Source organism: Engystomops pustulosus, chromosome 9 (assembly GCF_040894005.1).
Source record: "Engystomops pustulosus chromosome 9, aEngPut4.maternal, whole genome shotgun sequence".
In the NCBI taxonomy this organism is placed as follows: domain Eukaryota; kingdom Metazoa; phylum Chordata; class Amphibia; order Anura; family Leptodactylidae; genus Engystomops; species Engystomops pustulosus.
Genome location: NC_092419.1, coordinates 109,665,124 through 109,953,481, shown reverse-complemented (window position 1 = coordinate 109,953,481; position 288,358 = coordinate 109,665,124). Strand labels below are relative to the sequence as shown.

General features: G+C 49.4%; 5 protein-coding genes and 4 non-coding genes across 23 annotated transcripts in view; 7 read left to right on the top strand and 2 right to left on the bottom strand.

Annotated features, from left to right (window-relative positions):
• Positions 1-72,920: 72,920 nt before the first annotated feature.
• On the bottom strand, positions 72,921-85,120 carry FAM78A (family with sequence similarity 78 member A). Of its 5 annotated transcripts, none has more exons than XR_011849862.1 (4): positions 83,330-85,120; positions 81,732-82,195; positions 73,316-74,385; positions 72,921-73,203 (listed from the first exon to the last, which is right to left on the bottom strand). XR_011849862.1 is itself a non-coding variant. In XM_072125608.1 (4 exons), exons 3-4 carry the CDS (start codon positions 82,133-82,135, stop codon positions 73,857-73,859), a joined length of 933 nt encoding a protein of 310 aa, XP_071981709.1. In that variant the 5' UTR covers positions 82,136-82,195; positions 83,330-83,544; positions 83,686-85,120; the 3' UTR covers positions 72,921-73,856. The 5 variants fall into 5 exon arrangements, 4 of the variants coding, with proteins under 4 accessions (XP_071981709.1, XP_071981710.1, XP_071981708.1 ...); XM_072125608.1 differs by having other exon boundaries at positions 72,921-74,385; positions 83,330-83,544; positions 83,686-85,120; XM_072125609.1 differs by having other exon boundaries at positions 72,921-74,385; positions 83,330-83,544; positions 83,842-85,120.
• An 8,795-nt stretch (positions 85,121-93,915) lies between these two features.
• Positions 93,916-125,789, top strand: PLPP7 (phospholipid phosphatase 7 (inactive)). The gene is made up of 2 exons (XM_072125606.1): positions 93,916-94,667; positions 125,339-125,789. Exons 1-2 carry the CDS (start codon positions 94,223-94,225, stop codon positions 125,701-125,703), a joined length of 810 nt encoding a protein of 269 aa, XP_071981707.1. The 5' UTR covers positions 93,916-94,222; the 3' UTR covers positions 125,704-125,789.
• Positions 125,790-141,249: 15,460 nt separating this feature from the next.
• Positions 141,250-188,240, top strand: PRRC2B (proline rich coiled-coil 2B). Of its 9 annotated transcripts, none has more exons than XM_072125605.1 (32): positions 141,251-141,500; positions 165,206-165,375; positions 166,048-166,225; positions 166,369-166,471; positions 167,302-167,374; positions 167,479-167,622; positions 170,061-170,305; positions 171,120-171,247; positions 171,331-171,482; positions 171,567-171,660; positions 171,813-172,008; positions 172,094-172,421; positions 172,562-172,725; positions 173,549-173,759; positions 173,887-174,088; positions 174,306-176,249; positions 176,900-177,081; positions 177,166-177,275; positions 177,360-177,483; positions 178,733-178,809; positions 179,138-179,326; positions 179,655-179,849; positions 179,953-180,042; positions 180,637-180,741; positions 180,857-181,049; positions 181,367-181,464; positions 182,021-182,148; positions 182,234-182,474; positions 182,553-182,714; positions 182,829-182,911; positions 185,933-186,008; positions 187,471-188,240. In XM_072125605.1, the coding sequence occupies exons 2-32, from the start codon at positions 165,261-165,263 to the stop codon at positions 187,609-187,611; spliced, it is 6,471 nt and encodes a 2,156-aa protein (XP_071981706.1). In that variant the 5' UTR covers positions 141,251-141,500; positions 165,206-165,260; the 3' UTR covers positions 187,612-188,240. The 9 variants fall into 9 exon arrangements, with proteins under 9 accessions (XP_071981702.1, XP_071981706.1, XP_071981701.1 ...); XM_072125600.1 differs by having other exon boundaries at positions 182,018-182,148; XM_072125598.1 differs by having other exon boundaries at positions 167,479-167,646; positions 182,018-182,148; positions 187,474-188,240.
• Positions 178,485-178,564, top strand: LOC140101497 (small nucleolar RNA SNORD62). The gene has a single exon (XR_011850095.1). It is a non-coding gene; the product is annotated as a small nucleolar RNA SNORD62 (small nucleolar RNA).
• On the top strand, positions 178,853-178,937 carry LOC140101495 (small nucleolar RNA SNORD62). The gene has a single exon (XR_011850093.1). It is a non-coding gene; the product is annotated as a small nucleolar RNA SNORD62 (small nucleolar RNA).
• LOC140101498 (small nucleolar RNA SNORD62) lies at positions 180,362-180,443 on the top strand. Its single transcript, XR_011850096.1, has one exon. It is a non-coding gene; the product is annotated as a small nucleolar RNA SNORD62 (small nucleolar RNA).
• LOC140101496 (small nucleolar RNA SNORD62) lies at positions 181,196-181,275 on the top strand. The gene has a single exon (XR_011850094.1). It is a non-coding gene; the product is annotated as a small nucleolar RNA SNORD62 (small nucleolar RNA).
• A 73,237-nt stretch (positions 188,241-261,477) lies between the features above and the next one.
• On the top strand, positions 261,478-278,651 carry POMT1 (protein O-mannosyltransferase 1). Of its 3 annotated transcripts, none has more exons than XM_072125590.1 (20): positions 261,478-261,618; positions 270,228-270,353; positions 270,528-270,634; positions 271,281-271,331; positions 271,413-271,559; positions 271,970-272,081; positions 272,230-272,295; positions 272,371-272,506; positions 273,002-273,157; positions 273,265-273,395; positions 274,358-274,453; positions 274,530-274,622; positions 274,691-274,787; positions 275,656-275,748; positions 275,850-275,970; positions 276,047-276,144; positions 276,221-276,334; positions 276,577-276,703; positions 276,782-276,959; positions 277,041-278,651. In XM_072125590.1, the coding sequence occupies exons 2-20, from the start codon at positions 270,232-270,234 to the stop codon at positions 277,210-277,212; spliced, it is 2,217 nt and encodes a 738-aa protein (XP_071981691.1). In that variant the 5' UTR covers positions 261,478-261,618; positions 270,228-270,231; the 3' UTR covers positions 277,213-278,651. The 3 variants fall into 3 exon arrangements, with proteins under 3 accessions (XP_071981691.1, XP_071981692.1, XP_071981690.1); XM_072125591.1 differs by having other exon boundaries at positions 261,560-261,691; positions 272,371-272,464; XM_072125589.1 differs by having other exon boundaries at positions 261,560-261,691.
• A 224-nt stretch (positions 278,652-278,875) lies between these two features.
• UCK1 (uridine-cytidine kinase 1) overlaps positions 278,876-288,358 on the bottom strand; it is a 15,266-nt gene continuing 5,783 nt past the window's right edge. Inside the window, exons 2-7 of the mRNA XM_072125592.1 lie at positions 280,121-280,280; positions 279,951-280,047; positions 279,723-279,865; positions 279,549-279,643; positions 279,345-279,393; positions 278,876-279,271 (exon numbers count right to left, since the gene is read on the bottom strand). Coding sequence (XP_071981693.1) covers positions 279,090-279,271; positions 279,345-279,393; positions 279,549-279,643; positions 279,723-279,865; positions 279,951-280,047; positions 280,121-280,280 — 726 coding nt within the window. The 3' untranslated portion in view covers positions 278,876-279,089. The remainder of the gene's footprint in view (positions 279,272-279,344; positions 279,394-279,548; positions 279,644-279,722; positions 279,866-279,950; positions 280,048-280,120; positions 280,281-288,358) is intronic.

The window sequence follows — 288,358 nt, the reverse complement described above, 5'->3', positions numbered from 1 at the left end:
AGTGTTCGGTATGTCACCAGTCTGTAGTGTTTGGTATGTTACCAGTCTGTAGTGTTCGGCATGTCACCAGTCTGTAGTGTTTGGTATGTCACCAGTCTGTAGTGTTCGGCATGTCACCAGTCTGTAGTGTTCGGTATGTTACCAGTCTGTAGTGTTTGGTATGTCACCAGTCTGTAGTGTTTGGTATGTCACCAGTCTGTAGTGTTTGGTATGTCACCAGTCTGTAGTGTTCGGCATGTTACCAGTCTGTAGTATTCGGTATGTTACCAGTCTGTAGTGTTCGGCATGTTACCAGTCTGTAGTGTTCGGCATGTCACCAGTCTTTAGTGTTTGGTATGTCACCAGTCTGTAGTATTCGGTATGTCACCAGTCTGTAGTGTTTGGTATGTTACCAGTCTGTAGTGTTCGGTATGTTACCAGTCTGTAGTGTTTGGTATGTTACCAGTCTGTAGTATTCGGCATGTCACCAGTCTGTAGTGTTTGGTATGTCACCAGTCTGTAGTGTTCGGTATGTCACCAGTCTGTAGTGTTTGGTATGTCACCAGTCTATAGTGTTCGGTATGTTACCAGTCTGTAGTATTAGGTATGTCACCAGTCTGTAGTGTTCGGTATGTTACCAGTCTGTAGTGTTTGGTATGTCACCAGTCTGTAGTATTCGGTATGTCAACAGTCTGTAGTGTTTGGTATGTCACCAGTCTGTAGTGTTTGGTATGTCAGCAGTCTGTACTGTTTGGTATGTCACCAGTCTGTAGTGTTCGGTATGTCACCAGTCTGTAGTGTTTGGTATGTCACCAGTCTGTAGTGTTTGGTATGTCACCAGTCTGTAGTGTTTGGTATGTCACCAGTCTGTAGTGTTTGGTATGTCAGCAGTCTGTACTGTTTGGTATGTCACCAGTCTGTAGTGTTCGGTATGTCACCAGTCTGTAGTGTTTGGTATGTCACCAGTCTGTAGTGTTTGGTATGTTACCAGTCTGTAGTGTTTGGTATGTCACCAGTCTGTAGTGTTCGGCATGTTACCAGTCTGTAGTGTTCGGCATGTCACCAGTCTGTAGTATTCGGTATGTCACCAGTCTGTAGTGTTTGGTATGTCACCAGTCTGTAGTGTTCGGTATGTTACCAGTCTGTAGTGTTTGGTATGTCACCAGTCTGTAGTATTCGGTATGTTACCAGTCTGTAGTATTCGGTATGTCACCAGTCTGTAGTGTTCGGCATGTCACCAGTCTGTAGTGTTCGGTATGTCACCAGTCTGTAGTGTTTGGTATGTCACCAGTCTGTAGTGTTCGGTATGTCACCAGTCTGTAGTGTTTGGTATGTTACCAGGCTGTAGTATTAGGTATGTTACCAGGCTGTAGTGTTCGGTATGTCACCAGTCTGTAGTGTTCGGTATGTTACCAGTCTGTAGTGTTCGGCATGTCACCAGTCTGTAGTGTTCGGCATGTTAGCAGTCTGTAGTATTCGGCTTGTCTGTCGCCAGTCTGTAGTGTTCGGCATGTTACCAGTCTGTAGTGTTCGGCTTGTCTGTCGCCAGTCTGTAGTGTTCGGCATGTCACCAGTCTGTAGTGTTCGGCATGTTACCAGTCTGTAGTGTTCGGTATGTCGCCAGTCTGTAGTGTTTGGTATGTCACCAGTCTGTAGTGTTCGGCATGTTACCAGTCTGTAGTGTTTGGTATGTCACCAGTCTGTAGTGTTCGGTATGTCACCAGTCTGTAGTGTTTGGTATGTCACCAGTCTGTAGTATTCGGTATGTCACCAGTCTGTAGTGTTCGGCATGTCGCCAGTCTGTAGTATTCGGTATGTTACCAGTCTGTAGTGTTCGGCATGTCACCAGTCTGTAGTGTTCGGCATGTCGCCAGTCTGTAGTATTAGGTATGTCACCAGTCTGTAGTGTTCGGCATGTCACCAGTCTGTAGTGTTCGGCATGTCGCCAGTCTGTAGTATTCGGTATGTTACCAGTCTTTAGTATTCGGTATGTTACCAGTCTGTAGTATTCGGTATGTCACCAGTCTGTAGTGTTCGGCATGTCGCCAGTCTGTAGTATTCGGTATGTTACCAGTCTGTAGTATTCGGTATGTTACCAGTCTGTAGTATTCGGTATGTCACCAGTCTGTAGTATTCGGTATGTCACCAGTCTGTAGTGTTCGGCATGTCACCAGTCTGTAGTGTTTGGTATGTTACCAGTCTGTAGTGTTTGGTATGTCACCAGTCTGTAGTGTTCGGTATGTTACCAGTCTGTAGTGTTCGGTATGTCACCAGTCTGTAGTATTCGGTATGTTACCAGTCTGTAGTGTTCGGCATGTTACCAGTCTGTAGTGTTCGGTATGTCACCAGTCTGTAGTATTCGGTATGTCACCAGTCTGTAGTATTCGGTATGTCACCAGTCTGTAGTGTTCGGCATGTCACCAGTCTGTAGTGTTCGGCATGTCACCAGTCTGTAGTGTTCGTCATATCACCAGTCTGTAGTGTTCGGTATGTCACCAGTCTGTAGTATTAGGTATGTTACCAGTCTGTAGTGTTCGGTATGTCACCAGTCTGTAGTGTTTGGTATGTCACCAGTCTGTAGTGTTCGGCATGTCACCAGTCTGTAGTGTTCGGTATGTTACCAGTCTGTAGTGTTCGGCATGTCACCAGTCTGTAGTGTTTGGTATGTTACCAGTCTGTAGTGTTTGGTATGTCACCAGTCTGTAGTGTTCGGCATGTCACCAGTCTGTAGTGTTCGGTATGTCACCAGTCTGTAGTGTTCGGCATGTCACCAGTCTGTAGTGTTTGGTATGTCGCCAGTCTGTAGTGTTCGGCATGTTACCAGTCTGTAGTATTCGGTATGTTACCAGTCTGTAGTGTTCGGCATGTTACCAGTCTGTAGTATTCGGTATGTTACCAGTCTGTAGTGTTCGGCATGTCACCAGTCTGTAGTATTCGGCATGTCACCAGTCTGTAGTGTTTGGTATGTCACCAGTCTGTAGTGTTTGGTATGTCACCAGTCTGTAGTGTTCGGCATGTTACCAGTCTGTAGTGTTCGGTATGTCACCAGTCTGTAGTGTTTGGTATGTCACCAGTCAGTAGTGTTCGGCATGTCACCAGTCTGTAGTGTTCGGCATGTCACCAGTCTGTAGTGTTTGGTATGTTACCAGTCTGTAGTGTTTGGTATGTCACCAGTCTATAGTGTTCGGCATGTTACCAGTCTGTAGTGTTTGGTATGTTACCAGTCTGTAGTGTTTGGTATGTCACCAGTCTGTAGTGTTTGGTATGTCACCAGTCTGTAGTGTTTGGTATGTTACCAGTCTGTAGTGTTTGGTATGTCACCAGTCTGTAGTGTTCGGCATGTCACCAGTCTGTAGTATTTGGTATGTCACCAGTCTGTAGTGTTTGGTATGTTACCAGTCTGTAGTGTTTGGTATGTCACCAGTCTGTAGTGTTCGGCATGTCACCAGTCTGTAGTATTTGGTATGTCACCAGTCTGTAGTGTTTGGTATGTTACCAGTCTGTAGTGTTTGGTATGTCACCAGTCTGTAGTGTTCGGCATGTTACCAGTCTGTAGTATTTGGTATGTCACCAGTCTGTAGTGTTCGGTATGTCACCAGTCTGTAGTGTTCGGCATGTCACCAGTCTGAAGTGTTCGGTATGTTACCAGTCTGTAGTGTTTGGTATGTCACCAGTCTGTAGTGTTTGGTATGTCACCAGTCTGTAGTGTTCGGCATGTCACCAGTCTGTAGTGTTCGGCATGTTACCAGTCTGAAGTGTTCGGTATGTTACCAGTCTGTAGTGTTTGGTATGTCACCAGTCTGTAGTGTTTGGTATGTCACCAGTCTGTAGTGTTCGGCATGTCACCAGTCTGTAGTGTTCGGTATGTCACCAGTCTGTAGTATTCGGTATGTCACCAGTCTGTAGTATTCGGTATGTTACCAGTCTGTAGTGTTCGGCATGTCACCAGTCTGTAGTATTAGGTATGTCACCAGTCTGTAGTATTCGGTATGTTACCAGTCTGTAGTGTTCGGCATGTCACCAGACTGTAGTATTCGGTATGTTACCAGTCTGTAGTATTCGGTATGTTACCAGTCTGTAGTGTTCGGCATGTTACCAGTCTGTAGTATTCGGTATGTTACCAGTCTGTAGTGTTCGGCATGTCACCAGTCTGTAATATTCGGTATGTCACCAGTCTGTAGTGTTCGGTATGTCACCAGTCTGTAGTGTTTGGTATGTCACCAGTCTGTAGTGTTCGGCATGTCACCAGTCTGTAGTGTTCGGTATGTCACCAGTCTGTAGTGTTCGGTATGTCACCAGTCTGTAGTATTAGGTATGTTACCAGTCTGTAGTGTTCGGTATGTCACCAGTCTGTAGTGTTTGGTATGTCACCAGTCTGTAGTGTTCGGCATGTTACCAGTCTGTAGTATTCGGTATGTTACCAATCTGTAGTGTTCGGTATGTCACCAGTCTGTAGTGTTCGGCATGTCACCAGTCTGTAGTGTTCGGCATGTCACCAGTCTGTAGTGTTCGGTATGTTACCAGTCTGTAGTGTTTGGTATGTCACCAGTCTGTAGTGTTCGGCATGTCACCAGTCTGTAGTGTTCGGCATGTCACCAGTCTATAGTGTTCGGCATGTTACCAGTCTGTAGTATTCGGTATGTTACCAGTCTGTAGTGTTCGGCATGTCACCAGTCTGTAGTGTTTGGTATGTTACCAGTCTGTAGTGTTTGGTATGTCACCAGTCTGTAGTGTTTGGTATGTCACCAGTCTGTAGTGTTCGGCATGTTACCAGTCTGTAGTATTCGGTATGTTACCAGTCTGTAGTGTTCGGCATGTCACCAGTCTGTAGTATTCGGCATGTCACCAGTCTGTAGTGTTTGGTATGTCACCAGTCTGTAGTGTTTGGTATGTCACCAGTCTGTAGTGTTCGGTATGTCACCAGTCTGTAGTGTTCGGCATGTTACCAGTCTGTAGTATTCGGTATGTCACCAGTCTGTAGTATTCGGTATGTCACCAATCTGTAGTGTTCGGCATGTCACCAGTCTGTAGTATTCGGCATGTCACCAGTCTGTAGTGTTCGGCATGTTACCAGTCTGTAGTATTCGGTATGTTACCAGTCTGTAGTGTTCGGCATGTCACCAGTCTGTAGTATTCGGCATGTCACCAGTCTGTAGTGTTTGGTATGTCACCAGTCTGTAGTGTTTGGTATGTCACCAGTCTGTAGTGTTCGGTATGTCACCAGTCTGTAGTGTTCGGCATGTTACCAGTCTGTAGTGTTCGGCATGTTACCAGTCTGTAGTGTTTGGTATGTCACCAGTCTGTAGTATTCGGTATGTCACCAATCTGTAGTGTTCGGCATGTCACCAGTCTGTAGTATTCGGCATGTCACCAGTCTGTAGTGTTCGGTATGTCACCAGTCTGTAGTGTTTGGTATGTCACCTGTCTGTAGTATTCGGTATGTCACCAGTCTGTAGTGTTCGGTATGTCACCAGTCTGTAGTATTCGGCATGTCACCAGTCTGTAGTGTTCGGCATGTTACCAGTCTGTAGTATTCGGTATGTTACCAGTCTGTAGTGTTCGGCATGTCACCAGTCTGTAGTGTTTGGTATGTCACCAGTCTGTAGTGTTCGGTATGTCACCAGTCTGTAGTGTTTGGTATGTTACCAGTCTGTAGTGTTTGGTATGTCACCAGTCTGTAGTGTTTGGTATGTCACCAGTCTGTAGTGTTCGGCATGTTACCAGTCTGTAGTATTCGGTATGTTACCAGTCTGTAGTGTTCGGCATGTCACCAGTCTGTAGTATTCGGCATGTCACCAGTCTGTAGTGTTCGGCATGTCACCAGTCTGTAGTGTTCGGCATGTCACCAGTCTGTAGTGTTTGGTATGTCACCAGTCTGTAGTGTTCGGCATGTTACCAGTCTGTAGTGTTTGGTATGTCACCAGTCTGTAGTGTTCGGCATGTTACCAGTCTGTAGTGTTCGGCATGTTACCAGTCTGTAGTGTTCGGCATGTCACCAGTCTGTAGTGTTCGGCATGTCACCAGTCTGTAGTGTTCGGTATGTTACCAGTCTGTAGTGTTCGGTATGTCACCAGTCTGTAGTGTTCGGTATGTTACCAGTCTGTAGTGTTCGGCATGTCACCAGTCTGTAGTATTCGGCATGTCACCAGTCTGTAGTGTTCGGTATGTTACCAGTCTGTAGTGTTTGGTATGTCACCAGTCTGTAGTATTCGGTATATCACCAGTCTGTAGTGTTCGGCATGTTACCAGTCTGTAGTGTTCGGCATGTTACCAGTCTGTAGTATTCGGCATGTCACCAGTCTGTAGTGTTCGGTATGTCACCAGTCTGTAGTATTCGGTATGTCACCAGTCTGTAGTATTCGGTATGTCACCAATCTGTAGTGTTCGGCATGTTACCAGTCTGTAGTATTCGGTATGTTACCAGTCTGTAGTGTTCGGCATGTCACCAGTCTGTAGTGTTTGGTATGTCACCAGTCTGTAGTGTTTGGTATGTTACCAGTCTGTAGTGTTCGGTATGTTACCAGTCTGTAGTGTTCGGTATGTCACCAGTCTGTAGTGTTTGGAATGTCACCAGTCTGTAGTGTTCGGCATGTCACCAGTCTGTAGTGTTCAGTATGTTACCAGTCTGTAGTGTTTGGTATGTCACCAGTCTGTAGTGTTTGGTATGTCACCAGTCTGTAGTGTTTGGTATGTCACCAGTCTCTAGTGTTTGGTATGTCACCAGTCTGTAGTGTTCGGCATGTCACCAGTCTGTAGTGTTCGGTATGTTACCAGTCTGTAGTGTTTGGTATGTCACCAGTCTGTAGTGTTTGGTATGTCACCAGTCTGTAGTGTTCGGCATGTCACCAGTCTGTAGTGTTCGGCATGTTACCAGTCTGTAGTATTCGGTATGTTACCAGTCTGTAGTGTTCGGCATGTTACCAGTCTGTAGTGTTCGGCATGTTACCAGTCTGTAGTATTCGGCATGTCACCAGTCTGTAGTGTTCGGTATGTCACCAGTCTGTAGTATTCGGTATGTCACCAGTCTGTAGTATTCGGTATGTCACCAATCTGTAGTGTTCGGCATGTTACCAGTCTGTAGTATTCGGTATGTTACCAGTCTGTAGTGTTCGGCATGTCACCAGTCTGTAGTGTTTGGTATGTCACCAGTCTGTAGTGTTTGGTATGTTACCAGTCTGTAGTGTTCGGTATGTTACCAGTCTGTAGTGTTCGGTATGTCACCAGTCTGTAGTGTTTGGAATGTCACCAGTCTGTAGTGTTCGGCATGTCACCAGTCTGTAGTGTTCAGTATTATACCAGTCTGTAGTGTTTGGTATGTCACCAGTCTGTAGTGTTTGGTATGTCACCAGTCTGTAGTGTTTGGCATGTCACCAGTCTGTAGTGTTCAGTATTATACCAGTCTGTAGTGTTTGGTATGTCACCAGTCTGTAGTGTTTGGTATGTCACCAGTCTGTAGTGTTTGGTATGTCACCAGTCTCTAGTGTTTGGTATGTCACCAGTCTGTAGTGTTCGGCATGTCACCAGTCTGTAGTGTTCGGTATGTTACCAGTCTGTAGTGTTTGGTATGTCACCAGTCTGTAGTGTTTGGTATGTCACCAGTCTGTAGTGTTCGGCATGTCACCAGTCTGTAGTGTTCGGCATGTTACCAGTCTGTAGTATTCGGTATGTTACCAGTCTGTAGTGTTCGGCATGTTACCAGTTTGTAGTATTCGGTATGTTACCAGTCTGTAGTGTTCGGCATGTCACCAGTCTGTAGTGTTTGGTATGTCACCAGTCTGTAGTGTTTGGTATGTCACCAGTCTGTAGTGTTTGGTATGTCACCAGTCTGTAGTATTCGGCATGTCACCAGTCTGTAGTGTTCGGTATGTCACCAGTCTGTAGTGTTTGGTATGTCACCAGTCTGTAGTGTTCGGCATGTTACCAGTCTGTAGTGTTCGGCATGTTACCAGTCTGTAGTGTTCGGCATGTCACCAGTCTGTAGTGTTCGGCATGTCACCAGTCTGTAGTGTTCGGTATGTTACCAGTCTGTAGTGTTCGGTATGTCACCAGTCTGTAGTGTTCGGTATGTTACCAGTCTGTAGTGTTCGGCATGTCACCAGTCTGTAGTATTCGGCATGTCACCAGTCTGTAGTGTTCGGTATGTCACCAGTCTGTAGTATTCGGCATGTCACCAGTCTGTAGTGTTTGGTATGTCACCAGTCTGTAGTATTCGGCATGTCACCAGTCTGTAGTGTTTGGTATGTCACCAGTCTGTAGTATTCGGTATACCACCAGTCTGTAGTGTTCGGCATATTACCAGTCTGTAGTGTTTGGTATGTCACCAGTCTGTAGTATTCGGTATGTCACCAATCTGTAGTGTTCGGCATGTTACCAGTCTGTAGTGTTCGGCATATTACCAGTCTGTAGTGTTTGGTATGTCACCAGTCTGTAGTATTCGGTATGTCACCAATCTGTAGTGTTTGGTATGTTACCAGTCTGTAGTGTTCGGTATGTTACCAGTCTGTAGTGTTCGGTATGTCACCAGTCTGTAGTGTTTGGAATGTCACCAGTCTGTAGTGTTCGGCATGTCACCAGTCTGTAGTGTTCAGTATGTTACCAGTCTGTAGTGTTTGGTATGTCACCAGTCTGTAGTGTTTGGTATGTCACCAGTCTGTAGTGTTTGGTATGTCACCAGTCTCTAGTGTTTGGTATGTCACCAGTCTGTAGTGTTCGGCATGTCACCAGTCTGTAGTGTTCGGTATGTTACCAGTCTGTAGTGTTTGGTATGTCACCAGTCTGTAGTGTTCGGTATGTCACCAGTCTGTAGTGTTCGGCATGTTACCAGTCTGTAGTATTCGGTATGTTACCAGTCTGTAGTGTTCGGCATGTTACCAGTTTGTAGTATTCGGTATGTTACCAGTCTGTAGTGTTCGGCATGTCACCAGTCTGTAGTGTTTGGTATGTCACCAGTCTGTAGTGTTTGGTATGTCACCAGTCTGTAGTGTTTGGTATGTCACCAGTCTGTAGTATTCGGCATGTCACCAGTCTGTAGTGTTCGGCATGTCACCAGTCTGTAGTGTTCGGTATGTCACCAGACTGTAGTGTTTGGTATGTCACCAGTCTGTAGTGTTTGGTATGTTACCAGTCTGTAGTGTTTGGTATGTCACCAGTCTCTAGTGTTTGGTATGTCACCAGTCTGTAGTGTTCGGCATGTCACCAGTCTGTAGTGTTCGGTATGTTACCAGTCTGTAGTGTTTGGTATGTCACCAGTCTGTAGTGTTTGGTATGTCACCAGTCTGTAGTGTTCGGCATGTCACCAGTCTGTAGTGTTCGGCATGTTACCAGTCTGTAGTATTCGGTATGTTACCAGTCTGTAGTGTTCGGCATGTTACCAGTTTGTAGTATTCGGTATGTTACCAGTCTGTAGTGTTCGGCATGTCACCAATCTGTAGTGTTTGGTATGTCACCAGTCTGTAGTGTTTGGTATGTCACCAGTCTGTAGTGTTTGGTATGTCACCAGTCTGTAGTATTCGGCATGTCACCAGTCTGTAGTGTTCGGCATGTTACCAGTCTGTAGTGTTCGGTATGTTACCAGTCTGTAGTGTTCGGCATGTCACCAGTCTGTAGTGTTTGGTATGTCACCAGTCTGTAGTATTCGGTATGTTACCAATCTGTAGTGTTCAGCATGTTACCAGTCTGTAGTGTTCGGCATGTTACCAGTCTGTAGTGTTTGGTATGTTACCAGTCTGTAGTGTTCAGCATGTTACCAGTCTGTAGTGTTCGGCATGTTACCAGTCTGTAGTGTTTGGTATGTTACCAGTCTGTAGTGTTTGGTATGTTACCAGTCTGTAGTGTTCGGCATGTCACCAGTCTGTAGTGTTCGGCATGTTACCAGTCTGTAGTATTCGGCTTGTCTGTCGCCAGTCTGTAGTGTTCGGCATGTTACCAGTCTGTAGTATTCGGCTTGTCTGTCGCCAGTCTGTAGTGTTCGGTATGTTACCAGTCTGTAGTGTTCGGCATGTCACCAGTCTGTAGTGTTCGGCATGTCGCCAGTCTGTAGTATTCGGTATGTTACCAGTCTGTAGTATTAGGTATGTTACCAGTCTGTAGTGTTCGGTATGTCACCAGTCTGTAGTGTTTGGTATGTTACCAGTCTGTAGTGTTTGGTATGTCACCAGTCTGTAGTGTTCGGCATGTCACCAGTCTGTAGTATTCGGTATGTTACCAGTCTGTAGTATTCGGTATGTTACCAGTCTGTAGTGTTCGGCATGTTACCAGTCTGTAGTATTCGGTATGTTACCAGTCTGTAGTGTTTGGTATGTCACCAGTCTGTAGTGTTTGGTATGTCACCAGTCTGTAGTGTTCGGCATGTCACCAGTCTGTAGTGTTTGGTATGTTACCAGTCTGTAGTGTTTGGTATGTCACCAGTCTGTAGTGTTCGGTATGTCACCAGTCTGTAGTGTTCGGCATGTCACCAGTCTGTAGTGTTTGGTATGTCGCCAGTCTGTAGTGTTTGGTATGTTACCAGTCTGTAGTATTCGGCTTGTCTGTAGCCAGTCTGTAGTATTCGGCATGTCACCAGTCTGTAGTATTCGGTATGTCACCAGTCTGTAGTGTTCGGTATGTCACCAGTCTGTAGTGTTCGGCATGTCACCTGTCTGTAGTATTCGGTATGTCACCAGTCTGTAGTATTCGGTATGTCACCAGTCTGTAGTGTTCGGTATGTCACCAGTCTGTAGTGTTCGGTATGTCACCAGTCTGTAGTGTTCGGCATGTTACCAGTCTGTAGTATTCGGTATGTTACCAGTCTGTAGTGTTTGGTATGTCACCAGTCTGTAGTGTTTGGTATGTCACCAGTCTGTAGTGTTCAGCATGTCACCAGTCTGTAGTGTTTGGTATGTTACCAGTCTGTAGTGTTTGGTATGTCACCAGTCTGTAGTGTTCGGTATGTCACCAGTCTGTAGTGTTTGGTATGTCACCAGTCTGTAGTGTATGGTATGTCACCAGTCTGTAGTGTTCGGTATGTTACCAGTCTGTAGTGTATGGTATGTCACCAGTCTGTAGTGTTCGGCATGTCACCAGTCTGTAGTGTTCGGCATGTTACCAGTCTGTAGTGTTCGGCATGTCACCAGTCTGTAGTGTTCGGTATGTCACCAGTCTGTAGTGTTCGGCATGTCACCAGTCTGTAGTGTTTGGTATGTCACCAGTCTGTAGTGTTCGGCATGTCACCAGTCTGTAGTGTTTGGTATGTCGCCAGTCTGTAGTGTTCGGCATGTTACCAGTCTGTAGTATTCGGTATGTTACCAGTCTGTAGTGTTCGGCATGTTACCAGTCTGTAGTATTCGGTATGTTACCAGTCTGTAGTGTTCGGCATGTCACCAGTCTGTAGTATTCGGCATGTCACCAGTCTGTAGTGTTTGGTATGTCACCAGTCTGTAGTGTTTGGTATGTCACCAGTCTGTAGTGTTCGGCATGTCACCAGTCTGTAGTGTTCGGCATGTCTAGAGTCTGTAGTGTTCGGCATGTCACCAGTCTGTAGTGTTCGGTATGTTACCAGTCTGTAGTGTTTGGTATGTCACCAGTCTGTAGTGTTTGATATGTCACCAGTCTGTAGTATTCGGTATGTTACCAATCTGTAGTGTTCGGCATGTTACCAGTCTGTAGTATTCGGTATGTTACCAGTCTGTAGTGTTCGGCATGTCACCAGTCTGTACTGTTTGGTATGTTACCAGTCTGTAGTGTTTGGTATGTTACCAGTCTGTAGTGTTTGGTATGTCACCAGTCTGTAGTGTTTGGTATGTCACCAGTCTGTAGTGTTCGGCATGTCACCAGTCTGTAGTGTTCGGTATGTTACCAGTCTGTAGTGTTTGGTATGTCACCAGTCTGTAGTGTTCGGCATGGTACCAGTCTGTAGTGTTCGGTATGTCACCAGTCTGTAGTGTTTGGTATGTCACCAGTCTGTAGTGTTTGGTATGTCACCAGTCTGTAGTGTTCGGCATGTCACCAGTCTGTAGTGTTCGGTATGTTACCAGTCTGTAGTGTTTGGTATGTCACCAGTCTGTAGTGTTTGGTATGTCACCAGTCTGTAGTGTTCGGCATGTCACCAGTCTGTAGTATTCGGTATGTTACCAGTCTGTAGTGTTTGGTATGTCACCAGTCTGTAGTGTTTGGTATGTCACCAGTCTGTAGTGTTTGGTATGTCACTAGTCTGTAGTGTTTGGTATGTTACCAGTCTGTAGTGTTTGGTATGTCACCAGTCTGTAGTGTTTGGTATGTCACCAGTCTGTAGTGTTTGGTATGTCACCAGTCTGTAGTGTTTGGTATGTCACCAGTCTGTAGTGTTTGGTATGTCACCAGTCTGTAGTGTTTGGTATGTTACCAGTCTGTAGTGTTTGGTATGTCACCAGTCTGTAGTGTTCGGCATGTTACCAGTCTGTAGTATTCGGTATGTTACCAGTCTGTAGTGTTCGGCATGTTACCAGTCTGTAGTATTCGGTATGTTACCAATCTGTAGTGTTCGGCATGTTACCAGTCTGTAGTGTTCGGTATGTTACCAGTCTGTAGTATTCGGTATGTTACCAGTCTGTAGTGTTCGGCATGTTACCAGTCTGTAGTATTCGGTATGTTACCAGTCTGTAGTGTTCGGCATGTCACCAGTCTGTAGTATTCGGCATGTCACCAGTCTGTAGTGTTTGGTATGTCACCAGTCTGTAGTGTTTGGTATGTCACCAGTCTGTAGTGTTCGGCATGTCACCAGTCTGTAGTGTTCGGCATGTCACCAGTCTGTAGTGTTCGGTATGTTACCAGTCTGTAGTGTTTGGTATGTCACCAGTCTGTAGTGTTTGGTATGTCACCAGTCTGTAGTGTTCGGCATGTCACCAGTCTGTAGTGTTTGGTATGTCACCAGTCTGTAGTATTCGGTATGTCACCAGTCTGTAGTGTTCGGCATGTCACCAGTCTGTAGTGTTTGGTATGTCACCAGTCTGTAGTATTCGGTATGTTACCAATCTGTAGTGTTCGGCATGTTACCAGTCTGTAGTATTCGGTATGTTACCAGTCTGTAGTGTTTGGTATGTCACCAGTCTGTAGTGTTCGGCATGTCACCAGTCTGTAGTGTTTGGTATGTCACCAGTCTGTAGTGTTCGGTATGTTACCAGTCTGTAGTGTTCGGCATGTCACCAGTCTGTAGTGTTTGGTATGTCACCAGTCTGTAGTGTTCTGTATGTTACCAGTCTGTAGTATTCGGTATGTCACCAGTCTGTAGTGTTCGGTATGTTACCAGTTTGTAGTGCTTGGTATGTCACCAGTCTGTAGTATTCGGCATGTCACCAGTCTGTAGTATTCGGTATGTCACCAGTCTGTAGTGTTTGGTATGTCACCAGTCTGTAGTGTTTGGTATGTCACCAGTCTGTAGTGTTCGGCATGTCACCAGTCTGTAGTATTCGGCATGTCACCAGTCTGTAGTGTTTGGTATGTCACTAGTCTGTAGTGTTTGGTATGTCACCAGTCTGTAGTGTTTGGTATGTCACCAGTCTGTAGTGTTTGGTATGTCAGCAGTCTGTACTGTTTGGTATGTCACCAGTCTGTAGTGTTCGGCATGTTACCAGTCTGTAGTGTTCGGTATGTCACCAGTCTGTAGTGTTCGGCATGTTACCAGTCTGTAGTGTTCGGCATGTCACCAGTCTGTAGTGTTCGGTATGTCACCAGTCTGTAGTGTTTGGTATGTCACCAGTCTGTAGTGTTTGGTATGTCACTAGTCTGTAGTGTTTGGTATGTCACCAGTCTGTAGTGTTTGGTATGTCACCAGTCTGTAGTGTTAGGTATGTCACCAGTCTGTAGTGTTTGGTATGTCAGCAGTCTGTACTGTTTGGTATGTCACCAGTCTGTAGGGTTCGGCATGTCACCAGTCTGTAGTGTTTGGTATGTCACTAGTCTGTAGTGTTTGGTATGTCACCAGTCGGTAGTGTTTGGTATGTCACCAGTCTGTAGTGTTTGGTATGTCAGCAGTCTGTAGTGTTTGGTATGTCACCAGTCTGTAGTATTCGGCATGTCACCAGTCTGTAGTGTTCGGCATGTCACCAGTCTGTAGTGTTCGGTATGTTACCAGTCTGTAGTGTTTGGTATGTCACCAGTCTGTAGTGTTTGGTATGTCACCAGTCTGTAGTGTTTGGTATGTCACCAGTCTGTAGTGTTTGGTATGTCACCAGTCTGTAGTGTTCGGTATGTCACCAGTCTGTAGTGTTCCGTATGTTACCAGTCTGTAGTGTTCGGCATGTCACCAGTCTGTAGTGTTCGGCATGTCACCAGTCTGTAGTGTTCGGTATGTTACCAGTCTGTAATGTTCGGTATGTCACCAGTCTGTAGTGTTCGGCATGTTACCAGTCTGTAGTATTCGGCTTGTCTGTCGCCAGTCTGTAGTGTTCGGCATGTTACCAGTCTGTAGTATTCGGCTTGTCTGTCACCAGTCTGTAGTGTTCGGCATGTCACCAGTCTGTAGTGTTCGGCATGTCGCCAGTCTGTAGTATTCGGTATGTTACCAGTCTGTAGTATTCGGTATGTTACCAGTCTGTAGTATTCGGTATGTCACCAGTCTGTAGTGTTCGGCATGTCGCCAGTCTGTAGTATTCGGTATGTTACCAGTCTGTAGTATTCGGTATGTTACCAGTCTGTAGTGTTCGGCATGTCACCAGTCTGTAGTGTTCGGCATGTCGCCAGTCTGTAGTGTTTGGCATGTCACCAGTCTGTAGTGTTCGGCATGTCACCAGTCTGTAGTGTTCGTCATATCACCAGTCTGTAGTGTTTGGTATGTCACCAGTCTGTAGTGTTCGGTATGTCACCAGTCTGTAGTATTCGGTATGTCACCAGTCTGTAGTGTTCGGCATGTCACCAGTCTGTAGTGTTTGGTATGTCACCAGTCTGTAGTGTTCGGTATGTCACCAGTCTGTAGTGTTCGGCATGTCACCAGTCTGTAGTATTAGGTATGTCACCAGTCTGTAGTGTTCGGTATGTTACCAGTCTGTAGTGTTCGGTATGTCACCAGTCTGTAGTATTCGGCTTGTCTGTAGCCAGTCTGTAGTATTCGGCATGTCACCAGTCTGTAGTATTCGGTATGTCACCAGTCTGTAGTGTTCGGCATGTTACCAGTCTGTAGTGTTCGGCATGTTACCAGTCTGTAGTGTTCGGTATGTCACCAGTCTGTAGTGTTCGGCATGTCGCCAGTCTGTAGTTTTCGGTATGTTACCAGTCTGTAGTATTCGGTATGTTACCAGTCTGTAGTGTTCGGCATGTCACCAGTCTGTAGTGTTCGGTATGTCACCAGTCTGTAGTGTTCGGCATGTCGCCAGTCTGTAGTTTTCGGTATGTTACCAGACTGTAGTATTCGGTATGTTACCAGTCTGTAGTGTTCGGCATGTCACCAGTCTGTAGTGTTCGGTATGTCACCAGTCTGTAGTGTTCGGCATGTCGCCAGTCTGTAGTTTACGGTATGTTACCAGTCTGTAGTATTCGGTATGTCACCAGTCTGTAGTGTTCGGCATGTCACCAGTCTGTAGTGTTTGGTATGTCACCAGTCTGTAGTGTTCGGCATGTCGCCAGTCTGTAGTTTTCGGTATGTTACCAGTCTGTAGTATTCGGTATGTCACCAGTCTGTAGTGTTCGGTATGTTACCAGTCTGTAGTGTTTGGTATGTCACCAGTCTGTAGTGTTTGGTATGTCACCAGTCTGTAGTGTTCGGTATGTCACCAGTCTGTAGTGTTCGGCATGTCACCAGTCTGTAGTGTTCGGCATGTCACCAGTCTGTAGTGTTCGGTATGTCACCAGTCTGTAGTGTTCGGTATGTCACCAGTCTGTAGTGTTTGGTATGTCACCAGTCTGTAGTGTTTGGTATGTCACCAGTCTGTAGTGTTCGGTATGTCACCAGTCTGTAGTGTTCGGCATGTTACCAGTCTGTAGTGTTCGGCATGTCACCAGTCTGTAGTGTTCGGTATGTCACCAGTCTGTAGTGTTCCGCATGTCACCAGTCTGTAGTGTTCGGCATGTCGCCAGTCTGTAGTTTTCGGTATGTTACCAGTCTGTAGTATTCGGTATGTTACCAGTCTGTAGTGTTCGGTATGTCACCAGTCTGTAGTATTCGGTATGTCACCAGTCTGTAGTGTTTGGTATGTCACCAGTCTGTAGTGTTCGGTATGTCACCAGTCTGTAGTTTTCGGTATGTTACCAGTCTGTAGTATTCGGTATGTTACCAGTCTGTAGTGTTCGGTATGTCACCAGTCTGTAGTATTCGGTATTTCACCAGTCTGTAGTGTTTGGTATGTCACCAGTCTGTAGTGTTCGGTATGTTACCAGTCTGTAGTGTTTGGTATGTCACCAGTCTGTAGTATTCGGTATGTTACCAGTCTGTAGTGTTCGGTATGTCACCAGTCTGTAGTGTTCGGTATGTTACCAGTCTGTAGTGTTCGGTATGTCACCAGTCTGTAGTGTTTGGTATGTCACCAGTCGGTAGTATTAGGTATGTCACCAGTCTGTAGTGTTCGGTATGTTACCAGTCTGTAGTGTTCGGCATGTCACCAGTCTGTAGTGTTCGGCATGTCACCAGTCTGTAGTGTTCGGCATGTCACCAGTCTGTAGTGTTTGGTATGTCACCAGTCTGTAGTATTCGGCATGTCACCAGTCTGTAGTGTTCGGTATGTCACCAGTCTGTAGTGTTCGGCATGTCACCAGTCTGTAGTGTTCGGTATGTCACCAGTCTGTAGTGTTCGGCATGTCACCAGTCTGTAGTGTTTGGTATGTCACCAGTCTGTAGTGTTTGGTATGTCACCAGTCTGTAGTGTTCGGCATGTTACCAGTCTGTAGTGTTCGGCATGTCACCAGTCTGTAGTGTTTGGTATGTCACCAGTCTGTAGTGTTTGGTATGTCACCAGTCTGTAGTGTTTGGTATGTCACCAGTCTGTAGTGTTCGGCTTGTCACCAGTCTGTAGTGTTTGGTATGTCACCCGTCTGTAGTGTTCGGCATGTCACCAGTCTGTAGTGTTCGGCATGTCACCAGTCTGTAGTGTTCGGCATGTCACCAGTCTGTAGTATTCGGCTTGTCTGTAGCCAGTCTGTAGTGTTCGGCATGTCGCCAGTCTGTAGTGTTTGGTATGTTACCAGTCTGTAGTGTTCGGTATGTCACCAGTCTGTAGTGTTTGGTATGTCACCAGTCTGTAGTATTCGGTATGTTACCAGTCTGTAGTGTTCGGTATGTCACCAGTCTGTAGTGTTTGGTATGTCACCAGTCTGTAGTGTTTGGTATGTTACCAGTCTGTAGTGTTCGGTATGTCACCAGTCTGTAGTGTGTGGTATGTCACCAGTCTGTAGTGTTTGGTATGTCACCAGTCTGTAGTGTTCGGCATGTTACCAGTCTGTAGTGTTCGGCATGTTACCAGTCTGTAGTGTTCGGCATGTCACCAGTCTGTAGTGTTTGGTATGTCACCAGTCTGTAGTGTTTGGTATGTCACCAGTCTGTAGTGTTCGGCATGTCACCAGTCTGTAGTGTTTGGTATGTCACCAGTCTGTAGTGTTTGGTATGTCACCAGTCTGTAGTGTTTGGTATGTCACCAGTCTGTAGTGTTTGGTATGTCACCAGTCTGTAGTGTTCGGCATGTCACCAGTCTGTAGTGTTTGGTATGTCACCAGTCTGTAGTGTTTGGTATGTCACCAGTCTGTAGTGTTCGGTATGTTACCAGTCTGTAGTATTCGGCATGTCACCAGTCTGTAGTGTTCGGTATGTCACCAGTCTGTAGTGTTTGGTATGTCACCTGTCTGTAGTATTCGGTATGTCACCAGTCTGTAGTGTTCGGTATGTTACCAGTCTGTAGTGTTCGGTATGTCACCAGTCTGTAGTGTTCGGCATGTCACCAGTCTGTAGTGTTCGGTATGTCACCAGTCTGTAGTGTTTGGTATGTCACCAGTCTGTAGTATTCGGTATGTCACCAGTCTGTAGTGTTTGGTATGTCACCAGTCTGTAGTGTTCGGTATGTCACCAGTCTGTAGTATTCGGTATGTCACCAGTCTGTAGTGTTCGGCTTGTTACCAGTCTGTAGTGTTCAGCATGTTACCAGTCTGTAGTGTTCGGCATGTCACCAGTCTGTAGTGTTTGGTATGTCACCAGTCTGTAGTGTTTGGTATGTCACCAGTCTGTAGTGTTTGGTATGTCACCAGTCTGTAGTGTTCGGCATGTCACCAGTCTGTAGTGTTTGGTATGTCACCAGTCTGTAGTGTTTGGTATGTCACCAGTCTGTAGTGTTCGGTATGTCACCAGTCTGTAGTGTTCGGTATGTCACCAGTCTGTAGTGTTCGGTATGTCACCAGTCTGTAGTGTTCGGCATGTCACCAGTCTGTAGTGTTCGGTATGTCACCAGTCTGTAGTGTTCGGCATGTCACCAGTCTGTAGTGTTTGGTATGTCACCAGTCTGTAGTGTTTGGTATGTCACCAGTCTGTAGTGTTTGGTATGTCACCAGTCTGTAGTGTTCGGCATGTCACCAGTCTGTAGTGTTTGGTATGTCACCAGTCTGTAGTGTTTGGTATGTCACCAGTCTGTAGTGTTTGGTATGTCACCAGTCTGTAGTGTTCGGCATGTCACCAGTCTGTAGTGTTTGGTATGTCACCAGTCTGTAGTGTTTGGTATGTTACCAGTCTGTAGTGTTTGGTATGTCACCAGTCTGTAGTGTTTGGTATGTTACCAGTCTGTAGTGTTTGGTATGTCACCAGTCTGTAGTGTTCGGCATGTCACCAGTCTGTAGTGTTCGGTATGTCACCAGTCTGTAGTGTTTGGTATGTCACCAGTCTGTAGTGTTCGGCATGTCACCAGTCTGTAGTGTTTGGTATGTCACCAGTCTGTAGTGTTTGGTATGTTACCAGTCTGTAGTGTTTGGTATGTCACCAGTCTGTAGTGTTCGGCATGTCACCAGTCTGTAGTGTTCGGTATGTCACCAGTCTGTAGTGTTCGGCATGTCACCAGTCTGTAGTGTTTGGTATGTCACCAGTCTGTAGTGTTTGGTATGTCACCAGTCTGTAGTGTTTGGTATGTCACCAGTCTGTAGTGTTCGGCATGTCACCAGTCTGTAGTGTTTGGTATGTCACCAGTCTGTAGTGTTTGGTATGTCACCAGTCTGTAGTGTTTGGTATGTCACCAGTCTGTAGTGTTCGGCATGTCACCAGTCTGTAGTGTTTGGTATGTCACCAGTCTGTAGTGTTTGGTATGTTACCAGTCTGTAGTGTTTGGTATGTCACCAGTCTGTAGTGTTCGGCATGTCACCAGTCTGTAGTGTTTGGTATGTCACCAGTCTGTAGTGTTTGGTATGTTACCAGTCTGTAGTGTTTGGTATGTCACCAGTCTGTAGTGTTCGGTATGTTACCAGTCTGTAGTGTTCGGCATGTCACCAGTCTGTAGTGTTCGGTATGTCACCAGTCTGTAGTGTTCGGCATGTCACCAGTCTGTAGTGTTTGGTATGTCACCAGTCTGTAGTGTTTGGTATGTCACCAGTCTGTAGTGTTCGGCATGTCACCAGTCTGTAGTGTTTGGTATGTCACCAGTCTGTAGTGTTCGGCATGTCACCAGTCTGTAGTATTCGGTATGTCACCAGTCTGTAGTGTTCGGCATGTCACCAGTCTGTAGTGTTCGGTATGTCACCAGTCTGTAGTGTTCGGTATGTTACCAGTCTGTAGTGTTCGGTATGTCACCAGTCTGTAGTGTTCGGTATGTTACCAGTCTGTAGTGTTCGGTATGTCACCAGTCTGTAGTGTTCGGTATGTCACCAGTCTGTAGTGTTTGGTATGTCACCAGTCTGTAGTATTAGGTATGTCACCAGTCTGTAGTGTTCGGTATGTCACCAGTCTGTAGTATTCGGCTTGTCTGTAGCCAGTCTGTAGTATTTGGCATGTCACCAGTCTGTAGTGTTCGGTATGTTACCAGTCTGTAGTGTTCGGTATGTCACCAGTCTGTAGTGTTCGGTATGTCACCAGTCTGTAGTGTTCGGTATGTTACCAGTCTGTAGTGTTCGGTATGTCACAAGTCTGTAGTGTTCGGTATGTTACCAGTCTGTAGTGTTCGGCATGTCACCAGTCTGTAGTGTTTGGTATGTCACCAGTCTGTAGTGTTTGGTATGTCACCAGTCTGTAGTGTTTGGTATGTCACCAGTCTGTAGTGTTCGGCATGTCACCAGTCTGTAGTGTTTGGTATGTCACCAGTCTGTAGTGTTTGGTATGTCACCAGTCTGTAGTGTTCGGTATGTCACCAGTCTGTAGTGTTCGGTATGTCACCAGTCTGTAGTGTTCGGTATGTCACCAGTCTGTAGTGTTCGGCATGTCACCAGTCTGTAGTGTTCGGTATGTCACCAGTCTGTAGTGTTCGGCATGTCACCAGTCTGTAGTGTTTGGTATGTCACCAGTCTGTAGTGTTTGGTATGTCACCAGTCTGTAGTGTTTGGTATGTCACCAGTCTGTAGTGTTCGGCATGTCACCAGTCTGTAGTGTTTGGTATGTCACCAGTCTGTAGTGTTTGGTATGTCACCAGTCTGTAGTGTTTGGTATGTCACCAGTCTGTAGTGTTCGGCATGTCACCAGTCTGTAGTGTTTGGTATGTCACCAGTCTGTAGTGTTTGGTATGTTACCAGTCTGTAGTGTTTGGTATGTCACCAGTCTGTAGTGTTTGGTATGTCACCAGTCTGTAGTGTTCGGTATGTTACCAGTCTGTAGTGTTTGGTATGTCACCAGTCTGTAGTGTTCGGCATGTCACCAGTCTGTAGTGTTCGGTATGTCACCAGTCTGTAGTGTTTGGTATGTCACCAGTCTGTAGTGTTCGGCATGTCACCAGTCTGTAGTGTTTGGTATGTCACCAGTCTGTAGTGTTTGGTATGTTACCAGTCTGTAGTGTTTGGTATGTCACCAGTCTGTAGTGTTCGGCATGTCACCAGTCTGTAGTGTTCGGTATGTCACCAGTCTGTAGTGTTCGGCATGTCACCAGTCTGTAGTGTTTGGTATGTCACCAGTCTGTAGTGTTTGGTATGTCACCAGTCTGTAGTGTTTGGTATGTTACCAGTCTGTAGTGTTTGGTATGTCACCAGTCTGTAGTGTTCGGCATGTCACCAGTCTGTAGTGTTCGGTATGTCACCAGTCTGTAGTGTTCGGCATGTCACCAGTCTGTAGTGTTTGGTATGTCACCAGTCTGTAGTGTTTGGTATGTCACCAGTCTGTAGTGTTTGGTATGTCACCAGTCTGTAGTGTTCGGCATGTCACCAGTCTGTAGTCTTTGGTATGTCACCAGTCTGTAGTGTTTGGTATGTTACCAGTCTGTAGTGTTTGGTATGTCACCAGTCTGTAGTGTTCGGCATGTCACCAGTCTGTAGTGTTTGGTATGTCACCAGTCTGTAGTGTTTGGTATGTTACCAGTCTGTAGTGTTTGGTATGTCACCAGTCTGTAGTGTTCGGTATGTTACCAGTCTGTAGTGTTCGGCATGTCACCAGTCTGTAGTGTTCGGTATGTCACCAGTCTGTAGTGTTCGGCATGTCACCAGTCTGTAGTGTTTGGTATGTCACCAGTCTGTAGTGTTTGGTATGTCACCAGTCTGTAGTGTTCGGCATGTCACCAGTCTGTAGTGTTTGGTATGTCACCAGTCTGTAGTGTTCGGCATGTCACCAGTCTGTAGTATTCGGTATGTCACCAGTCTGTAGTGTTCGGCATGTCACCAGTCTGTAGTGTTCGGTATGTCACCAGTCTGTAGTGTTCGGTATGTTACCAGTCTGTAGTGTTCGGTATGTCACCAGTCTGTAGTGTTCGGTATGTTACCAGTCTGTAGTGTTCGGTATGTCACCAGTCTGTAGTGTTCGGTATGTCACCAGTCTGTAGTGTTTGGTATGTCACCAGTCTGTAGTATTAGGTATGTCACCAGTCTGTAGTGTTCGGTATGTCACCAGTCTGTAGTATTCGGCTTGTCTGTAGCCAGTCTGTAGTATTTGGCATGTCACCAGTCTGTAGTGTTCGGTATGTTACCAGTCTGTAGTGTTCGGTATGTCACCAGTCTGTAGTGTTCGGTATGTCACCAGTCTGTAGTGTTCGGTATGTCGCCAGTCTGTAGTGTTCGGTATGTTACCAGTCTGTAGTGTTCGGTATGTCACAAGTCTGTAGTGTTCGGTATGTTACCAGTCTGTAGTGTTCGGCATGTCACCAGTCTGTAGTGTTTGGTATGTCACCAGTCTGTAGTGTTTGGTATGTCACCAGTCTGTAGTGTTTGGTATGTTACCAGTCTGTAGTGTTCGGTATGTCACCAGTCTGTAGTATTCGGTATGTTACCAGTCTGTAGTGTTTGGTATGTCACCAGTCTGTAGTGTTTGGTATGTTACCAGTCTGTAGTGTTCGGTATGTCACCAGTCTGTAGTGTTCGGCATGTCACCAGTCTGTAGTGTTTGGTATGTCACCAGTCTGTAGTGTTTGGTATGTCACCAGTCTGTAGTGTTCGGTATGTCACCAGTCTGTAGTGTTCGGTATGTCACCAGTCTGTAGTGTTCGGTATGTCACCAGTCTGTAGTGTTCGGCATGTCACCAGTCTGTAGTGTTCGGTATGTCACCAGTCTGTAGTGTTCGGCATGTCACCAGTCTGTAGTGTTCGGTATGTCACCAGTCTGTAGTGTTTGGTATGTCACCAGTCTGTAGTGTTTGGTATGTCACCAGTCTGTAGTGTTCGGCATGTCACCAGTCTGTAGTGTTTGGTATGTCACCAGTCTGTAGTGTTTGGTATGTCACCAGTCTGTAGTGTTTGGTATGTCACCAGTCTGTAGTGTTCGGCATGTCACCAGTCTGTAGTGTTTGGTATGTCACCAGTCTGTAGTGTTTGGTATGTTACCAGTCTGTAGTGTTTGGTATGTCACCAGTCTGTAGTGTTTGGTATGTTACCAGTCTGTAGTGTTTGGTATGTCACCAGTCTGTAGTGTTCGGCATGTCACCAGTCTGTAGTGTTCGGTATGTCACCAGTCTGTAGTGTTTGGTATGTCACCAGTCTGTAGTGTTCGGCATGTCACCAGTCTGTAGTGTTTGGTATGTCACCAGTCTGTAGTGTTTGGTATGTTACCAGTCTGTAGTGTTTGGTATGTCACCAGTCTGTAGTGTTCGGCATGTCACCAGTCTGTAGTGTTCGGTATGTCACCAGTCTGTAGTGTTCGGCATGTCACCAGTCTGTAGTGTTTGGTATGTCACCAGTCTGTAGTGTTTGGTATGTCACCAGTCTGTAGTGTTTGGTATGTCACCAGTCTGTAGTGTTCGGCATGTCACCAGTCTGTAGTGTTTGGTATGTCACCAGTCTGTAGTGTTTGGTATGTCACCAGTCTGTAGTGTTTGGTATGTCACCAGTCTGTAGTGTTCGGCATGTCACCAGTCTGTAGTGTTTGGTATGTCACCAGTCTGTAGTGTTTGGTATGTTACCAGTCTGTAGTGTTTGGTATGTCACCAGTCTGTAGTGTTCGGCATGTCACCAGTCTGTAGTGTTTGGTATGTCACCAGTCTGTAGTGTTTGGTATGTTACCAGTCTGTAGTGTTTGGTATGTCACCAGTCTGTAGTGTTCGGTATGTTACCAGTCTGTAGTGTTCGGCGTGTCACCAGTCTGTAGTGTTCGGTATGTCACCAGTCTGTAGTGTTCGGCATGTCACCAGTCTGTAGTGTTTGGTATGTCACCAGTCTGTAGTGTTTGGTATGTCACCAGTCTGTAGTGTTCGGCATGTCACCAGTCTGTAGTGTTTGGTATGTCACCAGTCTGTAGTGTTCGGCATGTCACCAGTCTGTAGTATTCGGTATGTCACCAGTCTGTAGTGTTCGGCATGTCACCAGTCTGTAGTGTTCGGTATGTCACCAGTCTGTAGTGTTCGGTATGTTACCAGTCTGTAGTGTTCGGTATGTCACCAGTCTGTAGTGTTCGGTATGTTACCAGTCTGTAGTGTTCGGTATGTCACCAGTCTGTAGTGTTCGGTATGTCACCAGTCTGTAGTGTTTGGTATGTCACCAGTCTGTAGTATTAGGTATGTCACCAGTCTGTAGTGTTCGGTATGTCACCAGTCTGTAGTATTCGGCTTGTCTGTAGCCAGTCTGTAGTATTTGGCATGTCACCAGTCTGTAGTGTTCGGTATGTTACCAGTCTGTAGTGTTCGGTATGTCACCAGTCTGTAGTGTTCGGTATGTCACCAGTCTGTAGTGTTCGGTATGTCGCCAGTCTGTAGTGTTCGGTATGTTACCAGTCTGTAGTGTTCGGTATGTCACAAGTCTGTAGTGTTCGGTATGTTACCAGTCTGTAGTGTTCGGTATGTCACCAGTCTGTAGTGTTCGGTATGTTACCAGTCTGTAGTGTTCGGTATGTCACCAGTCTGTAGTATTAGGTATGTTACCAGTCTGTAGTATTCGGTATGTCACCAGTCTGTAGTGTTCGGTATGTCACCAGTCTGTAGTGTTTGGTATGTTACCAGTCTGTAGTATTCGGTATGTCACCAGTCTGTAGTGTTCGGTATGTCACCAGTCTGTAGTGTTCGGTATGTCACCAGTCTGTAGTATTAGGTATGTCACCAGTCTGTAGTGTTCGGTATGTCACCAGTCTGTAGTATTCGGCTTGTCTGTAGCCAGTCTGTAGTATTTGGTATGTCACCAGTCTGTAGTGTTTGGTATGTCACCAGTCTGTAGTGTTTGGTATGTCACCAGTCTGTAGTGTTTGGTATGTCACCAGTCTGTAGTGTTTGGTATGTCACTAGTCTGTAGTGTTCGGTATGTCACTAGTCTGTAGTGTTCGGTATGTCACCAGTCTGTAGTGTTTGGTATGTCACCAGTCTGTAGTGTTCGGTATGTCACCAGTCTGTAGTGTTTGGTATGTTACCAGTCTGTAGTATTCGGTATGTCACCAGTCTGTAGTATTAGGTATGTCACCAGTCTGTAGTGTTTGGTATGTCACCAGTCTGTAGTGTTTGGTATGTCACCAGTCTGTAGTGTTCGGTATGTCACCAGTCTGTAGTGTTTGGTATGTTACCAGTCTGTAGTGTTCGGTATGTTACCAGTCTGTAGTGTTCGGCATGTCACCAGTCTGTAGTGTTCGGCATGTCACCAGTCTGTAGTATTCGGCATGTTACCAGTCTGTAGTGTTTGGTATGTTACCAGTCTGTAGTATTAGGTATGTCACCAGTCTGTAGTGTTTGGTATGTTACCAGTCTGTAGTATTCGGTATGTCACCAGTCTGTAGTGTTTGGTATGTCACCAGTCTGTAGTATTCGGTATGTCACTAGTCTGTAGTGTTCGGTATGTCACCAGTCTGTAGTGTTTGGTATGTCACCAGTCTGTAGTGTTCGGTATGTCACCAGTCTGTAGTGTTTGGTATGTTACCAGTCTGTAGTATTCGGTATGTCACCAGTCTGTAGTATTAGGTATGTCACCAGTCTGTAGTGTTTGGTATGTCACCAGTCTGTAGTGTTTGGTATGTCACCAGTCTGTAGTATTCGGCATGTTACCAGTCTGTAGTGTTTGGTATGTTACCAGTCTGTAGTATTAGGTATGTCACCAGTCTGTAGTGTTTGGTATGTTACCAGTCTGTAGTATTCGGTATGTCACCAGTCTGTAGTGTTCGGCATGTTACCAGTCTGTAGTGTTCGGCATGTCACCAGTCTGTAGTGTTTGGTATGTCACCAGTCTGTAGTGTTTGGTATGTCACCAGTCTGTAGTATTCGGTATGTCACCAGTCTGTAGTGTTTGGTATGTCACCAGTCTGTAGTGTTCGGTATGTCACCAGTCTGTAGTGTTCGGTATGTTACCAGTCTGTAGTGTTCAGCATGTTACCAGTCTGTAGTGTTCGGCATGTTACCAGTCTGTAGTGTTCAGCATGTTACCAGTCTGTAGTGTTCGGCATGTTACCAGTCTGTAGTATTAGGTATGTTACCAGTCTGTAGTGTTCGGCATGTCACCAGTCTGTAGTGTTCGGTATGTCACCAGTCTGTAGTGTTCGGTATGTTACCAGTCTGTAGTGTTCGGCATGTTACCAGTCTGTAGTGTTCGGCATGTTACCAGTCTGTAGTGTTCGGCATGTTACCAGTCTGTAGTGTTCGGTATGTCACCAGTCTGTAGTGTTCGGTATGTCACCAGTCTGTAGTGTTCGGTATGTTACCAGTCTGTAGTGTTCGGTATGTTACCAGTCTGTAGTGTTCGGTATGTCACCAGTCTGTAGTGTTCGGTATGTCACCAGTCTGTAGTGTTCGGCATGTCACCAGTCTGTAGTGTTAGGTATGTCACCAGTCTGTAGTGTTTGGTATGTCACCAGTCTGTAGTGTTCGGTATGTCACCAGTCTGTAGTGTTCGGCATGTCACCAGTCTGTAGTGTTTGGTATGTCACCAGTCTGTAGTGTTAGGTATGTTACCAGTCTGTAGTGTTCGGTATGTCACCAGTCTGTAGTGTTCGGCATGTCACCAGTCTGTAGTGTTTGGTATGTCACCAGTCTGTAGTGTTAGGTATGTTACCAGTCTGTAGTGTTCGGCATGTCACCAGTCTGTAGTGTTTGGTATGTCACAAGTCTGTAGTGTTTGGTATGTCACCAGTCTGTAGTGTTTGGTATGTCACCAGTCTGTAGTATTCGGTATGTCACCAGTCTGTAGTGTTCGGCATGTCACCAGTCTGTAGTGTTCGGTATGTTACCAGTCTGTAGTATTCGGCATGTCACCAGTCTGTAGTGTTCGGCATGTCACCAGTCTGTAGTGTTCGGTATGTTACCAGTCTGTAGTGTTCGGTATGTCACCAGTCTGTAGTATTCGGTATGTCACCAGTCTGTAGTATTCGGCTTGTCTGTAGCCAGTCTGTAGTGTTCGGCATGTCACCTGTCTGTAGTATTCGGTATGTCACCAGTCTGTAGTATTCGGTATGTCACCAGTCTGTAGTATTAGGTATGTCACCAGTCTGTAGTATTAGGTATGTCACCAGTCTGTAGTGTTCGGTATGTTACCAGTCTGTAGTGTTCGGTATGTCACCAGTCTGTAGTGTTCGGCGGGTCTGTCACCAGTCTGTAGTGTTCGGCATGTCACCAGTCTGTAGTGTTTGGTATGTCACCAGTCTGTAGTATTCGGTATGTCACCAGTCTGTAGTGTTCGGTATGTCACCAGTCTGTAGTATTCGGTATGTCACCAGTCTGTAGTGTTTGGTATGTCACCAGTCTGTAGTGTTCGGCATGTTACCAGTCTGTAGTATTCGGTATGTCACCAGTCTGTAGTGTTCGGCATGTTACCAGTCTGTAGTGTTCGGCATGTCACCAGTCTGTAGTATTCGGTATGTTACCAGTCTGTAGTGTTCGGTATGTTACCAGTCTGTAGTGTTTGGTATGTCACCAGTCTGTAGTGTTTGGTATGTCACCAGTCTGTAGTGTATGGTATGTCACCAGTCTGTAGTGTTCGGCATGTCCCCTGTCTGTAGTATTCGGTATGTCACCAGTCTGTAGTGTTCGGCATGTCACCAGTCTGTAGTGTTTGGTATGTCACCAATCTGTAGTATTAGGTATGTCACCAGTCTGTAGTGTTCGGTATGTTACCAGTCTGTAGTGTTTGGTATGTCACCAGTCTGTAGTGTTCGGCATGTCACCAGTCTGTAGTGTTTGGTATGTCACCAGTCTGTAGTATTCGGCATGTCACCAGTCTGTAGTGTTCGGTATGTCACCAGTCTGTAGTGTTCGGCATGTCACCAGTCTGTAGTGTTCGGTATGTCACCAGTCTGTAGTATTCGGCATGTCACCAGTCTGTAGTGTTCGGTATGTCACCAGTCTGTAGTGTATGGTATGTCACCAGTCTGTAGTGTTCGGTATGTTACCAGTCTGTAGTGTATGGTATGTCACCAGTCTGTAGTGTTCGGCATGTCACCAGTCTGTAGTGTTTGGTATGTCACCAGTCTGTAGTGTTCGGCATGTCACCAGTCTGTAGTGTTTGGTATGTCACCAGTCTGTAGTATTCGGCATGTCACCAGTCTGTAGTGTTCGGCATGTCACCTGTCTGTAGTGTTTGGTATGTCACCAGTCTGTAGTATTAGGTATGTCACCAGTCTGTAGTGTTCGGTATGTTACCAGTCTGTAGTGTTCGGTATGTCACCAGTCTGTAGTGTTCGGTATGTCAGCAGTCTGTAGTGTTCGGTATGTCACCAGTCTGTAGTGTTTGGTATGTCACCAGTCTGTAGTGTTCGGCATGTTACCAGTCTGTAGTGTTCAGCATGTTACCAGTCTGTAGTGTTCGGCATGTTACCAGTCTGTAGTATTAGGTATGTTACCAGTCTGTAGTGTTCGGCATGTCACCAGTCTGTAGTGTTCGGTATGTCACCAGTCTGTAGTGTTCGGTATGTTACCAGTCTGTAGTGTTCGGCATGTTACCAGTCTGTAGTGTTCGGCATGTCACCAGTCTGTAGTGTTAGGTATGTCACCAGTCTGTAGTGTTTGGTATGTCACCAGTCTGTAGTGTTCGGCATGTCACCAGTCTGTAGTGTTCGGCATGTCACCAGTCTGTAGTGTTCGGTATGTCACCAGTCTGTAGTGTTCGGTATGTCACCAGTCTGTAGTGTTCGGTATGTCACCAGTCTGTAGTATTCGGCATGTCACCAGTCTGTAGTGTTCGGCATGTTACCAGTCTGTAGTGTTCGGCATGTCACCAGTCTGTAGTGTTCGGTATGTCACCAGTCTGTAGTATTAGGTATGTCACCAGTCTGTAGTGTTCGGTATGTTACCAGTCTGTAGTGTTCGGTATGTTACCAGTCTGTAGTGTTCGGTATGTCACCAGTCTGTAGTGTTTGGTATGTTACCAGTCTGTAGTGTTCGGCATGTCACCAGTCTGTAGTGTTCGGTATGTCACCAGTCTGTAGTATTAGGTATGTCACCAGTCTGTAGTGTTCGGTATGTTACCAGTCTGTAGTGTTCGGTATGTCACCAGTCTGTAGTGTTCGGTATGTCACCAGTCTGTAGTGTTCGGTATGTCACCAGTCTGTAGTGTTCGGTATGTCACCAGTCTGTAGTGTTCGGTATGTCACCAGTCTGTAGTGTTTGGTATGTCACCAGTCTGTAGTGTTCGGTATGTTACCAGTCTGTAGTGTTCGGTATGTCACCAGTCTGTAGTGTTTGGTATGTCACCAGTCTGTAGTGTTTGGTATGTCACCAGTCTGTAGTGTTCGGCATGTTACCAGTCTGTAGTATTCGGTATATTACCAGTCTGTAGTGTTCGGTATGTTACCAGTCTGTAGTGTTCGGTATGTCACCAGTCTGTAGTGTTCGGTATGTCACCAGTCTGTAGTGTTTGGTATGTCACCAGTCTGTAGTGTTCGGTATGTTACCAGTCTGTAGTGTTTGGTATGTCACCAGTCTGTAGTGTTTGGTATGTCACCCGTCTGTAGTGTTCGGCATGTCACCAGTCTGTAGTGTTTGGTATGTCACCAGTCTGTAGTATTCGGCATGTCACCAGTCTGTAGTGTTCGGCATGTCACCAGTCTGTAGTGTTCGGTATGTTACCAGTCTGTAGTGTTCGGTATGTCACCAGTCTGTAGTGTTCGGTATGTCACCAGTCTGTAGTGTTCGGTATGTCACCAGTCTGTAGTGTTCGGTATGTCACCAGTCTGTAGTGTTCGGTATGTTACCAGTCTGTAGTGTTTGGTATGTCACCAGTCTGTAGTGTTCGGCATGTCACCAGTCTGTAGTGTTTGGTATGTCACCAGTCTGTAGTATTCGGCATGTCACCAGTCTGTAGTGTTCGGCATGTCACCAGTCTGTAGTGTTCGGTATGTTACCAGTCTGTAGTGTTCGGTATGTCACCAGTCTGTAGTGTTCGGCATGTCACCAGTCTGTAGTGTTCGGTATGTCACCAGTCTGTAGTGTTCGGTATGTCACCAGTCTGTAGTGTTCGGCATGTCACCAGTCTGTAGTGTTCGGTATGTCACCAGTCTGTAGTGTTCGGTATGTCACCATTCTGTAGTGTTTGGTATGTCACCAGTCTGTAGTGTTCGGCATGTCACCAGTCTGTAGTGTTTGGTATGTCACCAGTCTGTAGTGTTCGGCATGTCACCAGTCTGTAGTGTTTGGTATGTCACCAGTCTGTAGTGTTTGGTATGTCACCACTCTGTAGTGTTTGGTATGTCACCAGTCTGTAGTGTTTGGTATGTTACCAGTCTGTAGTGTTCGGCATGTCACCAGTCTGTAGTGTTTGGTATGTCACCAGTCTGTAGTGTTCGGCATGTCACCAGTCTGTAGTGTTTGGTATGTCACCAGTCTGTAGTGTTTGGTATGTCACCAGTCTGTAGTGTTTGGTATGTCACCAGTCTGTAGTGTTCGGTATGTCACCAGTCTGTAGTGTTTGGTATGTTACCAGTCTGTAGTGTTTGGTATGTCACCAGTCTGTAGTGTTCGGCATGTCACCAGTCTGTAGTGTTCGGTATGTCACCAGTCTGTAGTGTTTGGTATGTCACCAGTCTGTAGTGTTTGGTATGTCACCAGTCTGTAGTGTTCGGCATGTCACCAGTCTGTAGTGTTTGGTATGTCACCAGTCTGTAGTGTTTGGTATGTTACCAGTCTGTAGTGTTTGGTATGTCACCAGTCTGTAGTGTTCGGCATGTCACCAGTCTGTAGTGTTCGGTATGTCACCAGTCTGTAGTGTTCGGCATGTCACCAGTCTGTAGTATTCGGTATGTCACCAGTCTGTAGTGTTCGGCATGTCACCAGTCTGTAGTGTTCGGTATGTCACCAGTCTGTAGTGTTCGGTATGTTACCAGTCTGTAGTGTTCGGTATGTCACCAGTCTGTAGTGTTCGGTATGTTACCAGTCTGTAGTGTTCGGTATGTCACCAGTCTGTAGTGTTCGGTATGTCACCAGTCTGTAGTGTTTGGTATGTCACCAGTCTGTAGTATTAGGTATGTCACCAGTCTGTAGTGTTTGGTATGTTACCAGTCTGTAGTGTTCGGTATGTCACCAGTCTGTAGTATTCGGCTTGTCTGTAGCCAGTCTGTAGTGTTTGGTATGTCACCAGTCTGTAGTGTTTGGTATGTCACTAGTCTGTAGTGTTCGGTATGTCACCAGTCTGTAGTGTTTGGTATGTCACCAGTCTGTAGTGTTCGGTATGTCACCAGTCTGTAGTGTTTGGTATGTTACCAGTCTGTAGTATTCGGTATGTCACCAGTCTGTAGTATTAGGTATGTCACCAGTCTGTAGTGTTCGGTATGTCACTAGTCTGTAGTGTTTGGTATGTCACCAGTCTGTAGTGTTTGGTATGTCACCAGTCTGTAGTATTCGGCATGTTACCAGTCTGTAGTGTTTGGTATGTTACCAGTCTGTAGTGTTCGGTATGTTACCAGTCTGTAGTGTTCGGTATGTCACCAGTCTGTAGTGTTTGGTATGTCACCAGTCTGTAGTATTAGGTATGTCACCAGTCTGTAGTGTTTGGTATGTTACCAGTCTGTAGTATTCGGTATGTCACCAGTCTGTAGTGTTTGGTATGTCACCAGTCTGTAGTATTCGGTATGTCACTAGTCTGTAGTGTTCGGCATGTCACCAGTCTGTAGTGTTCGGTATGTCACCAGTCTGTAGTGTTCGGTATGTCACCAGTCTGTAGTGTTCGGCATGTCACCAGTCTGTAGTGTTTGGTATGTTACCAGTCTGTAGTGTTCGGCATGTCACCAGTCTGTAGTGTTTGGTATGTCACCAGTCTGTAGTGTTCGGCATGTCCCCTGTCTGTAGTATTCGGTATGTCACCAGTCTGTAGTGTTCGGCATGTCACCAGTCTGTAGTGTTTGGTATGTCACCAGTCTGTAGTATTCGGCATGTCACCAGTCTGTAGTGTTCGGCATGTCACCTGTCTGTAGTGTTTGGTATGTCACCAGTCTGTAGTATTAGGTATGTCACCAGTCTGTAGTGTTCGGTATGTTACCAGTCTGTAGTGTTCGGTATGTCACCAGTCTGTAGTGTTCGGTATGTCACCAGTCTGTAGTGTTCGGTATGTCACCAGTCTGTAGTGTTTGGTATGTCACCAGTCTGTAGTGTTCGGTATGTTACCAGTCTGTAGTGTTCGGTATGTCACCAGTCTGTAGTGTTTGGTATGTCACCAGTCTGTAGTGTTTGGTATGTCACCAGTCTGTAGTGTTCGGTATGTCACCAGTCTGTAGTGTTTGGTATGTCACCAGTCTGTAGTGTTCGGTATGTTACCAGTCTGTAGTGTTCGGTATGTCACCAGTCTGTAGTGTTCGGTATGTCACCAGTCTGTAGTGTTTGGTATGTCACCAGTCTGTAGTGTTCGGTATGTCACCAGTCTGTAGTGTTTGGTATGTCACCAGTCTGTAGTGTTTGGTATGTCACCAGTCTGTAGTATTAGGTATGTCACCAGTCTGTAGTGTTTGGTATGTCACCAGTCTGTAGTGTTCGGTATGTTACCAGTCTGTAGTGTTTGGTATGTCACCAGTCTGTAGTGTTCGGCATGTCACCAGTCTGTAGTGTTTGGTATGTCACCAGTCTGTAGTATTCGGCATGTCACCAGTCTGTAGTGTTCGGCATGTCACCAGTCTGTAGTGTTCGGTATGTTACCAGTCTGTAGTGTTCGGTATGTCACCAGTCTGTAGTGTTCGGCATGTCACCAGTCTGTAGTGTTCGGTATGTCACCAGTCTGTAGTGTTCGGCATGTCACCAGTCTGTAGTGTTCGGTATGTTACCAGTCTGTAGTGTTCGGTATGTCACCAGTCTGTAGTGTTCGGTATGTCACCAGTCTGTAGTGTTCAATATGTCACCAGTCTGTAGTGTTCGGTATGTTACCAGTCTGTAGTGTTTGGTATGTCACCAGTCTGTAGTGTTCGGCATGTCACCAGTCTGTAGTGTTTGGTATGTCACCAGTCTGTAGTATTCGGCATGTCACCAGTCTGTAGTGTTCGGCATGTCACCAGTCTGTAGTGTTCGGTATGTTACCAGTCTGTAGTGTTCGGTATGTCACCAGTCTGTAGTGTTCGGCATGTTACCAGTCTGTAGTGTTCGGCATGTCACCAGTCTGTAGTGTTCGGTATGTCACCAGTCTGTAGTGTTCGGTATGTCACCAGTCTGTAGTGTTCGGCATGTCACCAGTCTGTAGTGTTCGGTATGTCACCAGTCTGTAGTGTTCGGTATGTCACCATTCTGTAGTGTTTGGTATGTCACCAGTCTGTAGTGTTCGGTATGTCACCAGTCTGTAGTATTCGGTATGTCACCAGTCTGTAGTGTTTGGTATGTCACCAGTCTGTAGTGTTCGGCATGTCACCAGTCTGTAGTATTCGGTATGTCACCAGTCTGTAGTGTTTGGTATGTCACCAGTCTGTAGTATTAGGTATGTCACCAGTCTGTAGTGTTTGGTATGTCACCAGTCTGTAGTGTTCGGCATGTTACCAATCTGTAGTGTTCGGTATGTTACCAGTCTGTAGTGTTCGGTATGTCACCAGTCTGTAGTATTCGGTATGTTACCAGTCTGTAGTGTTTGGTATGTCACCAGTCTGTAGTGTTTGGTATGTCACCAGTCTGTAGTATTCGGTATGTCACCAGTCTGTAGTGTTCGGCATGTTACCAGTCTGTAGTGTTCGGCATGTCACCAGTCTGTAGTGTTCGGCATGTTACCAGTCTGTAGTATTCGGTATGTCACCAGTCTGTAGTGTTTGGTATGTCACCAGTCTGTAGTGTTTGGTATGTCACCAGTCTGTAGTGTTCGGCATGTCACCAGTCTGTAGTGTTTGGTATGTCACCAGTCTGTAGTGTTCGGTATGTCACCAGTCTGTAGTGTTCGGTATGTCACCAGTCTGTAGTGTTTGGTATGTCACCAGTCTGTAGTGTTTGGTATGTTACCAGTCTGTAGTGTTCGGCATGTCACCAGTCTGTAGTGTTCGGCATCTCACCAGTCTGTAGTGTTTGGTATGTTACCAGTCTGTAGTGTTTGGTATGTCACCAGTCTGTAGTGTTTGGTATGTTACCAGTCTGTAGTGTTTGGTATGTCACCAGTCTGTAGTGTTCGGCATGTCACCAGTCTGTAGTGTTTGGTATGTTACCAGTCTGTAGTGTTCGGCATGTCACCAGTCTGTAGTGTTTGGTATGTTACCAGTCTGTAGTGTTCGGTATGTCACCAGTCTGTAGTGTTTGGTATGTCACCAGTCTGTAGTGTTTGGTATGTCACCAGTCTGTAGTGTTCGGCATGTTACCAGTCTGTAGTGTTCGGCATGTTACCAGTCTGTAGTGTTCGGCATGTTACCAGTCTGTAGTATTCGGTATGTCACCAGTCTGTAGTGTTTGGTATGTCACCAGTCTGTAGTGTTTGGTATGTCACCAGTCTGTAGTGTTTGGTATGTCACCAGTCTGTAGTGTTTGGTATGTCACCAGTCTGTAGTGTTCGGCATGTCACCAGTCTGTAGTGTTTGGTATGTCACCAGTCTGTAGTGTTTGGTATGTCACCAGTCTGTAGTGTTCGGTATGTCACCAGTCTGTAGTGTTTGGTATGTTAACAGTCTGTAGTGTTCGGTATGTCACCAGTCTGTAGTATTCGGTATGTTACCAATCTGTAGTGTTCGGCATGTTACCAGTCTGTAGTATTCGGTATGTTACCAGTCTGTAGTGTTCGGCATGTCACCAGTCTGTAGTGTTTGGTATGTTACCAGTCTGTAGTGTTTGGTATGTCACCAGTCTGTAGTGTTTGGTATGTCACCAGTCTGTAGTGTTCGGCATGTTACCAGTCTGTAGTATTCGGTATGTTACCAGTCTGTAGTGTTCGGCATGTCACCAGTCTGTAGTATTCGGCATGTCACCAGTCTGTAGTGTTTGGTATGTCACCAGTCTGTAGTGTTTGGTATGTCACCAGTCTGTAGTGTTCGGCATGTCACCAGTCTGTAGTATTCGGTATGTCACCAGTCTGTAGTGTTCGGTATGTTACCAGTCTGTAGTATTCGGTATGTTACCAGTCTGTAGTATTCGGTATGTTACCAGTCTGTAGTATTAGGTATGTTACCAGTCTGTAGTGTTCGGCATGTCACCAGTCTGTAGTGTTCGGTATGTCACCAGTCTGTAGTGTTCGGTATGTCACCAGTCTGTAGTGTTCGGCATGTTACCAGTCTGTAGTATTCGGTATGTCACCAGTCTGTAGTGTTCGGCATGTTACCAGTCTGTAGTGTTTGGTATGTCACCAGTCTGTAGTATTCGGTATGTCACCAATCCGTAGTGTTCGGCATGTTACCAGTCTGTAGTATTCAGTATGTTACCAGTCTGTAGTGTTCGGCATGTCACCAGTCTGTAGTGTTCGGTATGTCACCAGTCTGTAGTGTTTGGTATGTCACCAGTCTGTAGTGTTCGGTATGTCACCAGTCTGTAGTATTCGGTATGTCACCAGTCTGTAGTGTTCGGCATGTCACCAGTCTGTAGTGTTTGGTATGTCACCAGTCTGTAGTGTTCGGCATGTCACCAGTCTGTAGTGTTCGGCATGTCACCAGTCTGTAGTGTTTGGTATGTTACCAGTCTGTAGTGTTTGGTATGTCACCAGTCTGTAGTGTTCGGTATGTCACCAGTCTGTAGTGTTTGGTATGTCACCAGTCTGTAGTGTTTGGTATGTTACCAGTCTGTAGTGTTTGGTATGTCACCAGTCTGTAGTGTTTGGTATGTCACCAGTCTGTAGTGTTTGGTATGTCACCAGTCTGTAGTGTTCGGTATGTCACCAGTCTGTAGTGTTCGGCATGTTACCAGTCTGTAGTGTTCGGCATGTTACCAGTCTGTAGTGTTCGGCATGTTACCAGTCTGTAGTGTTCAGCATGTTACCAGTCTGTAGTGTTCGGCATGTTACCAGTCTGTAGTGTTTGGTATGTCACCAGTCTGTAGTGTTTGGTATGTTACCAGTCTGTAGTGTTCGGCATGTCACCAGTCTGTAGTGTTCGGCATGTTACCAGTCTGTAGTATTCGGCTTGTCTGTCGCCAGTCTGTAGTGTTCGGCATGTTACCAGTCTGTAGTGTTCGGCTTGTCTGTCGCCAGTCTGTAGTGTTCGGCATGTTACCAGTCTGTAGTGTTCGGCTTGTCTGTAGCCAGTCTGTAGTATTCGGTATGTCACCAGTCTGTAGTGTTCGGCATGTCACCAGTCTGTAGTGTTCGGTATGTTACCAGTCTGTAGTGTTCGGCATGTCACCAGTCTGTAGTGTTCGGCATGTCGCCAGTCTGTAGTATTCGGTATGTTACCAGTCTGTAGTATTAGGTATGTTACCAGTCTGTAGTGTTCGGTATGTCACCAGTCTGTAGTGTTTGGTATGTTACCAGTCTGTAGTGTTTGGTATGTCACCAGTCTGTAGTGTTCGGCATGTTACCAGTCTGTAGTATTCGGTATGTTACCAGTCTGTAGTGTTTGGTATGTCACCAGTCTGTAGTGTTTGGTATGTCACCAGTCTGTAGTGTTCGGCATGTCACCAGTCTGTAGTGTTTGGTATGTTACCAGTCTGTAGTGTTTGGTATGTCACCAGTCTGTAGTGTTCGGTATGTCACCAGTCTGTAGTGTTCGGCATGTTACCAGTCTGTAGTATTCGGTATGTTACCAGTCTGTAGTGTTTGGTATGTCACCAGTCTGTAGTGTTTGGTATGTCACCAGTCTGTAGTGTTTGGTATGTCGCCAGTCTGTAGTGTTCGGCATGTTACCAGTCTGTAGTATTCGGCATGTCACCAGTCTGTAGTGTTTGGTATGTCACCAGTCTGTAGTGTTTGGTATGTCACCAGTCTGTAGTATTCGGTATGTTACCAGTCTGTAGTGTTCGGCATGTTACCAGTCTGTAGTATTCGGTATGTTACCAGTCTGTAGTGTTCGGCATGTCACCAGTCTGTAGTATTCGGCATGTCACCAGTCTGTAGTGTTTGGTATGTCACCAGTCTGTAGTGTTCGGTATGTCACCAGTCTGTAGTGTTCGGCATGTCACCAGTCTGTAGTGTTCGGCATGTCACCAGTCTGTAGTGTTCGGCATGTCACCAGTCTGTAGTGTTCGGTATGTTACCAGTCTGTAGTGTTTGGAATGTCACCAGTCTGTAGTGTTTGATATGTCACCAGTCTGTAGTATTCGGTATGTTACCAATCTGTAGTGTTCGGTATGTCACCAGTCTGTAGTGTTCGGCATGTCACCAGTCTGTAGTATTCGGTATGTTACCAGTCTGTAGTGTTCGGCATGTTACCAGTCTGTAGTATTCGGTATGTTACCAGTCTGTAGTGTTCGGCATGTCACCAGTCTGTACTGTTTGGTATGTTACCAGTCTGTAGTGTTTGGTATGTTACCAGTCTGTAGTGTTTGGTATGTCACCAGTCTGTAGTGTTTGGTATGTCACCAGTCTGTAGTGTTCGGCATGTCACCAGTCTGTAGTGTTCGGTATGTTACCAGTCTGTAGTGTTTGGTATGTCACCAGTCTGTAGTGTTCGGCATGTTACCAGTCTGTAGTGTTTGGTATGTCACCAGTCTGTAGTGTTTGGTATGTCACCAGTCTGTAGTGTTCGGCATGTTACCAGTCTGTAGTATTCGGTATGTCACCAGTCTGTAGTGTTCGGCATGTCACCAGTCTGTAGTGTTCGGTATGTTACCAGTCTGTAGTGTTTGGTATGTCACCAGTCTGTAGTGTTTGGTATGTCACCAGTCTGTAGTGTTCGGCATGTCACCAGTCTGTAGTGTTCGGCATGTTACCAGTCTGTAGTATTCGGTATGTTACCAGTCTGTAGTGTTCGGCATGTTACCAGTCTGTAGTATTCGGTATGTTACCAGTCTGTAGTGTTCGGCATGTCACCAGTCTGTAGTATTCGGTATGTCACCAGTCTGTAGTGTTCGGTATGTCACCAGTCTGTAGTGTTCGGTATGTCACCAGTCTGTAGTGTTCGGTATGTCACCAGTCTGTAGTATTAGGTATGTTACCAGTCTGTAGTGTTCGGCATGTTACCAGTCTGTAGTATTCGGTATGTTACCAGTCTGTAGTGTTCGGTATGTTACCAGTCTGTAGTATTCGGTATGTTACCAGTCTGTAGTATTCGGTATGTTACCAGTCTGTAGTGTTCGGCATGTCACCAGTCTGTAGTATTCGGTATGTCACCAGTCTGTAGTGTTCGGTATGTCACCAGTCTGTAGTGTTCGGTATGTCACCAGTCTGTAGTATTAGGTATGTCACCAGTCTGTAGTGTTCGGTATGTCACCAGTCTGTAGTGTTTGGTATGTCACCAGTCTGTAGTGTTCGGTATGTCACCAGTCTGTAGTGTTCGGCATGTCACCAGTCTGTAGTGTTTGGTATGTCGCCAGTCTGTAGTGTTTGGTATGTTACCAGTCTGTAGTATTCGGCTTGTCTGTAGCCAGTCTGTAGTGTTCGGCATGTCACCAGTCTGTAGTATTCGGTATGTCACCAGTCTGTAGTGTTCGGCATGTCACCAGTCTGTAGTGATTGGTATGTCACCAGTCTGTAGTATTAGGTATGTCACCAGTCTGTAGTGTTTGGTATGTCACCAGTCTGTAGTGTTCGGTATGTCACCAGTCTGTAGTGTTTGGTATGTCACCAGTCTGTAGTATTCGGTATGTTACCAGTCTGTAGTGTTTGGTATGTCACCAGTCTGTAGTGTTTGGTATGTCACCAGTCTGTAGTGTTTGGTATGTCACCAGTCTGTAGTATTCGGTATGTTACCAGTCTGTAGTGTTCGGTATGTCACCAGTCTGTAGTGTTTGGTATGTCACCAGTCTGTAGTATTAGGTATGTCACCAGTCTGTAGTGTTTGGTATGTCACCAGTCTGTAGTGTTCGGTATGTCACCAGTCTGTAGTATTCGGTATGTTACCAGTCTGTAGTGTTTGGTATGTCACCAGTCTGTAGTGTTTGGTATGTCACCAGTCTGTAGTGTTTGGTATGTCACCAGTCTGTAGTGTTCGGCATGTTACCAGTCTGTAGTGTTCGGCATGTTACCAGTCTGTAGTGTTCGGCATGTCACCAGTCTGTAGTGTTTGGTATGTCACCAGTCTGTAGTGTTTGGTATGTCACCAGTCTGTAGTGTTCGGCATGTCACCAGTCTGTAGTGTTTGGTATGTCACCAGTCTGTAGTGTTTGGTATGTCACCAGTCTGTAGTGTTCGGTATGTTACCAGTCTGTAGTGTTTGGTATGTCACCAGTCTGTAGTGTTCGGTATGTTACCAGTCTGTAGTGTTTGGTATGTCACCAGTCTGTAGTGTTCGGCATGTCACCAGTCTGTAGTGTTCGGTATGTTACCAGTCTGTAGTGTTCGGTATGTCACCAGTCTGTAGTATTCGGCATGTCACCAGTCTGTAGTGTTTGGTATGTCACCAGTCTGTAGTATTCGGTATGTTACCAGTCTGTAGTATTAGGTATGTCACCAGTCTGTAGTGTTCGGTATGTCACCAGTCTGTAGTGTTTGGTATGTCACCAGTCTGTAGTGTTTGGTATGTCACCAGTCTGTAGTGTTCGGCATGTCACCAGTCTGTAGTGTTCGGCTTGTCTGTAGCCAGTCTGTAGTATTCGGTATGTCACCAGTCTGTAGTGTTTGGTATGTCACCAGTCTGTAGTGTTCGGCATGTCACCAGTCTGTAGTGTTTGGTATGTCACCAGTCTGTAGTGTTCGGCATGTCACCAGTCTGTAGTGTTCGGTATGTCACCAGTCTGTAGTATTCGGTATGTCACCAGTCTGTAGTGTTTGGTATGTCACCAGTCTGTAGTATTCGGTATGTCACCAGTCTGTAGTGTTCGGTATGTCACCAGTCTGTAGTATTCGGTATGTCACCAGTCTGTAGTGTTCGGCATGTCACCAGTCTGTAGTGTTTGGTATGTCACCAGTCTGTAGTGTTCGGTATGTTACCAGTCTGTAGTGTTCGGTATGTCACCAGTCTGTAGTATTCGGTATGTCACCAGTCTGTAGTATTAGGTATGTCACCAGTCTGTAGTGTTCGGTATGTCACCAGTCTGTAGTGTTCGGCATGTCACCAGTCTGTAGTATTCGGCTTGTCTGTAGCCAGTCTGTAGTATTCGGTATGTCACCAGTCTGTAGTGTTCGGCATGTCACCAGTCTGTAGTGTTCGGCATGTCACCAGTCTGTAGTGTTCGGCATGTCACCAGTCTGTAGTATTCGGTATGTTACCAGTCTGTAGTGTTCGGTATGTCACCAGTCTGTAGTGTTCGGCATGTCACCAGTCTGTAGTGTTCGGCATGTCACCAGTCTGTAGTGTTCGGTATGTTACCAGTCTGTAGTGTTTGGTATGTTACCAGTCTGTAGTGTTCGGCATGTCACCAGTCTGTAGTGTTCGGCATGTCACCAGTCTGTAGTATTCGGTATGTCACCAGTCTGTAGTGTTCGGAATGTCACCAGTCTGTAGTATTCGGCTTGTCTGTAGCCAGTCTGTAGTGTTTGGTATGTCACCAGTCTGTAGTGTTTGGTATGTCACCAGTCTGTAGTGTTTGGTATGTCACCAGTCTGTAGTGTTCGGCATGTCACCAGTCTGTAGTGTTCGGTATGTCACCAGTCTGTAGTGTTCGGTATGTTACCAGTCTGTAGTGTTCGGCATGTTACCAGTCTGTAGTGTTCGGCATGTCACCAGTCTGTAGTATTCGGTATGTCACCAGTCTGTAGTGTTCGGTATGTTACCAGTCTGTAGTGTTCGGCATGTCACCAGTCTGTAGTATTCGGTATGTTACCAGTCTGTAGTGTTCGGCATGTTACCAGTCTCTAGTATTCGGTATGTTACCAGTCTGTAGTGTTCGGCATGTTACCAGTCTGTAGTGTTTGGTATGTCACCAGTCTGTAGTGTTCGGCATGTCACCAGTCTGTAGTGTTCGGCATGTCACCAGTCTGTAGTGTTCGGTATGTCACCAGTCTGTAGTATTCGGCTTGTCTGTAGCCAGTCTGTAGTGTTCGGTATGTCACCAGTCTGTAGTATTAGGTATGTTACCAGTCTGTAGTGTTTGGCATGTCACCAGTCTGTAGTGTTCGGTATGTCACCAGTCTGTAGTGTTCGGCATGTCACCAGTCTGTAGTGTTCGGTATGTCACCAGTCTGTAGTGTTCGGTATGTCACCAGTCTGTAGTGTTTGGTATGTCACCAGTCTGTAGTGTTCGGTATGTCACCAGTCTGTAGTGTTCGGTATGTCACCAGTCTGTAGTGTTCGGTATGTCACCAGTCTGTAGTATTAGGTATGTTACCAGTCTGTAGTGTTCGGCATGTCACCAGTCTGTAGTGTTCGGTATGTCACCAGTCTGTAGTGTTCGGCATGTCACCAGTCTGTAGTGTTCGGCATGTTACCAGTCTGTAGTGTTCGGCATGTTACCAGTCTGTAGTGTTCGGTATGTCACCAGTCTGTAGTGTTCGGCATGTCACCAGTCTGTAGTGTTCGGCATGTCACCAGTCTGTAGTGTTCGGTATGTCACCAGTCTGTAGTATTCGGCATGTCACCAGTCTGTAGTATTCGGTATGTCACCAGTCTGTAGTGTTCGGCATGTCACCAGTCTGTAGTGTTCGGCATGTCACCAGTCTGTAGTGTTCGGTATGTCACCAGTCTGTAGTATTCGGCTTGTCTGTAGCCAGTCTGTAGTATTCGGCATGTTACCAGTCTGTAGTGTTCGGCATGTCACCAGTCTGTAGTGTTCGGTATGTCACCAGTCTGTAGTATTCGGTATGTCACCAGTCTGTAGTATTCGGCTTGTCTGTAGCCAGTCTGTAGTGTTCGGCATGTCACCTGTCTGTAGTATTCGGTATGTCACCAGTCTGTAGTATTCGGTATGTCACCAGTCTGTAGTATTAGGTATGTCACCAGTCTGTAGTGTTCGGTATGTTACCAGTCTGTAGTGTTCGGTATGTCACCAGTCTGTAGTGTTCGGCGGGTCTGTCACCAGTCTGTAGTGTTCGGCATGTCACCAGTCTGTAGTGTTCGGCGGGTCTGTCACCAGTCTGTAGTGTTCGGTATGTCACCAGTCTGTAGTATTAGGTCTGTCACCAGTCTGTAGTATTCGGTATGTCACCAGTCTGTAGTGTTCGGTATTTCACCAGTCTGTAGTATTCGGTATGTCACCAGTCTGTAGTGTTTGGTATGTCACCAGTCTGTAGTGTTCGGCATGTTACCAGTCTGTAGTATTCGGTATGTCACCAGTCTGTAGTGTTCGGCATGTTACCAGTCTGTAGTGTTCGGCATGTCACCAGTCTGTAGTATTCGGTATGTTACCAGTCTGTAGTGTTCGGTATGTCACCAGTCTGTAGTGTTTGGTATGTCACCAGTCTGTAGTGTTTGGTATGTCACCAGTCTGTAGTGTTTGGTATGTCACCAGTCTGTAGTGTATGGTATGTCACCAGTCTGTAGTGTTCGGCATGTCCCCTGTCTGTAGTATTCGGTATGTCACCAGTCTGTAGTGTTCGGCATGTCACCAGTCTGTAGTGTTTGGTATGTCACCAGTCTGTAGTATTCGGCATGTCACCAGTCTGTAGTATTAGGTATGTCACCAGTCTGTAGTGTTCGGTATGTTACCAGTCTGTAGTGTTCGGTATGTCACCAGTCTGTAGTGTTCGGTATGTCACCAGTCTGTAGTGTTCGGCATGTCACCAGTCTGTAGTGTTCGGTATGTCACCAGTCTGTAGTATTCGGCATGTCACCAGTCTGTAGTGTTCGGTATGTCACCAGTCTGTAGTGTATGGTATGTCACCAGTCTGTAGTGTTCGGTATGTTACCAGTCTGTAGTGTATGGTATGTCACCAGTCTGTAGTGTTCGGCATGTCCCCTGTCTGTAGTATTCGGTATGTTACCAGTCTGTAGTGTTCGGCATGTCACCAGTCTGTAGTGTTTGGTATGTCACCAGTCTGTAGTGTTCGGCATGTCCCCTGTCTGTAGTATTCGGTATGTCACCAGTCTGTAGTGTTCGGCATGTCACCAGTCTGTAGTGTTTGGTATGTCACCAGTCTGTAGTATTCGGCATGTCACCAGTCTGTAGTGTTCGGCATGTCACCTGTCTGTAGTGTTTGGTATGTCACCAGTCTGTAGTATTAGGTATGTCACCAGTCTGTAGTGTTCGGTATGTTACCAGTCTGTAGTGTTCGGTATGTCACCAGTCTGTAGTGTTCGGTATGTCACCAGTCTGTAGTGTTTGGTATGTCACCAGTCTGTAGTGTTCGGTATGTTACCAGTCTGTAGTGTTCGGTATGTCACCAGTCTGTAGTGTTTGGTATGTCACCAGTCTGTAGTATTCGGTATGTTACCAGTCTGTAGTGTTCAGTATGTCACCAGTCTGTAGTGTTTGGTATGTCATAAGTCTGTAGTGTTTGGTATGTCACCAGTCTGTAGTGTTCGGTATGTCACCAGTCTGTAGTGTTTGGTATGTCACCAGTCTGTAGTGTTCGGTATGTTACCAGTCTGTAGTGTTCGGTATGTCACCAGTCTATAGTGTTCGGTATGTCACCAGTCTGTAGTGTTTGGTATGTCACCAGTCTGTAGTGTTTGGTATGTCACCAGTCTGTAGTGTTCGGTATGTCACCAGTCTGTAGTGTTTGGTATGTCACCAGTCTGTAGTGTTCGGTATGTTACCAGTCTGTAGTGTTTGGTATGTCACCAGTCTGTAGTGTTCGGCATGTCACCAGTCTGTAGTGTTTGGTATGTCACCAGTCTGTAGTATTCGGCATGTCACCAGTCTGTAGTGTTCGGCATGTCACCAGTCTGTAGTGTTCGGTATGTTACCAGTCTGTAGTGTTCGGTATGTCACCAGTCTGTAGTGTTCGGCATGTCACCAGTCTGTAGTGTTCGGTATGTCACCAGTCTGTAGTGTTCGGTATGTCACCAGTCTGTAGTGTTCGGTATGTTACCAGTCTGTAGTGTTTGGTATGTCACCAGTCTGTAGTGTTCGGCATGTCACCAGTCTGTAGTGTTTGGTATGTCACCAGTCTGTAGTATTCGGCATGTCACCAGTCTGTAGTGTTCGGCATGTCACCAGTCTGTAGTGTTCGGTATGTTACCAGTCTGTAGTGTTCGGTATGTCACCAGTCTGTAGTGTTCGGCATGTTACCAGTCTGTAGTGTTCGGCATGTCACCAGTCTGTAGTGTTCGGTATGTCACCAGTCTGTAGTGTTCGGCATGTCACCAGTCTGTAGTGTTCGGTATGTCACCAGTCTGTAGTGTTCGGTATGTCACCATTCTGTAGTGTTTGGTATGTCACCAGTCTGTAGTGTTCGGCATGTCACCAGTCTGTAGTGTTTGGTATGTCACCAGTCTGTAGTATTCGGTATGTCACCAGTCTGTAGTGTTTGGTATTTCACCAGTCTGTAGTGTTCGGCATGTCACCAGTCTGTAGTGTTCGGTATGTCACCAGTCTGTAGTGTTTGGTATGTCACCAGTCTGTAGTATTAGGTATGTCACCAGTCTGTAGTGTTTGGTATGTCACCAGTCTGTAGTGTTCGGCATGTTACCAATCTGTAGTGTTCGGTATGTTACCAGTCTGTAGTGTTCGGTATGTCACCAGTCTGTAGTATTCGGTATGTTACCAGTCTGTAGTGTTTGGTATGTCACCAGTCTGTAGTGTTCGGCATGTCACCAGTCTGTAGTGTTCGGTATGTCACCAGTCTGTAGTGTTCGGTATGTCACCAGTCTGTAGTGTTTGGTATGTCACCAGTCTGTAGTATTCGGTATGTCACCAGTCTGTAGTGTTCGGCATGTTACCAGTCTGTAGTGTTCGGCATGTCACCAGTCTGTAGTGTTCGGCATGTTACCAGTCTGTAGTATTCGGTATGTCACCAGTCTGTAGTGTTTGGTATGTCACCAGTCTGTAGTGTTTGGTATGTCACCAGTCTGTAGTGTTCGGCATGTCACCAGTCTGTAGTGTTCGGCATGTCACCAGTCTGTAGTGTTTGGTATGTCACCAGTCTGTAGTGTTTGGTATGTCACCAGTCTGTAGTGTTTGGTATGTTACCAGTCTGTAGTGTTCGGCATGTCACCAGTCTGTAGTGTTCGGCATCTCACCAGTCTGTAGTGTTTGGTATGTTACCAGTCTGTAGTGTTTGGTATGTCACCAGTCTGTAGTGTTTGGTATGTTACCAGTCTGTAGTGTTTGGTATGTCACCAGTCTGTAGTGTTCGGCATGTCACCAGTCTGTAGTGTTTGGTATGTTACCAGTCTGTAGTGTTCGGCATGTCACCAGTCTGTAGTGTTTGGTATGTTACCAGTCTGTAGTGTTCGGTATGTCACCAGTCTGTAGTGTTTGGTATGTCACCAGTCTGTAGTGTTTGGTATGTCACCAGTCTGTAGTGTTCGGCATGTCACCAGTCTGTAGTGTTTGGTATGTAACCAGTCTGTAGTGTTTGGTATGTTACCAGTCTGTAGTGTTCGGCATGTTACCAGTCTGTAGTGTTCGGCATGTTACCAGTCTGTAGTGTTCGGCATGTTACCAGTCTGTAGTGTTCGGCATGTTACCAGTCTGTAGTATTCGGTATGTCACCAGTCTGTAGTGTTTGGTATGTCACCAGTCTGTAGTGTTTGGTATGTCACCAGTCTGTAGTGTTTGGTATGTCACCAGTCTGTAGTGTTTGGTATGTCACCAGTCTGTAGTGTTCGGCATGTCACCAGTCTGTAGTGTTTGGTATGTCACCAGTCTGTAGTGTTTGGTATGTCACCAGTCTGTAGTGTTCGGTATGTCACCAGTCTGTAGTGTTTGGTATGTTAACAGTCTGTAGTGTTCGGTATGTCACCAGTCTGTAGTATTCGGCTTGTCTGTAGCCAGTCTGTAGTGTTCGGCATGTCACCAGTCTGTAGTATTCGGTATGTCACCAGTCTGTAGTGTTCGGCATGTCACCAGTCTGTAGTGTTTGGTATGTCACCAGTCTGTAGTATTAGGTATGTCACCAGTCTGTAGTGTTTGGTATGTCACCAGTCTGTAGTGTTCGGTATGTCACCAGTCTGTAGTGTTTGGTATGTCACCAGTCTGTAGTATTCGGTATGTCACCAGTCTGTAGTGTTTGGTATGTCACCAGTCTGTAGTATTCGGTATGTCACCAGTCTGTAGTGTTGGGTATGTCACCAGTCTGTAGTGTTCGGCATGTCACCAGTCTGTAGTGTTTGGTATGTCACCAGTCTGTAGTGTTCGGCATGTCACCAGTCTGTAGTGTTCGGTATGTCACCAGTCTGTAGTATTCGGTATGTCACCAGTCTGTAGTGTTTGGTATGTCACCAGTCTGTAGTATTCGGTATGTCACCAGTCTGTAGTGTTCGGTATGTCACCAGTCTGTAGTATTCGGTATGTCACCAGTCTGTAGTGTTCAGCATGTCACCAGTCTGTAGTGTTTGGTATGTCACCAGTCTGTAGTATTAGGTATGTCACCAGTCTGTAGTGTTCGGTATGTTACCAGTCTGTAGTGTTCGGTATGTCACCAGTCTGTAGTATTCGGTATGTCACCAGTCTGTAGTATTAGGTATGTCACCAGTCTGTAGTGTTCGGTATGTCACCAGTCTGTAGTGTTCGGCATGTCACCAGTCTGTAGTATTCGGCTTGTCTGTAGCCAGTCTGTAGTATTCGGTATGTCACCAGTCTGTAGTGTTCGGCATGTCACCAGTCTGTAGTGTTCGGCATGTCACCAGTCTGTAGTGTTCGGCATGTCACCAGTCTGTAGTATTCGGTATGTTACCAGTCTGTAGTGTTCGGTATGTCACCAGTCTGTAGTGTTCGGCATGTCACCAGTCTGTAGTGTTCGGCATGTCACCAGTCTGTAGTGTTTGGTATGTTACCAGTCTGTAGTATTCGGTATGTTACCAGTCTGTAGTGTTCGGTATGTCACCAGTCTGTAGTGTTCGGTATGTTACCAGTCTGTAGTGTTCGGTATGTTACCAGTCTGTAGTGTTTGGTATGTCACCAGTCTGTAGTGTTCGGCATGTTACCAGTCTCTAGTATTCGGTATGTTACCAGTCTGTAGTGTTTGGTATGTCACCAGTCTGTAGTGTTCGGCATGTTACCAGTCTCTAGTATTCGGTATGTCACCAGTCTGTAGTGTTTGGTATGTTACCAGTCTGTAGTGTTTGGTATGTCACCAGTCTGTAGTGTTCGGTATGTTACCAGTCTGTAGTGTTTGGTATGTCACCAGTCTGTAGTGTTTGGTATGTCACCAGTCTGTAGTGTTTGGTATGTTACCAGTCTGTAGTATTCGGTATGTTACCAGTCTGTAGTGTTCGGTATGTCACCAGTCTGTAGTATTCGGTATGTCACCAGTCTGTAGTGTTCGGCATGTTACCAGTCTGTAGTGTTCGGCATGTCACCAGTCTGTAGTATTCGGTATGTCACCAGTCTGTAGTGTTCGGCATGTCACCTGTCTGTAGTGTTCGGCATGTTACCAGTCTGTAGTGTTCGGTATGTTACCAGTCTGTAGTGTTTGGTATGTCACCAGTCTGTAGTGTTCGGCATGTCACCAGTCTGTAGTGTTTGGTATGTCACCAGTCTGTAGTGTTCGGCATGTCACCAGTCTGTAGTGTTCGGCATGTCACCAGTCTGTAGTATTCGGTATGTCACCAGTCTGTAGTGTTTGGTATGTCACCAGTCTGTAGTGTTCGGCATGTCACCAGTCTGTAGTGTTTGGTATGTCACCAGTCTGTAGTGTTCGGCATGTCACCAGTCTGTAGTATTCGGTATGTCACCAGTCTGTAGTGTTTGGTATGTCACCAGTCTGTAGTGTTCGGCATGTCACCAGTCTGTAGTGTTTGGTATGTCACCAGTCTGTAGTGTTCGGCATGTCACCAGTCTGTAGTATTCGGTATGTCACCAGTCTGTAGTGTTTGGTATGTCACCAGTCTGTAGTGTTCGGTATGTTACCAGTCTGTAGTGTTCGGTATGTCACCAGTCTGTAGTGTTCGGTATGTCACCAGTCTGTAGTGTTTGGTATGTCACGAGTCTGTAGTATTAGGTATGTCACCAGTCTGTAGTGTTCGGTATGTTACCAGTCTGTAGTATTCGGCTTGTCTGTAGCCAGTCTGTAGTATTCGGTATGTCACCAGTCTGTAGTGTTTGGTATGTCACCAGTCTGTAGTATTCGGCATGTCACCAGTCTGTAGTGTTCGGTATGTCACCAGTCTGTAGTGTTTGGTATGTCACCAGTCTGTAGTATTCGGCATGTTACCAGTCTGTAGTGTTCGGTATGTCACCAGTCTGTAGTATTCGGCATGTCACCAGTCTGTAGTGTTCGGTATGTTACCAGTCTGTAGTGTTCGGTATGTCACCAGTCTGTAGTGTTCGGCATGTCACCAGTCTGTAGTATTCGGCTTGTCTGTAGCCAGTCTGTAGTATTCGGTATGTCACCAGTCTGTAGTGTTTGGTATGTCACCAGTCTGTAGTGTTCGGCATGTCACCAGTCTGTAGTGTTTGGTATGTCACCAGTCTGTAGTGTTCGGCATGTCACCAGTCTGTAGTATTCGGTATGTCACCAGTCTGTAGTGTTCGGCATGTCACCAGTCTGTAGTGTTTGGTATGTCACCAGTCTGTAGTATTCGGTATGTCACCAGTCTGTAGTGTTTGGTATGTCACCAGTCTGTAGTGTTTGGTATGTCACCAGTCTGTAGTATTAGGTATGTCACCAGTCTGTAGTGTTCGGTATGTTACCAGTCTGTAGTGTTCGGTATGTCACCAGTCTGTAGTGTTCGGTATGTCACCAGTCTGTAGTATTCGGTATGTCACCAGTCTGTAGTATTAGGTATGTCACCAGTCTGTAGTGTTTGGTATGTTACCAGTCTGTAGTGTTTGGTATGTCACCAGTCTGTAGTGTTCGGCATGTCACCAGTCTGTAGTGTTCGGTATGTCACCAGTCTGTAGTGTTCGGCATGTCACCAGTCTGTAGTATTCGGCTTGTCTGTAGCCAGTCTGTAGTATTCGGTATGTTACCAGTCTGTAGTGTTTGGTATGTCACCAGTCTGTAGTGTTCGGCATGTCACCAGTCTGTAGTATTCGGTATGTCACCAGTCTGTAGTGTTTGGTATGTCACCAGTCTGTAGTATTCGGTATGTCACCAGTCTGTAGTATTCGGTATGTCACCAGTCTGTAGTGTTTGGTATGTCACCAGTCTGTAGTGTTCGGCATGTCACCAGTCTGTAGTGTTCGGCATGTCACCAGTCTGTAGTGTTCGGCATGTCACCAGTCTGTAGTATTCGGTATGTTACCAGTCTGTAGTGTTCGGTATGTCACCAGTCTGTAGTGTTCGGTATGTCACCAGTCTGTAGTGTTCGGTATGTCACCAGTCTGTAGTGTTCGGCATGTCACCAGTCTGTAGTGTTCGGCATGTCACCAGTCTGTAGTGTTTGGTATGTCACCAGTCTGTAGTGTTCGGTATGTCACCAGTCTGTAGTATTCGGTATGTTACCAGTCTGTAGTGTTCGGTATGTCACCAGTCTGTAGTGTTCGGCATGTCACCAGTCTGTAGTGTTCGGCATGTCACCAGTCTGTAGTGTTTGGTATGTCACCAGTCTGTAGTGTTCGGCATGTTACCAGTCTGTAGTATTCGGTATGTTACCAGTCTGTAGTGTTCGGTATGTCACCAGTCTGTAGTGTTCGGTATGTTACCAGTCTGTAGTGTTCGGTATGTTACCAGTCTGTAGTGTTTGGTATGTCACCAGTCTGTAGTGTTCGGCATGTCACCAGTCTGTAGTATTCGGTATGTTACCAGTCTGTAGTGTTCGGTATGTCACCAGTCTGTAGTGTTCGGCATGTCACCAGTCTGTAGTGTTCGGCATGTCACCAGTCTGTAGTGTTCGGTATGTCACCAGTCTGTAGTGTTCGGTATGTCACCAGTCTGTAGTGTTTGGTATGTTACCAGTCTGTAGTGTTTGGAATGTAACCAGTCTGTAGTGTTCGTCATGTCACCAGTCTGTAGTATTCGGTATGTTACCAGTCTGTAGTGTTCGGTATGTCACCAGTCTGTAGTGTTCGGTATGTTACCAGTCTGTAGTGTTCGGTATGTTACCAGTCTGTAGTGTTTGGTATGTCACCAGTCTGTAGTGTTCGGCATGTTACCAGTCTCTAGTATTCGGTATGTTACCAGTCTGTAGTGTTCGGCATGTCACCAGTCTGTAGTGTTTGGTATGTCACCAGTCTGTAGTGTTCGGTATGTTACCAGTCTGTAGTATTCGGCATGTCACCAGTCTGTAGTGTTCGGTATGTCACCAGTCTGTAGTGTTCGGTATGTCACCAGTCTGTAGTGTTCGGTATGTCACCAGTCTGTAGTGTTCGGTATGTTACCAGTCTGTAGTATTCGGCTTGTCTGTAGCCAGTCTGTAGTATTCGGTATGTCACCAGTCTGTAGTGTTTGGTATGTCACCAGTCTGTAGTGTTCGGCATGTCACCAGTCTGTAGTATTCGGTATGTTACCAGTCTGTAGTGTTCGGTATGTCACCAGTCTGTAGTGTTCGGTATGTTACCAGTCTGTAGTGTTCGGCATGTCACCAGTCTGTAGTATTCGGTATGTTACCAGTCTGTAGTATTCGGTATGTCACCAGTCTGTAGTGTTTGGTATGTCACCAGTCTGTAGTGTTCGGCATGTCACCAGTCTGTAGTATTCGGTATGTTACCAGTCTGTAGTGTTCGGTATGTCACCAGTCTGTAGTGTTCGGTATGTTACCAGTCTGTAGTGTTCGGTATGTCACCAGTCTGTAGTGTTCGGTATGTCACCAGTCTGTAGTGTTCGGCATGTCTCCAGTCTGTAGTATTCGGTATGTCACCAGTCTGTAGTGTTCTGTATGTCACCAGTCTGTAGTGTTCGGAATGTCACCAGTCTGTAGTATTCGGCTTGTCTGTAGCCAGTCTGTAGTGTTTGGTATGTCACCAGTCTGTAGTGTTCGGTATGTCACCAGTCTGTAGTGTTTGGTATGTCACCAGTCTGTAGTGTTCGGCATGTCACCAGTCTGTAGTGTTCGGCATGTTACCAGTCTGTAGTGTTCGGCATGTCACCAGTCTGTAGTATTCGGTATGTCACCAGTCTGTAGTGTTCGGTATGTTACCAGTCTGTAGTGTTCGGCATGTCACCAGTCTGTAGTATTCGGTATGTTACCAGTCTGTAGTGTTCGGCATGTTACCAGTCTCTAGTATTCGGTATGTTACCAGTCTGTAGTGTTCGGCATGTTACCAGTCTGTAGTGTTTGGTATGTCACCAGTCTGTAGTGTTCGGTATGTTACCAGTCTGTAGTATTCGGCATGTCACCAGTCTGTAGTATTCGGTATGTCACCAGTCTGTAGTGTTCGGCATGTCACCAGTCTGTAGTGTTCGGCATGTCACCAGTCTGTAGTGTTCGGCATGTCACCAGTCTGTAGTGTTCGGTATGTCACCAGTCTGTAGTATTCGGCTTGTCTGTAGCCAGTCTGTAGTATTCGGTATGTCACCAGTCTGTAGTGTTCGGCATGTCACCAGTCTGTAGTGTTCGGCATGTCACCAGTCCGTAGTATTCGGTATGTCACCAGTCTGAAGTGTTCGGTATGTCACCAGTCTGTAGTGTTCGGTATGTCACCAGTCTGTAGTATTAGGTATGTTACCAGTCTGTAGTGTTTGGCATGTCACCAGTCTGTAGTGTTCGGTATGTCACCAGTCTGTAGTGTTCGGCATGTCACCAGTCTGTAGTGTTTGGTATGTCACCAGTCTGTAGTGTTCGGTATGTCACCAGTCTGTAGTGTTCGGTATGTCACCAGTCTGTAGTATTAGGTATGTTACCAGTCTGTAGTGTTCGGCATGTCACCAGTCTGTAGTGTTCGGTATGTCACCAGTCTGTAGTGTTCGGCATGTCACCAGTCTGTAGTGTTCGGCATGTTACCAGTCTGTAGTGTTCGGTATGTCACCAGTCTGTAGTGTTCGGCATGTCACCAGTCTGTAGTGTTCGGTATGTCACCAGTCTGTAGTGTTCGGTATGTCACCAGTCTGTAGTATTCGGCATGTCACCAGTCTGTAGTATTCGGTATGTCACCAGTCTGTAGTGTTCGGCATGTCACCAGTCTGTAGTGTTCGGCATGTCACCAGTCTGTAGTGTTCGGTATGTCACCAGTCTGTAGTGTTCGGTATGTCACCAGTCTGTAGTATTCGGCTTGTCTGTAGCCAGTCTGTAGTATTCGGTATGTCACCAGTCTGTAGTGTTCGGCATGTCACCAGTCTGTAGTGTTCGGCATGTCACCAGTCCGTAGTATTCGGTATGTCACCAGTCTGAAGTGTTCGGTATGTCACCAGTCTGTAGTGTTCGGTATGTCACCAGTCTGTAGTATTAGGTATGTTACCAGTCTGTAGTGTTCGGCATGTTACCAGTCTGTAGTGTTCGGTATGTCACCAGTCTGTAGTGTTCGGTATGTCACCAGTCTGTAGTGTTCGGTATGTCACCAGTCTGTAGTGTTCGGCATGTTACCAGTCTGTAGTGTTCGGCATGTCACCAGTCTGTAGTGTTTGGTATGTCACCAGTCTGTAGTGTTCGGTATGTCACCAGTCTGTAGTATTCGGTATGTCACCAGTCTGTAGTGTTCGGTATGTTACCAGTCTGTAGTGTTCGGTATGTCACCAGTCTGTAGTGTTCGGTATGTTACCAGTCTGTAGTGTTCGGCATGTCACCAGTCTGTAGTATTCGGTATGTCACCAGTCTGTAGTGTTCGGTATGTCACCAGTCTGTAGTATTCGGTATGTCACCAGTCTGTAGTATTCGGCATGTCACCAGTCTGTAGTGTTTGGTATGTCACCAGTCTGTAGTGTTTGGTATGTCACCAGTCTGTAGTATTCGGCATGTCACCAGTCTGTAGTGTTCGGCATGTCACCAGTCTGTAGTGTTTGGTATGTCACCAGTCTGTAGTGTTTGGTATGTTACCAGTCTGTAGTATTCGGTATGTCACCAGTCTGTAGTGTTCGGTATGTTACCAGTCTGTAGTGTTCGGCATGTCACCAGTCTGTAGTATTCGGCTTGTCTGTAGCCAGTCTGTAGTATTCGGCATGTCACCAGTCTGTAGTATTCGGCATGTCACCGGTCTGTAGTGTTTGGTATGTCACCAGTCTGTAGTGTTCGGCATGTTACCAGTCTGTAGTATTCGGTATGTTACCAGTCTGTAGTGTTCGGTATGTCACCAGTCTGTAGTGTTCGGCATGTCACCAGTCTGTAGTGTTCGGTATGTTACCAGTCTGTAGTGTTCGGTATGTTACCAGTCTGTAGTGTTCGGTATGTTACCAGTCTGTAGTGTTCGGTATGTCACCAGTCTGTAGTATTCGGTATGTCACCAGTCTGTAGTATTCGGCATGTCACCAGTCTGTAGTGTTTGGTATGTCACCAGTCTGTAGTGTTTGGTATGTCACCAGTCTGTAGTATTCGGCATGTCACCAGTCTGTAGTGTTCGGCATGTCACCAGTCTGTAGTATTCGGTATGTCACCAGTCTGTAGTGTTTGGTATGTCACCAGTCTGTAGTGTTTGGTATGTCACCAGTCTGTAGTATTCGGTATGTTACCAGTCTGTAGTATTCGGTATGTCACCAGTCTGTAGTGTTCGGTATGTTACCAGTCTGTAGTGTTCGGCATGTCACCAGTCTGTAGTGTTTGGTATGTCACCAGTCTGTAGTATTCGGTATGTTACCAGTCTGTAGTATTCGGTATGTCACCAGTCTGTAGTGTTCGGTATGTTACCAGTCTGTAGTGTTCGGTATGTCACCAGTCTGTAGTGTTTGGTATGTTACCAGTCTGTAGTGTTCGGTATGTTACCAGTCTGTAGTATTCGGCATGTCACCAGTCTGTAGTGTTTGGTATGTCACCAGTCTGTAGTGTTTGGTATGTCACCAGTCTGTAGTATTAGGTATGTCACCAGTCTGTAGTGTTCGGTATGTCACCAGTCTGTAGTGTTCGGTATGTTACCAGTCTGTAGTATTTGGTATGTCACCAGTCTGTAGTGTTTGGTATGTCACCAGTCTGTAGTATTCGGTATGTTACCAGTCTGTAGTATTCGGTATGTCACCAGTCTGTAGTGTTTGGTATGTTACCAGTCTGTAGTATTCGGTATGTTACCTGTCTGTAGTATTCGGTATGTTACCAGTCTGTAGTGTTTGGTATGTTACCAGTCTGTAGTGTTCGGTATGTCACCAGTCTGTAGTGTTCGGCATGTCACCAGTCTGTAGTGTTCGGTATGTTACCAGTCTGTAGTATTCGGCATGTCACCAGTCTGTAGTGTTCGGTATGTCACCAGTCTGTAGTGTTTGGTATGTCACCAGTCTGTAGTGTTCGGCATGTCACCAGTCTGTAGTGTTCGGTATGTTACCAGTCTGTAGTGTTTGGTATGTCACCAGTCTGTAGTGTTCGGTATGTCACCAGTCTGTAGTATTAGGTATGTTACCAGTCTGTAGTGTTCGGTATGTCACCAGTCTGTAGTGTTTGGTATGTCACCAGTCTGTAGTGTTCGGCATGTCACCAGTCTGTAGTGTTCGGTATGTTACCAGTCTGTAGTGTTTGGTATGTCACCAGTCTGTAGTGTTCGGTATGTCACCAGTCTGTAGTGTTTGGTATGTCACCAGTCTGTAGTGTTCGGTATGTCACCAGTCTGTAGTGTTCGGCATGTTACCAGTCTGTAGTATTCGGTATGTTACCAGTCTGTAGTGTTCGGCATGTCACCAGTCTTTAGTGTTTGGTATGTCACCAGTCTGTAGTGTTTGGTATGTTACCAGTCTGTAGTGTTCGGTATGTTACCAGTCTGTAGTGTTTGGTATGTTACCAGTCTGTAGTATTCGGCATGTCACCAGTCTGTAGTGTTTGGTATGTCACCAGTCTGTAGTGTTCGGTATGTCACCAGTCTGTAGTGTTTGGTATGTCACCAGTCTATAGTGTTCGGTATGTTACCAGTCTGTAGTATTAGGTATGTTACCAGTCTGTAGTGTTCGGTATGTCACCAGTCTGTAGTGTTTGGTATGTCACCAGTCTGTAGTGTTCGGCATGTCACCAGTCTGTAGTGTTCGGTATGTTACCAGTCTGTAGTGTTTGGTATGTCACCAGTCTGTAGTGTTCGGTATGTCACCAGTCTGTAGTGTTTGGTATGTCACCAGTCTGTAGTGTTCGGTATGTCACCAGTCTGTAGTGTTCGGCATGTTACCAGTCTGTAGTATTCGGTATGTTACCAGTCTGTAGTGTTCGGCATGTCACCAGTCTTTAGTGTTTGGTATGTCACCAGTCTGTAGTGTTTGGTATGTTACCAGTCTGTAGTGTTCGGTATGTTACCAGTCTGTAGTGTTTGGTATGTTACCAGTCTGTAGTATTCGGCATGTCACCAGTCTGTAGTGTTTGGTATGTCACCAGTCTGTAGTGTTCGGTATGTCACCAGTCTGTAGTGTTTGGTATGTCACCAGTCTATAGTGTTCGGTATGTTACCAGTCTGTAGTATTAGGTATGTCACCAGTCTGTAGTGTTTGGTATGTCACCAGTCTGTAGTGTTCGGTATGTCACCAGTCTGTAGTGTTCGGCATGTTACCAGTCTGTAGTGTTTGGTATGTCACCAGTCTGTAGTATTCGGTATGTCACCAGTCTGTAGTGTTTGGTATGTCACCAGTCTGTAGTGTTTGGTATGTTACCAGTCTGTAGTGTTCGGTATGTCACCAGTCTGTAGTGTTTGGTATGTCACTAGTCTGTAGTGTTTGGTATGTCACCAGTCTGTAGTGTTTGGTATGTCACCAGTCTGTAGTGTTCGGTATGTCACCAGTCTGTAGTGTTTGGTATGTTACCAGTCTGTAGTGTTCGGTATGTCACCAGTCTGTAGTGTATGGTATGTCACCAGTCTGTAGTGTTTGGTATGTCACCAGTCTGTAGTGTTCGGCATGTCACCAGTCTGTAGTGTTCGGCATGTCACCAGTCTGTAGTGTTCGGCATGTTACCAGTCTGTAGTGTTCGGTATGTCACCAGTCTGTAGTATTCGGTATGTCACCAGTCTGTAGTGTTCGGTATGTTACCAGTCTGTAGTATTCGGTATGTTACCAGTCTGTAGTGTTTGGTATGTCACCAGTCTGTAGTGTTCGGCATGTCACCAGTCTGTAGTGTTCGGTATGTTACCAGTCTGTAGTGTTCGGCATGTCACCAGTCTGTAGTATTCGGCTTGTCACCAGTCTGTAGTGTTTGGTATGTCACCAGTCTGTAGTGTTTGGTATGTCACCAGTCTGTAGTGTTCGGCATGTCACCAGTCAGTAGTGTTCGGCATGTCACCAGTCTGTAGTGTTCGGTATGTTACCAGTCTGTAGTGTTTGATATGTCACCAGTCTGTAGTGTTTGATATGTCACCAGTCTGTAGTATTCGGTATGTTACCAATCTGTAGTGTTCGGCATGTTACCAGTCTGTAGTATTCGGTATGTTACCAGTCTGTAGTGTTCGGCATGTCACCAGTCTGTAGTGTTTGGTATGTTACCAGTCTGTAGTGTTTGGTATGTCACCAGTCTGTAGTGTTTGGTATGTCACCAGTCTGTAGTGTTTGGTATGTCACCAGTCTGTAGTGTTCGGCATGTCACCAGTCTGTAGTGTTCGGCATGTTACCAGTCTGTAGTGTTTGGTATGTTACCAGTCTGTAGTGTTTGGTATGTCACCAGTCTGTAGTGTTTGGTATGTCACCAGTCTGTAGTGTTCGGCATGTCACCAGTCTGTAGTGTTCGGCATGTTACCAGTCTGTAGTATTCGGTATGTTACCAGTCTGTAGTGTTCGGCATGTTACCAGTCTGTAGTATTCGGTATGTTACCAGTCTGTAGTGTTCGGCATGTCACCAGTCTGTAGTATTCGGTATGTCACCAGTCTGTAGTGTTCGGTATGTCACCAGTCTGTAGTGTTTGGTATGTCACCAGTCTGTAGTGTTCGGCATGTCACCAGTCTGTAGTGTTCGGTATGTCACCAGTCTGTAGTGTTCGGTATGTCACCAGTCTGTAGTATTAGGTATGTTACCAGTCTGTAGTGTTCGGTATGTCACCAGTCTGTAGTGTTTGGTATGTCACCAGTCTGTAGTGTTCGGCATGTTACCAGTCTGTAGTATTCGGTATGTTACCAATCTGTAGTGTTCGGCATGTTACCAGTCTGTAGTATTCGGTATGTTACCAGTCTGTAGTGTTCGGCATGTCACCAGTCTGTAGTGTTTGGTATGTTACCAGTCTGTAGTGTTTGGTATGTCACCAGTCTGTAGTGTTTGGTATGTCACCAGTCTGTAGTGTTCGGCATGTTACCAGTCTGTAGTATTCGGTATGTTACCAGTCTGTAGTGTTCGGCATGTCACCAGTCTGTAGTATTCGGCATGTCACCAGTCTGTAGTGTTTGGTATGTCACCAGTCTGTAGTGTTTGGTATGTCACCAGTCTGTAGTGTTCGGCATGTCACCAGTCTGTAGTGTTCGGCATGTCACCAGTCTGTAGTGTTCGGTATGTTACCAGTCTGTAGTGTTTGGTATGTCACCAGTCTGTAGTGTTCGGTATGTCACCAGTCTGTAGTATTCGGTATGTCACCAGTCTGTAGTGTTCGGTATGTTACCAGTCTGTAGTATTCGGTATGTTACCAGTCTGTAGTATTCGGTATGTTACCAGTCTGTAGTATTAGGTATGTTACCAGTCTGTAGTGTTCGGCATGTCACCAGTCTGTAGTGTTCGGTATGTCACCAGTCTGTAGTGTTCGGTATGTCACCAGTCTGTAGTGTTCGGCATGTTACCAGTCTGTAGTATTCGGTATGTCACCAGTCTGTAGTGTTCGGCATGTTACCAGTCTGTAGTGTTTGGTATGTCACCAGTCTGTAGTGTTCGGCATGTCACCAGTCTGTAGTGTTTGGTATGTCACCAGTCTGTAGTGTTCGGCATGTCACCAGTCTGTAGTGTTTGGTATGTCACCAGTCTGTAGTGTTCGGTATGTCACCAGTCTGTAGTGTTCGGCATGTCACCAGTCTGTAGTGTTCGGTATGTTACCAGTCTGTAGTGTTCGGTATGTTACCAGTCTGTAGTGTTCGGTATGTTACCAGTCTGTAGTGTTTGGTATGTCACCAGTCTGTAGTGTTTGGTATGTCACCAGTCTGTAGTGTTTGGTATGTCACCAGTCTGTAGTGTTCGGTATGTTACCAGTCTGTAGTGTTCGGTATGTTACCAGTCTGTAGTGTTTGGTATGTTACCAGTCTGTAGTATTAGGTATGTTACCAGTCTGTAGTGTTCGGCATGTTACCAGTCTGTAGTGTTTGGTATGTCACCAGTCTGTAGTGTTTGGTATGTCACCAGTCTGTAGTGTTCGGCATGTCACCAGTCTGTAGTGTTTGGTATGTTACCAGTCTGTAGTGTTTGGTATGTCACCAGTCTGTAGTGTTCGGTATGTCACCAGTCTGTAGTGTTCGGCATGTTACCAGTCTGTAGTATTCGGTATGTTACCAGTCTGTAGTGTTTGGTATGTCACCAGTCTGTAGTGTTTGGTATGTCACCAGTCTGTAGTGTTTGGTATGTCGCCAGTCTGTAGTGTTCGGCATGTTACCAGTCTGTAGTATTCGGCATGTCACCAGTCTGTAGTGTTTGGTATGTCACCAGTCTGTAGTGTTTGGTATGTCACCAGTCTGTAGTATTCGGTATGTTACCAGTCTGTAGTGTTCGGCATGTTACCAGTCTGTAGTATTCGGTATGTTACCAGTCTGTAGTGTTCGGTATGTCACCAGTCTGTAGTGTTTGGTATGTCACCAGTCTGTAGTGTTTGGTATGTCACCAGTCTGTAGTGTTTGGTATGTCACCAGTCTGTAGTGTTCGGCATGTCACCAGTCTGTAGTGTTTGGTATGTCACCAGTCTGTAGTGTTCGGCATGTCACCAGTCTGTAGTATTCGGCATGTCACCAGTCTGTAGTGTTTGGTATGTCACCAGTCTGTAGTGTTCGGTATGTCACCAGTCTGTAGTGTTCGGCATGTCACCAGTCTGTAGTGTTCGGCATGTCACCAGTCTGTAGTGTTCGGTATGTTACCAGTCTGTAGTGTTTGGTATGTCACCAGTCTGTAGTGTTTGATATGTCACCAGTCTGTAGTATTCGGTATGTTACCAATCTGTAGTGTTCGGTATGTCACCAGTCTGTAGTGTTCGGCATGTCACCAGTCTGTAGTATTCGGTATGTTACCAGTCTGTAGTGTTCGGCATGTTACCAGTCTGTAGTATTCGGTATGTTACCAGTCTGTAGTGTTCGGCATGTCACCAGTCTGTACTGTTTGGTATGTTACCAGTCTGTAGTGTTTGGTATGTTACCAGTCTGTAGTGTTTGGTATGTCACCAGTCTGTAGTGTTTGGTATGTCACCAGTCTGTAGTGTTCGGCATGTCACCAGTCTGTAGTGTTCGGTATGTTACCAGTCTGTAGTGTTTGGTATGTCACCAGTCTGTAGTGTTCGGCATGTTACCAGTCTGTAGTGTTTGGTATGTCACCAGTCTGTAGTGTTTGGTATGTCACCAGTCTGTAGTGTTCGGCATGTTACCAGTCTGTAGTGTTCGGCATGTTACCAGTCTGTAGTATTCGGTATGTCACCAGTCTGTAGTGTTCGGCATGTCACCAGTCTGTAGTGTTCGGTATGTTACCAGTCTGTAGTGTTTGGTATGTCACCAGTCTGTAGTGTTTGGTATGTCACCAGTCTGTAGTGTTCGGCATGTCACCAGTCTGTAGTGTTCGGCATGTCACCAGTCTGTAGTATTCGGTATGTTACCAGTCTGTAGTGTTCGGCATGTCACCAGTCTGTAGTATTCGGTATGTCACCAGTCTGTAGTGTTCGGTATGTCACCAGTCTGTAGTGTTCGGTATGTCACCAGTCTGTAGTGTTCGGTATGTCACCAGTCTGTAGTATTAGGTATGTTACCAGTCTGTAGTGTTCGGCATGTTACCAGTCTGTAGTATTCGGTATGTTACCAGTCTGTAGTGTTCGGTATGTTACCAGTCTGTAGTATTCGGTATGTTACCAGTCTGTAGTATTCGGTATGTTACCAGTCTGTAGTGTTCGGCATGTCACCAGTCTGTAGTATTCGGTATGTCACCAGTCTGTAGTGTTCGGTATGTCACCAGTCTGTAGTGTTCGGTATGTCACCAGTCTGTAGTGTTCGGTATGTCACCAGTCTGTAGTATTAGGTATGTCACCAGTCTGTAGTGTTCGGTATGTCACCAGTCTGTAGTGTTTGGTATGTCACCAGTCTGTAGTGTTCGGTATGTTACCAGTCTGTAGTGTTTGGTATGTTACCAGTCTGTAGTGTTCGGTATGTCACCAGTCTGTAGTGTTTGGTATGTCACCAGTCTGTAGTGTTCGGTATGTCACCAGTCTGTAGTGTTCGGCATGTCACCAGTCTGTAGTGTTCGGCATGTCACCAGTCTGTAGTGTTTGGTATGTCACCAGTCTGTAGTGTTCGGTATGTCACCAGTCTGTAGTGTTCGGTATGTTACCAGTCTGTAGTGTTTGGCATGTCACCAGTCTGTAGTGTTTGGTATGTCACCAGTCTGTAGTGTTCGGCATGTCACCAGTCTGTAGTGTTCGGTATGTTACCAATCTGTAGTGTTCGGTATGTCACCAGTCTGTAGTGTTCGGCATGTCACCAGTCTGTAGTATTCGGTATGTTACCAGTCTGTAGTGTTCGGCATGTTACCAGTCTGTAGTATTCGGTATGTTACCAGTCTGTAGTGTTCGGCATGTCACCAGTCTGTACTGTTTGGTATGTTACCAGTCTGTAGTGTTTGGTATGTTACCAGTCTGTAGTGTTTGGTATGTCACCAGTCTGTAGTGTTTGGTATGTCACCAGTCTGTAGTGTTCGGCATGTCACCAGTCTGTAGTGTTCGGTATGTTACCAGTCTGTAGTGTTTGGTATGTCACCAGTCTGTAGTGTTCGGCATGTTACCAGTCTGTAGTGTTTGGTATGTCACCAGTCTGTAGTGTTTGGTATGTCACCAGTCTGTAGTGTTCGGCATGTTACCAGTCTGTAGTATTCGGTATGTCACCAGTCTGTAGTGTTCGGCATGTCACCAGTCTGTAGTGTTCGGTATGTTACCAGTCTGTAGTGTTTGGTATGTCACCAGTCTGTAGTGTTCGGTATGTTACCAGTCTGTAGTGTTTGGTATGTCACCAGTCTGTAGTGTTTGGTATGTCACCAGTCTGTAGTGTTCGGCATGTCACCAGTCTGTAGTGTTCGGCATGTTACCAGTCTGTAGTATTCGGTATGTTACCAGTCTGTAGTGTTCGGCATGTTACCAGTCTGTAGTATTCGGTATGTTACCAGTCTGTAGTGTTCGGCATGTCACCAGTCTGTAGTATTCGGTATGTCACCAGTCTGTAGTGTTCGGTATGTCACCAGTCTGTAGTGTTCGGTATGTCACCAGTCTGTAGTGTTCGGTATGTCACCAGTCTGTAGTATTAGGTATGTTACCAGTCTGTAGTGTTCGGCATGTTACCAGTCTGTAGTATTCGGCATGTTACCAGTCTGTAGTGTTCGGTATGTTACCAGTCTGTAGTATTCGGTATGTTACCAGTCTGTAGTATTCGGTATGTTACCAGTCTGTAGTGTTCGGCATGTCACCAGTCTGTAGTATTCGGTATGTCACCAGTCTGTAGTGTTCGGTATGTCACCAGTCTGTAGTGTTCGGTATGTCACCAGTCTGTAGTGTTCGGTATGTCACCAGTCTGTAGTATTAGGTATGTCACCAGTCTGTAGTGTTCGGTATGTCACCAGTCTGTAGTGTTTGGTATGTCACCAGTCTGTAGTGTTCGGTATGTTACCAGTCTGTAGTGTTTGGTATGTTACCAGTCTGTAGTGTTCGGTATGTCACCAGTCTGTAGTGTTTGGTATGTTACCAGTCTGTAGTGTTCGGTATGTCACCAGTCTGTAGTGTTCGGCATGTTACCAGTCTGTAGTATTCGGTATGTTACCAATCTGTAGTGTTCGGCATGTTACCAGTCTGTAGTATTCGGTATGTTACCAGTCTGTAGTGTTCGGCATGTCACCAGTCTGTAGTATTCGGCATGTCACCAGTCTGTAGTGTTTGGTATGTCACCAGTCTGTAGTGTTTGGTATGTCACCAGTCTGTAGTGTTCGGCATGTCACCAGTCTGTAGTGTTTGGTATGTTACCAGTCTGTAGTGTTTGGTATGTCACCAGTCTGTAGTATTCGGTATGTTACCAGTCTGTAGTGTTTGGTATGTCACCAGTCTGTAGTGTTCGGCATGTCACCAGTCTGTAGTGTTTGGTATGTCACCAGTCTGTAGTGTTCGGCATGTCACCAGTCTGTAGTGTTCGGCATGTCACCAGTCTGTAGTGTTCGGCATGTCACCAGTCTGTAGTGTTCGGCATGTCACCAGTCTGTAGTGTTCGGCATGTTACCAGTCTGTAGTGTTCGGTATGTTACCAGTCTGTAGTGTTTGGTATGTCACCAGTCTGTAGTGTTTGGTATGTCACCAGTCTGTAGTGTTCGGCATGTCACCAGTCTGTAGTGTTTGGTATGTCACCAGTCTGTAGTATTCGGTATGTCACCAGTCTGTAGTGTTCGGCATGTCACCAGTCTGTAGTGTTTGGTATGTCACCAGTCTGTAGTATTCGGTATGTTACCAATCTGTAGTGTTCGGCATGTTACCAGTCTGTAGTATTCGGTATGTTACCAGTCTGTAGTGTTTGGTATGTCACCAGTCTGTAGTGTTCGGCATGTCACCAGTCTGTAGTATTAGGTATGTCACCAGTCTGTAGTGTTCTGTATGTTACCAGTCTGTAGTATTCGGTATGTCACCAGTCTGTAGTGTTTGGTATGTTACCAATCTGTAGTGTTCGGTATGTTACCAGTCTGTAGTGTTTGGTATGTCACCAGTCTGTAGTGTTCGGAATGTTACCAGTTTGTAGTGTTTGGTATGTCACCAGTCTGTAGTATTCGGTATGTCACCAGTCTGTAGTGTTTGGTATGTCACCAGTCTGTAGTGTTTGGTATGTCACCAGTCTGTAGTGTTTGGTATGTCACCAGTCTGTAGTGTTTGGTATGTCACCAGTCTGTAGTGTTTGGTATGTTACCAGTCTGTAGTGTTTGGTATGTCACCAGTCTGTAGTGTTTGGTATGTCACCAGTCTGTAGTGTTTGGTATGTCACCAGTCTGTAGTGTTTGGTATGTTACCAGTCTGTAGTGTTTGGTATGTCACCAGTCTGTAGTGTTTGGTATGTCACCAGTCTGTAGTGTTTGGTATGTCACCAGTCTGTAGTGTTTGGTATGTCACCAGTCTGTAGTGTTCGGCATGTCACCAGTCTGTAGTGTTCGGCATGTTACCAGTCTGTAGTATTCGGTATGTTACCAGTCTGTAGTGTTCGGCATGTTACCAGTCTGTAGTATTCGGTATGTTACCAGTCTGTAGTGTTCGGCATGTCACCAGTCTGTAGTATTCGGCATGTCACCAGTCTGTAGTGTTTGGTATGTCACTAGTCTGTAGTATTCGGTATGTCACCAGTCTGTAGTGTTTGGTATGTCACCAGTCTGTAGTGTTCGGCATGTCACCAATCTGTAGTATTCGGCATGTCACCAGTCTGTAGTGTTTGGTATGTCACCAGTCTGTAGTGTTCGGTATGTCACCAGTCTGTAGTGTTCGGCATGTCACCAGTCTGTAGTGTTTGGTATGTCACCAGTCTGTAGTGTTTGGTATGTCAATAGTCTGTAGTGTTTGGTATGTCACCAGTCTGTAGTGTTTGGTATGTCACCAGTCTGTAGTGTTTGGTATGTCAGCAGTCTGTACTGTTTGGTATGTCACGAGTCTGTAGTGTTCGGCATGTCACCAGTCTGTAGTGTTTGGTATGTCACTAGTCTGTAGTGTTTGGTATGTCACCAGTCTGTAGTGTTTGGTATGTCACCAGTCTGTAGTGTTCGGCATGTCACCAGTCTGTAGTGTTCGGCATGTCACCAGTCTGTAGTGTTTGGTATGTCACCAGTCTGTAGTATTTGGCATGTCACCAGTCTGTAGTATTCGGCATGTCACCAGTCTGTAGTGTTCGGTATGTTACCAGTCTGTAGTGTTTGGTATGTCACCAGTCTGTAGTGTTTGGTATGTCACCAGTCTGTAGTGTTTGGTATGTCACCAGTCTGTAGTGTTTGGTATGTCACCAGTCTGTAGTGTTCGGTATGTCACCAGTCTGTAGTATTTGGTATGTTACCAGTCTGTAGTGTTCGGTATGTTACCAGTCTGTAGTGTTCGGCATGTCACCAGTCTGTAGTGTTCGGCATGTTACCAGTCTGTAGTATTCGGCTTGTCTGTCGCCAGTCTGTAGTGTTCGGCATGTTACCAGTCTGTAGTGTTCGGCATGTCACCAGTCTGTAGTGTTCGGCATGTCGCCAGTCTGTAGTATTCGGTATGTTACCAGTCTGTAGTATTCCGTATGTTACCAGTCTCTAGTATTCGGTATGTCACCAGTCTGTAGTGTTCGGCATGTCGCCAGTCTGTAGTATTCGGTATGTTACCAGTCTGTAGTATTCGGTATGTTACCAGTCTGTAGTATTCGGTATGTTACCAGTCTGTAGTATTCGGTATGTCACCAGTCTGTAGTATTCGGTATGTCACCAGTCTGTAGTGTTCGGCATGTTACCAGTCTGTAGTGTTTGGTATGTCACCAGTCTGTAGTGTTTGGTATGTCACCAGTCTGTAGTGTTCGGCATGTCACCAGTCTGTAGTGTTCGGCATGTCACCAGTCTGTAGTGTTCGTCATGTCACCAGTCTGTAGTGTATGGTATGTCACCAGTCTGTAGTGTATGGTATGTCACCAGTCTGTAGTGTTCGGTATGTCACCAGTCTGTAGTGTATGGTATGTCACCAGTCTGTAGTGTTTGGTATGTCACCAGTCTGTAGTGTTCGGTATGTCACCAGTCTGTAGTATTCGGTATGTCACCAGTCTGTAGTGTTCGGCATGTCACCAGTCTGTAGTGTTTGGTATGTCACCAGTCTGTAGTGTTCGGTATGTCACCAGTCTGTAGTGTTCGGTATGTCACCAGTCTGTAGTATTCGGTATGTCACCAGTCTGTAGTATTAGGTATTTCACCAGTCTGTAGTGTTCGGTATGTCACCAGTCTGTAGTATTCGGCTTGTCTGTAGCCAGTCTGTAGTATTCGGCATGTCACCAGTCTGTAGTATTCGGTATGTCACCAGTCTGTAGTGTTCGGCATGTTACCAGTCTGTAGTGTTCGGCATGTTACCAGTCTGTAGTGTTCGGTATGTCACCAGTCTGTAGTGTTCGGCATGTCGCCAGTCTGTAGTTTTCGGTATGTCACCAGTCTGTAGTGTTCGGCATGTTACCAGTCTGTAGTGTTCGGCATGTTACCAGTCTGTAGTGTTCGGTATGTCACCAGTCTGTAGTGTTCGGCATGTCGCCAGTCTGTAGTTTTCGGTATGTTACCAGTCTGTAGTATTCGGTATGTTACCAGTCTGTAGTGTTCGGCATGTCACCAGTCTGTAGTGTTTGGTATGTCACCAGTCTGTAGTATTCGGTATGTCACCAGTCTGTAGTGTTCGGTATGTCACCAGTCTGTAGTGTTCGGCATGTCGCCAGTCTGTAGTTTTCGGTATGTTACCAGTCTGTAGTATTCGGTATGTCACCAGTCTGTAGTGTTCGGCATGTCACCAGTCTGTAGTGTTCGGTATGTCACCAGTCTGTAGTGTTTGGCATGTCGCCAGTCTGTAGTTTTCGGTATGTTACCAGTCTGTAGTATTCGGTATGTTACCAGTCTGTAGTGTTCGGTATGTCACCAGTCTGTAGTATTCGGTATGTCACCAGTCTGTAGTGTTCGGTATGTCACCAGTCTGTAGTGTTCGGCATGTCACCAGTCTGTAGTGTTCGGCATGTCACCAGTCTGTAGTGTTCGGTATGTCACCAGTCTGTAGTGTTCGGTATGTCACCAGTCTGTAGTGTTTGGTATGTCACCAGTCTGTAGTGTTTGGTATGTCACCAGTCTGTAGTGTTCGGTATGTCACCAGTCTGTAGTGTTCGGCATGTTACCAGTCTGTAGTGTTCGGCATGTCACCAGTCTGTAGTGTTCGGTATGTCACCAGTCTGTAGTGTTCGGTATGTTACCAGTCTGTAGTGTTCGGTATGTCACCAGTCTGTAGTATTCGGTATGTCACCAGTCTGTAGTGTTTGGTATGTCACCAGTCTGTAGTATTAGGTATGTCACCAGTCTGTAGTGTTCGGCATGTCGCCAGTCTGTAGTGTTCGGTATGTCACCAGTCTGTAGTTTTCGGTATGTTACCAGTCTGTAGTATTCGGTATGTTACCAGTCTGTAGTGTTCGGTATGTCACCAGTCTGTAGTATTCGGTATGTCACCAGTCTGTAGTGTTTGGTATGTCACCAGTCTGTAGTGTTCGGTATGTCACCAGTCTGTAGTGTTCGGTATGTTACCAGTCTGTAGTGTTCGGTATGTCACCAGTCTGTAGTGTTCGGCATGTCACCAGTCTGTAGTGTTTGGTATGTCACCAGTCTGTAGTGTTCGGCATGTCACCAGTCTGTAGTGTTCGGCATGTCACCAGTCTGTAGTGTTCGGCATGTCACCAGTCTGTAGTGTTCGGCATGTCACCAGTCTGTAGTGTTCGGCATGTCACCAGTCTGTAGTGTTTGGTATGTCGCCAGTCTGAAGTGTTCGGTATGTCACCAGTCTGTAGTGTTTGCCTTGTCGCCAGTCTGTAGTATTCGCCTTGTCTGTCGCCAGTCTGTAGTATTCGCCTTGTCTGTCGCCAGTCTGTAGTATTCGCCTTGTCTGTCGCCAGTCTGTAGTATTCGGCTTGTCTGTCGCCAGTCTGTAGTATTCGCCTTGTCTGTCGCCAGTCTGTAGTATTCGCCTTGTCTGTCGCCAGTCTGTAGTATTCGCCTTGTCTGTCGCCAGTCTGTAGTATTCGCCTTGTCTGTCGCCAGTCTGTAGTATTCGCCTTGTCTGTCGCCAGTCTGTAGTATTCGGCTTGTCTGTCGCCAGTCTGTAGTATTCGCCTTGTCTGTCGCCAGTCTGTAGTATTCGCCTTGTCTGTCGCCAGTCTGTAGTATTCGCCTTGTCTGTCGCGAGTCTGTAGTATTCGCCTTGTCTGTCGCCAGTCTGTAGTATTCGCCTTGTCTGTCGCCAGTCTGTAGTATTCGCCTTGTCTGTCGCCAGTCTGTAGTATTCGCCTTGTCTGTCGCCAGTCTGTAGTATTCGGCATGTCACCAGTCTGTAGTATTCGGCTTGTCTGTCGCCAGTCTGTAGTATTCGCCTTGTCTGTCGCCAGTCTGTAGTATTCGGCTTGTCTGTCGCCAGTCTGTAGTATTCGCCTTGTCTGTCGCCAGTCTGTAGTATTCGCCTTGTCTGTCGCCAGTCTGTAGTATTCGCCTTGTCTGTCGCCAGTCTGTAGTATTCGCCTTGTCTGTCGCCAGTCTGTAGTATTCGCCTTGTCTGTCGCCAGTCTGTAGTATTCGGCTTGTCTGTCGCCAGTCTGTAGTATTCGCCTTGTCTGTCGCCAGTCTGTAGTATTCGCCTTGTCTGTCGCCAGTCTGTAGTATTCGCCTTGTCTGTCGCGAGTCTGTAGTATTCGCCTTGTCTGTCGCCAGTCTGTAGTATTCGCCTTGTCTGTCGCCAGTCTGTAGTATTCGCCTTGTCTGTCGCCAGTCTGTAGTATTCGGCTTGTCTGTCGCCAGTCTGTAGTATTCGCCTTGTCTGTCGCCAGTCTGTAGTATTCGCCTTGTCTGTCGCCAGTCTGTAGTATTCGCCTTGTCTGTCGCCAGTCTGTAGTATTCGCCTTGTCTGTCGCCAGTCTGTAGTATTCGCCTTGTCTGTCGCCAGTCTGTAGTATTCGCCTTGTCTGTCGCCAGTCTGTAGTATTCGCCTTGTCTGTCGCCAGTCTGTAGTATTCGCCTTGTCTGTCGCCAGTCTGTAGTATTCGCCTTGTCTGTCGCCAGTCTGTAGTATTCGGCTTGTCTGTCGCCAGTCTGTAGTATTCGCCTTGTCTGTCGCCAGTCTGTAGTATTCGCCTTGTCTGTCGCCAGTCTGTAGTATTCGCCTTGTCTGTCGCGAGTCTGTAGTATTCGCCTTGTCTGTCGCCAGTCTGTAGTATTCGCCTTGTCTGTCGCCAGTCTGTAGTATTCGCCTTGTCTGTCGCCAGTCTGTAGTATTCGCCTTGTCTGTCGCCAGTCTGTAGTATTCGGCATGTCACCAGTCTGTAGTATTCGGCTTGTCTGTCGCCAGTCTGTAGTATTCGCCTTGTCTGTCGCCAGTCTGTAGTATTCGCCTTGTCTGTCGCCAGTCTGTAGTATTCGCCTTGTCTGTCGCCAGTCTGTAGTATTCGCCTTGTCTGTCGCCAGTCTGTAGTATTCGCCTTGTCATGTAGTTAGGAAATGTGTGAGGAGTATTTTAGGTTCTTAAATATTGGGGGTCATTTACTAAGGGCCCGAATCGCGTTTTCCCGACGTGTTACCCGAATATTTCCGATTTGCGCCGATTGTACCTGAATTGCCCCGGGATTGTGGCGCACGCGATCGGATTGTGGCGCATCGGCGCCGGCATGCACGCGACGGAAATCGGGGGGCGTGGCCGAACGAAAACCCGACGTATTCGGAAAAACCGCCGCATTTAAAAACCGAAAAAGTGTCGCTTGGGGAGCGCTTACCTTCACCTGGTCCGAGGTGGTGCATTCCGGCGCCATGAGATGACTTTCAGCGCAGCAGCGCCACCTGGTGGACGGCGGAGGAACTACCTTCTTAAATCCCGGCCGGACCCGAATTCAGAGCAGAGAACGCGCCGCTGGATCGCGAATGGGCCGGGTAAGTAAATCTGCCCCTTAGTAAATGACCCCCATTGTGTTTCCGCTCCGGGTCGTGAGACCAACATCTGCAGAGCAGGACCCGCAGCACCTCCCAAGGGCGGTTTTGGTTCCTTATTTAAGGATCACATGACCCGACACTTACTCAACTAGTCTATTTCATTCTGGTCATTGCACAAGTTCTGAGGCGCAAGATGGAGACAAGACAATCATGGAGAGGGTGCAGGAGGGCGGGTGCACCCCATACATGTACAGCAGCAAGGTGCCACCATTACTGCACCGCCGGGGGCCACAAGCCGTGTCACCTTCAGCCACTCATAGGAGAACCCAACAGGCTTAGATACATGAACATATCACACATAATAACCTAGATACACAGCTCAGCAGACTGTATCACACAGGAGAGGATTAGATACACAGCTCAGCAGTCTGTATCACACAGGATGGGATTAGATACACAGCTCAGCAGTCTGTATCACACAGGATGGGATTAGATACACAGCGCATCAGAAAGTATCACACAAGATGGAATTAGATACACAGCTCAGCAGACAGTATCACACAGGATAGGATTAGATACACAGCTCAGCAGGCAGTATCACACAGGATAGGATTAGATACACAGCTCAGCAGGCAGTATCACACAAGATGGAATTAGATACACAGCTCAGCAGACAGTATCACACAGGATAGGATTAGATACACAGCTCAGCAGACTGTATCACACAAGATGGAATTAGATACACAGCTCAGCAGACAGTATCACACAGGATAGGATTAGATACACAGCTCAGCAGGCAGTATCACACAGGATAGGATTAGATACACAGCTCAGCAGGCAGTATCACACAGGATAGGATTAGATACACAGCTCAGCAGACTATCACACAGGATAGGATTAGATACACAGCTCAGCAGGCAGTATCACACAAGATGGAATTAGATACACAGCTCAGCAGACAGTATCACACAGGATGGAATTAGATACACAGCTCAGCAGTCTGTATCACACAGGATAGGATTAGATACACAGCTCAGCAGGCAGTATCACACAGGATAGGATTAGATACACAGCTCAGCAGGCAGTATCACACAGGATAGGATTAGATACACAGCTCAGCAGGCAGTATCACACAGGATAGGATTAGATACACAGCTCAGCAGACTATCACACAGGATAGGATTAGATACACAGCTCAGCAGGCAGTATCACACAAGATGGAATTAGATACACAGCTCAGCAGACAGTATCACACAGGATGGAATTAGATACACAGCTCAGCAGTCTGTATCACACAGGATAGGATTAGATACACAGCTCAGCAGGCAGTATCACACAGGATAGGATTAGATACACAGCTCAGCAGGCAGTATCACACAGTATAGGATTAGATACACAGCTCAGCAGTCTGTATCACACAGGATGGGAATAGATACACAGCTCAGCAGTCTGTATCACACAGGATGGGATTAGATACACAGCGCATCAGAAAGTATCACACAAGATGGAATTAGATACACAGCTCAGCAGACAGTATCACACAGGATGGAATTAGATACACAGCTCAGCAGTCTGTATCACACAGGATAGGATTAGATACACAGCTCAGCAGGCAGTATCACACAGGATAGGATTAGATACACAGCTCAGCAGTCTGTATCACACAGTATAGGGTTAGATAGACAGCTCAGCAGTCTGTATCACACAGGATTGGATTAGATACACAGCTCAGCAGTCTGTATCACACAGGATGGGATTAGATACACAGTGCATCAGAAAGTATCACACAAGATGGAATTAGATACACAGCTCAGCAGTCAGGTCATTTCGGTTACATATTGGAGTGATAAGTGTGATTTCAGTCAGATTTGGTTTTCTCATGACTTTTGGTTGTGATGATCCTTATAATTAGCTGCTATGGGCCATCAGTATCCCGGGAGATGCTGGACCCTGTTCACACTGTGGGATGTTCTCTCACAAGGGTTCATGCAGTTTATTTTCTCTCCATCTTGGTTTCACACCCTGCAGCGGTGTTACCCTTAATCTCTTGGTGTGGGAATACAATGCCAGGGCTGCAGTGAGGACTGGCACACTGATGACATTTTTATTTTTTGATAGAAAATGATAAAAATGCAATTATTTCACCTAACGAGCAGATAAACAGAACATTTATACCTCAAAAATATGTGGGGATAGCACATTCACTGCAGAGTAGCGGTGTGTGGCTGCAGCATGCTGGGAGTTGTAGTGCCCTCCAGGGAATGGCGGACAGACATGGATGGGATTCTGGGTTGGGTGGGGATTTTCCAGTAATACACGAGATGCATCCGGTGTCTGTCAGGTTTTATTTGTACCATTATTTTCAATTTTTAAATGAAAAAAAAGCATCTGGAGATACGGAAGCAGCGCCCCACAACGCTCAGCCGTCCCCCAATATCTGTGCACTACAATACACCTGAGATTCACCTGCCACAGGGCCGCATTGTATACCTCATACCTCAACAATACCCACCTCATACCTCAACAATACCCACCTCATACCTCAGCCTCATCGATACCCACCTCATACCTCAGCCTCCTCATTACCCACCTCATACCTCAGCCTCCTCATTACCCACCTCATACCTCAGCCTCATCGATACCCACCTCATACCTCAGCCTCCTCATTACCCACCTCATACCTCAGCCTCATCAATACCCACCTCATACATCAGCCTCCTAATTACCCACCTCATACCTCATCAATACCCACCTCATACCTCAGCCTCATCAATATCCACCTCATACCTCATCATTACCCACCTCATACCTCATCATTACCCACCTCATACCTCAGCCTCCTCATTACCCACCTCATACCTCAGCCTCCTCATTACCCACCTCATACCTCAGCCTCATCAATACCCACCTCATACATCAGCCTCCTAATTACCCACCTCATACCTCATCAATACCCACCTCATACCTCAGCCTCATCAATATCCACCTCATACCTCATCATTACCCACCTCATACCTCATCATTACCCACCTCATACCTCAGCCTCATCATTACCCACCTCATACCCCAGCCTCATCGATATCCACCTCATACCTTAGCATCAATGGAGCTCATCTTATGTTATGGCTTCAATAAAATGCATTTCATCCTATGACTTCCATATAACCACCTCATGCCTCGGCCTCAGTAAATTTCACCTTATAACTTGGCTTTCAATAAATCCCATCTTGTGCCACAGTTTTAATAATGGCCACCTCATACCTGAGCTCCAATAAAACATACCTCAGCTCAAATAATGTCCACCTCGGGCCTTGTTTGGAAGCCCGGACCCTCAGGGTGATGCCACACATGGCGTTTTGAGACCCTTTTTGGTCCGTTTTTAAGCACTCCGTTAAAAAACGCATCCGTTTTTTTTTTAAAAAAGCATGCGTTTTTTGAAAACACATCTGTTTTTGTCCGTTTTTATTGCGCAAATTCGGGAAAAGACTTTAAAAAATGGATGCTTTTTCAAAAAACGCATGCGTTGTTAAAAACCAGATGCGTTTTTTAACGGTGTGCTTAAAAACGGACCAAAAACGGTTTCAAAACGCCATGTGTGGCATCAGCCTCAGGAGGAATACTCCTGGGACTGAATCTCCTGAGGTAATTTGGCGGGAAGAATTTCCCGCTCAAAGTTGTTGCCACCTTGGCTAAAGTCTGCCCGGTGGCAAAGGGTTTTGATTGGTTATTGATTAGGGCCAATGGTTTCCTGTCACCAGGGGGTCTCTTCTTCTGACCCTTAGTGACAGCAGAATATTGGCTAAGTTGGAAGGTCACATGTCCGGGGTTTTCTTTAAATAGTGACACTTTCTGTGCGGAGGTGCAATTTTTCTACACCTGATTGTGTTGCCCATTTGCCCTTTTTAAGTTTAATTGTATGGTATTTCTTGTTTTTTCTTGTCACGGCCTTTGCTTTATGTATCGGGGAGGAATTGCCCGTTAGGCTACATGCACACTGACGTAAGCCCGCACCTCAGCCGCGATGGAGAGGATGAGGGGTGACCCCTCTCCACAGTGGTCCACGGCGACCCGAGACACGTCCTGTCATTACCCCGGTTATGGAGTGGTACGGTGCCGCATGTGTGTGACACTGCATCACTCTGTGCGGCAAGCCAGCGGCCATACATACGCCCTCCCTACGGTCGTGTGAATGTGGCCTTAGTTGAGGTCAATTTTGGCTTACGGCAAAACTTATCTTTTGTAAATCAAAGTTGTCACAAAGTTATCTGAATAAAGTTTTATCTGAGTTGTGTTTACAAAGTTTACGTAATTTAACTTTTTCCTCTCCTTGGGTTGTCTGTGTCATGTTATTATGGTTAAGTGGTTTTGTGGCCTGAAATTTACCTTATTTTTCAGCTTCTCTTCAGACACTTCATAACGTGGCTTAAAATTTTAATTCCTGAGCATAAATAAAATAAACTCCCATTGCTTGGCTTCATTACTGCCCACCTCACACCTCCGCTTCAGTGAAGCCCACCTCACACCTCCGCTTCAGTGAAGCCCACCTCACACCTCAGCTTCAGTGAAGCCCACCTCACACCTCAGCTTCAGGGAAGCCCACCTCACACCTCAGCTTCAGGGAAGCCCACCTCACACCTCTGCTTCAGGGAAGCCCACCTCATACATTGGCTCAGCTACAGCACACCCTGATACACTAAAGCCTACTCCAATACCTGAACCCCAACATGGTGCACTCCCACACCTCAGCTTCAGTCTTCCACAAAGTACATCAATTTGATCAAAGGCAACAAACAAAAATAGTGCCTCATGGTGGGGAGTGGGGAGGATCTTTTGGCAACTTTTTGACAATGAGAACATTTGTGTCCATAAAAAGTCATAAATAACACAATAATTACAAATCTGCATCTTCTGAGATTATCCCGAACATCGTGCGACTGTCATTGAGAGTTTGGGACCCTAGGTCCAACCTGACGTGAGATGAGCGCAGTGCAGCAGGCGGGCTGGATGAGTCTGCTCAATATAAGCTGGTGGAGTGTCTATGGAGATCAATGTCTACGTGGGCTGTATGGTGGTGTCATTGTGCCACACACCAAGGTCACAGTGACGCCCCAAGACCTGAAGGACAGGACAGCAGGACCCCAAGCCATGCTTTTGGTTATTACGTCTTTATTAGCAGCTATTGCCTGGTTTGCCACTTTCACCGGCGTTTCGGAGGTATGACCACCACAGGTGCTTTGTTCTTAGGCCTCCACATCAGCACCTGAGCGTCATTGGCATTGGGCTTCACAAGGGCGCTCGGAGGTATAGGCTCATTTTTGTCCAGGACTTGCGGCTGTTCCTGTGCAAATGGTTCCTGTAGTTTGGCTCGTTGTCCTAGCGGTAAGGTTGGCTTGACCTCAATCTCCAGTTTCATCCTCCACTTGATGGTGTGCAGAATGACCAGGTCTCCATTGGCCATGTTGATGGCCACCAGCCAAGTGGTAAAACTTTGGTCTCTCTGGATGCCAGTCAACATAGGCACATTGGAATCGCTAACAGGCACAGCCCACGTCACGCTCGGGTAGAAGTTGTCATTCATACTGACGGTAAACTTGGTGTCCCGTTTGGTGGGGCCGCTCACAGTGCAGGTCTCGGTAGTATTGCCATACCAGGGGTAGTTGACGCCATCTGAGTCACTGATGGCAGGGATTTTTCCATTCAGAAGGTCCGGAAGTTCCCAACTAGACCTGAAGATAAGAGAAAAACATTCAAAATGAGAAGATATCATATGGAGATGGCGTTTTTTATTCTAATTGGGGTCACATGACCTTGTGTAACTCACTAATCAAACTGGAAGGACTTTTTTTTCCCCATTTCTTTTGTAAATTTACATGAAAAAGGTTTCCATAAAATTTCCAGGATGTTGGAGTCTTAGCACCTTACTCATCAGTACGTCCCATTGACAGAAGTGGGAATTGGGCACATCGAACACGCAGAGGTTCTGAACCCATCAGCAGCACAGATCTATTTCGTAGTTTGTTACAATGTGTCGGTGCAGATAACACGTATCAGTCTAGAGGTCTACCTCTCATTCCTAATAATGGCAACTTTTTTGACCACTTCTTTAATTCTGAAATGTAAGAAGTGGTCAAAACAGAAGTGAAGCCTAAAGGGAGAAGTGAAAAGGGAAAGGGTGCTGATAATGGTAAAGGATTGCAAAAGTGACTGGAACAAAGATCATTAGAGGATGGCGGAAAACCAGTAGCAGAAAGGAGGCAATTGGGAATTTCAATAGTTGAAGGACATCTATTACCAATATGAAGGACTGTAAACCAAGCACACTGACATACTGGTGTGTGCTCCTATGGATTTGCTCTTCTTTTAGCGTCTTATACACTGTTGTTGTTTTTTTTTTAATTATGCCTGGAGCCCCTTAGGCTCATTTACATCATTTTTAAAGCCTTGTACTCTTAAAAACGAGAAGCTTAAATAAGAGTGGATCCGGCCAGAGGGGGCACACACCAGTATGTCAGTGTGCATGGTTTACAGTCATCCTGCTGGAAGATGTCCTTAATATGTGAACAGAGGAGTTGTAAGAGCTGCTAAGGGTATCCTGGGTGCAATACTAGACAATAACAGAAGAACTGTGCACCAGAGGGGCCCCAGGCAGGACTGTGCTCAGAGCCCCCGAAATGGCACATTGGCCCCCAAAAATAGGAGGACACAGGACGGAGCTGTCTGAGGATATCAGTGGCCAAGGATAGCTTTCTCCAGGGCAGCATGCCCCCACCGCATTACTGCCTGCCCATTGTGCGGGTGGCCTCGTGGTGGCGCTCTGACACATCAGAAGTCTCTCACACGTGGACTTTATCTCATCAGAGACGTACTCTGTGCAGGAAACCCGACTCTGCTGTTATTCCCCCTGATCTTCCTGTGTATCTAGGACACTTCCGCTGCCTCCACCACCACAACATCATTATCGAATGGAGGATACGGGGGAGGGGGCGCTCATCAATAAATTCTATGAATGGGGTCAGGATGGAGGGATATCAGGATAGGATGGATGTGCTCTGTGATCGGCATGACGAGGAGATGAATACATTCGCTGTATTACATGTCTGCACCACTGAGACATTCCGATAATATGTCTAAGTCTCTAATCAATGTCACCTATAGTCACGCCAGGTCGGACATACACAGATATGCGCCAAGAGAACTTATAGAGTCCTCATAGTCTCAGTAGAGCAGCCTCAGATCATCGTGAACGGTTATGTCTGGGTATAGAAGTCCAGGCACATTCCTTCTCCGGCCTGGTACTTCTGGATCAGTGGCACAAGGCACCATGTCCTTGTCAACCAGATAACCCCGGCACAGACAAAACATAGAGGACGCCGGATGAGCAGCTGAGAACATATTGTGTGGCTTCTAAGGAAGACAATAAAAAAATCACTTTATCCCTACGTCCTGGAAGTTAAAAAATAGTAAGTCATGTATACAATGGCAGGGAAGTGCGGGAGACCCCCGAAATCTGGAATCATCACAGCAGGAAAGGAAGCCAAGCTAATGGAATTTCCACCAGGAAACCAGATCTGCGGGTATCTAATGTGGGTCTGACATCGCCGTGAACTACGACCTTACACTGGGCTAAAAACAATGGGGAAGAGCCTGCAGCAATCGCAGGACTATACTTAGAGTAATATGAGGGTCAGAGAGATGACAATAGGATGATCGGGGAGGGAGGGTGACAGAATGACTATGTTAGACTGAGTATATATGAAAATACAGGGTATACATAGTCAACAAATATTAATGGGCTGCACCTGGGGTGAATGTGGTGCCCCTTGCGGTGCCCTTTCTACTCTTCTCTGATTTGTTTTTTTTTAAAGGTTCGATAAAACCTTCATATAAGAAAAGACATCAGGAAACCAAAGAACTTTCCTTCCAGCAGCATTGTGAAAGTCATAGGGGCAGATTTACTTACCCGGTCCATTCGCGATCCAGCGGCACGTTCTCTGCGCTGGATTCGGGTCCGGACGGGATTTATTTAGGTAGTTCCTCCGACGTCTCTGCTGCGCTGAAGTTCCCTGGAACGCACCGGAATACACCGAGCCGGGCTGAGTGAAGGTAAGTGCAAGCTCCGCGACACATTTCTTTTTTTAAATGCAGCGGCTTTTCCGAATCCGTCGGGTTTTCGTTCAGCCACGCCCCCCGATTTCCGTCGGGTGCATGCCGGCGCCGATGAGCCACAATCCGATAGCGTGCGCCTAAATCCCAGGGCAATTCAGGGGAAATCGGCGCAAATCGGAAATATTCGGGTAACACGTCGGGAAAATGCAAATCGAGCCCTTAGTAAATGACCCCCATAGTATCTGAAGGATTACACTATGGTGGCATGTAGGGCGTCTGTATTAGCGTGGATACCACAATCACTTAGGGGGAAACCACCCCCCAAAATAGGGCCTGAATTATTGGGGTAACAACAGTGTAATATGGTCAAGATATGATTGCAGGGGTCTATGTACAGTAAGTGGGGTGAGTGCAAAGCCCATTGCAGCGCTCTTTTTACTTTTTTCCTACCTGCCTTCCTTTTACCCGAATGACAGTAGGTTGGCAGAGGTGTAGATAGAATTGCTAGGTTAAAGGGTTTGCACAGATTTAGTGGGTTATCACTGGGGTGTACCTGTAGTTACTGGGGTGACCCCACAATCATTAAAGTTTACTTATTGGGGTGCATGTGCAGCCCATTGCGGTACCCTGCTCCCTGGTCTCATAAGGTCTCATCCCATGACCTTGCCCCACCACATAATAAAGGTATCAGTCATATTTCATTTCCCCATAGAGCGCGCCCGCCACACCATGAAACATAACACCGAGCCTCATACAAGGAGAAATTAAAGTGTCTCTAAAAAAAAAAAGAAAGAAAGTTCCCAGAATAAGCTGAGAAAATCGGATCCTGGGGATTCGGTTCCGGGACTCGCTCATTTATCGATTGCTTATAATAATTTCACTGCAATGGACATGATGAGATCCTTCAATGTGACTCGGGCGGTGGAGAGGCTGCCCCTGCCCTACCTGTGGGGATGGGGGATGTTTTCGGATGGAGGGGCTCTGCAGTGACGGTTAGGGAACCTGTAAACCACATCCTGTTGTAGCGTAAGCGTCCGATTCCCAAGCAGGAAGCAGTTATGGGTCTCGCGGTCACTTCCTGGATCGGTGATTCTGCTGATTACACATTGACTCCACCCATTTGTAAAATTGAGAATACAAACTGCTTTCCGAGACCCCTGAGTGACATCCACACACAGCTCCTCTGCTACCCTAATGCTGTTCATGACTGTAGCACAACCTTCTACCCAGCTTTTCCAGATGCAGATACAAAGAACTGTGAAATTCCTATATAGACACCAGATAGACAATGAAATTTACTAATTAGGGACAATCGCAAAAGAGACTTATACCAGAGCTCCTTGAAGGCAGGGGTCAACATTGTGACCTCTGGGAAGCAGTCTGTACCAGACAGTACCAGTACTAGTACCAGACAGTGTAGCAGTCTGTGAAGCTATAGCACAGGGGGCTTCTGTAACACCGCCATAACCCTACAGGCTCTGCAGCATGAACTTAAACGTTGATTTAAGAAGGAAGGAGGCCATGGATTATGATTACTAATAGAGACCCAAGCCAACACTTACATCCCCAGGTCTATGATTACTAATAGAGACCCCAGCCCACACTTACATCCCCAGGTCTATGATTGGTAATAGAGACCCCAGCCCGCACTTACATCCCCGGGACTATGATTGGTAATAGAGACCCCAGCCCACACTTACATCCCCAGGTCTATAACCTCTAATAGAGACCCCAGCCCACCCTTACATCTCCGGGTCTATGATTGGTAATAGGGACCCCAGCCCACACTTACATCCCCGGGTCTATGATTGGTAATAGAGACCCCAGCCCACGCTTACATCCCCGGGACTATGACCTCTAATAGAGACCCCAGCCCGCACTTACATCCCCGGGACTATGATTGGTAATAGAGACCCCAGCCCACACTTACATCCCCGGGTCTATGATTGGTAATAGAGACCCCAGCCCACACTTACATCCCCGGGACTATGACCTCTAATAGAGACCCCAGCCCGCACTTACATCTCCGGGTCTATGATTGGTAATAGAGACCCCAGCCCGCACTTACATCCCCGGGTCTATGATTGGTAATAGAGACCCCAGCCCACACTTACATCCCCGGGTCTATTATTGGCAATAGAGACCCCAGCCCACACTTACATCCCCAGGTCTATGACCTCTAATAGAGACCCCAGCCCACACTTACATCCCCGGGTCTATGATTACTAATAGAGACCCCAGCCCGCACTTACATCCCCGGGTCTATGATTGGTAATAGAGACCCCAGCCCACACTTACATCCCCGGGTCTATGATTGGTAATAGAGACCCCAGCCCACACTTACATCCCCGGGTCTATGATTGGTAATAGAGACCCCAGCCCGCCCTTACATCCCCGGGTCTATGATTGGTAATAGAGACCCCAGCCCGCACTTACATCCCTGGGTCTATGACCTCTAATAGAGACCCCAGCCCACACTTACATCCCCGGGTCTATGACCTCTAATAGAGACCCCAGCCCACACTTACATCCCCGGGTCTATGACCTCTAATAGAGACCCCAGCCCACACTTACATCCCCGGGTCTATGATTGGTAATAGAGACCCCAGCCGGCACTTACATCCCCGGGTCTATGATTGGTAATAGAGACCCCAGCCCGCACTTACATCCCCGGGTCTATGATTGGTAATGGAGACCCCAGCCCGCACTTACATCCCCGGGTCTATGATTGGTAATAGAGACCCCAGCCCGCACTTACATCCCCAGGTCTATGACCTCTAATAGAGACCCCAGCCCACACTTACATCCCCGGGTCTATGACCTCTAATAGAGACCCCAGCCCACACTTACATCCCCGAGTCTATGATTGGTAATAGAGACCCCAGCTGGCACTTACATCCCCGGGTCTATGATTGGTAATGGAGACCCCAGCCCGCACTTACATCCCCGGGTCTATGATTGGTAATAGAGACCCCAGCCCACACTTACATCCCCGGGACTATGATTACTAATAGAGACCCCAGCCCACCCTTACATCCCCGGGACTATGATTGGTAATAGAGACCCCAGCCCACACTTACATCCCCGGGTCTATGATTGGTAATAGAGACCCCAGCCCACACTTACATCCCCGGGTCTATGATTGGTAATAGAGACCCCAGCCCACCCTTACATCCCCAGGTCTATGATTGGTAATAGAGACCCCAGCCCACACTTACATCCCCGGGTCTATGATTGGTAATAGAGACCCCAGCCCACACTTACATCCCCGGGTCTATGATTGGTAATGGAGACCCCAGCCCGCACTTACATCCCCGGGTCTATGATTGGTAATAGAGACCCCAGCCCGCACTTACATCCCCAGGTCTATGACCTCTAATAGAGACCCCAGCCCACACTTACATCCCCGGGTCTATGACCTCTAATAGAGACCCCAGCCCACACTTACATCCCCGAGTCTATGATTGGTAATAGAGACCCCAGCCCGCACTTACATCCCCGGGTCTATGATTGGTAATAGAGACCCCAGCCCACACTTACATCCCCGTGTCTATGATTGGTAATAGAGACCCCAGCTGGCACTTACATCCCCGGGTCTATGATTGGTAATGGAGACCCCAGCCCGCACTTACATCCCCGGGTCTATGATTGGTAATAGAGACCCCAGCCCACACTTACATCCCCGGGACTATGATTACTAATAGAGACCCCAGCCCACCCTTACATCCCCGGGACTATGATTGGTAATAGAGACCCCAGCCCACACTTACATCCCCGGGTCTATGATTGGTAATAGAGACCCCAGCCCACACTTACATCTCCGGGTCTATGATTGGTAATAGAGACCCCAGCCCACCCTTACATCCCCAGGTCTATAACCTCTAATAGAGACCCCAGCCCACACTTACATCCCCGGGACTATAACCTCTAATAGAGACCCCAGCCCACCCTTACATCCCCAGGTCTATAACCTCTAATAGAGACCCCAGCCCACACTTACATCCCCGGGACTATGATTACTAATAGAGACCCCAGCCCACCCTTACATCCCCGGGACTATGATTGGTAATAGAGACCCCAGCCCACACTTACATCCCCGGGTCTATGATTGGTAATGGAGACCCCAGCCCGCACTTACATCCCCGGGTCTATGATTGGTAATAGAGACCCCAGCCCACACTTACATCCCCGGGTCTATGATTGGTAATAGAGACCCCAGCCCACACTTACATCCCCGGGTCTATGATTGGTAATAGAGACCCCAGCCCACACTTACATCTCCGGGTCTATGATTGGTAATAGAGACCCCAGCCCACACTTACATCCCCGCGTCTATGATTGGTAATAGGGACCCCAGCCCACACTTACATCTCCAGGTCTATAACCTCTAATAGAGACCCCAGCCCACACTTACATCCCCGGGTCTATGATTGGTAATAGAGACCCCAGCCCACACTTACATCCCCGGGTCTATGATTGGTAATAGAGACCCCAGCCCACACTTACATCTCCGGGTCTATGATTGGTAATAGAGACCCCAGCCCACACTTACATCCCCGGGTCTATGATTGGTAATAGAGACCCCAGCCCACACTTACATCCCCGGGTCTATGATTGGTAATAGAGACCCCAGCCCACCCTTACATCTCCAGGTCTATAACCTCTAATAGAGACCCCAGCCCACACTTACATCCCCAGGTCTATGATTGGTAATAGAGACCCCAGCCCACACTTACATCCCCGTGTCTATGATTGGTAATAGAGACCCCAGCCCGCACTTACATCCCCGGGTCTATGATTGGTAATAGAGACCCCAGCCCGCACTTACATCTCCGGGTCTATGATTGGTAATAGAGACCCCAGCCCGCACTTACATCCCCGGGTCTATGATTGGTAATAGAGACCCCAGCCCACACTTACATCCCCGCGTCTATGACCTCTAATAGAGACCCCAGCCCACACTTACATGCCCAGGTCAGCGTAGTGGTTGTAGAACTCCATGTGGTTACAGGCCTGGATCCAGCCGACCCGCCACGACTCCTTTCCAGAGATGGGAGGCACCAGGACCTGTGCGCTGGCTCGGAAATGGGGGGTCCTGTACCTGAGGACCACGCTGGAGGACTCGTCGATGCTGGTGGGAGTTGGGTCGATGGAGGCTTTGACGTCCAGAACAGCAATGGACTCTCTGAAGACTTTGGGTTTGCAGCTTAGGCTCTGGATACAACCCATAGTATTTAGCACCAGGGCGATCTCCAGCAGGCTGAGGCAGTCCTGGGGGCGCCGGCGCATGGAGACCTGCAGGGCGCGGCCGGGTGACACCTCGTCCCGATGGCTGCACTTTAGCTGGTAGATTTCTTTTGCTATATCCATAGAGATGGACTGACAAGCATCTCCGTGATGCAGACTGTGGACCGGCGCCGGCTCGGACTCCTGGAACCAAGAAAACCCAGTAATATCAGGCTGATAATACCATAACATTCACTATAAGCAAGCAGAGGTATTGAGGAGTACACTATCCATCCCTAAAGCTCCACAGCACCCCCTGTATATAGTCCTGCTGCCGGTATTAGTGTCAGTTCACACTGCAGTCCTGGTTTTCTGTTCATGGACTGTCGGAGAGCGACAGAGGTTCCCGGGAGCGAGGATTTGGCATCAAAGTGATGTCAGGATCAGCGACGAGCAGCCATGACATACACCACAGCGATCACACAGAATAATAAATGAAAGAACATCCTTCCCCAGACTGTGCGGCGTCCTGTCACTGACAACAAGCAGAGGAGGAGAGACACCCCCCCCCCCCCCAATCCTTATCTTAAAGGAACAGCGACATAAAGAAGAGAAGGTCCCTGATATTACACTCCTGTATATCTGTGTCTACAACATAAGTGGTCACCCAGCTTTCCCAAAGCATTCAAAGTCCCTCCAAGCGTGAAGCGGGTTATGTATACTGTGGCCCTTCAGGGTTAAAGGAAAGCTGGATGATATATTTGCCTGCTCCTGCAGCTACAACACTAGTTGTCACCCAGCTTTTCCACAGATCTGGCCACCAGTGCTGTAGCTGTGGGCACCGCTTACTGCTACCACTCAGGACACCGGGAAAGCTGGAGCACCACCAACATAATAGTTACAATATAGCTGGTCACCCATCTTTTCCATACTCCTGAAAGTTTGCCGTGAAAGGCAATGAATATGGTTGTCACTCAGTAGTCGGGGAAAGCTGGTGACACCCAACTTTCCCAGAGTCAGACCCAGAATAGAATGTTTTCTATTCTTGGCAGTAACCTGTGCCCCCTGGATGGGCCCCCGGGCACCGCAGCACTCCGTGCCCTGGGATGGCATCCAGTATAGCCAGCCATATCGCTATTAACCCCTGAGTTACCCTGCAGTTAACCCTTGAGGTGCTGTGAGGGCACAGGCTCGCCAGGCAGCAGTGTGTCTGTGCAATCCTCTGCTCTAGCATAATGCACCAAGCAAGTCAGGAAGGATCTGCAATCCCGGGGGGAGCCGGCGTGTAAGCCGAGAGCCCAGGCTGCAGCAATAAATAAAATATGGAATATTAAATACCTGATGGCAGCAGCCGCCTCTGTCCCCTGGGGGTCACCTGCTTGCCCCGGAGCCCGCCATGTCCCGGGTGCAGTCAGCAGCCTCTGGTGTTATAGCAGCACGGAGTGTAGAGCCGGGATCCCCCGGCAGGAGTATGCAGGGATCCCCTGGCCATGACTGCTCCTCCTCAGGATGAGTCTGATGTGTCCTTGTCACCGCATATCATTGTCACCACCCTGCAACAAGCACAGGAAACTTTACAAGAAGCACCCAGCTCACAGGGGCACCCTCCTCCCCGGGGAGGGACTCTGCATGACAAGTCACAGTCCAGGGTGCTGCTGGAGGCTCCCCACAGACAGGCTGCAACTGTAACGCACCTCCTGCAGTGCAGCAGCAGACCCCGCTGTGCAGTGCAGGGTGTCATCACCCAGCAGATAAGGGTGCAGACGTCACCTTCCAGGCTCCAAATTTAGCTCTCCAGGAACTGGACTCTTCCTACTGGGAGAACTTCAGCAGTGCAGGGCAGGACTTACCCATCTGTCTCCACAACCGGGAGTAGTCATCATCCACAGTGTCAGCCTGGAGTAGTCATCATCCACAGTGTCAGGCTGGAGCAGTCATCATCCACAGTGTCAGCCTGGAGTAGTCATCATCCACAGTGTCAGCCTGGAGTAGTCATCATCCACAGTGTCAGGCTGGAGCAGTCATCATCCACAGTGTCCGGCAGGAGTAGTCATCATCCACAGTGTCAGGCTGGAGCAGTCATCATCCACAGTGTCCGGCAGGAGTAGTCATCATCCACAGTGTCCGGCAGGAGTAATCATCATCCACAGTGTCAGGAAGGAGTAGTCATCATCCACAGTGTCAGCCTGGAGTAGTCATCAGCCACAGTGTCAGCCTGGAGTAGTCATCATCCACAGTGTCCGGCAGGAGTAGTCATCATCCACAATGTCAGCCTGGAGTAGTCATCATCCACAGTGTCAGCCTGGAGTAGTCATCATCCACAGTGTCCGGCAGGAGTAGTCATCATCCACAATGTCAGCCTGGAGTAGTCATCAGCCACAGTGTCCGGCAGGAGTAGTCATCATCCACAGTGTCCGGCAGGAGTAGTCATCATCCACAATGTCAGCCTGGAGTAGTCATCATCCACAGTGTCAGCCTGGAGTAGTCATCATCCACAGTGTCCGGCAGGAGTAGTCATCATCCACAATGTCAGCCTGGAGTAGTCATCAGCCACAGTGTCAGCCTGGAGTAGTCATCATCCACAGTGTCCGGCAGGAGTAGTCATCATCCACAATGTCAGCCTGGAGTAGTCATCAGCCACAGTGTCCGGCAGGAGTAGTCATCATCCACAGTGTCAGGAAGGATTAGTCATCATCAACAATGTCAGCCTGGAGTAGTCATCATCCACAGTGTCCGGCAGTAGTAGTCATCATCCACAGTGTCAGGAAGGATTAGTCATTATCTAAAGTATCAGGCTGGAGTAGTCATCATCCGTATTTTCAGGTTGAACTAGTCATCATCCACAGTGTCAGGCAGGAGTAGTCATCATCCACAGTGTCAGGCTGGAATAGTCATCATCCACAGTGTCAGGCGGGAGTAGTCATCATCCACAGCGTCAGGCTGGAGTAGACAAGAGCTGAAACGACACAAAACCCAGGATCAGCTCCTCCAGACGCTTCAGTCAGATAACCCCCATCATGGACCTGCCCCTCCCCCAGCCGCTGGGAGATGCTCTGCAGCACAGCCTATTAGCCAGGAGTGGGCGGCTGCAGGTGAAAGTTTCTGGTCCTGATGAGAGCCCCATCCTCCATCCTCTGCTGCACTAATCCCTGCACATCTGCTGAGGGATGATGCCTGACACTGGGGAGGAGGATGCTGGGTAATGTAGTTTTACTATCTGCCACCACAATGACATGGGTTATTACCCAGCTTTCCCAGGCTCCTGAATTGATACATCCCTTTACTGGAATCTAAAACCTAGAAATGCAGAACCACAACACAAGTTGTAATGCATTACACATCCCCACCAGGACTCTGCTATCAAGAGCCCTAAAAGCTGGAGGACACAAGAGGGAGCTGTAATGGAAGTCAAATAGACTCCTCTGTCCTCCTCCAGACTCCTCTGCCCTCCTCCTCCAGACTCCTCTGTCCTCCTCCAGACTCCTCTGTCCTCCTCCTCCTCCAGACTCCTCTGCCCTCCTCCTCCAGACTCCTCTGACCTCCTCCCTCCAGACCCCTCTGTCCTCCTCCTCCAGACCCCTCTGTCCTCCTCCTCCAGACTCCTCTGTCCTCCTCCTCCCTCCAGACTCCTCTGTCCTCCTCCCCCTCCAGACTCCTCTGTCCTCCTCCTCCCTCCAGACTCCTCTGTCCTCCTCCTCCCTCCAGACTCCTCTGTCCTCCTCCTCCCCCAGACTCCTCTGTCCTCCTCCTCCCTCCAGACTCCTCTGTCCTCCTCCTCCCTCCAGACTCCTCTGTCCTCCTCCCCCTCCAGACTCATCTGTCCTCCTCCTCCCTCCAGACTCCTCTGTCCTCCTCCCCCTCCAGACTCCTCTGTCCTCCTCCTCCAGACTCCTCTGACCTCCTCCCTCCAGACTCCTCTGTCCTCCTCCTCCAGACCCCTCTGCCCTCCTCCTCCTCCTCCTCCAGACTCCTCTGTCCTCCTCCCTCCAGACCCCTCTGTCCTCCTCCTCCAGACCCCTCTGTCCTCCTCCTCCAGACTCCTCTGTCCTCCTCCTCCTCCAGACTCCTCTGTCCTCCTCCTCCTCCAGACTCCTCTGTCCTCCTCCTCCTCCAGACTCCTCCTCCAGACTCCTCTGTCCTCCTCCTCCTCCAGACCCCTCTGTCCTCCTCCTCCAGACTCCTCTGTCCTCCTCCTCCTCCAGACTCCTCTGTCATCCTCCTCCTCCAGACTCCTCTGTCCTCCTCCTCCTCCAGACTCCTCCTCCTCCTCCAGACTCCTCTGTCCTCCTCCTCCTCCTCCAGACCCCTCTGTCCTTCTCCTCCAGACTCCTCTGCCCTCCTCCTCCAGACCCCTCTGTCCTCCTCCTCCAGACTCCTCTGTCCTCCTCCTCCTCCAGACTCCTCTGTCCTCCTCCTCCAGACTCCTCTGTCCTCCTCCCCCTCCAGACTCCTCTGTCCTCCTCCTCCCTCCAGACCCCTCTGTCCTCCTCCTCCAGACCCCTCTGTCCTCCTCCTCCAGACTCCTCTGTCCTCCTCCTCCTCCAGACTCCTCTGTCCTCCTCCTCCAGACTCCTCTGTCCTCCTCCCCCTCCAGACTCCTCTGTCCTCCTCCTCCCTCCAGACCCCTCTGTCCTCCTCCTCCAGACCCCTCTGTCCTCCTCCTCCAGACTCCTCTGTCCTCCTCCTCCTCCAGACTCCTCTGTCCTCCTCCTCCAGACTCCTCTGTCCTCCTCTTCCTCCAGACTCCTCTGTCCTCCTCCTCCTCCAGACTCCTCTGTCCTCCTCCTCCAGACTCCTCTGTCCTCCTCCCTCCAGACTCCTCTGTCCTCCTCCCTCCAGACTCCTTTGTCCTCCTCCCTCCAGACCCCTTTGTCCTCCTCCTCCAGACTCCTCTGTCCTCCTCCTCCAGACCCCTTTGTCCTCCTCCTCCAGACCCCTCTGTCCTCCTCCTCCAGACCCCTCTGTCCTCCTCCTCCAGACCCCTCTGTCCTCCCCCTCCAGACCCCTCTGTCCTCCCCCTCCAGACCCCTCTGTCCTCCCCCTCCAGACCCCTCTGTCCTCCTCCTCCAGACCCCTCTGTCCTCCTCCTCCAGACTCCTCTGTCCTCCTCCTCCTCCAGACTCCTCTGTCCTCCTCCTCCTCCAGACTCCTCCTCCAGACTCCTCTGTCCTCCTCCTCCTCCTCCAGACCCCTCTGTCCTCCTCCTCCAGACTCCTCTGTCCTCCTCCTCCTCCAGACTCCTCTGTCATCCTCCTCCTCCAGACTCCTCTGTCCTCCTCCTCCTCCAGACTCCTCCTCCTCCTCCAGACTCCTCTGTCCTCCTCCTCCTCCTCCAGACCCCTCTGTCCTTCTCCTCCTCCAGACTCCTCTGCCCTCCTCCTCCAGACCCCTCTGTCCTCCTCCTCCAGACTCCTCTGTCCTCCTCCTCCTCCAGACTCCTCTGTCCTCCTCCTCCAGACTCCTCTGTCCTCCTCCCCCTCCAGACTCCTCTGTCCTCCTCCTCCCTCCAGACCCCTCTGTCCTCCTCCTCCAGACCCCTCTGTCCTCCTCCTCCAGACTCCTCTGTCCTCCTCCTCCAGACTCCTCTGTCCTCCTCCTCCTCCAGACTCCTCTGTCCTCCTCCCCCTCCAGACTCCTCTGTCCTCCTCCTCCCTCCAGACCCCTCTGTCCTCCTCCTCCAGACCCCTCTGTCCTCCTCCTCCAGACTCCTCTGTCCTCCTCCTCCTCCAGACTCCTCTGTCCTCCTCCTCCTCCAGACCCCTCTGTCCTCCTCCTCCAGACCCCTCTGTCCTCCTCCTCCAGACCCCTCTGTCCTCCTCCTCCAGACTCCTCTGTCCTCCTCCTCCTCCAGACTCCTCTGTCCTCCTCCTCCAGGCTCCTCTGTCCTCCTCCTCCTCCAGACTCCTCTGTCCTCCTCCTCCAGACCCCTCTGTCCTCCTCCTCCAGACTCCTCTGTCCTCCTCCTCCAGACTCCTCTGTCCTCCTCCTCCTCCAGACTCCTCTGTCCTCCTCCTCCTCCAGACTCCTCTGTCCTCCTCCTCCAGACTCCTCTGTCCTCCTCCCTCCAGACTCCTCTGTCCTCCTCCCTCCAGACCCCTCTGTCCTCCTCCTCCAGACCCCTCTGTCCTCCTCCTCCAGACTCCTCTGTCCTCCTCCTCCAGACTCCTCTGTCCTCCTCTTCCTCCAGACTCCTCTGTCCTCCTCCTCCTCCAGACTCCTCTGTCCTCCTCCCCCTCCAGACTCCCCTGTCCTCCTCCTCCTCCTCCAGACTCCTCTGTCCTCCTCCCCCTCCAGACTCCTCTGTCCTCCTCCTCCTCCAGACTCCTCTGTCCTCCTCCCCCTCCAGACTCCTCTGTCCTCCTCCTCCAGACTCCTCTGTCCTCCTCCTCCTCCAGACTCCTCTGTCCTCCTCCTCCTCCAGACTCCTCTGTCCTCCTCCCCCTCCAGACTCCTCTGTCCTCCTCCTCCTCCAGACTCCTCTGTCCTCCTCCCCCTCCAGACTCCTCTGTCCTCCTCCTCCCTCCAGACTCCTCTGTCCTCCTCCTCCAGACTCCTCTGTCCTCCTCCTCCTCCAGACTCCTCTGTCCTCCTCCTCCAGACTCCTCTGTCCTGCTCCTCCAGACTCCCTTGTCCTCCTCCAGACCCCTCTGTCCTCCCCCTCCAGACTCCTCTGTCCTCCTCCTCCAGACTCCCTTGTCCTCCTCCTCCAGACTCCTCTGTCCTGCTCCTCCAGACTCCCTTGTCCTCCTCCAGACCCCTCTGTCCTCCTCCTCCAGACTCCTCTGTCCTCCTCCTCCTCCAGACTCCTCTGTCCTCCTCCTCCTCCAGACTCCTCTGTCCTCCTCCCCCTCCAGACTCCCCTGTCCTCCTCCTCCTCCTCCAGACTCCTCTGTCCTCCTCCCCCTCCAGACTCCTCTGTCCTCCTCCCCCTCCAGACTCCCCTGTCCTCCTCCTCCTCCTCCAGACTCCTCTGTCCTCCTCCTCCTCCAGACTCCTCTGTCCTCCTCCCTCCAGACTCCTCTGTCCTGCTCCTCCAGACTCCCTTGTCCTCCTCCAGACTCCTCTGTCCTCCTCCTTCTGACTCCCTGTGTCCTCATATAACCCTGAGTCTGCCATCTGGGGTGAGTCGGGGGGCCTCCATATACATTAGACTGTTGGTGGGATTGGCATGTAATGTGTATTGCCTGGAGCTATGGAGGACAAGGATATATGGCGGGGAGGTGTGGGGGGGCTCTGTTGTGTCATATATTCTGGATGAGATGGGTGATGGGCACGATGGGAACGTCTTAGTAAGAAAGATGAAGACGCTCCCTGGGATCCTCCATGATGGAGACAGGATTGATGCCACATACGGGCACCACCGTCGCACACGCCATATATAACGCATGCTGTGGGCTCCGCCGGCAGGACGCGCTACGCTGTATGATGTGTGGTCCCAGTGGGACTGACGTGGTCTCTAAGTTTCTCCTGCAGAACAGGCGGCTTCTCCAAGGGAGAACTTATCATTGCAGCCATGAATGTCACTTGTACAGGCCGCTAGTACAAGAGGTGGCGGGTCTGGGGGTAAGTTATACCCCCGTGGCCCCCGGGCACCTCAGCTCATGTCTTCCTATACTAGTGATAGATTGGGACTGGAAAGCCTTATAGGATTATAGGAGACTTAGAGGGGTTTTCCAGAATTAGCTCATCCTCAGACCCTCACCAGCTTAAAGAAGCACCCCTTCCAGAATCACATCACCTGGTGGCAGCGCGGCCCCATTTAGGGAGTAAATTTTTATAAAAAATAAGAATCATTGGGGCTCATTTATTAAGGGTCCGAACGCTGCACTTTCGTCGGGTTTCCCAAATATTTCTGATTTGCGATCGGCTTTCACGCGGCAGAAATGGGGGGGCGTGGCCGTTGGACAACCCAACGGATTCGGAAAAACTGCGTAATTTAAAAAACTAATTGGGGGTCATTTACTAAGGGCCCGATTCGCGTTTTCCCGACGTGTTACCCGAATATTTCCGATTTGCGCCGATTGTACCTGAATTGCCCCGGGATTGTGGCGCACGCGATCGGATTGTGGCGCATCGGCGCCGGCATGCGCGCGACGGAAATCGGGGGGCGTGGCCGAACGAAAACCCGACGTATTCGGAAAAACCGCCGCATTTAAAAACCGAAAAAGTGTCGCTTGGGGACCGCTTACCTTCACCTGGTCCGAGGTGGTGCATTCCGGCGCGATGAGATGACTTTCAGCGCAGCAGCGCCACCTGGTGGACGGCGGAGGAACTGCCTTCTTAAATCCCGGCCGGACCCGAATCCAGAGCAGAGAACGCGCCGCTGGATCGCGAATGGGCCGGGTAAGTAAATTTGCCCCATTGTGTCGCAAGATCAAGCACTCACATGCACCGGGAAGAAGATGGTGAACTCCGGCGGACCTCGGCGCAGCAGCGACACCTGCTGGATATCGGGTGCACGACCTTGAATCCCGGCAGTACCCGAATCCTCGTCGGAGAACGCGCCGCTGGATCGCGACTGGACTGGGTAAGTAAATGTGCCCCAATGTATTGTCAGCCTGTACTGCCGTACAGCTGTGGCGCTGCTCCTTTCTTTAAGGAAACCTCCCATGAGGAATCTACCATGAGAAGTGGATGTGATTGCAGATTCCTCCTCCTGCCTCTGCCCTAATCTGTAATTTAATAATCCTGGAACATAACGTGTTATAAACTTTATATTAGTCATATGTAAATTACCCGCAGAGGCTCCTGGGCGTGTCCTAGCCTGGCTACACCACGCCCCTGGAGCCCCTGCAGGTAATTTACATATTACTAAAATAACATTTTTAACAAGTTGGGTTCCAGGATTAATCAATTCCAGATTAGGGGAGAGGCAGGAGAAGGAATCTACCATTAGATTAGATTAGATTCCTCATGGGAGGTTTCCTTTAAAGTCTTTACATATGAAAGGTCTGATGCAAGGAAGGAAGGGTGCAGTTAGTTTCCATTCACTGACAGCAAGCTATGAGGACAGTTGGGGGTATAGTCAGCACAGGGTCAGTATTTGGATGCATATTGAGTAATGGGCTGAGATGTCGGAGTGTTATAAAGCCCCTGTGCCCTTCCAGTGGGAACATATTCATTGCAGGACGACAAATCCCTGACAAATCACATTATAAAAACCTTCTGAGATTATAATCGCTGGTGGATTAGGGCGATGTCATTAAACCGAGGGAAGAAGATGCTCCGGTGATATCACTGCCAGGATCAGAGGGAGACTGGGGCGCAGCGGATCCGAGTTATATCCTCTATCACCGTGACCACAAACGTTTCGTAACTGGAGACCGGCTGCACCCAAATTGTTTTTTGCAGGGATCATTCTGGGTGATCCTCTTACCATGAAAATGGTGTGCCTGCAAATACTCCTTATCCAACCACAACCCATATAGTGCCCCCTTTCCTGAAGCTGCCCCCACGATAGTGCCCCCTTTCATCTAGTCTACTCTATAGTGCCTCCTTTCCTGTAGCCCCCCTCTATAGTGCCCCCTTTCCTGTAGCCCCCTCTATAGTGCCCCTTTCCTGAAGCTGCTCCCTCTATAGTGCCCCTTTCATCTAGTCTACTCTATAGTGCCCCTTTCATCTAGTCTACTCTATAGTGCCCCTTTCATCTAGTCTACTCTATAGTGCCCCATTTCCTGTAGCCCCCTCTATAGTGCCCCATTTCCTGTAGCCCCCTCTATAGTGCCCCCTTTCCTGTAGCCCCCTCTCCTGTAACCCCCCTCTATAGTGCCCCTATCCTGTAGCCCCCCTCTATAGAGCCCCCTTTCCTGTAGCCCCCCTCTATAGTGCCCCTTTCCTGTAGCCCCCCTCTATAGTGCCCCTTTCCTGTAGCCCCCCTCTATAGTGCCCCTTTCCTGTAGCCCCCCTCTATAGTCCTCCTTTCCTGTAGCCCCCCTCTATAGTGCCCCCTTTCCTGTAGCCCCTATTCTGTAGCCCCCCTCTATAGAGCCCCCTTTCCTGTAGCCCCCTCTATAGTGCCCCTTTCCTGTAGCCCCCCTCTATAGTGCCCCTTTCCTGTAGCCCCCCTCTATAGTCCTCCTTTCCTGTAGCCCCCCTCTATAGTGCCCCCTTTCCTGTAGCCCCCTCTATAGTGCCCCCTTTCCTGTAGCCCCTATTCTGTAGCCCCCCTCTATAGAGCCCCCTTTCCTGTAGCCCCCTCTATAGTGCACCTTTCCTGTAGCCCCCCTCTATAGTGCCCCTTTCCTGTAGCCCCACTCTATAGTCCTCCTTTCCTGTAGCCCCCCTCTATAGTGCCCCCTTTCCTGTAGCCCCCTCTATAGTGCCCCCTTTCCTGTAGCCCCCCTCTATAGTGCCCCTTTCCTGTAGCCCCCCTCTATAGTCCCCCCTTTCCTGTAGCTCCCTCTATAGTGCCCCTTTTCTGTAGCCCCCCTCTATAGTCCCCCCTTTCCTGTAGCCCCCTCTATAGTCCCCCCTTTCCTGTAGCCCCCCTCTATAGTGCCCCTTTTCCTGTATCCCCCCTCTATAGTCCCCCCTTTCCTGTAGCCCCCTCTATAGTGCCCCTTTTCCTGTAGCCCCCTCTATAGTGCCCCTTTTCCTGTAGCCCCCTCTATAGTTCCCCCTTTCCTGTAGCCCCCTCTATAGTGCCCCCTTTCCTGTAGCCCCCTCTATAGTCCCCCCTTTCCTGTAGCCCCCCTCTATAGTGCCCCTTTTCCTGTATCTCCCCTCTATAGCCCCCCCTTTCCTGTAGCCCCCTCTATAGTGCCCCTTTTCCTGTAGCCCCCTCTATAGTGCCCCTTTTCCTGTAGCCCCCTCTATAGTTCCCCCTTTCCTGTAGCCCCCTCTATAGTGCCCCCTTTCCTGTAGCCCCCTCTATAGTCCCCCCTTTCCTGTAGCCCCCCTCTATAGTGCCCCTTTTCCTGTATCCCCCCTCTATAGTGCCCCCTTTCCTGTAGCCCCCTCTATAGTGCCCCCTTTCCTGTAGCCCCCCTATATAGTGCCCCTTTCCTGTAGCCCCCCTCTATAGTCCCCCCTTTCCTGTAGCTCCCTCTATAGTGCCCCTTTTCTGTAGCCCCCCTCTATAGTCCCCCCTTTCCTGTAGCCCCCTCTATAGTCCCCCCTTTCCTGTAGCCCCCCTCTATAGTGCCCCTTTTCCTGTATCCCCCCTCTATAGTCCCCCCTTTCCTGTAGCCCCCTCTATAGTGCCCCTTTTCCTGTAGCCCCCTCTATAGTGCCCCTTTTCCTGTAGCCCCCTCTATAGTCCCCCCTTTCCTGTAGCCCCCTCTATAGTGCCCCCTTTCCTGTAGCCCCCTCTATAGTCCCCCCTTTCCTGTAGCCCCCCTCTATAGTGCCCCTTTTCCTGTATCCCCCCTCTATAGTCCCCCCTTTCCTGTAGCCCCCCTCTATAGTGCCCCCTTTCCTGTAGTCCCCCTCTATAGTGCCCCTTTCCTGTAGCCCCCCTCTATAGTCCCCCCTTTCCTGTAGCCCCCTCTATAGTGCCCCTTTTCCTGTAGCCCCCCTCTATAATGCCCCCTTTCCTGTAGCCCCCCTCTATAGTGCCCCTTACCAGTAGCCCCCTTTATAGTCCCCCCTTTCCTGTAACCCCCTCTATAATGCTTCTTTTCCTGTAGCCCCCCTCTATAGTGCCCCCTTCCCTGTAGCCCCCCTCTATAGTCCCCCCTTTCCAGTAGCCCCCCTCTATAGTGCCCCTATCCTGTAGCCCCCCTCTATAGTCCCCCCTTTCCAGTACCCCCCCTCCATAGTGCCCCTTTTCCATTACTTATCCTGTCAATGTGAACAGTGTCCCTGTGGATGCCATGGCGGCCATATTGGTTGTCACCCAGCTTTCCCAGAAATAAACTGTAGATAAAGCCCTGAACTAACACGACCCCCGCTATGAGCCGGGCAGCTGCTTTCTCTTATCAACCCGTCATGTGAGCTGTACAGCTGGCAGCGCCCAGCGACTACAACTCCCAGGATCCTCTTCACCTCTGGGTTTTAATAGCCCAGGGGTCCGGTCAGGCCTCGGGTTACGTGGATCTCCATTGGGCGCTCGCCTGCCAGGACCCCTGTGATAGGCAGAGGTGTGGGGGGCCGTCAGCCGCAGCAGGGCTATGGATAAACACTGGGGACTAAATATAACTCAGGACATGAGGCAGGGCACAGCCGGAGCCTCCGCACAGACTGCCAAATCCGTAAGAAAGACGCGCTCACAGATTTGGGGGTTCTGAGAAAATGCCAGCCCCCCAGAAACGGGGTAGAGCCCGGGACCGCAACAATGTACTGGCCCGACCCGAGTTCATGTCCCTGAACCAGCCGTCGCCTTCACCCCAAGAAGTCAGAAACTTCAACAGGAAACAGAGCGGGCAATATGGGGGCAACGCCAACGAGGGCGCCCGCGAGAGGCGGCAGAGCCAGCAGCTGCCCGAGGAGGACTGCATGCAGCTGAACCCGTCCTTCAAGGGAATCGCCTGGAACTCGCTCATGGCCATCGATATCGCCATGTCCAAGAGGCTGGGGGTCTGCGCCCACAGCACGTCCTCATGGGGTGGTGCCCGCTCTATGGTCAAGCTCATCGGCATAACCAGCCACGGCTTCCCCTGGATCCTGGGCACAGCCATCTGCCTATGGAACAGCAACACGCTAGCTGGCCAAGAAGTCCTGCTCAACCTGCTGCTGGGTAAGACGTGGTCTAGGAGCAGCACATAGCTCTGCTTGCTGTCAGTGAAGCTTACTACAGCCAGCGTTGTGTATTGTCCCTGTAATCATACCTCACACTGCTGTGCTCTCTGCTACCAGTGTTAATTATTGTCCATGGAGAGATGTGTAATCAGACCTCACACTGCTCTGCTCTGTGCTCTCTGCAGCCAGTGCTATGTATTATCCATGCAGAGATGTGTAATCATCCCTCACACTGCTGTGCTCTGTGCTCTCTGCAGCCAGTGTTATGTATTATCCCTGGAGAGATGTGTAATCAGACCTCACACTGCTGTGCTCTGTGCTCTCTGCAGCCAGTGTTATGTACTGTCCCTGGAGAGATGTGTAATCATACCTCACACTGCTGTGCTCTGTGCTCTCTGCAGCCAGTGTTATATACTGTCCCTGGAGAGATGTGTAATCATACCTCACACTGCTCTGCTCTGTGCTCTCTGCAGCCAATGCTATGTATTATCCATGCAGAGATGTGTAATCATCCCTCACACTGCTGTGCTCTGTGCTCTCTGCAGCCAGTGTTATGTATTGTCCCTGGAGAGATGTGTAATCAGACCTCACACTGTTGTGCTCTGTGCTCTCTGCAGCCAGTGTTATGTATTGTCCCTGGAGAGATGTGTAATCAGACCTCACACTGCTGTGTTCTGTGCTCTCTGCAGCCAGTGTTATGTACTGTCCCTGGAGAGATGTGTAATCAGACCTCACACTGCTGTGCTCTGTGCTCTCTGCAGCCGGTGTTATGTACTGTCACTGGAGAGAGGTGTAATCAGACCTCACACTGTTGTGCTCTGTGCTCTCTGCAGCCAGTGTTATGTATTGTCCCTGGAGAGATGTGTAATCAGACCTCACACTGCTGTGTTCTGTGCTCTTTGCAGCCAGTGTTATGTACTGTCCCTGGAGAGATGTGTAATCAGACCTCACACTGCTGTGCTCTGTGCTCTCTGCAGCCAGTGCTATGTATTATCCATGGAGAGATGTGTAATCATCCCTCACACTGCTGTGCTCTGTGCTCTCTGCAGCCAGTGTTATATATTGTCCCTGGAGAGATGTGTAATCATACCTCACACTGCTGTGCTCTGTGCTCTCTGCAGCCGGTGTTATGTACTGTCACTGGAGAGATGTGTAATCAGACCTCACACTGCTGTGCTCTGTGCTCTCTGCAGCCAGTGCTATGTATTATCCGTGGACAGATGTGTAATCATACCTCACACCGCTGTGCTCTGTGCTCTCTGCAGCCAGTGCTATGTATTATCCATGGAGAGATGTGTAATCATACCTCACACTGCTGTGCTCTGTGCTCTCTGCAGCCAGTGTTATGTGTTGTCCCTGGAGAGATGTGTAATTATACCTCACACTGCTGTGCTCTGTGCTCTCTGTAGCCAGTGTTATGTACTGTCCCTGAAGAGATGTGTAATCAGACCCCACACTGCTGTGCTCTGTGCTCTCTGCAGCCAGTGTTATGTACTAAACCCTGGAGAGATGTGCAATCAGACCTCACACTGCTGTGCTCTGTACTCTCTGCAGCCAGTGTTATGTATTGTCCCTGGAGAGATGTGTAATCATACCTCACACTGCTGTGCTCTGTGCTCTCTGCAGCCAGTGTTATGTATTGTCCCTGGAGAGATGTGTAATCAGACCTCACACTGCTGTGCTCTGTGCTCTCTGCAGCCAGTGTTATGTATTGTCCCTGGAGAGATGTGTAATCAGACCTCACACTGCTGTGTTCTGTGCTCTATGCAGCCAGTGTTATGTACTGTCCCTGGAGAGATGTGTAATCAGACCTCACACTGCTGTGCTCTGTGCTCTCTGCAGCCAGTGCTATGTATTATCCATGGAGAGATGTGTAATCATACCTCACACTGCTGTGCTCTGTGCTCTCTGCAGCCAGTGTTATGTACTGTCCCTGGAGAGATGTGTAATTATACCTCACACTGCTGTGCTCTGTGCTCTCTGCAGCCAGTGTTATGTACTGTCCCTGGAGAGATGTGTAATCAGACCTCACACTGCTGTGCTCTGTGCTCTCTGCAGCCAGTGTTATGTACTAAACCCTGGAGAGATGTGCAATCAGACCTCACACTGCTGTGCTCTGTGCTCTCTGCAGCCAGTGTTATGTATTATCCCTGGAGAGATGTGTAATCAGACCTCACACTGCTGTGCTCTGTGCTCTCTGCAGCCAGTGTTATGTACTGTCCCTGGAGAGATGTGTAATCATACCTCACACTGCTGTGCTCTGTGCTCTCTGCAGCCAGTGTTATGTATTGTCCCTGGAGAGATGTGTAATCAGACCTCACACTGCTGTGTTCTGTGCTCTATGCAGCCAGTGTTATGTATTGTCCCTGGAGAGATGTGTAATCAGACCTCACACTGCTGTGCTCTGTGCTCTCTGCAGCCGGTGTTATGTAGTGTCCCTGGAGAGATGTGTAATCAGACCTCACACTGCTGTGCTCTGTGCTCTCTGCAGCCAGTGTTATGTACTGTCCCTGGAGAGATGTGTAATCAGACCTCACACTGCTGTGCTCTGTGCTCTCTGCAGCCAGTGTTATGTATTGTCCCTGGAGAGATGTGTAATCAGACCTCACACTGCTGTGCTCTGTGCTCTCTGCAGCCAGTGTTATGTATAGTCTCTGGAGAGATGTGTAATCAGACCTCACACTGCTGTGCTCTGTGCTCTCTGCAGCCAGTGTTATGTATTGTCCCTGGAGAGATGTGTAATGAGACCTCACACTGCTGTGCTCTGTGCTCTCTGCAGCCAGTGTTATGTATTGTCCCTGGAGAGATGTGTAATCAGACCTCACACTGCTGTGCTCTGTGCTCTCTGCAGCCAGTGTTATGTACTGTCCTTGGAGAGATGTATAATCAGACCTCACACTGCTGTGCTCTGTGCTCTCTGCAGCCAGTGTTATATATTGTCCTGGAGAGATGTGTAATCAGACCTCACACTGCTGTGCTCTGTGCTCCCTGCCGCCAGTGTTATGTACTGTCCCTGGAGAGATGTGTGATTAGACCTCACACTGCTGTGCTCTGTGCTCTCTGCAGCCAGTATTATGTACTGTCCCTGGAGAGATGTGTAATCAGACCTCACACTGCTGTGCTCTGTGCTCTCTGCAGCCAGTATTATGTACTGTCCCTGGAGAGATGTGTAATCAGACCTCACACTGCTGTGCTCTGTGCTCTCTGCAGCCAGTGTTATGTATTGTCCCTGGAGAGATGTGTAATCAGACCTCACACTGCTGTGCTCTGTGCTCTCTGCAGCCGGTGTTATGTACTGTCCCTGGAGAGATGTATAATCAGACCTCACACTGCTGTGCTCTGTGCTCTCTGCAGCTGGTGTTATGTACTGTCCCTGGAGAGATGTGTAATCAGACCTCACACTGCTGTGCTCTCTGCAGTCAGTGTTATGTATTGTCCCTGGAGAGATGTGTAATCAGACCTCACACTGCTGTGCTCTGTGCTCTCTGCAGCCAGTGTTATGTACTGTCCCTGGAGAGATGTATAATCAGACCTCACACTGCTGTGCTCTGTGCCCTCTGCAACCAGTGCTGTGTATTGTCCCTGGAGAGATGTGTAATCAGACCTCACACTGCTGTGCTCTCTGCAGTCAGTGTTATGTATTGTCCCTGGAGAGATGTGTAATCAGACCTCACACTGCTGTGCTCTGTGCTCTCTGCAGCCAGTGTTATGTACTGTCCCTGGAGAGATGTATAATCAGACCTCACACTGCTGTGCTCTGTGCCCTCTGCAACCAGTGCTGTGTATTGTCCCTGGAGAGATGTGTAATCAGACCTCACACTGCTGTGCTTTGTGCTCTCTGCAGCCAGTATTATGTACTGTCCCTGGAGAGATGTGTAAACAGACCTCACACTGCTGTGCTCTGTGCTCTCTGCAGCCAGTGTTATGTACTATCCCTGGAGAGATGTGTAATCAGACCTCACACTGCTGTGCTCTGTGCTCTCTGCAGCCAGTATTATGTACTGTCCCTGGAGAGATGTGTAAACAGACCTCACACTGCTGTGCTCTGTGCTCTCTCGGATTTATATCCAGGATTGTAGCTTATCCAAGAGCACCGTGTCCTCACACTGCTGTGCTCTGTGCTCCCTATAGAAATGTGTAATAATACCTTTGTGTATATCGTTAGTAGCAGCAGGACTGTGAAATATTGATTAACATTCCAGCATAGTATTCTCCAAGTGCACTGGGGAAGGGGTCCTCACACTGCTGTGCTCTGTGTTCTGTGCACTACACTATGTAACAGACCTCCTCCTCTTCCCAGAGCTACACTAATTACTTTGTACAATCCCACATTAATAACCGGATAATGAAAGTCTCTCCATCCATTAACACGCCTGCAGTCTTACAGGATATCCAAACCTAATGGGGGTCATTTACTTACCCGGTCCAGTCGCGATCCAGCGGTGCGTTCTCTGCGGAGGATTCGGGTTCTGCCGGGAGTCACTAAGGTCGTCAGGTGTCGCTGCTGCGCTGAGGTCCGCCGGAGTTCGCCATCTTCTTCCTGGTGCATGTGAGTGCTTGATTTTGCGGCACACTTCGTTTTATAAATTCTGCATTTTTTCCGAATCCGTCTGGTTGTCCGACGTCCACATCCCCGATTTCTGTCGCGTCAAAGCCGGCACCGTTGCGCCAAAATCCGATCGCGTGCACCAAAATCCCGGGGCAATTCGGCGCAAATCAGAAATCGTCGGGAAACCCAACGAAAGTGAGCGCTTCGGACCCTTAGTAAATGAGCCCCAATGTGTCAGTGCAGGTAACATGTAACAATTCACAGAGGATTTACACTGAGAGGATAAATACCATTGCAACAAAAAATCCTTTTTGGAGAAACTGGGTGATAACCAAGATGGCCCCCATGGGTGCTGTCACCCAAGACTTGCTGGTGAGGTCACAGGATACTAATCACTCACCCCTCTGATAATCTCTTGGGGGCAGAGAATGAGATGTTATATCTGTGTCCAGCCGAGTGTCTCCTGCAGCTGCCTGATCACATGGGGTCAGTGTGACATCACAGCAGAGCGCCACCTAGTGCCCGGGCGCAGAGCTGCACTCCAGTCATTGCTCTATGTCAGTGGTGGCGAACCTATGGCACGGGTGCCAGAGATGGCACTCAGAGCCCTTTCTGTGGGCACCCAGGCCTTCACCCCAACACAGAGCTTGCCATACAGGACTCGGGGCTTCCCCCTTCGGTCCAATACAGCCCAGGACGTGCCATGCTCAGCACCATTTTACAGCAAAATCCTTGGCTTCCAGGGCTAAAGGAGGAACAAGAAGATGTGGAAAGAGATAGATTGTTGGAGCTCCTGCTCTGTGAACCCTGATTGTTCCTCTACAGGGGACCCTGAATCTAAGTTCTCCATCATCTTTCTATTGTATTGGTGACCTCAGGAGCAGAGCTGCACTCCAGTCATTGCTCTATGTGATCACCAGGAGCAGAGCTGCACTCCAGTCATTGCTCTATGTGATCTCCAGGAGCAGAGCTGCACTCCAGTCATTGCTATATGTGATCACCAGGAGCAGAGCTGCACTCCAGTCATTGCTCTATGTGATCACCAGGAGCAGAGCTGCACTCCATGCTATATGTGATCCCCAGGGGCAGAGCTGCACTCCATGCTATATGTGATCCCCAGGGGCAGAGCTGCACTCCAGTCATTGCTCTATGTGATCACCAGGAGCAGAGCTGCACTCCATGCTATATGTGATCCCCAGGAGCAGAGCTGCACTCCAGTCATTGCTCTATGTGATCTCCAGGGGCAGAGCTGCACTCCAGTCATTGCTCTATGTGATCCCCAGGAGCAGAGCTGCACTCCAGTCATTGCTCTATGTGATCACCAGGAGCAGAGCTGCACTCCATGCTATATGTGATCCCCAGGGGCAGAGCTGCACTCCATGCTATATGTGATCCCCAGGGGCAGAGCTGCACTCCAGTCATTGCTCTATGTGATCACCAGGAGCAGAGCTGCACTCCATGCTATATGTGATCCCCAGGGGCAGAGCTGCACTCCATGCTATATGTGATCCCCAGGGGCAGAGCTGCACTCCAGTCATTGCTCTATGTGATCCTCAGGGGCAGAGCTGCACTCCAGTCATTGCTCTATGTGATCTCCAGGAGCAGAGCTGCACTCCAGTCATTGCTCTATGTGATCTCCAGGAGCAGAGCTGCACTCCAGTCATTGCTCTATGTGATCTCCAGGAGCAGAGCTGTACTCCAGTCATTGCTCTATGTGATCACCAGGAGCAGAGCTGCACTCCATGCTATATGTGATCCCCAGGGGCAGAGCTGCACTCCATGCTATATGTGATCCCCAGGGGCAGAGCTGCACTCCAGTCATTGCTCTATGTGATCACCAGGAGCAGAGCTGTACTCCAGTCATTGCTCTATGTGATCACCAGGAGCAGAGCTGCACTCCATGCTATATGTGATCCCCAGGGGCAGAGCTGCACTCCATGCTATATGTGATCCCCAGGGGCAGAGCTGCACTCCAGTCATTGCTCTATGTGATCTCCAGGAGCAGAGCTGCACTCCAGTCATTGCTCTATGTGATCTCCAGGAGCAGAGCTGCACTCCAGTCATTGCTCTATGTCATCACAAGGAGCAGAGCTGCACTCCAGTCATTGCTCTATGTGATCACCAGGAGCAGAGCTGCACTCCATGCTATATGTGATCCCCAGGGGCAGAGCTGCACTCCATGCTATATGTGATCCCCAGGGGCAGAGCTGCACTCCATGCTATATGTGATCCCCAGGGGCAGAGCTGCACTCCAGTCATTGCTCTATGTGATCCTCAGGGGCAGAGCTGCACTCCATGCTATATGTGATCCCCAGGGGCAGAGCTGCACTCCAGTCATTGCTCTATGTGATCTCCAGGAGCAGAGCTGCACTCCAGTCATTGCTCTATGTGATCTCCAGGAGCAGAGCTGCACTCCAGTCATTGCTCTATGTGATCTCCAGGAGCAGAGCTGCACTCCAGTCATTGCTCTATGTCATCACCAGGAGCAGAGCTGCACTCCAGTCATTGCTCTATGTGATCACCAGGAGCAGAGCTGCACTCCATGCTATATGTGATCCCCAGGGGCAGAGCTGCACTCCATGCTATATGTGATCCCCAGGGGCAGAGCTGCACTCCAGTCATTGCTCTATGTGATCACCAGGAGCAGAGCTGCACTCCATGCTATATGTGATCCCCAGGGGCAGAGCTGCACTCCATGCTATATGTGATCCCCAGGGGCAGAGCTGCACTCCAGTCATTGCTCTATGTGATCACCAGGAGCAGAGCTGCACTCCATGCTATATGTGATCCCCAGGGGCAGAGCTGCACTCCATGCTATATGTGATCCCCAGGGGCAGAGCTGCACTCCAGTCATTGCTCTATGTGATCACCAGGAGCAGAGCTGCACTCCATGCTATATGTGATCCCCAGGGGCAGAGCTGCACTCCATGCTATATGTGATCCCCAGGGGCAGAGCTGCACTCCATGCTATATGTGATCCCCAGGGGCAGAGCTGCACTCCAGTCATTGCTCTATGTGATCTCCAGGAGCAGAGCTGCACTCCAGTCATTGCTCTATGTCATCACCAGGAGCAGAGCTACACTCCAGTCATTGCTCTATGTGATCTCCAGGAGCAGAGCTGCACTCCAGTCATTGCTCTATGTGATCCTCAGGGGCAGAGCTGCACTCCAGTCATTGCTCTATGTGATCCTCAGGGGCAGAGCTGCACTCCAGTCATTGCTCTATGTGATCCTCAGGGGCAGAGCTGCACTCCAGTCATTGCTCTATGTGATCTCCGGGAGCAGAGCTGCACTCCAGTCATTGCTCTATGTGATCTCCAGGAGCAGAGCTGCACTCCAGTCATTGCTCTATGTCATCACCAGGAGCAGAGCTGCACTCCAGTCATTGCTCTATGTGATCTCCAGGAGCAGAGCTGCACTCCAGTCATTGCTCTATGTGATCCTCAGGGGCAGAGCTGCACTCCAGTCATTGCTCTATGTGATCTCCAGGAGCAGAGCTGCACTCCAGTCATTGCTCTATGTGATCTCCAGGGGCAGAGCTGCACTCCAGTCATTGCTCTATGTGATCACCAGGAGCAGAGCTGCACTCCAGTCATTGCTCTATGTCAGTGATGGCTAACCTATGGCACGGGTGCCAGAGGTGGCACTCTGAGCCCTTTCTGTGGGCACCCAGGCCATCACCAGAGAGGACTCCCGGTAACTTTCTGCAGTCCCAGACAGCCCAGGACTTGCTGTGCACAGAGCTATTTTAAAGTGACAGTGCTACCTGGGACTACTGGAGGAGTGGAAAGGTGTAGACAGATCTGGATTATCATTGTAGCTCCTGCACCGGCCCTGACAATTCTTCCTGTTTATGGGACCTTCTAGGGAAACTACAATGATTATCCAAATTTCTCCTATTTTCTGCTTTATTGGTGTCCTCAGGGTGCTGGTATCAATGTAAGCTGTGACCGAGCAGGGAGTATAAATCACAAATTAAATTTCTGTCTTGGCACTTTGCGATAAATAAGTGGGTCTTGATTGTAGTTTGGGCACTCGGTCTCTAAAAGGTTCGCCATCGCTGCTCTATGTGATCTCCAGGAGCAGAGCTGCACTCCAGTCATTGCTCTATGTCATCACCAGGAGCAGAGCTGCACTCCAGTCATTGCTCTATGTGATCTCCAGGAGCAGAGCTGCACTCCAGTCATTGCTCTATGTGATCTCCAGGAGCAGAGCTGCACTCCATGCTATATGTGATCCCCAGGAGCAGAGCTGCACTCCATGCTATATGTGATCCTCAGGGGCAGAGCTGCACTCCAGTCATTGCTCTATGTCATCACCAGGAGCAGAGCTGCACTCCAGTCATTGCTCTATGTGATCTCCAGGAGCAGAGCTGCACTCCAGTCATTGCTCTATGTGATCTCCAGGAGCAGAGCTGCACTCCATGCTATATGTGATCCCCAGGAGCAGAGCTGCACTCCATGCTATATGTGATCCTCAGGGGCAGAGCTGCACTCCAGTCATTGCTCTATGTGATCCCCAGGAGCAGAGCTGCACTCCAGTCATTGCTCTATGTGATCTCCAGGAGCAGAGCTGCACTCCAGTCATTGCTCTATGTGATCTCCAGGAGCAGAGCTGCACTCCAGTCATTGCTCTATGTGATCTCCAGGAGCAGAGCTGCACTCCAGTCATTGCTCTATGTGATCACCAGGAGCAGAGCTGCACTCCAGTCATTGCTCTATGTCATCACCAGGAGCAGAGCTGCACTCCAGTCATTGCTCTATGTGATCTCCAGGAGCAGAGCTGTACTCCAGTCATTGCTCTATGTGATCTCCAGGAGCAGAGCTGCACTCCAGTCATTGCTCTATGTCATCACCAGGAGCAGAGCTGCACTCCAGTCATTGCTCTATGTGATCCCCAGGGGCAGAGCTGCACTCCATGCTATATGTGATCCCCAGGGGCAGAGCTGCACTCCAGTCATTGCTCTATGTGATCCTCAGGGGCAGAGCTGCACTCCAGTCATTGCTCTATGTCATCACCAGGAGCAGAGCTGCACTCCAGTCATTGCTCTATGTGATCTCCAGGAGCAGAGCTGCACTCCAGTCATTGCTCTATGTGATCTCCAGGAGCAGAGCTGCACTCCAGTCATTGCTCTATGTCAGTGATGGCTAACCTATGGCACTGGTGCCAGAGGTGGCACTCGGAGCCCTTTTTGCGGGCACTCAGGCCATCATCAGAGAGGACTCCAGGTATCTTCCTGCGGTCCCAGACAGCCCAGGACTTGCTGTGCACAGAACTATTTTAAAGTGACAGCTCTACCTGGGACTATTTTCTGCTTTATTGGTGTCCTCAGAGTGCTGGTATCAATGAAAGCTGTGACAGAGAAGGGAGTATAAATCACAAATGAAATTTCTGTGTTGGCACTTTGTGATAAATAAGCGGGTCTTTGTCGTAGTTTGGGCACTCGGTCTCTAAAAGGTTTGCCATCCCTGCTCTATGTGATCTCCAGGAGCAGAGCTGCACTCCAGTCATTGCTATATGTGATCTCCAGATGTCTTCAGTTACTGCACCAAGGGCAGCCCTGGAGGGCCAGGAGCGCATGTATCCACTGCAGAGGAGGGGACACAGACAAAGACTGGAGCTCAGTTCCCTGCTCCTCATGTGCTCTACTTCATCCAGCTTTGTCCCCTCCCTCCTCCTTCTGACTCGACAGCACCAGGACACACTGGCAGAGCTGCTACAGGAGTGACTGTGCACATTCCTACTCACTGCTGCCAAGCACCTGGATACACAAACCACCATCTCCTACCCCCAGCACAACAAAGCCCTGCGTCCTCAGCGCACGGCCCCGCATCCTCAGCGCGCGGCCCCGCGTCCTCAGCGCGCGGCCCCGCGTCCTCAGCGCGCGGCCCCGCGTCCTCAGCGCGCGGCCACGCGTCCTCAGCGCGCGGCCACGCGTCCTCAGCGCGCGGCCACGCGTCCTCAGCGCGCGGCCACGCATCCTCAGCGCGCGGCCACGCATCCTCAGCGCGCGGCCACGCATCCTCAGCACACAGCCCTGCATCCTCAGCACACCCCGGATATTTGAATGGCAGCAGTGAGATTAGGTGATCCCTGAGTGACTGCGACACTTGCTGTTATTCCTGGGGGGGGGGGGGGGGGGGTTGACCGTCTAATGTGCTGACACCCTCTAATTATCCCTGCTGAATCACAGGACACCCCACACATAGAGGAGAACAGAACCAGAACCACTAGTTACATAGGGGGCAGTATTATAGTAGTTATATCCCTGTACATAGGGGGCAGTATTATAGTAGTTATATTCTTGTACATAGGGGGCAGTATTATAGTAGTTATATTCCTGTACACAGGGGGCAGTATTATAGTAGTTATATTCCTGTACATAGGGGGCAGTATTATAGTAGTTATATTCTTGTACATAGGGGCAGTATTATAGTAGTTATATTCCTGTACATAGGGGGCAGTATTATAGTAGTTATATTCCTGTACATAGGGGGCAGTATTATAGTAGTTATATTCTTGTACATAGGGGGCAGTATTATAGTAGTTATATTCTTGTACATAGGGGGGCAGTATTATAGTAGTTATAATCTTGTACATAGGGGCAGTATTATAGTAGTTATATTCTTGTACATAGAGGGCAGTATTATAGTAGTTATATTCCTGTACATAGGGGGCAGTATTATAGTAGTTATATTCCTGTACATAGGGGGCAGTATTATAGTAGTTATATTCTTGTACATAGGGGGCAGTATTATAGTAGTTATATTCCTGTACATAGGGGGCAGTATTATAGTAGTTATATTCTTGTACATAGGGGCAGTATTATAGTAGTTATATTCTTGTACATAGAGGGCAGTATTATAGTAGTTATATTCCTGTACATAGGGGGCAGTATTATAGTAGTTATATTCCTGTACATAGGGGGCAGTATTATAGTAGTTATATTCTTGTACATAGGGGGCAGTATTATAGTAGTTATATTCTTGTACATAGGGGGCAGTATTATAGTAGTTATATTCTTGTACATAGGGGCAGTATTATAGTAGTTATATTCTTGTACATAGGGGGCAGTATTATAGTAGTTATATTCCTGTACATAGGGGGCAGTATTATAGTAGTTATATTCTTGTACATAGGGGCAGTATTATAGTAGTTATATTCCTGTACATAGGGGGCAGTATTATAGTAGTTATATTCCTGTACATAGGTGGCAGTATTATAGTAGTTATATCCCTGTACATAGGGAGCAGTATTATAGTAGTTATATCCCTGTACATAGAGGGCAGTATTATAGTAGTTATATTCTTGTACATAGGGGGCAGTATTATAGTAGTTATATTCCTGTACATAGGGGCAGTATTATAGTAGCTATATTCTTGCACATAGGGGGCAGTATTATAGTAGTTATATTCCTGTACATAGGGGGCAGTATTATAGTAGTTATATTCCTGTACATAGGGAGCAGTATTATAGTAGTTATATTCCTGTACATAGGGGGCAGTATTATAGTAGTTATATTCCTGTACATAGGGGGCAGTATTATAGTAGTTATATTCTTGTACATAGGGGGCAGTATTATAGTAGTTATATTCCTGTACATAGGGGGCAGTATTATAGTAGTTATATACCAGTACAAAGGGGGCAGTATTATAGTAGTTATATTCCTGTACATAGGGGGCAGTATTATAGTAGTTATATTATTGTACATAGGGGGCAGTATTATAGTAGTTATATTCTTGTACATAGGGAGCAGTATTATAGTAGTTATATCCCTGTACATAGAGGGCAGTATTATAGTAGTTATATTCTTGTACATAGGGGGCAGTATTATAGTAGTTATATTCCTGTACATAGGGGCAGTATTATAGTAGCTATATTCTTGCACATAGGGGGCAGTATTATAGTAGTTATATTCCTGTACATAGGGGGCAGTATTATAGTAGTTATATTCCTGTACATAGGGAGCAGTATTATAGTAGTTATATTCCTGTACATAGGGGGCAGTATTATAGTAGTTATATTCCTGTACATAGGGGGCAGTATTATAGTAGTTATATTCTTGTACATAGGGGGCAGTATTATAGTAGTTATATTCCTGTACATAGGGGGCAGTATTATAGTAGTTATATACCAGTACAAAGGGGGCAGTATTATAGTAGTTATATTCCTGTACATAGGGGGCAGTATTATAGTAGTTATATTATTGTACATAGGGGGCAGTATTATAGTAGTTATATTCTTGTACATAGGGGGCAGTATTATAGTAGTTATATTCCTGTACATAGGGGGAAGTATTATAGTAGTTATATTCTTGTACATAGGGGGCAGTATTATAGTAGTTATATTCCTGTACATAGGGGGCAGTATTATAGTAGTTATATACCAGTACAAAGGGGGCAGTATTATAGTAGTTATATTCCTGTACATAGGGGGCAGTATTATAGTAGTTATATTATTGTACATAGGGGGCAGTATTATAGTAGTTATATTCCTGTACATAGGGGGCAGTATTATAGTAGTTATATTCCTGTACATAGGGGGAAGTATTATAGTAGTTATATTCTTGTACATAGGGGGCAGTATTATAGTAGTTATATTCCAGTACATGGGGGCAGTATTATAGTAGTTATATTCCAGTACATAGGGGGCAGTATTATAGTAGTTATATTCCTGTACATAGGGAGCAGTATTATAGTAGTTATATTTCAGTACATAGGGGGCAGTATTATAGTAGTTATATTCCAGTACATAGGGGGCAGTATTATAGTAGTTATATCCCTGTACATAGAGGGCAGTATTATAGTAGTTATATCCCTGTACATAGGGGGCAGTATTATAGTAGTTATATTCCTGTACATAGGGGGCAGTATTATAGTAGTTATATCCCTGTACATAGGGGGCAGTATTATAGTAGTTATATTCCTGTACATAGGGGGCAGTATTATAGTAGTTATATTCTTGTACATAGGGAGCAGTATTATAGTAGTTATATTCCTGTACATAGGGGGCAGTATTATAGTAGTTATATTCTTGTACATAGGGGGCAGTATTATAGTAGTTATATTCCTGTACATAGGGGGCAGTATTATAGTAGTTATATTCTTGTACATAGGGGGCGGTATTATAGTAGTTATATCCCTGTACATAGGTGGCAGTATTATAGTAGTTATATTCTTGTACATAGGGGGCGGTATTATAGTAGTTATATCCCTGTACATAGGGGGCAGTATTATAGTAGTTATACTCCTGTACATAGGAGGCAGTATTATAGTAGTTATATTCCTGTACATAGGGGGCAGTATTATAGTAGTTATATCCCTGTACATAGGGGGCAGTATTATAGTAGTTATATACCAGTACATAGGGGGCAGTATTATAGTAGTTATATTCTTGTACATAGGGGGCAGTATTATAGTAGTTATATTCCTGTACATAGGGGGCAGTATTATAGTAGTTATATTCCTGTACATAGGGGGCAGTATTATAGTAGTTATAGTCTTGTACAAAGGGGGCAGTATTATAGTAGTTATATTCTTGTACATAGGGGGCAGTGTTATAGTAGTTATATTCCTGTACATAGGGGGCAGTATTATAGTAGTTATATTCTTGTACATAGGGGGGCAGTATTATAGTAGTTATATTCTTGTACATAGGGGGCAGTATTATAGTAGTTATATCCCTGTACATAGGGGGCAGTATTATAGTAGTTATATACCAGTACATAGGGGGCAGTATTATAGTAGTTATATTCCTGTACATAGGGGGCAGTATTATAGTAGTTATATTCTTGTACATAGGGGGCAGTGTTATAGTAGTTATATTCCTGTACATAGGGGGCAGTATTATAGTAGTTATATTCTTGTACATAGGGGCAGTATTATAGTAGTTATATTCCTGTACATAGGGGGCAGTATTATAGTAGTTATATTCCTGTACATAGGTGGCAGTATTATAGTAGTTATATCCCTGTACATAGGGAGCAGTATTAAAGTAGTTATATCCCTGTACATAGAGGGCAGTATTATAGTAGTTATATTCCTGTACATAGAGGGCAGTATTATAGTAGTTATATTCTTGTACATAGGGGGCAGTATTATAGTAGTTATATTCCTGTACATAGGGGCAGTATTATAGTAGCTATATTCTTGTACATAGGGGGCAGTATTATAGTAGTTATATTCTTGTACATAGGGGGCAGTATTATAGTAGTTATATTCTTGTACATAGGGGGCAGTATTATAGTAGTTATATTCCTGTACATAGGGGGCAGTATTATAGTAGTTATATTCCTGTACATAGGGGGCAGTATTATAGTAGTTATATCCCTGTACATAGGGGGCAGTATTATAGTAGTTATATACCAGTACATAGGGGGCAGTATTATAGTAGTTATATTCTTGTACATAGGGGGCAGTATTATAGTAGTTATATTCCTGTACATAGGGGGCAGTATTATAGTAGTTATATTCCTGTACATAGGGGGCAGTATTATAGTAGTTATAGTCTTGTACATAGGGGGCAGTATTATAGTAGTTATATTCTTGTACATAGGGGGCAGTATTATAGTAGTTATATTCCTGTACATAGGGGGCAGTATTATAGTAGTTATATTCTTGTACATAGGGGGCAGTATTATAGTAGTTATATACCAGTACAAAGGGGGCAGTATTATAGTAGTTATATTCCTGTACATAGGGGGCAGTATTATAGTAGTTATATTCTTGTACATAGGGAGCAGTATTATAGTAGTTATATTCCTGTACATAGGGGGCAGTATTATAGTAGTTATATTCCTGTACATAGGGGCAGTATTATAGTAGTTATATTCTTGTACATAGGGGGCAGTATTATAGTAGTTATATTCCTGTACATAGGGGGCAGTATTATAGTAGTTATATTATTGTACATAGGGGGCAGTATTATAGTAGTTATATTCTTGTACATAGGGGGCAGTATTATAGTAGTTATATTCCTGTACATAGGGGGCAGTATTATAGTAGTTATATTCCTGTACATAGGGGGCAGTATTATAGTAGTTATATTCTTGTACATAGGGGGCAGTATTATAGTAGTTATATCCCTGTACATAGGGGGCAGTATTATAGTAGTTATATACCAGTACATAGGGGGCAGTATTATAGTAGTTATATTCCTGTACATAGGGGGCAGTATTATAGTAGTTATATTCTTGTACATAGGGGGCAGTGTTATAGTAGTTATATTCCTGTACATAGGGGGCAGTATTATAGTAGTTATATTCTTGGACATAGGGGGCAGTATTATAGCAGTTATATCCCTGTACATAGGGGGCAGTATTATAGTAGTTATATTCTTGTACATAGGGGGCAGTATTATTGTAGTTATCCAAGAACACGAGAGAACAGTGGTAGGACTCCAGCAGAAGAAAAAATAGTGTAGAATGTTCCAAGTGATTTAAAAAGTATCAAAAAACATTTATTGGTTCCAAGTTAAAAATAGTAGATGCACGAGGAATGAACATGGATACATACAGGACATGACACAAAGACGGACGAAGGAGCTTGCGGTAACGCGTTTCGGACTATCTGATCCTAGTCCTTACTCATACCTTACTTATTGTAGTTATATTCTTGTACATAGGGGGCAATTTTTATTAGTAAAAACAAACAAAAATTTACAATACATTCTTGTCAGAATGAAAAATAAAACAATTATTTAACAAAGATCAAACACATCAGCAAAATAATGAATTTAGAGTAACTTCAAATTAAAAAGTCCATCACTGGTAATAAGGGAAAAAAAGAAATAAACAGAATTCCATGACATATAATCCATCACTGTAGATATATGTTCCTCCATAACTGAACATTCTCACTCTTTTTCCTGAACTCTAATGATCGGATCCACCTCAGCTCTGATAGTATCTGTGTGACTGCGGTCATGGGCTGGAAGGACTCATTATGGACGGACACTCTGGTCCTGGTGTGCCAGTGGTAGTACTTGGTTACCGTGATGATGAGGTACATGGTCCCCCTGTCGATGCCGGCTACCTGTGATGTCACCCCATAGATTATGTCCGGGTAGGTCAGAGACTGCAGTCTTGGTATCCTAAGCCTGCGGGACACCTCCTGCCATATCTGCCTCCCTCCCTGGCACTCGGTAATGAAGTGCTGCATCGTCTCCTCCTGCTGACAACCCAAGGGACACATACGGTCTGAGACACTTAAAAACTTTAAATTACCCCTAACAAAAAGCTTCCCGTGCAGTGATAGCCAAGCAATGTCTAATAGTTTTGCAGGGAGCCTAGGACTATTGAGGAGCGTCAGACTTTTCTGCAATGTGGCCGTTGTGCAGTCCCTCAGAGCTGGCTGTAAAGTATAAAAGGTCCTACAGACACTGGTATAAAGGTCCTTCCTGGTCTTATTCTCCAGATATGTCTTATCTATTCTCCACTTTTTCATGCACCTGAGACCATACTCCAGATACTGGGGGAGGAAGCCAGGAGTCCATCGGCCCCTCTTGAGACTGCCGCCTCGCACCCAAGACTCTGCAAAAGGCAATATCCAGTCCCTGACACTACTTACCCACATGAGACCATTATTTGAGTCCAGGCATCCAAAATTAACTTTCAGAAACATGGAGTCAAAGAAAACCCTTGGATTTAACATATCCAGCCCACCCTCTCTCCTCTGCAGGTAGGTGATCCCTCTTTTTACTGGGTTCAACCTGTTCCCCCATAAAAGTTGGAAGAACAGGCTAAAGAGCCTAGCGGAGAAAGATTCTGGCAAAGGAAAGACGACAGAGACGTAGAGGAAGACAGGGACCAGGTAAGTCTTCAGCAGAGTAACCCTTTCTCTATAGGTCAGCCTCCAGTTCTTCCATCGCTGAACCTTTGTATTTCCGGTATCCAACTTCTCTTCCCAATTTAGTTTGGCATGATCTTCCCTCCCAAATTTCACCCCAAGGATCTTAATATGGGTGGGGGCCTTGGCGAACTGTGGCAGATCAAAGCCAGGAGCAGTATCCAATGTCCAGAAAGCTTGACTCTTCTCTAGGTTGACCAGAGACCCGGAGGCCTCTGAGTAACTTCTGATGGCTGCAGATAACATCTCCACCTCACGAGGCTCAGATATCACCACAGTCACATCATTCGCGTAGGCGACTACCTTCAAAGGCAAGCAATGGGGGATCGGCACCCCCTGAAAATCACACCGCTGCAGTGATCGCAGAAACAAGTCTATGGCAAACACATACAGCAGTGGACTCAGGGGACAACCTTGTCGCACCCCCGCCTCTACTTCAAAAGTGTCCCCCTGCCAACCATTGATCAGAGGAAAGCTCTTCGCCTCTCTATACAAAGTTCTCAGCCAATCTATAAATTGTCCCGGAATACCGTACTTTGACAAAGTGGCCCATAGATAATCATGATCAACCCTGTCAAAGGCTTTAGCCTGGTCCAGACCTACAACATATCTCCCACACCTCAGAGCTTTACATCTCTCAAACATCTCCCTTATCGAGATGACTGCTCCAGAGATGTTCCGCCCTCTTACTGTGCCGTACTGAGAGCCTGCCAACAGTGCCGGGGACAAACAGACTAACCTAGAAAACAGAATTTTTGCCAAAATCTTCCGGTCAACATTCAAGAGGGCGATCGGCCTCCAGTTCTTGATGTCACTAGGCTCTTTCCCTTTGGATAGCAGGATTAACGATGAGACCCTCATGGATGGAGGCATCAGGTGATTTTCTAGACAATTGGTAAACACATCCACAAGGATCGGGGCTAAGAGGTCTTTAAACTTTTTATAAAATTCTGCTGTTATCCCATCTGGTCCTGGTGCCTTCTTCAGATGTAACTTATCAATGGCCTCTTTAACCTCCTCCTCTGTTATTCCTGCTGTCAAAGGAGAAAAGTCCAAATCTCTAGTATCAGGGCCTGGAGTTGCCTCCAAGAATTGAGCCATTTTCTCTTTATCCAAAACCTTCTTCTGAAATAATTCAGCATAGTAGGATCTCACCACCCCCAGGATACCCTCCCGAGATTCCTGTAAAACTCCCTGGGAGTCAGTGAGACCTGTGATCGATTTTTTTTCCACACGTTCCCGGCAATTTTCATATGGATCTGGAACCCCCAGAGTCCCGTAATCCCGTTCTACAACAAGAGACGTGTAGCGGCTGTACTGATACTGCTTTATCTCAGATTTCAGTCGGTCAATCGTTTGTTTGTCCCCCCCCCCCCCCCCCCGCCGAATACAGTGACTCCAATTCTCTCCGCAGCTTGAGATACTGGCTGTACTTACTCTTACCCTTCTTCACTGACAGTCTCTTTAAGAGGGACCTGATCTCCTCCTTGACGTTCTCCCACCAGTCAGATATGTTGTCATAGAAGTCTACTCTCTGGAGCTGGTCCTGAAAAAGGGAGTGAACACAATTCTGGACACAGACATCATCCAGGATGCTAGAATTGAGCCTCCATAACCCCCGACCAATGTCCGAGCGGTTAGAGGCTCCCATACAAAAAAATAACGCCAGGTGATCAGAATATGGGACGGCCCTCTCACTCATCCCACTAACAGTCTCCGAGGGACTCACAAACGCCATGTCAATCCTACTGCTCCTGTCAGCACATGTGTAGGTGTACTTGGGTTTCCTGCCACCCAGGGTAAACACATCACATAGATGGGCCTGTGATATGATGCTCTTTAGGACTTTGGAGTCTCTGACCACTGCTCTGCCCGAGGACCTGTCACCTGATGTCATGGTAACATTGAAATCACCTGCCATTATCACAGGGATTGAGGTAAATAGATATTGCTTCACCTCATTGAACAGCTGGATTCTCTCTGTCACTGTCTGTGGGCCATAGATGTTGATCAGCCGGAGCCGCCTACCATGGATGGTCACTTCTAGCACCAGGCACCTCCCCATAGCGACCTCCGTCAGCCTGTGCACCGTCACGTCTGTGGTGTTAAACAGTATGGCGACCCCGGCGTACGGCTCCACAGCCAGTGACCAGTAAGAAGGACCAGACCGCCACTCACGCTCAGCCTCACGGAGATGCCCTAAGGTAGTCAGACGGGTCTCCTGCAGGAAGATAACATCAGCGTCCAGATATCTCAGGTGGTCATATACGGCGTGTCTAGTCCTTCTTACTTTAACACTGTTGACGTTGCTAGAAGCAACTTTTAGAGAGAACCCAGCCATTACAATGATAAAGAGCAGAGCAGTGACCCCCATCATCATGAGTCAGAGTCAGATTCCCTCTGCCTACCTCCAGTCTCCATGTCTGACAGGGGGTCTCCAGCTTCAGAAGAAGGGGGCTTCTTTTTTGTCGGAGGGTCTTCTGTATCCCCGTCACACTCATTATCAATGCGTTCTAACTCACGCTCAAAATCTCCATCTGACTCTGATAAGGCATCAAATCTATTTGAAAGGACCATGACCCCGGCATCACCACTGGCTTTTTTCATGGTTTTAGACCCTGCACCATACTCTGTCTCAGGCTTACGGGAGGATTTGTCTTTTTTCTTTCTTTTGTTCTTTTTGGCCTCCTCATATTTGGTAGTAGATGTTATAGAGGCTGCTGCCTGAGGCTGGTCCTGAGTGACAACCTCCATATTCTCCTGAATGTGGGCTACTCTCTGAGGTTCTGGCGCAGTATCACCTGACCCCTGCTGTACCTCCTGCCTAGTTAGTATTAGACCTGACATCAAGGCCTCCTCCTCTAAGGCGTCTGCCTCCTGTACTATCTCGTCATCAGAGAAATCCCTGGCGATGTTATGCCAGGCCTCCGGGCAATCCTTGTGTGGGTGGCCCATCTCTCCGCAGAGGTTGCATCTGACCATCTCACAGGTGGCACTGAGATGGCCGACCTCCCCGCACAGGTTACACTTAATCGCTGTGCATACTTTGGCCACATGACCGATCTTACCGCATCTAAAACACTTTCTCGGCTGCCCGGGATAGAAGCAGACGCCTTTCTCTCTGCCTATGAAGAAGCTGTTGGGGAGGTGCAGGGTGATGTTATTATACTGGCGTAACTTCACCAGAACCTTCCACCCTCCAGTCCAGATACCGTCGGCGTCTCTATTCTTGGTGAGGTCAGACACCAGATCACAATGACGCCTGAGCCACACCAGAATATCCTGAGGGGGAACAGACTCATTCCAAAAGATGACATTAACCACCACAGTACCTGGCCTGGATATGGGGACAAACGTGAACTTACACCAGCCCTCAGTGTCCCCGAACCGGGGGAGTTTGTCCCAGAACCTATCCAGACTAGACATGAGCTTAAAGCTGACATCATAGCCCTGTCTGTCTGGAAGGTTGATGACTGCCAGGATGTCATCAGGCGTGAACCCCATCTGGCGGCACAGGAGATCCCGCACCACAAACCTCCTATCCGGGAGATCTTCCTTAGCGCCTCTGATCTTAAAGCGCACCACGTTCCTCCTCTTAAACGCCTGCCCGGAGTATTGTGCACTGGAGGTAAAGGAGGGAGCGCCGCGGCTCCAGGCATTTCTAGGAGGCTCTTGACGGGGTTCACTCTGGCTATTAGGGGGAGGGTCTAATCTAGGGGGATCTGACTTATTTGGGGGGCTTGATGTTAGAGGGGGGAAATCACATACATCATCCTGTACAACCCCCTGCGCCCCATCCACCTCTATGCTATTATTAGATGGTTGCATATCCCAGACAGACTGAGGGTCCCCTCCATCCCCCAACCCCTCAGGTTCATCAGAATGTCCCCCAGTCTCGGTCACAGCAGCACAGATCTCCTGGGACAGTGCATCAGTCTGACACACAGAGGAAAATGCTTTGTCTTGCTGCTGCGCAGTCACTGCTGGGACTTGTTGTACCACATCCTCGTGCTCCTTCTCAGTGACTGCTGCAGAGGTCTGCGGCTGATCCTGCGACTGTCCCTTTTGGAAGGAGAAACTAGCAGGTTTCATTACAGGTGTCGTAACACGGGGCGCATCTGGGATCTTGGGTCTGGAGTCACAGCTCTGCCTCTGCTGTGAGAAGCGCTCCCTATTCCGATATGTCTCAGCCAGGGGTCCCATCTTCTCCAGAACACAGTCCATGTCCCTCACCACCTGTGCCAGCTCTATGCTCAGTGAGTGCAGCTTGGTATCATACAGTCTCTTACTCTCTGGATGTGCAGTTTTCAGGTTATACATACAGTCTATCTGCATCTGCAGCATTTCCTTATGGTGGCTAAGCTCCCACATCCTCCTTACCAGTCCTGGGATCTCCTCTGCTAGCCTCAGCTCAGGCGCTCGCACGGTCTCCTTCCCCTGCTGTGCTGGTCGGGGTGCTGCTCCAGGTGGTCTAGGAGCACCCGTCTCCTTTGCTGCTCCAGTCTTTCTGCCTGCAGTGGCAGAGCTTGAGGCCTGTTCACACTGTGCAGGGACACTCAGCGGCTTAGCTGTAGATCTTGTGCGGCCTGTAGCGGCCATGCTGGACACCACATCCTTCTGCAGTAAGTTCTCTTGCAGAGTTTGTCTCTCCAGGGACGTTCTTCTCTGTCTGGGTGCAGGAGTGGGGGGCTGTGCACCTGCTGCTCGTCCTGCACTCACCACCTGTGCTGCTCCATGCTGGCCGGGCCTGGGACTCACTTCCATCATTACTTCACTCACTTTGTTTTCTTGTATCTTCTTTACAACATCCATATTCTGTTGACTTTCTTCCTTACAAATGACTCTGGGATTTCCATCCCTTGTAGAAATTGTATGGGAGTTTTCTCCCGGTGTAGGCCTGGAAGCCTGGGCCTTGCTTGGGGAATCTCCCCACCCAGGGTGGCCCCGCCCTGGGCTCGCTCCAGACATCAGGAGACTCAGGAGCTCAGCTCTAACACAACCTCCCAGCAAGGGGGCAGTATTATAGTAGTTATATTCCTGTACATAGGGGGCAGTATTATAGTAGTTATATTCCTGTACATAGGGGGCAGTATTATAGTAGTTATATTCTTGTACATAGGGGGCGGTATTATAGTAGTTATATTCTTGTACATAGGGGGCAGTATTATAGTAGTTATATTCTTGTACATAGGGGGCAGTATTATAGTAGTTATATTCCTGTACATAGGGGGCAGTATTATAGTAGTTATATTCCTGTACATAGAGGGCAGTATTATAGTAGTTACATTCCTGTACATAGGGGACAGTATTATAGTAGGTACATTATTGTACATAGGGGGCAGTATTATAGTAGTTATATTCCTGTACATAGGAGGCAGTATTATAGTAGTTATATTCTTGTACATAGGGGGCAGTATTATAGTAGTTATATTCCTGTACATAGAGGGCAGTATTATAGTAGTTACATTCCTGTACATAGGGGACAGTATTATAGTAGGTACATTATTGTACATAGGGGGCAGTATTATAGTAGTTATATTCCTGTACATAGGAGGCAGTATTATAGTAGTTATATCCCTGTACATAGGGGGCAGTATTATAGTAGTTATATTCCTGTACATAGGGGGCAGTATTATAGTAGTTATATTCCTGTACATAGAGGGCAGTATTATAGTAGTTACATTCCTGTACATAGGGGACAGTATTATAGTAGGTATATTATTGTACATAGGGGGCAGTATTATAGTAATTACATTCCTGTACATAGGGGGCAGTATTATAGTAGTTATATTCCTGTACATAGGGGGCAGTATTATAGTAGTTATATTCCTGTACATAGAGGGCAGTATTATAGTAATTACATTCCTGTACATAGGGGACAGTATTATAGTAGTTATATTCTTGTACATAGGGGGCAGTATTATAGTAGTTATATTCTTGTACATAGGGGGCAGTATTATAGTAGTTATATTCCTGTACATAGAGGGCAGTATTATAGTAGTTACATTCCTGTACATAGGGGACAGTATTATTGTAGGTATATTATTGTACATAGGGGGCAGTATTATAGTAGTTATATTCCTGTACATAGGAGGCAGTATTATAGTAGTTATATTCTTGTACATAGGGAGCAGTATTATAGTAGTTATATCCCTGTACATAAGGGGCAGTATTATAGTAGTTATATTCCTGTACATAGGGGGCAGTATTATAGTAGTTATATTCCTGTACATAGGGGGCAGTATTATAGTAGTTATATTCTTGTACATAGGAGGCAGTATTATAGTAGTTATATTCCTGTGCATAGGGGGCAGTATTATAGTAGTTATATTCTTGTACATAGGGGGCAGTATTATAGTAGTTATATCCCTGTACATAGGGGGCGGTATTATAGTAGTTATATTCCTGTACATAGGGGGCAGTATTATAGTAGTTATATTCCTGTACATAGGGGGCAGTATTATAGTAGTTATATCCCTGTACATAGGGGGCAGTATTATAGTAGTTATATTCTTGTACATAGGGGGCAGTATTATAGTAGTTATATTCTTGTACATAGGGGGCAGTATTATAGTAGTTATATTCCTGTACATAGGGGGCAGTATTATAGTAGTTATATTCTTGTACATAGGGGGCAGTATTATAGTAGTTATATTCCTGTACATAGGGGGCAGTATTATAGTAGTTATATTCCTGTACATAGGGGGCAGTATTATAGTAGTTATATTCCTGTACATAGGGGGCAGTATTATAGTAGTTATATTCCTGTACATAGGGGGCAGTATTATAGTAGTTACATTCCTGTACATAGGGGACAGTATTATAGTAGGTATATTATTGTACATAGGGGGCAGTATTATAGTAATTACATTCCTGTACATAGGGGGCAGTATTATAGTAGTTATATTCCTGTACATAGGGGGCAGTATTATAGTAGTTATATTCTTGTACATAGGGGGCAGTATTATAGTAGTTATATTCCTGTACATAGGGGGCAGTATTATAGTAGTTATATTCCTGTACATAGGAGGCAGTATTATAGTAGTTATATTCTTGTACATAGGGGGCAGTATTATAGTAGTTATATTCCTGTACATAGAGGGCAGTATTATAGTAGTTACATTCCTGTACATAGGGGACAGTATTATAGTAGGTACATTATTGTACATAGGGGGCAGTATTATAGTAGTTATATTCCTGTACATAGGAGGCAGTATTATAGTAGTTATATCCCTGTACATAGGGGGCAGTATTATAGTAGTTATATTCCTGTACATAGGGGGCAGTATTATAGTAGTTATATTCCTGTACATAGAGGGCAGTATTATAGTAGTTACATTCCTGTACATAGGGGACAGTATTATAGTAGGTATATTATTGTACATAGGGGGCAGTATTATAGTAATTACATTCCTGTACATAGGGGGCAGTATTATAGTAGTTATATTCCTGTACATAGGGGGCAGTATTATAGTAGTTATATTCCTGTACATAGAGGGCAGTATTATAGTAATTACATTCCTGTACATAGGGGACAGTATTATAGTAGTTATATTCTTGTACATAGGGGGCAGTATTATAGTAGTTATATTCTTGTACATAGGGGGCAGTATTATAGTAGTTATATTCCTGTACATAGAGGGCAGTATTATAGTAGTTACATTCCTGTACATAGGGGACAGTATTATTGTAGGTATATTATTGTACATAGGGGGCAGTATTATAGTAGTTATATTCCTGTACATAGGAGGCAGTATTATAGTAGTTATATTCTTGTACATAGGGAGCAGTATTATAGTAGTTATATCCCTGTACATAAGGGGCAGTATTATAGTAGTTATATTCCTGTACATAGGGGGCAGTATTATAGTAGTTATATTCCTGTACATAGGGGGCAGTATTATAGTAGTTATATTCTTGTACATAGGAGGCAGTATTATAGTAGTTATATTCCTGTGCATAGGGGGCAGTATTATAGTAGTTATATTCTTGTACATAGGGGGCAGTATTATAGTAGTTATATCCCTGTACATAGGGGGCGGTATTATAGTAGTTATATTCCTGTACATAGGGGGCAGTATTATAGTAGTTATATTCCTGTACATAGGGGGCAGTATTATAGTAGTTATATCCCTGTACATAGGGGGCAGTATTATAGTAGTTATATTCTTGTACATAGGGGGCAGTATTATAGTAGTTATATTCTTGTACATAGGGGGCAGTATTATAGTAGTTATATTCCTGTACATAGGGGGCAGTATTATAGTAGTTATATTCTTGTACATAGGGGGCAGTATTATAGTAGTTATATTCCTGTACATAGGGGGCAGTATTATAGTAGTTATATTCCTGTACATAGGGGGCAGTATTATAGTAGTTATATTCCTGTACATAGGGGGCAGTATTATAGTAGTTATATTCCTGTACATAGGGGGCAGTATTATAGTAGTTACATTCCTGTACATAGGGGACAGTATTATAGTAGGTATATTATTGTACATAGGGGGCAGTATTATAGTAATTACATTCCTGTACATAGGGGGCAGTATTATAGTAGTTATATTCCTGTACATAGGGGGCAGTATTATAGTAGTTATATTCTTGTACATAGGGGGCAGTATTATAGTAGTTATATTCCTGTACATAGGGGGCAGTATTATAGTAGTTATATTCCTGTACATAGGGGGCAGTATTATAGTAGTTATATTCTTGTACATAGGGGGCAGTATTATAGTAGTTATATTCCTGTACATAGGGGGCAGTATTACAGTAGTTATATTCTTGTACATAGGGGGCAGTATTATAGTAGTTATATTCCTGTACATAGGGGGCAGTATTATAGTAGTTATACTCTTGTACATAGGGGGCAGTATTATAGTAGTTATATTCCTGTACATAGTGGGCAGTATTATAGTAGGTATATTATTGTACATAGGGGGCAGTATTATAGTAGTTATATTCTTGTACATAGGGGCCAGTATTATAGTAGTTATATTCCTGTACATAGGGGGCAGTATTATAGTAGTTATATTCCTGTACATAGGGTGCAGTATTATAGTAGTTATATTCTTGTACATAGGGGCAGTATTATAGTAGTTATATTCCTGTACACAGGGGGCAGTATTATAGTAGTTATATTCCTGTACATAGGGGGCAGTATTATAGTATTTATATTCCTGTACATAGGGGGCAGTATTATAGTAGTTATATTCTTGTACATAGGGGGCAGTATTATAGTAGTCATATTCTTGTACATAGGGGGCAGTATTATAGTAGTTATATTCTTGTACATAGGGGGCAGTATTATAGTAGTTATATTCCTGTACATAGGAGGCAGTATTATAGTAGTTATATTCCTGTACATAGGGGGCAGTATTATAGTAGTTATATTCTTGTACATAGGGGGCAGTATTATAGTAGTTATATTCTTGTACATAGGGGGCAGTATTATAGTAGTTATATTCCTGTACATAGGGGGCAGTATTATAGTAGTTATATTCCCGTACATAGGGGGCAGTATTATAGTAGTTATATTCTTGTACATAGGGGGCAGTATTATAGTAGTTATATTCCTGTACATAGGGGGCAGTATTATAGTAGTTATATTCCTGTACATAGGGGGCAGTATTATAGTAGTTATATTCCTGTACATAGGGGGCAGTATTATAGTAGTTATATTCCTGTACATAGGGGGCAGTATTATAGTAGTTATATTCCTGTACATAGGGGGCAGTATTATAGTAGTTATATTCCTGTACATAGGGGGCAGTATTATAGTAGTTATATTCCTGTACATAGGGGGCAGTATTATAGTTGTTATATTCCTGTACATAGGGGGCAGTATTATAGTAGTTATATTCCTGTACATAGGGGGCAGTATAATATTTATATTCCTGTACATTGGGACAGTATTATAGTAGTTATATTATTGTACATAGGGGGCAGTATTATAGTAGTTATATTATAGTAGTTATATTCCTGTACATAGGGGGCAGTATTATAGTAGTTATATTCCTGTACATAGGGGGCAGTATTATAGTAGTTATATTATTGTACATAGGGGGCAGTATTATAGTAGTTATATTCCTGTACATAGGGGGCAGTATTATAGTAGTTATATTCCTGTACATAGGGAGCAGTATTATAGCAGTTATATTCCTGTACATAGGGGGCAGTATTATAGTAGTTATATTTTTGTACATAGGGGGCAGTATTATAGTAGTTATATTCCTGTACATAGGGGGCAGTATTATAGTAGTTATATTCCTGTACATAGGGGGCAGTATTATAGTAGTTGTATTCTTGTACATAGGGGGCAGTATTATAGTAGTTATATTCTTGTACATAGGGGGCAGTATTATAGTAGTTATATTCCTGTACATAGGGGGCAGTATTATAGTAGTTATATTCCTGTACATAGGGGGCAGTATTATAGTAGTTATATTCTTGTACATAGAGGGCAGTATTATAGTAGTTATATTCTTGTACATAGGGGGCAGTATTATAGTAGTTATACTCTTGTACATAGGGGGCAGTATTATAGTAGTTATATTCCTGTACATAGTGGGCAGTATTATAGTAGGTATATTATTGTACATAGGGGGCAGTATTATAGTAGTTATATTCCTGTACATAGGAGGCAGTATTATAGTAGTTATATTCCTGTACATAGGGGGCAGTATTATAGTAGTTATATTCTTGTACATAGGGGGCAGTATTATAGTAGTTATATTCTTGTACATAGGGGGCAGTATTATAGTAGTTATATTCCTGTACATAGGGGGCAGTATTATAGTAGTTATATTCCTGTACATAGGGGGCAGTATTATAGTAGTTATATTCTTGTACATAGGGGGCAGTATTATAGTAGTTATATTCCTGTACATAGGGGGCAGTATTATAGTAGTTATATTCCTGTACATAGGGGGCAGTATTATAGTAGTTATATTCCTGTACATAGGGGGCAGTATTATAGTAGTTATATTCCTGTACATAGGGGGCAGTATTATAGTAGTTATATTCCTGTACATAGGGGGCAGTATTATAGTAGTTATATTCCTGTACATAGGGGGCAGTATTATAGCAGTTATATTCCTGTACATAGGGGGCAGTATTATAGTAGTTATATTCCTGTACATAGGGGGCAGTATTATAGTAGTTATATTCCTGTACATAGGGGGCAGTATTATAGTAGTTATATTCTTGTACATAGGGGGCAGTATTATAGTAGTTATATTCTTGTACATAGGGGGCAGTATTATAGTAGTTATATTCCTGTACATAGGGGGCAGATTATAGTAGTTATATTCCTGTACATAGGGGGCAGTATTATAGTAGTTATATTCCTGTACATAGGGGGCAGTATTATAGTAGTTATATTCCTGTACATAGGGGGCAGTATTATAGTAGTTATATTCCTGTACATAGGGGGCAGTATTATAGTAGTTATATTCCTGTACATAGGGGGCAGTATTATAGTAGTTATATTCCTGTACATAGGGGGCAGTATTATAGTAGTCATATTCTTGTACATAGGGGGCAGTATTATAGCAGTTATATCCCTGTACATAGGGGGCAGTATTATAGTAGTTATATCCCTGTACATAGGGGGCAGTATTATAGTAGTTATATCCCTGTACATAGGGGGCAGTATTATAGTAGTTATATTCTTGTACATAGGGAGCAGTATTATAGTAGTTATATTCCTGTACATAGGGGGCAGTATTATAGTAGTTATATTCCTGTACATAGGGGGCAGTATTATAGTAGTTATATTCCTGTACATAGGGGGCAGTATTATAGTAGTTATATTCCTGTACATAGGGGGCAGTATTATAGTAGTTATATTCCTGTACATAGGGGGCAGTATTATAGTAGTTATATTCCTGTACATAGGGGGCAGTATTATAGTAGTTATATTCCTGTACATAGGGGGCAGTATTATAGTAGTTATATTCCTGTACATAGGGGGCAGTATTATAGTAGTTATATTCCTGTACATAGGGGGCAGTATTATAGTAGTTATATTCCTGTACATAGGGGGCAGTATTATAGTAGTCATATTCTTGTACATAGGGGGCAGTATTATAGCAGTTATATCCCTGTACATAGGGGGCAGTATTATAGTAGTTATATCCCTGTACATAGGGGGCAGTATTATAGTAGTTATATCCCTGTACATAGGGGGCAGTATTATAGTAGTTATATTCTTGTACATAGGGAGCAGTATTATAGTAGTTATATTCCTGTACATAGGGGGCAGTATTATAGTAGTTATATTCCTGTACATAGGGGGCAGTATTATAGTAGTTATATTCCTGTACATAGGGGGCAGTATTATAGTAGTTATATTCCTGTACATAGGGGGCAGTATTATAGTAGTTATATTCCTGTACATAGGGGGCAGTATTATAGTAGTTATATTCCTGTACATAGGGGGCAGTATTATAGTAGTTATATTCCTGTACATAGGGGGCAGTATTATAGTAGTTATATTCCTGTACATAGGGGGCAGTATTATAGTAGTTATATTCCTGTACATAGGGGGCAGTATTATAGTAGTTATATTCCTGTACATAGGGGGCAGTATTATAGTAGTTATATTCTTGTACATAGGGGGCAGTATTATAGTAGTTATATTCTTGTACATAGGGGGCAGTATTATAGTAGTCATATTCTTGTACATAGGGGGCAGTATTATAGTAGTTATATTCTTGTACATAGGGGGCAGTATTATAGTAGTTATATTCCTGTACATAGGGGGCAGTATTATAGTAGTTATATTCTTGTACATAGGGGCAGTATTATAGTAGTTATATTCTTGTACATAGGGGGCAGTATTATAGTAGTTATATTCCTGTACATAGGGGGCAGTATTATAGTAGTTATATTCCTGTACATAGGGAGCAGTATTATAGTAGTTATATTCCTGTACATAGGAGGCAGTATTATAGTAGTTATATCCCTGTACATAGGGGGCAGTATTATAGTAGTTATATTCTTGTACATAGGGGCAGTATTATAGTAGTTATATTCTTGTACATAGGGGGCAGTATTATAGTAGTTATATTCCTGTACATAGGGACAGTATTATAGTAGTTATATCCCTGGACATAGGGGGCAGTATTATAGTAGTTATATTCCTGTACATAGGGGGCAGTATTATAGTAGTTATATTCTTGTACATAGGGGGCAGTATTATAGTAGTTATATTTTTGTACATAGGGGGCAGTATTATATGAAGGATGCTTCACCATATTCTCTTCTTCTCTGGCAGCGCTTCTTCTGGACATCCTCACTGTGGCTGGACTGCAGAAGTTGATGAAGCGGCGCGGTCCCTATGAGGTGACTCCCGGGATTCTGGATTACCTGGTTCTGGATGTCTACGCCTTCCCAGCCAGTCACGCCAGTCGGGCCACCATGGTGTCCAAGTTCTTCCTCAACCACCTGGTGCTCGCCATCCCTTTGCGGGTCCTGTTGGTCCTGTGGGCCGTCAGCGTTGGACTTTCTCGCATTATGATTGGTCGGCACCACATCAGTGATGTCATAGGGGGCGTGGTGACTGGATACTTGGAGTTTAACTTTGTGGAGATACTTTGGCTCTCGTCCAGCACGTGTCAGATGTTGTCCTCCTTATGGTGAAGAAGGACTTTAGGACTTCATGGACTTTCCCTGACTATATTTTTCTGTCCTGTATTGGAATCTATTAAATGTCTTGGTTTATCTCGGCTCGGCTTTGGATTTTCCAGTTCTGATGTTATAAACCCAAAATTGGAAACTGGTCTCAGACGGCCGAGTGTTACATTACACAAGGAATAAGGGGCCCCCACGTCAGACACCCAGAAACCTCCAGCAATGGGATGCAGAGACCTGAGCCGACTCTATATCTAAAAGGACCTGCAATGAGGGTCCTGCAGCATGTACAGCACACTAGTAGTAACAATATGTAGCACCACTTACCTGGAGTATCTCCACACCTGATGGAAGGGACACAATGCACAGTCATGTGATTCTACGTGGTGACATCATGACCATTCTGTGACATCATCACTCTCTGTTATATATTGTAACACACCCCATGTATGATACAGTAGACCCCGCAATGTTTAACCCCCGACCCTGTAATTGCTGCAGGGTCACAGCTTTAACCCCTTCCTCAATGACATAACGTTACTATTAAGCAGCTTACGTGGAGAAGACGGACTGTAAACCCGACATATGGCTCGCCACTGACCCCGTCACTGCCACAAGCTGCTTATAGGGGCCTGGGGGGGATAATGAGACCATAATGAATATTATTTGCCAGCTCAGGGCGGAGGATTTACATGTTTGTCCTCTGATATCTGGAATCAGTGAGGGAAGTGCTAGAACGGTCACGACTGTAGTATAGAGGGAAGGAGCCTGTCCATTAAAGGGTTAACACAACCTCCACCTACATTTCTCCTCCCTGGTGAATAATATATTATTATTATAATAAATGTAGAAGGAGGGGGGCGCTGTTGCATTATGGTCTATGGAAGGTGCCCCGGTGTTCACCTTCTTCTTCCCGGTGCATGTCTTGCAACACAAATTTCAATGTTAAATCCTGTGCTTAGTCCGAATCCGTAGGATAGTCTGACGGCACCGCCCCCCAATTTGTGTTGCGTGAAAGCCGCCATGATTGCGACACAATCCCCAAGTCAGAAAACCCGACGAAAATGTGGCCGCGGGACCCTTAGTAAATAAGCCCCATTGTGTTTGACAACTGTGTGAGAAGCTAATGGATGTTTGGCAAACCCTTGTTCCAGTTTGCTAGCATAGCTGAAAACTGTTTGGCTGATTAGAGAAGCTATAAAACTGACCTGCCTTTGATCTGGTTGAGAATCTAGAGCATTGATGGCGAACCTCTTAGCGTACAAGTGCCCAAACTGCAACCCAAAAACCCCCCTATTTATCGCGAGGTGCCAACCAAAAATTAAAGCAGTAACTTATCGCTCCCTGTTCTTCAGCAACGTTTGATCACGCTGTATTGGCCTCCTGAGGACAAGATGGAAAATTTGCATCGTTGTAGCTTCTTTCCAGTGTCCCTCTGTATACAGAAAATTGTGGGGCCAGCAGGAGGTCCTCCAAAGATAATTCGGCCCTTCTCCCTCTTCCTACAGTCCCAAGTAGCAAAGTACCACATAAATATATGACTGGAAGCAGCATCTTTTAAGTTGCTTAGAACTGCAGGAAGATTCTTTGAGTCCTGTCTGGTGTCCTGGGGCGATGGCCCGGGTGCCCACAGAAAGGGCTCTGAGTGTCGCCTCTGACACCCGTGCCATAGGTTCGCCACCACTGATCTAGAGCATCACGTTTGTTTGTTCTATGAAACTCTCACAATGTCCACAAAGAAAGAACTTTCATAAGAAATGAAGGCCCTTCCATGCGACACATTACCAAGAAACTGAAGATTTCCTACAACGATGTGTACTACTCCCTTCAGAGCAGAGCACATACAGGCTCTAACCACAGTAGAAAGAGAAGTGGGAGGTCCCGCTGCACAACTAAGCAACAAGACAAGTAGATTACAGCCTCCAGTGTGAGACACCGATGAATCACAGATCCTTGGCTGCCAGCTTCATTACATGGCATTAATACCATGTAGCTCTAATATAATACTGCCATACTATACTGACCTCACATTGCCATATAGTATTGATACTTTGCTGCCTACTAGCCTCATATAGTATTCATATAATACCGCCATACTCTGCTTACATCATAGTGTCATCTAATATTCATATAATACCGCCATACTCTGCTTACATCATAGTGTCATCTAATATTCATATAATACCGCCATACTCTGCTTACATCATAGTGTCATCTAGTATTGGTATAACACCGCCATACTCTGCTTACATCATAGTGTCATCTAATATTCATATAATACCGCCATACTCTGCTTACATCATAGTGCCATCTAGTATTCATATAACACCGCCATACTCTGCTTACATCATAGTGTCATCTAGTATTCATATAATACCGCCATACTCTGCTTACATCATAGTGCCATCTAGTATTCATATAATACCGCCATACTCTGCTTACATCATAGTGTCATCTAGTATTCATATAATACCGCCATACTCTGCTTACATCATAGTGTCATCTAGTATTCATATAATACCGCCATACTCTGCTTACATCACAGTGTCATCTAGTATTCATATAATACCGCCATACTCTGCTTACATCATAGTGCCATCTAGCATTCATATAATACCGCCATACTCTGCTTACATCATAGTGCCATCTAGTATTCATATAATACCGCCATACTCTGCTTACATCATAGTGTCATCTAATATTCATATAACACCGCCATACTCTGCTTACATCATAGTGTCATCTAATATTCATATAATACCGCCATACTCTGCTTACATCACAGTGCCATCTAGTATTCATATAATACTGCCATACTCTGCTTACATCATAGTGCCATCTAGTATTCATATAATACCGCCATACTCTGCTTACATCATAGTGCCATCTAGTATTCATATAATACCGCCATACTTTGCTTACATCATAGTACCATCTAGTATTCATATAATACCGCCATACTCTGCTTACATCATAGTGCCATCTAGTATTCATATAATACCGCCATACTCTGCTTACATCATAGTGTCATCTAGTATTCATATAATACCGCCATACTCTGCTTACATCATAGTGTCATCTAGTATTCATATAATACCGCCATACTCTGCTTACATCACAGTGTCATCTAGTATTCATATAATACCGCCATACTCTGCTTACATCATAGTACCATCTAGTATTCATATAATACCGCCATACTCTGCTTACATCATAGTGTCATCTAGTATTCATATAATACCGCCATACTCTGCTTACATCATAGTGTCATCTAGTATTCATATAATACCGCCATACTCTGCTTACATCATAGTACCATCTAGTATTCATATAATACCGCCATACTCTGCTTACATCATAGTGTCATCTAGTATTCATATAATACCGCCATACTCTGCTTACATCATAGTGTCATCTAGTATTCATATAATACCGCCATACTCTGCTTACATCATAGTGTCATCTAGTATTCATATAATACCGCCATACTCTGCTTACATCATAGTGCCATCTAGTATTCATATAATACCGCCATACTCTGCTTACATCATAGTGCCATCTAGTATTCATATAATACCGCCATACTCTGCTTACATCACAGTGTCATCTAGTATTCATATAACACCGCCATACTCTGCTTACATCATAGTGTCATCTAATATTCATATAATACCGCCATACTCTGCTTACATCACAGTGCCATCTAGTATTCATATAATACCGCCATACTCTGCTTACATCATAGTACCATCTAGTATTCATATAATACCGCCATACTCTGCTTACATCATAGTGCCATCTAGTATTCATATAATACCGCCATACTCTGCTTACATCATAGTGCCATCTAGTATTTATATAATACCGCCATACTCTGCTTACATCACAGTGTCATCTAGTATTCATATAATACCGCCATACTCTGCTTACATCATAGTGTCATCTAGTATTCATATAATACCGCCATACTCTGCTTACATCATAGTGTCATCTAGTATTCATATAATACCGCCATACTCTGCTTACATCATAGTGTCATCTAGTATTCATATAATACCGCCATACTCTGCTTACATCATAGTGTCATCTAGTATTCATATAATACCGCCATACTCTGCTTACATCATAGTGTCATCTAGTATTCATATAATACCGCCATACTCTGCTTACATCATAGTGTCATCTAGTATTCATATAATACCGCCATACTCTGCTTACATCATAGTGCCATCTAGTATTCATATAATACCGCCATACTCTGCTTACATCATAGTGCCATCTAGTATTCATATAATACCGCCATACTCTGCTTACATCACAGTGTCATCTAGTATTCATATAACACCGCCATACTCTGCTTACATCATAGTGTCATCTAATATTCATATAATACCGCCATACTCTGCTTACATCACAGTGCCATCTAGTATTCATATAATACCGCCATACTCTGCTTACATCATAGTACCATCTAGTATTCATATAATACCGCCATACTCTGCTTACATCATAGTGCCATCTAGTATTCATATAATACCGCCATACTCTGCTTACATCACAGTGCCATCTAGTATTCATATAATACCGCCATACTCCGCTTACATCACAGTGCCATCTAGTATTCATATAATACCGCCATACTCTGCTTACATCATAGTGTCATCTAGTATTTATATAATACCGCCATACTCTGCTTACATCACAGTGTCATCTAGTATAGTTACAATACTCCAGGTAAGTACACACTAATGACGGCTGCTCCTGCATAGTATGAGAGCGGGCAGAGCGCTGTGTGGTTTCCATCGCCTGCAGATTCTTCCTGTGCAGATAAAGCTCATGTCTGGTCTTATCTATGGAGCGCAGGAAGGACCCCGCCCCCCGTACAGGAAGCCCCTCCCCATTATATACAGCCCACTTTCTACCCACTATAGAAATACACACATATGTGGTTTTTCTCACCTGAATAAACCTTTTCTTGTTTTAGGTCAATTAAAATTACCAAAATATTTTTATTTTTATTATATATTTGCCAAATGCCAGAATAATGAGATAAAGTATTTTTTTTGTTGTTTTTTTTTCCCATACAATTTGGGACCGTCCATATGATGTCGTCTTTGGAAGCTTCTGATTTATTTATTGGTTTATTGCCAACATCTGAGTTAATTACAGACATTCCTGTATATCTACGCGAAGGTACACCTGAAACACACTGATGCGCACAGGCAAGAGACTTGCACAAGTCTGGTTCATCCTTGGGTGCAATTTCCACAACTCTAAAGATGTCGATGTGTACAAACAAGATGTGACTGTCCGGCCATCATAGGGCTCAGGAAGGAGACGGGTTCTGAAAATTTATGGGCTGAAAAGGGGCGGAGCAAGCAAAGCCTTCAAAAATTCCCTCTCATTATTCCGGCTTTTGGCAAATTTAAATAATTTTGATAATTGACCTAAAACAGGAAAATTTTATTCTGCTTTCATTTCAGAGTCAAAAACATCACATGTGTCTCTTTATATATTATATATTTTATATTCTGAGTGTATCTGAGCCAGGGATACAGTGTCAGCGTATCCGAGCCCTCTGTGTGTGATACTGCTGCCGGATCCTGCGCTGGGTGACGGCAGCACTACTTCCCCATCATGTAATGGATCCTCCTTGCGCTTGGACTATACATATCTTGCAGCTGGAGGCTTGTGGCTATTTATACGTTGCTGTGCTCCCGTCTTGAGGTCGTCTTACACTTGTGTTACTCCGGTGCTGGGGGGGCCGGGGGGGTCCTGCTGGCAGTCACACAGTTAATAATGACTATTTATATAGTCACACCTTCTCTATATTAGACGTGTGTGTCCCCTAGCCCCCCAGGATAAATACATCATACATCCTGCAGGCTGCAGTACCCCGGCATGGCCACTATACTATGAACATCTGATCCATGACCTGAGGGGTCCCAGCTATCTGGTACTGATGACCCCTCTCCCACATTATCTAGTCCGTGAGTAAAGTTATGCCTGCACTTCCACACATAGCCTATAGGTGGCGCAGTGTCCTCATGCACCATCTACAGGCAGGAAGAGGTACTGCACCCTGGCTCTGAGCAGTTTATAAGGGTCTTCAGCTGTGGGGTCCTCTGCCCTGTACTAGGAAAACAGCACCAGGACCCTCATGTCAGAGCACCCATGGGACTCACATAGCAGCGTCACCTCCTCGTGTATGAATAACAGCGTCTTATCCAATCAGTGCTGCCATGGTCAGGGACACGCCCATTGGACAAAGCAGCAGGCAACGCCCACTTGTCACATTGTTCATCAGGAATAAGAGAGGATCGACATGAGGCCGGATAATGGGAGAACACAAGTGTAATCATCCAGAGAGGGATATAGGAGCAACACAGCTAAGATTGGCTATTCCTATGACAACTCTGCCTGTCAGGGATGGTAGCAGGGACCGCAGTGTGTCCCTGGAGGTGATGTAACAAATATCCTATCAGCATCTTCATTAGGAAGGACAGAAAAAACACTTCCATTCACTGACAACAAGCGGATCATGAACAGAGACACGGCCTCACAGGACAATGATACGTAATCCTGCAGGGATTACCAGGTAACAGCGCCCCAGCTGGGCACAGGATGCCTCTGGTATTGCTGCTCAGCTTCATTGAAGTGACCTGCAATACCAGCCACAACCTGTGGACATGTGTGGAGCAGTTCATGGGCTCCGGTTGGGACCCAATCAGTCACCAATTCTGGACCCTTATTCTCCCAATGAGTGCACTCCACTGCTCCAGACCCAGGGGTGGTTGCCTGGAGGACCAGACCAGTCTGCATGGGGGATAACAAACTGGAAAACACGACTAAGTTCTTCCAGAGCAGCGTCCCATGCCCTAGGGCAGTGATGGCAAACCTTTTAGCAGCCGAGTGCCCAAAAAGCAACCTAAAACCCCCCTTATTTATCGTGAGGTGCCAACCAAAAATTAAAGCAGAGACTTATTGCTCTTTGTTCTTCAACAACTTTCAATCATATTGGCCTCCTGAGGACAGCAACACAGTAGAAAGATGGAAAATTTGCATCATTTTAGCTGCTTGGAGCTTCAGGAAGATTCTTTGAGTCTTGACTGGTGTGATGGGGCGATGGCCCGGTTGCCCACAGAAAGGGCTCTGAGTGCCGCCTCTGGCACCCGTGCCACAGGTTCGCCACAACTGCCCTAGGGTCTGGTCTGGTCCTGCAACTTTATTAGTTGGTATGGATGCCGTGCGCTACACACTGCAGCACATTTACTAAGAGCAGTGCAGTGTGTACTATGTGCAGGGTCCTGTGTACTATGTGCAGTGTGTACTATGTGCAGGGTCCTGTGTACTATGTGCAGTGTGTACTATGTGCAGGGTCCTGTGTACTATGTGCAGTGTGTACTATGTGCAGGGTCCTGTGTACTATGTGCAGGGTGTACTATCTGCAGGGTCCTGTGTACTATGTGCAGTGTGTACTATGTGCAGGGTCCTGTGTACTATGTGCTGTGTCCTGTGTACTATGTGCAGAGCCCTGTGTACTATGTGCAGGGTCCTGTGTACTATGTGCAGTGTGTACTATGTGCAGTGTCCTGTGTACTATGTGCAGTGTGTATACTATGTGCAGTGTGTATACTATGTGCAGTGTGTACTATGTGCAGGGTCCTGTGTACTATGTGCAGTGTGTACTATGTGCAGGGTCCTGTGTACTATGTGCAGTGTGTACTATGTGCAGGGTCCTGTGTACTATGTGCAGGGTCCTGTGTACTATGTGCAGTGTCCTGTGTACTATGTGCAGGGGATGTGTACTGGGTGCAGTGTCCTGTGTACTATGTGCAGTGTCCTGTGTACTATGTGCAGGGTCCTGTGTACTATGTGCAGTGTGTTCTATGTGCAGTCTGTACTATGTGCAGGGTCCTGTGTACTATGTGCAGGGTGTGTACTATGTGCAGTGTCCTGTGTACTATATGCAGGGTCCTGTGTACTATGTGCAGTGTGTACTATGTGCAGGGTCCTGTGTACTATGTGCAGCGTGTACTATGTGCAGTGTGTACTATGTGCAGGGTCCTGTGTACTATGTGCAGTGTCCTGTGTACTATGTGCAGGGTCCTGTGTACTATGTGCAGTGTGTACTATGTGCAGGGTCCTGTGTACTATGTGCAGTGTGTACTATGTGCAGGGTCCTGTGTACTATGTGCAGTGTGTACTATGTGCTGTGTCCTGTGTACTATGTGCAGAGTCCTGTGTACTATGTGCAGGGTCCTGTGTACTATGTGCAGTGTGTACTATGTGCAGTGTCCTGTGTACTATGTGCAGTGTGTATACTATGTGCAGTGTGTATACTATGTGCAGTGTGTACTATGTGCAGGGTCCTGTGTACTATGTGCAGTGTCCTGTGTACTATGTGCATGGTCCTGTGTACTATGTGCAGTGTGTACTATGTGCATGGTCCTGTGTACTATGTGCAGTGTCCTGTGTACTATGTGCAGGGTCCTGTGTACTATGTGCAGTGTGTTCTATGTGCAGTCTGTACTATGTGCAGTGTCCTGTGTACTATGTGCAGTGTGTACTATGGGCAGGGTCCTGTGTACTATGTGCAGTCTGTACTATGTGCAGGGTCCTGTGTACTATGTGCAGGGTGTGTACTATGTGCAGTGTCCTGTGTACTATATGCAGGGTCCTGTGTACTATGTGCGGTGTGTATTATGTGCAGGGTCCTGTGTACTATGTGCGGTGTGTACTATGTGCAGGGTCCTGTGTACTATGTGCAGTGTGTACTATGTGCAGTGTCCTGTGTACTATGTGCAGTGTGTACTATGTGCAGGGTCCTGTGTACTATGTGCAGGGCCCTGTGTACTATGTGCAGGGGATGTGTACTGGGTGCAGTGTCCTGTGTACTATGTGCAGTGTCCTGTGTACTATGTGCAGGGTCCTGTGTACTATGTGCAGTGTGTTCTATGTGCAGTCTGTACTATGTGCAGTGTCCTGTGTACTATGTGCAGTGTGTACTATGGGCAGGGTCCTGTGTACTATGTGCAGTCTGTACTATGTGCAGGGTCCTGTGTACTATGTGCAGGGTGTGTACTATGTGCAGTGTCCTGTGTACTATATGCAGGGTCCTGTGTACTATGTGCGGTGTGTATTATGTGCAGGGTCCTGTGTACTATGTGCGGTGTGTACTATGTGCAGGGTCCTGTGTACTATGTGCAGTGTGTACTATGTGCAGTGTCCTGTGTACTATGTACAGTGTGTACTATGTGCAGGGTCCTGTGTACTATGTGCAGGGCCCTGTGTACTATGTGCAGGGTCCTGTGTACTATGTGCAGTGTGTACTATGTGCAGTGTCCTGTGTACTATGTGCAGTGTGTACTATGTGCAGTGTCCTGTGTACTATGTGCGGTGTGTACTATGTGCAGGGTCCTGTGTACTATGTGCAGTGTGTACTATGTGCAGTGTGTACTATGTGCAGGGTCCTGTGTACTATGTGCAGTGTGTACAATGTGCAGCGTCCTGTGTACTATGTACAGGGTCCTGTGTACTATGTGCAGGGTCCAGTGTATAGTGCAGAGGGCACCAGATTCAGGATTTCTGGCACATGTTCTCTATGAATCTGGCGCCAACCGGCACTTCTCCGGCAGAGTGCACCCACTTTTTTTCGGTGCACCTTTACCATGGGGCATGCGACACAATTCTGTCGGACTTTGCATGATGAATCTGGTGCACGGTCTGACTGAGCACCGAACGCCCCATATGTGGAGAAATTTGTAAAGAGTAGTGCAGCCGCTATTGTGGCCCAGACACTTCATATATACATGTGCAAACAGTTTACACTGCTGCAGTACAGCCTGGGGCCAGCAGAGGCCACTGTTTAGTCTCCAGTCTCGTTGCACTACAGCCTGGGGCCAGCAGAGGCCACTGTTTAGTCTCCAGTCTTGTTGCAGTACAGCCTGGGGCCAGCAGAGGCCACTGTTTAGTCTCCAGTCTTGTTGCAGTACAGCCTGGGACCAGCAGAGGTCGCTGTATAGTCTCCAGTCTTGTTGCAGTACAGCCTGGGGCCAGCAGAGGCCGCTGTTTAGTGTCCAGTCTTGTTGCAGTACAGCCTGGGACCAGCAGAGGCAGCTGTTTAGTGTCCAGTCTTGTTGCAGTACAGCCTGGGACCAGCAGAGTTCGCTGTAATGTGTCCAGTCTTGTTGCAGTACAGCCTGGGGCCAGCATGGCCTCTGTATAGTGTCCGGTCTTGTTGCAGTACAGCCGGGGGCCAGCAGAGACCGCTGTATAGTCTCCAGTCTTGTTGCAGTACAGCCTGGGGCCAGCAGAGGCCGCTGTTTAGTCTCCAGTCTTGTTGCAGTGCAGCCTGGGGCCAGCAGAGGCCGCTGTTTAGTCTCCAGTCTTGTTGCAGTACAGCCTGGGGCCAGCAGAGGCCGCTGTTTAGTGTCCAGTCTTGTTGCAGTACAGCCTGGGGCCAGAAGAGGCCGCTGTTTAGTCTCCAGTCTTGTTGCAGTACAGCCTGGGGCCAGAAGAGGCCGCTGTTTAGTCTCCAGTCTTGTTGCAGTACAGCCTTGGGGCGGCAGAGGCCGCTGTTTAGTGTCCAGTCTTGTTGCAGTACAGCCTGGGGCCAGCAGAGGCCACTGTTTAGTCTCCAGTCTTGTTGCAGTACAGCCTGGGGCCAGCAGAGGCCACTGTTTAGTCTCCAGTCTTGTTGCAGTACAGCCTGGGGCCAGAAGAGGCCGCTGTATAGTTTCCAGTCTTGTTGCTGTACAGCCTGGGGCCAGCAGAGGCCGCTGTTTAGTGTCCAGTCTTGTTGCTGTACAGCCTGGGGCCAGCAGAGGCCGCTGTTTAGTGTCCAGTCTTGTTGCAGTACAGCCTGGGGCTGGCAGAGGCCGCTGTATAGTGTCCAGTCTTGTTGCAGTACAGCCTGGGGCCAGCAGAGGCCACTGTTTAGTCTCCAGTCTTGTTGCAGTACAGCCTGGGGCCAGCAGAGGCCGCTGTATAGTCTCCAGTCTTGTTGCAGTACAGCCTGGGACCAGCAGAGGTCGCTGTATAGTCTCCAGTCTTGTTGCAGTACAGCCTGGGGCCAGCAGAGGCCGCTGTATAGTCTCCAGTCTTGTTGCAGTACATCCTGGGGCCAGCAGAGGCCGCTGTTTAGTGTCCAGTCTTGTTGCAGTACAGCCTGGGACCAGCAGAGGCAGCTGTTTAGTGTCCAGTCTTGTTGCAGTACAGCCTGGGGCCAGCAGAGGCCGCTGTTTAGTGTCCAGTCTTGTTGCAGTACAGCCTGGGACCAGCAGAGTTCGCTGTAATGTGTCCAGTCTTGTTGCAGTACAGCCTGGGGCCAGCAGAGGCCGCTGTTTAGTCTCCAGTCTTGTTGCAGTACAGCCTGGGGCCAGAAGAGGCCGCTGTTTAGTCTCCAGTCTTGTTGCAGTACAGCCTTGGGCCGGCAGAGGCCGCTGTTTAGTGTCCAGTCTTGTTGCAGTACAGCCTGGGGCCAGCAGAGGCCACTGTTTAGTCTCCAGTCTTGTTGCAGTACAGCCTGGGGCCAGCAGAGGCCACTGTTTAGTCTCCAGTCTTGTTGCAGTACAGCCTGGGGCCAGAAGAGGCCGCTATATAGTTTCCAGTCTTGTTGCTGTACAGCCTGGGGCCAGCAGAGGCCGCTGTTTAGTGTCCAGTCTTGTTGCAGTACAGCCTGGGGCTGGCAGAGGCCGCTGTATAGTGTCCAGTCTTGTTGCAGTACAGCCTGGGGCCAGCAGAGGCCACTGTTTAGTCTCCAGTCTTGTTGCAGTACAGCCTGGGGCCAGCAGAGGCCGCTGTATAGTCTCCAGTCTTGTTGCAGTACAGCCTGGGACCAGCAGAGGTCGCTGTATAGTCTCCAGTCTTGTTGCAGTACAGCCTGGGGCCAGCAGAGGCCGCTGTATAGTCTCCAGTCTTGTTGCAGTACAGCCTGGGGCCAGCAGAGGCCGCTGTTTAGTGTCCAGTCTTGTTGCAGTACAGCCTGGGACCAGCAGAGGCAGCTGTTTAGTGTCCAGTCTTGTTGCAGTACAGCCTGGGGCCAGCAGAGGCCGCTGTTTAGTGTCCAGTCTTGTTGCAGTACAGCCTGGGACCAGCAGAGTTCGCTGTAATGTGTCCAGTCTTGTTGCAGTACAGCCTGGGGCCAGCAGAGGCCGCTGTTTAGTCTCCAGTCTTGTTGCAGTACAGCCTGGGGCCAGCAGAGGCCGCTGTTTAGTGTCCAGTCTTGTTGCAGTACAGCCTGGGGCCAGAAGAGGCCGCTGTTTAGTCTCCAGTCTTGTTGCAGTACAGCCTGGGGCCAGAAGAGGCCGCTGTTTAGTCTCCAGTCTTGTTGCAGTACAGCCTTGGGCCGGCAGAGGCCGCTGTTTAGTGTCCAGTCTTGTTGCAGTACAGCCTGGGGCCAGCAGAGGCCACTGTTTAGTCTCCAGTCTTGTTGCAGTACAGCCTGGGGCCAGCAGAGGCCGCTGTTTAGTGTCCAGTCTTGTTGCAGTACAGCCTGGGACCAGCAGAGGCAGCTGTTTAGTGTCCAGTCTTGTTGCAGTACAGCCTGGGGCCAGCAGAGGCCGCTGTTTAGTGTCCAGTCTTGTTGCAGTACAGCCTGGGACCAGCAGAGTTCGCTGTAATGTGTCCAGTCTTGTTGCAGTACAGCCTGGGGCCAGCAGAGGCCGCTGTTTAGTCTCCAGTCTTGTTGCAGTACAGCCTGGGGCCAGAAGAGGCCGCTGTTTAGTCTCCAGTCTTGTTGCAGTACAGCCTTGGGCCGGCAGAGGCCGCTGTTTAGTGTCCAGTCTTGTTGCAGTACAGCCTGGGGCCAGCAGAGGCCACTGTTTAGTCTCCAGTCTTGTTGCAGTACAGCCTGGGGCCAGCAGAGGCCACTGTTTAGTCTCCAGTCTTGTTGCAGTACAGCCTGGGGCCAGAAGAGGCCGCTATATAGTTTCCAGTCTTGTTGCTGTACAGCCTGGGGCCAGCAGAGGCCGCTGTTTAGTGTCCAGTCTTGTTGCAGTACAGCCTGGGGCTGGCAGAGGCCGCTGTATAGTGTCCAGTCTTGTTGCAGTACAGCCTGGGGCCAGCAGAGGCCACTGTTTAGTCTCCAGTCTTGTTGCAGTACAGCCTGGGGCCAGCAGAGGCCGCTGTATAGTCTCCAGTCTTGTTGCAGTACAGCCTGGGACCAGCAGAGGTCGCTGTATAGTCTCCAGTCTTGTTGCAGTACAGCCTGGGGCCAGCAGAGGCCGCTGTATAGTCTCCAGTCTTGTTGCAGTACAGCCTGGGGCCAGCAGAGGCCGCTGTTTAGTGTCCAGTCTTGTTGCAGTACAGCCTGGGACCAGCAGAGGCAGCTGTTTAGTGTCCAGTCTTGTTGCAGTACAGCCTGGGGCCAGCAGAGGCCGCTGTTTAGTGTCCAGTCTTGTTGCAGTACAGCCTGGGACCAGCAGAGTTCGCTGTAATGTGTCCAGTCTTGTTGCAGTACAGCCTGGGGCCAGCAGAGGCCGCTGTTTAGTCTCCAGTCTTGTTGCAGTACAGCCTGGGGCCAGCAGAGGCCGCTGTTTAGTGTCCAGTCTTGTTGCAGTACAGCCTGGGGCCAGAAGAGGCCGCTGTTTAGTCTCCAGTCTTGTTGCAGTACAGCCTGGGGCCAGAAGAGGCCGCTGTTTAGTCTCCAGTCTTGTTGCAGTACAGCCTTGGGCCGGCAGAGGCCGCTGTTTAGTGTCCAGTCTTGTTGCAGTACAGCCTGGGGCCAGCAGAGGCCACTGTTTAGTCTCCAGTCTTGTTGCAGTACAGCCTGGGGCCAGCAGAGGCCACTGTTTAGTCTCCAGTCTTGTTGCAGTACAGCCTGGGGCCAGAAGAGGCCGCTGTATAGTTTCCAGTCTTGTTGCTGTACAGCCTGGGGCCAGCAGAGGCCGCTGTTTAGTGTCCAGTCTTGTTGCAGTACAGCCTGGGGCCAGCAGAGGCCACTGTTTAGTCTCCAGTCTTGTTGCAGCACAGCCTGGGGCCAGCAGAGGCCGCTGTATAGTCTCCAGTCTTGTTGCAGTACAGCCTGGGACCAGCAGAGGTCGCTGTATAGTCTCCAGTCTTGTTGCAGTACAGCCTGGGGCCAGCAGAGGCCGCTGTATAGTCTCCAGTCTTGTTGCAGTACAGCCTGGGGCCAGCAGTGGCCGCTGTTTAGTCTCCAGTCTTGTTGCAGTACAGCCTGGGACCAGCAGAGGCAGCTGTTTAGTGTCCAGTCTTGTTGCAGTACAGCCTGGGGCCAGAAGAGGCCGCTGTTTAGTCTCCAGTCTTGTTGCAGTACAGCCTGGGGCCAGCAGAGGCCGCTGTATAGTCTCCAGTCTTGTTGCAGTACAGCCTGGGGCCAGCAGAGGCCGCTGTATAGTGTCCAGTCTTGTTGCAGTACAGCCTGGGGCCTGCAGAGGCCGCTGTATAGTGTCCAGTCTTGTTGCAGTACAGCCTGGGACCAGCAGAGGCCACTGTTTAGTCTCCAGTCTTGTTGCAGTACAGCCTGGGGCCAGCAGAGGCCGCTGTATAGTGTCCAGTCTTGTTGCTGTACAGCCTGGGGCCAGCAGAGGCCGCTGTTTAGTCTCCAGTCTTGTTGCAGTACAGCCTGGTGCCAGTAGAGGCCGCTGTATAGTCTCCAGTCTTGTTGCAGTACAGCCTGGGGCCAGCAGAGGTCGCTGTTTAGTGTCCAGTCTTGTTGCAGTACAGCCTGGGGCCAGCAGAGGCCGCTGTATAGTGTCCAGTCTTGTTGCAGTACAGCCTGGGGCCAGCAGAGGCTGCTGTATAGTGTCCAGTCTTGTTGCAGTACAGCCTGGGGCCAGCAGAGGCCGCTGTATAGTGTCCAGTCTTGTTGCAGTACAGCCTGGGACCAGCAGAGTTCGCTGTAATGTGTCCAGTCTTGTTGCAGTACAGCCTGGGGCCAGCAGAGGCCTCTGTATAGTGTCCGGTCTTGTTGCAGTACAGCCTGGGGCCAGCAGAGGCCGCTGTATAGTCTCCAGTCTTGTTGCAGTACAGCCTGGGGCCAGGAGAGGCCGCTGTTTAGTCTCCAGTCTTGTTGCAGTACAGCCTGGGGCCAGCAGAGGCCGCTGTTTAGTCTCCAGTCTTGTTGCAGTACAGCCTGGGGCCAGCAGAGGCCGCTGTATAGTGTCCAGTCTTGTTGCAGTACAGCCTTGGGCCAGCAGAGGCCGCTGTTTAGTCTCCAGTCTTGTTGCAGTACAGCCTGGGGCCAGCAGAGGCCGCTGTATAGTGCCCAGTCTTGTTGCAGTACAGCCTGGGGCCAGCAGAGGCCGCTGTATAGTGTCCAGTCTTGTTGCAGTACAGCCTTGGGCCAGCAGAGGCCGCTGTTTAGTCTCCAGTCTTGTTGCAGTACAGCCTTGGGCCAGCAGAGGCCGCTGCTTCCATTGTTATCATGTTATTGTAGTACAGTATGGCATCGGTAGAGGCCGCTTTGTTGTTGTAGTACCGCAGGGTTGGGGTAGAGGTCGCTGTTTGTAGTTCAGCCCTGTTGTTGTAATACATCCTGTAGCCCAGTAGGGGCCGTTAGTCACTGTGCTGTCTTGTTATTGTAGTACAGCCGGGGGCCATTAGAGGCCGCTGCCCGCCGTGCGCTGCCCCCTTGTCAGATGATTGACAGCTAGCCGATGGGGGCGTGGTTTCGTAGTGGGGAAAAAAAAAAAAAAAGAAAAAAAACATCCAGAGCGAGAGACGGAGGAGAGAGGACGCCGGAGCCGAGGCGCCTTGTATCCGCCGCCATCCTGAGCACCGACTGCCCGCCCCGACCCCGGCAGCACCCCGCCACCTCCGGACACCGCGCTCCACCACAACAGGTAGCGGGGGCGGCTCTGCGGGCGTCCTCTCCGGGGAGAGGCGGGGGAGGCCGGACACAGGCCGCAGCTTTGTTCGGTCAGGCCCAGCAGCCATCTTCCTTCTGTACTGAGGGGGCGGGGAGGCGGCTGAGGGGAGGCCGCGGCCTGAGGAGAGACACCGGGCCCGAGGAGAGGGAGAGACCGCGGCCTGAGGAGAGACACCGGGCCCGAGGAGAGGGAGAGACAGCCGGGGGCCTGAGGAGAGACACCGGGCCCGAGGAGAGGGAGAGACAGCCGGGGGCCTGAGGAGAGGGAGAGACAGCCGGGGGCCTGAGGAGAGGGAGAGACAGCCGGGGGCCTGAGGAGAGGGAGAGACAGCCGGGGGCCTGAGGAGAGGGAGAGACAGCCGGGGGCCTGAGGAGAGGGAGAGACAGCCGGGGGCCTGAGGAGAGGGAGAGACAGCCGGGGGCCTGAGGAGAGGGAGAGACAGCCGGGGGCCTGAGGAGAGGGAGAGACAGCCGGGGGGCCCGGAGTCGAGAGGGAGAGACAGCCGGGGGGCCCGGAGTCGAGAGGGAGAGACAGCCGGGGGGCCCGGAGTCGAGAGGGACGGGGCACAGCCGGGGGGCCCGGAGTCGAGAGGGACGGGGCACAGCCGGGGGGCCCGGAGTCGAGAGGGACGGGGCACAGCCGGGGGGCCCGGAGTCGAGAGGGACGGGGCACAGCCGGGGGGCCCGGAGTCGAGAGGGACGGGGCACAGCCGGGGGGCCCGGAGTCGAGAGGGACGGGGCACAGCCGGGGGGCCCGGAGTCGAGAGGGACGGGGCACAGCCGGGGGGCCCGGAGTCGAGAGGGACGGGGCACAGCCGGGGGGCCCGGAGTCGAGAGGGACGGGGCACAGCCGGGGGGCCCGGAGTCGAGAGGGACGGGGCACAGCCGGGGGGCCCGGAGTCGAGAGGGACGGGGCACAGCCGGGGGGCCCGGAGTCGAGAGGGACGGGGCACAGCCGGGGGGCCCGGAGTCGAGAGGGACGGGGCACAGCCGGGGGGCCCGGAGTCGAGAGGGACGGGGCACAGCCGGGGGGCCCGGAGTCGAGAGGGACGGGGCACAGCCGGGGGGCCCGGAGTCGAGAGGGACGGGGCACAGCCGGGGGGCCCGGAGTCGAGAGGGACGGGGCACAGCCGGGGGGCCCGGAGTCGAGAGGGACGGGGCACAGCCGGGGGGCCCGGAGTCGAGAGGGACGGGGCACAGCCGGGGGGCCCGGAGTCGAGAGGGACGGGGCACAGCCGGGGGGCCCGGAGTCGAGAGGGACGGGGCACAGCCGGGGGGCCCGGAGTCGAGAGGGACGGGGCACAGCCGGGGGGCCCGGAGTCGAGAGGGACGGGGCACAGCCGGGGGGCCCGGAGTCGAGAGGGACGGGGCACAGCCGGGGGGCCCGGAGTCGAGAGGGACGGGGCACAGCCGGGGGGCCCGGAGTCGAGAGGGACGGGGCACAGCCGGGGGGCCCGGAGTCGAGAGGGACGGGGCACAGCCGGGGGGCCCGGAGTCGAGAGGGACGGGGCACAGCCGGGGGGCCCGGAGTCGAGAGGGACGGGGCACAGCCGGGGGGCCCGGAGTCGAGAGGGACGGGGCACAGCCGGGGGGCCCGGAGTCGAGAGGGACGGGGCACAGCCGGGGGGCCCGGAGTCGAGAGGGACGGGGCACAGCCGGGGGGCCCGGAGTCGAGAGGGACGGGGCACAGCCGGGGGGCCCGGAGTCGAGAGTCTATGATGTGGTGTTATGGTCTCTTCACTTTTGGTGAAATGTTCTACAAATGCTCCGGATTCTCTGACAACTATCTGTGCGGTGGTCTGTGTCCCGGCCCCTGTATCAGTCTCTGACAACTATCTGTGCGGTGGTCTGTGTCCCGGCCCCTGTATCAGTCTCTGACAACTATCTGTGCGGTGGTCTGTGTCCCGGCCCCTGTATCAGTCTCTGACAACTATCTGTGCGGTGGTCTGTGTCCCGGCCCCTGTATCAGTCTCTGACAACTATCTGTGCGGTGGTCTGTGTCCCGGCCCCTGTATCAGTCTCTGACAACTATCTGTGCGGTGGTCTGTGTCCCGGCCCCTGTATCAGTCTCTGACAACTATCTGTGCGGTGGTCTGTGTCCCGGCCCCTGTATCAGTCTCTGACAACTATCTGTGCGGTGGTCTGTGTCCCGGCCCCTGTATCAGTCTCTGACAACTATCTGTGCGGTGGTCTGTGTCCCGGCCCCTGTATCAGTCTCTGACAACTATCTGTGCGGTGGTCTGTGTCCCGGCCCCTGTATCAGTCTCTGACAACTATCTGTGCGGTGGTCTGTATTCCGGCCCCTGTATCAGTCTCTGCGATGTAGGGGTGACGCTCTGCAGCCATGGTAATGTAAATGTTGTGATATTACCACTCCAATCTTTCTGACATCTCTAGTGCAATGAGCTGCGGCCTCCATCCCTTGATGCTGTGATCCATCAATGTGTTGTACAGTGCGATGTTCTGCAGGCATTGCCAGACAGTGTTATAATGGAGCTGTGTCCTAGCTTTGATGTAACTACAACTCTCAGCATGGTCAGAGAGCAGGAGGTGTAGTATAGCCGTGTAAGTTAATCTCCAGTTACTGCTGTCAGACTGTAACTTTGATTATGCTCAGATGCGGGAGCATGGGAGTTGTAGTGCATGGCTATGCTAGCTGTGTATGATTGGTGTCTACCAGGGCATGCTGAGAGTTATAGTTTGTACTGGGAGGTTAGGGTTACACTGACAACAACTGACTAGCAGTAGCCAGCTCCATTTTTCTGGGGATCCCACCACTCGGACCCCCACCAATCAACACCTTATCTCAACTTGTTGTGACCGGACAACCCCTTTAATTCATCCCTGATGACAGCTGTAACAGAACCTCAGCTGTGAGAATTATTAGGCCATAGGTTTATCCTTTGGTTATAGTAAAGATTATTCTTTCTCTGACTTGTAGCAAAGTTACTGATAGCTCCCGCTGCAGAATTTGTTACAGGATCTCTTCCCTCTGCTGCAGGTCCAACACCGGCCTCTGTCCATGGCTGTTTTTTAACTACTACCAGTAGCTGAATGTGGTTTTGCAGGATAAACGGATGGACGGATGGTGAAGGCCATCCTCTGACAGTCGATCCGTTCCTGATGCTCCCAGGAGTCGCACCCCACCGGGGTTGCACATTTAACCCTCTTTTTTGATACAGAACTTTTCTGAATGTGAAAGTATTGTGTTTTTGTTGTTTTCGTTACTGAATGACTTATCATTTAGACTCCGCCATTGGCAGAGCAGCAGCCACGTCATCGGGGAAATATCATGATCTGTCCATATCTATCCATTGCTATGTTAATCCATGTAAAAAAAAAATCGATGCACATCCATGTTAAAAAAAATAATAAAAAGACATGTGAACAGACTCATAGGAATCAATGGGTCTCTACGCTTCCATAAAAAAAACCTTAAAAAAAGACCTTAAAAACGCTTGTCTGAATGAGCCACAAATGATACATTTTATATTAACATCACCAGGACAACCTTTATAATACATTCTATGAACTGCCAGAAGATTCTAAAGCTCTCCTCGCCCCAGGGGTGTTCAGATGATACTTTTTTTTTTTTTTTTTTTTTTTTTTTTTTTTTTTTTTTTAATATCACATCAATCGAAAAATTCTGGTATTGGTTGAACTCTAACCCACTGATCAGTGGGGACCCCCGTAGATTGCGAGAACGAGGGCTCCCTCTGACCCCTCGTTACTTCTCAGATTAATGGACCACACGGACGCGCATGACCGTTCTGCTCCATTAATATCTATGGAGCTGACGGAAATTGCGCTCGGCGATCTGCGTCAGCTCCATAGAGATTAATGGAGCAGAACGATCATGCGTTCTATGGGGGTCTCCACAAGTTAAGCTCTATTTCGTGAATAGGGCCTAACTTGTCTTTGCGGGAAGAAACCTTTAAATTGAATGTTACTGAGGAGGAGAAGGGGAGACACACCGGTGGGGCTGAGATACCCCGATACAACCTGTGGGGTATTGTGCTGCTGTTATTTTAGCGGTTCCTTTTATTTTGCCAATCTCGCTGGGTCTTGTAGTTCCATACTTGTCAGGCAGCCGCAAGCTGGTGATCACTTGTATGGACTCGTGCCTCTAGTCACTGATGCTACAGTCCACTACGTGCCCTGAATTCTGGGTCCTATGTCTGTCCCTCTGATGTCTGTATTGTATAGAGCAAGCAGAAAGCTGCTGCAGAGCATTGCTCCACAAGATCACACTAGCAGCGCTGCTTACACCTACAAATGATGTTCCCTGGGCGCGCCGTGTTATTGGCAGGTTCCAGAGCGATTCTCTACATGTGTGTGTGATAGGACTGTGTCTTATGTCCTGACTCGGGCTCCTTGGTTTATGTAGATTTGCAATGGAGAGATGTGGATGGTCTATTGCAACCTGGGACATAGTGGAACGTTGGAATCTTCTCTGTAATATAATTAGATATCAGTACAGGCGGTCCCCTACTTAAGGACACCCAACTTACAGACAACCCATAGTTACAGACAGACCCCTCTGACCTCTGGTGAAGCTTTCTGAATGCTTTATTATAGTCCCAGGTTGCAATAATCAGCTGTAAGGTGTCTGTAATGAGGCAGTACTGATAATCCTTGGTCATATTACAGCAAAAAAATGTTTAAACTCCAATTGTCACTGGGGCCAAAATTTTTTTGGTCTGGGTCTACAATTATAAAACATACAGTTTCGACTTGCATACAAATTCAACTTAAGAACAAACCTCCGGACCCTATCTTGTACGTAACCCGGGGACTGCCTGTAATTGAAAACAGCAGGGCCTGCTTATTATATATGGTGCGTAAACTAAGTGCCCAACACTGGCTGCACCAGGTATTTCCGACCAGGTCAGAATTTGTTGATCAGACCAATCAGGGATCTTTCACAAACGTTGTGCCTTGAAGAAGATTGAAAAAAATGTTGTTACCCTGGCTTAGTACTAGAGATATACCTGATTTTTACTGATATAGAATGAGGAACGCTGTGACAATGGACATATTGTCTGTTTTTGGATGTGATCTCTATTGGGTTTGGGGTTCTTGTGTTTTTGAATGTTTGTTTAGTCTCTACCACAGCAAGCTGGAATAGTGGGTCTGTGCACCTTTTAGGTGGAACTTCTTATCCTGTACTGATCCTGAGTTACATCCTGTATTATACTCCAGAGCTGCACTCACTATTCTGCTGCTGGTGCAGTCACTGTGTACATACATGACATTACTTATCCTGTACTGATCCTGAGTTACATCCTGTATCATACTCCAGAGCTGCACTCACTATTCTGCTGCTGGTGCAGTCACTGTGTACATACATGACATTACTTATCCTGTACTGATCCTGAGTTACATCCTGTATTATACTCCAGAGCTGCACTCACTATTCTGCTGGTGCAGTCACTGTGTACATACATGACATTACTTATCCTGTACTGATCCTGAGTTACATCCTGTATTATACTCCAGAGCTGCACTCACTATTCTGCTGCTGGTGCAGTCACTGTGTACATACATGACATTACTTATCCTGTACTGATCCTGAGTTACATCCTGTATCATACTCCAGAGCTGCACTCACTATTCTGCTGCTGGTGCAGTCACTGTGTACATACATGACATTACTTATCCTGTACTGATCCTGAGTTACATCCTGTATTATACTCCAGAGCTGCACTCACTATTCTCCTGCTGGTGCAGTCACTGTGTACATACATGACATTACTTATCCTGTACTGATCCTGAGTTACATCCTGTATTATACCCCAGAGCTGCACTCACTATTCTGCTGCTGGTGCAGTCACTGTGTACATACATGACATTACTTATCCTGTACTGATCCTGAGTTACATCCTGTATTATACCCCAGAGCTGCACTCACTATTCTGCTGCTGGTGCAGTCACTGTGTACATACATGACATTACTTATCCTGGACTGATCCTGAGTTACATCCTGTATTATACCCCAGAGCTGCACTCACTATTCTGCTGCTGGTGCAGTCACTGTACATACATGACATTGCTTATCCTGTACTGATCCTGAGTTACATCCTGTATTATACCCCAGAGCTGCACTCACTATCCTGCTGCTGGTGCAGTCACTGTGTACATACATGACATTACTTATCCTGTACTGATCCTGAGTTACATCCTGTATTATACCCCAGAGCTGCACTCACTATTCTGCTGCTGGTGCAGTCACTGTGTACATACATGACATTACTTATCCTGTACTGATCCTGAGTTACATCCTGAATTATACCCCAGAGCTGCACTCACTATTCTGCTGCTGGTGCAGTCACTGTGTACATACATGACATTACTTATCCTGTACTGATCCTGAGTTACATCCTGTATTATACTCCAGAGCTACACTCACTATTCTGCTGCTGGTGCAGTCACTGTGTACATACATGACATTACTTATCCTGGACTGATCCTGAGTTACATCCTGTATTATACCCCAGAGCTGCACTCACTATTCTGCTGCTGGTGCAGTCACTGTACATACATGACATTGCTTATCCTGTACTGATCCTGAGTTACATCCTGTATTATACCCCAGAGCTGCACTCACTATCCTGCTGCTGGTGCAGTCACTGTGTACATACATGACATTACTTATCCTGTACTGATCCTGAGTTACATCCTGTATTATACCCCAGAGCTGCACTCACTATTCTGCTGCTGATGCAGTCACTGTGTACATACATGACATTACTTATCCTGTACTGATCCTGAGTTACATCCTGAATTATACCCCAGAGCTGCACTCACTATTCTGCTGCTGGTGCAGTCACTGTGTACATACATGACATTACTTATCCTGTACTGATCCTGAGTTACATCCTGTATTATACTCCAGAGCTGCACTCACTATTCTGCTGGTGCAGTCACTGTGTACATACATGACATTACTTATCCTGTACTGATCCTGAGTTACATCCTGTATTATACTCCAGAGCTGCACTCACTATTCTGCTGCTGGTGCAGTCACTGTGTACATACATGACATTACTTATCCTGTACTGATCCTGAGTTACATCCTGTATTATACCCCAGAGCTGCACTCACTATTCTGCTGCTGGTGCAGTCACTGTGTACATACATGACATTACTTATCCTGTACTGATCCTGAGTTACATCCTGTATTATACTCCAGAGCTGCACTCACTATTCTGCTGCTGGTGCAGTCACTGTGTACATACATGACATTACTTATCCTGTACTGATCCTGAGTTACATCCTGTATTATACCCCAGAGCTGCACTCACTATTCTGCTGCTGGTGCAGTCACTGTGTACATACATGACATTACTTATCCTGTACTGATCCTGAGTTACATCCTGTATTATACTCCAGAGCTACACTCACTATTCTGCTGCTGGTGCAGTCACTGTGTACATACATGACATTACTTATCCTGTACTGATCCTGAGTTACATCCTGTATTATACCCCAGAGCTGCACTCACTATTCTGCTGCTGGTGCAGTCACTGTACTTATTGTTTCTTTCCTTATGACCCTTGTAGTTATAGTTTGATCAGACATCTACTAAAGAGGTATTATAGTTCTGTGAATTTTTAGCCTTTCACCCGGGTGTACGTATATGTTTGGTTACAGTTGTGTGCACTGGTGGTGTTGATATCCATGGGGTCTGCTATTATTTTTGTCTCCTGATACAGATGGGAACGGTGGTGATTTCTCAGTTGTCTCCAGGAGGACGATGTGGTGGAGCTGAGGGTTTGACTGCGGCAATGACACCATCTTAATTGCCCCCAAAGTGATTAGACTGTAATTTTTTAAAGAAATAAACAAAGCTCCTCAGAGAACATGGGGCCCTCTGCTCTGATCTGGATCGTTCTGGCTGCGGAGGTGTCAGGTGCTTTCAGGGTGGAAAGTTTCTGAGTTTATTCCTTTTTTTTTTTTTATATTTGTTGGGTTATATCATTGCCCTAAACTTAGACCAGTGGTGCCAGGAAGAGCAGTCATAGGGTTTTTAGCATTGATTTTCTTCTCCTCTACCATGCATGAGGTTATAGAAATTATTAAATGGTGTGCAATGGTTTAAAGGGGTTGTATGCTGCTATATAGTGATTCTAACATCTGATTGGTGAGATCTGGGTATTGGCTGTAACTGCTGCGCAACATGTCCCATACTTTACTGCCTGTCTGATATTGATCTTCGAGCACATGTATAGGTGATCAGTATTTACATGCTGATATATAACGGCGGGTTGCATTGGAGTCTCCTATCTACCTGTCCATCAGTGGATTGTTGCGTTGATGCGTCTTCTCCTGTATGTCAGTACAATGCGGCTCCTCTTCCCTGGCTCCTGGGATTAGTCCAACCCTTGGATTACAGTAATCAGGAGGGAACCCCGGGGTTAGCCTCTGCATTGATTGATTGCATCCGGAGAGCTGCACAGCGCCATCTTCATGCCATCTGACGTTTTGGGAGCGGTTATCCTTTGCTGCTCCATGGGGTATCCTTTGGGTATATAGGTCTATAATATATCGGAGAGTTTCCTTTGCACCTTTATGCTGATGTTTTTCCTTATAAGGCGCTAATTGTTTATATTTACCGTGTTTGTTTTATATTTGTACAGTATGTGAAACATTTATGCATTTATTATATGCTGTCACTTTTGTGATCCCTCCCTCAGTGCAGACTCCTGGCAGCAGGCAATACCCTGGGCCATGTTAGTAGTCCATGGCTATAATTTATTTATTTTTTTTGGATGAAAACATTTTTATTGTGGATTTATTTTTTTACATTTTTTTTCTTGCACACCAAGATACACGAGTAACAAAACAATCAACAACAAACATCCAGAACTGTACAAAAATTCCCCTAATTCATCCACCCCACTCCCCCCTTCCCCATCGCAGACAGATCAGAGTCCTATGTTTGTCCTCATACAAAGACCACCTGATAAATCCACTCGGGTTTGATCTAGAAGGTAAGACTTATTACACCACAAACACAACATAATGATCTTGGGAAAAAAACACGTAAAGAGAAACCTGAAGTGATAGCGTTACCCTTCATGTGGTGTCCATTTTTGCATTTATTTTTGCAAGAATTATTTAGTGTGTGTGTGTCCACAACATTTACATCTCCTCCCTACTTTTTTGGGAACAGTTTGCACCCCGGTCATGTGCCTGCACTTTTTGTTGTATACCGTCACATGACATCACTGTGCAGGACTGACATCCTATCAGTCTTGCAGTCAGAGAATCGGTCTCCTCCGCAGCTCATGTGTGCTGGTGATTGCCGGCAGAAAGCGCACATGGATCTCTAGCTCCGGCCTCCGTTCACCATTGCACCTTTGTACACTGACACTGCTGTGGCTTCCCTACACGTCTAGCCTCAGGTGCTGCCATTAGATGTCTTTTCCTGCAGCATTGCAGATTTTTTGTAGGATCTTTCCACAATGCAACCCATGGTCTTTTATGTGTTTTGTAGGAAATTAAACACTTGTAATTAAGGTTGTAATTTTTATATTTTTGGTTTCTTGGTTTTATGATACTGTAACCTATAATATAAGCAGTGGCAGACTTCCCCCTGGGCTGGAGAAGGCCGTGTATAACTTATTAAGAGGTGTCTTCCCCCTATGAGCGGTTTTATGAGAACCTGAGGGAGTAGCTGGCACGCACCTGTAGGACCGGCCATGTGGGTGCAGTGGCCCTATAGACAATGTACTGGCCCTGTGGTCCAGGTGCAGCGGCCGGAGCCCCCCAGCCCCACTTGCTGATGTTACCCGCTCCCCAGAGACTCTGCGGCGCCTGTTTCCTTCTGCTAATTAGATTTTCTAGGTCTGTTTTCACTTGCAGGAGTAGATGGCGGCCTTGATGAGTGTGCGGCGCGCTGTGCAGATGGCATCTTGCAGGGTTTTTCTCCTTGTTTTTGTTGCATAGTATGTGTAATTAACCTTCCGCGCTGCAGGGGGCGTGGATGGGGGCATTCCAGGCTTTTTGGGACTGGTGGATTGATAATTGCCTGGCTGACCTTGTAGCGTCTGTCACTTCATCCTCCTTTATGATAAATTTTTGTCTGCGCTTTTTGATTTCCCATGACATATTCGTGACGAAAAACCTGTAGTTGCACCCTTGGTGGTCTTGGCTCGGTCATGTGACCCTGGATGGGGGAGGGGGTGGATGAGAGCAGGCCGGTGCGCTGATCTGTCGCTTAGCAACAGCATAGAAGCGGTGACATCAGGCCTAGTTTTTGTTTAAGGGGGGGTGTAAATTTATGCAACTGCAGTACAGAATACATGGATGTCGGCGTGTGTTATATACACATATTACAGGCAGAACTTTCAGGATAATTTGTTACACTGGGCCCCGTTCACATGAACGTATGCTGTTTTTTTTTCAGTCCTCTATTATATATATATATATATGGCGTTTCCTAATCATATGTGCTTGTATGTCCCTGTATCCATTCCCTAGAAAATATAGATTAATGGCAAAAGATACTAGCGGCTGAACCCCAAAATCCCTGGATACTACACATGTATGTGGCGCACAACACACATTTTAAAGGTTCCCTACAGGGCGTGCGGAATGGAAATACAGGAGAAATTTGGACCTGCCCTCATTTCTTCTTACGGTGTGCTGGGCAATACAGCCGTGTAAATGAAACAATGACTGCCTTGGCTATTTTGGTGACTATGACCGTGTGTTACCCTTATGAAAACTGTACAGAACAGGAGCACACAGCAGTTTTAATGCGTTGGTGTGAAAGTAGCCTTAGATGTGTATTAGTATGGAGTCCTCAGACGTGAGAAATATTAGGTCCTGATGGAATTTCAGCCTCTCAATGAAATGATGGTCCCAGTTACTGATGACGAGTGTTGATATTGGAAGCGGGTCAGAACCCTTGAAATATGAAAGTAGCCGCCTGATGCTCAGCAGTGGGTTTGATAATACGTTCCCCTGTGCGTTCCCCTTTACATAAGCATGTGCTCCACTGCCAGGCTTAACCTGGGCCCACTGAACCAGCTGAAGGTCCAGTGATGGTTCTAAGGATTTCATCCCGGTACCTAGCAGCAGTCGGGTACAGGTGGCATCATATAAGGGTGTGTGACCCTGCATGAATACACCTCCCTGGTCATCACCACCACTTTCACTAAGAAGCATCAGCAGTATCCTATAGGACATGGTAGAGAAGTACTGATGGGATTCAAGCACTTGGGGTGAGATAGACGGCATACAGCCTGCTGCTCAATTCACACTGCTTTGCACTAGCAGGATTGGGCGCATGACGTGCTGATGTGCAGGATTGGGCGCATGACGTGCTGATGTGCAGGATTGTTACCAGTGCTCAAGTCACTTCTATGGGACTTCAGACACAACTATAAGTACGGGCCTGTACGGATGGGAGTGAAGCGCTTGGGTTGAGAGAGAAGCTTACAATCTGCCTCTCTATCTCTATAAATCCTCTCATGTGCATGAGTTGGACACAGAAAGAGGCTGCTGCACATATGTCTATATTCTATCTCGCCCCAAGTGCTTATTCCCATAAGTCCTATCCCCAGGTCCCTTCTGATGCTGTGAGAGATCAGAGCTCAATCAATACAGCGCAGTCAGGTGCCTGCCGACCCCTATTCTTGTGACTCTTTGGGATCTAAGTGGTTAAACCGCCAGGGATTGCACTGTCTATCTGTGTACAGGGGACGCGTCTTACAGGCCCTTTATAGTAGGATAACATTGTTTGGCGTCCTGATGATTCCGGGGTTTCTTCCATCTTGTGCACCTGGATGATCTCAGCGTTGCACGTCACGGGGCGCCGGGGATTGAGCAGTTGCCTGGATACAGTGTGTACTCGGCGTAAGGATCCTACGATAAACATAGTAATGGTGTCATTGAGAAGACATTGCCGCCTCTCGCAGGAAGCATGGTGCATTACACAGGACCATGGGTGCCCGCTGCTGGGACTCTCTGCCCACCTACGCCCAGCAGACGCCGTGATGACTCCTAGTGCTTGCTACTATGGTGACTATTTTATATGGTGTTTACTGATGATCTTATACCAGACGTAGCAAAAACTACACATTCGCACTCACAGCTGCATGCTGGGAGTTGTAGTTCTGTAGCTGCACATTACAGTAACTATCTGGGACCCTCATCTTACAGCTCTTGTGTTCCAGTTGTTTCCAGAGCTGCAAACTTTCCCTTAGCCTTTATGGTGCCTTCACACGATTGCGCTGTGACTCTGTTATGCGTTTGTAAGGGAATGCGTGTGATCGGTAACCAGCCCCCAGTGTCTTGCTAGACAGTACAAGGCGCCAGGGGCTTGTTGTCGATCGCATGCGTTTACGTAGAAACACATACGCGCTCGGCCAGAGCGCGTCCCCAGCCGTAGTTTCTAAACTGAGTCAAATTGCAATTCTATGACTACAGCTGTAGAGTGCATTCACAGGGGGCGTTTTGCTTACGTTGGATCAGTTCACATGCATCAGAAGGCATTTTCAAATGTTTACAAAGCTGCTTACACCTCCAGCAATGAAGAAAAATGCTTTCAAAGGAGCCAAACGCATAGTAGCAGTTGAAAATGCATGCGTCCTGACGCAACCAAAATGCCACAATACACCAAAATCTCGCTACTTGTACGATACTTTCAAAGCCAGAACGGTTCAGTACCAGGTTTCTGTTACTTGCGGTACTGAATGACTTCCACAGACAGAGCAGGCACCACGTCATCAGGAAATATCACCTTCTGTCCATATATGGGTCTCTACATCTCTCAGGGCTTCCCCAGAGCGGACATCATGCATGATTACATAGAAGTGTCGGGTTAGCGGCAGAGCAGGGACCAGGTTCATATGTCCATCTGTCCATATATGGTGTCTGTGTCTCTACATCTCCCAGGGCTTCCCCAGAGCGGACATCAGGCAGGGAAACCTTTACATAGAAGTGTCGGGTTAGCGGCAGAGCAGGGACCAGGTTCATATCACCTTCTGTCCATATATGGGTCTCTACATCTCTCAGGGCTTCCCCAGAGCGGACATCATGCATGATTACATAGAAGTGTCGGGTTAGCGGCAGAGCAGGGACCAGGATCATATCACCATCTGTCCATGTATGGTGTCTGTGTCTCTACATCTCCCAGGGCTTCCCCAGAGCGGACATCATGCATGATTACATAGAAGTGTCGGGTTAGCGGCAGAGCAGGGACCAGGTGCATATCACCTTCTGTCCATATATGGGTCTCTACATCTCTCAGGGCTTCCCCAGAGCGGACATCAGGCAGGGAAACCTTTACATAGAAGTGTCGGGTTAGCGGCAGAGCAGGGACCAGGTGCATATGTCCATCTGTTCTTATATGGTATCTGTGTCTCTACATCTCCCAGGGCTTCCCCAGAGCGGACATCAGGCAGGGAAACCTTTACATAGAAGTGTCGGGTTAGCGGCAGAGCAGGGACCAGGTGCATATGTCCATCTGTTCTTATATGGTATCTGTGTCTCTACATCTCCCAGGGCTTCCCCAGAGCGGACATCAGGCAGGGAAACCTTTACATAGAAGTGTCGGGTTAGCGGCAGAGCAGGGACCAGGTGCATATGTCCATCTGTTCTTATATGGTATCTGTGTCTCTACATCTCCCAGGGCTTCCCCAGAGCGGACATCAGGCAGGGAAACCTTTACATAGAAGTGTCGGGTTAGCGGCAGAGCAGGGACCAGGTGCATATGTCCATCTGTCCATATATGGTGTCTGTGTCTCTACATCTCCCAGGGCTTCCCCAGAGCGGACATCAGGCAGGGAAACCTTTACATAGAAGTGTCGGGTTAGCGGCAGAGCAGGGACCAGGTGCATATGTCCATCTGTTCTTATATGGTATCTGTGTCTCTACATCTCCCAGGGCTTCCCCAGAGCGGACATCAGGCAGGGAAACCTTTACATAGAAGTGTCGGGTTAGCGGCAGAGCAGGGACCAGGTGCATATGTCCATCTGTCCATATATGGTGTCTGTGTCTCTACATCTCCCAGGGCTTCCCCAGAGCGGACATCAGGCAGGGAAACCTTTACATAGAAGTGTCGGGTTAGCGGCAGAGCAGGGACCAGGTGCATATGTCCATCTGTCCATATATGGTGTCTGTGTCTCTACATCTCCCAGGGCTTCCCCAGAGCGGACATCAGGCAGGGAAACCTTTACATAGAAGTGTCGGGTTAGCGGCAGAGCAGGGACCAGGTGCATATGTCCATCTGTTCTTATATGGTATCTGTGTCTCTACATCTCCCAGGGCTTCCCCAGAGCGGACATCAGGCAGGGAAACCTTTACATAGAAGTGTCGGGTTAGCGGCAGAGCAGGGACCAGGTGCATATGTCCATCTGTTCTTATATGGTATCTGTGTCTCTACATCTCCCAGGGCTTCCCCAGAGCGGACATCAGGCAGGGAAACCTTTACATAGAAGTGTCGGGTTAGCGGCAGAGCAGGGACCAGGTGCATATGTCCATCTGTCCATATATGGTGTCTGTGTCTCTACATCTCCCAGGGCTTCCCCAGAGCGGACATCAGGCAGGGAAACCTTTACATAGAAGTGTCGGGTTAGCGGCAGAGCAGGGACCAGGTGCATATGTCCATCTGTCCATATATGGTGTCTGTGTCTCTACATCTCCCAGGGCTTCCCCAGAGCGGACATCAGGCAGGGAAACCTTTACATAGAAGTGTCGGGTTAGCGGCAGAGCAGGGACCAGGTGCATATGTCCATCTGTTCTTATATGGTATCTGTGTCTCTACATCTCCCAGGGCTTCCCCAGAGCGGACATCAGGCAGGGAAACCTTTACATAGAAGTGTCGGGTTAGCGGCAGAGCAGGGACCAGGTGCATATGTCCATCTGTCCATATATGGTGTCTGTGTCTCTACATCTCCCAGGGCTTCCCCAGAGCGGACATCAGGCAGGGAAACCTTTACATAGAAGTGTCGGGTTAGCGGCAGAGCAGGGACCAGGTGCATATGTCCATCTGTCCATATATGGTGTCTGTGTCTCTACATCTCCCAGGGCTTCCCCAGACACAAGGTCTGTATTTAATTTAATTAAATATTTTTTTTGCCCGGCCCAGGATTTGAACCCACAACCTCAACACTCCACCTGCCATAGAGATACAGGACTGAGCCTCTATCCATTAGTCTGTGGGCTTAGTGGTTGTCAATTGGAGGATTTTATGTAACCAAGCGCTTCACTATTACACTGACCGAGGCTCCATGCACTGGTATATAGAGAGGGATCTTCTCAGAGATTATTGTTGTTGTTATTATGATGGGGATTATTATTGAAATCATTATTATGGAGATTATTATTATTATTATGCGGCACGGCTCATTCGGACGGACGTGTCCGCTGCTCATCTGCAAAAAATCAGGACGTGAGGTGTCTGTGATCAGTCCATATTGTATCCGCACACCACCCATTTTTTTCTGCAAAAAAAAAAGGGGTACTTCTTGCCGCGCCCAGTCGCTTGCCTAGCAACATAAGAAGAAAAAAACACTCTGCATACGGATGTCATGATGTGCTGTCCATTTTTTTGAATATCCATTGACTTTTAAGGATGTATGTGGTCTGCATGCTGCAATATTTTTCTAGCTGTCTGCACATCCTTGAAAATAGTGGACATGTCAACAGACTCATAGGAAACAGTGAGTCCAGTGTAGCGTACGGACATCAAAAACACCCGTCTACATGAGCCGTAAATGATACTTGTTAGTATAGTATTTTATATTCACATCACCAGGACAACCTGCACAACACGTATCATAAAGCACTGAAGCTTCTCCCGGCCAATCACTGGTGACCGTTACTGATCACATGGGTTTCAATGGAAATGCAAATTTCTAAATGCAATGTAAACGCCCCATGTGACCGCACCCTAAACATTCAGATAATCCTTTTTTTTCATTTCTTGAAGGTATCATATCGGTATTGAGTATCGCAATACTTTTCTGGGTATTGTACCACTCTGAAACTTCTGGTATGAATGCAGCCCTAGTGCACACACCCTTGGGCCTTCCTGCTGGTTATTCATATGTAGCAGCCTCTGGACTTTCCATCCAGCACAAGGCAAAGAGAAACTACAACTCTCAGCATGCCATCACAGGCCACATGTCTGCATCAGAATAGAGAAGTGTCATCTGCCTGGTCACCTCCTATAGGACAGTGGTGGCGAACCTATGGCACTGGTGCCAGAGATGGCACTCGGAGGCCTCTCTGTGGGCACACGGGCTGTCTCCCAGGCACAGAGTTTGCCAGACATGGCATCTTCCTGCAGTCTCAGGCAGTCCAAGTAGTGCCCTGCTATTTTAAAGTGACCCATCCTGTGCTGAAGAGTGAAAAGGTGTGGACAGGGTCGGATTGGAGCTCCAAAATTCTGGTAGCAATAAGTTTGTTACTGCCTAAATTGCCATGTTGGCACTTTGGGAAAAGCTAGTGTTTTTTGGGTCTAAGTTTGGGCACTCGATCTCTAAAAGGTTAAACATCACTGCTATAGGGGCAGACACGGCGGGGGAGGGGCTGTTTTATCCCAATTCCTGCATTGATCCATCATTCCTCTCTGTAACCAGATTACAGGCGGTTACCTGACTACCATCGCTTCCTCTGGGAGTCTCATTCATCTGTTTGATGGGGCTGCGGGCCTGTCTCCTCATCCTAGGCACTGGGACGTATTCACAGCTACTTTAGTCCGCTTACACGTCTCGCTCGTCCGTTTTCGCTTGTGTGTGTCCTGTAAGGCCCAGTTCACATCTGCGTTGGCTTTTAACTCGAATCACAATAATAACCAAAGACTAACAAATACATGAAAGTGTCCATTTATGTCATTGGCTTCTTTATCATTCTCACCGCTTTTATTATGTTTGCGTTTTTATCGGGTGTGACAGAAGTTAACGCTGGAGAGACCTGGGCATAGATTGGGCTGGAGCTGAGGTGTGAGCAGTGTATGAGGCGCTGCTCGCTGTAGTCTGGCTCATACATTGCTGTGTGCAGGAGCCATTGGGATCTGCACCGTGTGGTCCAGCGGCAGGACGAATGCCCTCTGCATACAGCACTGCAGGATGAGTCTGTGTAATTCACAAGCCTACGCTTTCTGCTGTGTATTGACTCTACCTCCCCCCAGTAAATGCTCCATCTCAGGTGGAGGAGGGGAAGGATGGATGAAGGAGGGTAAAGGAGAGCTCCATGTCCTCTCTGCAGGCAGTCATTTAGGGGAAGCGAGTGACTATGTACAGAGGGATGGCTGCCATGACGCTTCTCCTACCAGTGGTAGAGGAGTCGGGGGCCCTGCAGTGATGGCACAAAATAACGGGATGAGACTAACAGTAGCTAAAAGGTATAACAGATCATAAATGCAAGCACAGGTATATAGCGTCTCGTAACCGGATGTCATGTCTGACATTCTCAATCACTGTGTACATACATGACATTACTTATCCTGTACTGATCCTGAGTTACATCCTGTATTATACTCCAGAGCTGCACTCACTATTCTGCTGCTGGGGCAGTCACTGTGTACATACATGACATTACTTATCCTGTACTGATCCTGAGTTACATCCTGTATTATACCCCAGAGCTGCACTCACTATTCTGCTGCTGGTGCAGTCACTGTGTACATACATGACATTACTTATCCTGTACTGATCCTGAGTTACATCCTGTATTATACTCCAGAGCTGCACTCACTATTCTGCTGCTGGTGCAGTCACTGTGTACATACATGACATTACTTATCCTGTACTGATCCTGAGTTACACCCTGTATTATACTCCAGAGCTGCACTCACTATTCTGCTGCTGGTGCAGTCACTGTGTACATACATGACATTACTTATGCTGTACTGATCCTGAGTTACATCCTGTATTATTCCCCAGAGCTGCACTCACTATTCTGCTGCTGGTGCAGTCACTGTGTACATACATGACATTACTTATCCTGTACTGATCCTGAGTTACATCCTGTATTATACCCCAGAGCTGCACTCACTATTCTGCTGCTGGTGCAGTCACTGTGTACTTACATGACATTACTTATCCTGTACTGATCCTGAGTTACATCCTGTATTATACTCCAGAGCTGCACTCACTATTCTGCTGCTGGTGCAGTCACTGTGTACATACATGACATTACTTATGCTGTACTGATCCTGAGTTACATCCTGTATTATTCCCCAGAGCTGCACTCACTATTCTGCTGCTGGTGCAGTCACTGTGTACATACATGACATTACTTATCCTGTACTGATCCTGAGTTACATCCTGTATTATACCCCAGAGCTGCACTCACTATTCTGCTGCTGGTGCAGTCACTGTGTACTTACATGACATTACTTATCCTGTACTGATCCTGAGTTACATCCTGTATTATACTCCAGAGCTGCACTTTCTATTCTGCTGCCGGTGCAGTCACTGTGTACATACATGACATTACTTATCCTGTACTGATCCTGAGTTACATCCTGTATTATACTCCAGAGCTGCACTCACTATTCTGCTGCTGGTGCAGTCACTGTGTACATACATGACATTACTTATCCTGTACTGATCCTGAGTTACATCCTGTATTATACTCCAGAGCTGCACTCACTATTCTGCTGCTGGTGCAGTCACTGTGTACATACATGACATTACTTATCCTGTACTGATCCTGAGTTACATCCTGTATTATACTCCAGAGCTGCACTCACTATTCTGCTGCTGGTGCAGTCACTGTGTACATACATGACATTACTTATCCTGTACTGATCCTGAGTTACATCCTGTATTATACTCCAGAGCTGCACTCACTATTCTGCTGCTGGTGCAGTCACTGTGTACATACATGACATTACTTATGCTGTACTGATCCTGAGTTACATCCTGTATTATTCCCCAGAGCTGCACTCACTATTCTGCTGCTGGTGCAGTCACTGTGTACATACATGACATTACTTATCCTGTACTGATCCTGAGTTACATCCTGTATTATACTCCAGAGCTGCACTCACTATTCTGCTGCTGGTGCAGTTACTGTGTACATACATGACATTACTTATCCTGTACTGATCCTGAGTTACATCCTGTATTATACCCCAGAGCTGCACTCACTATTCTGCTGCTGGTGCAGTCACTGTGTACTTACATGACATTACTTATCCTGTACTGATCCTGAGTTACATCCTGTATTATACTCCAGAGCTGCACTTTCTATTCTGCTGCCGGTGCAGTCACTGTGTACATACATGACATTACTTATCCTGTACTGATCCTGAGTTACATCCTGTATTATACTCCAGAGCTGCACTCACTATTCTGCTGCTGGTGCAGTCACTGTGTACATACATGACATTACTTATCCTGTACTGATCCTGAGTTACATCCTGTATTATACTCCAGAGCTGCACTCACTATTCTGCTGCTGGTGCAGTCACTGTGTACATACATGACATTACTTATCCTGTACTGATCCTGAGTTACATCCTGTATTATACTCCAGAGCTGCACTCACTATTCTGCTGCTGGTGCAGTCACTGTGTACTTACATGACATTACTTATCCTGTACTGATCCTGAGTTACATCCTGTATTATACTCCAGAGCTGCACTCACTATTCTGCTGCTGGGGCAGTCACTGTGTACATACATGACATTACTTATCCTGTACTGATCCTGAGTTACATCCTGTATTATACTCCAGAGCTGCACTCACTATTCTGCTGCTGGTGCAGTCACTGTGTACATACATGACATTACTTATCCTGTACTGATCCTGAGTTACATCCTGTATTATACCCCAGATCTGCACTCACTATTCTGCTGCTGGTGCAGTCACTGTGTACATACATGACATTACTGATCCTGTACTGATCCTGCGTTACACCCTGTATTATACCCCAGAGCTGCACTCACTATTCTGCTGCTGGTGCAGTCACTGTGTACATACATGACATTACTTATCCTGTACTGATCCTGAGTTACATCCTGTATTATACCCCAGAGCTGCACTCACTATTCTGCTGCTGGGGCAGTCACTGTGTACATACATGACATTACTTATCCTGTACTGATCCTGAGTTACATCCTGTATTATACCCCAGAGCTGCACTCACTATTCTGCTGCTGGGGCAGTCACTGTGTACATACATGACATTACTTATCCTGTACTGATCCTGAGTTACATCCTGTATTATACACCAGAGCTGCACTCACTATTCTGCTGCTGGTGCAGTCACTGTGTACATACATGACATTACTTATCCTGTACTGATCCTGAGTTACATCCTGTATTATACCCCAGAGCTGCACTCACTATTCTGCTGCTGGTGCAGTCACTGTGTACATACATGACATTACTTATCCTGTACTGATCCTGAGTTACATCCTGTATTATACCCCAGAGCTGCACTCACTATTCTGCTGCTGGGGCAGTCACTGTGTACATACATGACATTACTTATCCTGTACTGATCCTGAGTTACATCCTGTATTATACACCAGAGCTGCACTCACTATTCTGCTGCTGGTGCAGTCACTGTGTACATACATGACATTACTTATCCTGTACTGATCCTGAGTTACATCCTGTATTATACCCCAGAGCTGCACTCACTATTCTGCTGCTGGTGCAGTCACTGTGTACTTACATGACATTACTTATCCTGTACTGATCCTGAGTTACATCCTGTATTATACTCCAGAGCTGCACTCACTATTCTGCTGCTGGTGCAGTCACTGTGTACATACATGACATTACTTATCCTGTACTGATCCTGAGTTACATCCTGTATTATACTCCAGAGCTGCACTCACTATTCTGCTGCTGGTGCAGTCACTGTGTACATACATGACATTACTTATCCTGTACTGATCCTGAGTTACATCCTGTATTATACCCCAGAGCTGCACTCACTATTCTGCTGCTGGTGCAGTCACTGTGTACATACATGACATTACTTATCCTGTACTGATCCTGAGTTACATCCTGTATTATACCCCAGAGCTGCAGTCACTATTCTGCTGCTGGTGCAGTCACTGTGTACATACATGACATTACTTATCCTGTACTGATCCTGAGTTACATCCTGTATTATACACCAGAGCTGCACTCACTATTCTGCTGCTGGTGCAGTCACTGTGTACATACATGACATTACTTATCCTGTACTGATCCTGAGTTACATCCTGTATTATACCCCAGAGCTGCACTCACTATTCTGCTGCTGGTGCAGTCACTGTGTACATACATGACATTACTTATCCTGTACTGATCCTGAGTTACATCCTGTATTATACCCCAGAGCTGCACTCACTATTCTGCTGCTTGTGCAGTCACTGTGTACATACATGACATTACTTATCCTGTACTGATCCTGAGTTACATCCTGTATTATACTCCAGAGCTGCACTCACTATTCTGCTGCTGGTGCAGTCACTGTGTACATACATGACATTACTTATCCTGTACTGATCCTGAGTTACATCCTGTATTATACTCCAGAGCTGCACTCACTATTCTGCTGCTGGTGCAGTCACTGTGTACATACATGACATTACTTATCCTGTACTGATCCTGAGTTACATCCTGTATTATACTCCAGAGCTGCACTCACTATTCTGCTGCTGGTGCAGTCACTGTGTACATACATGACATTACTTATCCTGTACTGATCCTGAGTTACATCCTGTATTATACTCCAGAGCTGCACTCACTATTCTGCTGCTGGTGCAGTCACTGTGTACATACATGACATTACTTATCCTGTACTGATCCTGAGTTACATCCTGTATTATACTCCAGAGCTGCACTCACTATTCTGCTGCTGGTGCAGTCACTGTGTACATACATGACATTACTTATGCTGTACTGATCCTGAGTTACATCCTGTATTATTCCCCAGAGCTGCACTCACTATTCTGCTGCTGGTGCAGTCACTGTGTACATACATGACATTACTTATCCTGTACTGATCCTGAGTTACATCCTGTATTATACCCCAGAGCTGCACTCACTATTCTGCTGCTGGGGCAGTCACTGTGTACATACATGACATTACTTATCCTGTACTGATCCTGAGTTACATCCTGTATTATACACCAGAGCTGCACTCACTATTCTGCTGCTGGTGCAGTCACTGTGTACATACATGACATTACTTATCCTGTACTGATCCTGAGTTACATCCTGTATTATACCCCAGAGCTGCACTCACTATTCTGCTGCTGGTGCAGTCACTGTGTACTTACATGACATTACTTATCCTGTACTGATCCTGAGTTACATCCTGTATTATACTCCAGAGCTGCACTCACTATTCTGCTGCTGGTGCAGTCACTGTGTACATACATGACATTACTTATCCTGTACTGATCCTGAGTTACATCCTGTATTATACTCCAGAGCTGCACTCACTATTCTGCTGCTGGTGCAGTCACTGTGTACATACATGACATTACTTATCCTGTACTGATCCTGAGTTACATCCTGTATTATACCCCAGAGCTGCACTCACTATTCTGCTGCTGGTGCAGTCACTGTGTACATACATGACATTACTTATCCTGTACTGATCCTGAGTTACATCCTGTATTATACACCAGAGCTGCACTCACTATTCTGCTGCTGGTGCAGTCACTGTGTACATACATGACATTACTTATCCTGTACTGATCCTGAGTTACATCCTGTATTATACCCCAGAGCTGCACTCACTATTCTGCTGCTGGTGCAGTCACTGTGTACATACATGACATTACTTATCCTGTACTGATCCTGAGTTACATCCTGTATTATACCCCAGAGCTGCACTCACTATTCTGCTGCTTGTGCAGTCACTGTGTACATACATGACATTACTTATCCTGTACTGATCCTGAGTTACATCCTGTATTATACTCCAGAGCTGCACTCACTATTCTGCTGCTGGTGCAGTCACTGTGTACATACATGACATTACTTATCCTGTACTGATCCTGAGTTACATCCTGTATTATACTCCAGAGCTGCACTCACTATTCTGCTGCTGGTGCAGTCACTGTGTACATACATGACATTACTTATCCTGTACTGATCCTGAGTTACATCCTGTATTATACTCCAGAGCTGCACTCACTATTCTGCTGCTGGTGCAGTCACTGTGTACATACATGACATTACTTATCCTGTACTGATCCTGAGTTACATCCTGTATTATACCCCAGAGCTACACTCACTATTCTGCTGCTGGTGCAGTCACTGTGTACATACATGACATTACTTATCCTGTACTGATCCTGAGTTACATCCTGTATTATACTCCAGAGCTGCACTCACTATTCTGCTGCTGGTGCAGTCACTGTGTACATACATGACATTACTTATCCTGTACTGATCCTGAGTTACATCCTGTATTATACCCCAGAGCTGCACTCACTATTCTGCTGCTGGTGCAGTCACTGTGTACATACATGACATTACTTATCCTGTACTGATCCTGAGTTACACAGTTATAGTAGTCCAGAGCTGCAAACCTGTTTGGTCTCTATCCCTCTTAATACATTTCGTATGTGCCCGGACCAAGCCTCCGCCCCCAGAGTGAGCCCCTTGTCCTGCTTCCCGATCCGGAGAAAGTTATAATAGTCCAGAGCTGCAATGTTTGGTCTCTATCCCTATAATACAATTCACTCTTCTTGTGTTGAAGGCAAATCGGGAGAGGTGCCGAGAAAAATTTCCCTACTAGATGACATTTCATCGCAATGTCCGATCGTTTGGGGCAGATATCCAAGGGAAAGGATGGGAAAAGCAAGTACTCGTCTCTCAACCTGTTTGACAAGTATAAAGGGAAGTCAATAGAAGCTGTCAGAACCACAGGTGAGTGTCTGGCAAAGCAGAGGAGGCTCCTTATACCATCAGTGGCATCATGTGACCTGTCTGATCTGAAATAACCCTTAGTGTTTGGGAGTTACTTCCTCTAAATCTGCCTCCTGGGTGCACACATTGTGCAGCCTTTTTTTAAAATCCATTTAAAGGACATCTACCACCAGGATGAAAGACTGTATGCAAATAAGCATGAGGGGGTCCAGGCTCCATTAACACCTGTGCATACCTACATCCTGGTGGTGGATGCCCTTCAAGATCACCCAAGCTGAAGATTCATGTAGTGATGCATTGCAAAATACTGCTGCTGTGTACATTAAATTGGACTCCAACATGTAAGGCCACATTCACACTGCCGTATTGGGGACGTATATACGGCCGATATACATCCTCCACAGACGGCAATGGGCGCACGGCACCCAACGGGAGCGGTATTGTGCAGCTCCGTAGCCCGTAGAAAGATAGGACAAGTCCATCTTTCTCCAGAATACAGTGCGGTGTGCCATATATTCCTATGGAGAGAGGGGGGGGAGTGGCACTATCCCCCTCCTCCTCTCCCCGGCACTGCTGGTGCGGGCAATGGCAGTGTGAATGTAGCCTAAGCATGTTTTACTGTTATTTGTTTGCCTCCTCTTTAATAATAATAATTCCTTTTATCCTCTTTAGTTATACCTAGACATGGCTTACAAAGTCTTGGGAAAGTTGCCGCTGCCCGGCGTATGCCACCTCCTGCAAACTTGCCAAGCTTGAAATCTGAGAACAAAGGAAACGATCCCAATATTAATATAGTGCCCAAAGACGGAACAGGATGGGCAAACAAACAAGAGCATCCCGACCAAAAGAGGTGAGGCCAGATCTGTGCCCATAATAATTCTTCATTTATATAGCGTGCACAGAGCTAGCCATTTGTGCAGTGTATTGCCTCACACCCCCTGCCAGCCTTGTGCCTCATTTTTACCCACTGTTCTCTTCTTGTGTCTCCTGCAGTTCCAGTGTGACAGCTCCTCAGCAGCAGGAGTCGCTGCCGCAGCAGGGTTTGCCGAAGTCTGTCTCCAATTTACAGAAGCCGACGACAGTGAACAGTCTGGAGGTGGGTGCATGCTCTGTGCATGAACTATAAACCATTGACAGAACTACTGCTCTGAGGGAGTGAATGGAGCCCAGATGGACTATTGTTAATTTCTTATCTATATTTATGAGGGGTTGTCCCATCATTTCTCCCTTCTCAAGCTCCTCTTGGCGGGTTGGGTTTTCTGTAGTGCCTGGCTGCTGTAGGACATGGATTTTTGGCTCCCTGCGGATTACTTCCTCCACTAGGTTAGAACTTCTCCTCGGTGGGATCTTTATTTTTATCTTGTGTTTTGTATTTGGAAGCCTCAGAAGAAAACTAATCACTTTCAGCCCCCGGGAGCTGTCTCCCTCGGGTGTCAGGGACGGTCTCCTCCTTGGAGCGAACACAAGAAATTAATTTTTCTAAAGAATAAACCATGGGTTGTCATGTCATTGCAAGGAAGGAGAAGGAACAGCCTGTACCGGGGTTACTCCAAAGTTGTATAGTAAAGGGTGCGCTGATGAAGGAAACCTGTGATGTCATGTCTTTTCACTGCCACAGCGTGCGACCCTGATCATTAGATTAGAAGAGTATTGTCACTGATGCTTATGTCACCTGACCACCTACAGCAGCCACTGTCTTCATCGGTGAGGAAACCTGCACTCAGAGCCATCGATGGGTTCAGGCACCGACGTCCCAATCCTATCACAGCAGACTGATGTAATTGCTACCCTTTCACGGCAGCCCCTGAATACAGCAATACAGAATTCATGCGGAGCGCTGGGAATTTATATATATGGAGTGCCCAGAAGGTGACCTCAGTAACAAAATGCCTTGACACCTGACTATTCCATTTTTTTCTCTTTCAGAATATAAGTTTAGTGCCAGGTGGGCCAAAGTCATGGGCTCAGCTGAACGGAAAGCCAGCAGGACACGAAGGTGGTGAGTGACTCTGCTAGTGATAAAGATGACTGCACTCTGGCCATAAAAAAAGCATTTTGGGCTTAGTAGGTAAAACCCAATCCTGGTCTCCTTCCTTCTCGCAGGTTCAAGGGGCTCAAGCCGACTGTTGTCCTTCTCTCCCGAGGAATTTCCAACGCTGAAAGCAGCTGGCGAGCAAGACAAGGGTGGCAAAGAAAAGAGCGGCTTAGATCCGTCGTATGGGCCCGGACCAAGCCTCCGCCCCCAGAGTAAGCCCCTCGCCCTGCTTCCCGGTAACCGTTCTGAACGTTTTATTGTCCGTCCTCCCTTCCCCTGCTTGATCTCACATATGTTTATATGTATTTCATAGGGGCATTAATGATGAGTCTGACATTCTTGTCTATGGTCATTTGTAGACCGGCCACGTGGTATCCACCTTAACCTATCTTGTCATGTAATGTGTATGTATGTATGTATGTATGTATGTAATGTGTGTGTATGTATGTGTGTGTAAGGAAGGTTCTCCTGCTGACAAGTCAATTACATCTCATTGCAAAACTTTACAGGTCTGATCCTTGGTGCCCTACTGACTATAATATTAGTGGATGTCTTGTTGTTTGGACAAGTAATTAATATCTTATTCATGTTAAACCTCATTAATCTGGACATCTGAGCTTTCTTAGGAGTTGCATTCACTTTTCTTCTAGAATTTCTTTCCCAATATTGAAGTACTGGCTGCCACAGGCAACTTAATGGGTCTTCAGCGTTTAAAATAAAATGTATATCTGGGCAGGAGGGAGGGGGGGGGGGGGGGCTATTAAAACAAAAAGAAAAGTACCTTCCCCAGCACTCCCATTGTCCTAGGGCATAGCCGTGGATGCTGTGCTTTGTATATAGAGGCAGACATGTCCACTGCCGTGCGCCGGATACATTATATTCATTGCTATATCCGGTGATCTGAAGAAGTCGGATGGAAGCGCCCGCCATTGTAATGTAATAGTGCACGCCGGGTGCGGGGGCATGGAGAGGGCTCATGAACCCCCTGTAGCGTATGGCCTTCCAGCCCCTGCCCCCAATATGATGCTTGTAGGGGAAATAAACGTGGACTCGCCGTCCAACGCCGTTCCGGCGCAGTCATCATCACTGTATAAAAGAGGACCTGCCTGGGGGACGTCAGAAGGTGAATACACTGTTTGTTTGTTTGGGGGTTTTTGACTCGAGTATAAACTGAGGTGAGGTTTTTCAGCACTTTTTGTGCTGAAAAACTCAGTTTATACTCTAGTATATACGGTATTAGAAACCCGGTGCATATAATCATCTGTCAGTGGAGTGGATTTAGCTTCTGCACATGCAAGGAGCACATTATGTGCAGAACATCCACAGTGTGATCCAGTATTGTGCGCAGCAATGAGATTTTACAAATGAAAGATTTTTGCATATTTTTTGGAAGTGAATTTCATCTCTGTTGGCTCTTATCTGGGTGCAGGGACAGTGGTAAATGACTTCTGTACCAAGTTTTGTATAGAAATGCTGTTCTTCCTGTTGGATGTGGGGCACAGCCCTGGGTGGGGGAGGAGGGTGGGCCCTGCCATTAGGAGGCCGGCACCAGGGGGGGCTCCTCCTCTCACAGACACAAGGCTGATCTCTTGTAGCCTAGTCCTGGTCAGAGCCACATGGAATCCGTACAGGTCTGTTGTGCATTATTACTACTTATTCTTTTCATCTTGGTTTGGTTTCCCCTTCTTCCTCTTGCAGGTTTCCCCTGCAGGGGGCGAGTATGTCCACCCCCTGCCTTAGCTGGATAAATTCGGGGCACTGGGTTTCCCATTTCTCCCCCTGTGCAGCTATGAGGCTTTTCACCTTTCCTATGCAAATCTTAATGATAATTTCTTCATATAGCGCACACAGATTGCACCGAGCTGTCAAATCAGTCTGTAGCCTGTCAATTTTTAGGAGATTTCGGTTTTGAGGAAGGGTTTAACATAGATGTGAAGTGCACACAATTGTTGTAGCTTTGATGTGGGGAATGTTTTTTACAAAAGTTGTATATTGACACTGAAAGTTTAGTAGAAGAATTGCTGACTTTTATATGTCTGGCCTTGGAGCACATGTTCACAGCATGGAGGTGGGGGGAGGGGCCAGCACTATGGGGGAGGGGGACACTACACGTTGGCTCCTCCTTGCACAGACACGAGGCTGATCTTTCACCCTAGTCTCCTAGCTGTAGGAAACCTGTACAGCCAGCTCCGTGCAGCAGGGGGGATAATCAGCAGGGGCTCATTTTATAATAATAGCATTCACTATCCCTCCAAAGGGTTGACCCTTTGTGTTCACTGATGTCCTGATTGATTGGAGGGGTCACAGCAGTGACTAGGGATATGCATCTCTCCTTATAGCATTAGACCTATAAATTCTGTTCCCATTCTAGGTAAGATGAGTAACCATGGAGCAAATTGTTCCATCTTATCTGTCATTCCCAAACAGCCAGGAGACTTATCAGCCTCGTCTCTTCAGACATTGTATTCCATTGTCTAATGTTATCCTCATAGTGACCAGGCCTATAGCCAAGGTGCAATGTATCAACCATTTGATATTACTGCAATTTACACTTGCTATTGATTAATCTATGTTCTTATAGTTGTGTTTTCTTGCGTTGAGGTGGAAGCTGCGCATCTAATGCTTGTTTTCTCTCATGCTCCCATTACAGATGTCACCAGTTGGAGGGAGGGCGGTGGGAGAAGCATCAGTGGTGGCATCTCTCCAACCGTCTCTCCTACTGAGCCGGGCAGCAAATCCACTGCTCCTGCAGATGGCGCCCCCTCCACCGTGCAAGCCAGTAGTGACGCTAAGGAACTCTCACTGCGCCCGGCTCAGCCCACCAGAAAAGGGGCTTCACAGTTCATGGGAAATACCTACCATCCACCTACATACCATGATATGCTACCAGCTTTTGTAAGTATTTTGACTGTCCCTTACTACACTCTAGGAATGCACTCCCTATTCTGCTGCTGGTGCAGTCACTGTGTACATACATGACATTACTTATCCTGTACTGATCCTGAGTTACATCCTGTATTATACCCCAGAGCTGCACTCACTATTCTGCTGCTGGTGCAGTCACTGTGTACATACATGACACTTATCCTGTACTGATCCTGAGTTACATCCTGTATTATACTCCAGAGCTGCACTCACTATTCTGCTGCCGGTGCAGTCACTGTGTGCATACATGACATTACTTATCCTGTACTGATCCTGTGTTACATCCTGTATTATACCCCAGAGCTGCACTCACTATTCTGCTGCTGGTGCAGTCACTGTGTACATACATGACATTACTTATCCTGTACTGATCCTGAGTTACATCATGTATTATACCCCAGAGCTGCACTCACTATTCTGCTGCTGATGCAGTCACTGTGTACATACATGACATTACTTATCCTGTACTGATCCTGAGTTACATCCTGTATTATACTCCAGAGCTGCACTCACTATTCTGCTGCTGGTGCAGTCACTGTGTACATACATGACATTACTTATCCTGTACTGATCCTGAGTTACATCCTGTATTATACCCCAGAGCTGCACTCACTATTCTGCTGGTGGTGCAGTCACTGTGTACATACATGACATTACTTATCCTGTACTGATCCTGAGTTACATCCTGTATTATACCCCAGAACTGCACTCACTATTCTGCTTTGTGTGTTTATACCAAGAATGGTCTCTTCTAAAAACTTAGCTTTTGTATCTTGTCTTCCAGATGTGCTCGCAGCACCCTCCAGAACCCACTGGGACATTGGATCGAGCTTCCTTCCCCATCCTTTCCTCCCAATCTCGCCTTGAACCTCGTGTACCTTTTAGACAATATCAGATGAACAATCAGGATGGGTGAGTGAATGGTGCTGTGTACCTGTTAATCCTCTTGTATGTGTTCAGCTTAACCTATACGACCCTTGTCTGAAAATTAACAGAAAAGACATCAGGCCGAGCGGTGGTGGTGGTGGTCGGCCTGTGCGGTCACATCGCCCCCAGCCAGAGAGGGCCCCCCGCGCCACCATAATAAACGCAGAAGACCTGAAAGAACTTGATGACCTGGACAATGACGCTGAGGACGGCTGGGCAGGTCTGTAGAGGAGGTTACCACGGCTTCACTGTTTTGAGAGAGACACATTATTGTCCTTAACTTGTGATATTTTGCTGATTCCAGGCCTTCACGATGAAGTGGATTATTCTGAGAAACTGAAATTCAGTGAAGATGAGGAGGAGGAGGAGGAATCTCCTAAAGACAATAGAACTAAATGGTAAGAGACAGTATAATATTATTTTGGTGGCTATTTCTCTGCACTTGTTAATTGAGTTCAGCCGGACCCTCTTAAGAGTTGGGCTAGAGCTCTGCCCCCTTTACTTTCATGCATATTGTGCACCAATTTCTTAAGTTGTATTGCTCCTCCAGGAATGGCTGGGATTGCAGAAGGCAGCGCCAAGTGTCCTTTAACTCCACTGACAGTTCTGAAGCCAAGCATCCTGTGGAGGATGGGAAAGTATGGAACGATCAAGTGGCACATCCACGCCCAACCAGAAGGGGGCCGGAGCCTGCACAGACTGTTTCACGGAAAGCTAATAGCTGGGCCTCAGTAGCTGAACACCCGGTAGGGATTCCTCTCCTTATGGGAAACAATAGAGTAAAATTTTAAGCCCTATGATAACATGACTGCTCTATCTACTTTTATTCAGAAGCCAGCAGTGGCCTCAGTGTTGCGTCAACCTTCTGTTGAGGAGAAGGAAGAGAAGACTCCTCCGCGGCAGAAGTTTGTCACCTCTGAAATCTCAGAAGCTGTGGAGAGGGCGCGCAGGCGTCGTGAGGAGGAAGAGCGCCGGACTCGTGAGGAGCGACTGGCCGCCTGTGCTGCAAAACTCAAACAGCTGGACCAGAAGACCAAGCAGACCTCCAAATCTGGAAGCGAGACCCCTAAGCATATGGAGAACAAAGAGAATGAGGACCCCAGGTCTCCTGTCTCAGACCGAAGCTGCGCTCAAGAGAATGTCCAGAACTACCGAAGAGGTACATATCTATGAGCTAAAGGCTTGAGGTGTTTACTCCATGAGGTGGAGCTGAAGCATGATCATTGTTACTTCCACATGCTATTAATATATGCTATAATGAGGAGCCATCTAAATTTTTCATCTTTTATTATGCCATAGAATTTTCCCAGGAATCTCCTTCCGAATATCTAGATGAGGAATCTCCAGCAGCTCCCAGGGTTGAGAGCAGCAGTGAGGAAGAATTTAGAGAATCTGTGTCTCCGGTGCAGGATTTCGGCAAACACCAGAAGCTGATCCCACCAAGATTCCAAAGACAGCAGCAGGTAATGGGTCCTGGAGTATCCATATCATTACTCGTAAGCAAAAAAAAATCTGTAGAAATAGACTAGTCTAGAATCTCATTTTTCAGATATTGGTTATAGCCTGTGTTAAGCTTCAGAGCTGTATTCATTAGGCTGTCACAGAATGTTGGGAGTTCAGCTGGATTAACATTTGATGCCTGTGTAGTGTTATGTGGATTAACCTACCCAAAATAAATACTTCATTAAAAATGATTAAAAAGCATTGCCCTTCTCCCTAAATGGTTCATTTCCATGGCTGCCATGTTAAAAAAAAATCTGTTTGTAAACTTACATGCAAATTATCTGATGTGAGTCCAATGAGGCCCTGTCTATGTCGCCTCCTTGTTCCTGATTGACACGTCTCACTGCAATAGAATAGGCTGCTATGTGTAACGTTTGAGAGAGAGCTATGTTACATCATGTGATCCGAGCAATCTAAGGTCCTGTACATTAGTAGTCTACCCCATGTATTTAACTGATCACATGAAATTACAACAGCTTCCATGATGGATGGGGAGGAGTAGAAGTACACGGAGGCTGCTGTGATCAGGCCATAATACTTCCATGTGATCAGATAGATACATGGGGTACACATTGCAAATGTACCTGGGTAAAGGACCTTGGATGACATCCTGGTCACATGATATGCTGCGAAGAGGCATGGGGCATGGCCGAGCAGGAGCCGCCCCCCTCTGATGCCATGTAATATGAGATAAAGTTCATTTGTGGGATTGGGAAAACGTGGTGACAGCTTCCCTTTAAGCTCTATTGGTATGTAATGCTTTGCACTGTCCTGTACCCTTAGGAGCAGTTGTATAAGATGCAGCAGTGGCAGCAGCAGCAACAAGCTTATGTCGCGTCTACCCACTCCAGCCACGCGCGTCCCTTTTATTCTCCTCACCCCCAAATGTTGGGATTTGATCCACGCTGGATGATGATGCCCTCTTATATGGATCCCCGGATCACTCAGGGCCGTGCTGCTGTAGATTTCTACCCTCCCTCCATACATCCACCAGGTTTGTGCTTGCATGTGTTAGTGCTGGGTTAATGGTCCACATGAACATCATGGCAGATATGGCACATGGTTAGCACTGAGTTTTGTTATCCTTCTCTACCTACACAATACGCTTGTTTTCTCTGTAGGTGTGATGAAACACATGATCCAACAAGAATCTGTAGGTGGTGGCTGCCAGCCAGAAGATTGCCAGACATCCGATCGCAGGCCTCAGTCAGCGGAACCAGTATCGGCGTGGAGCCAGGATAGTTACGTGCACCTACAGAGCAAAGCCTACTCGCTGCCGCAGCAGAAGCCGATGGAGAGTTCACCAGACGGAGGCTACAGCAGGTATCTGGATAGAAAATTCATTGTATAGTGCCAAGTTCTGCAACTTCATGGGAGGTTTGATTTGCTGCCAAATAGTATTCTTAGCATGGGTCATTCATAGTTTTACCAGCACCCCTGCACTCAGCTGATTGTATCAATAGTAAGCGTGCAACTCTTAGCCTACGTTTTGACTATTATGTCTTTCCCATTTATTTGTATGTTTTTCTTCTATCATAAGGAATGAAAGCTCCTACTGTCCTTCCAGGGAGAGGCCTGAGGTCTACCAAGAGTCTATAGAGCAGCGGTGTGAAGAATACCTTACTGGCAGCTACGAAAAGTCCGGCGGAAACTTCAGTAGCTGCATCTCGCCTCACAGACGAGGACAGGACTGCTCCTACCAGCATCTGGACAGTGTAGCAGACTCTGGTGTCAGTAGGGGGCCGCAAAGCAATGTACAGAGTAGGTCTGCTGACTTTATCAATGATCAGAAGCCTCAGTTTAATGGCTGGGGGTACGGGCATCATCATCAGTCCTGTGATACCTCCAGTAGTGTGGAAGAGGAACCTCCAAAGGAAGAGCATAGCATTGTATCAGAGACATGGAAAAATGAGGAGCGAAGCAGCCAAGACTCTACTGGAGCAGCAGACTGGAGGAACGAATCCTCTGCTAACTCTTCCCCACCACACTCTGAGAATCTTGGAAGAAGTCGTCGGACTGGTCCTATAAAGAAACCAGTGCTTAAAGCTCTTAAGGTGGAAGAGAAGGAATTGGAGAAAAGCAAACCCGAAACCAAGGAGCCAGTAAAAACCATGAAGGAAAAGCTGCTCTCAAAGCTAGACACTGCACCCAAGGTGGAGCCTGCACTTATAAGCTCATCCTCCAGCCCCACCGTTGAGGATAAACCCCAACAAATTGTCCAAGAGTCTGATAAAGTTCCCCAGGAGAAGCCTGAAAAATCTATGGTTACAAAACCCTCTGCTGCTCGTGAACTTCACGCCGTCCCCCAGACCAAAAGAAACAACTGGATATTCATTGATGAAGAGCAGGCGTTTGGAGGAAGAAACCACGGCCGCGGAAGGGGAAGAGGGTTCAGAGACTTCAGTTTCCGAGGCAGAGGTACTGCGGCCCCTTATAATGGTCAGAGGGTCAATAGAGGCAGAGGGCTTAGAGAATTTAACCCTACGGAAGATTTCCGAAATAGGATCTCCCGGCGGCGTGGAGTTAGTGAAACCCATAGTGAAGGGTCAGAGTATGAGGAGCTACCTAAACGTAGACGTCAGCGGGGGGCAGAGAATGAGACTCTAATGGAAAGAGAAGCTGACGACACAAGAAAAGGAGATTTCCAAGATTCCTGGCGGTCCAATAGAAATTACTCAGATGATTCAAATACTGTGGACTCTAAATCCAGGGCCCCCCGGGCTTTTGGCAGGTCCCTTCCTCCCAGGCTTAGCAACAGCTACAGCAGGAGGCCGTACACCTCCAAGGAGACTTCACACTGGAGTGCCAAGTCTGGAGGGTCTAATTGGCAAGAGTACAATGGACCACCGGAATCTTACAGCACACGACACAATGCGGACAGAGAACTTGGCAATGACTACAGCTACACGGACTCCATTCATCACAGGAGGGGATTTGAGGAGACCCAAGGAGACGACAGGCGGCCATTTTTCCAAGATGAATATTCTGATAGGGAGAGTTTGGACAAAAGGTCTTTTGTGAGAAGACGACCCCCACGTCAAGATAAACCTCCAAGATTCAGGCGCTTAAGACAGGAAAGGGAATCTACTGGGCAGTGGAGTGGTGAGGAGATGGGTAGCACAGTGAGCAACCATGAGCAATGGCAGACCCATCCAAAGATGCTCCAAAATGAGAGATCTGGACCTCCAGCCAGGAGATCACCTGAGCGGTCCTACCACCACCCTGACCACGTAAACGAGGATTGGGAGACCGAATCAGAGAGCAGCGACTTCAGTGAGAAGAGACCTGCGGAGGTGGATGCCGATGGAAACCTTTCCGGGAACGGCTTTTCTGAGAAAAGGGAACTATCCAAAAGGAGTTTTTCCAGCCAGAGACCCCTAGTAGAACGGCGAAAGGTGGAATCTGTTGGATATGAGGAGAAGACGTCAAAAGGCGGAGGGAATTCTCGTGACTATCAGCAAAACTCTGCATCTGGGAAAAACAGGTAAGACCTGCTGGCATCTTATATGCAAAGTCTGAAGTCAGTGGGACTGCAGAGAAGCCTGGAGCTTGGTATCTATATGTTGTTTGCCAGATGACAGATGGGAGGAGGACATGGGACGGGTTAGTAAAGAGAGAGTTGACATTTCAAGCGGTTAGCTAGTGTAATAAGCCTAAAGAGATGGGCTTCAATAGCACGTCTGAAATTTTGGAGGGTGGATGTTATTCCGGGAGAAATCCTGGCGACATGCGTGAGAAGTTTGAATTAAGCTGATTAATCTAAAATCACAGGTAGATGGAAGAGCGCAGGTTGGACAATAGACTGAGATGAGAGATGGAGAGGTGCAGCATTATCAGAGCTTTGTGGGTGAGGTTTTTTATTTGAAACCGAATTCTGAAGGAGACGGGCGACCATTGCAGTGACTGGTACAGACTGGAGGCATCTGTGTAGCGTTTGGTCTGAAAGACAAGCCTGGCTGCTGCATTAAGAGTGTGTCTGTGTGTGGTTGTGTTCGGTAGTGTTGCACACCACTTCTATGTACAAGAGCCTGGAAATTGTGTTTTACAGATATTGCAGTATAATAAAGGTATTTAGTTTATTTCTTTTGGTTTAGACTTCTTTACATTCTTTAAATTTTACCTCTGTCCTTGCAGTCGCTGCTCTGAAGACTCTTACACACAAGATGGCAGCCACCAGCGCTACGTATTAGAAAGGTCTGTTCCATGTGATGGCGGAGAGGCTACCGGCAAGAAGCCAGAGCGGGATTCCCGAACATCCGTACTTAAAGCAGGCGAGAAGTTGGAAGCAATGACCACTTTTGATTTAAAATATGGAGGTAAACTTTTTCTTCTTAGGCTTTCTCGGACACTTTCTTGCACACTATTAGAATTCTTAGAAATCATTGCTCCTTCTCTTAAAGACTCTGTTATCGAGGAGGATGCTGAGGTCGGAGGAGAGACTTATTCTGACATGACCAAGTCCCGCCGAGTCTTGGACAAAGACCGCAGGAAAAAGGATCAGATCATTCAGGTGAGATCCTGTGTGTTTTAGCTTTAGATTGGTGTTAGTAGTAGAGCTGTGCCTCTATTTCAGTCTGTTCTTTATCCCATCTAGGTGCCTAACAAGAACAGCAGCATGCAGTCACGGATCCCGCCACGTTTTGCCAAAAAGCAGAATGGCATTTGCTTGGATCAGACCGAAGTTCCTGGTAAAGAGATCTGGGAGAGCAGCAGTCAGGGTGGGTTATGATCCTTCTCTTCATCTAGAACTTTCGCTGTTGCTGTGCAAGTGGTTTACAGTGTATATCAGTGATGGCGAACCTTTTAGAGAGCGAGTGCCCAAACGACAACAAAACCCACTTATTTATTTCAAAGTGCCAACATGGCAATTTAAGCAATAACTTTCTTACTGCTTAGTCTAAGCTTTCAATCAATTGGCAATCTGAGGACATCAATACAGTAGAAAGAGGAGAAATTTAGATTTTTGTAGTGTCCCTCCATGGTCCCCTGTACAGGATGGATGCAGGGCCCATGGCAGAAGCTCAAATTATAATCTAGTCCTGTCCACATCTTCTCACTTCTCCTGCAGTCCCAGGCAGCCAAGGATGGGTGGCTTTAAAATAGTACTGAGTGCACAATGTCCTGTGTGGCCTGGGATTGCAGAAGGGGGCCATGGGTACTGTATTATAAACTCTATGCTGAGTACCTGGGTGCCCACAGAGAGGGCACCTGTGCCTTAGGTTCGCCACCACTGGTCTATATCATTCATTGTCAATTGTTTGCTCACTTTCTTGTTTTGCTAAATGAGCAGAACTGTGCCAGTTGTGAATGGGTTCGTACAAGCCTTGGCTCTGCCTTCAGTCTCCCGGGCCCTGTAGCTGTATTACAGTAATCCTTTAGTTTCAATTTCTGAATTGATATGCAGCCTTCAGTTCTGCATGATCATTGTTGGAAGTGATAATCATAAGCGATTTTATAATTTTTTTAATGTCTTATAATTTGACTACATCTGACCAATGCCATCATAGCTCTTTTGGTGGCGTCTCAATGCCACCTATGCCCGTCGCCTCTGTAGCGCCATCAGCATCCATGCCAGGTACTTGATGCATCCCTGGTGCCTGGTTAGTGGCCCAACATACAACTACAGTCTGTTTCTGGCAAGTGGGGATATGATTGCAGCTTCTGGTGTGAACAGGTGCATAATATAGTGTCGGATCAATGCGAGATGAGAAATGTTCTGTCTCTATGATGTTCCAATGGATCCTTCTGAACCTTCTCTATGTACTAAGAAGGGACTGAGGACATGTTTATACTGAGAGACTGCTGTAATGACTTGTATTATATTCACTATAGGTTTTCTGTTGCATCTCTGTATGCTGTTTTTCCAATTTTATTTTTTTATGTCATGTAATCGTATACATAGCAGATTATTACAAACTCCCTATAAGATGTGCTGAGAATCCTCAATCGAGTGTGTTCTCCTCCCAGGTATCTCGGTGCAGTCAGGAGGTGATACTTGGAGTAAGCAGGGCAGCAGTTTCAGTACAGAGTCTGCGTCCTCGGAGGTGAGTCTTCCAAATGCTGTTATACATTGCTGTGATCTCCCAGTCTCTGTGATGTTCCAATGGATCCTGCTGACCCTTCACTATGTATTAAATGAGAAGGGAATTGAGGAAATCTTTTTACTGAGAGGCTGCTCCACGTATTTGGCATTAGGGGCAGCGCACTGCATGTAGACTTATTTTAGGACTTGTACGTGTGGAGTTTTTATACTGTATACACATATTAGTGGGGGGTTTGCTCTTATTTGCTTATATTTATTATAATAAAAACTACAGACAGAAGCCCACCAGTATTGTTCTGGTGTCATTTGTGACCACCTTAATCTTTTAGGGTTTCAAAGGCAGCCAGGGTGACAGTGGCATTGATCTCAGTGCCGAGTCTCGAGAATCATCTGCTACTTCGTCACAGCGTAGCTCTCCTTATGGCACAATGAAACCAGAGGAGTTGAATGGTGCTGTTATGGTGGAGTCAAAATCTGACTGTCCTAAAGAGCAGGGGCAGAAGCAATCTGAGAAGAAGGTTAGTGTCCCGTTGTATCATAATCTAGACTGGTGGTTCTCAACCTTTCTAATACTGTGACCCCGCAATACAGTTCCTCATGTTGCGGTGACCACAAACCATGTACAAGAATATTGTATTCATGCCAAAAAATGCAATAAAATCATGGCTCCGATGGCTTTAGGCGACCCCTGTGTTTTGGTCGTTCGACCCCCGCCAGGGTCGTGACCCACAGGTTGAGAACCGCTGATCTAGACCATCTAATACTGTCCTGTGCACAGTCAGTTCCTGTGTCTCCTTGGTGTGGGTGCAGTTTGATACATGCGTCTCTACGGCTCCTCGCTTACAGGAATCAGACTCTTCTTCTGGAATGAACAAGGAACACAAGCCGGGTCCCATTGGCAATGAGCGCTCCCTGAAAAACAGGAAAGGTTCAGAAGGGGCCGACCGCTTGGAGGGCAGCGTTCCTCCTGTCAATGGGGTGGAGATCCATGTGGATTCTGTTCTTCCTGTTCCTCCTATTGAATTTGGAGTGAGCTCAAAAGTAAGGAACCCCCCCCCCCCCCCTTCATCCACTGCTTTAAGACTTTAAATTGTATGTAAAAACTAGAATGTAAATTAACTGTTTCACTTTTTATTCTCTTCAGGATGCAGATTACTCATTACCCCCTGGAGCAGTCCCTGCAGGACCAGCAGCAAGCACTGTGGCAAAACTTCAGGATGCCCTGGCAAACAAGGTGCAACATTAGTAAATTAATTGTTTTGTATATATTTTAAAAGCATTTTATTACATGATAACTCTTATTTTAATGCTTTGTCATCTGGGCAATCAGTGCTAGGCACCTGATTTGCACTTTTCTGGAGCCAGGGGTAATTTGTAGTAACCATTAGACTAGGTGCTAGTTTGTGATGTTGCAGCAGCATAGTCTTACCCGTGGTGATAAGCCTGCCGGCATTGGGGAATGCAGGATCTGTTGTCTCCATGATGGATAAGTCTGATGCTCAAAATGTGAGTAGGGATAGCATCCGGTTCAATGCAAAATAAGCAATGTTCTGTCTCTATGATGTTCCAATGGATCCTTCTGACCCTTCTCCATGTACTAAGAAGGGACCCTGAGGACACGCTATTACTGAGAGACCCACAACATTGCACAAATATGTCTTCTTACATTTTGATTCTGAGGTTATATTGTGTATGGCTAGTAGATCGACCCCCCCCCCCCCCCCCCCCAGATTGTTCCATGCCAGGGTTGTATTGAGGAACATCTACTGGTAATAAGAATTATCTCCTTTTATGTTGGACTAATGCTGTCTCTTTGTACTGATTTTAGGCTGGTCTGTCACAATCCATACCTATGCTAAGAAGAGATCACCACCTACAACAAGGCATGGGACTCAACCCCATGTCTTACCCCACTGCCGACCTTACACTTAAGGTAACGTTCTCCTCGCCTCCTCTCGTTTGTCATCATTGCCTCCATTTCCAGTACATTTTTGCTGTTTACCAGCTCCACGTTTATGGCCTTTTTTTATCATCTGTCTCCTATGTAGATGGAGTCTGCCCGCAAGGCCTGGGAAAACTCACCCAGTTTGCCAGAACAGAATTCTCCTGCCGGCCCTGGCTCAGGAATACAGCCACCCTCCAGTGCAGGAACATCAACCGGTGTCAATTACAGCTCTTTTGGTGGCGTCTCCATGCCACCTATGCCCGTCGCCTCTGTAGCGCCATCAGCATCCATGCCAGGTACTTAATGCATCCCTGGTGCCTGGTTAGTGGCCCAACATACAACGACAGTCTGTTTCTGGCGAGTGGGGATTTGATTGCAGCTTCTGGTGTGAACAGAGATGCATAATATAGTGTTGGATCAATGCGAGATGAGAAATGTTCTGTCTCTATGATGTTCCAATGGATCCTTCTGAACCTTCTCTATGTACTAAGAAGGGACTGAGGACATGTTTATACTGAGAGACTGCTGTAATGACTTGTATTATGTTCACTATAGGTTTTCTGTTGCATCTCTGTATGCTGTTCTAATTTAATTTTTTCGTCTTATTTTGTAGGTAACCACATTCCCCCGCTCTACCTGGAAAGTCACATGTTTGCAGGGCAGCCTCGCCTGGTCCAGCAGACAATACCTCAGCAGCAAGGATACCAACAGGTTTGTGTTGCTCCATCACTCTATGCAGGGCCATTGATGTCATGTACAAAATGTAAATCAGTATCACATTATTAGTGTAAAAATTCATGAGGATTTTTTCATCTGGTTCATGATACAGGAAGAGAATGATCATAAGGCCTAGGACAAGGCTTTTATACTGTCCATCTGACCACACGGGTGCAGTAAGGGACTGCATAGTGCTCTGATATTTAACCAGTGTAGTAAAACTACAACTCCCAGCATGCCAGTTCCCATCAGGGCTTAGGTTGATAGCCTGCAGCTTTCTAAAAGTAGAGTGACATGTGCATTAAATGCATATTTTAATTTATAATGGGTTTCCAGCTAAATCTACCATAGATCTACTCTAGATGAAGCGCTGATCAATCCTTGTTGGGTTCCAGATTATTTGTATATAGTCCATAGAAGAAGCCTGACCTGTCCTATTCTGGCATTATTAGGCAGATGATTGTAATGCTTAGTGTCTACAATGTATAGGATTTGCTTTTTTTTTTTTTTTTTTTAATCACCTTCCCTTGTATTGTATGGATCCCAGCAGGCTGCAGCGGCCCAGCAGATTCCCCTGTCTCTCCACACATCGCTGCAGGCTCAGGCTCAGCTGAGTATGAGAGGTGGACTGCCTGTATCCCAGTCACAAGAAATGTACAGCTCCATGCAACCCTTTAGGTAATGTATACCTGCACAGCATGAACAGAACCTGTGGGGAGGAGGTGGCTATTATTGTCTTATATTCTCCATATTGTGACTCCAGGTCCCAGGTGTATATGCATCCCAGCTTGTCACAGCCCAGTGCTATGGTCCTGACCAGTGGTACCGGACTGAAGCCTCAGTACTCCCCGTTCCCTGGCATGCAGCCTCTGGAGATGGTTAAGACGCAGGCGGCGTCCCCATACCAGCCTCTCGGTGGCAGTCAGCAGCTTGTGTATGAAAGTCAGCTGAACCAGGCAGCAGGAATGGGGGCCTCGCAGATGATGGACTCCCCCCTCACACAGGTCAGTTTGGAAAGTTCTTTAGAATTTTGCATCCACACTTTATATACCTGTGTCTCACTTTAACCCTTCACATTTTAGTTGACCATGCCAATGGCTGGGTCTCAGCTTGGGATGCCGCGGTATAGCTCTGGACAGCAGCCAATGCTTCTACCACAGTCCATTCAGATCCCTCAAGGACAGAACATGCCAGTGGGTGCTCCGCGGAGGATGCAGCCCTCAGTCCTGACGGCCAGTCGTGAGGTACGGGGTGTTAATATGGGGAGGGGTTTAGTCAGGACAGACCCCCTGACATACAGATATTGGTCACACTGACATGAAGTGGAGCGCCTTACTTACTCTTGGTTTCTTCTCCAGTCCTCCCAGATGGAGATGAAGGGATTTCACTTCACAGAAGGCAAGCAGACCGCATCCTCTGTGCAAGCACAGCACTCCTATCGGTAAGACATGTGCCTTTTCTCTTGCTTTGCATGTGACCGGCCTCCAAATGTGCATTTAGTGCTTTCACTCGCTTGTGTGTCTGCTTGTTCTGATTGAATCCCATTTACATGATTCATAAAACATAATGTATATGGGAGGCATTATATAAACCTACATGCTCCATAGGATATATAAAGTCTAGGGTTGAGTGCTGGAAAACTCAGGATAAATAATGTCATGTATGTACAAAGTGACTGCACCTGCAGCAGAATAGTGAGTGCAGCTCTGGGGTATAATACAGGATGTAACTCAGGATCAGTACAGGATAAGTAATGTCATGTATGTACAGTGACTGCACCAGCAGCAGAATAGTGAGTGCAGCTCTGGGGTATAATACAGGATGTAACTCAGGATCAGTACAGGATAAGTAATGTCATGTATGTACACAGTGACTGCACCAGTAGCAGAATAGTGAGTGCAGCTCTGGAGTATAATACAGGATGTAACTCAGGATCAGTACAGGATAAGTAATGTCATGTATGTACACAGTGACTGCACCAGTAGCAGAATAGTGAGTGCAGCTCTGGAGTATAATACAGGATGTAACTCAGGATCAGTACAGGATAAGTAATGTCATGTATGTACACAGTGACTGCACCAGCAGCAGAATAGTGAGTGCAGCTCTGGGGTATAATACAGGATGTAACTCAGGATCAGTACAGGATAAGTAATGTCATGTATGTACACAGTGACTACACCAGCAGCAGAATACTGAGTGCAGCTCTGGGGTATAATACAGGATGTAACTCAGGATGAGTACAGGATAAGTAATGTCATGTATGTACACGGTGACTGCACCAGCAGCAGAATAGTGAGTGCAGCTCTGGGGTATAATACAGGATGTAACTCAGGATCAGTACAGGATAAGTAATGTCATGTATGTACACAGTGACTGCACCAGCAGCAGAATAGTGAGTGCAGCTCTGGGGTATAATACAGGATGTAACTCAGGATCAGTACAGGATAAGTAATGTCATGTATGTACACAGTGACTACACCAGCAGCAGAATAGTGAGTGCAGCTCTGGGGTATAATACAGGATGTAACTCAGGATGAGTACAGGATAAGTAATGTCATGTATGTACACAGTGACTGCACCAGCAGCAGAATAGTGAGTGCAGCTCTGGGGTATAATACAGGATGTAACTCAGGATCAGTACAGGATAAGTAATGGCATGTATGTACACAGTGACTGCACCAGCAGCAGAATAGTGAGTGTAGCTCTGGAGTATAATACAGGATGTAACTCAGGATCAGTACAGGATAAGTAATGTCATGTATGTACACAGTGACTGCACCAGCAGCAGAATAGTGAGTGCAGCTCTGGAGTATAATACAGGATGTAACTCAGGATCAGTACAGGATAAGTAATGTCATGTATGTACACAGTGACTGCACCAGCAGCAGAATAGTGAGTGCAGCTCTGGAGTATAATACAGGATGTAACTCAGGATGAGTACAGGATAAGTAATGTCATGTATGTACACAGTGAATAGTGAGTGCAGCTCTGGGGTATAATACAGGATGTAACTCAGGATCAGTACAGGATAAGTAATGTCATGTATGTACACAGTGACTGCACCAGCAGCAGAATAGTGAGTGCAGCTCTGGAGTATAATACAGGATGTAACTCAGGATGAGTACAGGATAAGTAATGTCATGTATGTACACAGTGACTGCACCAGCAGCAGAATAGTGAGTGCAGCTCTGGGGTATAATACAGGATGTAACTCAGGATCAGTACAGGATAAGTAATGTCATGTATGTACACAGTGACTGCACCAGCAGCAGAATAGTGAGTGTAGCTCTGGAGTATAATACAGGATGTAACTCAGGATCAGTACAGGATAAGTAATGTCATGTATGTACACAGTGACTGCACCAGCAGCAGAATAGTGAGTGCAGCTCTGGAGTATAATACAGGATGTAACTCAGGATCAGTACAGGATAAGTAATGTCATGTATGTGCACAGTGACTGCACCAGCAGCAGAATAGTGAGTGCAGCTCTGGGGTATAATACAGGATGTAACTCAGGATCAGTACAGGATAAGTAATGTCATGTATGTACACAGTGACTGCACCAGCAGCAGAATAGTGAGTGCAGCTCTGGAGTATAATACAGGATGTAACTCAGGATCAGTACAGGATAAGTAATGTCATGTATGTACACAGTGACTGCACCAGCAGCAGAATAGTGAGTGCAGCTCTGGAGTATAATACAGGATGTAACTCAGGATCAGTACAGGATAAGTAATGTCATGTATGTACACAGTGACTGCACCAGCAGCAGAATAGTGAGTGCAGCTCTGGGGTATAATACAGGATGTAACTCAGGATCAGTACAGGATAAGTAATGTCATGTATGTACACAGTGACTGCACCAGCAGCAGAATAGTGAGTGCAGCTCTGGTGTATAATACAGGATGTATCTCAGGATCAGTACAGGATAAGTAATGTCATGTATGTACACAGTGACTGCACCAGCAGCAGAATAGTGAGTGCAGCTCTGGGGTATAATACAGGATGTAACTCAGGATCAGTACAGGATAAGTAATGTCATGTATGTACACAGTGACTGCACCAGCAGCAGAATAGTGAGTGCAGCTCTGGAGTATAATACAGGATGTAACTCAGGATCAGTACAGGATAATATCAGGTGGAGAATGTTTATGAAGACATGTCTGGCACAGGGTTTAGCCATTTCTGTCTGCAGTTTGTATGTGTCTCTGATCTTCTGACGCTCTGGCCTCTCTGTAGCTTGATGAATGGGCCGCCTCTCCTCCCTCGCCACATGGATCTGTACAGCCAGGGAAGGATGAAGGGGCAGGATATGCCTCCACTTTGTCCTCACACATTTCCATAAGTCCTCTCCTCATCTTCCGTCTACCTCCTCTCTCCCCATAGTCCATATTCTTCCAGGCGCCAGTAGTTGTGGTTTTGCTCTTTTTCCTGCTTTGAAATGGTTGCCTTTCATTTTAAGGCCAGCTTCAGCTAGTCCCAGTGGGAAGTCACCAGGACCGGGGCCATCTGGCAGCTTAGGACACTATCCTCAACAGGTAAAGTCCTGTGATCAAGTGGCCCTTACTATGCCCTGTGTATGTAGATTAGTAGCGGCCCCCTGGTACTAGGGACAAAGTCTTGTGGACCAGGCCTAGTGGTTGGATATCCTGCCGCACAGTTTGCATGGAGAGAGTTTTCTTTGTAGACCATTGCCCTCGTTGATGTCTTGGCACCTGCTGCGTTGTCTGCTGTTCTTGTGTCGTACTTGTGGTGTGTCTGAGTGTCTTATCTGCTTCCTTGTCGCTCATCTCCTCTCTCATGCCTCTTATTTAGATGGGACTCGCTGATCCCTAACATTTTTGTGCCTAAATTTCATGGTCGTCAAGCTCAGTAACATGCAGTGTACTGACACTCGCTGTGCAATGTAAAACCAAATAATCAGCACAAAATAAATGACGTATCTCTAAGGTCTACTCATCTTATCTGAACCCACTCCAGCAGCAATTTTAAACGAGACCAAAAAGGACTTATGAGTGCAACAAGGGTTCATAAACCATTCCTCACAATGCAGCATAAAAATGTATAATTCATTTTATTAAATTCCATTAAAAAAGACCACGACAATGTGAAAATACACAACAGAATAAATTGTTTCCGCAGATCCATTTCATATGACATCCTGATGTAATTTCATATAAAAGTGCTAATGCCAGTGCAGTTATGTGCTTTTAAAGTGTCCGTGCATCAGGATTATCAATAGATGGGACTCTACAAATGCCTTGCAGCAGCTCAGGGCGAGCCGGTGCCAGGGGATATCTACATCATTTCCAGAAAGCGCTGTATTGCTTTTTAAACTGTTTTATTCCTTATATTCCAAGCACGCTTTGACACACCATGATACGTGCTCAGCGCACCATGCACACGACCGTGCGTGCGCCTGAATAGGAAGTGCATGTGGCGTCACACTCGCGCCTGCGCAACTTAAATTTTTTTTATCCTGGCCGGCTTTGCACGTGCAGTTGCGCAGGCGTGAGTGTGCCCGAGAGCTTGGTGACGTCAGCGGCTCTCCGGCACTTCCTTTACAGGCACACACACGGTCGCGTGCATGGTGCGCCGAAGCGTGCTTGGAATGTAAAGAATAAAATCGTTTAAAAAGCAATCTTTCTGGAAATAATGAAGATATGCTCCAGCACCAGCTCAAACCTAGTAGTAGGTTTCCTTTAAGTCCAGTTACCCATAATGTATAAATATTTGGTGAGCGAGGGTGCGCTGCCCCGTCGTGCGTTTCTTATATCCCTGCTTCAGGCCTCCTGAAGCTATTCTCAGAGAACAGGTAATCAGAGCAAGGTCTTGGTGTTGGGTCATCAGCACCTGATTACTGGGCATCTAAGGTCCACTGCACCCCTGGAGTGATCTCCTCTAGACCTTACCTACTGAACCCCTGAGCCTTGGGGGTCTGCTCACCTTCCCCTTCCTTGGTTACTCTTTTATTATCCTCATAATATACCTTTCTTCCAGCAGGTAAAGTCGAGGGCCGATGAGAAGTGCAGCCTGGTTACCCCTAAGCTTCCGGAGCAGCCCACTGCGAATCAGATGAAGCCGGTTCGGACTGGGACCATCAAGCCTTCAGTGGTGAAAATGGAGGAGAGTGCGGCCTGAGAAGCGCTTCCCGATGATCTATTCTTTTCTTTTTGGAAATACCTAGTTCTTCTCGCCTCCCATGCACCTGCCATCCCTCCTCTTTTGGATTCTTCCTCTAGTGAGAGCCGTCTCCTCCTCAGTTACCTCCACAGTCGCGTGGACACTGACTCCCTCCGAGAACTGTTTAAAATTTTAAAAAAACAGAGCAAAAAATGAAAAACCAACAAAAAAAAAAACTACCTGTATCGGCATACTTAGATTTACTTCTTGTTGAATGGACTCCTACGGTGACACAGGAGCGTCTTAAGCCTTTACTTCTGCCCCCTCCTCCCTGTACATCATGTGACCGCGCAGTCCGTGATTTGTTGGCGTTTCATGTCCCTGCTTCCACCTCGTAGCTGACGCACGGCAGCGGATTCATGTCACGTGTTTGTTTTTAAACAACTCTCTTCCTAACTTTATGTTTTATTTAATTTTTTTTTTTTTGTCCTATACAAACATATATATGACTTTTTTTAACCCCTTCCTTTTATGCAGTTATGGATCTGTCTAGCCGGGAGGTGATTTTGTGTAGATTGCAGCAAATAATGAGCAAACTTTGGGGTTTAGGAAAAAAAAAAAAAAAAGGTAACAATTGAGGCAGATAACGTGTATGTCCTGACATCTCACTCATTAGTGCCATGTGTTGCACCCCACGCCTATGTTAGGGTTATAGTGATACAAGTGTCTGTGTCATTACCCATTGCAAATGTTTATAGCCTGAGACCTTCCAGTTATTATGGGTCCCCTGTATGCTGGGAGCTGTGGAATCACTGCAAGGAATTGCATTGAGCAATAGCTTTAAAGGGATAATCCAGTTGTGTCCATAGATTATAAGCTAGATGTCTGACAGACTGTGTACACTCACATCTCCAATGCTGGGGACTGCATCCAAGTGGCCAATAAATGCAGAGTTGGGTGCAACTCCCTCCATTCACCTCTAGAGCTCCTATAAAAGTAAATGCAGAGGAGGGTGCACATGTCCGACACCACCACCAGCCTCCCCATGATGGTGACAGACCCTGTACTCTCATTCAGGGCCATCATCTATGCTGTAATTGTGTCAGTCTGGAATACCTTGTTACTACTGCAATAAAGGGATTGTCCACTTTCAGCAAATATTTGATATGGTTTGTGTACAAACAATTTTCCAATATACTTTCTGTATCAATTCCTCACGTTTTTTTCTAGATCTCTGCTTGCTGTCCTGCTATAGAAAGCTTCAGCGTTTTGTTTCCAGTGGATAGAAATCTGTCCATGTGATGTGATGGACACGCATGTGCAGGAACTGTTATTATCACAGAGTAATAGGAGATGTGATTGAGGTGCAGGTGCCGTTATTATCACACATCACATGGACACTTTTCTATCTACTGGAAGTAAAAATAGAAGCTTTTATAGCAGGACAGCAAGCAGAGATCTAGAAAACTGTTAGGAATTGATACAGAAAATATATTGAAAAATTGGATAACTTATCCTTAAACCATATTACATATTTGCTGAAAGTGGACAACTCCTTTAAGATGTGTGCAGGGCTTAGAGGGGTGGAGCCTGACTCCAGACTGGCATGCTCCGCCCACTTTGTACGTTGCGGTCAATTAAAAATTGCAAGCAAATGTTTATCCATCGTATGGCTACATGCACTTTACAAGTCAATTGTTGGGTATGTAGAAGAGATAAAAGGGTGTACGGTTTTGGAGGATAAGAACTGATGCAGTGTCTTACATTTAACCCTTTACAGTTTGGACTCTTTGGTTTTATTTCTGAATTTCCTAATCCCCCCCAAACTGACTGTAGTATCATCCCTGTGCACAGCAGGTCTAGGGGGGATCGTCAGAATTTGCTGTAGGGTAAAGGAAATGATTTTACAATCCAAAAAAAAACTTGTCAGTGACGACGTCTTCCCAGTATGAGGCGCTATAAGCCCATTATCCCTCTGGTGTCTGTGGGTGACTGCTCCAACCAAAAACTTCTGGCTGGACATGTGCTGGTGTGTGTGAACTCCCCCACATATAGGTCAATTGTTCCTGTAGGTCTATCCATGCCCCTCCCCCACACAGCCCTTCCCTATAGTGGCACTTATTCTGTCACAATCCCTTTAACCGATGGTAATCTGTGTATTACTTTTATAACTGGGCACATTTCACGTTCCCCACCTTCTGAATTATCACCATTTTCAATAACTCTGCTTGCTGTTAATAACATTTTGTCTTGATCCAGTCCTGTCGGTTCTAGGTGAGAAGGACTGGATCCGGTATCGGTTTCCGTTCACTGACAGCCAGGGTTGATTTAAGCTGTAAACAATTGGAATACAATATATTATTGAGAACGGATGTATTGTATTGTGAATGTGGCCCACCTGCAATATCAGACTTGGCCTGTGGACCAGAATGGCGCTGTTTCTGTTGGCCTTTGCCATACTTTGAGCTGTAAGCAGCCTGACATACACATGACATTGTATATTATATAGGAGTGTCCGGTTCTACCCCCTGATTTACATATAATTGTATTTCTTGCAGGCCCAGTGTGGATCACCTCACCTTTACTTTCCAACAACCTCTGGTAGGAATCTCCTGAATACAACATTTATATGTAGAGTTGATAGACATAATTTAGCTTTTATGTTGCTGGATCTCCAAGGTTATGCTGGGTGTAAAAGGGTTAAACTTTCTGTAGTTCTGCATGGGCGGGGCTGGAGCTCGAGGGACCTCCCCTGCTTCTCCTGCCGTTTTATTTCCACTTACTGACCTGTTACATTAGGACCCCCAACTCATCCTCATAAAGAGCAGGCAGACCCCTGGGAGTCGTATCCGTATAAGTGGCCCCTCAGAGGGGTCCTTCATCGCCCCATGTCCTGGCACGCTACAAGGACCTTAGTCTGGTTGTGTATATACTCGGTGTACAGTGTGTATGTAGTAGCAGACGGAATAATATTTGAACCGGCTTTACCTCGCTTCCAGTTTAGTCCGTGTTATGTCTTTTGTATATATTCTACAATCTCCCCCTCTCTCTCTCTCTGTCTGGATGTTGCTGCTGCTCCTAGTTTATTATTTAGGCATTTACATAGTCAGGGCTCTGATGCTACCCCCTGGTGAGCCTGCAGCCATTGCTCTGGTGTGGGGGCGCTCCCTCAGGCACGGATCATTGGGAGGAAGCCCCGTGGAGTTCTGTTTGGTGATGTCACATGGTGGGTATTGCGCTCTGTAATGACATCGCATGCCTGTTACACATGGCTCCTCCCACTTTCTGCAGGGGGAGGGGTGTATGCTTCACAGGGCAGGATCTGCAGTCACATATCACAGCTCTCTAGTGAATGGTCCACAATGCAGAGCAAACAGCGGATAATCTCTCATTCAGCTTAGAACAACCCTACGCAGAGTCTACAGGAGACCACGGGGAGGTGATAGATACCAAGTTTTATATTTTTTTAAAAATATATTAAGAGAAATCTTTTTAAGTGACCCAAATACAGAGAAGAAAACCTATCGTCACCTGACTGGTGTCCACGACCAACACCCCTTCCCCTCCCCCCCGCTCTATGTCCCTGAATTTCCTGTCCCATTTCATTCTCTCTCCATCACCCCCCTCTTTAAACTATGTGATTGTATTAGCTCTTATCATCTGGAAGAATTCTCATTTAAATTAATAAAAAAAAATGTCCAAAAAAAAAACAATAATAAAGCAAAATCTGCTTTTCTCACTTGTGGCTTGTTGTGTTCTGTTCAATACTATGAAGAAGTGACTGAGTCTACTCATCCTCCAGTCCCAGATCAGATCTGTCAATCACACAAACTCCGCCCAGAAGAAGCTGCTCAGACTATAGGTTTCTGAAATGTGGTTACACCGCGAGCTGCCATGTCCTGTGTCCTGACACCTTTCTATCATAGCCAGCAGTGGTCAGGGGTCAGCATGGGCGCTGTGATCCCTCTGTGACTACACCCCCCATACACAGCGAGCTGCCATGTCCTGTGTCCTGACACCTTTCTATCATAGCCAGCAGTGGTCAGGGGTCAGCATGGGCGCTCTGACCCCTCTGTGACTACACCCCCCATACACAGCGAGCTGCCATGTCCTGTGTCCTGACACCTTTCTATCATAGCCAGCAGGGGTCAGCATGGGCGCTGTGATCCCTCTGTGACTACACCCCCCATACACAGTGAGCTGCCATGTCCTGTGTATCCTGACACCTTTCTATCATAGCCAGCAGTGGTCAGGGGTCAGCATGGGCGCTCTGACCCCTATGTAACTACACCCCCATACACAGCGAGCTGCCATGTCCTGTGTCCTGACACCTTTCTATCATAGCCAGCAGTGGTCAGGGGTCAGCATGGGCGCTCTGACCCCTCTGTGACTACATCCCCCATACACAGCGAGCTGCCATGTCCTGTGTGTCCTGACACCTTTCTATCATAGCCAGCAGTGGTCAGGACTCAGCATGGGCGCTCTGACCGCTCTGTGACTACACCCCCCATACACAGCGAGCTGCCATGTCCTGTGTGTACTGACACCTTTCTATCATAGCCAGCAGTGGTCAGGGGCAGCATGGATGCTCTGACCCCTCTGTGACTACACCCCCATACACAGCGAGCTGCCATGTCCTGTGTGTCCTGACACCTTTCTATCATAGCCAGCAGTGGTCAGGGGTCAGCATGGGCGTTCTGACCCCTCTGTGACTACACCCCCCATACACAGCGAGCTGCCATGTCCTGTGTGTCCTGACACCTTTCTATCATAGCCAGCAGTGGTCAGGGGTCAGCATGGGTGCTCTGACCCCTCTGTGACTACACCCCCATACACAGCGTGCTGCCATGTCCTGTGTGTCCTGACACCTTTCTATCATAGCCAGCAGTGGTCAGGGGTCAGCATGGGGGCTCTGACCGCTCTGTGACTACACCCCCCATACACAGCGAGCTGCCATGTCCTGTGTCCTGACACCTATCTATCATAGCCAGCAGGGGTCAGCATGGGCGCTCTGATCCCTCTGTGACTACACCCCCCATACACAGCGAGCTGCCATGTCCTGTGTGTCCTGACACCTTTCTATCATAGCCAGCAGGGGTCAGCATGGGCGCTGTGATCCCTCTGTGACTACACCCCCCATACACAGTGAGCTGCCATGTCCTGTGTCCTGACACCTATCTATCATAGCCAGCAGGGGTCAGCATGGGCGCTCTGACCCCTCTGTGACTACACCCCCGATACACAGTGAGCTGCCATGTCCTGTGTATCCTGACACCTTTCTATCATAGCCAGCAGTGGTCAGGGGTCAGCATGGGCGCTCTGACCCCTCTGTGACTACATCCCCCATACACAGCGAGCTGCCATGTCCTGTGTGTCCTGACACCTTTCTATCATAGCCAGCAGTGGTCAGGGCTCAGCATGGGCGCTCTGACCGCTCTGTGACTACACCCCCCATACACAGCGAGCTGCCATGTCCTGTGTGTCCTGACACCTTTCTATCATAGCCAGCAGTGGTCAGGGCTCAGCATGGGCGCTCTGACCGCTCTGTGACTACACCCCCATACACATCGAGCTGCCATGTCCTGTGTGTCCTGACACCTTTCTATCATAGCCAGCAGGGGTCAGCATGGGCGCTCTGATCCCTCTGTGACTACACCCCCCATACACAGCGAGCTGCCATTTCCTGTGTGTCCTGACACCTTTCTATCATAGCCAGCAGTGGTCAGGGGTCAGCATGGGCGCTCTAACCCCTCTGTGACTACATCCCCCATACACAGTGAGCTGCCATGTCCTGTGTGTCCTGACACCTTTCTATCATAGCCAGCAGGGGTCAGCATGGGCACTCTGACCCCTCTGTGACTACATCCCCCATACACAGTGAGCTGCCATGTCCTGTGTGTCCTGACACCTTTCTATCATAGCCAGCAGGGGTCAGCATGGGCGCTCTGACCTCTCTGTGACTACACCCCCATACACAGCGAGCTGCCATGTCCTGTGTGTCCTGACACCTTTCTATCATAGCCAGCAGTGGTCAGGGGTCAGCATGGGCGCTCTGACCTCTCTGTGACTACACCCCCATACACAGCGAGCTGCCATGTCCTGTGTCCTGACACCTTTTTATCATAGCCGGCAGTGGTCAGGGGTCAGCATGGGCACTCTGACCCCTCTGTGACTACATCCCCCATACACAGCGAGCTGCCATGTCCTGTGTGTCCTGACACCTTTCTATCATAGCCAGCAGTGGTCAGGGGACAGCATGGGCGCTCTGACCTCTCTGTGACTACACCCCCCATACACACCGAGCTGCCATGTCCTGTGTGTCCTGACACCTTTCTATCATAGCCAGCAGTGGTCAGGGGTCAGCATGGGCGCTCTGACCCCTCTGTGACTACACCCCCCATACACAGTGAGCTGCCATGTCCTGTGTGTCCTGACACCTTTCTATCATAGCCAGCAGTGGTCAGGGGTCGGCATGGGCGCTCTGACCCCTCTATGACTACATCCCCCCATACACAGCGAGCTGCCATGTCCTGTGTGTCCTGACACCTTTCTATCATAGCCAGCAGTGGTCAGGGGTCAGCATGGGCGCTCTGACCCCTCTGTGACTACACCCCCCATACACAGTGAGCTGCCATGTCCTGTGTGTCCTGACACCTTTCTATCATAGCCAGCAGTGGTCAGGGGTCAGCATGGGCGCTCTGACCTCTCTGTGACTACACCCCCATACACAGCGAGCTGCCATGTCCTGTGTGTCCTGACACCTTTCTATCATAGCCAGCAGTGGTCAGGGGTCAGCATGGGCGTTCTGACCCCTCTGTGACTACACCCCCCATACACAGCGAGCTGCCATGTCCTGTGTGTCCTGACACCTTTCTATCATAGCCAGCAGTGGTCAGGAGTCAGCATGGGTGCTCTGACCCCTTTGTGACTACACCCCCATACACAGCGAGCTGCCATGTCCTGTGTGTCCTGACACCTTTCTATCATAGCCAGCAGTGGTCAGGGGTCAGCATGGGCGCTCTAACCCCTCTGTGACTACACCCCCCATACAAAGCGAGCTGCCATGTCCTGTGTCCTGACACCTTTCAATCATAGCCAGCAGTGGTCAGGTGTCAGCATGGGTGCTCTGACCTCTCTGTGACTACACCCCCATACACAGCGAGCTGCCATGTCCTGTGTGTCCTGACACCTTTCTATCATAGCCAGCAGTGGTCAGGGGTCAGCATGGGCGCTCTGACCTCTCTGTGACTACACCCCCATACACAGCGAGCTTCCATGTCCTGTGTGTCCTGACACCTTTCTATCATAGCCAGCAGTGGTCAGGAGTCAGCATGGGTGCTCTGATCCCTCTGTGATTACACCCCCATACACAGCGACCGCCATGTCCTGTGTGTCCTGACACCTTTCTATCATAGCCAGCAGTGGTCAGGGGTCAGCATGGGTGCTCTAACCCCTCTGTGACTACACCCCCCATACACAGCGAGCTGCCATGTCCTGTGTCCTGACACCTTTCAATCATAGCCAGCAGTGGTCAGGGGTCAGCATGGGTGCTCTGACCTCTCTGTGACTACACCCCCATACACAGTGAGCTGCCATGTCCTGTGTGTCCTGACACCTTTCTATCATAGCCAGCAGTGGTCAGGGGCAGCATGGACGCTCTGACCCCTCTGTGACTACACCCCCATACACAGCGAGCTGCCATGTCCTGTGTGTCCTGACACCTTTCTATCATAGCCAGCAGTGGTCAGGGTCAGCATGGGCGTTCTGACCCCTCTGTGACTACACCCCCCATACACAGCGAGCTGCCATGTCCTGTGTGTCCTGACACCTTTTTATCATAGCCAGCAGTGGTCAGGGGTCAGCATGGGCGCTCTGACCTCTCTGTGACTACACCCCCATACACAGCGAGCTGCCATGTCCTGTGTGTCCTGACACCTTTCTATCATAGCCAGCAGTGGTCAGGGGTCAGCATGGGCGCTCTGACCCCTCTGTGACTACACCCCCCATACACAGTGAGCTGCCATGTCCTGTGTGTCCTGACACCTTTCTATCATAGCCAGCAGTGGTCAGGGGTCAGCATGGGCGCTCTGACCTCTCTGTGACTACACCCCCATACACAGCGAGCTGCCATGTCCTGTGTGTCCTGACACCTTTCTATCATAGCCAGCAGTGGTCAGGGGCAGCATGGACGCTCTGACCCCTCTGTGACTACACCCCCATACACAGCGAGCTGCCATGTCCTGTGTGTCCTGACACCTTTCTATCATAGCCAGCAGTGGTCAGGGGTCAGCATGGGCGCTCTGACCTCTCTGTGACTACACCCCCATACACAGCGAGCTGCCATGTCCTGTGTGTCCTGACACCTTTCTATCATAGCCAGCAGTGGTCAGGGGTCAGCATGGGCGCTCTAACCCCTCTGTGACTACACCCCCCATACACAGCGAGCTGCCATGTCCTGTGTCCTGACACCTTTCTATCATAGCCAGCAGTGGTCAGGGGTCAGCATGGGCGCTCTGACCTCTCTGTGACTACACCCCCATACACAGCGAGCTGCCATGTCCTGTGTGTCCTGACACCTTTCTATCATAGCCAGCAGTGGTCAGGGGTCAGCATGGGCGCTCTGACCCCTCTGTGACTACATCCCCCCATACACAGCGAGCTGCCATGTCCTGTGTGTCCTGACACCTTTCTATCATAGCCAGCAGTGGTCAGGGGTCAGCATGGGCGCTCTGACCCCTCTGTGACTACACCCCCCATACACAGCGAGCTGCCATGTCCTGTGTGTCCTGACACCTTTCTATCATAGCCAGCAGTGGTCAGGGGTCAGCATGGGCGCTCTAACCCCTCTGTGACTACACCCCCCCATACACAGCGAGCTGCCATGTCCTGTGTCCTGACACCTTTCTATCATAGCCAGCAGTGGTCAGGGGTCAGCATGGGCGCTCTGACCTCTCTGTGACTACACCCCCATACACAGCAAGCTGCCATGTCCTGTGTGTCCTGACACCTTTCTATCATAGCCAGCAGTGGTCAGGGGTCAGCATGGGCGCTCTGACCCCTCTGTGACTACACCCCCCCATACACAGCGAGCTGCCATGTCCTGTGTGTCCTGACACCTTTCTATCATAGCCAGCAGAGGTCAGGGGTCAGCATGGGCGCTCTGACCTCTCTGTGACTACACCCCCATACACAGCGAGCTGCCATGTCCTGTGTGTCCTGACACCTTTCATAGCCAGCAGTGGTCAGGAGTCAGCATGGGTGCTCTGATGCCTCTGTGACTACACCCCCCATACACAGCGAGCTGCCATGTCCTGTGTGTCCTGACACCTTTCTATCATAGCCAGCAGTGGTCAGGGGTCAGCATGGGCGCTCTAACCCCTCTGTGACTACACCCCCCATACACAGCGAGCTGCCATGTCCTGTGTCCTGACACCTTTCTATCGTAGCCAGCAGTGGTCAGGGGTCAGCATGGGCGCTCTGACCTCTCTGACCCCTCTGTGACTACACCCCCCATACACAGCGAGCTGCCATGTCCTGTGTGTCCTGACACCTTTCTATCATAGCCAGCAGTTGTCAGGGGTCAGCATGGGCACTCTAACCCCTCTGTGACTACACCCCCCATACACAGCGAGCTGCCATGTCCTGTGTCCTGACACCTTTCTTTCATAGCCAGCAGTGGTCAGGAGTCAGCATGGGTGCTCTGATGCCTCTGTGACTACACCCCCCCATACACAGCGAGCTGCCATGTCCTGTGTGTCCTGACACCTTTCTATCATAGCCAGCAGTGGTCAGGAGTCAGCATGGGTGCTCTGATGCCTCTGTGACTACACCCCCCATACACAGCGAGCTGCCATGTCCTGTGTGTCCTGACACCTTTCTATCATAGCCAGCAGTGGTCAGGGGTCAGCATGGGCGCTCTAACCCCTCTGTGACTACACCCCCATACACAGCGAGCTGCCATGTCCTGTGTGTCCTGACACCTTTCTATCATAGCCAGCAGGGGTCAGCATGGGCGCTCTGACCCCTCTGTGACTACACCCCCCATACACAGCGAGCTGCCATGTCCTGTGTGTCCTGACACCTTTCTATCATAGCCAGCAGTGGTCAGGGGTCAGCATGGGCACTCTAACCCCTCTGTGACTCCACCCCCCATACACAGCGAGCTGCCATGTCCTGTGTGTCCTGACACCTTTCTATCATAGCCAGCAGTGGTCAGGGGTCAGCATGGGCGCTCTGACCTCTCTGTGACTACACCCCCATACACAGCGAGCTTCCATGTCCTGTGTGTCCTGACACCTTTCTATCATAGCCAGCAGTGGTCAGGAGTCAGCATGGGTGCTCTGATCCCTCTGTGATTACACCCCCCATACACAGCAAGCTGCCATGTCCTGTGTGTCCTGACACCTTTCTATCATAGCCAGCAGTGGTCAGGGGTCAGCATGGGCGTTCTGACCCCTCTGTGACTACACCCCCCATACACAGCAAGCTGCCATGTCCTGTGTGTCCTGACACCTTTCTATCATAGCCAGCAGTGGTCAGGGGTCAGCATGGGCGCTCTGACCTCTCTGTGACTACACCTCCATACACAGCGAGCTGCCATGTCCTGTGTGTCCTGACACCTTTCTATCATAGCCAGCAGTGGTCAGGGGTCAGCATGGGCGCTCTGACCCCTCTGTGACTACACCCCCCACACAGTGAGCTGCCATGTCCTGTGTGTCCTGACACCTTTCTATCATAGCCAGCAGTGGTCAGGGGTCAGCATGGGCGCTCTGACCTCTCTGTGACTACACCCCCCATACACAGCGAGCTGCCATGTCCTGTGTGTCCTGACACCTTTCTATCATAGCCAGCAGTTGTCAGGGGTCAGCATGGGCGCTCTGACCCCTCTGTGACTACATCCCCCCATACACAGCGAGCTGCCATGTCCTGTGTGTCCTGACACCTTTCTATCATAGCCAGCAGTGGTCAGGGGTCAGCATGGGCGCTCTGACCCCTCTGTGACTACACCCCCCATACACAGCGAGCTGCCATGTCCTGTGTGTCCTGACACCTTTCTATCATAGCCAGCAGTGGTCAGGGGTCAGCATGGGCGCTCTAACCCCTCTGTGACTACACCCCCCCATACACAGCGAGCTGCCATGTCCTGTGTCCTGACACCTTTCTATCATAGCCAGCAGTGGTCAGGGGTCAGCATGGGCGCTCTGACCTCTCTGTGACTACACCCCCATACACAGCGAGCTGCCATGTCCTGTGTGTCCTGACACGTTTGTATCATAGCCAGCAGTGGTCAGAAGTCAGCATGGGCGCTCTGACCCCTCTGTGACTACACCCCCCATACACAGCGAGCTGCCATGTCCTGTGTGTCCTGACACCATTCTATCATAGCCAGCAGTGGTCAGGGGTCAGCATGGGCGCTCTAACCCCTCTGTGACTACACCCCCCATACACAGCGAGCTGCCATGTCCTGTGTCCTGACACCTTTCTATCATAGCCAGCAGTGGTCAGGGGTCAGCATGGGCGCTCTGACCTCTCTGTGACTACACCCCCATACACAGCAAGCTGCCATGTCCTGTGTGTCCTGACACCTTTCTATCATAGCCAGCAGTGGTCAGGGGTCAGCATGGGCGCTCTGACCCCTCTGTGACTACACCCCCCATACACAGCGAGCTGCCATGTCCTGTGTGTCCTGACACCTTTCTATCATAGCCAGCAGAGGTCAGGGGTCAGCATGGGCGCTCTGACCCCTCTGTGACTACACCCCCATACACAGCGAGCTGCCATGTCCTGTGTGTCCTGACACCTTTCTATCATAGCCAGCAGTGGTCAGGAGTCAGCATGGGTGCTCTGATGCCTCTGTGACTACACCCCCCATACACAGCGAGCTGCCATGTCCTGTGTGTCCTGACACCTTTCTATCATAGCCAGCAGTGGTCAGGGGTCAGCATGGGCGCTCTAACCCCTCTGTGACTACACCCCCCATACACAGCGAGCTGCCATGTCCTGTGTCCTGACACCTTTCTATCATAGCCAGCAGTGGTCAGGGGTCAGCATGGGCGCTCTGACCTCTCTGTGACTACACCCCCATGCACAGCGAGCTGCCATGTCCTGTGTGTCCTGACACCTTTCTATCATAGCCAGCAGTGGTCAGGGGTCAGCATGGGCGCTCTGACCCCTCTGTGACTACATCCCCCCATACACAGCGAGCTGCCATGTCCTGTGTGTCCTGACACCTTTCTATCATAGCCAGCAGTGGTCAGGGGTCAGCATGGGCGCTCTGAACCCTCTGTGACTACACCCCCCATACACAGCGAGCTGCCATGTCCTGTGTGTCCTGACACCTTTCTATCATAGCCAGCAGTGGTCAGGGGTCAGCATGGGCACTCTAACCCCTCTGTGACTACACCCCCCATACACAGCGAGCTGCCATGTCCTGTGTCCTGACACCTTTCTATCAAAGCCAGCAGTGGTCAGGGGTCAGCATGGGCGCTCTGACCTCTCTGTGACTACACCCCCATACACAGCGAGCTGCCATGTCCTGTGTGTCCTGACACCTTTCTATCATAGCCAGCAGTGGTCAGGGGCAGCATGGACGCTCTGACCCCTCTGTGACTACACCTCCATACACAGCGAGCTGCCATGTCCTGTGTGTCCTGACACCTTTCTATCATAGCCAGCAGTGGTCAGGGGTCAGCATGGGCGCTCTGACCTCTCTGTGACTACACCCCCATACACAGCGAGCTGCCATGTCCTGTGTGTCCTGACACCTTTCTATCATAGCCAGCAGTGGTCAGGAGTCAGCATGGGTGCTCTGATGCCTCTGTGACTACACCCCCCATACACAGCGAGCTGCCATGTCCTGTGTGTCCTGACACCTTTCTATCATAGCCAGCAGTGGTCAGGGGTCAGCATGGGCGCTCTAACCCCTCTGTGACTACACCCCCATACACAGTGAGCTGCCATGTCCTGTGTGCCCTGACACCTTTCTATCATAGCCAGCAGTGGTCAGGGGTCAGCATGGGCGCTCTGACCTCTCTGTGACTACACCCCCATACACAGCGAGCTGCCATGTCCTGTGTGTCCTGACACCTTTCTATCATAGCCAGTAGTGGTCAGGGGTCAGCATGGGCGCTCTGACCCCTCTGTGACTACATCCCCCCATACACAGCGAGCTGCCATGTCCTGTGTGTCCTGACACCTTTCTATCATAGCCAGCAGTGGTCAGGGGTCAGCATGGGCGCTCTGACCCCTCTGTGACTACACCCCCCATACACAGCGAGCTGCCATGTCCTGTGTGTCCTGACACCTTTCTAACATAGCCAGCAGTGGTCAGGGGTCAGCATGGGCGCTCTAACCCCTCTGTGACTACACCCCCCATACACAGCGAGCTGCCATGTCCTGTGTCCTGACACCTTTCTATCATAGCCAGCAGTGGTCAGGTGTCAGCATGGGAGCTCTGACCTCTCTGTGACTACACCCCCATACACAGCGAGCTGCCATGTCCTGTGTCCTGACACCTTTCTATCATAGCCAGCAGTGGTCAGGGGTCAGCATGGGCGCTCTAACCCCTCTGTGACTACACCCCCCCATACACAGCGAGCTGCCATGTCCTGTGTCCTGACACCTTTCTATCATAGCCAGCAGTGGTCAGGGGTCAGCATGGGCGCTCTGACCTCTCTGTGACTACACCCCCATACACAGCGAGCTGCCATGTCCTGTGTGTCCTGACACCTTTGTATCATAGCCAGCAGTGGTCAGGGGTCAGCATGGGCGCTCTGACCCCTCTGTGACTACACCCCCCATACACAGCGAGCTGCCATGTCCTGTGTGTCCTGACACCTTTCTATCATAGCCAGCAGTGGTCAGGGGTCAGCATGGGCGCTCTAACCCCTCTGTGACTACACCCCCCATACACAGCGAGCTGCCATGTCCTGTGTCCTGACACCTTTCTATCATAGCCAGCAGTGGTCAGGGGTCAGCATGGGCGCTCTGACCTCTCTGTGACTACACCCCCATACACAGCGAGCTGCCGTGTCCTGTGTGTCCTGACACCTTTCTATCATAGCCAGCAGTGGTCAGGGGTCAGCATGGGCCCTCTGACCCCTCTGTGACTACACCCCCATACACAGCGAGCTGCCATGTCCTGTGTGTCCTGACACCTTTCTATCATAGCCAGCAGTGGTCAGGGGTCAGCATGGGCGCTCTAACCCCTCTGTGACTACACCCCCCATACACAGCGAGCTGCCATGTCCTGTGTCCTGACACCTTTCTATCATAGCCAGCAGTGGTCAGGGGTCAGCATGGGCGCTCTGACCTCTCTGTGACTACACCCCCATGCACAGCGAGCTGCCATGTCCTGTGTGTCCTGACACCTTTCTATCATAGCCAGCAGTGGTCAGGGGTCAGCATGGGCGCTCTGACCCCTCTGTGACTACATCCCCCCATACACAGCGAGCTGCCATGTCCTGTGTGTCCTGACACCTTTCTATCATAGCCAGCAGTGGTCAGGGGTCAGCATGGGCGCTCTGAACCCTCTGTGACTACACCCCCCATACACAGCGAGCTGCCATGTCCTGTGTGTCCTGACACCTTTCTATCATAGCCAGCAGTGGTCAGGGGTCAGCATGGGCACTCTAACCCCTCTGTGACTACACCCCCCATACACAGCGAGCTGCCATGTCCTGTGTCCTGACACCTTTCTATCAAAGCCAGCAGTGGTCAGGGGTCAGCATGGGCGCTCTGACCTCTCTGTGACTACACCCCCATACACAGCGAGCTGCCATGTCCTGTGTGTCCTGACACCTTTCTATCATAGCCAGCAGTGGTCAGGGGCAGCATGGACGCTCTGACCCCTCTGTGACTACACCTCCATACACAGCGAGCTGCCATGTCCTGTGTGTCCTGACACCTTTCTATCATAGCCAGCAGTGGTCAGGGGTCAGCATGGGCGCTCTGACCTCTCTGTGACTACACCCCCATACACAGCGAGCTGCCATGTCCTGTGTGTCCTGACACCTTTCTATCATAGCCAGCAGTGGTCAGGAGTCAGCATGGGTGCTCTGATGCCTCTGTGACTACACCCCCCATACACAGCGAGCTGCCATGTCCTGTGTGTCCTGACACCTTTCTATCATAGCCAGCAGTGGTCAGGGGTCAGCATGGGCGCTCTAACCCCTCTGTGACTACACCCCCATACACAGTGAGCTGCCATGTCCTGTGTGCCCTGACACCTTTCTATCATAGCCAGCAGTGGTCAGGGGTCAGCATGGGCGCTCTGACCTCTCTGTGACTACACCCCCATACACAGCGAGCTGCCATGTCCTGTGTGTCCTGACACCTTTCTATCATAGCCAGTAGTGGTCAGGGGTCAGCATGGGCGCTCTGACCCCTCTGTGACTACATCCCCCCATACACAGCGAGCTGCCATGTCCTGTGTGTCCTGACACCTTTCTATCATAGCCAGCAGTGGTCAGGGGTCAGCATGGGCGCTCTGACCCCTCTGTGACTACACCCCCCATACACAGCGAGCTGCCATGTCCTGTGTGTCCTGACACCTTTCTAACATAGCCAGCAGTGGTCAGGGGTCAGCATGGGCGCTCTAACCCCTCTGTGACTACACCCCCCATACACAGCGAGCTGCCATGTCCTGTGTCCTGACACCTTTCTATCATAGCCAGCAGTGGTCAGGTGTCAGCATGGGAGCTCTGACCTCTCTGTGACTACACCCCCATACACAGCGAGCTGCCATGTCCTGTGTCCTGACACCTTTCTATCATAGCCAGCAGTGGTCAGGGGTCAGCATGGGCGCTCTAACCCCTCTGTGACTACACCCCCCCATACACAGCGAGCTGCCATGTCCTGTGTCCTGACACCTTTCTATCATAGCCAGCAGTGGTCAGGGGTCAGCATGGGCGCTCTGACCTCTCTGTGACTACACCCCCATACACAGCGAGCTGCCATGTCCTGTGTGTCCTGACACCTTTGTATCATAGCCAGCAGTGGTCAGGGGTCAGCATGGGCGCTCTGACCCCTCTGTGACTACACCCCCCATACACAGCGAGCTGCCATGTCCTGTGTGTCCTGACACCTTTCTATCATAGCCAGCAGTGGTCAGGGGTCAGCATGGGCGCTCTAACCCCTCTGTGACTACACCCCCCATACACAGCGAGCTGCCATGTCCTGTGTCCTGACACCTTTCTATCATAGCCAGCAGTGGTCAGGGGTCAGCATGGGCGCTCTGACCTCTCTGTGACTACACCCCCATACACAGCGAGCTGCCGTGTCCTGTGTGTCCTGACACCTTTCTATCATAGCCAGCAGTGGTCAGGGGTCAGCATGGGCCCTCTGACCCCTCTGTGACTACACCCCCATACACAGCGAGCTGCCATGTCCTGTGTGTCCTGACACCTTTCTATCATAGCCAGCAGTGGTCAGGGGTCAGCATGGGCGCTCTAACCCCTCTGTGACTACACCCCCATACACAGTGAGCTGCCATGTCCTGTGTGTCCTGACACCTTTCTATCATACCCAGCAGTGGTCAGGGGTCAGCATGGGCGCTCTAACCCCTCTGTGACTACACCCCCATACACAGTGAGCTGCCATGTCCTGTGTGTCCTGACACCTTTCTATCATAGCCAGCAGTGGTCAGGGGTCAGCATGGGCGCTCTGACCTCTCTGTGACTACACCCCCATACACAGCGAGCTGCCATGTCGTGTGTCCTGACACCTTTCTATCATAGCCAGCAGTGGTCAGGGGCAGCATGGGCGCTCTGACCCCTCTGTGACTACATCCCCCATACACAGCGAGCTGCCATGTCCTGTGTGTCCTGACACCTTTCTATTATAGCCAGCAGTGGTCAGGGGTCAGCATGGGCGCTCTGAACCCTCTGTGACTACACCCCCCATACACAGCGAGCTGCCATGTCCTGTGTGTCCTGACACCTTTCTATCATAGCCAGCAGTGGTCAGGGGTCAGCATGGGCGCTCTAACCCCTCTGTGACTACACCCCCCATACACAGCGAGCTGCCATGTCCTGTGTCCTGACACCTTTCTATCATAGCCAGCAGTGGTCAGGGGTCAGCATGGGCGCTCTGACCCCTCTGTGACTACATCCCCCCAAACACAGCGAGCTACCATGTCCTGTGTGTCCTGACACCTTTCTATCATAGCCATCAGTGGTCAGGGGTCAGCATGGGCGCTCTGACCTCTCTGTGACTACACCCCCATACACAGCAAGCTGCCATGTCCTGTGTGTCCTGACACCTTTCTATCATAGCCAGCAGTGGTCAGGGGTCAGCATGGGCGCTCTGACCCCTCTGTGACTACACCCCCCATACACAGCGAGCTGCCATGTCCTGTGTGTCCTGACACCTTTCTATCATAGCCAGCAGTGGTCAGGGGTCAGCATGGGTGCTCTGACCTCTCTGTGACTACACCCCCATACACAGCGAGCTGCCATGTCCTGTGTGTCCTGACACCTTTCTATCATAGCCAGCAGTGGTCAGGGGCAGCATGGACGCTCTGACCCCTCTGTGACTACACCCCCATACACAGCGAGCTGCCATGTCCTGTGTGTCCTGACACCTTTCTATCATAGCCAGCAGTGGTCAGGAGTCAGCATGGGTGATCTGACCCCTCTGTGACTACACCCCCCATACACAGCGAGCTGCCATGTCCTGTGTGTCCTGACACCTTTCTATCATAGCCAGCAGTGGTCAGGGGTAAGCATGGGCGCTCTGACCCCTCTGTGACTACACCCCCCATACACAGCGAGTTGCCATGTCCTGTGTGTCCTGACACCTTTCTTTCATAGCCATCAGTGGTCAGGGGTCAGCATGGGCGCTCTGACCCCTCTGTGACTACACCCCCCATACACAGCGAGCTGCCATGTCCTGTGTGTCCTGACACCTTTCTATCATAGCCAGCAGTGGTCAGGGGTAAGCATGGGCGCTCTGACCCCTCTGTGACTACACCCCCCATACACAGCGAGCTGCCATGTCCTGTGTGTCCTGACACCTTTCTTTCATAGCCAGCAGTGGTCAGGGGTCAGCATGGGCGCTCTGACCCCTCTGTGACTACATCCCCCCATACACAGCGAGCTGCCATGTCCTGTGTGTCCTGACACCTTTCTATCATAGCCAGCAGTGGTCAGGGGTCAGCATGGGTGCTCTGACCCCTCTGTGACTACACCCCCCATACACAGCGAGCTGCCATGTCCTGTGTGTCCTGACACCTTTCTATCATAGCCAGCAGTGGTCAGGGGTCAGCATGGGCGCTCTGACCCCACTGTGACTACACCCCCATACACAGCGAGCTGCCATGTCCTGTGTGTCCTGACACCTTTCTATCATAGCCAGCAGTGGTCAGGGGTCAGCATGGGCGCTCTGACCCCTGTGTGACTACATCCCCCCATACACAGCGAGCTGCCATGTCCTGTGTGTCCTGACACCTTTCTATCATAGCCAGCAGTGGTCAGGGGTCAGCATGGGCGCTCTGACCCCTCTGTGACTACACCCCCCATACACAGCGAGCTGCCATGTCCTGTGTGTCCTGACACCTTTCTATCATAGCCAGCAGTGGTCAGGGGTCAGCATGGGCGCTCTAACCCCTCTGTGACTACACCCCCCATACACAGCGAGCTGCCATGTCCTGTGTCCTGACACCTTTCTATCAAAGCCAGCAGTGGTCAGGGGTCAGCATGGGCGCTCTGACCTCTCTGTGACTACACCCCCATACACAGCGAGCTGCCATGTCCTGTGTGTCCTGACACCTTTCTATCATAGCCAGCAGTGGTCAGGGGCAGCATGGACGCTCTGACCCCTCTGTGACTACACCCCCCATACACAGCGAGCTGCTATGTCCTGTGTGTCCTGACACCTTTCTATCATAGCCAGCAGGGGTCAGCATGGGCACTCTGACCCCTCTGTGACTACATCCCCCATACACAGTGAGCTGCCATGTCCTGTGTGTCCTGACACCTTTCTATCATAGCCAGCAGTGGTCAGGGGTCAGCATGGGCGCTCTGACCTCTCTGTGACTACACCCCCATACACAGCGAGCTGCCATGTCCTGTGTGTCCTGACACCTTTCTATCATAGCCAGCAGTGGTCAGGGGTCAGCATGGGCGCTCTAACCCCTCTGTGACTACACCCCCCATACACAGCGAGCTGCCATGTCCTGTGTGTCCTGACACCTTTCTATCATAGCCAGCAGTGGTCAGGGGTCAGCATGGGCGCTCTGACCTCTCTGTGACTACACCCCCATACACAGCGAGCTGCCATGTCCTGTGTGTCCTGACACCTTTCTATCATAGCCAGCAGTGGTCAGGGGTCAGCATGGGCGCTCTGACCCCTCTGTGACGACATCCCCCCATACACAGCGAGCTGCCATGTCCTGTGTGTCCTGACACCTTTCTATCATAGCCAGCAGTGGTCAGGGGTCAGCATGGGCGCTCTGACCCCTCTGTGACTACACCCCCCATACACAGCGAGCTGCCATATTCTGTGTGTCCTGACACCTTTTTATCATAGCCAGCAGTGGTTAGGGGTCAGCATGGGCGCTCTAACCCCTCTGTGACTACACCCCCCCATACTCAGCGAGCTGCCATGTCCTGTGTCCTGACACCTTTCTATCATAGCCAGCAGTGGTCAGGGGTCAGCATGGGCGCTCTGACCCCTCTGTGACTACACCCCCCATACACAGCGAGCTGCCATGTCCTGTGTGTCCTGACACCTTTCTATCATAGCCAGCAGTGGTCAGGGGTCAGCATGGGCGCTCTAACCCCTCTGTGACTACACCCCCCATACACAGCGAGCTGCCATGTCATGTGTCCTGACACCTTTCTATCATAGCCAGCAGTGGTCAGGGGTCAGCATGGGCGCTCTGACCTCTCTGTGACTACACCCCCATACACAGCGAGCTGCCATGTCCTGTGTGTCCTGACACCTTTCTATCATAGCCAGCAGTGGTCAGGGGTCAGCATGGGCGCTCTGACCCCTCTGTGACTACACCCCCATACACAGCGAGCTGCCATGTCCTGTGTGTCCTGACACCTTTCTATCATAGCCAGCAGTGGTCAGGGGTCAGCATGGGCGCTCTGACCCCTCTGTGACTACACCCCCATACACAGCGAGCTGCCATGTCCTGTGTGTCCTGACACCTTTCTATCATAGCCAGCAGTGGTCAGGAGTCAGCATGGGTGCTCTGATGCCTCTGTGACTACACCCCCCATACACAGCGAGCTGCCATGTCCTGTGTGTCCTGACACCTTTCTATCATAGCCAGCAGTGGTCAGGGGTCAGCATGGGCGCTCTAACCCCTCTGTGACTACACCCCCATACACAGTGAGCTGCCATGTCCTGTGTGTCCTGACACCTTTCTATCATAGCCAGCAGTGGTCAGGAGTCAGCATGGGTGCTCTAATGCCTCTGTGACTACACCCCCCATACACAGCGAGCTGCCATGTCCTGTGTGTCCTGACACCTTTCTATCATAGCCAGCAGTGGTCAGGGGTCAGCATGGGCGCTCTGACCTCTCTGTGACTACACCCCCATACACAGCGAGCTGCCATGTCGTGTGTCCTGACACCTTTCTATCATAGCCAGCAGTGGTCAGGGGTCAGCATGGGCGCTCTGACCCCTCTGTGACTACATCCCCCATACACAGCGAGCTGCCATGTCCTGTGTGTCCTGACACCTTTCTATCATAGCCAGCAGGGGTCAGCATGGGCGCTCTGAACCCTCTGTGACTACACCCCCCATACACAGCGAGCTGCCATGTCCTGTGTGTCCTGACACCTTTCTATCATAGCCAGCAGTGGTCAGGGGTCAGCATGGGCGCTCTAACCCCTCTGGGACTACACCCTTCATACACAGCGAGCTGCCATGTCCTGTGTCCTGACACCTTTCTATCATAGCCAGCAGTGGTCAGGGGTCAGCATGGGCGCTCTGACCTCTCTGTGACTACACCCCCATACACAGCGAGCTGCCATGTCCTGTGTGTCCTGACACCTTTCTATCATAGCCAGCAGTGGTCAGGGGTCAGCATGGGCGCTCTGACCCCTCTGTGACTACACCCCCCATACAAAGCGAGCTACCCTGTCCTGTGTGTCCTGACACCTTTCTATCATAGCCAGCAGTGGTCAGGGGTCAGCATGGGCGCTCTAACCTCTCTGTGACTACACCCCCATACACAGCGAGCTGCCATGTCCTGTGTCCTGACACCTTTCTATCATAGCCAGCAGTGGTCAGGGGTCAGCATGGGCGCTCTGACCTCTCTGTGACTACACCCCCATACACAGCGAGCTGCCATGTCCTGTGTGTCCTGACACCTTTGTATCATAGCCAGCAGTGGTCAGGGGTCAGCATGGGCGCTCTGACCCCTCTGTGACTACACCCCCCATACACAGCGAGCTGCCATGTCCTGTGTGTCCTGACACCTTTCTATCATAGCCAGCAGTGGTCAGGGGTCAGCATGGGCGCTCTAACCCCTCTGTGACTACACCCCCCATACACAGCGAGCTGCCATGTCCTGTGTCCTGACACCTTTCTATCATAGCCAGCAGTGGTCAGGGGTCAGCATGGGCGCTCTGACCTCTCTGTGACTACACCCCCATACACAGCGAGCTGCCGTGTCCTGTGTGTCCTGACACCTTTCTATCATAGCCAGCAGTGGTCAGGGGTCAGCATGGGCCCTCTGACCCCTCTGTGACTACATCCCCCCATACACAGCGAGCTTCCATGTCCTGTGTGTCCTGACACCTTTCTATCATAGCCAGCAGTGGTCAGGGGTCAGCATGGGCGCTCTGACCCCTCTGTGACTACACCCCCATACACAGCGAGCTGCCATGTCCTGTGTGTCCTGACACCTTTCTATCATAGCCAGCAGTGGTCAGGGGTCAGCATGGGCGCTCTAACCCCTCTGTGACTACACCCCCATACACAGTGAGCTGCCATGTCCTGTGTGTCCTGACACCTTTCTATCATAGCCAGCAGTGGTCAGGGGTCAGCATGGGCGCTCTGACCTCTCTGTGACTACACCCCCATACACAGCGAGCTGCCATGTCGTGTGTCCTGACACCTTTCTATCATAGCCAGCAGTGGTCAGGGGTCAGCATGGGCGCTCTGACCCCTCTGTGACTACATCCCCCATACACAGCGAGCTGCCATGTCCTGTGTGTCCTGACACCTTTCTATCATAGCCAGCAGTGGTCAGGGGTCAGCATGGGCGCTCTGAACCCTCTATGACTACACCCCCCATACACAGCGAGCTGCCATGTCCTGTGTGTCCTGACACCTTTCTATCATAGCCAGCAGTGGTCAGGGGTCAGCATGGGCGCTCTAACCCCTCTGTGACTACACCCCCCATACACAGCGAGCTGCCATGTCCTGTGTCCTGACACCTTTCTATCATAGCCAGCAGTGGTCAGGGGTCAGCATGGGCGCTCTGACCCCTCTGTGACTACATCCCCCCAAACACAGCGAGCTGCCATGTCCTGTGTGTCCTGACACCTTTCTATCATAGCCATCAGTGGTCAGGGGTCAGCATGGGCGCTCTGACCTCTCTGTGACTACACCCCCATACACAGCAAGCTGCCATGTCCTGTGTGTCCTGACACCTTTCTATCATAGCCAGCAGTGGTCAGGGGTCAGCATGGGCGCTCTGACCCCTCTGTGACTACACCCCCCATACACAGCGAGCTGCCATGTCCTGTGTGTCCTGACACCTTTCTATCATAGCCAGCAGTGGTCAGGGGTCAGCATGGGCGCTCTGACCTCTCTGTGACTACACCCCCATACACAGCGAGCTGCCATGTCCTGTGTGTCCTGACACCTTTCTATCATAGCCAGCAGTGGTCAGGGGCAGCATGGACGCTCTGACCCCTCTGTGACTACACCCCCATACACAGCGAGCTGCCATGTCCTGTGTGTCCTGACACCTTTCTATCATAGCCAGCAGTGGTCAGGAGTCAGCATGGGTGATCTGACCCCTCTGTGACTACACCCCCCATACACAGCGAGTTGCCATGTCCTGTGTGTCCTGACACCTTTCTTTCATAGCCAGCAGTGGTCAGGGGTCAGCATGGGCGCTCTGACCCCTCTGTGACTACACCCCCCATACACAGCGAGCTGCCATGTCCTGTGTGTCCTGACACCTTTCTATCATAGCCAGCAGTGGTCAGGGGTAAGCATGGGCGCTCTGACCCCTCTGTGACTACACCCCCCATACACAGCGAGCTGCCATGTCCTGTGTGTCCTGACACCTTTCTATCATAGCCAGCAGTGGTCAGGGGTCAGCATGGGCGCTCTAACCCCTCTGTGACTACACCCCCCATACACAGCGAGCTGCCATGTCCTGTGTCCTGACACCTTTCTATCATAGCCAGCAGTGGTCAGGGGTCAGCATGGGCGCTCTGACCCCTCTGTGACTACATCCCCCCATACACAGCGAGCTGCCATGTCCTGTGTGTCCTGACACCTTTCTATCACAGCCAGCAGTGGTCAGGGGTCAGCATGGGCGCTCTGACCCCTCTGTGACTACACCCCCCATACACAGCGAGCTGCCATGTCCTGTGTGTCCTGACACCTTTCTATCATAGCCAGCAGTGGTCAGGGGTCAGCATGGGCACTCTCACCCCTCTGTGACTACACCCCCCATACACAGCGAGCTGCCATGTCCTGTGTCCTGACACCTTTCTATCAAAGCTAGCAGTGGTCAGGGGTCAGCATGGGCGCTCTGACCTCTCTGTGACTACACCCCCATACACAGCGAGCTGCCATGTCCTGTGTGTCCTGACACCTTTCTATCATAGCCAGCAGTGGTCAGGGGCAGCATGGACGCTCTGACCCCTCTGTGACTACACCTCCATACACAGCGAGCTGCCATGTCCTGTGTGTCCTGACACCTTTCTATCATAGCCAGCAGTGGTCAGGGGTCAGCATGGGCGCTCTGACCTCTCTGTGACTACACCCCCATACACAGCGAGCTGCCATGTCCTGTGTGTCCTGACACCTTTCTATCATAGCCAGCAGTGGTCAGGGTCAGCATGGGCGCTCTAACCCCTCTGTGACTACACCCCCCATACACAGCGAGCTGCCATGTCCTGTGTCCTGACACCTTTCTATCATAGCCAGCAGTGGTCAGGGGTCAGCATGGGCGCTCTGACCTCTCTGTGACTACACCCCCATACACAGCGAGCTGCCATGTCCTGTGTGTCCTGACACCTTTCTATCATAGCCAGCAGTGGTCAGGAGTCAGCATGGGTGCTCTGATGCCTCTGTGACTACACCCCCCATACACAGCGAGCTGCCATGTCTTGTGTGTCCTGACACCTTTCTATCATAGCCAGCAGTGGTCAGGGGTCAGCATGGGCGCTCTAACCCCTCTGTGACTACACCCCCATACACAGTGAGCTGCCATGTCCTGTGTGTCCTGACACCTTTCTATCATAGCCAGCAGTGGTCAGGGGTCAGCATGGGCGCTCTGACCTCTCTGTGACTACACCCCCATACACAGCGAGCTGCCATGTCCTGTGTGTCCTGACACCTTTCTATCATAGCCAGCAGTGGTCAGGGGTCAGCATGGGCGCTCTGACCCCTCTGTGACTACATCCCCCCATACACAGCGAGCTGCCATGTCCTGTGTGTCCTGACACCTTTCTATCATAGCCAGCAGTGGTCAGGGGTCAGCATGGGCGCTCTAACCCCTCTGTGACTACACCCCCCATACACAGCGAGCTGCCATGTCCTGTGTGTCCTGACACCTTTCTATCATAGCCAGCAGTGGTCAGGGGTCAGCATGGGCGCTCTAACCCCTCTGTGACTACACCCCCCATACACAGCGAGCTGCCATGTCCTGTGTCCTGACACCTTTCTATCATAGCCAGCAGTGGTCAGGTGTCAGCATGGGAGCTCTGACCTCTCTGTGACTACACCCCCATACACAGCGAGCTGCCATGTCCTGTGTCCTGACACCTTTCTATCATAGCCAGCAGTGGTCAGGGGTCAGCATGGGCACTCTAACCCCTCTGTGACTACACCCCCCCATACACAGCGAGCTGCCATGTCCTGTGTCCTGACACCTTTCTATCATAGCCAGCAGTGGTCAGGGGTCAGCATGGGCGCTCTGACCTCTCTGTGACTACACCCCCATACACAGCGAGCTGCCATGTCCTGTGTGTCCTGACACCTTTGTATCATAGCCAGCAGTGGTCAGGGGTCAGCATGGGCGCTCTGACCCCTCTGTGACTACACCCCCCATACACAGCGAGCTGCCATGTCCTGTGTGTCCTGACACCTTTCTATCATAGCCAGCAGTGGTCAGGGGTCAGCATGGGCGCTCTAACCCCTCTGTGACTACACCCCCCATACACAGCGAGCTGCCATGTCCTGTGTCCTGACACCTTTCTATCATAGCCAGCAGTGGTCAGGGGTCAGCATGGGCGCTCTGACCTCTCTGTGACTACACCCCCATACACAGCGAGCTGCCGTGTCCTGTGTGTCCTGACACCTTTCTATCATAGCCAGCAGTGGTCAGGGGTCAGCATGGGCCCTCTGACCCCTCTGTGACTACATCCCCCCATACACAGCGAGCTTCCATGTCCTGTGTGTCCTGACACCTTTCTATCATAGCCAGCAGTGGTCAGGGGTCAGCATGGGCGCTCTGACCCCTCTGTGACTACACCCCCATACACAGCGAGCTGCCATGTCCTGTGTGTCCTGACACCTTTCTATCATAGCCAGCAGTGGTCAGGGGTCAGCATGGGCGCTCTAACCCCTCTGTGACTACACCCCCATACACAGTGAGCTGCCATGTCCTGTGTGTCCTGACACCTTTCTATCATAGCCAGCAGTGGTCAGGGGTCAGCATGGGCGCTCTGACCTCTCTGTGACTACACCCCCATACACAGCGAGCTGCCATGTCGTGTGTCCTGACACCTTTCTATCATAGCCAGCAGTGGTCAGGGGTCAGCATGGGCGCTCTGACCCCTCTGTGACTACATCCCCCATACACAGCGAGCTGCCATGTCCTGTGTGTCCTGACACCTTTCTATCATAGCCAGCAGTGGTCAGGGGTCAGCATGGGCGCTCTGAACCCTCTATGACTACACCCCCCATACACAGCGAGCTGCCATGTCCTGTGTGTCCTGACACCTTTCTATCATAGCCAGTAGTGGTCAGGGGTCAGCATGGGAGCTCTGACCCCTCTGTGACTACATCCCCCCAAACACAGCGAGCTGCCATGTCCTGTGTGTCCTGACACCTTTCTATCATAGCCATCAGTGGTCAGGGGTCAGCATGGGCGCTCTGACCTCTCTGTGACTACACCCCCATACACAGCAAGCTGCCATGTCCTGTGTGTCCTGACACCTTTCTATCATAGCCAGCAGTGGTCAGGGGTCAGCATGGGCGCTCTGACCCCTCTGTGACTACACCCCCCATACACAGCGAGCTGCCATGTCCTGTGTGTCCTGACACCTTTCTATCATAGCCAGCAGTGGTCAGGGGTCAGCATGGGCGCTCTGACCTCTCTGTGACTACACCCCCATACACAGCGAGCTGCCATGTCCTGTGTGTCCTGACACCTTTCTATCATAGCCAGCAGTGGTCAGGGGCAGCATGGACGCTCTGACCCCTCTGTGACTACACCCCCATACACAGCGAGCTGCCATGTCCTGTGTGTCCTGACACCTTTCTATCATAGCCAGCAGTGGTCAGGAGTCAGCATGGGTGATCTGACCCCTCTGTGACTACACCCCCCATACACAGCGAGTTGCCATGTCCTGTGTGTCCTGACACCTTTCTTTCATAGCCAGCAGTGGTCAGGGGTCAGCATGGGCGCTCTGACCCCTCTGTGACTACACCCCCCATACACAGCGAGCTGCCATGTCCTGTGTGTCCTGACACCTTTCTATCATAGCCAGCAGTGGTCAGGGGTCAGCATGGGCGCTCTGACCCCTCTGTGACTACACCCCCCATACACAGCGAACTGCCATGTCCTGTGTGTCCTGACACCTTTCTATCATAGCCTGCAGTGGTCAGGGGTCAGCATGGGTGCTCTGACCCCTCTGTGACTACACCCCCCATACACAGCGAGCTGCCATGTCCTGTGTGTCCTGACACCTTTCTATCATAGCCAGCAGTGGTCAGGGGTCAGCATGGGCGCTCTGACCCCTCTGTGACTACATCCCCCCATACACAGCGAGCTGCCATGTCCTGTGTGTCCTGACACCTTTCTATCATAGCCAGCAGTGGTCAGGGGTCAGCATGGGCGCTCTGACCCCTCTGTGACTACACCCCCCATACACAGCGAGCTGCCATGTCCTGTGTGTCCTGACACCTTTCTATCATAGCCAGCAGTGGTCAGGGGTCAGCATGGGCGCTCTAACCCCTCTGTGACTACACCCCCCATACACAGCGAGCTGCCATGTCCTGTGTCCTGACACCTTTCTATCAAAGCCAGCAGTGGTCAGGGGTCAGCATGGGCGCTCTGACCTCTCTGTGACTACACCCCCATACACAGCGAGCTGCCATGTCCTGTGTGTCCTGACACCTTTCTATCATAGCCAGCAGTGGTCAGGGGCAGCATGGACGCTCTGACCCCTCTGTGACTACACCCCCATACACAGCGAGCTGCCATGTCCTGTGTGTCCTGACACCTTTCTATCATAGCCAGCAGTGGTCAGGGGTCAGCATGGGCGCTCTGACCTCTCTGTGACTACACCCCCATACACAGCGAGCTGCCATGTCCTGTGTGTCCTGACACCTTTCTATCATAGCCAGCAGTGGTCAGGGGTCAGCATGGGCGCTCTAACCCCTCTGTGACTACACCCCCCATACACAGCGAGCTGCCATGTCCTGTGTGTCCTGACACCTTTCTATCATAGCCAGCAGTGGTCAGGGGTCAGCATGGGCGCTCTGACCTCTCTGTGACTACACCCCCATACACAGCGAGCTGCCATGTCCTGTGTGTCCTGACACCTTTCTATCATAGCCAGCAGTGGTCAGGGGTCAGCATGGGCGCTCTGACCCCTCTGTGACGACATCCCCCCATACACAGCAAGCTGCCATGTCCTGTGTGTCCTGACACCTTTCTATCATAGCCAGCAGTGGTCAGGGGTCAGCATGGGCGCTCTGACCCCTCTGTGACTACACCCCCCATACACAGCGAGCTGCCATGTTCTGTGTGTCCTGACACCTTTTTATCATAGCCAGCAGTGGCTAGGGGTCAGCATGGGCGCTCTAACCCCTCTGTGACTACACCCCCCCATACTCAGCGAGCTGCCATGTCCTGTGTCCTGACACCTTTCTATCATAGCCAGCAGTGGTCAGGGGTCAGCATGGGCGCTCTGACCTCTCTGTGACTACACCCCCATACACAGCGAGCTGCCATGTCCTGTGTGTCCTGACACCTTTGTATCATAGCCAGCATTGGTCAGGGGTCAGCATGGGCGCTCTGACCCCTCTGTGACTACACCCCCCATACACAGCGAGCTGCCATGTCCTGTGTGTCCTGACACCTTTCTATCATAGCCAGCAGTGGTCAGGGGTCAGCATGGGCGCTCTAACCCCTCTGTGACTACACCCCCCATACACAGCGAGCTGCCATGTCCTGTGTCCTGACACCTTTCTATCATAGCCAGCAGTGGTCAGGGGTCAGCATGGGCGCTCTGACCTCTCTGTGACTACACCCCCATACACAGCGAGCTGCCATGTCCTGTGTGTCCTGACACCTTTCTATCATAGCCAGCAGTGGTCAGGGGTCAGCATGGGCGCTCTGACCCCTCTGTGACTACACCCCCATACACAGCGAGCTGCCATGTCCTGTGTGTCCTGACACCTTTCTATCATAGCCAGCAGTGGTCAGGGGTCAGCATGGGCGCTCTGACCCCTCTGTGACTACACCCCCATACACAGCGAGCTGCCATGTCCTGTGTGTCCTGACACCTTTCTATCATAGCCAGCAGTGGTCAGGAGTCAGCATGGGTGCTCTGATGCCTCTGTGACTACACCCCCCATACACAGCGAGCTGCCATGTCCTGTGTGTCCTGACACCTTTCTATCATAGCCAGCAGTGGTCAGGGGTCAGCATGGGCGCTCTAACCCCTCTGTGACTACACCCCCATACACAGTGAGCTGCCATGTCGTGTGTCCTGACACCTTTCTATCATAGCCAGCAGTGGTCAGGGGTCAGCATGGGCGCTCTAACCCCTCTGTGACTACACCCTTCATACACAGAGAGCTGCCATGTCCTGTGTCCTGACACCTTTCTATCATAGCCAGCAGTGGTCAGGGGTCAGCATGGGCGCTCTGACCTCTCTGTGACTACACCCCCATACACAGCGAGCTGCCATGTCGTGTGTCCTGACACCTTTCTATCATAGCCAGCAGTGGTCAGGGGTCAGCATGGGCGCTCTGACCCCTCTATGACTACATCCCCCATACACAGCGAGCTGCCATGTCCTGTGTGTCCTGACACCTTTCTATCATAGCCAGCAGTGGTCAGGGGTCAGCATGGGCGCTCTAACCCCTCTGTGACTACACCCTTCATACACAGCGAGCTGCCATGTCCTGTGTCCTGACACCTTTCTATCATAGCCAGCAGTGGTCAGGGGTCAGCATGGGCGCTCTGACCTCTCTGTGACTACACCCCCATACACAGCGAGCTGCCATGTCCTGTGTGTCCTGACACCTTTCTATCATAGCCAGCAGTGGTCAGGGGTCAGCATGGGCGCTCTGACCCCTCTGTGACTACACCCCCCATACACAGCGAGCTACCCTGTCCTGTGTGTCCTGACACCTTTCTATCATAGCCAGCAGTGGTCAGGGGTCAGCATGGGCGCTCTAACCTCTCTGTGACTACACCCCCATACACAGCGAGCTGCCATGTCCTGTGTCCTGACACCTTTCTATCATAGCCAGCAGTGGTCAGGGGTCAGCATGGGCGCTCTGACCTCTCTGTGACTACACCCCCATACACAGCGAGCTGCCATGTCCTGTGTGTCCTGACACCTTTCTATCATAGCCAGCAGTGGTCAGGGGTCAGCATGGGCGCTCTGACCCCTCTGTGACTACATTCCCCAATATACACAGCGAGCTGCCATGTCCTGTGTGTCCTGACACCTTTCTATCATAGCCAGCAGTGGTCAGGGGTCAGCATGGGCGCTCTGACCCCTCTGTGACTACACCCCCCATACACAGCGAGCTGCCATGTCCTGTGTGTCCTGACACCTTTCTATCATAGCCAGCAGTGGTCAGGGGTCAGCATGGGCGCTCTAACCCCTCTGTGACTACACCCCCCCATACACAGCGAGCTGCCATGTCCTGTGTCCTGACACCTTTCTATCATAGCCAGCAGTGGTCAGATGTCAGCATGGGAGCTCTGACCTCTCTGTGACTACACCCCCATACACAGCGAGCTGCCATGTCCTGTGTGTCCTGACACCTTTCTATCATAGCCAGCAGTGGTCAGGGGTCAGCATGGGCGCTCTGACCCCTCTGTGACTACATCCCCCCATACACAGCGAGTTGCCATGTCCTGTGTGTCCTGACACCTTTCTATCATAGCCATCAGTGGTCAGGGGTCAGCATGGGTGCTCTGACCTCTCTGTGACTACACCCCCATACACAGCGAGCTGCCATGTCCTGTGTGTCCTGACACCTTTCTATCATAGCCAGCAGTGGTCAGGGGCAGCATGGACGCTCTGACCCCTCTGTGACTACACCCCCATACACAGCGAGCTGCCATGTCCTGTGTGTCCTGACACCTTTCTATCATAGCCAGCAGTGGTCAGGGGTCAGCATGGGCGCTCTGACCTCTCTGTGACTACACCCCCATACACAGCGAGCTGCCATGTCCTGTGTGTCCTGGCACCTTTCTATCATAGCCAGCAGTGGTCAGGGGTCAGCATGGGCGCTCTGACCCCTCTGTGACTACACCCCCCATACACAGCGAGCTGCCATGTCCTGTGTGTCCTGACACCTTTCTATCATAGCCAGCAGTGGTCAGGGGTCAGCATGGGTGCTCTGACCTCTCTGTGACTACACCCCCATACACAGCGAGCTGCCATGTCGTGTGTCCTGACACCTTTCTATCATAGCCAGCAGTGGTCAGGGGTCAGCATGGGCGCTCTGACCCCTCTGTGACTACATCCCCCATACACAGCGAGCTGCCATGTCCTGTGTGTCCTGACACCTTTCTATCATAGCCAGCAGTGGTCAGGGGTCAGCATGGGCGCTCTGAACCCTCTATGACTACACCCCCCATACACAGCGAGCTGCCATGTCCTGTGTGTCCTGACACCTTTCTATCATAGCCAGCAGTGGTCAGGGGTCAGCATGGGCGCTCTGACCCCTCTGTGACTACATCCCCCCAAACACAGCGAGCTGCCATGTCCTGTGTGTCCTGACACCTTTCTATCATAGCCATCAGTGGTCAGGGGTCAGCATGGGCGCTCTGACCTCTCTGTGACTACACCCCCATACACAGCAAGCTGCCATGTCCTGTGTGTCCTGACACCTTTCTATCATAGCCAGCAGTGGTCAGGGGTCAGCATGGGCGCTCTGACCCCTCTGTGACTACACCCCCCATACACAGCGAGCTGCCATGTCCTGTGTGTCCTGACACCTTTCTATCATAGCCAGCAGTGGTCAGGGGTCAGCATGGGCGCTCTGACCTCTCTGTGACTACACCCCCATACACAGCGAGCTGCCATGTCCTGTGTGTCCTGACACCTTTCTATCATAGCCAGCAGTGGTCAGGGGCAGCATGGACGCTCTGACCCCTCTGTGACTACACCCCCATACACAGCGAGCTGCCATGTCCTGTGTGTCCTGACACCTTTCTATCATAGCCAGCAGTGGTCAGGAGTCAGCATGGGTGATCTGACCCCTCTGTGACTACACCCCCCATACACAGCGAGTTGCCATGTCCTGTGTGTCCTGACACCTTTCTTTCATAGCCAGCAGTGGTCAGGGGTCAGCATGGGCGCTCTGACCCCTCTGTGACTACATCCCCCATACACAGCGAGCTGCCATGTCCTGTGTGTCCTGACACCTTTCTATCATAGCCAGCAGTGGTCAGGGGTAAGCATGGGCGCTCTGACCCCTCTGTGACTACACCCCCCATACACAGCGAGCTGCCATGTCCTGTGTGTCCTGACACCTTTCTATCATAGCCAGCAGTGGTCAGGGGTCAGCATGGGCGCTCTGACCCCTCTGTGACTACACCCCCCATACACAGCGAACTGCCATGTCCTGTGTGTCCTGACACCTTTCTATCATAGCCAGCAGTGGTCAGGGGTCAGCATGGGTGCTCTGACCCCTCTGTGACTACACCCCCCATACACAGCGAGCTGCCATGTCCTGTGTGTCCTGACACCTTTCTATCATAGCCAGCAGTGGTCAGGGGTCAGCATGGGCGCTCTGACCCCTCTGTGACTACATCCCCCCATACACAGCGAGCTGCCATGTCCTGTGTGTCCTGACACCTTTCTATCATAGCCAGCAGTGGTCAGGGGTCAGCATGGGCGCTCTGACCCCTCTGTGACTACACCCCCCATACACAGCGAGCTGCCATGTCCTGTGTGTCCTGACACCTTTCTATCATAGCCAGCAGTGGTCAGGGGTCAGCATGGGCGCTCTAACCCCTCTGTGACTACACCCCCCATACACAGCGAGCTGCCATGTCCTGTGTCCTGACACCTTTCTATCAAAGCCAGCAGTGGTCAGGGGTCAGCATGGGCGCTCTGACCTCTCTGTGACTACACCCCCATACACAGCGAGCTGCCATGTCCTGTGTGTCCTGACACCTTTCTATCATAGCCAGCAGTGGTCAGGGGCAGCATGGACGCTCTGACCCCTCTGTGACTACACCCCCATACACAGCGAGCTGCCATGTCCTGTGTGTCCTGACACCTTTCTATCATAGCCAGCAGTGGTCAGGGGTCAGCATGGGCGCTCTGACCTCTCTGTGACTACACCCCCATACACAGCGAGCTGCCATGTCCTGTGTGTCCTGACACCTTTCTATCATAGCCAGCAGTGGTCAGGGGTCAGCATGGGCGCTCTAACCCCTCTGTGACTACACCCCCCATACACAGCGAGCTGCCATGTCCTGTGTGTCCTGACACCTTTCTATCATAGCCAGCAGTGGTCAGGGGTCAGCATGGGCGCTCTGACCTCTCTGTGACTACACCCCCATACACAGCGAGCTGCCATGTCCTGTGTGTCCTGACACCTTTCTATCATAGCCAGCAGTGGTCAGGGGTCAGCATGGGCGCTCTGACCCCTCTGTGACGACATCCCGCCATACACAGCAAGCTGCCATGTCCTGTGTGTCCTGACACCTTTCTATCATAGCCAGCAGTGGTCAGGGGTCAGCATGGGCGCTCTGACCCCTCTGTGACTACACCCCCCATACACAGCGAGCTGCCATGTTCTGTGTGTCCTGACACCTTTTTATCATAGCCAGCAGTGGCTAGGGGTCAGCATGGGCGCTCTAACCCCTCTGTGACTACACCCCCCCATACTCAGCGAGCTGCCATGTCCTGTGTCCTGACACCTTTCTATCATAGCCAGCAGTGGTCAGGGGTCAGCATGGGCGCTCTGACCTCTCTGTGACTACACCCCCATACACAGCGAGCTGCCATGTCCTGTGTGTCCTGACACCTTTGTATCATAGCCAGCATTGGTCAGGGGTCAGCATGGGCGCTCTGACCCCTCTGTGACTACACCCCCCATACACAGCGAGCTGCCATGTCCTGTGTGTCCTGACACCTTTCTATCATAGCCAGCAGTGGTCAGGGGTCAGCATGGGCGCTCTAACCCCTCTGTGACTACACCCCCCATACACAGCGAGCTGCCATGTCCTGTGTCCTGACACCTTTCTATCATAGCCAGCAGTGGTCAGGGGTCAGCATGGGCGCTCTGACCTCTCTGTGACTACACCCCCATACACAGCGAGCTGCCATGTCCTGTGTGTCCTGACACCTTTCTATCATAGCCAGCAGTGGTCAGGGGTCAGCATGGGCGCTCTGACCCCTCTGTGACTACACCCCCATACACAGCGAGCTGCCATGTCCTGTGTGTCCTGACACCTTTCTATCATAGCCAGCAGTGGTCAGGGGTCAGCATGGGCGCTCTGACCCCTCTGTGACTACACCCCCATACACAGCGAGCTGCCATGTCCTGTGTGTCCTGACACCTTTCTATCATAGCCAGCAGTGGTCAGGAGTCAGCATGGGTGCTCTGATGCCTCTGTGACTACACCCCCCATACACAGCGAGCTGCCATGTCCTGTGTGTCCTGACACCTTTCTATCATAGCCAGCAGTGGTCAGGGGTCAGCATGGGCGCTCTAACCCCTCTGTGACTACACCCCCATACACAGTGAGCTGCCATGTCCTGTGTGTCCTGACACCTTTCTATCATAGCCAGCAGTGGTCAGGAGTCAGCATGGGTGCTCTGATGCCTCTGTGACTACACCCCCCATACACAGCGAGCTGCCATGTCCTGTGTGTCCTGACACCTTTCTATCATAGCCAGCAGTGGTCAGGGGTCAGCATGGGCGCTCTGACCTCTCTGTGACTACACCCCCATACACAGCGAGCTGCCATGTCGTGTGTCCTGACACCTTTCTATCATAGCCAGCAGTGGTCAGGGGTCAGCATGGGCGCTCTGACCCCTCTGTGACTACATCCCCCATACACAGCGAGCTGCCATGTCCTGTGTGTCCTGACACCTTTCTATCATAGCCAGCAGTGGTCAGGGGTCAGCATGGGCGCTCTAACCCCTCTGTGACTACACCCTTCATACACAGAGAGCTGCCATGTCCTGTGTCCTGACACCTTTCTATCATAGCCAGCAGTGGTCAGGGGTCAGCATGGGCGCTCTGACCTCTCTGTGACTACACCCCCATACACAGCGAGCTGCCATGTCGTGTGTCCTGACACCTTTCTATCATAGCCAGCAGTGGTCAGGGGTCAGCATGGGCGCTCTGACCCCTCTATGACTACATCCCCCATACACAGCGAGCTGCCATGTCCTGTGTGTCCTGACACCTTTCTATCATAGCCAGCAGTGGTCAGGGGTCAGCATGGGCGCTCTAACCCCTCTGTGACTACACCCTTCATACACAGCGAGCTGCCATGTCCTGTGTCCTGACACCTTTCTATCATAGCCAGCAGTGGTCAGGGGTCAGCATGGGCGCTCTGACCTCTCTGTGACTACACCCCCATACACAGCGAGCTGCCATGTCCTGTGTGTCCTGACACCTTTCTATCATAGCCAGCAGTGGTCAGGGGTCAGCATGGGCGCTCTGACCCCTCTGTGACTACACCCCCCATACACAGCGAGCTACCCTGTCCTGTGTGTCCTGACACCTTTCTATCATAGCCAGCAGTGGTCAGGGGTCAGCATGGGCGCTCTAACCTCTCTGTGACTACACCCCCATACACAGCGAGCTGCCATGTCCTGTGTCCTGACACCTTTCTATCATAGCCAGCAGTGGTCAGGGGTCAGCATGGGCGCTCTGACCTCTCTGTGACTACACCCCCATACACAGCGAGCTGCCATGTCCTGTGTGTCCTGACACCTTTCTATCATAGCCAGCAGTGGTCAGGGGTCAGCATGGGCGCTCTGACCCCTCTGTGACTACATTCCCCAATATACACAGCGAGCTGCCATGTCCTGTGTGTCCTGACACCTTTCTATCATAGCCAGCAGTGGTCAGGGGTCAGCATGGGCGCTCTGACCCCTCTGTGACTACACCCCCCATACACAGCGAGCTGCCATGTCCTGTGTGTCCTGACACCTTTCTATCATAGCCAGCAGTGGTCAGGGGTCAGCATGGGCGCTCTAACCCCTCTGTGACTACACCCCCCCATACACAGCGAGCTGCCATGTCCTGTGTCCTGACACCTTTCTATCATAGCCAGCAGTGGTCAGATGTCAGCATGGGAGCTCTGACCTCTCTGTGACTACACCCCCATACACAGCGAGCTGCCATGTCCTGTGTGTCCTGACACCTTTCTATCATAGCCAGCAGTGGTCAGGGGTCAGCATGGGCGCTCTGACCCCTCTGTGACTACATCCCCCCATACACAGCGAGTTGCCATGTCCTGTGTGTCCTGACACCTTTCTATCATAGCCATCAGTGGTCAGGGGTCAGCATGGGTGCTCTGACCTCTCTGTGACTACACCCCCATACACAGCGAGCTGCCATGTCCTGTGTGTCCTGACACCTTTCTATCATAGCCAGCAGTGGTCAGGGGCAGCATGGACGCTCTGACCCCTCTGTGACTACACCCCCATACACAGCGAGCTGCCATGTCCTGTGTGTCCTGACACCTTTCTATCATAGCCAGCAGTGGTCAGGGGTCAGCATGGGCGCTCTGACCTCTCTGTGACTACACCCCCATACACAGCGAGCTGCCATGTCCTGTGTGTCCTGGCACCTTTCTATCATAGCCAGCAGTGGTCAGGGGTCAGCATGGGCGCTCTGACCCCTCTGTGACTACACCCCCCATACACAGCGAGCTGCCATGTCCTGTGTGTCCTGACACCTTTCTATCATAGCCAGCAGTGGTCAGGGGTCAGCATGGGTGCTCTGACCTCTCTGTGACTACACCCCCATACACAGCGAGCTGCCATGTCGTGTGTCCTGACACCTTTCTATCATAGCCAGCAGTGGTCAGGGGTCAGCATGGGCGCTCTGACCCCTCTGTGACTACATCCCCCATACACAGCGAGCTGCCATGTCCTGTGTGTCCTGACACCTTTCTATCATAGCCAGCAGTGGTCAGGGGTCAGCATGGGCGCTCTGAACCCTCTATGACTACACCCCCCATACACAGCGAGCTGCCATGTCCTGTGTGTCCTGACACCTTTCTATCATAGCCAGCAGTGGTCAGGGGTCAGCATGGGCGCTCTGACCCCTCTGTGACTACATCCCCCCAAACACAGCGAGCTGCCATGTCCTGTGTGTCCTGACACCTTTCTATCATAGCCATCAGTGGTCAGGGGTCAGCATGGGCGCTCTGACCTCTCTGTGACTACACCCCCATACACAGCAAGCTGCCATGTCCTGTGTGTCCTGACACCTTTCTATCATAGCCAGCAGTGGTCAGGGGTCAGCATGGGCGCTCTGACCCCTCTGTGACTACACCCCCCATACACAGCGAGCTGCCATGTCCTGTGTGTCCTGACACCTTTCTATCATAGCCAGCAGTGGTCAGGGGTCAGCATGGGCGCTCTGACCTCTCTGTGACTACACCCCCATACACAGCGAGCTGCCATGTCCTGTGTGTCCTGACACCTTTCTATCATAGCCAGCAGTGGTCAGGGGCAGCATGGACGCTCTGACCCCTCTGTGACTACACCCCCATACACAGCGAGCTGCCATGTCCTGTGTGTCCTGACACCTTTCTATCATAGCCAGCAGTGGTCAGGAGTCAGCATGGGTGATCTGACCCCTCTGTGACTACACCCCCCATACACAGCGAGTTGCCATGTCCTGTGTGTCCTGACACCTTTCTTTCATAGCCAGCAGTGGTCAGGGGTCAGCATGGGCGCTCTGACCCCTCTGTGACTACACCCCCCATACACAGCGAGCTGCCATGTCCTGTGTGTCCTGACACCTTTCTATCATAGCCAGCAGTGGTCAGGGGTAAGCATGGGCGCTCTGACCCCTCTGTGACTACACCCCCCATACACAGCGAGCTGCCATGTCCTGTGTGTCCTGACACCTTTCTATCATAGCCAGCAGTGGTCAGGGGTCAGCATGGGCGCTCTGACCCCTCTGTGACTACACCCCCCATACACAGCGAACTGCCATGTCCTGTGTGTCCTGACACCTTTCTATCATAGCCAGCAGTGGTCAGGGGTCAGCATGGGTGCTCTGACCCCTCTGTGACTACACCCCCCATACACAGCGAGCTGCCATGTCCTGTGTGTCCTGACACCTTTCTATCATAGCCAGCAGTGGTCAGGGGTCAGCATGGGCGCTCTGACCCCTCTGTGACTACATCCCCCCATACACAGCGAGCTGCCATGTCCTGTGTGTCCTGACACCTTTCTATCATAGCCAGCAGTGGTCAGGGGTCAGCATGGGCGCTCTGACCCCTCTGTGACTACACCCCCCATACACAGCGAGCTGCCATGTCCTGTGTGTCCTGACACCTTTCTATCATAGCCAGCAGTGGTCAGGGGTCAGCATGGGCGCTCTAACCCCTCTGTGACTACACCCCCCATACACAGCGAGCTGCCATGTCCTGTGTCCTGACACCTTTCTATCAAAGCCAGCAGTGGTCAGGGGTCAGCATGGGCGCTCTGACCTCTCTGTGACTACACCCCCATACACAGCGAGCTGCCATGTCCTGTGTGTCCTGACACCTTTCTATCATAGCCAGCAGTGGTCAGGGGCAGCATGGACGCTCTGACCCCTCTGTGACTACACCCCCATACACAGCGAGCTGCCATGTCCTGTGTGTCCTGACACCTTTCTATCATAGCCAGCAGTGGTCAGGGGTCAGCATGGGCGCTCTGACCTCTCTGTGACTACACCCCCATACACAGCGAGCTGCCATGTCCTGTGTGTCCTGACACCTTTCTATCATAGCCAGCAGTGGTCAGGGGTCAGCATGGGCGCTCTAACCCCTCTGTGACTACACCCCCCATACACAGCGAGCTGCCATGTCCTGTGTGTCCTGACACCTTTCTATCATAGCCAGCAGTGGTCAGGGGTCAGCATGGGCGCTCTGACCTCTCTGTGACTACACCCCCATACACAGCGAGCTGCCATGTCCTGTGTGTCCTGACACCTTTCTATCATAGCCAGCAGTGGTCAGGGGTCAGCATGGGCGCTCTGACCTCTCTGTGACTACACCCCCATACACAGCGAGCTGCCATGTCGTGTGTCCTGACACCTTTCTATCATAGCCAGCAGTGGTCAGGGGTCAGCATGGGCGCTCTGACCCCTCTGTGACTGCATCCCCCATACACAGCGAGCTGCCATGTCCTGTGTGTCCTGACACCTTTCTATCATAGCCAGCAGTGGTCAGGGGTCAGCATGGGCGCTCTAACCCCTCTGTGACTACACCCTTCATACACAGAGAGCTGCCATGTCCTGTGTCCTGACACCTTTCTATCATAGCCAGCAGTGGTCAGGGGTCAGCATGGGCGCTCTGACCTCTCTGTGACTACACCCCCATACACAGCGAGCTGCCATGTCGTGTGTCCTGACACCTTTCTATCATAGCCAGCAGTGGTCAGGGGTCAGCATGGGCGCTCTGACCCCTCTATGACTACATCCCCCATACACAGCGAGCTGCCATGTCCTGTGTGTCCTGACACCTTTCTATCATAGCCAGCAGTGGTCAGGGGTCAGCATGGGCGCTCTAACCCCTCTGTGACTACACCCTTCATACACAGCGAGCTGCCATGTCCTGTGTCCTGACACCTTTCTATCATAGCCAGCAGTGGTCAGGGGTCAGCATGGGCGCTCTGACCTCTCTGTGACTACACCCCCATACACAGCGAGCTGCCATGTCCTGTGTGTCCTGACACCTTTCTATCATAGCCAGCAGTGGTCAGGGGTCAGCATGGGCGCTCTGACCCCTCTGTGACTACACCCCCCATACACAGCGAGCTACCCTGTCCTGTGTGTCCTGACACCTTTCTATCATAGCCAGCAGTGGTCAGGGGTCAGCATGGGCGCTCTAACCTCTCTGTGACTACACCCCCATACACAGCGAGCTGCCATGTCCTGTGTCCTGACACCTTTCTATCATAGCCAGCAGTGGTCAGGGGTCAGCATGGGCGCTCTGACCTCTCTGTGACTACACCCCCATACACAGCGAGCTGCCATGTCCTGTGTGTCCTGACACCTTTCTATCATAGCCAGCAGTGGTCAGGGGTCAGCATGGGCGCTCTGACCCCTCTGTGACTACATTCCCCAATATACACAGCGAGCTGCCATGTCCTGTGTGTCCTGACACCTTTCTATCATAGCCAGCAGTGGTCAGGGGTCAGCATGGGCGCTCTGACCCCTCTGTGACTACACCCCCCATACACAGCGAGCTGCCATGTCCTGTGTGTCCTGACACCTTTCTATCATAGCCAGCAGTGGTCAGGGGTCAGCATGGGCGCTCTAACCCCTCTGTGACTACACCCCCCCATACACAGCGAGCTGCCATGTCCTGTGTCCTGACACCTTTCTATCATAGCCAGCAGTGGTCAGATGTCAGCATGGGAGCTCTGACCTCTCTGTGACTACACCCCCATACACAGCGAGCTGCCATGTCCTGTGTGTCCTGACACCTTTCTATCATAGCCAGCAGTGGTCAGGGGTCAGCATGGGCGCTCTGACCCCTCTGTGACTACATCCCCCCATACACAGCGAGTTGCCATGTCCTGTGTGTCCTGACACCTTTCTATCATAGCCATCAGTGGTCAGGGGTCAGCATGGGTGCTCTGACCCCTCTGTGACTACACCCCCATACACAGCGAGCTGCCATGTCCTGTGTGTCCTGACACCTTTCTATCATAGCCAGCAGTGGTCAGGGGCAGCATGGACGCTCTGACCCCTCTGTGACTACACCCCCATACACAGCGAGCTGCCATGTCCTGTGTGTCCTGACACCTTTCTATCATAGCCAGCAGTGGTCAGGGGTCAGCATGGGCGCTCTGACCTCTCTGTGACTACACCCCCATACACAGCGAGCTGCCATGTCCTGTGTGTCCTGGCACCTTTCTATCATAGCCAGCAGTGGTCAGGGGTCAGCATGGGCGCTCTGACCCCTCTGTGACTACACCCCCCATACACAGCGAGCTGCCATGTCCTGTGTGTCCTGACACCTTTCTATCATAGCCAGCAGTGGTCAGGGGTCAGCATGGGTGCTCTGACCTCTCTGTGACTACACCCCCATACACAGCGAGCTGCCATGTCGTGTGTCCTGACACCTTTCTATCATAGCCAGCAGTGGTCAGGGGTCAGCATGGGCGCTCTGACCCCTCTGTGACTACATCCCCCATACACAGCGAGCTGCCATGTCCTGTGTGTCCTGACACCTTTCTATCATAGCCAGCAGTGGTCAGGGGTCAGCATGGGCGCTCTGAACCCTCTATGACTACACCCCCCATACACAGCGAGCTGCCATGTCCTGTGTGTCCTGACACCTTTCTATCATAGCCAGCAGTGGTCAGGGGTCAGCATGGGCGCTCTGACCCCTCTGTGACTACATCCCCCCAAACACAGCGAGCTGCCATGTCCTGTGTGTCCTGACACCTTTCTATCATAGCCATCAGTGGTCAGGGGTCAGCATGGGCGCTCTGACCTCTCTGTGACTACACCCCCATACACAGCAAGCTGCCATGTCCTGTGTGTCCTGACACCTTTCTATCATAGCCAGCAGTGGTCAGGGGTCAGCATGGGCGCTCTGACCCCTCTGTGACTACACCCCCCATACACAGCGAGCTGCCATGTCCTGTGTGTCCTGACACCTTTCTATCATAGCCAGCAGTGGTCAGGGGTCAGCATGGGCGCTCTGACCTCTCTGTGACTACACCCCCATACACAGCGAGCTGCCATGTCCTGTGTGTCCTGACACCTTTCTATCATAGCCAGCAGTGGTCAGGGGCAGCATGGATGCTCTGACCCCTCTGTGACTACACCCCCATACACAGCGAGCTGCCATGTCCTGTGTGTCCTGACACCTTTCTATCATAGCCAGCAGTGGTCAGGAGTCAGCATGGGTGATCTGACCCCTTTGTGACTACACCCCCCATACACAGCGAGTTGCCATGTCCTGTGTGTCCTGACACCTTTCTTTCATAGCCAGCAGTGGTCAGGGGTCAGCATGGGCGCTCTGACCCCTCTGTGACTACACCCCCCATACACAGCGAGCTGCCATGTCCTGTGTGTCCTGACACCTTTCTATCATAGCCAGCAGTGGTCAGGGGTAAGCATGGGCGCTCTGACCCCTCTGTGACTACACCCCCCATACACAGCGAGCTGCCATGTCCTGTGTGTCCTGACACCTTTCTATCATAGCCAGCAGTGGTCAGGGGTCAGCATGGGCGCTCTGACCCCTCTGTGACTACACCCCCCATACACAGCGAACTGCCATGTCCTGTGTATCCTGACACCTTTCTATCATAGCCAGCAGTGGTCAGGGGTCAGCATGGGTGCTCTGACCCCTCTGTGACTACACCCCCCATACACAGCGAGCTGCCATGTCCTGTGTGTCCTGACACCTTTCTATCATAGCCAGCAGTGGTCAGGGGTCAGCATGGGCGCTCTGACCCCTCTGTGACTACATCCCCCCATACACAGCGAGCTGCCATGTCCTGTGTGTCCTGACACCTTTCTATCATAGCCAGCAGTGGTCAGGGGTCAGCATGGGCGCTCTGACCCCTCTGTGACTACACCCCCCATACACAGCGAGCTGCCATGTCCTGTGTGTCCTGACACCTTTCTATCATAGCCAGCAGTGGTCAGGGGTCAGCATGGGCGCTCTAACCCCTCTGTGACTACACCCCCCATACACAGCGAGCTGCCATGTCCTGTGTCCTGACACCTTTCTATCAAAGCCAGCAGTGGTCAGGGGTCAGCATGGGCGCTCTGACCTCTCTGTGACTACACCCCCATACACAGCGAGCTGCCATGTCCTGTGTGTCCTGACACCTTTCTATCATAGCCAGCAGTGGTCAGGGGCAGCATGGACGCTCTGACCCCTCTGTGACTACACCCCCATACACAGCGAGCTGCCATGTCCTGTGTGTCCTGACACCTTTCTATCATAGCCAGCAGTGGTCAGGGGTCAGCATGGGCGCTCTGACCTCTCTGTGACTACACCCCCATACACAGCGAGCTGCCATGTCCTGTGTGTCCTGACACCTTTCTATCATAGCCAGCAGTGGTCAGGGGTCAGCATGGGCGCTCTAACCCCTCTGTGACTACACCCCCCATACACAGCGAGCTGCCATGTCCTGTGTGTCCTGACACCTTTCTATCATAGCCAGCAGTGGTCAGGGGTCAGCATGGGCGCTCTGACCTCTCTGTGACTACACCCCCATACACAGCGAGCTGCCATGTCCTGTGTGTCCTGACACCTTTCTATCATAGCCAGCAGTGGTCAGGGGTCAGCATGGGCGCTCTGACCCCTCTGTGACGACATCCCCCCATACACAGCAAGCTGCCATGTCCTGTGTGTCCTGACACCTTTCTATCATAGCCAGCAGTGGTCAGGGGTCAGCATGGGCGCTCTGACCCCTCTGTGACTACACCCCCCATACACAGCGAGCTGCCATGTTCTGTGTGTCCTGACACCTTTTTATCATAGCCAGCAGTGGCTAGGGGTCAGCATGGGCGCTCTAACCCCTCTGTGACTACACCCCCCCATACTCAGCGAGCTGCCATGTCCTGTGTCCTGACACCTTTCTATCATAGCCAGCAGTGGTCAGGGGTCAGCATGGGCGCTCTGACCTCTCTGTGACTACACCCCCATACACAGCGAGCTGCCATGTCCTGTGTGTCCTGACACCTTTGTATCATAGCCAGCATTGGTCAGGGGTCAGCATGGGCGCTCTGACCCCTCTGTGACTACACCCCCCATACACAGCGAGCTGCCATGTCCTGTGTGTCCTGACACCTTTCTATCATAGCCAGCAGTGGTCAGGGGTCAGCATGGGCGCTCTAACCCCTCTGTGACTACACCCCCCATACACAGCGAGCTGCCATGTCCTGTGTCCTGACACCTTTCTATCATAGCCAGCAGTGGTCAGGGGTCAGCATGGGCGCTCTGACCTCTCTGTGACTACACCCCCATACACAGCGAGCTGCCATGTCCTGTGTGTCCTGACACCTTTCTATCATAGCCAGCAGTGGTCAGGGGTCAGCATGGGCGCTCTGACCCCTCTGTGACTACACCCCCATACACAGCGAGCTGCCATGTCCTGTGTGTCCTGACACCTTTCTATCATAGCCAGCAGTGGTCAGGGGTCAGCATGGGCGCTCTGACCCCTCTGTGACTACACCCCCATACACAGCGAGCTGCCATGTCCTGTGTGTCCTGACACCTTTCTATCATAGCCAGCAGTGGTCAGGAGTCAGCATGGGTGCTCTGATGCCTCTGTGACTACACCCCCCATACACAGCGAGCTGCCATGTCCTGTGTGTCCTGACACCTTTCTATCATAGCCAGCAGTGGTCAGGGGTCAGCATGGGCGCTCTAACCCCTCTGTGACTACACCCCCATACACAGTGAGCTGCCATGTCCTGTGTGTCCTGACACCTTTCTATCATAGCCAGCAGTGGTCAGGAGTCAGCATGGGTGCTCTGATGCCTCTGTGACTACACCCCCCATACACAGCGAGCTGCCATGTCCTGTGTGTCCTGACACCTTTCTATCATAGCCAGCAGTGGTCAGGGGTCAGCATGGGCGCTCTGACCTCTCTGTGACTACACCCCCATACACAGCAAGCTGCCATGTCGTGTGTCCTGACACCTTTCTATCATAGCCAGCAGTGGTCAGGGGTCAGCATGGGCGCTCTGACCCCTCTGTGACTACATCCCCCATACACAGCGAGCTGCCATGTCCTGTGTGTCCTGACACCTTTCTATCATAGCCAGCAGTGGTCAGGGGTCAGCATGGGCGCTCTAACCCCTCTGTGACTACACCCTTCATACACAGAGAGCTGCCATGTCCTGTGTCCTGACACCTTTCTATCATAGCCAGCAGTGGTCAGGGGTCAGCATGGGCGCTCTGACCTCTCTGTGACTACACCCCCATACACAGCGAGCTGCCATGTCGTGTGTCCTGACACCTTTCTATCATAGCCAGCAGTGGTCAGGGGTCAGCATGGGCGCTCTGACCCCTCTATGACTACATCCCCCATACACAGCGAGCTGCCATGTCCTGTGTGTCCTGACACCTTTCTATCATAGCCAGCAGTGGTCAGGGGTCAGCATGGGCGCTCTAACCCCTCTGTGACTACACCCTTCATACACAGCGAGCTGCCATGTCCTGTGTCCTGACACCTTTCTATCATAGCCAGCAGTGGTCAGGGGTCAGCATGGGCGCTCTGACCTCTCTGTGACTACACCCCTATACACAGCGAGCTGCCATGTCCTGTGTGTCCTGACACCTTTCTATCATAGCCAGCAGTGGTCAGGGGTCAGCATGGGCGCTCTGACCCCTCTGTGACTACACCCCCCATACACAGCGAGCTACCCTGTCCTGTGTGTCCTGACACCTTTCTATCATAGCCAGCAGTGGTCAGGGGTCAGCATGGGCGCTCTAACCTCTCTGTGACTACACCCCCATACACAGCGAGCTGCCATGTCCTGTGTCCTGACACCTTTCTATCATAGCCAGCAGTGGTCAGGGGTCAGCATGGGCGCTCTGACCTCTCTGTGACTACACCCCCATACACAGCGAGCTGCCATGTCCTGTGTGTCCTGACACCTTTCTATCATAGCCAGCAGTGGTCAGGGGTCAGCATGGGCGCTCTGACCCCTCTGTGACTACATTCCCCAATATACACAGCGAGCTGCCATGTCCTGTGTGTCCTGACACCTTTCTATCATAGCCAGCAGTGGTCAGGGGTCAGCATGGGCGCTCTGACCCCTCTGTGACTACACCCCCCATACACAGCGAGCTGCCATGTCCTGTGTGTCCTGACACCTTTCTATCATAGCCAGCAGTGGTCAGGGGTCAGCATGGGCGCTCTAACCCCTCTGTGACTACACCCCCCCATACACAGCGAGCTGCCATGTCCTGTGTCCTGACACCTTTCTATCATAGCCAGCAGTGGTCAGATGTCAGCATGGGAGCTCTGACCTCTCTGTGACTACACCCCCATACACAGCGAGCTGCCATGTCCTGTGTGTCCTGACACCTTTCTATCATAGCCAGCAGTGGTCAGGGGTCAGCATGGGCGCTCTGACCCCTCTGTGACTACATCCCCCCATACACAGCGAGTTGCCATGTCCTGTGTGTCCTGACACCTTTCTATCATAGCCATCAGTGGTCAGGGGTCAGCATGGGTGCTCTGACCTCTCTGTGACTACACCCCCATACACAGCGAGCTGCCATGTCCTGTGTGTCCTGACACCTTTCTATCATAGCCAGCAGTGGTCAGGGGCAGCATGGACGCTCTGACCCCTCTGTGACTACACCCCCATACACAGCGAGCTGCCATGTCCTGTGTGTCCTGACACCTTTCTATCATAGCCAGCAGTGGTCAGGGGTCAGCATGGGCGCTCTGACCTCTCTGTGACTACACCCCCATACACAGCGAGCTGCCATGTCCTGTGTGTCCTGGCACCTTTCTATCATAGCCAGCAGTGGTCAGGGGTCAGCATGGGCGCTCTGACCCCTCTGTGACTACACCCCCCATACACAGCGAGCTGCCATGTCCTGTGTGTCCTGACACCTTTCTATCATAGCCAGCAGTGGTCAGGGGTCAGCATGGGTGCTCTGACCTCTCTGTGACTACACCCCCATACACAGCGAGCTGCCATGTCCTGTGTGCCCTGACACCTTTCTATCATAGCCAGCAGTGGTCAGGGGCAGCATGGACGCTCTGACCCCTCTGTGACTACACCCCCATACACAGCGAGCTGCCATGTCCTGTGTGTCCTGACACCTTTCTATCATAGCCAGCAGTGGTCAGGGGTCAGCATGGGCGCTCTGACCCCTCTGTGACTACATCCCCCCATACACAGCAAGCTGCCATGTCCTGTGTGTCCTGACACCTTTCTATCATAGCCAGCAGTGGTCAGGGGTCAGCATGGGCGCTCTGACCCCTCTGTGACTACACCCCCCATACACAGCGAGCTGCCATGTCCTGTGTGTCCTGACACCTTTCTATCATAGCCAGCAGTGGTCAGGGGTCAGCATGGGCGCTCTGACCTCTCTTGACTTCTCTGTGACTACACCCCCATACACAGCGAGCTGCCATGTCCTGTGTGTCCTGACACCTTTCTATCATAGCCAGCAGTGGTCAGGGGTCAGCATGGGCGCTCTGACCTCTCTGTGACTACACCCCCATACACAGCGAACTGCCATGTCCTGTGTGTCCTGACACCTTTCTATCATAGCCAGAAGTGGTCAGGGGTCAGCATGGGCGCTCTGACCTCTCTGTGACTACACCCCCATACACAGCGAGCTGCCATGTCCTGTGTGTCCTGACACCTTTCTATCATAGCCAGCAGTGGTCAGGGGTCAGCATGGGCGCTCTGACCCCTCTGTGACTACACCCCCCATACACAGCGAGCTGCCATGTCCTGTGTGTCCTGACACCTTTCTATCATAGCCAGCAGTGGTCAGGGGTCAGCATGGGCGCTCTGACCTCTCTGTGACTACACCCCCATACACAGCGAGCTGCCATGTCCTGTGTGTCCTGACACCTTTCTATCATAGCCAGCAGTGGTCAGGGGCAGCATGGACGCTCTGACCCCTCTGTGACTACACCCCCATACACAGCGAGCTGCCATGTCCTGTGTGTCCTGACACCTTTCTATCATAGCCAGCAGTGGTCAGGAGTCAGCAAGGGGGATCTGACCCCTCTGTGACTACACCCCCCATACACAGCGAGCTGCCATGTCCTGTGTGTCCTGACACCTTTCTATCATAGCCAGCAGTGGTCAGGGGTAAGCATGGGCGCTCTGACCCCTCTGTGACTACACCCCCCATACACAGCGAGTTGCCATGTCCTGTGTGTCCTGACACCTTTCTTTCATAGCCAGCAGTGGTCAGGGGTCAGCATGGGCGCTCTGACCCCTCTGTGACTACACCCCCCATACACAGCAAGCTGCCATGTCCTGTGTGTCCTGACACCTTTCTATCATAGCCAGCAGTGGTCAGGGGTAAGCATGGGCGCTCTGACCCCTCTGTGACTACACCCCCCATACACAGCGAGCTGCCATGTCCTGTGTGTCCTGACACCTTTCTATCATAGCCAGCAGTGGTCAGGGGTCAGCATGGGCGCTCTGACCCCACTGTGACTACATCCCCCCATACACAGCGAGCTGCCATGTCCTGTGTGTCCTGACACCTTTCTATCATAGCCAGCAGTGGTCAGGGGTCAGCATGGGCGCTCTAACCCCTCTGTGACTACACCCCCCATACACAGCGAGCTGCCATGTCCTGTGTCCTGACACCTTTCTATCAAAGCCAGCAGTGGTCAGGGGTCAGCATGGGCGCTCTGACCTCTCTGTGACTACACCCCCATACACAGCGAGCTGCCATGTCCTGTGTGTCCTGACACCTTTCTATCATAGCCAGCAGTGGTCAGGGGTAAGCATGGGCGCTCTGACCCCTCTGTGACTACACCCCCCATACACAGCGAGCTGCCATGTCCTGTGTGTCCTGACACCTTTCTTTCATAGCCAGCAGTGGTCAGGGGTCAGCATGGGCGCTCTGACCCCTCTGTGACTACACCCCCCATACACAGCAAGCTGCCATGTCCTGTGTGTCCTGACACCTTTCTATCATAGCCAGCAGTGGTCAGGGGTCAGCATGGGCGCTCTGACCCCTCTGTGACTACACCCCCCATACACAGCGAGCTGCCATGTCCTGTGTGTCCTGACACCTTTCTATCATAGCCAGCAGTGGTCAGGGGTCAGCATGGGCGCTCTGACCCCACTGTGACTACATCCCCCCATACACAGCGAGCTGCCATGTCCTCTGTGTCCTGACACCTTTCTATCATAGCCAGCAGTGGTCAGGGGTCAGCATGGGCGCTCTAACCCCTCTGTGACTACACCCCCCATACACAGCGAGCTGCCATGTCCTGTGTCCTGACACCTTTCTATCAAAGCCAGCAGTGGTCAGGGGTCAGCATGGGCGCTCTGACCTCTCTGTGACTACACCCCCATACACAGCGAGCTGCCATGTCCTGTGTGTCCTGACACCTTTCTATCATAGCCAGCAGTGGTCAGGGGCAGCATGGACGCTCTGACCCCTCTGTGACTACACCCCCATACACAGCGAGCTGCCATGTCCTGTGTGTCCTGACACCTTTCTATCATAGCCAGCAGTGGTCAGGGGTCAGCATGGGCGCTCTGACCTCTCTGTGACTACACCCCCATACACAGCGAGCTGCCATGTCCTGTGTGTCCTGACACCTTTCTATCATAGCCAGCAGTGGTCAGGGGTCAGCATGGGCGCTCTAACCCCTCTGTGACTACACCCCCCATACACAGCGAGCTGCCATGTCCTGTGTGTCCTGACACCTTTCTATCATAGCCAGCAGTGGTCAGGGGTCAGCATGGGCGCTCTGACCTCTCTGTGACTACACCCCCATACACAGCGAGCTGCCATGTCCTGTGTGTCCTGACACCTTTCTATCATAGCCAGCAGTGGTCAGGGGTCAGCATGGGCGCTCTGACCCCTCTGTGACGACATCCCCCCATACACAGCAAGCTGCCATGTCCTGTGTGTCCTGACACCTTTCTATCATAGCCAGCAGTGCTCAGGGATCAGCATGGGCGCTCTGACCCCTCTGTGACTACACCCCCCATACACAGCGAGCTGCCATGTTCTGTGTGTCCTGACACCTTTTTATCATAGCCAGCAGTGGTTAGGGGTCAGCATGGGCGCTCTAACCCCTCTGTGACTACACCCCCCCATACTCAGCGAGCTGCCATGTCCTGTGTCCTGACACCTTTCTATCATAGCCAGCAGTGGTCAGGGGTCAGCATGGGCGCTCTGACCTCTCTGTGACTACACCCCCATACACAGCGAGCTGCCATGTCCTGTGTGTCCTGACACCTTTGTATCATAGCCAGCATTGGTCAGGGGTCAGCATGGGCGCTCTGACCCCTCTGTGACTACACCCCCCATACACAGCGAGCTGCCATGTCCTGTGTGTCCTGACACCTTTCTATCATAGCCAGCAGTGGTCAGGGGTCAGCATGGGCGCTCTAACCCCTCTGTGACTACACCCCCCATACACAGCGAGCTGCCATGTCCTGTGTCCTGACACCTTTCTATCATAGCCAGCAGTGGTCAGGGGTCAGCATGGGCGCTCTGACCTCTCTGTGACTACACCCCCATACACAGCGAGCTGCCATGTCCTGTGTGTCCTGACACCTTTCTATCATAGCCAGCAGTGGTCAGGGGTCAGCATGGGCGCTCTGACCCCTCTGTGACTACATCCCCCCATACACAGCGAGCTGCCATGTCCTGTGTGTCCTGACACCTTTCTATCATAGCCAGCAGTGGTCAGGGGTCAGCATGGGCGCTCTGACCCCTCTGTGACTACACCCCCCATACACAGCGAGCTGCCATGTCCTGTGTGTCCTGACACCTTTCTATCATAGCCAGCAGTGGTCAGGGGTCAGCATGGGCGCTCTAACCCCTCTGTGACTACACCCCCCATACACAGCGAGCTGCCATGTCCTGTGTCCTGACACCTTTCTATCAAAGGCAGCAGTGGTCAGGGGTCAGCATGGGCGCTCTGACCTCTCTGTGACTACACCCCCATACACAGCGAGCTGCCATGTCCTGTGTGTCCTGACACCTTTCTATCATAGCCAGCAGTGGTCAGGGGTCAGCATGGGCGCTCTGACCTCTCTGTGACTACACCCCCATACACAGCGAGCTGCCATGTCCTGTGTGTCCTGACACCTTTCTATCATAGCCAGCAGTGGTCAGGGGTCAGCATGGGCGCTCTAACCCCTCTGTGACTACACCCCCCATACACAGCGAGCTGCCATGTCCTGTGTGTCCTGACACCTTTCTATCATAGCCAGCAGTGGTCAGGGGTCAGCATGGGCGCTCTGACCTCTCTGTGACTACACCCCCATACACAGCGAGCTGCCATGTCCTGTGTGTCCTGACACCTTTCTATCATAGCCAGCAGTGGTCAGGGGTCAGCATGGGCGCTCTGACCCCTCTGTGACGACATCCCCCCATACACAGCAAGCTGCCATGTCCTGTGTGTCCTGACACCTTTCTATCATAGCCAGCAGTGGTCAGGGGTCAGCATGGGCGCTCTGACCCCTCTGTGACTACACCCCCCATACACAGCGAGCTGCCATGTTCTGTGTGTCCTGACACCTTTTTATCATAGCCAGCAGTGGTTAGGGGTCAGCATGGGCGCTCTAACCCCTCTGTGACTACACCCCCACATACTCAGCGAGCTGCCATGTCCTGTGTCCTGACACCTTTCTATCATAGCCAGCAGTGGTCAGGGGTCAGCATGGGCGCTCTGACCTCTCTGTGACTACACACCCATACACAGCGAGCTGCCATGTCCTGTGTGTCCTGACACCTTTGTATCATAGCCAGCATTGGTCAGGGGTCAGCATGGGCGCTCTGACCCCTCTGTGACTACACCCCCCATACACAGCGAGCTGCCATGTCCTGTGTGTCCTGACACCTTTCTATCATAGCCAGCAGTGGTCAGGGGTCAGCATGGGCGCTCTAACCCCTCTGTGACTACACCCCCCATACACAGCGAGCTGCCATGTCCTGTGTCCTGACACCTTTCTATCATAGCCAGCAGTGGTCAGGGGTCAGCATGGGCGCTCTGACCTCTCTGTGACTACACCCCCATACACAGCGAGCTGCCATGTCCTGTGTGTCCTGACACCTTTCTATCATAGCCAGCAGTGGTCAGGGGTCAGCATGGGCGCTCTGACCCCTCTGTGACTACACCCCCATACACAGCGAGCTGCCATGTCCTGTGTGTCCTGACACCTTTCTATCATAGCCAGCAGTGGTCAGGGGTCAGCATGGGCGCTCTGACCCCTCTGTGACTACACCCCCATACACAGCGAGCTGCCATGTCCTGTGTGTCCTGACACCTTTCTATCATAGCCAGCAGTGGTCAGGAGTCAGCATGGGTGCTCTGATGCCTCTGTGACTACACCCCCCATACACAGCGAGCTGCCATGTCCTGTGTGTCCTGACACCTTTCTATCATAGCCAGCAGTGGTCAGGGGTCAGCATGGGCGCTCTAACCCCTCTGTGACTACACCCCCATACACAGTGAGCTGCCATGTCCTGTGTGTCCTGACACCTTTCTATCATAGCCAGCAGTGGTCAGGAGTCAGCATGGGTGCTCTGATGCCTCTGTGACTACACCCCCCATACACAGCGAGCTGCCATGTCCTGTGTGTCCTGACACCTTTCTATCATAGCCAGCAGTGGTCAGGGGTCAGCATGGGCGCTCTGACCCCTCTGTGACTACATCCCCCATACACAGCGAGCTGCCATGTCGTGTGTCCTGACACCTTTCTATCATAGCCAGCAGTGGTCAGGGGTCAGCATGGGCGCTCTGACCCCTCTGTGACTACATCCCCCATACACAGCGAGCTGCCATGTCCTGTGTGTCCTGACACCTTTCTATCATAGCCAGCAGTGGTCAGGGGTCAGCATGGGCGCTCTGAACCCTCTGTGACTACACCCCCAATACACAGCGAGCTGCCATGTCCTGTGTGTCCTGACACCTTTCTATCATAGCCAGCAGTGGTCAGGGGTCAGCATGGGCGCTCTAACCCCTCTGTGACTACACCCTTCATACACAGCGAGCTGCCATGTCCTGTGTCCTGACACCTTTCTATCATAGCCAGCAGTGGTCAGGGGTCAGCATGGGCGCTCTGACCTCTCTGTGACTACACCCCCATACACAGCGAGCTGCCATGTCCTGTGTGTCCTGACACCTTTCTATCATAGCCAGCAGTGGTCAGGGGTCAGCATGGGCGCTCTGACCCCTCTGTGACTACACCCCCCATACACAGCGAGCTGCCATGTCCTGTGTGTCCTGACACCATTCTATCATAGCCAGCAGTGGTCAGGGGTCAGCATGGGCGCTCTAACCCCTCTGTGACTACACCCCCCATACACAGCGAGCTGCCATGTCCTGTGTCCTGACACCTTTCTATCATAGCCAGCAGTGGTCAGGGGTCAGCATGGGCGCTCTGACCTCTCTGTGACTACACCCCCCATACACAGCGAGCTGCCATGTCATGTGTGTCCTGATACCTGTCTATCACAGCCAGCAGTGGTCAGGGGTCAGCATGGGCGCTCTGACCCCTCTGTGACTACACCCCCCATACACAGCGAGCTGCCATGTCCTGTGTGTCCTGACACCTTTCTATCATAGCCAGCAGAGGTCAGGGGTCAGCATGGGCGCTCTGACCCCTCTGTGACTACACCCCCATACACAGCGAGCTGCCATGTCCTGTGTGTCCTGACACCTTTCTATCATAGCCAGCAGAGGTCAGGGGTCAGCATGGGCGCTCTGACCCCTCTGTGACTACACCCCCATACACAGCGAGCTGCCATGTCCTGTGTGTCCTGACACCTTTCTATCATAGCCAGCAGTGGTCAGGAGTCAGCATGGGTGCTCTGATGCCTCTGTGACTACACCCCCCATACACAGCGAGCTGCCATGTCCTGTGTGTCCTGACACCTTTCTATCATAGCCAGCAGTGGTCAGGGGTCAGCATGGGCGCTCTGACCTCTCTGTGACTACACCCCCATACACAGCAAGCTGCCATGTCCTGTGTGTCCTGACACCTTTCTATCATAGCCAGCAGTGGTCAGGGGTCAGCATGGGCGCTCTGACCCCTCTGTGACTACACCCCCCATACACAGCGAGCTGCCATGTCCTGTGTGTCCTGACACCTTTCTATCATAGCCAGCAGAGGTCAGGGGTCAGCATGGGCGCTCTGACCCCTCTGTGACTACACCCCCATACACAGCGAGCTGCCATGTCCTGTGTGTCCTGACACCTTTCTATCATAGCCAGCAGTGGTCAGGAGTCAGCATGGGTGCTCTGATGCCTCTGTGACTACACCCCCCATACACAGCGAGCTGCCATGTCCTGTGTGTCCTGACACCTTTCTATCATAGCCAGCAGTGGTCAGGGGTCAGCATGGGCGCTCTAACCCCTCTGTGACTACACCCCCCATACACAGCGAGCTGCCATGTCCTGTGTCCTGACACCTTTCTATCATAGCCAGCAGTGGTCAGGGGTCAGCATGGGCGCTCTGACCTCTCTGTGACTACACCCCCATGCACAGCGAGCTGCCATGTCCTGTGTGTCCTGACACCTTTCTATCATAGCCAGCAGTGGTCAGGGGTCAGCATGGGCGCTCTGACCCCTCTGTGACTACATCCCCCCATACACAGCGAGCTGCCATGTCCTGTGTGTCCTGACACCTTTCTATCATAGCCAGCAGAGGTCAGGGGTCAGCATGGGCGCTCTGACCCCTCTGTGACTACACCCCCATACACAGCGAGCTGCCATGTCCTGTGTGTCCTGACACCTTTCTATCATAGCCAGCAGTGGTCAGGGTCAGCATGGGCGCTCTAACCCCTCTGTGACTACACCCCCCATACACAGCGAGCTGCCATGTCCTGTGTCCTGACACCTTTCTATCATAGCCAGCAGTGGTCAGGGGTCAGCATGGGCGCTCTGACCTCTCTGTGACTACACCCCCATACACAGCGAGCTGCCATGTCCTGTGTGTCCTGACACCTTTCTATCATAGCCAGCAGTGGTCAGGAGTCAGCATGGGTGCTCTGATGCCTCTGTGACTACACCCCCCATACACAGCGAGCTGCCATGTCCTGTGTGTCCTGACACCTTTCTATCATAGCCAGCAGTGGTCAGGGGTCAGCATGGGCGCTCTAACCCCTCTGTGACTACACCCCCATACACAGTGAGCTGCCATGTCCTGTGTGTCCTGACACCTTTCTATCATAGCCAGCAGTGGTCAGGGGTCAGCATGGGCGCTCTGACCTCTCTGTGACTACACCCCCATACACAGCGAGCTGCCATGTCCTGTGTGTCCTGACACCTTTCTATCATAGCCAGCAGTGGTCAGGGGTCAGCATGGGCGCTCTGACCCCTCTGTGACTACATCCCCCCATACACAGCGAGCTGCCATGTCCTGTGTGTCCTGACACCTTTCTATCATAGCCAGCAGTGGTCAGGGGTCAGCATGGGCGCTCTGACCCCTCTGTGACTACACCCCCCATACACAGCGAGCTGCCATGTCCTGTGTGTCCTGACACCTTTCTATCATAGCCAGCAGTGGTCAGGGGTCAGCATAGGCGCTCTAACCCCTCTGTGACTACACCCCCCATACACAGCGAGCTGCCATGTCCTGTGTCCTGACACCTTTCTATCATAGCCAGCAGTGGTCAGGTGTCAGCATGGGAGCTCTGACCTCTCTGTGACTACACCCCCATACACAGCGAGCTGCCATGTCCTGTGTGTCCTGACACCTTTCTATCATAGCCAGCAGTGGTCAGGGGTCAGCATGGGCGCTCTAACCCCTCTGTGACTACACCCCCCCATACACAGCGAGCTGCCATGTCCTGTGTCCTGACACCTTTCTATCATAGCCAGCAGTGGTCAGGGGTCAGCATGGGCGCTCTGACCTCTCTGTGACTACACCCCCATACACAGCGAGCTGCCATGTCCTGTGTGTCCTGACACCTTTGTATCATAGCCAGCAGTGGTCAGGGGTCAGCATGGGCGCTCTGACCCCTCTGTGACTACACCCCCCATACACAGCGAGCTGCCATGTCCTGTGTGTCCTGACACCTTTCTATCATAGCCAGCAGTGGTCAGGGGTCAGCATGGGCGCTCTAACCCCTCTGTGACTACACCCCCCATACACAGCGAGCTGCCATGTCCTGTGTCCTGACACCTTTCTATCATAGCCAGCAGTGGTCAGGGGTCAGCATGGGCGCTCTGACCTCTCTGTGACTACACCCCCAGACACAGCGAGCTGCCGTGTCCTGTGTGTCCTGACACCTTTCTATCATAGCCAGCAGTGGTCAGGGGTCAGCATGGGCCCTCTGACCCCTCTGTGACTACATCCCCCCATACACAGCGAGCTGCCATGTCCTGTGTGTCCTGACACCTTTCTATCATAGCCAGCAGTGGTCAGGGGTCAGCATGGGCGCTCTGACCCCTCTGTGACTACACCCCCATACACAGCGAGCTGCCATGTCCTGTGTGTCCTGACACCTTTCTATCATAGCCAGCAGTGGTCAGGGGTCAGCATGGGCGCTCTAACCCCTCTGTGACTACACCCCCATACACAGTGAGCTGCCATGTCCTGTGTGTCCTGACACCTTTCTATCATAGCCAGCAGTGGTCAGGGGTCAGCATGGGCGCTCTGACCTCTCTGTGACTACACCCCCATACACAGCGAGCTGCCATGTCGTGTGTCCTGACACCTTTCTATCATAGCCAGCAGTGGTCAGGGGTCAGCATGGGCGCTCTGACCCCTCTGTGACTACATCCCCCATACACAGCGAGCTGCCATGTCCTGTGTTTCCTGACACCTTTCTATCATAGCCAGCAGTGGTCAGGGGTCAGCATGGGCGCTCTGAACCCTCTGTGACTACACCCCCCATACACAGCGAGCTGCCATATCCTGTGTGTCCTGACACCTTTCTATCATAGCCAGCAGTGGTCAGGGGTCAGCATGGGCGCTCTAACCCCTCTGTGACTACACCCCCCATACACAGCGAGCTGCCATGTCCTGTGTCCTGACACCTTTCTATCATAGCCAGCAGTGGTCAGGGGTCAGCATGGGCGCTCTGACCCCTCTGTGACTACATCCCCCCAAACACAGCGAGCTGCCATGTCCTGTGTGTCCTGACACCTTTCTATCATAGCCATCAGTGGTCAGGGGTCAGCATGGGCGCTCTGACCTCTCTGTGACTACACCCCCATACACAGCAAGCTGCCATGTCCTGTGTGTCCTGACACCTTTCTATCATAGCCAGCAGTGGTCAGGGGTCAGCATGGGCGCTCTGACCCCTCTGTGACTACACCCCCCATACACAGCGAGCTGCCATGTCCTGTGTGTCCTGACACCTTTCTATCATAGCCAGCAGTGGTCAGGGGTCAGCATGGGCGCTCTGACCTCTCTGTGACTACACCTCCATACACAGCGAGCTGCCATGTCCTGTGTGTCCTGACACCTTTCTATCATAGCCAGCAGTGGTCAGGAGTCAGCATGGGTGATCTGACCCCTCTGTGACTACACCCCCCATACACAGCGAGCTGCCATGTCCTGTGTGTCCTGACACCTTTCTATCATAGCCAGCAGTGGTCAGGGGTAAGCATGGGCGCTCTGACCCCTCTGTGACTACACCCCCCATACACAGCGAGTTGCCATGTCCTGTGTGTCCTGACACCTTTCTTTCATAGCCAGCAGTGGTCAGGGGTCAGCATGGGCGCTCTGACCCCTCTGTGACTACACCCCCCATACACAGCGAGCTGCCATGTCCTGTGTGTCCTGACACCTTTCTATCATAGCCAGCAGTGGTCAGGGGTAAGCATGGGCGCTCTGACCCCTCTGTGACTACACCCCCCATACACAGCGAGCTGCCATGTCCTGTGTGTCCTGACACCTTTCTTTCATAGCCAGCAGTGGTCAGGGGTCAGCATGGGCGCTCTGACCCCTCTGTGACTACATCCCCCCATACACAGCGAGCTGCCATGTCCTGTGTGTCCTGACACCTTTCTATCATAGCCAGCAGTGGTCAGGGGTCAGCATGGGCGCTCTAACCCCTCTGTGACTACACCCCCCATACACAGCGAGCTGCCATGTCCTGTGTCCTGACACCTTTCTATCATAGCCAGCAGTGGTCAGGGGTCAGCATGGGCGCTCTGACCTCTCTGTGACTACACCCCCATGCACAGCGAGCTGCCATGTCCTGTGTGTCCTGACACCTTTCTATCATAGCCAGCAGTGGTCAGGGGTCAGCATGGGCGCTCTGACCCCTCTGTGACTACATCCCCCCATACACAGCGAGCTGCCATGTCCTGTGTGTCCTGACACCTTTCTATCATAGCCAGCAGTGGTCAGGGGTCAGCATGGGCGCTCTGACCCCTCTGTGACTACACCCCCATACACAGCGAGCTGCCATGTCCTGTGTGTCCTGACACCTTTCTATCATAGCCAGCAGTGGTCAGGGTCAGCATGGGCGCTCTAACCCCTCTGTGACTACACCCCCCATACACAGCGAGCTGCCATGTCCTGTGTCCTGACACCTTTCTATCATAGCCAGCAGTGGTCAGGGGTCAGCATGGGCGCTCTGACCTCTCTGTGACTACACCCCCATACACAGCGAGCTGCCATGTCCTGTGTGTCCTGACACCTTTCTATCATAGCCAGCAGTGGTCAGGAGTCAGCATGGGTGCTCTGATGCCTCTGTGACTACACCCCCCATACACAGCGAGCTGCCATGTCCTGTGTGTCCTGACACCTTTCTATCATAGCCAGCAGTGGTCAGGGGTCAGCATGGGCGCTCTAACCCCTCTGTGACTACACCCCCATACACAGTGAGCTGCCATGTCCTGTGTGTCCTGACACCTTTCTATCATAGCCAGCAGTGGTCAGGGGTCAGCATGGGCGCTCTGACCTCTCTGTGACTACACCCCCATACACAGCGAGCTGCCATGTCCTGTGTGTCCTGACACCTTTCTATCATAGCCAGCAGTGGTCAGGGGTCAGCATGGGCGCTCTGACCCCTCTGTGACTACATCCCCCCATACACAGCGAGCTGCCATGTCCTGTGTGTCCTGACACCTTTCTATCATAGCCAGCAGTGGTCAGGGGTCAGCATGGGCGCTCTGACCCCTCTGTGACTACACCCCCCATACACAGCGAGCTGCCATGTCCTGTGTGTCCTGACACCTTTCTATCATAGCCAGCAGTGGTCAGGGGTCAGCATAGGCGCTCTAACCCCTCTGTGACTACACCCCCCATACACAGCGAGCTGCCATGTCCTGTGTCCTGACACCTTTCTATCATAGCCAGCAGTGGTCAGGTGTCAGCATGGGAGCTCTGACCTCTCTGTGACTACACCCCCATACACAGCGAGCTGCCATGTCCTGTGTGTCCTGACACCTTTCTATCATAGCCAGCAGTGGTCAGGGGTCAGCATGGGCGCTCTAACCCCTCTGTGACTACACCCCCCCATACACAGCGAGCTGCCATGTCCTGTGTCCTGACACCTTTCTATCATAGCCAGCAGTGGTCAGGGGTCAGCATGGGCGCTCTGACCTCTCTGTGACTACACCCCCATACGCAGCGAGCTGCCATGTCCTGTGTGTCCTGACACCTTTGTATCATAGCCAGCAGTGGTCAGGGGTCAGCATGGGCGCTCTGACCCCTCTGTGACTACACCCCCCATACACAGCGAGCTGCCATGTCCTGTGTGTCCTGACACCTTTCTATCATAGCCAGCAGTGGTCAGGGGTCAGCATGGGCGCTCTAACCCCTCTGTGACTACACCCCCCATACACAGCGAGCTGCCATGTCCTGTGTCCTGACACCTTTCTATCATAGCCAGCAGTGGTCAAGGGTCAGCATGGGCGCTCTGACCTCTCTGTGACTACACCCCCAGACACAGCGAGCTGCCGTGTCCTGTGTGTCCTGACACCTTTCTATCATAGCCAGCAGTGGTCAGGGGTCAGCATGGGCCCTCTGACCCCTCTGTGACTACATCCCCCCATACACAGCGAGCTGCCATGTCCTGTGTGTCCTGACACCTTTCTATCATAGCCAGCAGTGGTCAGGGGTCAGCATGGGCGCTCTGACCCCTCTGTGACTACACCCCCATACACAGCGAGCTGCCATGTCCTGTGTGTCCTGACACCTTTCTATCATAGCCAGCAGTGGTCAGGGGTCAGCATGGGCGCTCTAACCCCTCTGTGACTACACCCCCATACACAGTGAGCTGCCATGTCCTGTGTGTCCTGACACCTTTCTATCATAGCCAGCAGTGGTCAGGGGTCAGCATGGGCGCTCTGACCTCTCTGTGACTACACCCCCATACACAGCGAGCTGCCATGTCGTGTGTCCTGACACCTTTCTATCATAGCCAGCAGTGGTCAGGGGTCAGCATGGGCGCTCTGACCCCTCTGTGACTACATCCCCCATACACAGCGAGCTGCCATGTCCTGTGTTTCCTGACACCTTTCTATCATAGCCAGCAGTGGTCAGGGGTCAGCATGGGCGCTCTGAACCCTCTGTGACTACACCCCCCATACACAGCGAGCTGCCATGTCCTGTGTGTCCTGACACCTTTCTATCATAGCCAGCAGTGGTCAGGGGTCAGCATGGGCGCTCTAACCCCTCTGTGACTACACCCCCCATACACAGCGAGCTGCCATGTCCTGTGTCCTGACACCTTTCTATCATAGCCAGCAGTGGTCAGGGGTCAGCATGGGCGCTCTGACCCCTCTGTGACTACATCCCCCCAAACACAGCGAGCTGCCATGTCCTGTGTGTCCTGACACCTTTCTATCATAGCCATCAGTGGTCAGGGGTCAGCATGGGCGCTCTGACCTCTCTGTGACTACACCCCCATACACAGCAAGCTGCCATGTCCTGTGTGTCCTGACACCTTTCTATCATAGCCAGCAGTGGTCAGGGGTCAGCATGGGCGCTCTGACCCCTCTGTGACTACACCCCCCATACACAGCGAGCTGCCATGTCCTGTGTGTCCTGACACCTTTCTATCATAGCCAGCAGTGGTCAGGGGTCAGCATGGGCGCTCTGACCTCTCTGTGACTACACCTCCATACACAGCGAGCTGCCATGTCCTGTGTGTCCTGACACCTTTCTATCATAGCCAGCAGTGGTCAGGAGTCAGCATGGGTGATCTGACCCCTCTGTGACTACACCCCCCATACACAGCGAGCTGCCATGTCCTGTGTGTCCTGACACCTTTCTATCATAGCCAGCAGTGGTCAGGGGTAAGCATGGGCGCTCTGACCCCTCTGTGACTACACCCCCCATACACAGCGAGTTGCCATGTCCTGTGTGTCCTGACACCTTTCTTTCATAGCCAGCAGTGGTCAGGGGTCAGCATGGGCGCTCTGACCCCTCTGTGACTACACCCCCCATACACAGCGAGCTGCCATGTCCTGTGTGTCCTGACACCTTTCTATCATAGCCAGCAGTGGTCAGGGGTAAGCATGGGCGCTCTGACCCCTCTGTGACTACACCCCCCATACACAGCGAGCTGCCATGTCCTGTGTGTCCTGACACCTTTCTTTCATAGCCAGCAGTGGTCAGGGGTCAGCATGGGCGCTCTGACCCCTCTGTGACTACATCCCCCCATACACAGCGAGCTGCCATGTCCTGTGTGTCCTGACACCTTTCTATCATAGCCAGCAGTGGTCAGGGGTCAGCATGGGTGCTCTGACCCCTCTGTGACTACACCCCCCATACACAGCGAGCTGCCATGTCCTGTGTGTCCTGACACCTTTCTATCATAGCCAGCGGTGGTCAGGGGTCAGCATGGGCGCTCTGACCCCACTGTGACTACATCCCCCATACACAGCGAGCTGCCATGTCCTGTGTGTCCTGACACCTTTCTATCATAGCCAGCAGTGGTCAGGGGTCAGCATGGGCGCTCTGACCCCTCTGTGACTACAGCCCCCATACACTGCGAGCTGCCATGTCCTGTGTGTCCTGACACCTTTCTATCATAGCCAGCAGTGGTCAGGGGTCAGCATGGGCGCTCTGACCTCTCTGTGACTACACCCCCATACACAGCGAGCTGCCATGTCCTGTGTGTCCTGACACCTTTCTATCATAGCCAGCAGTGGTCAGGGGTCAGCATGGGCGCTCTGACCCCTCTGTGACTACATCCCCCCATACACAGCGAGCTGCCATGTCCTGTGTGTCCTGACACCTTTCTATCATAGCCAGCAGTGGTCAGGGGTCAGCATGGGCGCTCTGACCCCTCTGTGACTACACCCCCCATACAAAGCGAGCTGCCATGTCCTGTGTGTCCTGACACCTTTCTATCATAGCCAGCAGTGGTCAGGGGTCAGCATGGGCGCTCTAACCCCTCTGTGACTACACCCCCCATACACAGCGAGCTGCCATGTCCTGTGTCCTGACACCTTTCTATCAAAGCCAGCAGTGGTCAGGGGTCAGCATGGGCGCTCTGACCTCTCTGTGACTACACCCCCATACACAGCGAGCTGCCATGTCCTGTGTGTCCTGACACCTTTCTATCATAGCCAGCAGTGGTCAGGGGCAGCATGGACGCTCTGACCCCTTTGTGACTACACCCCCATACACAGCGAGCTGCCATGTCCTGTGTCCTGACACCTTTCTATCAAAGCCAGCAGTGGTCAGGGGTCAGCATGGGCGCTCTGACCCCTCTGTGACTACACCCCCCCATACACAGTGAGCTGCCATGTCCTGTGTGTCCTGACACCTTTCTATCATAGCCAGCAGTGGTCAGGGGTCAGCATGGGCGCTCTGACCTCTCTGTGACTACACCCCCATACACAGCGAGCTGCCATGTCCTGTGTGTCCTGACACCTTTCTATCATAGCCAGCAGTGGTCAGGGGTCAGCATGGGCGCTCTAACCCCTCTGTGACTACACCCCCCATACACAGCGAGCTGCCATGTCCTGTGTGTCCTGACACCTTTCTATCATAGCCAGCAGTGGTCAGGGGTCAGCATGGGCGCTCTGACCTCTCTGTGACTACACCCCCATACACAGCGAGCTGCCATGTCCTGTGTGTCCTGACACCTTTCTATCATAGCCAGCAGTGGTCAGGGGTCAGCATGGGCGCTCTGACCCCTCTGTGACGACATCCCCCCATACACAGCAAGCTGCCATGTCCTGTGTGTCCTGACACCTTTCTATCATAGCCAGCAGTGGTCAGGGGTCAGCATGGGCGCTCTGACCCCTCTGTGACTACACCCCCCATACACAGCGAGCTGCCATGTTCTGTGTGTCCTGACACCTTTCTATCATAGCCAGCAGTGGTCAGGGGTCAGCATGGGCGCTCTGACCCCTCTGTGACTACATCCCCCCATACACAGCGAGCTGCCATGTCCTGTGTGTCCTGACACCTTTCTATCATAGCCAGCAGTGGTCAGGGGTCAGCATGGGCGCTCTGACCCCTCTGTGACTACATCCCCCCATACACAGCGAGCTGCCATGTCCTGTGTGTCCTGACACCTTTCTATCATAGCCAGCAGTGGTCAGGGGTCAGCATGGGCGCTTTGACCCCTCTGTGACTACACCCCCCATACAAAGCGAGCTGCCATGTCCTGTGTGTCCTGACACCTTTCTATCATAGCCAGCAGTGGTCAGGGGTCAGCATGGGCGCTCTAACCCCTCTGTGACTACACCCCCCATACACAGCGAGCTGCCATGTCCTGTGTCCTGACACCTTTCTATCAAAGCCAGCAGTGGTCAGGGGTCAGCATGGGCGCTCTGACCTCTCTGTGACTACACCCCCATACACAGCGAGCTGCCATGTCCTGTGTGTCCTGACACCTTTCTATCATAGCCAGCAGTGGTCAGGGGCAGCATGGACGCTCTGACCCCTCTGTGACTACACCCCCATACACAGCGAGCTGCCATGTCCTGTGTGTCCTGACACCTTTCTATCATAGCCAGCAGTGGTCAGGGGTCAGCATGGGCGCTCTGACCTCTCTGTGACTACACCCCCATACACAGCGAGCTGCCATGTCCTGTGTGTCCTGACACCTTTCTATCATAGCCAGCAGTGGTCAGGGGTCAGCATGGGCGCTCTAACCCCTCTGTGACTACACCCCCCATACACAGCGAGCTGCCATGTCCTGTGTGTCCTGACACCTTTCTATCATAGCCAGCAGTGGTCAGGGGTCAGCATGGGCGCTCTGACCTCTCTGTGACTACACCCCCATACACAGCGAGCTGCCATGTCCTGTGTGTCCTGACACCTTTCTATCATAGCCAGCAGTGGTCAGGGGTCAGCATGGGCGCTCTGACCCCTCTGTGACGACATCCCCCCATACACAGCAAGCTGCCATGTCCTGTGTGTCCTGACACCTTTCTATCATAGCCAGCAGTGGTCAGGGGTCAGCATGGGCGCTCTGACCCCTCTGTGACTACACCCCCCATACACAGCGAGCTGCCATGTTCTGTGTGTCCTGACACCTTTTTATCATAGCCAGCAGTGGTTAGGGGTCAGCATGGGCGCTCTAACCCCTCTGTGACTACACCCCCCCATACTCAGCGAGCTGCCATGTCCTGTGTCCTGACACCTTTCTATCATAGCCAGCAGTGGTCAGGGGTCAGCATGGGCGCTCTGACCTCTCTGTGACTACACCCCCATACACAGCGAGCTGCCATGTCCTGTGTGTCCTGACACCTTTGTATCATAGCCAGCATTGGTCAGGGGTCAGCAAGGGCGCTCTGACCCCTCTGTGACTACACCCCCCATACACAGCGAGCTGCCATGTCCTGTGTGTCCTGACACCTTTCTATCATAGCCAGCAGTGGTCAGGGGTCAGCATGGGCGCTCTAACCCCTCTGTGACTACACCCCCCATACACAGCGAGCTGCCATGTCCTGTGTCCTGACACCTTTCTATCATAGCCAGCAGTGGTCAGGGGTCAGCATGGGCGCTCTGACCTCTCTGTGACTACACCCCCATACACAGCGAGCTGCCATGTCCTGTGTGTCCTGACACCTTTCTATCATAGCCAGCAGTGGTCAGGGGTCAGCATGGGCGCTCTGACCCCTCTGTGACTACACCCCCATACACAGCGAGCTGCCATGTCCTGTGTGTCCTGACACCTTTCTATCATAGCCAGCAGTGGTCAGGGGTCAGCATGGGCGCTCTGACCCCTCTGTGACTACACCCCCATACACAGCGAGCTGCCATGTCCTGTGTGTCCTGACACCTTTCTATCATAGCCAGCAGTGGTCAGGAGTCAGCATGGGTGCTCTGATGCCTCTGTGACTACACCCCCCATACACAGCGAGCTGCCATGTCCTGTGTGTCCTGACACCTTTCTATAATAGCCAGCAGTGGTCAGGGGTCAGCATGGGCGCTCTAACCCCTCTGTGACTACACCCCCATACACAGTGAGCTGCCATGTCCTGTGTGTCCTGACACCTTTCTATCATAGCCAGCAGTGGTCAGGAGTCAGCATGGGTGCTCTGATGCCTCTGTGACTACACCCCCCATACACAGCGAGCTGCCATGTCCTGTGTGTCCTGACACCTTTCTATCATAGCCAGCAGTGGTCAGGGGTCAGCATGGGCGCTCTGACCTCTCTGTGACTACACCCCCATACACAGCGAGCTGCCATGTCGTGTGTCCTGACACCTTTCTATCATAGCCAGCAGTGGTCAGGGGTCAGCATGGGCACTCTGACCCCTCTGTGACTACATCCCCCATACACAGCGAGCTGCCATGTCCTGTGTGTCCTGACACCTTTCTATCATAGCCAGCAGTGGTCAGGGGTCAGCATGGGCGCTCTGAACCCTCTGTGACTACACCCCCCATACACAGCGAGCTGCCATGTCCTGTGTGTCCTGACACCTTTCTATCATAGCCAGCAGTGGTCAGGGGTCAGCATGGGCGCTCTAACCCCTCTGTGACTACACCCCCCATACACAGCGAGCTGCCATGTCCTGTGTCCTGACACCTTTCTATCATAGCCAGCAGTGGTCAGGGGTCAGCATGGGCGCTCTGACCTCTCTGTGACTACACCCCCATACACAGCGAGCTGCCGTGTCCTGTGTGTCCTGACACCTTTCTATCATAGCCAGCAGTGGTCAGGGGTCAGCATGGGCCCTCTGACCCCTCTGTGACTACATCCCCCCATACACAGCGAGCTGCCATGTCCTGTGTGTCCTGACACCTTTCTATCATAGCCAGCAGTGGTCAGGGGTCAGCATGGGCGCCCTGACCCCTCTGTGACTACACCCCCATACACAGCGAGCTGCCATGTCCTGTGTGTCCTGACACCTTTCTATCATAGCCAGCAGTGGTCAGGGGTCAGCATGGGCGCTCTAACCCCTCTGTGACTACACCCCCATACACAGTGAGCTGCCATGTCCTGTGTGTCCTGACACCTTTCTATCATAGCCAGCAGTGGTCAGGGGTCAGCATGGGCGCTCTGACCTCTCTGTGACTACACAACCATACACAGCGAGCTGCCATGTCGTGTGTCCTGACACCTTTCTATCATAGCCAGCAGTGGTCAGGGGTCAGCATGGGCGCTCTGACCCCTCTGTGACTACATCCCCCATACACAGCGAGCTGCCATGTCCTGTGTGTCCTGACACCTTTCTATCATAGCCAGCAGTGGTCAGGGGTCAGCATGGGCGCTCTGAACCCTCTGTGACTACACCCCCCATACACAGCGAGCTGCCATGTCCTGTGTGTCCTGACACCTTTCTATCATAGCCAGCAGTGGTCAGGGGTCAGCATGGGCGCTCTAACCCCTCTGTGACTACACCCCCCATACACAGCGAGCTGCCATGTCCTGTGTCCTGACACCTTTCTATCATAGCCAGCAGTGGTCAGGGGTCAGCATGGGCGCTCTGACCCCTCTGTGACTACATCCCCCCAAACACAGCGAGCTGCCATGTCCTGTGTGTCCTGACACCTTTCTATCATAGCCATCAGTGGTCAGGGGTCAGCATGGGCGCTCTGACCTCTCTGTGACTACACCCCCATACACAGCAAGCTGCTATGTCCTGTGTGTCCTGACACCTTTCTATCATAGCCAGCAGTGGTCAGGGGTCAGCATGGGCGCTCTGACCCCTCTGTGACTACACCCCCCATACACAGCGAGCTGCCATGTCCTGTGTGTCCTGACACCTTTCTATCATAGCCAGCAGTGGTCAGGGGTCAGCATGGGCGCTCTGACCTCTCTGTGACTACACCCCCATACACAGCGAGCTGCCATGTCCTGTGTGTCCTGACACCTTTCTATCATAGCCAGCAGTGGTCAGGGGCAGCATGGACGCTCTGACCCCTCTGTGACTACACCCCCATACACAGCGAGCTGCCATGTCCTGTGTGTCCTGACACCTTTCTATCATAGCCAGCAGTGGTCAGGAGTCAGCATGGGTGATCTGACCCCTCTGTGACTACACCCCCCATACACAGCGAGCTGCCATGTCCTGTGTGTCCTGACACCTTTCTATCATAGCCAGCAGTGGTCAGGGGTAAGCATGGGCGCTCTGACCCCTCTGTGACTACACCCCCCATACACAGCGACTTGCCATGTCCTGTGTGTCCTGACACCTTTCTTTCATAGCCAGCAGTGGTCAGGGGTCAGCATGGGCGCTCTGACCCCTCTGTGACTACACCCCCCATACACAGCGAGCTGCCATGTCCTGTGTGTCCTGACACCTTTCTATCATAGCCAGCAGTGGTCAGGGGTAAGCATGGGCGCTCTGACCCCTCTGTGACTACACCCCCCATACACAGCGAGCTGCCATGTCCTGTGTGTCCTGACACCTTTCTTTCATAGCCAGCAGTGGTCAGGGGTCAGCATGGGCGCTCTGACCCCTCTGTGACTACACCCCCCATACACAGCGAGCTGCCATGTCCTGTGTGTCCTGACACCTTTCTATCATAGCCAGCAGTGGTCAGGGGTCAGCATGGGTGCTCTGACCCCTCTGTGACTACACCCCCCATACACAGCGAGCTGCCATGTCCTGTGTGTCCTGACACCTTTCTATCATAGCCAGCGGTGGTCAGGGGTCAGCATGGGCGCTCTGACCCCACTGTGACTACATCCCCCCATACACAGCGAGCTGCCATGTCCTGTGTGTCCTGACACCTTTCTATCATAGCCAGCAGTGGTCAGGGGTCAGCATGGGCGCTCTGACCCCTCTGTGACTACACCCCCCATACACAGCGAGCTGCCATGTCCTGTGTGTCCTGACACCTTTCTATCATAGCCAGCAGTGGTCAGGGGTCAGCATGGGCGCTCTGACCTCTCTGTGACTACACCCCCATACACAGCGAGCTGCCATGTCCTGTGTGTCCTGACACCTTTCTATCATAGCCAGCAGTGGTCAGGGGTCAGCATGGGCGCTCTGACCCCTCTGTGACTACACCCCCCATACAAAGCGAGCTGCCATGTCCTGTGTGTCCTGACACCTTTCTATCATAGCCAGCAGTGGTCAGGGGTCAGCATGGGCGCTCTAACCCCTCTGTGACTACACCCCCCATACACAGCGAGCTGCCATGTCCTGTGTCCTGACACCTTTCTATCAAAGCCAGCAGTGGTCAGGGGTCAGCATGGGCGCTCTGACCTCTCTGTGACTACACCCCCATACACAGCGAGCTGCCATGTCCTGTGTGTCCTGACACCTTTCTATCATAGCCAGCAGTGGTCAGGGGTCAGCATGGGCGCTCTGACCTCTCTGTGACTACACCCCCATACACAGCGAGCTGCCATGTCCTGTGTCTCCTGACACCTTTCTATCATAGCCAGCAGTGGTCAGGGGTCAGCATGGGCGCTCTGACCCCTCTGTGACTACACCCCCCATACACAGCGAGCTGCCATGTCCTGTGTCCTGACACTTTTCTATCAAAGCCAGCAGTGGTCAGGGGTCAGCATGGGCGCTCTGACCTCTCTGTGACTACACCCCCATACACAGCGAGCTGCCATGTCCTGTGTGTCCTGACACCTTTCTATCATAGCCAGCAGTGGTCAGGGGCAGCATGGACGCTCTGTCCCCTCTGTGACTACACCTCCATACACAGCGAGCTGCCATGTCCTGTGTGTCCTGACACCTTTCTATCATAGCCAGCAGTGGTCAGGGGTCAGCATGGGCGCTCTGACCTCTCTGTGACTACACCCCCATACACAGCGAGCTGCCATGTCCTGTGTGTCCTGACACCTTTCTATCATAGCCAGCAGTGGTCAGGGGTCAGCATGGGCGCTCTGACCCCTCTGTGACTACACCCCCCATACACAGCGAGCTGCCATGTCCTGTGTGTCCTGACACCTTTCTATCATAGCCAGCAGTGGTCAGGGGTCAGCATGGGCGCTCTGACCTCTCTGTGACTACACCCCCATACACAGCGAGCTGCCATGTCCTGTGTGTCCTGACACCTTTCTATCATAGCCAGCAGTGGTCAGGAGTCAGCATGGGTGCTCTGATGCCTCTGTGACTACACCCCCCATACACAGCGAGCTGCCATGTCCTGTGTGTCCTGACACCTTTCTATCATAGCCAGCAGTGGTCAGGGGTCAGCATGGGCGCTCTAACCCCTCTGTGACTACACCCCCATACACAGTGAGCTGCCATGTCCTGTGTGTCCTGACACCTTTCTATCATAGCCAGCAGTGGTCAGGGGTCAGCATGGGCGCTCTGACCTCTCTGTGACTACACCCCCATACACAGCGAGCTGCCATGTCCTGTGTGTCCTGACACCTTTCTATCATAGCCAGCAGTGGTCAGGGGTCAGCATGGGCGCTCTGACCCCTCTGTGACTACATCCCCCCATACACAGCGAGCTGCCATGTCCTGTGTGTCCTGACACCTTTCTATCATAGCCAGCAGTGGTCAGGGGTCAGCATGGGCGCTCTGACCCCTCTGTGACTACACCCCCCATACACAGCGAGCTGCCATGTCCTGTGTGTCCTGACACCTTTCTATCATAGCCAGCAGTGGTCAGGGGTCAGCATAGGCGCTCTAACCCCTCTGTGACTACACCCCCCATACACAGCGAGCTGCCATGTCCTGTGTCCGGACACCTTTCTATCATAGCCAGCAGTGGTCAGGTGTCAGCATGGGAGCTCTGACCTCTCTGTGACTACACCCCCATACACAGCGAGCTGCCATGTCCTGTGTGTCCTGACACCTTTCTATCATAGCCAGCAGTGGTCAGGGGTCAGCATGGGCGCTCTGACCCCTCTGTGACTACACCCCCCATACACAGCGAGCTGCCATGTCCTGTGTATCCTGACACCTTTCTATCATAGCCAGCAGTGGTCAGGGGTCAGCATGGGCGCTCTAACCCCTCTGTGACTACACCCCCCATACACAGCGAGCTGCCATGTCCTGTGTCCTGACACCTTTCTATCATAGCCAGCAGTGGTCAGGGGTCAGCATGGGCGCTCTGACCTCTCTGTGACTACACCCCCATACACAGCGAGCTGCCGTGTCCTGTGTGTCCTGACACCTTTCTATCATAGCCAGCAGTGGTCAGGGGTCAGCATGGGCGCTCTGACCCCTCTGTGACTACATCCCCCCATACACAGCGAGCTGCCATGTCCTGTGTGTCCTGACACCTTTCTATCATAGCCAGCAGTGGTCAGGGGTCAGCATGGGCGCTCTGACCCCTCTGTGACTACACCCCCATACACAGCGAGCTGCCATGTCCTGTGTGTCCTGACACCTTTCTATCATAGCCAGCAGTGGTCAGGGGTCAGCATGGGCGCTCTAACCCCTCTGTGACTACACCCCCATACACAGTGAGCTGCCATGTCCTGTGTGTCCTGACACCTTTCTATCATAGCCAGCAGTGGTCAGGGGTCAGCATGGGCGCTCTGACCTCTCTGTGACTACACCCCCATACACAGCGAGCTGCCATGTCGTGTGTCCTGACACCTTTCTATCATAGCCAGCAGTGGTCAGGGGTCAGCATGGGCGCTTTGACCCCTCTGTGACTACATCCCCCATACACAGCGAGCTGCCATGTCCTGTGTGTCCTGACACCTTTCTATCATAGCCAGCAGTGGTCAGGGGTCAGCATGGGCGCTCTGAACCCTCTGTGACTACACCCCCCATACACAGCGAGCTGCCATGTCCTGTGTGTCCTGACACCTTTCTATCATAGCCAGCAGTGGTCAGGGGTCAGCATGGGCGCTCTAACCCCTCTGTGACTACACCCCCCATACACAGCGAGCTGCCATGTCCTGTGTCCTGACACCTTTCTATCATAGCCAGCAGTGGTCAGGGGTCAGCATGGGCGCTCTGACCCCTCTGTGACTACATCCCCCCAAACACAGCGAGCTGCCATGTCCTGTGTGTCCTGACACCTTTCTATCATAGCCATCAGTGGTCAGGGGTCAGCATGGGCGCTCTGACCTCTCTGTGACTACACCCCATACACAGCAAGCTGCCATGTCCTGTGTGTCCTGACACCTTTCTATCATAGCCAGCAGTGGTCAGGGGTCAGCATGGGCGCTCTGACCCCTCTGTGACTACACCCCCCATACACAGCGAGCTGCCATGTCCTGTGTGTCCTGACACCTTTCTATCATAGCCAGCAGTGGTCAGGGGTCAGCATGGGCGCTCTGACCTCTCTGTGACTACACCCCCATACACAGCGAGCTGCCATGTCCTGTGTGTCCTGACACCTTTCTATCATAGCCAGCAGTGGTCAGGGGCAGCATGGACGCTCTGACCCCTCTGTGACTACACCCCCATACACAGCGAGCTGCCATGTCCTGTGTGTCCTGACACCTTTCTATCATAGCCAGCAGTGGTCAGGAGTCAGCATGGGTGATCTGACCCCTCTGTGACTACACCCCCATACACAGCGAGCTGCCATGTCCTGTGTGTCCTGACACCTTTCTATCATAGCCAGCAGTGGTCAGGGGTAAGCATGGGCGCTCTGACCCCTCTGTGACTACACCCCCCATACACAGCGAGTTGCCATGTCCTGTGTGTCCTGACACCTTTCTTTCATAGCCAGCAGTGGTCAGGGGTCAGCATGGGCGCTCTGACCCCTCTGTGACTACACCCCCCATACACAGCGAGCTGCCATGTCCTGTGTGTCCTGACACCTTTCTATCATAGCCAGCAGTGGTCAGGGGTAAGCATGGGCGCTCTGACCCCTCTGTGACTACACCCCCCATACACAGCGAGCTGCCATGTCCTGTGTGTCCTGACACCTTTCTTTCATAGCCAGCAGTGGTCAGGGGTCAGCATGGGCGCTCTGACCCCTCTGTGACTACATCCCCCCATACACAGCGAGCTGCCATGTCCTGTGTGTCCTGACACCTTTCTATCATAGCCAGCAGTGGTCAGGGGTCAGCATGGGTGCTCTGACCCCTCTGTGACTACACCCCCCATACACAGCGAGCTGCCATGTCCTGTGTGTCCTGACACCTTTCTATCATAGCCAGCGGTGGTCAGGGGTCAGCATGGGCGCTCTGACCCCACTGTGACTACATCCCCCCATACACAGCGAGCTGCCATGTCCTGTGTGTCCTGACACCTTTCTATCATAGCCAGCAGTGGTCAGGGGTCAGCATGGGCGCTCTGACCCCTCTGTGACTACAGCCCCCATACACAGCGAGCTGCCATGTCCTGTGTGTCCTGACACCTTTCTATCATAGCCAGCAGTGGTCAGGGGTCAGCATGGGCGCTCTGACCTCTCTGTGACTACACCCCCATACACAGCGAGCTGCCATGTCCTGTGTGTCCTGACACCTTTCTATCATAGCCAGCAGTGGTCAGGGGTCAGCATGGGCGCTCTGACCCCTCTGTGACTACATCCCCCCATACACAGCGAGCTGCCATGTCCTGTGTGTCCTGACACCTTTCTATCATAGCCAGCAGTGGTCAGGGGTCAGCATGGGCGCTCTGACCCCTCTGTGACTACACCCCCCATACAAAGCGAGCTGCCATGTCCTGTGTGTCCTGACACCTTTCTATCATAGCCAGCAGTGGTCAGGGGTCAGCATGGGCGCTCTGACCTCTCTTGACCCCTCTGTGAGTACACCCCCATTCACAGCGAGCTGCCATGTCCTGTGTGTCCTGACACCTTTCTATCATAGCCAGCAGTGGTCAGGGGTCAGCATGGGCGCTCTGACCTCTCTGTGACTACATCCCCCATACACAGCGAGCTGCTATGTCCTGTGTGTCCTGACACCTTTCTATCATAGCCAGCAGTGGTCAGGGGTCAGCATGGGTGCTCTGACCTCTCTGTGACTACACCCCCCCATACACAGCGAGCTGCCATGTCCTGTGTGTCCTGTCACCTTTCTATCATAGCCAGCAGTGGTCAGGGGTCAGCATGGGCGCTCTGACCCCTCTGTGACTACACACCCCATACACAGCGAGCTGCCATGTCCTGTGTGTCCTGACACCTTTCTATCATAGCCAGCAGTGGTCAGGGGTCAGCATGGGTGCTCTGACCCCTCTGTGACTACACTCCCCATACACAGCGAGCTGCCATGTCCTGTGTGTCCTGACACCTTTCTATCATAGCCAGCAGTGGTCAGGGGTCAGCATGGGCGCTCTGACCCCTCTGTGACTACACCCCCCATACACAGCGAGCTGCCATGTCCTGTGTGTCCTGACACCTTTCTATCATAGCCAGCAGTGGTCAGGGGTCAGCATGGGCGCTCTGACCCCTCTGTGACTACACCCCCCATACACAGCGAGCTGCCATGTCCTGTGTGTCCTGACACCTTTCTATCATAGCCAGCAGTGGTCAGGGGTCAGCATGGGCGCTCTGACCCCTCTGTGACTACATCCCCCCATACACAGCGAGCTGCCATGTCCTGTGTGTCCTGACACCTTTCTATCATAGCCAGCAGTGGTCAGGGGTCAGCATGAGCGCTCTGACCCCTCTGTGACTACACCTCCCATACACAGCGAGCTGCCATGTCCTGTGTGTCCTGACACCTTTCTATCATAGCCAGCAGTGGTCAGGGGTCAGCATGGGTGCTCTGACCCCTCTGTGACTACACTCCCCATACACAGCGAGCTGCCATGTCCTGTGTGTCCTGACACCTTTCTATCATAGCCAGCAGTGGTCAGGGGTCAGCATGGGCGCTCTGACCTCTCTGTGACTACACCCCCCATACACAGCGAGCTGCCATGTCCTGTGTGTCCCGATTACACTACATTACACTATGCAATACTAGGGGTAAGCCAATGGGCGTGCCCTACTGCCCCCTTATAAACTGCACCTGGTTCTGACCCAGTGCGGATGAACTTGCTATAATTTTTATCAGTATCAGTTATGCAACTACTCGGCACATGAGTGGATCCTGATAAATCTCTGCTAACAACATATTGTGCTACTGTGTGTCATAGGTCACGGGGGTCACTGCTCATGCTCTCAGGTGACTCCAACAAGATGAAGGCGGCTCCCTTTATCCACGACCTTGTATTTGCGCAGCGCGCCCTCTTGTGGTTATGTTTCGCACATCCACTTCCGGCTACGTCTTTACGTGCGCAGCCCTTACTAGTCGAGCGCCGCTCCAATCAGACCTTATGAGTCGTCGCCGGAGAGGAGGTGAGCAATGATCCTGAGGGGTTTACTTCTGTTTTTACCGTAAAGGAGGTCGTGGGCGACTTCACACAGCGAGGTAATGGAGAAAGATAGCGGCCTTCAGCCCTGGTCACTGTTCATACTGCTTAGAAAAACCGCATATCAGGGGGGACGTTACATAAATCTAATGCTAAATTAATTTCTGATAGATGTGTGTCAGCTCCTCAGCATCTCTGCTGTAAATTACAGTCAGAGGCTGAAAACATCTCCTGACCTTATACTTCTCACAGCTCAAGGTTTCTTACCATTGTAGTAAAATATTATTCAGTGTTTCTATTCACTGACAGAAATAGAATAGTGAGTGCAGCGCTGGAGTATAATACAGGATGTAACTCAGGATCAGTACAGGATAAGTAATGTCATGTATGTACACAGTGACTGCACCAGCAGCAGAATAGTGAGTGCAGCTCTGGAGTATAATACAGGATGTAACTCAGGATCAGTACAGGATAAGTAATGTCCTGTATGTACACAGTGAATGCACCAGCAGCAGAATAGTGAGTGCAGCTCTGGAGTATAATACAGGATGTAACTCAGGATCAGTACAGGATAAGTAATGTCATGTATGTACAGTGACTGCACCAGCAGCAGAATAGTGAGTGCAGCTCTGGAGTATAATACAGGATGTAACTCAGGATCAGTACAGGATAAGTAATGTCATGTATGTACAGTGACTGCACCAGCAGCAGAATAGTGAGTGCAGCTCTGGAGTATAATACAGGATGTAACTCAGGATCAGTACAGGATAAGTAATGTCATGTATGTACACAGTGACTGCACCAGCAGCAGAATAGTGAGTGCAGCTCTGGAGTATAATACAGGATGTAACTCAGGATCAGTACAGGATAAGTAATGTCATGTATGTACACAGTGACTGCACCAGCAGCAGAATAGTGAGTGCAGCTCTGGTCTATAATACAGGATGTAACTCAGGATCAGTACAGGATAAGTAATGTCATGTATGTACACAGTGACTGCACCAGCAGCAGAATAGTGAGTGCAGCTCTGGGGTATAATACAGGATGTAACTCAGGATCAGCAATGTCATGTATGTACACAGTGACTGCACCAGCAGCAGAATAGTGAGTGTAGCTCTGGGGTATAATACAGGATGTAACTCAGGATCAGTACAGGATAAGTAATGTCATGTATGTACACAGTGACTGCACCAGCAGCAGAATAGCGAGTGCAGCTCTGGGGTATAATACAGGATGTAACTCAGGATCAGTACAGGATAAGTAATGTCATGTATGTACACAGTGACTGCCCCAGCAGCAGAATAGTGAGTGCAGCTCTGGTGTATAATACAGGATGTAACTCAGGATCAGTACAGGATAACTAATGTCATGTATGTACACAGTGACTGCACCAGCAGCAGAATAGTGAGTGCATCTCTGGAGTATAATACAGGATGTAACTCAGGATCAGTACAGGATAAGTAATGTCATGTATGTACAGTGACTGCACCAGCAGCAGAATAGTGAGTGCAGCTCTGGAGTATAATACAGGATGTAACTCAGGATCAGTACAGGATAAGTAATGTCATGGATGTACACAGTGACTGCACCAGCAGCAGAATAGTGAGTGCGGCTCTGGGGTATAATACAGGATGTAACTCAGGATCAGTACAGGATAAGTAATGTCATGTATGTACACAGTGACTGCACCAGCAGCAGAATAGTGAGTGCAGCTCTGGGGTATAATACAGGATGTAGCTCAGGATCAGTACAGGATAAGTAATGTCATGTATGTACACAGTGAATGCACCAGCAGCAGAATAGTGAGTGCAGCTCTGGAGTATAATACAGGATGTAACTCAGGATCAGTACAGGATAAGTAATGTCCTGTATGTACACATTGACTGCACCAGCAGCAGAATAGTGAGTGCAGCTCTGGGGTATAATACAGGATGTAACTCAGGATCAGTACAGGATAAGTAATGTCATGTATGTACACAGTGACTGCACCAGCAGCAGAATAGTGAGTGCAGCTCTGGAGTATAATACAGGATATAACTCAGGAACAGTACAGGATAAGTAATGTCATGTATGTACACAGTGACTGCACCAGCAGCAGAATAGTGAGTGCAGCTCTGGGGTATAATACAGGATGTAACTCAGGATCAGTACAGGATAAGTAATGTCATGTATGTACACAGTGACTGCACCAGCAGCAGAATAGTGAGTGCAGCTCTGGGGTATAATACAGAATGTAACTCAGGATCAGTACGGGATAAGTAATGTCATGTATGTATACAGTGACTGCACCAGCAGAATAGTGAGTGCAGCTCTGGGGTATAATACAGGATGTAACTCAGGATCAGTACAGGATAAGTAATGTCATGTATGTACACAGTGACTGCACCAGCAGCAGAATAGTGAGTGCAGCTCTGGGGTATAATACAGGATGTAACTCAGGATCAGTACAGGATAAGTAATGTCATGTATGTACAGTGACTGCACCAGCAGCAGAATAGTGAGTGCAGCTCTGGAGTATAATACAGGATGTAACTCAGGATCAGTACAGGATAAGTAATGTCATGTATGTACACAGTGACTGCACCAGCAGCAGAATAGTGAGTGCAGCTCTGGGGTATAATACAGGATGTAACTCAGGATCAGTACAGGATAAGTAATGTCATGTATGTACACAGTGACTGCACCAGCAGCAGAATAGTGAGTGCAGCTCTGGTGTATAATACAGGATGTAACTCAGGATCAGTACAGGATAAGTAATGTCATGTATGTACACAGTGACTGCACCAGCAGCAGAATAGTGAGTGCAGCTCTGGGGTATAATACAGGATGTAACTCAGGATCAGTACAGGATAAGTAATGTCATGTATGTACACAGTGACTGCACCAGCAGCAGAATAGTGAGTGCAGCTCTGGGGTATAATACAGAATGTAACTCAGGATCAGTACGGGATAAGTAATGTCATGTATGTATACAGTGACTGCACCAGCAGAATAGTGAGTACAGCGCTGGAGTATAATACAGGATGTAACTCAGGATCAGTACAGGATAAGTAATGTCATGTATGTACACAGTGACTGCACCAGCAGCAGAATAGTGAGTGCAGCTCTGGGGTATAATACAGAATGTAACTCAGGATCAGTACGGGATAAGTAATGTCATGTATGTATACAGTGACTGCACCAGCAGAATAGTGAGTACAGCGCTGGAGTATAATACAGGATGTAACTCAGGATCAGTACCGGATAAGTAATGTCATGTATGTACACAGTGACTGCACCAGCAGCAGAATAGTGAGTGCAGCTCTGGGGTATAATACAGGATGTAACTCAGGATCAGTACAGGATAAGTAATGTCATGTATGTACAGTGACTGCACCAGCAGCAGAATAGTGAGTGCAGCTCTGGAGTATAATACAGGATGTAACTCAGGATCAGTACAGGATAAGTAATGTCATGTATGTACACAGTGACTGCACCAGCAGCAGAATAGTGAGTGCAGCTCTGGGGTATAATACAGGATGTAGCTCAGGATCAGTACAGGATAAGTAATGTCATGTATGTACACAGTGAATGCACCAGCAGCAGAATAGTGAGTGCAGCTCTGGAGTATAATACAGGATGTAACTCAGGATCAGTACAGGATAAGTAATGTCCTGTATGTACACAGTGACTGCACCAGCAGCAGAATAGTGAGTGCAGCTGTGGGGTATAATACAGGATGTAACTCAGGATCAGTACAGGATAAGTAATGTCATGTATGTACACAGTGACTGCACCAGCAGCAGAATAGTGAGTGCAGCTCTGGGGTATAATACAGGATGTAACTCAGGATCAGTACAGGATAAGTAATGTCATGTATGTACACAGTGACTGCACCAGCAGCAGAATAGTGAGTGCAGCTCTGGGGTATAATACAGGATGTAACTCAGGATCAGTATAGGATAAGTAATGTCATGTATGTACACAGTGACTGCACCAGCAGCAGAATAGTGAGTGCAGCTCTGGAGTATAATACAGGATGTAGCTCAGGATCAGTACAGGATAAGTAATGTCATGTATGTACACAGTGAATGCACCAGCAGCAGAATAGTGAGTGCAGCTCTGGAGTATAATACAGGATGTAACTCAGGATCAGTACGGGATAAGTAATGTCATGTATGTATACAGTGACTGCACCAGCAGAATAGTGAGTGCAGCTCTGGGGTATAATACAGGATGTAACTCAGGATCAGTACAGGATAAGTAATGTCATGTATGTACACAGTGACTGCACCAGCAGCAGAATAGTGAGTGCAGCTCTGGGGTATAATACAGGATGTAACTCAGGATCAGTACAGGATAAGTAATGTCATGTATGTACACAGTGACTGCACCAGCAGCAGAATAGTGAGTGCAGCTCTGGGGTATAATACAGGATGTAACTCAGGATCAGTACAGGATAAGTAATGTCATGTATGTACACAGTGACTGCACCAGCATTAGAATAGTGAGTGCAGCTCTGGAGTATAATACAGGATGTAACTCAGGATCAGTACAGGATAAGTAATGTCCTGTATGTACACAGTGACTGCACCAGCAGCAGAATAGTGAGTGCAGCTCTGGGGTATAATACAGGATGTAACTCAGGATCAGTACAGGATAAGTAATGTCATGTATGTACACAGTGACTGCACCAGCAGCAGAATAGTGAGTGCAGTTCTGGGGTATAATACAGGATGTAACTCAGGATCAGTACAGGATAAGTAATGTCATGTATGTACACAGTGACTGCACCAGCAGCAGAATAGTGAGTGCAGCTCTGGGGTATAATACAGGATGTAACTCAGGATCAGTACAGGATAAGTAATGTCATGGATGTACACAGTGACTGCACCAGCAGCAGAATAGTGAGTGCGGCTCTGGGGTATAATACAGGATGTAACTCAGGATCAGTACAGGATAAGTAATGTCATGTATGTACACAGTGACTGCACCAGCAGCAGAATAGTGAGTGCAGCTCTGGGGTATAATACAGGATGTAGCTCAGGATCAGTACAGGATAAGTAATGTCATGTATGTACACAGTGAATGCACCAGCAGCAGAATAGTGAGTGCAGCTCTGGAGTATAATACAGGATGTAACTCAGGATCAGTACAGGATAAGTAATGTCCTGTATGTACACATTGACTGCACCAGCAGCAGAATAGTGAGTGCAGCTCTGGGGTATAATACAGGATGTAACTCAGGATCAGTACAGGATAAGTAATGTCATGTATGTACACAGTGACTGCACCAGCAGCAGAATAGTGAGTGCAGCTCTGGAGTATAATACAGGATATAACTCAGGAACAGTACAGGATAAGTAATGTCATGTATGTACACAGTGACTGCACCAGCAGCAGAATAGTGAGTGCAGCTCTGGGGTATAATACAGGATGTAACTCAGGATCAGTACAGGATAAGTAATGTCATGTATGTACACAGTGACTGCACCAGCAGCAGAATAGTGAGTGCAGCTCTGGGGTATAATACAGAATGTAACTCAGGATCAGTACGGGATAAGTAATGTCATGTATGTATACAGTGACTGCACCAGCAGAATAGTGAGTGCAGCTCTGGGGTATAATACAGGATGTAACTCAGGATCAGTACAGGATAAGTAATGTCATGTATGTACACAGTGACTGCACCAGCAGCAGAATAGTGAGTGCAGCTCTGGGGTATAATACAGGATGTAACTCAGGATCAGTACAGGATAAGTAATGTCATGTATGTACAGTGACTGCACCAGCAGCAGAATAGTGAGTGCAGCTCTGGAGTATAATACAGGATGTAACTCAGGATCAGTACAGGATAAGTAATGTCATGTATGTACACAGTGACTGCACCAGCAGCAGAATAGTGAGTGCAGCTCTGGGGTATAATACAGGATGTAACTCAGGATCAGTACAGGATAAGTAATGTCATGTATGTACACAGTGACTGCACCAGCAGCAGAATAGTGAGTGCAGCTCTGGTGTATAATACAGGATGTAACTCAGGATCAGTACAGGATAAGTAATGTCATGTATGTACACAGTGACTGCACCAGCAGCAGAATAGTGAGTGCAGCTCTGGGGTATAATACAGGATGTAACTCAGGATCAGTACAGGATAAGTAATGTCATGTATGTACACAGTGACTGCACCAGCAGCAGAATAGTGAGTGCAGCTCTGGGGTATAATACAGAATGTAACTCAGGATCAGTACGGGATAAGTAATGTCATGTATGTATACAGTGACTGCACCAGCAGAATAGTGAGTACAGCGCTGGAGTATAATACAGGATGTAACTCAGGATCAGTACCGGATAAGTAATGTCATGTATGTACACAGTGACTGCACCAGCAGCAGAATAGTGAGTGCAGCTGTGGGGTATAATACAGGATGTAACTCAGGATCAGTACAGGATAAGTAATGTCATGTATGTACACAGTGACTGCACCAGCAGCAGAATAGTGAGTGCAGCTCTGGGGTATAATACAGGATGTAACTCAGGATCAGTACAGGATAAGTAATGTCATGTATGTACACAGTGACTGCACCAGCAGCAGAATAGTGAGTGCAGCTCTGGGGTATAATACAGGATGTAACTCAGGATCAGTATAGGATAAGTAATGTCATGTATGTACACAGTGACTGCACCAGCAGCAGAATAGTGAGTGCAGCTCTGGAGTATAATACAGGATGTAGCTCAGGATCAGTACAGGATAAGTAATGTCATGTATGTACACAGTGAATGCACCAGCAGCAGAATAGTGAGTGCAGCTCTGGAGTATAATACAGGATGTAACTCAGGATCAGTACGGGATAAGTAATGTCATGTATGTATACAGTGACTGCACCAGCAGAATAGTGAGTGCAGCTCTGGGGTATAATACAGGATGTAACTCAGGATCAGTACAGGATAAGTAATGTCATGTATGTACACAGTGACTGCACCAGCAGCAGAATAGTGAGTGCAGCTCTGGGGTATAATACAGGATGTAACTCAGGATCAGTACAGGATAAGTAATGTCATGTATGTACACAGTGACTGCACCAGCAGCAGAATAGTGAGTGCAGCTCTGGGGTATAATACAGGATGTAACTCAGGATCAGTACAGGATAAGTAATGTCATGTATGTACACAGTGACTGCACCAGCATTAGAATAGTGAGTGCAGCTCTGGAGTATAATACAGGATGTAACTCAGGATCAGTACAGGATAAGTAATGTCCTGTATGTACACAGTGACTGCACCAGCAGCAGAATAGTGAGTGCAGCTCTGGGGTATAATACAGGATGTAACTCAGGATCAGTACAGGATAAGTAATGTCATGTATGTACACAGTGACTGCACCAGCAGCAGAATAGTGAGTGCAGTTCTGGGGTATAATACAGGATGTAACTCAGGATCAGTACAGGATAAGTAATGTCATGTATGTACACAGTGACTGCACCAGCAGCAGAATAGTGAGTGCAGCTCTGGGGTATAATACAGGATGTAACTCAGGATCAGTACAGGATAAGTAATGTCATGTATGTACAGTGACTGCACCAGCAGCAGAATAGTGAGTGCAGCTCTGGAGTATAATACAGGATGTAACTCAGGATCAGTACAGGATAAGTAATGTCATGTATGTACACAGTGACTGCACCAGCAGCAGAATAGTGAGTGCAGCTCTGGGGTATAATACAGGATGTAGCTCAGGATCAGTACAGGATAAGTAATGTCATGTATGTACACAGTGAATGCACCAGCAGCAGAATAGTGAGTGCAGCTCTGGGGTATAATACAGGATGTAACTCAGGATCAGTATAGGATAAGTAATGTCATGTATGTACACAGTGACTGCACCAGCAGCAGAATAGTGAGTGCAGCTCTGGAGTATAATACAGGATGTAGCTCAGGATCAGTACAGGATAAGTAATGTCATGTATGTACACAGTGAATGCACCAGCAGCAGAATAGTGAGTGCAGCTCTGGAGTATAATACAGGATGTAACTCAGGATCAGTACGGGATAAGTAATGTCATGTATGTATACAGTGACTGCACCAGCAGAATAGTGAGTGCAGCTCTGGGGTATAATACAGGATGTAACTCAGGATCAGTACAGGATAAGTAATGTCATGTATGTACACAGTGACTGCACCAGCAGCAGAATAGTGAGTGCAGCTCTGGGGTATAATACAGGATGTAACTCAGGATCAGTACAGGATAAGTAATGTCATGTATGTACACAGTGACTGCACCAGCAGCAGAATAGTGAGTGCAGCTCTGGGGTATAATACAGGATGTAACTCAGGATCAGTACAGGATAAGTAATGTCATGTATGTACACAGTGACTGCACCAGCAGCAGAATAGTGAGTGCAGCTCTGTAGTATAATACAGGATGTAACTCAGGATCAGTACAGGATAAGTAATGTCATGTATGTACACAGTGACTGCACCAGCAGCAGAATAGTGAGTGCAGCTCTGTACTGGGGTTGTATAGTAATTTTAGCATTTTGTTACATCTGGTTGCTATAGTTAGTTAGTTCTCTTTTTCCCTGTTACTATTAGTGTGTTTTCTGTTCCTGTCCCACCAGTAAGATGGCAGCTGTAAAGAAGTCTCCATTCATTGTCACCTTGGAGATGAACCTGGTTGTGGTGGTCCTGACTGTGTTGGGTCTTGTGAGTCGGCTCTGGAATCTCCATCATCCTCCGGCTGTGGTGTAAGTTCTTTAGGCTCCTGCACTGATCCGTGTTTTGTACATTTATTTATATGCAGGTTTCTATGACGCTTGAATTCTATGTCATCACATAATTATCTGTATGGGATAGGGGGGGGGGGGGGGGGGTCCTGTAGCGTTGGCCGCCCCTTTTATGCTGCGGTCTCTCCTCGGCAGGTTTGATGAGGTCTATTACGGGCAGTTCGTCTCTCTATATATGAAGCGCATATTCTTCTTAGATGACAGCGGCCCTCCACTAGGACACATGCTGCTGGCTCTCGGAGGTAAGAAGACATGACTGCAAGTGCCCCATGGCAATCCTGTAGATTGTAAGCTCTTCAGATCAGATGCCTTCTTTTACTTAAAGGAAACCTGCCACCAGGGACCTCATTGTCACTAAAGAAAGGTTACAAAAGCCCCTTACACCTGCAGTGCACATCTGACTTTCTGCTTTTTCTAAACCTTTAAATTACACTATATAGTTGTGTGATAACTTACCTTGCACCCTGACAGAGTCCTCTAAGTAGTCCCAGGGTTTGGGTTTTGGTTTAGATGCATTAAAAAAAAAAAAACATGTGACTTATTTGTGCTGCTCACTCCTCAGCTCTCAGTCCCCACCTTTATGCTCCTGTATAGCTCCTCCCTGTTGTATTTAAAAAAAGAATGAGGTGTCATCTTTCTTAAAGGGGCTGTCTGTGAATGAGCTGCTGGTGGATAGCTGATCCTCAGTGCAGTTACAGCCTGTGATCACTACAGAGTATGGGACCAGCAGCTCATCGCTGTAGATTGACCATTGGTTACATTGTGTTTATTACTTGCTGAGAATCCATGTAATGCATCATGGGAAAGCCAATGGTCTGGCACGGGCTGCAGGGGAGGATCATGTGATGTCTGTAGTTTCCACTCTGCAGTGACTTCTCTTTCTTGTAGGATATCTGGGGGGGTTTGATGGCAATTTCATGTGGAACAGGATTGGGGCAGGTAAGTGTCCCCGGGGGGTTATTGTGCGCTCAGGCCGCTATGTATACAATGTGATCTGGATGTGTTGTGTCTCCCCTGCAGAATACAGCAGTAACGTCCCTGTGTGGTGCCTGCGCCTGCTGCCTGCGCTGTGCGGAGGCCTCACGCTCCCTCTGGCCTATCAGATCGTGGTGGAGCTGGGATACTCCTGCTGGGCCGGGGCGGCTGCCGCTCTCCTTCTTCTTTTTGGTGAGTGTTACCTGAAGCCGTTGCTGGATGTAATGTAATATTCTTCTGTGTATGGGCTCATCTGCTCTCAGATATGAGGGGTGTGACTTCTGTAACACAATTTTATTACCGCAATGTATATAATGTATAATGTAATGTGAATGTAATGTATATAATGTATAATGTAATGTGTATAATGTAATGTGAATGTGAGTAATGTATATAATGTATAATGTAATGTGTATAATGTAATGTGAATGTGTGTGAGTAATGTATATAGTGTATAATGTAATGTGTATAATGTAATGTGTATAATGTAATGTGTATATAATGTATAATGTAATGTGTATATAATGTATAATGTAATGTATATAATGTATAATGTAATGTGAATGTGTGGAGAGGTGTGATACTTGTTATCCCTGTTGTAGAGAACGCTCTGGTCACTCAGTCCCGGCTGCTGCTTCTGGAGTCTGTCCTCATATTCTTCATCCTGCTGGCCGTCTTCTCATATCTCAAGTTTCATAGTCATCAGCAAACCAGGTGAGAGAGGCGGAGCCATGACCCTGCCCGCGCCTCTGCTGCCCGTCCTGCCCCTCTCCTGCTCTTCCTGCCCCTCCTGGCCCGCTCCTGCCCCTCTGGCGCCCTCTCCTGCCCTCCCTGACCCTCTCCTGTTGTCTCCCCCTTGCAGTCCCTTCTCTGGTCGCTGGTGGCTGTGGCTGATCCTTACGGGGGTCTCCTGTTCCTGTGCGGTGGGGTAAGTGGCACTTTCTGCTCCTACATTCTGTCCTTCCAGGACTCTGCATGTGACGTCCTCCTCTCCCCATCTTAGGGTAAAGTATATGGGGCTCTGCTCGTACCTCCTGATCCTGGCGCTGGCGGGGGTGCACGGCTGGGAGCTGCTAGGAGACAGGAAACTGTCCAATGTATGTATAGGGGGCGTCATCTCTCCCTCTGGTGCATCGTGGGTAGGTGTATTATACTCCAGAGCCATAAGAAGGTCTCATGGACTCCCATTGATCATTATTATCATTGTGTGTGTGTAACATAAAACTGGTAGTTAATCTATCACAGCTATAGTGTGAACACGGCTATAGATCTCCTGTAGTGCAATGGTTTGTTCTTATGACAATAGTTTGCTGGTGATGGGCAATTATATTATTTTATATATATTCTGCCACTAGAGGTCACTGTTTCACATGACACAGGAAGAGCCTTTAGCTATAGATACATTGTCAGAATATTGTGGAGTGTAATCACTTTTAGGATTCTATAGACAATTCTACAGGACTCCTATAATCTCCCTCAATAGTCAGATTTCTCCCATGTTATCACCATGAAAGCTATTAGAAACACCAAGTGTCTACATAGTCCCCTCTGAGCTGCCAAGTCTCATACCCTCCAGCCCCCCTGCCATGTTTTGCCACCTCCTGGGGGTATCATCCCCGTTTCTCTATGTGCAGGTGCTGGTGCTGTGTCACTTGGGGGCGCGGGTCCTGGCGCTGCTGCTGCTTCCAGTGTTTCTGTATCTGGGGACGTTCTACATACATCTGTCTATTCTGACGCGTTCTGGGCCCCACGACCATATGATGAGCAGCGCGTTCCAGTCCAGCCTGGAGGTAACTACATGACAAATCTCATCCGTACTGAGCACAGGGCCCTGGCCCCGGTGTCCTCTCGCTCCATGCACTGGTCCGGGGAAGTAACTTGTTATTCCCTCTCTCAGGGCGGCCTGTCTCGGATCACCCAGGGGCAGCCGCTGGAGGTGGCCTTTGGCTCCCAGATCACTTTGAAGAACACGATGGGTAAACCGATGCCCTGCTGGCTGCACTCGCACAAGAACACCTACCCCATCATGTAAGTGCCTGCATCTAGGAGGGGGCGTCTCTGTTTGGTTTGTTACCCAACGACCTGTGAAAGGAGATAAGTCTGATTGGTGGAGGTCGCCCGCTGGGGCAATAACAGCAGCAGGGGTCATGTTCTCTGTAATGGGTGCCCATGTCCTGCCCTGGAGGAGGGAATGGTTTTTAGTTGCTTCATGGAGGCACTTTGTGACCTATAAAATACTTGTCCATCCCTTAATGCAGATTTGGATGGATTTCTATATTTTGGGGTTGGCTTTGCCCTATTGATGGAAATGTATTCACTTTTTGTGTGTGTGGGAGGCGGGGGGTTGTACAAAGATCATCAGTTCTGTAGATAATTGTATTTTTATTATTTTGGGGTTCACCCTATGCCCTAAGTACCATGTTATCTTTATTGTACGGGTCAGTACAATTACGGTGATACCAAATTTTTATATTTTTTGCTTAGATTTTATTCTACAAAATTAGTAAAACATCTCATTTTTGCATCACCAATTTCCAAGGGGCAGAACTATTTTATGTTTTGGCCAATAGAGCTGCTTGAAAGCTTGTTTTTTTGGGGGGAGGATACAATTTCGGTATAGAAGATATATTTTTTTAAAATTTTTTTTTTTTTGTGGTACAAGATCACAATTATTCGTGTGGGGTTTTTTTCCTCCTGATAATGAATTTGTTTTATTGTACGGGTCATTATGGACGCGGAAATACAATACATGGGGGATTTGTATAGGATTTTCACTTTTATTTTATTTATTTTTTTACTTTGTTTCACTATGGGACATGAACAAGCAACCATTCGACGTCCCATTGCTGCATGGAGCAATATCTGACAATCTCTGTGCTGCAATACTACGTCATGGATACCAACAGGTTAATTATAGGGAATGTTCCCCTAATTCTGTGAATAGCGATGGCCCTCGTTGTATGTCCTGTGTAAGACCCTCTCCTCGGCAGGTACGAGGGGGGACGTGGGAGCTCACACCAGCAGCAGGTCACCTGTTACCCCTACAAAGATGTCAACAACTGGTGGATTGTGAAGAGCCCGGCGCGGTAATCGCAGGATCCTGTGTGTGATGTCACTGACATAATAGAGACGTGACCTCACACGTTGTCACTTGTCACCCAGGCAGGACATGTTTGTCAGCTCACCCCCCCAGCCAGTGAAACACGGAGACATCGTACAGCTGGTGCACGGAATAACAGCGCGCTTCCTAAACACGTATGTACCGCGTCTGTCCTGTGCTCCGTGTGCTCAGGCCTCCGTGTCACTTCCACGTTTTCTTACAGGCACGACGTGGCTGCTCCCTTTTCTCCCTATGCCCAAGAAATCTCCTGTTACATCGACTATAACATCTCTATGCCAGCGCAGACGCTGTGGAAGGTGGTGAGTGTCAGCTCTTCAGCCAAGTAGCTCCCGTGCATATGATCCACACTGACCCCTGTGTTTCATTTACATAGATATTGAAATGGCAAAGCTTTATTGACCTCAGACAATTCACCTGGACACACTAAAATAAACGTTAAAGAAAATCTCCCATCAGAATCCATCACCAGGGACGTGGCCTCCTTACTTCTAAAATCAACTTTTAAATTGATGCCCCGGGGGTGCTACTAAAGCTCCTTCGTGTTGCAGATTCACAGGCTATTAGACTGCCTTCTGTAATCTCATAAGGTAGGAGGGGCACTGGTAACACCCCCAGAGCCCTTCTCGCTCATTGGCAAAATTTGAAAAGTTGAAATTAGAAGAGAGGAGACCGTGGATAACAAATATAAGACGATTCCTTCAATCCCGGTGTCTAGATCTGTGAGTAATGTCCCTGGTTTATCAGGATGGATTCAGATTTTCTTTATCCATAATCCATAATAATATCATCTTTTTATGAGTTTCTGAGAAGGGCATTTTATTCCCTCTCTCAATTCTCTGTCTTCTTCTCCCTGTTTGAGGAAATCTAACAAATCTGTTCCTGAAAACTCCAAGATATTTAAAGGACATGAACCACCAGGATGAAGGACTGTAGGCAAATAAGCCTGAGGGTCTCCATAGGTGTTGTGGGAGCCTGGAGCCCCTCAGGCTCATTTACATATCACCTTTCTTCCTGGCGGTAGATGCCCTTTAATATATTCTTCCCTTTTCAAAATCCTTCTGTTACCTCCTGTAATGTTAACAATGATGTTGTGTGTACCGGGGTCTTATCCCTCTCCTGCTGCCCCTGGAATATCTGGACTCGTAAACATTTATCCGTTATTTCCAGGACATCATCAACCGGGAGTCGGATGGGGACACATGGAAGACGATCCTGTCTGAAGTGAAGCTGCTGCATGTGAACACGTCGGCCGCCCTGAAGGTGCTTGGAGGCTTTTGTCGCCTGTTATTAGTCCTGTGTTCCTGTAAATTTATGTATGAATAGGAGAATGTAATAATGTTCTTCTCTCCATCTGCTATCAGCTCAGTGGCTTCACGTTACCAGATTGGGGCTTCAGGCAGCTGGAGGTGGTGGGTGACAAGATGGCCAAGGGATCTCATCCGAGCCTGGTGTGGAACGTGGAGGAGCATCGATACGGGAAGAGTAAGTGCAGAGACGAGGCAGAACCCCATGATCCGCCCCAGTCCTGTGATGCCCTCAATATCTCCACTTCCTCCAGGTCGGGAGCAGGCAGAGCGAGAGCAGGAGCTGCACACTCCGGTACAGATGGACGTTGGGAGGAACCTCAGCTTCATGGCGCGATTCTGGGAGCTGCAGGTACGTCCCTTGTATAGAGACAGACATGGAGGTGCTACGTGTAGCCGACATTCATCTATCTGCTCCATCCTCACAGTGGAAGATGCTGACCATGAGGAGCGAGAGTCCAGAGCACAAGTACTGCTCAGCACCTCTAGACTGGGTCACACTGGACACCAGCATCGCCTACTGGCTCCATCCTAGGACCACAGTGAGTAGATGCTTATTGGCCTATATGTCTGGATGGGTGGGGGGCACAAATGTCCTCTGTGGTCTGTACTTCCCTGTGGGACAGGGAAGTATTGGGCTAAGGACCAGTTTGACCTATAGTAGACATTTCCATATTTTCTGCTTTGCCTAGACATTAGCGTCTGTAATTTATGTGACGTAGATTTCAGGCCGCCCTGTTATTCCCCTCCGGGGTCCTGCACTGCTCATGTCTTGTACCTTCAGGCTCAGATCCAGCTGCTGGGGAACCCGGTCATCTGGTATTCTGCCAATGCTGGAGCCATAATTTACACCGTCCTCTTCCTGTTCTACCTGCTGCGGCAGCGGCGGAGAATCTATGACATCCCACAAGGTCAGAACTCTTGTGTTTATAAACTTACAAAGTGCCGGCCTCCTGCCCACCAGGGATAACCCTGTGTTGTGTCTGCAGGCGCGTGGCAATCCTTCCAGCTTGCTGGGACGTTGTGTCTCGGTGGTTGGGCTGTGAATTACCTGCCGTTCTTCCTGATGGAGAAGACCCTCTTCCTGTATCATTATCTCCCAGCACTGACCCTGCAGATCCTGCTTCTGCCTCCGGTCCTGGAACATGTCCGGCACCATGTGATCCGGTGAGGGTTCTGCACACTGTATGATGACTGCTTCATCCTCTCCTGTAGGGTCTGTGCTCATGTATCCAATCTCTGTTCCAGGTCGGATACTGTACAGAATACCTTCTCAGCCGTTCTGCTGGTGTGGATGTCCAGCATCATCCTGACCTTCAGTAAACTTTGCCCTCTGACCTATGGAGAGCCAGCCCTGTCACCGCAGGAGCTCAGAAGTTTAAGGTGGAGAGATACCTGGGACATTCTGATTAGGAAGTGACGGTAGGATGAGACCCTGTAATACTTGCAATGAATGAGATGAGTGTAGAGGAATAGTGCAATGTAGGTTAGGGAGAGGTGTCACTATGGAGGTGAGCAGCAGGTGGCGCTGTGGTCTATTGATTACCATAGAGCAGACGGTCTGGATGTCCTGCAATGAGGACTCTACTACACCACAGAGCACTGGAGGAGCTGCATGGAGTGGAGATTACAGGAATCGATGCTCCATCCACACAACATAAGGATATGATAAAATGTAACATTACAGAGAGACAGATCCTAGAATACGAGGTGTTTCTATTCACTGACTGCAAGCACCAGGCTAAAAACTGGCCTGATCCTCTTCAGCTGCACACAGCAAACAGAGATCCTGCCCCTGGTGAGAAATGAAAACTATGCAGAACTTTTTATTCTCTGGTAATTTCCTTTAATGACGGATGTTATTGCGTGTTACAATGAGAATACAGAGGCGTCGGGAGGAGCCATTCTAATAAGGGTGTAACAGTCGTGCTGGCCGGACAGATACATGTAATGGTACGAGGACTACAACCACCAGCATTGTGCGCATCACTGTTGTCTCATTTCAGTCATTAAAAGGCAGCAGCAGCCTGGACGCAGAAATGTGTAAACGACGAGTGAAATGTAGCGTCTGATTATCTACAGCAGCTGCGGACCCCAAGTCGCGTTCCAGCATGCTCCAGGGCCCCTGGAGGTCCGCTCATTTGCATAAGCATAAAGTGCAAAATTAAGAGAATTAAGCTACAAGGTGGGTTGAGTATATAGAGCCGGAGAGGTGGCACGCGCCATCCAGGAGGCCAAGAGCTTCAGCCAGCGCCTCACATCTCAGCCTCCGGGGCCCCTGCACAGGGAAGGGGCCCCCAACACTATAACAACAAACAAATCTACTGTCTGTGAACAGAATCTAAAAGGTTAATAGAGCGATGTGCCCCGGACGGGGTAACTAGTAATAGATAGTGGATTCCTCTGTGCGATGTAACCTTGGCTCCGCCCCCTGACTGTGGGGAAGGGCTCCGCTAATCTGCTGCATTGCATAAAGTGAGCCCCATATAGATACATACATCTCACTGGCGCTTCTGCATATGCGTTTTAATGGATAAGATCACTGCTTGCTAGTGCACTGATCACTTGTGTTGTGTCTGTAGAACTGGAAGACAATGGTGTAGTCTGGACGCATAGTAACATTACAGCAGGATAAGACCCTAGAGGTGAGCTCACTACCCCGGGACATTAGCAGGAGCTTCATTATAGGATCGTGCTGCTACAATCACATAAAACCCGCTGAGGTTTGGGGGCTTCCACCCGATGCCATAGTCTCTATGGGGGATATTTATCAGGATACCAGCGACCCGCCAGGATCTGAGATTATTCCCCTCTATGCCGAGGGGGCCGCGCCTGAGAAATCTCCCCCCTGTCCTGGTCCCTTCTAGTGGGAGCTGCAGATACTGCACTGTGCGTCAGGACATCACAGGTAAGACTAAACAATCTCACCTCTGATTGGCTGCTGGATGTTACCTTGTTCACATGCATGAAACCTCTGCCGGCTCTGTATACTACAACCCTCATCATTCTGTAGAAGGTGCCAGTGCCGTGGAGAAATCATATTCGGCTTCACTAGAATATCGGCTGTGTCGGTGGGGGCATAACATCTATGGACATGTAGTTCTGGCCCCCGTCACTGGGGGGCGCTGAACCACACACAGTCACGTGAGTAACGTCTCTTCTTCATCTTTAGTGATCACAGTAAAAAATCTGAGATTATTATAAATAAAATAAGAACATTTCACCATTAGGGATGGGTCCCAGCGCTCGGCCTCCTGTAGCCCTGGGATGTGGAATGATGAGGGCAGTAGTCCGGTCTCAGTGCGGCCGGCTGCTGGACTCCAGGTGAGTGCGCTTCCCAGGGACCAGAACGGCCCCAGTCTCTCCAGGACCCGGGAAGCTTCGCTTCTGCGACCGCCCGTTGGCTGATCCGCGCTGCCACTTACAGATGTCACCGTTCAGGATGTCCTGGATGTGCTGCACTATCAGGTTAATGGCCACTGAGAGGGAAAAGAAGAAGGTGATGAGAGCGCCCCCTGCAGACAGATCAGGAGCTGCACAGCGTCTACTCACCCATATTATCCACACCCCGGGGGATGATGACGTCCGCATACTTCTTAGTCTACAAAAGGATTATAACAAGGGGTTAACAGCAGCGACATCTGAGCTGATACATTGTAACGAGATTACAAACTGCAGGTGAGAGGGAATCCTGGGGCGCCCTGAATGTGGGGGCGTCCTCCTCCCTGCTGGACCACGGCCGACATAGAGAATTACCGGCAGGGAGAATTCCTCGAAGGCCGGCTTGACGAAGGTCGTGTACTGCGTGAGGATCTGCTCCAGCTCCCTCCCCCGCTTCATGTCTCGCAGGACTGCAGGATACAAGAAGAAGGATGTAACCCTGAGGTCTCCCCTCCTCATGTGTTCTGTGCACTCGGCCCGGACACCGACCTCTCCGCGACAACCGCACGTCCGAATCCGTGTCCACAAACAGCTTGAGGTGGAACATGTCCCGGATCTCCTGGTTGTAGAAGGCCAGGATCCCCTCAAACAGCAGCACGTCCGCGGGGTAGACGGTGGTCGTCTCCGGTAACCTGGATACAAGGCAGAGGCATCACCCACCGGGGGCCACAGGGGGCGCTCACTCACACACATCACCCTATGACAGCAGCTCCTCACCTGGAGTGTGTGACAAAGTCGTACATGGGGACGTCCACGATCTGTCCCTCCAGGATCCGGGTCAGGGTCTGATACATCAGATCATTGTCAAAAGCATCTGAGGAGGAGAGAGAACACTGTGACGACACTGCATCCACGCAGAGCACGGGCCAATCATACAGGGCACTCACCAGGGTGGTCAAAGTTATACTGGCCCTTGAGAGCCCGCGCCTTTTGCTCGGGGGTCAGCACCTTGTAGAAGCGGTCCTGGCTCAGGATCACCACCTTCCTCTGCCTCTGGTCCACCTCATTCTGCCCCAGCAGCTCCATGATCTTCTCACACACTGTGGACTGGAGAGACGCCATAGACTCAGTGCAAGGAAGCGCAGCGCCCCCTAATGGTGCCAGGAGGAGGGGCAGTGCATGAGCAACAGGAAGAGGACCCCCAAATCATAGAGAATAACGAGCAGCCCAGAGCACAATGTCACCCAGAATCCTGGGTATACCAAGAGCCACCACTAGGGGGAGCTCACTACATACACATTATACACCACCACTAGGGGGAGGTCACTACATACACATTATACACCACCACTAGGGGGAGATCACTACATACACATTATACACCACCACTAGGGGGAGGTCACTACATACACATTATACACCACCACTAGGGGAAGATCACTACATACACATTATACACCACCACTAGGGGGAGCTCACTACATACATATTATACATCACCACTAGGAGGAGATCACTGCATACAGATTATACACCACCACTAGGAGGAGATCACTACATACACATTATACACCACCACTAGGAGGAGATCACTACATACAGATTATACACCACCACTAGGGGAGATCACCACATACACATTATACACCACCACTAGGGGGAGCTCACTACATACAGATTATACACCACCACTAGGGGGAGATCACTACATACAGATTATACACCACCACTAGGAGAAGCTCACTACATACAGATTATACACCACCACTAGGGGGAGATCACTACATACACATTATACACCACCACTAGGAGGAGATCACTACATACAGATTATACACCACCACTAGGAGGAGATCACTACATACAGATTATACACCACCACTAGGGGGAGATCACTACATACAGATTATACACCACCACTAGGGGGAGATCACTACATACAGATTATACACCACCACTAGGAGATCACTACATACACATTATATACCACCACTAGGAGGAGATCACTACATACACATTATATACCACCACTAGGAGGAGATCACTACATACAGATTATACACCACCACTAGGAGGAGATCACTACATACACATTATACACCACCACTAGGAGGAGATCACTACATACACAATATACACCACCACTAGGGGGAGCTCCTCACATACAGATAATACACCACCACTAGGAGGAGATCACTACATACACATTATACACCACCACTAGGAGGAGATCACTACATACACATTATACATCACCACTAGGAGGAGATCACTACATACAGATTATACATCACCACTAGGGGGAGATCACTACATACAGATTATACACCACCACTAGGGGGAGATCACTACATACAGATTATACACCACCACTAGGAGGAGATCACTACATACACATTATACACCACCACTAGGGGGAGCTCACTACATACAGATTATACACCACCACTAGGGGGAGATCACTACATACACATTATACACCACCACTAGGAGGAGATCACTACATACAGATTATACACCACCACTAGGGGGAGATCACTACATACAGATTATATACCACCACTAGGAGGAGATCATTACATACAGATTATACACCACCACTAGGGGGAGCTCACTACATACAGATTATACACCACCACTAGGGGGAGCTCACTACATACACATTATACATCACCACTAGGGGGAGATCACTACATACACATTATACACCACCACTAGGAGGAGCTCACTACATACACATTATACACCACCACTAGGGGGAGATCACTACATACAGATTATACACCACCACTAGGGGGAGGTCACTACATACAGATTATACACCACCACTAGGAGGAGATCACTACATACAGATTATACACCACCACTAGGGGGAGCTCACTACATACACATTATACACCACCACTAGGAGGAGATCACTACATACACATTATACATCACCACTAGGGGGAGATCACTACATACAGATTATACACCACCACTAGGAGAAGCTCACTACATACAGATTATACACCACCACTAGGGGGAGATCACTACATACACATTATACACCACCACTAGGAGGAGATCACTACATACAGATTATACACCACCACTAGGAGGAGATCACTACATACAGATTATACACCACCACTAGGGGGAGATCACTACATACAGATTATACACCACCACTAGGGGGAGATCACTACATACAGATTATACACCACCACTAGGAGATCACTACATACACATTATATACCACCACTAGGAGGAGATCACTACATACACATTATATACCACCACTAGGAGGAGATCACTACATACAGATTATACACCACCACTAGGAGGAGATCACTACATACACATTATACACCACCACTAGGAGGAGATCACTACATACACAATATACACCACCACTAGGGGGAGCTCCTCACATACAGATAATACACCACCACTAGGAGGAGATCACTACATACACATTATACACCACCACTAGGAGGAGATCACTACATACACATTATACATCACCACTAGGAGGAGATCACTACATACAGATTATACATCACCACTAGGGGGAGATCACTACATACAGATTATACACCACCACTAGGGGGAGATCACTACATACAGATTATACACCACCACTAGGAGGAGATCACTACATACACATTATACACCACCACTAGGGGGAGCTCACTACATACAGATTATACACCACCACTAGGGGGAGATCACTACATACACATTATACACCACCACTAGGAGGAGATCACTACATACAGATTATACACCACCACTAGGGGGAGATCACTACATACAGATTATATACCACCACTAGGAGGAGATCATTACATACAGATTATACACCACCACTAGGGGGAGCTCACTACATACAGATTATACACCACCACTAGGGGGAGCTCACTACATACACATTATACATCACCACTAGGGGGAGATCACTACATACACATTATACACCACCACTAGGAGGAGCTCACTACATACACATTATACACCACCACTAGGGGGAGATCACTACATACAGATTATACACCACCACTAGGGGGAGGTCACTACATACAGATTATACACCACCACTAGGAGGAGATCACTACATACAGATTATACACCACCACTAGGGGGAGCTCACTACATACACATTATACACCACCACTAGGAGGAGATCACTACATACACATTATACATCACCACTAGGGGGAGATCACTACATACAGATTATACACCACCACTAGGAGGAGCTCACTACATACACATTATACACCACCACTAGGGGGAGGTCACTACATACAGATTATACACCACCACTAGGAGGAGATCACTACATACAGATTATACACCACCACTAGGGGGAGGTCACTACATACAGATTATACACCACCACTAGGGGGAGATCACTACATACACATTATACACCACCACTAGGGGGAGATCACTACATACACATTATACACCACCACTAGGGGGAGCTCACTACATACAGATTATACACCACCACTAGGGGGAGCTCACTACATACACATTATACACCACCACTAGGGGGAGCTCACTACATACACATTATACACCACCACTAGGGGGAACTCACTACATACACATTATACACCACCACTAGGGGGAGATCACTACATACACATTATACACCACCACTAGGAGGAGCTCACTACATACAGATTATACACCACCACTAGGGGGAGCTCACTACATACACATTATACACCACCACTAGGAGGAGATCACTACATACAGATTATACACCACAACTAGGGGGAGATCACTACATACACATTATACACCACCACTAGGGGGAGGTCACTACATACAGATTATACTCCACCACTAGGGGGAGATCACTACATACAGATTATACACCACCACTAGGGGGAGATCACTACATACAGATTATACACCACCACTAGGGGGAGATCACTACATACACATTATACACCACCACTAGGGGGAGCTCACTACATACACATTATACACCACCACTAGGGGGAGCTCACTACATACAGATTATACACCACCACTAGGGGGAGCTCACTACATACACATTATACACCACCACTAGGGGGAGATCACTACATACACATTATACACCACCACTAGGGGGAGCTCACTACATACAGATTATACACCACCACTAGGGGGAGATCACTACATACACATTATACACCACCACTAGGAGGAGATCACTACATACAGATTATACACCACCACTAGGGGGAGCTCACTACATACACATTATACACCACCACTAGGGGGAGATCACTATATACAGATTATACACCACCACTAGGGGGAGGTCACTACATACAGATTATACACCACCACTAGGAGATCACTACATACAGATTATACACCACCACTAGGGGGAGCTCACTACATACACATTATACACCACCACTAGGAGGAGATCACTACATACACATTATACATCACCACTAGGGGGAGATCACTACATACAGATTATACACCACCACTAGGAGGAGCTCACTACATACACATTATACACCACCACTAGGAGGAGCTCACTACATACACATTATACACCACCACTAGGGGGAGGTCACTACATACAGATTATACACCACCACTAGGAGGAGATCACTACATACAGATTATACACCACCACTAGGGGGAGGTCACTACATACAGATTATACACCACCACTAGGGGGAGATCACTACATACACATTATACACCACCACTAGGGGGAGATCACTACATACACATTATACACCACCACTAGGGGGAGCTCAATACATACACATTATACACCACCACTAGGAGGAGATCACTACATACACATTATACACCACCACTAGGGGGAGATCACTACATACAGATTATACACCACCACTAGGGGGAGATCACTACATACAGATTATACACCACCACTAGGAGGAGATCACTACATACACATTATACACCACCACTAGGGGGAGATCACTACATACAGATTATACACCACCACTAGGGGGAGATCACTACATACACATTATACACCACCACTAGGAGGAGCTCACTACATACACATTATACACCACCACTAGGAGGAGATCACTACATACAGATTATACATCACCACTAGGGGGAGGTCACTACATACACATTATACACCACCACTAGGAGGAGATCACTACATACAGATTATACATCACCACTAGGGGGAGGTCACTACATACACATTATACACCACCACTAGGGGGAGATCACTACATACACATTATACACCACCACTAGGGGGAGATCACTACATACACATTATACACCACCACTAGGGGGAGCTCACTACATACACATTATACACCACCACTAGGGGGAGCTCACTACATACACATTATACACCACCACTAGGGGGAACTCACTACATACACATTATACACCACCACTAGGAGGAGATCACTACATACACATTATACACCACCACTAGGGGGAGATCACTACATACAGATTATACACCACCACTAGGGGGAGCTCACTACATACACATTATACACCACCACTAGAAGGAGATCACTACATACACATTATACACCACAACTAGGGGGAGATCACTACATACACATTATACACCACCACTAGGGGGAGCTCACTACATACACATTATACACCACCACTAGGGGGAGCTCACTACATACACATTATACACCACCACTAGGGGGAGCTCACTACATACAGATTATACACCACCACTAGGGGGAGCTCACTACATACACATTATACACCACCACTAGGGGGAGATCACTACATACACATTATACACCACCACTAGGGGGAACTCACTACATACATATTATACACCACCACTAGGAGGAGCTCACTACATACAGATTATACACCACCACTAGGGAGAGATCACTACATACAGATTATACACCACCACTAGGAGGAGCTCACTACATACAGATTATACACCACCACTAGGGGGAGCTCACTACATACACATTATACACCACCACTAGGAGGAGATCACTACATACAGATTATACACCACCACTAGGGGGAGATCACTACATACACATTATACACCACCACTAGGGGGAGGTCACTACATACAGATTATACTCCACCACTAGGGGGAGATCACTACATACAGATTATACACCACCACTAGGGGGAGATCACTACATACAGATTATACACCACCACTAGGGGGAGATCACTACATACACATTATACACCACCACTAGGGGGAGATCACTACATACACATTATACACCACCACTAGGGGGAGATCACTGCATACAGATTATACACCACCACTAGGGGGAGGTCACTACATACAGATTATACACCACCACTAGGAGGAGATCACTACATACAGATTATACACCACCACTAGGAGGAGATCACTACATACACATTATACACCACCACTAGGGGGAGATCACTGCATACACATTATACACCACCACTAGGGGGAGATCACTGCATACACATTATACACCACCACTAGGGGGAGCTCACTACATACACATTATACACCACCACTAGGGGGAGCTCACTACATACACATTATACACCACCACTAGGGGGAGCTCACTACATACACATTATACACCACCACTAGGGGGAGATCACTACATACACATTATACACCACCACTAGGGGGAGATCACTACATACACATTATACACCACCACTAGGGGGAGCTCACTACATACACATTATACACCACCACTAGGGGGAACTCACTACATACACATTATACACCACCACTAGGGGGAGCTCACTACATACACATTATACACCACCACTAGGGGGAGATCACTACATACACATTATACACCACCACTAGGGGGAGCTCACTACATACACATTATACATCACCACTAGGGGGAGATCACTACATACACATTATACACCACCACTAGGGGGAGATTACTACATACACATTATACACCACCACTAGGGGGAACTCACTACATACACATTATACACCACCACTAGGAGGAGCTCACTACATACAGATTATACACCACCACTAGGGAGAGATCACTACATACAGATTATACACCACCACTAGGAGGAGCTCACTACATACAGATTATACACCACCACTAGGGGGAGCTCACTACATACACATTATACACCACCACTAGGAGGAGATCACTACATACAGATTATACACCACCACTAGGGGGAGATCACTACATACACATTATACACCACCACTAGGGGGAGGTCACTACATACAGATTATACTCCACCACTAGGGGGAGATCACTACATACAGATTATACACCACCACTAGGGGGAGATCACTACATACAGATTATACACCACCACTAGGGGGAGATCACTACATACACATTATACACCACCACTAGGGGGAGATCACTACATACACATTATACACCACCACTAGGGGGAGATCACTGCATACAGATTATACACCACCACTAGGGGGAGGTCACTACATACAGATTATACACCACCACTAGGAGGAGATCACTACATACAGATTATACACCACCACTAGGAGGAGATCACTACATACACATTATACACCACCACTAGGGGGAGATCACTGCATACACATTATACACCACCACTAGGGGGAGATCACTGCATACACATTATACACCACCACTAGGGGGAGCTCACTACATACACATTATACACCACCACTAGGGGGAGCTCACTACATACACATTATACACCACCACTAGGGGGAGATCACTACATACACATTATACACCACCACTAGGGGGAGATCACTACATACACATTATACACCACCACTAGGGGGAGATCACTACATACAGATTATACACCACCACTAGGGGGAGGTCACTACATACAGATTATACACCACCACTAGGAGGAGATCACTACATACAGATTATACACCACCACTAGGAGGAGATCACTACATACACATTATACACCACCACTAGGGGGAGATCACTGCATACACATTATACACCACCACTAGGGGGAGATCACTGCATACACATTATACACCACCACTAGGGGGAGCTCACTACATACACATTATACACCACCACTAGGGGGAGCTCACTACATACACATTATACACCACCACTAGGGGGAGCTCACTACATACACATTATACACCACCACTAGGGGGAGATCACTACATACACATTATACACCACCACTAGGGGGAGATCACTACATACACATTATACACCACCACTAGGGGGAGCTCACTA

What these genes read in the sequence shown, in the direction of transcription:
- FAM78A (XM_072125607.1), bottom strand. Translation starts at nt 82,135, where the DNA reads ATGGATATAGCAAAAGAAATCTACCAGCTAAAGTGCAGCCATCGGGAC. An exon ending in CACTACGCTGACCTGGGCAT is followed by an intron (nt 74,386 to 81,731) that starts GTAAGTGTGGGC and finishes TCTTATCTTCAG; the next exon opens with GTCTAGTTGGGAACTTCCGG.
- PLPP7 (XM_072125606.1), top strand. Translation starts at nt 94,223, where the DNA reads ATGCCAGCCCCCCAGAAACGGGGTAGAGCCCGGGACCGCAACAATGTA. An exon ending in CCTGCTCAACCTGCTGCTGG is followed by an intron (nt 94,668 to 125,338) that starts GTAAGACGTGGT and finishes CTTCTCTGGCAG; the next exon opens with CGCTTCTTCTGGACATCCTC.
- PRRC2B (XM_072125596.1), top strand. Translation starts at nt 165,261, where the DNA reads ATGTCCGATCGTTTGGGGCAGATATCCAAGGGAAAGGATGGGAAAAGC. An exon ending in GAGCATCCCGACCAAAAGAG is followed by an intron (nt 166,226 to 166,368) that starts GTGAGGCCAGAT and finishes TGTCTCCTGCAG; the next exon opens with TTCCAGTGTGACAGCTCCTC. An exon ending in AGGATGCCCTGGCAAACAAG is followed by an intron (nt 180,043 to 180,636) that starts GTGCAACATTAG and finishes TACTGATTTTAG; the next exon opens with GCTGGTCTGTCACAATCCAT.
- POMT1 (XM_072125590.1), top strand. Translation starts at nt 270,232, where the DNA reads ATGGCAGCTGTAAAGAAGTCTCCATTCATTGTCACCTTGGAGATGAAC. An exon ending in AAGAACACCTACCCCATCAT is followed by an intron (nt 273,396 to 274,357) that starts GTAAGTGCCTGC and finishes TCTCCTCGGCAG; the next exon opens with GTACGAGGGGGGACGTGGGA. An exon ending in ACACGTCGGCCGCCCTGAAG is followed by an intron (nt 275,749 to 275,849) that starts GTGCTTGGAGGC and finishes ATCTGCTATCAG; the next exon opens with CTCAGTGGCTTCACGTTACC.